The sequence below is a fragment of the Callionymus lyra genome, chromosome 2, assembly GCF_982586985.1.
Source record: "Callionymus lyra chromosome 2, fCalLyr1.hap1.1, whole genome shotgun sequence".
NCBI lineage: Eukaryota > Metazoa > Chordata > Actinopteri > Syngnathiformes > Callionymidae > Callionymus > Callionymus lyra.
The window spans coordinates 25,641,493-25,883,923 of NC_141819.1; the positions used below are offsets into that span (position 1 = coordinate 25,641,493).

The 242,431-nt window shown below is 37.7% G+C and overlaps 1 protein-coding gene across 13 annotated transcripts; it reads right to left on the bottom strand.

Annotated features, from left to right (window-relative positions):
* Positions 1 to 26,340: 26,340 nt before the first annotated feature.
* On the bottom strand, positions 26,341 to 218,383 carry cacna1g (calcium channel, voltage-dependent, T type, alpha 1G subunit). 13 transcript variants are annotated; one of them, XM_087784337.1, is made up of 40 exons: positions 217,809 to 218,383; positions 217,278 to 217,595; positions 152,379 to 152,490; positions 136,437 to 136,570; positions 124,486 to 124,583; positions 114,000 to 114,159; positions 110,933 to 111,224; positions 109,399 to 109,491; positions 108,440 to 109,307; positions 107,202 to 107,602; positions 96,542 to 96,693; positions 95,304 to 95,489; positions 91,759 to 91,873; positions 89,728 to 89,883; positions 87,483 to 87,548; positions 82,844 to 82,937; positions 81,497 to 81,675; positions 80,239 to 80,571; positions 78,753 to 78,932; positions 77,360 to 77,460; positions 74,596 to 74,719; positions 72,252 to 72,320; positions 69,518 to 69,702; positions 62,195 to 62,321; positions 61,523 to 61,648; positions 61,339 to 61,428; positions 59,690 to 59,882; positions 58,345 to 58,395; positions 48,428 to 48,576; positions 47,280 to 47,389; positions 44,578 to 44,711; positions 41,426 to 41,496; positions 39,330 to 39,408; positions 38,813 to 38,934; positions 37,154 to 37,576; positions 36,220 to 36,372; positions 34,261 to 34,383; positions 33,287 to 33,485; positions 31,937 to 32,106; positions 26,341 to 27,954 (listed from the first exon to the last, which is right to left on the bottom strand). In XM_087784337.1, exons 2-40 carry the CDS (start codon positions 217,586 to 217,588, stop codon positions 27,013 to 27,015), a joined length of 7,671 nt encoding a protein of 2,556 aa, XP_087640463.1. In that variant the 5' UTR covers positions 217,589 to 217,595; positions 217,809 to 218,383; the 3' UTR covers positions 26,341 to 27,012. The 13 variants fall into 13 exon arrangements, with proteins under 13 accessions (XP_087640463.1, XP_087640461.1, XP_087640468.1 ...); XM_087784335.1 differs by having other exon boundaries at positions 48,428 to 48,579; XM_087784347.1 differs by lacking the exon at positions 26,341 to 27,954 and adding an exon at positions 30,904 to 31,332 and having other exon boundaries at positions 48,428 to 48,579.
* Positions 218,384 to 242,431: the final 24,048 nt, after the last annotated feature.

Here is a 242,431-nt window from a genome sequence, read left to right on the forward strand (position 1 = left end):
CTGAGATGACACACTTAGATGTGGAGACCTCAGACGGATGAGTCAAAGGTTCTTCCCAATGGATCGCACCCAAATCTATCCTTCTAAAAAAAAAAGGGAGGCTTAATGATACCGAGACCTTTGGGTGATTCCTATCATCATTTTCTTGTTTTGGTTTCAAAGGTGTGAAAAAGTTTCTTTTTTTGGTTCTCAAACTATTGTTGCGTCACTTGTTTTAACTTAATTTGATCATTTAATTTTCACTTTTTGTTGATAAATCATGTTTTATTATGTAATATTCTTTGTCATTTTGACAAATGTCTTGCCTAACATGGAATTTAAATTTTCAGATTTGATATATTGAAAGTCAATATGACATCACCAAAGCCTGACAATAATATTCAGCGGACAACCTTGAGGGCACGAATGTCCTGGTCTTTGAAAGACTCACATTAAATCACCAGCCTGCTAATAAATCATGAATGACAAAAATTAAATAATTTGGAAACAACATTTTTTCCTTTTAAAATTTCATCAATTTACTGGTAACCAATGCTGATCTTTGGAAATAATATTAAAATGAATGGAAGTGTTTTTTTTCAAGTACTTGCGTAAGAGAGGAACAGAAACAGATAAACTATCCTTTAATTTATGATAAATAATAAGATACTTATATTTATGAGAGTCCTTGTGTTTTATTAAAAAAAAACAATTAATGATGGATCATTATTGTATTAACAGAGTTATCATGAATGAAGGTGAAGTTATATATACACATGCATATATATATATATATATATATATATATATATGCTATAATGATACATATACATGGTTTATTAGCATGTTTGAAGGGACAATATATCAGGGAGTTCTTTTTAAATTTTACAATTCTCTTGAGAAACACTCTTTTTTTTTAAATTGTTCTTATTCTCCTAAAAAAGAAAAAGATTCTTGTCTCTATGTATCGAAACCTCGTCTACAGACTCCACTTATCTCTTCCCTGAGACCACCGCCATCAAGCCTCTTGTGCTCATGTATTTACAGAGATGACCTTTTGAACTCGGGTCAACCTTCATCAACCTCTCTAGTCAATACACACAGCCGCTCTCTTTTCAGATCCACCGTCCACAGACACTCGCCCCCAGTATGTCATCTTCATTTTGTGGTTTATGTCAAGCGTCTTTGTGTACTTTGAAAATCCCTATAGAAAAATGATGTATTATTATTATTATTATTAATGAATATTTTTCTGTTGTGATCATTGTCTGCAACAATTTTATTTTAAATACTAGCTATATTTCTTCAATTAAATCACATGCCAAAAAAATGAAATTTGGTTTTTCACATATACAATAAATTCATTTAAAATAAAAAAAAAATAAAAAATTGTTTTGTTGTGCAATTAAGCAACACATAATTACTTATAAATAATAAGGTATTAAAGAACTAACCAGTTACTTACACAGTCAGTTACTAATTATTATCAATTATGATCCTGATATTTTAGTACAATATTCAGAAATAACAGGATCTTAATATTGGATTACAATGAACTAAATAATTTAAAAGAGCATATAAAAACGGAAAATATGAAATTTATCAGAAGTTAATACTTACTAAAGATCACAACATGTATTTAATTCAATTTTGTGTTGCTCCATCAAACTGAAGTTTAGGTTAAACTACAACAAAACAGTGTGTTTACAAGGAGCACCTCAGTTTATAAGGGTCATCTAAGGGTTCTTATCAGTGCAGGGTCTCTCCTGCTCACGTTTGTTCTAAGGTCACGCTCGTAAAATTTTAAGTGTCCATAAAAGCAGAGAGGGACAGTGATGGGCGTCAATCACCCAGATAAGGTTGCATATCTGCTGCTTGAGCAGTAGATGATGCAGAGCGACTGCCAAAGTCACAGGAAAGGCTGACGTTTGTCTCGTTAACAAAGACCAACGTCAACCTTTCCATTCAATTTGAATGATAGATGTGTGTCAGTGTGTGTGTGTTTATTGTTTATTGTCGATGACATTCAATAATGCAGCAGCTGCAGAGATGGGTGACCCCACTTCTGTTTCTACGCCTACATTCCAATTATTAGCTTTCCTGAAATGTATTTAGTATTTGTGTCGTTAAATAAAATTAAACACATATGGTTGAATAGTCAAACAAATATACTTTATAATACATAGTAAAAAAAAACCTAAAATGTGATAGATTTTATTACATATAATTTTCAAAGCGTTTTTATGTTGCTGTTGCTCACATGCTGCTCAGTAAAAACAGCAAAACCCAACGTTCACTTAAAAACTTCAAATAATATTTCTCAAATATGAATAATAAAATGAAAAGTAAATAGATGAACTATGTTCTCTCGCCCCCATTGTACAAACACATACTCTCATATACCGTTTAAGACGTTGTGACTTGATATAGTTAAATAGTTGTATTAAATAGAACAGTAAATATACTATTTTACACATTAGATAATAGGACTACAAATATATAGGAGGCGTTTGAGTATAAAATGAGGACAATAATCATGTATATATATATACTGTATATATATGATTATTGACCTAATTTTATCCTCAAAAGGCCTCCTAAATATTTATAGTTGGCTGTGTATTGGTAAGAATCTGCAATACGAAACATATCACGATACGATATACAGGTGTTTTGCTAAATAATGGTACTGTAGTATTTACTTCAGTAAATACTTTCTCTAATCAAATGTGAAAGTGCTGGTAGGAAAAGTGCTTCAAAATATTATATATATAAATATGTATCCCTGTTATTATTAAAGGTTTTATAACAGCCATTAAAATGCACAGTACAAGAGTAACAGTAAAATAAGAAGGTTTAAATTACTCAAACAGATCAGTAAATACATGCTCATCTAGTAATAGGATATATGGGGGGCTTTTCAGTTTATAATAAGGACAGTGGCATTTACATTATTTCACCTCTTTTCCCCCCATCAAATTGGCATTGATGTCACACCCCTTGAATAATGAATAATAACAGCCACGAGTACAAGGGACCCCTTGCTGCTATCAAGGTCAGGATGTTCTTCATCCAAGTTGGTGCGTTGCCATGTAAGAGCAGATGAAAAGGAAACTAGTGAATCACTAAAGTTAATGTTGATGAATGTCAAGAATTGCTGCCGTATGTATGGCGTCAAGTTATTTGATGTAATTCAATGACAATGTATACAAACAATTAGTGAGACATTGCGCAATGTTTTAAATGTTTTTGTATTTTATTAATCCCACACCCCAGTTGCACTCTCAAACTCATATCATTTTATTCCTATTATCTTTTGGGAAATTCCACACTCTGTCCTCTGTAGAAACTTTCTCATCCAGCTGAATTTGGCATCAACAATCATGTGCAGTTCCAGCATCAAGATAGTGAGTGAACAGATGTAATGCTCAAATATAAATTCTTTGTTTGATAACCTCAATGATCTTCTCCAAGGACCAGTAACCACCTTGTGTCCTTCTCCCATTCTTTAGCACAGTCATGCTCACCGAAGGGCTGTGAAAGCACCGCAACAAAAGGGACTTTTACTTTTTGATCCTTTCATCCTATGAATAATCCAAATCCTTTGTTACCTTTTAATGCTAAACCAAGGTCACGGGTGAAATAAGTATAATATAGATCCTGCTGAGAAAACTGAAGGATGAAGTGGGACTATCTTGGACTGTGATACAGTGGTTCTCGTCATACCTTTCTGTGCGCAGTTTCAGTGTATCTGCCAATCAAATGAGGTCTGAATCGGCAGATCTGTTGTGTGGAGTCCCTCAAGGTCATCATTCTGAGATTTCCTGATGTTTCTTATCACATTTTTGCTGATGACATCCAGCTCTACTTCTCATTTGATCCAACTGAGCCCCAGAGGCTGAACAGTTTAGTCAATTGTTTGCTAGAAATCAAACAATGGCTGAGTGAAAACACTCTTCAGCTAAATGTGGACAAAACTGAAACTCTGGTTATTGCTCCTGATAATAACGTTCAATGACTTATGTCAGTCTGTCAAACTGAGCCTGAGAAACCTGGGTGTTACATGTCTCTATTAAAACACGGCAGAAAACTGACCAAAAACGGTATCCTTCAACTGAGAAAAATCTCTAAACTAAATCTCTAAATGACACAACACGATCTGGAGCTTGTAAACTATTTTTTTGGTGTCTAAAGAAGGAGCTGTCTCGCCTGCAGTTGATACAAAACTCTGCTCCGAGAATTCTGACCTGCTATAACTAACATTTCCCAGATCCTAAAACTCTTCTCTGGCTGCCAGTTCCTTTCAGGATCAATTTAATTGATACAATTAAATTTAAAATTCTGGTTCTTACTTTCAGATCTATTCATGGTCAGACTCATTCTTACATCACTGATCTGATCCAGCCTTACACCCCAGCTCCGGCTCTGAGGTCTGTGGATCAGAATCTACTGATGGTTCCTCAACACGGTTCAGGACCAGAGGAGAGAAATCTTTCCAGACTGTTGCTCCTAAGCTTTGGAACGATCTTCCTCTCCCTCTGTGTTTGATGATCTACTAGTCTGAAGACGTTTTTATTTGTGCAGACTTTTCCCTGATTTTCTGGAACTCCTGTGTTTTTCTTATGTGTCTTGACCTTTTAAAGTATATATTTTAACTGTGTATTGTTTTCTTTGTTAAAGCGCTTTGTGACCCTGTTCTAAAAAGGCGCTTTACAAATAACCTTTACTTACTTACTTACTAATATAAAGGAGGTACACCTTACTTACGACTAAAAAATGATGTAACAGATGTTACAGAAGGAGCATAACTACAAAATGTATGGTAAAATAACTGTGAAAAAAGGGAACCCCCCCCACCCCCCACATCAATTCATAATGTCTGGAAGCAGAATACATTCACAGAGCGTATTATCCCACAATGCAATGTAACAGAATCAGGGAAGCAGAAAAAGGTTCTTTGGTGATGGAAATTATGTTACAATGAATGCTTATCATGGATCAATAAAGCCCTATCGCAATCATATGTGACGCCTGGTCCTCATCAGAGTGAACAAAGAAGAACTTTTCAGGCTGATTGATTTTCACAGAGTCTTAAATCCTGTCGATCAACTTGGATCCGTCGTACTAAAAAGTGTGTCAGCTCCGGTGCCTCTGCGCACACGTTGCACGCTGCCTTCAATCGATGCTTGTGTGTTTCCAGTGTGTCACTCCTGCTGCAGGTTAGGAAAGTGATTATAATCTGGATCGACAGACTTTTGAGTCGCTCCGTGACTGAATCTCTTAACTGCGGTTCATCAAGTCATTTATCCTGCAGAACGAAGATTTACAAGCTCACGTCAGTTACAATCTCAGCCTCCAGAGGCAAATGATTCAATCCAATTTTTAGTAGCCCTGCCAAGATGCATGCTCTTTAGCTACACTACTTAAGTCTGGTGTTCTTGGATGTGCGTATAGAACAATAATACATCGATATAATCAGTTATTCATGGAAAAAACAAGTGGAAAAGTATACGCATAATATACGCAATAACTTGTAAAAAGAATATTATCATCATGAGTCGTTTTTCATAACATTATTCGGCAAAAGTTGTATATCTTAAAGATCCATTATCCTTTAAGACCAATATTAAGGTTTTAGTTTACCCAAAATGTCGCCTAAGGGTTGAGATTATTTTCAGAGTAATCAGTTTCTTCTTAAAGTTATAGGCAAAAATGTTTATTCATTTTAATGTAGCGACTTGAGCTCATTGTTCTTTGTCCTCATTTTCGTCCAAAAATATACACTTAACCCTTGTGTTAGTGTCAACATTAGTTTTTGGGCCTTCGGGTCACCTTGACCCTGAGATAAGATAAGGGTTTAACACATCCAAATGCCTCCAGACTGCTCGTCTGTAACATCGCTCTTTTATTGAAGCTTCAACAAGAGGAATTGTTTGAAAGAAAAATCGATATCTTTGAGATTAAACGACATAAAAATATAGAATTATTTAATTTTTTAGTAATTAAAAAAAAAAACATCCAACACAAAGTCTGGTTCCAACAGACAACAATGAACACCGGTTTATAATTAAAACTTTAAAAGCCTCATGACTTTTGCAGGTGGTTCAAGGTCACAATGAAGCAGCAAAGAGATGGATTTGTGAGCCTGGCGTGGTTCCATTACCGAAGACCAGCTTTCACAACTAATGGAGAGAATACCAACATGGAACATAGCCAATGAGTTAAACTTGTCCTCGGGGTGTCTGCATGTTTGTGGGAAAGCACTTGTATTGATTTTTTTGTGAGTCAAGATAACATGCTGATGTACAGCCGGTGCGTGTTTGACATGAGCACTAGGGTGTGTTCAATCAGTATGCAGCCGTACAGCTGCAAACGTAAGGCAACCATTTTCTTTTAACAAATTTGGAAAACACCTGAAAAGAACATTTTGTTTTCGATTGATTTTCATTCTCTTTGAAAAGTCCTAAGACTCAAGAATTCAATCGAATCACTGTTAAATAGAAACTTTGACAAAAATTGGCATTAAGTCTTCATTCATAGTTTCGGGGCTGCTAGATGATAGTGTGATAATGCATTTTCTTCTTAGAGTGTTAGTACCTGGATGGTTATTTGTATCCGTCCGTCTTCCCCGCTTTAGAAAAATACTACAACATAAACTGATTGACAAATTTCAATTATTAAATGAATTGTAAAATTATTTCAATTCAATTCAAGTTAAGAAAAGGTTTTGTAGGACTCGTGATTCAATTGTATGACTCATACTCTTACCACTACAACCATTGCACACCAGCAAGGTTCATAATTGGTAAAAGAAAAACCCAGAGAAAGCACGTATGAAAACACAGCTCACAACAACAAAAAAGATTAAATTTGATGTGAAAAAACGTTGTGGTTGCTGGACGATAGTTTGGAGATTTTGGGAAATATTAAAAGGTAAAATATCTGCTGTTCTTTTGGCCGTGGTCTCGGTGTCCCAAAAGACTACTCCCTCATTCTTTCGCATTTCTTTTTAAACCAAAACAAACCTCGCATGATGAAACGTGTACTCTGTCTCAGTAAATTTCCAGCGTATAACTATGATAGTTTTTTAATTACTTTTTGAAGATGTTTCTTATTCAAAACACCAAATCTTAGACAACGTTGTCACAATGCAACCGGCATTCATCCAACTAATGAACTTGGAGTCTTTATATAGTAGTTATGTATTCTATCACGTACAGGTTGCTAGTTGTGTCTATATTGACATTACATTGAACCAGTAACAGTTTATCAAGATCTTTTCAATATTAAATATCACTGTCTGGCGCCGCGCAATAGAAATCCTAATTACTTCCTCCAATGATATCTTTCTTGTTCAAGTCAGTTAAAGAATACTTTTATCTTTGACAAGGAAGAATAATTGATGTGCAAAGAAAGAGCGAAAACCAATTAAAGATGCTGGTGTGCTTCCAAAAAATAAATATGGTCGCATCTAAGACTCCTAAATGACTGCAATTCTTCTTGATTCCCTCTCCTAAATGATTTATTGTCGCATTAAACTGAACACAGCAGGACAGCTCAGGAAAGTAATTGCGTAGTTTTGGCATGTATATTCTGGAGTTACAGGAGACTCCCACATAAATGATTGGCTGATACTTTGGATCCTACGCAGCACTTATTAATTTGGTTGAATCTGATCAAATACAAAAGTGACCCAAACTGTGTTTTTGAATATAAATATAGTCAATTATGATTAGCATAGAGAATAAGTAACACAACCCACTATGATAGAACTGTCTCTAATGTGGCTTGTGTTGTGTTTGTGTTACAATTATTTATTGAATATGTGTTTCAATAAAATCTATTTGGTCAGACAAATGATAGGCAAATACACACTAACACTGTACATGATGACAAAGTGATATTAGTGATCCCCAACAAACAACAACAATATTTAACAATTTGACTGTAATATTTATACCTAAGAAGTTGTCACATGTTAATAATACAAATGTCAAACCAGAGCCAAACACATTTGTATCAATTAAAAAAACACACAACAGAAAGAGTTGCATATTGTACTTCCTTTTTTAAGACAATTTAGTAATGCAACGGTGTTGCAATTTACTAATAACAGTTATTAGTGTTATTTAACATTAAAACAATCTTTAATAATAACATGGAATTCAAAACAAAAACACCCAAGCATTCTTTATAAGAGGCCCTTGACCTTGAATAGTCTTCTTACATCAATAGACTTGATGTAAGAACTGTACTGACAAAACTTTACTCAAGTCCTTCTATGTATACTTTTCTGTCTGTTAGTCACATGATACACACAGCAGTAATTACACGATTGTTGATATTTCTTGTCGTAACTATGTGTCCTCCACTCATGTGGCTTCTGTTACGTCTGTAATATCTTTGTAGTCAAAACAACAATCAATTATCTGAAATAATAATGTCAAAATGTCCAATCATGCAACTGTGGTTTGCAAATACTGTAGGCGTTGCCCTTGAAAGAACTCACTTCTTGAATAAAGCGACTGAAACAGTTGGTTAATGAATCTCAATGACAAAACACTGGACATACATTTATAATATTATAATAATTGTCATCATGAAAATTATATAGATTTATGAAGGTTTTTCTTTCACACAGATTTCTATTAAATCACGTCTATGTCCCGATTCAATCATGAAGCGGTGCTTTGAGGGAGAAATGTTGAGGACTCTTGTGAGACAATAGTAATTAATATATCAGCAGTTTTTCACCCGTGTTTGGATTTGACGTTATTTTTCATTCCCCCACGTGATGTAAGCGTCCACTCTCACAACATCCTTCAAAGTTTAATTATCTACTCTGACGCTGAGGCTGTTCTTGCCAAATAAATGACTCCGTCCGAATGAGATTTCTGAGGTTAAGCTTATTCATGCTGATGATGCTTGTATTTCACTGAGGTCAACAAGTTATCTCATTTCAGTCCTGGAGGTTGAAAGGTACGTTGAACGATCCATGGTGTATGATTTAAAAACTCTAGATAGACATAAGATTACCTTTGTCAAGTTGATTTGACACGCAGAATGTATAGAGATTTACCAAATTACTTTTTCCTTTTGGAACTTTGTAGAAAAAATGACAGAGATTCTTCACAAATACATTTTTTTGGTGTTATCTTAGGTTTATTTAAGCTTTAAAACCTTGAAAAAGATTGTCAATACTGATTTCTATAGGAATTTATAAAAGATCCATACAATCTAAGTTGCTTGTGTTTTTTTATCCTAGCTAAATGCTTTTTACCATGATATGTTACATGTTGCAACGCAATCATACTGTTATTTACTTCAGATTTCTTTGTCATAACTTTCTTGTGTCATATAACGTCAACGTTTCTTGTGTCAATAAAAAAAGAAAAGAAGTAACCTCCTTATGTCCTTTTCCTGTTTTAGTCCGGCACTTTAAATCTGTGAAGAGTTTATTGGAGCTCCGTCATGTGAGCGAAAACAACAATAATGGTAAGATGGGAATAAAATAAAGCTTTTTTTTATGAGAAAGAGATCAAAGTAGAGACATGTGATTATCTAAGAAAGAAGAAAATAAATGTGCAAACTGGAAATAATGGGAAATCACCTCGGAGAGCCTCAAACTAGAACCACTGATCATATTATATCCGGCTGGGAGGATGACCTTGGTCCAGACCCAAGACTAGCTGCCGAGATAATGTCTCTTGGTTGACCTAGTGATTACTCAGTGTATCCCTGAATAATTGTAGGTACTTTCTGGAGCTCAGAAAGTCTCGGACTTTCAATGCCGTCACCCTGTTCAAGCACAAAGAACAGCTTAATCAAGACTTCAATGTTGCATTTACTTCAATGAACTTTGTATGTTTCTGCCGATGGTTATGCGGATTTCCCAAAAACCTGCACTAAATCTACGTGATAGCTTTGAGTTAGACTTTGAAAAAAACTCAGAGATAAGGCAGCCAGGAGTGATGACATCTTAAGTATTACTGGTTTTGATGTCACATTTCCGGAATTCATATGCAATTGAATAAATATAAATATAAAACATATACAAATATTGATATTACACACTGCATATCGATACTGTATACTATATGTATATATAGGGATGCTACCTGGAAGATTTTGTGGTATAGTCACAACAACACATTTTATTGAAAACACAATTGTAGGAATGTCTACAAAACACTTCTACGGAAGACATAAAATAGATACATCTAGACTAATAGATACATCCACAACAACAAAACCCCCAAAACACATGAATACTGGGAGTTTACGAGAAAATATAAAATTGACAATGAATATGCTAAAAGCAAAGTACAGAATTTAGAGTTAAACTAATCAAGTGCATTAATATAAATTTTTAAAAAATGTTCTGCTATATTTTCAAGCACAAAATGATTTCACATTATATTGAAATTAGTCACTATAATACAACACTACATTACAAAAAATTGATGCATTTTAAAAATACAATAGATGTTTGAGAAAAGGTCAATGTGAAATGCGGAGATTTAAACAGGAAAACGTTCTCGGGTGAGATCACATGAAGCCCCATGTTTGTTTGTATAAGCCTATTATTGTGTGTATATCTGTGCGGTAAACACACAGATGTTTATATTTGCCTTATCTGCGACTGCGCAGGCTGGACTATGGAGGGTAATGAGATGAAGTGATGCTTTTTGAGAGCAATTATGTAGATTTGGATGCAAAATTTTGAGCCTGTCTGCATTTTTATTTTAATTAAAAAGCCTTAGTACCATGAATAAGTAATGAATAATTAAGTCATTGCTGTTCCTCCGAGCCCGGGAAGACTATCTGTCAAAATTCTCTTCATAAATGACTTTAAAGTTTATTCCTGGTCTCCCTGGTCCAACTGCATATTTGTTGCCCAAATGAGAAAATTCATGTTTAATTAACACAAAGTTAATTTGTGCAACATTCTCGCTAACTTTTTTAAAGGAAGTAGTTGTGAATTTATGTATTTCTCTCACCGATTTTCTCTGAGGAACGTCAAGAAGGACAAATACTTGGAGTGGGATCAAGAAATTGTTTCTGCAGGAAAGAAAGAAAAGATCATCAGCCTTCAAAGCCCCAGAAATCCCTGAGGGATCAACTTTCAAATCTCATCTCTGAACAAGGCCCGAAAAATTGATTAGTTGCTACTCAGAGTACTGGTAGAGATGGTTCTACAAAGACCCCTTCGGTCCATCAACTGGCGCTGGCATCCTCTTCAGCAAATCCTCTTTTTTAGAACATTTCCTCTGACCTTCCTCATGAAAGGAAACACTCTGTGTTTAAGCCAGAGTTTCTTTAAGTGCCAGCGGGTTGATCTCTTCTATCCTCAGCGGTAATGATTTCTGCTTTTCCACTCAAGACGTTGGCCCACCTGAACATCGCAGAGATTGAGTCGAATTTGTTTTCCCGAGATTTTTTAAAGGGGAATTTGTCAAAACCCAACTTTCCTAACTCATTCATGTGTTTAAAATTTCAAAGTCTTCCTCTCCAAGATGCAGTAAGTCCCTTATCATGACCATGTTTTGAACTTATTGCTTTATAAAGATCTTCCCCGTCTCAAATCTGAGCGAATGATAGGTTACGCGAGCGGAGTCCATTATGGGCTTTGAGGTGGAGACTTCCTGGATTGATGATGTGTGTTGACAAACCTCGATGTTTGACCAATCACAGCAGGGTGGGTGTGGTTATGGAAAATACGTTTTAATCACCAGAACAGTGTTGTGTATCATTTTCTAATGTAAATATTTCAATGAAAAGAGAGTTTTGTAAAAACAGACACATACTGATGATACAATAGAGTCCAAGATCTATTTAAGACACACTTAAATCTATACATTAGTTGACCTGATATTTATCAATGGATGGTAAAGTCACAAAGCTTCTTTTCAGATCCAATCTCTGCTCTATAATCAAGTGTTTTGAACAATGAATCTAATAAATCCTTGACTCATATTTAAAGTTAGGTCACCACCTACTGATATCAAAAGACATACTTCCATGAAGCCTTGTCAGCCAATCAATCATTTATTTGTTTTTCTTTGCAGATACTTTTTTCCCTCCTACTTTTTCCACCTTTTAAATAAAGAATGAGTTGCCAATGCTAGGAAAGGCTTGTAGGCTGGTAGACTTTGCTAAAAGAAAACTTTAACAAAGATATCTCAAATGTAATAATGACCTCTAGATTCATTCTCACAAAATAGAGATGATGCGCCAATAGAGAAAAAATAACCCATAAACAACAATATGTTAATCAGACCTACATGAGCCTCATCAAAGACGTTGAGCAACACAACCGACAATTGTAACTAACCTCTAACAAACATTCCGATGCGCCGCTGATTCATTTACTATTCCTCTCTTGTCTGTTGTCTGCGTGGACAAGCTAGTGTCATCTTCAGGTCACATCACATACACGCTGCCAAAGTCTGCCAGAGAGTTGACAAACAAACAGCAGCTCAAATTCAATTTTAAAGCACCGGGTGGAAAAATAATCCCTTCATATGACATCTGTGAGAAGAGGTGAGGCCGAGTCTATAAAGTAATCTCAGCTGTGACTTCGCTATTTGTGACTTGCTCATAAAAAAAATAATAGAATGAATAAAAAGAAAATGATGAAACATTTTGGTTGAGAAAGACGGACAGAAAATAAGAAAGAAAGGCATGAAATGGCAAATAAAGGAACGGACCGCCAGAAAAGAATTAATTAAGGAAGAGGAAGGTCAGAGGAAGGTTAGAGACAACCAAGAAAATAAGGATAGGAAAAGCAGACTAACCTGAAGACTGGTAGGCATACAGTTGGAATGATGTTAGGAAAAGTGGACATTGCAGAAGGAAGAAGGAAAGATATAAGTTAGTCCTTTATTTGTCCCACAGATGAGATTTTTTTTTTAAAATATCAATCCCTTAATATACAGTTTAATATACCTTATTAAAAATGTGCTGTATATAAGATACAACTGTAGAGAGCATAGCAATATAGAAGTGAGGATCCCTTATTCCTTTAGAAGGCAGAGGGTTAAGACACAGCAAGTCTTGGATGTTTTTTCATTATGCGAGGGACGGGTTTGCCATCATGGACAACAGCTTGGCCATAGTCCTCCTGCCCTGCCTTCCTCACCAATCTGCCCAACCTCCTCCTGCCTCTGGCCGTGATGCTCGCTGACCAATAGAATAGTAAATGTAAAATGACTGATGCCGACACAGAATGATAGACGGTCAAAGGTAGCGTTCCGTGTACCCAAAGGTGCCTCAACCTTCTGAAGAGGAAAAGTCTGCTCTGTCATTTCTTCAAAAAGAGCATCAGTATTTTTTAGTCCAATCCAGTCCAGGTACTTGTATGATAAGACCCTATCAATGTCCGGGATGCTTTCCGGTACAGACGCCCATTGATCTGGAGGTGGTTTTGTTGACACCAGTCAATGAACTTCTGCGTCAGATCCCTGCACGCTCAGCTGTTCTTCTGTTGTGGATGAAGACTGCAGTGTTCAACAGGAGAGGAGCCAGAACTGTACCCTGTGGAACACCTGTACAGCAGAGCTGAGTGTCCAACGTACAATCCAGCGTCCTCCGTACTAAGGTCTATTTGTGAGGTTTGTCCAAAATCCAGGTCGACAGTTGTTGATCCACACCAGAGTGACCCATCTTCGTCTTTGACTAGATGGTGTTGAAAGCACTGGATAAATCGAAGAACGTGATCCTCACGGTGCTCCCAGTCTTTGCCAGATGAGAGACAGATGTGTGGAGGAGGTAGATGGAGGCGTCCTCCACACCGGTTCCGGGCAAACTAGGTGAACTGCAGGAGGTCCATCAAGAAGCTCAGCAGGTGGCACATGTGGGTGAGGATTAGTCTCTCCATCTTCATGGGGTGAGAGTTTAGAGCTGGCCTATAGTCGTTTGTTGTTCTGGTGGGGGAGTTATTTTACCGGAACAAGGCCAAATGTCTTCCACAGCTGTAGGATTAGAGGCTGGAAGGATGGGGAAGGAAGGAACAGGATGACGGACAAAAGGTAAGAGATAACCGAAGAAAAAAAAAAAGGAATGTAAGATGGACTGAAGTAAAGATAGAAGGAAACATATGACAGGCGGAGAGACAAGGTGGAATGAACGGAATGAAGACAATTGACGAACAGAGATCAAAAACGAAAAGAAGAAGAAAAGATAGACAAAATCAGATGACGGATAGAAAGAAGAAAAGTAAGAAGAGAAGCGACAACAGCCAGGATTTAACAAATACGGAAAGTGACCACAGCAATCTGACGGAAAGTAAGAAGGAAAGGATGACACAAATGAAGAAAGCAAAAGAAAATATGGATAGAAATGAGAGACAGACAGAATGAAAGAAAGATGGAAAGAGGTTACAGATAGACATGATGAAAGAAAGATGGAAAGAGGTTACCGACAGACAGAATGATGGGAAAAGTATAGTGATGACAGAAGAGAAATAATGAAAGAAAGCGACGACAGAAAGTGGGAAATAAAAAGGGGAAGTGTTCATCAGGAGAGGTCAAGTTCACAGACAGGGTTCAGGCTTCAGCAGCACAAACCTGCTGTCTATCTAAGCTCTGACGAGAGAAGGGAGCAGGCGAGTGCCACTTCTGGTCTGAACTCACATGATACATGCGCCCGATCCATTGACGTGTTTTTTCACCCGACAGAAAAAGAACGGCAGGAAGTTCACAGCTCAGAGTGTAAACGTCGTCACGGCCTAGATTTAGTAGTCCGCTGGGAGAAGAGGATCTTTCTGGACGACGCCGGGGTCAAGTCTCCCACATCAGCTCCCCTCTCCTGGAATTATGAGTCTTCTTCACTCCCACTGGAGGACTGACCTCTCCTCTCCACATCTGCGTTAGATCCCTCTTGTACCTCCATGAGTGTAGATGCCCTCAATAGATTCACAGTCAAGCAGCACACAGTGTCCAGTGTCAAGTTCTGCAACTGCGGTCAGAGAGATTAAAGCACTGATTCATCCAGGGATGTCGAAAGCCCCTTGATAAAAAAAACAACTATTATTATTATTATAATAGGAATCAGATTTTTACAGATTTGTCTGGGAAATAACAAAAATGTAATGGTGCATATGAAGCAACAGGTAGAGAATAAATGAAACTCATGTTAAACACTGTCATAAATATATAAATTCATTATCGTCAAAATGGACAAGAAGAGCTGAGCAAACGACTTTATGGAGGAAAAATATGAGGTAGTTGATCATGTTTATATCCTGTCCTGATTCCCCTTCATCACGCTTGACTAGTAGCCTCCATTTTTTTTTGCTTTATTAGCGTGTCACAAGTCTTTAAAGGGACAGGGTCAGATTGATAGTTTAACATTCTCAACACCCTGTCGCTGCAGCAGTTTCATCTCAAATGCATGTACGTTGCTAAGACACGACAGAAAGAAGGATCGTTTTCCTCCATCGGGGGAAGCAATAAAGAACCTTTGAAAGTTTTTATTAAATGCTGGATTGGAATAAGGACAATATCTAGACAATTCTGCGATAAATTGTGATACATGACTAACCGCTCACCGCCTAGTTTGTAACATGATCACAGGGAAACGTTTCGCTCAAGTGGCTGCCGTTTATGATCGTGTATCCTCGTGTTTTCAGCACCTGGACAGGCCCCAAAAATAATTACCAAACCCCCTTTTGAATTGTCAAAATTCAAAGAAGTAACCTGACAAACTATAGTTTTTACAAACCAATAGAAGGAGAAGTTGACATTTTCTCCTACAATCATTAAAATGGAACTGAATTTAAAATATGGAGTTCAAAAGAAGCTATTATTACAAACCATTTATTCTACTCTTGAGAAAATCAGGCACATTCAGAGGTGATAGAAGATACATTATTAAGCGGCAGCTTCGGTGTCAGAAAGGTTAAATGCAATGCTGAGAAGAATAGCTCACATTGCAATGCTATGAGGCAATAATCCGCAAATAAACCGTCATGCTGCACCTGAAGTTACATTCTCAATATGTGGTGTTGTTGCACTTTTCATCATCTAATCCTGTAATCCCAAACAACAACTTGAACCAACAAAAAAATCAGAGCAGGTTTATTACACTTCTCTGCAGCACAAAGCTCTATTGTTGTTTCCGAGAAACGAATCAATGAACATTACAACAAACGCACACATACACTGTACACAAATATGTACAATTCAGTCGGTGTGAAACTTAAAATACACATCCTGCTCTCAATCTGATGTTTTACGTTTATGTTGTTTCTTATATAAAGTTATCTTATATTTCTAAACTATCATTTCTTCACTGACACTGATGAGACAAACATTTACGTATCTAATCTGACGTCTGGCTATTTGACAGGATTAGGTTCAAGGTATCAATTTGAAGTTCAGCTTCTGCTGAGCAGTTTGTGGAGATGCCAGACAGGGATTCATAACCTACCGCTGTGTTCCATTTCAGAGATCATTGAGCGGTGTTTCACCAGTAACTAACTTCAAATAACCAGTGAAAAACAGCCTTTCTGTCTGGAATCCAATCAGAAAACGGATCATAGATCCAAGTTTTCATCTGGCATCAATTACATGTGCTGTTTGATTTGGAATGACCACAATCTCAGACCTTCTTGTTGGAATGTTGAAACTCTCGGAGTTGTAGATATTCAGAGTTGGATGTAAATCTCATCTGGGTTATGACATCTGCACAGAGCTGAACTAAAGAGAAAAACACTATTAATCTAAGACAGACAATTCTACGCTTTGATCAGCAGTCTCGGCAGTGACATGGACATTGAGGTTTCGATAAGAAACATTTTATAAACTATACTTTAATATAGTGTTATCAAGCATTATTAAAGAATGTGTCCATGACAGAAGCACATACGATCCTCAAGTTCCATCTGTTGGCAAATTAAGTAAAAGAGATCTGGAAAGCAAGAACTCTTTCAGGGCCCGGCTGGGATTCTCTGCTGGCCTCGACAAACCCAGATAAGTAAATGTAATTTGTTATGTCATATTATATCCAATTGGCTGCACTGTTTCCAGTATCTAATATGTTTTTTTGTGCAATCATGTTGTTCTAGCTAGTAATGTCACTGACATTTAACCAATCACGTTTCACGCTAGATTATGTGTGCGGCACAACCATAGCGGGACAATTTCGTGAATTTTTCATTTAATCATGATAATGGGAAAGGAGGGGATTATTGTGTTTTGTTGCATCTGCTTTTACAAAGGCTTTAAAGCAATGGTTCAACTTGCGTACAGTATGTGTATTATATGCTACTGCTTACCTAATGAAAAATATGTTTTACTGAGATAATGGTGCTGGTGATATCGTGGCTGCATCGTCAATAGTCCAACAGTAAGTAAGTAAGTAAGTAATAGTGATTTGTAAAGTGCCTTTCTAGACCAGGGTCACAAAGTGCTTGAACAATCAAAAACAATACACGTTTGAAAAATACCTACAAATTTTAAAACTCTTAAAGGCCAAGACAACATTAAACAAACACAGTAGTCGCAGAAAATTATTAAAAAGCCTGCACTGATAAAAAGGTCTTAAGATGTTTCTTGAAGGAGTCAGTAGTAAACAAATATTGGGCGTGTAGCTAAAAATTAATGATATATATGATCACACTTCTAAAAAACATTGTTCGTCTGTGTCCTTCTTACCACAATCAAACAACTCTGCTTTTAATTGGAATCACAGTCGGAATCAAATGATTTTTAACTAATGGAAGTGACTTTTTCCATTTGATCGATTGATGATTCTACAATAAAGTTATACACAAAGTAGTAAGGTTTTATTTATTTTTTTATAAACTCATACAGTAAATAATGAGCTCCCTGATGGAGGTAGAACTTTTCTAGTGATTAATGTTTTAACTATAATGTCAAGAATGACTATAATGTTCATGGTTCTGATAACACAAACATTTTCTTAAAACCAATTTTGATTTTACATGTATAACCCGAACCCCCTCTCACACTCCCTCTCTCCCCAGGTGGCGGTTCATCCTCCTCAGCTCGGGTCCTCTGCCAGAGCTTGAGGGGGGTGTTTTTTCATATACAAATAGTCTGACATTTGACAGAAGAGCTGGCGGAAACACTCACCCATTCATAATTCAGCCCATCTGTACTCCACTTCGTGACGGAGTCTGACTAAACCACAGGATTGACTTGAAAATCACGGTTCAGTAAGAGACAGGTGACAATACTGTGTCCCTTTATTGTTCAGTCTCACGGTAATCATTGATAGGAAGTATTGTAAGAAGACCATTTTTTATTAATGTAAATGCAGGAGAAAAACGTTTAAAAAGGTAATAACACAGTTTACATGCAAAGCTACGTTCATAGAGCACAAGTAAAAATGTTTAAAGAAAACAAAAATCACTCTGACATTAAGATATGTAATGAAAGCTGACAATAAGTAAACTTGTGTTTCTGAATCTGCTTCCTCTGTCCAGAACACATAATAGCTCTCACCACCACATGAGACAAAAAATATCTCATAACGGTTTGACTTTCGTAACTCCAACTTCATTCCTGCTGACTTACAACGGGTTTCGTGTTTTATTTGGAGGTGGTCCGCCAACATATTTAAGTTGAGTGCAGCTGCTGCGAGATCTGATCTGTTAGATGGGCTGTTGTCAGCATGCATTGAATAACAATGAGCCAAATTGACAGGAGACATAATGCAGGAGTCGATAACATTTCAGGCTCCTCGTGGCTCAGCCTAAACTAACAAACGCAGGAGATGGAGCCGAAGGCAAAGGTCCAAACAATTTAAAGAGAAATTGTGAATAGGTATCCAGCAAATAAATGCATTGAACAGTGGTTCTGCAGGTGTGAGTGGTTTGAGTCTAAGCTTTCTTCCATACAACTGACAGATGTTGAAAAGTCTTTCTTTACTGTAAAATGTGAGGTTAACTTGTTTCTTCTGCCTGTGTGTGTGTGACCAGTATTCAGTTATATAAAAAGTAACCACTTAAGAAACGTTAAGAAATAAAAGCTACAGCTTCATTTCCACTGGAAATGCACTGATTTGTTTTCTCTTGGCTGAAGATAGTCCTTTACTTTTTTTGTAGATTCCTTAAATCTTACGTACAAAAAGCATTTGGAACTTACCCAGCTTGATCTGAAGATTGTAATAAACAAGTATTTGCTCTTTTTAAATTGAGAAATCAAAAGGAAAGGAAAATAACATATACAATGAAATAAGAAGGAAAAACTAATAGGTTTTTACATGTTTTTGAGTGAGTGTGATAGTCTTTAGTCCATTTTTTTCTCTTTTTAATGATTTTAATTAAAAAAAAGAATTCAAATATGGGACATAAGGCTATCCAACCTCACAATAAGAAGGTTGCTGGTTTGCTTCCAACTTGACACTAACCTGCAGATTGTCTCTGGGGACTGTGTGTGTTATACCTGTACTTGTGTGGGTTTTCTTGAGTTCTTTCCCACATTTCACACACATAAATGGTTGATGAAGTCATTAAATGTTACATGAAATAATGCTTGTTGATAAAAGATAAATAAAAAAGAGTGTGCGTTTGATTTAATTTGTAGGAGTTATTTGTTATATTTAACAGATGGCTTTCGACTGCAACAAAACACATTCAGAGCCCACAAAAACTGAAAATAAAAACCTTCACTTCAAGTCCGTTGAGCACTCATCTCTGGGATATCGCAAGTAAACTCTTGCAAGGCCTGGTGCTGGAGGCAGAATGAAGAGCATTTGCATTGCAGATGACCTTCACACATTCAGCAGCTTGAATTGTCCAAACTGATAGAACCAACTTCCATCAGAGATCTTGGAGCTTTTCATTTGCATGAAAAGTAAAATTGGAAGCCAGTCATATGCCTGTGGAATTTACTGCAAATGTGTGAGACGGATCCATCATCGGTGATTTCAGCGTGGAGGCTTTGATTCCTTGAACTTTTTTTTTCCTTCTGTGGAGAAAGCCGTGGAACATGAAGTCCCTGTGGTCATTATAGGACTCATTTATTCAGCTTTAACACTGTACGTGCTTATATCTCATCCTACTGTGCATGTACATCTACACTTGATTTGTAAATGTGCTCTAGACAGCAATATTTAAAACTTACTTTTGCTGGAACATTTCTCATAAATGGAACAAGTTGAGTTTCATTAAAGGTATTATGGTATGTTTTTGAGAATTATTGCATAAGGCTAGTTGAGTGTAATCCAATTAATTAAGATATATTAATCATTATTTTGAACTAGACAAACCTAATCAAATTCTTTGCAAAAAGTTACCATATCAAATTAAATGAAACTTTTTCAAAAAAATCCGATACCAATTCACTGGTTGAAGTTTTGTTTAATGCTTAAATAGACAGTTTGTGTAATCATTGTTATTTTTCTGTTAAACATTTCAAGTTTTTTCATCCATTTTTTATTTTATGGGTCTGCTTTTTTCAGTGTATGGTAAAGGTCTTATGCTCAAAAACTGAGATTTGTACTGTCTTTCACTTTATACACCTTCAACACACGTATTCAAATACATGTTGAGAAACACATTGTGTTCGAACAATAGAGAATAATATGTTAATAACATACATAGATGTTAAAATATATATTAAAATATATGTAAAAGAACATTCACATTTATTTAAGCATGTATTTAATACTGTATGTAGTATTTAAAACTATGTTAAAGCATCACAAAGATGTAAAAAGTACAACCTCTGTGACTCACTCACATGTTCTGTCTCCTCCTCTGTCCTCTCCAAGATGCAGAAAGTCCTTCATCATGACCATGTTTTGAACATATAACTTTGTAAGTTCGCCCCCGTCTGAAATCTCGGTGAACGAGAGGTTACGAGAGCGTTAGAGATGATGTTATAATGGCTTCACTCTTGCTCCGGCCAGCTATAGACTCCGCCTCCAAGTCCCATGGAGGGGACAAACATTGATGGTTGACCAATAACAGCAAAGTGGTTGTGGTTATGGAAAACAAGATTTTATCTCCAGAAAAACAAAGTGTTTTCAGTGGGAGAGAGTTTTGTACAAACAGACACATACTGATGATACAATAGAGTCCAAGATCTATTTAAGACACACTTAAATCTACATATTATCTGGGAACGCATGGTTTAAGAAAAAACAAAGATATTTCTTAAATGTCGTGATGAAGCCTGTTTTACGTCTGCTATCACACACTCAAAGTCTGCACTAACCTATATTTCATGTCATTACGCAATCATCCAGTGATTCAGTCATATTCACATGAGACACAACATAAATCATTTAACATCACGATGTTTGTTTGTTTGTTTGTGTAACAACTGCACAGTCTCCCCTGAATAACACAATAACTTAACATAAAAGGTAGCGTCGACGTTCTAGAAGAATGTGTAATTACCATAATGATCCACTCCAACTAGGCAGGCTTTGAACATGTGACTCGTTGCGTGGACCTTTATTTGAAGAGAGTGACGGTAACTCAGTGGAACACACAAGCAGCGGGTCTGCATCATAATGAGACATGTGCAGCAATGTTATATATTTATGATACTGTTCAAGCATATTGAACGAGTTGGTTTTTATGGGGGTTATATTTATAGATTAACTCCACAGACAATACGTGATCCTCTGTGTTGCTGTGAAAAATAATGGTTGATGTCAGCAGAACTATTTTCATTTCGCTCCCGGTTTCTGTAGACTTTTTTTTCCTACTTGCAGTTTTAACCTATTCTTAACCTCCTATTGTTTTCAGACTATAGGAGGAAACCCACACAAGGTCGAAGGTCAACTTCTCTCTGACTCAACATGCGAAAGAATCCAGGTTCATTCTTAACACATAGCTACCGCTTCCACGCTGACCACTAGTTCACTGAGCAGCTCTGCTCGCGTTCATCTTTTAAAAAGAACTGAAAGGTGCTGTTTTACTCGTTGTCACGGCTCCAGCACTTCAAAAGCTTCGCTAGATCATAGCCGAGTGTTAGAGCCGAGCTGATGCCAATGTTCCTTCTGTGCGCCGATACATATTTCCAGAACCCGCTGCCAACTTAGCAACGGGAGCAAACATTCGAAAGACGATCCATGATTGATAAAACACTTCCTTTGATCTACCAGGCAGCCTTTTGTTGAGAATAAAACATGTTTGAAAAATGTATTTAATGGACACGCGGTGGCGTTAAAAGGCTGCAAGGTTGCAGGTTATATTCCACCTTGAGGCCATTTTTGTTCTTTCTTTGGTTTAGTTGTACGTTCTTCAGTTCTTAGCAGGATTCGTGTTCACAATAAAGGCACTCCAGTTTCCTCCCAGAGTCCAAAATCTCTAAACATTGCAAGAAAACAAGACAAACTGTCCAGAGCGTCCTCCGCCTCTCGCCCTAAGTAGCTGGGATAGATTCTAGTCCCAAGTTTGAAGAAATCATTATATTTAAATGTAACACACTAATAGAATATAGACATAAGTGTACGACAACTACGATTAAAAAAAAATGGTCAAGGTCAATAACTTTCCTGGCGTTTCTAAGTATGTATGCAGATGTAGAGGTTCCCTTGGAGGTCACCTTGACCCTGGGATAATACAAGGATCAATGAATAATTTGTCAAAAACTTTTCAATTTCCATGGAAAAAAAATAAAAATAAAAATAATCAAGTTAAAATAATCACGCGCAAATTATTAAACAATTAAATTATGACATAACTGTTGTCTCATTCAAGATAACATTTTAACCAATATCTAAGCAGGGCTCAACACATTAAATGTCTCTCTAAATATTGTGATTAAAAAAAAAAAAAAGATTTTGATCTTACACCAGGGCAAAAGTGATTATATTTTATTGCACGCACGTTCTGATTTTATGACCACTCTGCAAAATAAAATGGAACAAAATATTAGCTTTGATTTGCCACCACATCACTTACTAACCAGAGAGAGCTTCATAGCAATAATCCACATATAATTAGTAACCATGACGCCCATGTTAGTTTCCAGACAACAAAAGTGCTGCAGCAGGTGCGAGACCTCATCCATCATAACACAATAACTGCCCTTGACAGACCAAACATGCAACGTGATTTCAACACTTGAGCCTGTTGTATTAAGTGTACATATGCGGCGACTGCCACGGAGTTATTCATGCATACCAGTAATCTGATGAAGATTAATGACCGGACCAACTTTTAAACTTCAACTGCCTGATCATGTTGAGCTACAAGAGTTACAGATGTAGAAACTCAAGAACTGCAAGTCTACAGATGTGATCCATATCAAAACTTCATTAGCTTAACTTATTTTTTATGTTGTTTTCAGGTATTTTATCTCATTTTTTTTGCAATGAAAACCCTGTTCTACTAATCCCCGCATTTTGAGTCCTTTAAAAATGTGTGAAATTGAAGCGTAATTGGATTCTGTAATTTTTGCTTTTCAAATTATTGGCAGCTTTGAACTGTAGTATTCACGGTATTTCCAGTATTTTCATTTTTTTTGAAGTGTAATGGCTACTTTCGTATTCCAAAAATGTAAAAGAAAGGAAATGAAAAAATGAGCACTCGCGGAAATGTTCCCAGTTTCTACAAAATGGTTTAAATATATTTCCATAAATGGAATATATTCTGGAAACATCAGGGTTGACCTCCAACAACAGACAAAAGCAAAACTTCTGATCGCAGGAGTAGGATGTTCTCAGTTGGAAAGGGACCAAAGCAGCAAATTGATCATAATAAAGAACAGCTCATACACTATACACTATATATAAATGTATATACATCTACTCACGTGAATTCCTCCATCTGCAGCTAGCATCAATTATTCAGGACATTTAGCTACAGTTTGCACTTTTTTTTCGGAGGGTTTGCTTTTTCTTTGTTTTCTTTTTGCATTAAAAAAGCAACTAATGTGTATATGTAAGTGTCTTAAATAGATGTTGGTCCTCTATTGTACTCGTCAGTATGTGTTTGTTTGTACAAAACTCTCTTATAATAAATATATTTAAATTAGATGTTAGAAAATGATCTTAAGCCCCGCCCTTCTGGAGATTTAATCTTGTTTTCCATAACCACACCGACGCTGCTGTGATCAAGGTTTGTCACTGCCTATCGTCAATCCAGGAAGTCTCCACCTACAAGGAACTCACTGTATAAACAAAGCGGGGCGTCATTACAGCTGGCTGGAGGAGAAGTGAAGGAATTATTACATCATTATGGACCTCACTCTCGTAACCTCCCCTTCGCTGAGATTTCAGAAGGGGGAGAACTTTATAAAGTAATAAGTTCAAAACATGGTCATGATCAGAGACTTACTCCATCTTGGAGAGGAAGACTTCAATATTTGAAACACGTGAGTGAGAGTTAGGATGTCACATTAGCTGCCATTTAAAGACAATGTTGGTCATGTAAATGAATTAAATAGTAATTAAAAGTGCTTCAAAACACATCCAATATTCGCTGACATTGTAACCCAAGAAAGCCAGCGTTCCCCCACCGATGACAGATGGGAAAAAGAAAACAATCCAGCCTTACACCCCAGCTCGGGCTCTGAGGTCTGTGGGTCAGAATCTACTTATGGTTCCTCGCACACGGCTCAGGACCAGAGGAGAGAAATCTTTTCAGGCTGTTGCTCCTAAGCTTTGGAACGATCTTCCTCTCTCTTTGCACTTGATGGATCTACTGACTCCTTCAAGAAACATCTTAAGACGTTTCTATTTATTCCTTGAATTTCTCAAACTCCTGTGTTGTTCTCAGTATTATCTTGATCTTTAAAGTATGTACTTTTTTGAGTATTGTTTTGATTGTTTAAGCGCTTTGTGACCCTGGTCTCGAAAAGCGCTATATAAATAAATATTACTTACTTACTTACTTACAATGGAGGTGAAGTTAGTGTTAACGGCGGACATAATGCTGAATTATCAAGAAGAGACAAGGAGTCAGTCAAAGTGACTAAAAAGTGAACACTAAAAGTGAAGCCAATGCCGAAATGCGAAAAGCCGAGTGTCCACTTGAGGCCGGCTTTAGGAAGACCGGAGGCCATATTATTAAATGTTAGCCACTGGATTCTTGTTTAAATGGGCGCGGTGTCATACCTGCAAACATAATTCAGCCTCTACGAATGACTATAATGTCAAGATGGCTGCTACCATAGATGAGCTTCAAATTGATATGCTGTGGCGGCAGCACTCGCAACACGTATTCACGGTGCTACGCGATATGTCGAATTTAAGACACAATTCTCAAGTGTCTTCCATTTGTGCTCCAGACACACCAGGACCAGAACTGAAAAATAAAACTGCTTTCATCCATTTTGCATTCTGAGTTGTTCACAACCTTTTAAAGTTGGGGAAAACAAAAACACTAAGTTATTCATATTAAGAAAGGCACACATTTTCAGAGACACCTTAAATTCTCACTTAAAAAAAAAATCATCATTTGAGTTATATGGAGGAGATGCAAAAGGGACAAAATTGGAGATCATTTAGACTACATAGTTAAAGACAAATAAACATAACCTTTAAAGCCATTTAAATCCCCCCCCTCTTATTACCCTGCCAATAATAAAATGTAAATATTTAAGTTAAAAGGGAGTTTTGTACAAACAGACACATACTGATGATACAATAAAGGTCCAACATCTATTTAATACACACTTAAGTGAACACATTAGGTGCCCTTTAAAATAAAAAAGATTTGGGGGATTTCTCTCAAGACGTAAAATTCCATGATGAAATGTAGCAGAGACAACATTTTGTTAAAGAATTTCACAGGTTTTTGGAATTGTAAGACTAAAAAAAAAAAGGTAAACGGCTAGAGCACTGAGGCAGAGCATACCTCTGCTAAGGAAGAAAGAAAAAAATCTATAAATTCCAGCAAGAAATAATGATAACCGCTACGCTGAGTGGTAATTGAACTCTTGGTACTTCAGTAAAATGATTTTAAACATTACAACACAGTACACAACTCTAAAAAAATGTAATATGACAAATCCTTCTTCTCAATGGAACTAAACCCCACAATTTTTATCTGTTCTCCGTCTCTATATGAACATTTCCTTAACATTTTTAATTTGAATCTTTCTCAGTGGAGGTGCTCATTATAAACTACTGGGATGTATTATAACACTGTTCTTGACTAGGAGAAGAAGTCTGGGTATGAGCTCCAGACGTGCTCTGGTGTTCCACTTCATCAATCTAAGCTCCTGTGACCCCTCACTTGGTCGCCCGAGGGATAATGTGCGTCCACTTCTCGAGTCACAAACCAAATGAAGAGGAAATGATAATCAAATATTCATTGATAATTAATTATCTTCAAGTTGTTGTCGGCCGGCTCTGGTGAGTCATCAAAACAATCAGCGGAACGAAACGGAAACCGCAGGAGGTCGACTGGAACAATCAAACCACTCCAGGTGAATGTGTGTGCTTAAAAATCCAAGCTCAGTTTAATGACTTGACTTTTATATATATATATATTTATATATATTATTCCTACAAATACATGATTTTTCAGCACTTTGAAAACACTTTCCTTTGTTATCCAAGAAAGCTAGAAATATTCTACAGTGAAAAAAAGACAAAGACAAACCTTCTTTTTTTTTTTACAAGAAAACAGAACCACATGAAAAGAACAGATCGACAAAGGAAACATCATCCTGTACAAACACTATGGGCCAATAATTTAAGAAAATAGTGTCTCTAAAACGTTCAATATTGCTTTGTACTTCCACTGACCGGCCACAGAGTGAACTGGTGCCAAAACACAAGGTGTCACTCCAGAGGTCAGGGGGTTCCAGCTGCTGCCAGAGGCATGCAGGCATCACAGAGGAGAGACAGTCATGTGGCTGTGGTGGGTTTAGCCTCCTCTGTAGTTTTGGCAGTAACGATACAAAGACAAAAGGATGGTCACATGACTACAGTACTGCACTCCTTAATTAAACCGAGGACATTTTTTAAAAATGTTTCTTGGAGTTTTTTTTTTGTTTTTTTTTCTCTCTACAGCATTATTACTAGAATATCACCGATACACTGGGTGCATCTTTTATGTGTGTGTGTGTGTGTGTGTGCTGACAAGTGTGTGTGTGATCAGTGGTCGGACTTCTCGAACGAGAAACTGGGGAGAGTCAGTAGTTTGGCGTTAGGGTTTGGCGAACCGCTTTCCTGTCCTGACCCCTCGCCCGCGCCCAGGTCGAACGAGTCCTTGGAGTCGCTGGAAGGCACCCTCCTTCTCAGGCAGGTCTCCCGGGCCGGCAGCGGGGACGGCAACGCCAACGCCGCCAGCGCCCCGAGCCCCGCCAGCCTGGGATAAACGCCCGCCTGGTGGGCCTCCAGTCCCTCGGCGGTGTCCACCGAGATGCACGGCGGGCTCATCTTCTTCTTGCGCCGCGGGGAGAGTAGCGACGTGTGGATCTGTAAACTGTCAGCCTGCGACACGAAGCCCGAGGAGGTGGACGCCGTGCTGCGCTGAGGGCTGGACTCGACCGAGGAGCACAACTCCACCGAGTGCCGCCGCGGGTCGTCCAGCCAGGAGTGGGGGCGCGGGCGGGGCAGGAGGCTGCTGCGCCCCTGCGCGTCGGCGCTGTGGTACCGCTTCAGCTGCCTCAGACAAGGACTGCGCCTCCGCTGGGAGTCCGTGAAAGTGTAGTCCTCGTTGACTATGTCGCAGCTGTCCACCTCGGAGCTCTCGGCGTCGCTGCCCGCCAACCCCGCGCAGGTGATGAGGGACACCTCCTGGTCCGCCATGGCCTCCTCCTGGTGCGGCGGGGCCGGCGGGAGCGGGACGGGCGTCCGGGGTGGCTGGGTGATGCCGGGGGGCGACGGGCCTTTCGTGGGGTCGCACGGCGTGACGGGGACCGGGTCGAGGGCGGGCTGCTGTAGACGATGGAGGGAGGAGGGGGACGGCGTCGAGGTAGAGGAAGACGAGGACGAGGGTGAGAGTCCCAGAGAGGCCACCACGTTCACAAGTCCTTCATCGCCCTCTCCTCCCTCTGAACACAGGGCCTCCCGAGAGTCAGTAGACACTGCGACCTGCAAGATGAGGCCATGAGGGGAGGTGATAAAATATTCAGGAAGGGAAGGAGGTACATGTGCAATGAGAGCGGCGGGGGGACGGTCGGATGGAGAGGAGGAAGGGTAACATAAAAAAAAATGAGAAGGGGAAGAGTTGTTAGTGTGAGGCGATGAGGACGAGAAGTTTGAGTCAAAGTTCACAGCCTGGTCAGCGGATTTCGTCCAGACTCCACGAGGCCTGACAGCAGAGGAGTGAGTGTCCGAGACTAACACACTTCATCAAACTGTCACCGAGGAGCCATTATCCAGAAACTTTCGATTCAATTTATGCCATCCTCATTCTAATTCAGTAACTTTAAAATTTGGTTTAAGCTGGGAAAAAAAAAATCATCAAACAAATGCCGGGTGACAATTGAGTGACAGCGGTGGAAGAAAATGTAATATAAAACTAGGTGAGTTGAATGAAAATAAGGGTTTTAAAGATGTGTTCGACTAAAGGTTTGTGTAGATCCTCATCTTTAGGTCATTGTATTTATAGAGTCCTTGACACAAAGCACTTTTTTATGAAGATTTTCTGTTACTTTAGCTGTATTTAAAACAGAAACAACTTTATGGATGATATAAGATCAACTCATAGTAAATATATTTTCTTATAGTTCCAATTAAAACGACAATTTAAAGGGTTAGTTCGCCAAAAAATCACATTTCACTCATTTTCCACTCACCGTCATGTCGACTACGGGTTATTTTTCATTTTGTCAGTTATAGACAAAAATGTATGTTCATTTTAATGTAATAACTTAAGCTCAGTTTTCTTCATCCAGAATGACACTTAAAAACATGCAAATACCTCCATACTGCTCGTCTAGTAAAAATAATATAGATTTACCGGAACAATTGCTTATGTCAAAGCAAAATAGAAGATGGACGTAACAGACGAGCGGTTTGTCTTTTTGGACAAAGGTGGAGGCAAAGTCAACTGAGCTCCAGCCGCTACATTAAAATGCGCAAACATTTTTGTCTATAACCCTAAAAAGAAACATATTTCTCTGAATATAATCCCAAACCCTTAGTCGACATGAGGTTGAGTAGAAAATGAGTGAAGTTTGAATTTTGGGTAAAGTATCTCTTAAAGTTCATTCTCTTGTTTCAGTTGGAAGTTGATGCAAACACGCTCATGTAGGAAATAAAGTCAACATGAGGGTGAGTAGAAAATAAAAAAATTTGGGCGAACTATCACCTTAAGCATGTTTAAAAAAGAAACCAGATTTCAATTTGTAGATTAAAATGGAAAACCTAAATCTATTTGAATTTTTCAAAGAATGAGAAACTATTCAGATTTACACACCGACATTACCAACAACATCAAATCAGCTCTGGTCCAGTTAGTAGTCCAGCACGAACCGATACGTTTGATCCTCGTACTCAAGTATTTACAACCATTGTGAGAGTCCACAGAGCCCAAGTGACATTTTGCAGGAAGCTAAGATTTCACAGTACATACTTGTGTGTGAAGTAGCTTTTTTTTTTCTAGTAAAATTGAGATTTATCTTCTTGCAGAGCAAAGCTATGTTTGTTTACATCTGGTAGAAAAATCTCTCGTCCATAACTCAGAGCTGGAATGTTTTCTTAAAGCCATTTACACAGTAAGAATAAACAAGTTAAAGATTCTTTGCATTCGCTTTTTTCTTGTCTGAGTTGTGCAATGGGTTTTAAAATGTTCACTTCAGCCAAAGTTTGATTCATTTCATCAGTTCAGCCCTAAAGAAAGTAATTTAATGGAAGATTATGGGATAAGAAAGAAGTTGTTGATGTTTGGCTGCTGTGCTGCGGTTTTGCTTTTCATTGATTTTTATTTTAAACCATTCTTTAAGTTTTGCAGAAGAAAATACTTTGCCTACATAACAAAAAATAATTCATTATTTGAGTTTAAATTTGTATTTAGTAAATGTTTTTTTCCATGAATTCTGTTTGTCCCGCGCTATTGAATGCACCATAATCAGTTCAAACGTTATTGAATGCACCACACATGTAAATCCCAACAAAATTACTTTTTCAAATTATTTAACAGCAATATTATTTCATTAACAAAATTGGGGCATTAAATCCAAATTACTCCAAATCCAAAGTTGACATTCAAGTCCAAAAAATTCCAGATATATGAGGGATAATGGAAAAACTGTGTTATAACAATAACTAAATAATAACTGAAAATAATAAAAATGTTCCACTCTACTTTTGATATAAAACGTTATTCAAATTGATTAATATAATAAAAAACATATTATTTAAACGTTCTATGTACAAATATCTTCCTGTGTGTATGTTTGTGTTGATGTAAATGTAATTGAAAGAGGAATGCTGATGGCATATAATTAGTTGCCGTTTGATGAATCATTGTAAATCTGAGTTTAAATGACCGAGGCTGTGAACTTTGAGCCACGCCAAGTGACCGTCTGACTTCTGACCTTAAACACAGTGGAGCAGCAGCTTCTTATACAAACTGATGTCAGGTTTAAAAGGCCAATAGCCAGAGGGTGACTGACGGCGAGAAGGATGTTGACTCTCCAGACGATGAACAGGCCCTTGACCTTCAAAGAGCCCCGTAGAATAGGTTGATTCACAAAACCATGTGAATAAAAAAGTTTCCTACTTCTTCATTCAGAATAAAAAGAAAAGTTAGGGGCTCTTTTCCGGTGTAATAACAGTGAACCCTTGCGGTAAGTACCAGTACTACAACAATAATAAATAACAGAAAATACATAGTGTATTTTTCTTTTTAAAAACAGTGTTGGGGAAGTCATTCTGATAAGTGCATATTATAAATTACAGGAAGTTGAGCATTACTTTTTAAAAAGTCAATTATTTGTAATTATTATACTCTTTTAATACATCATTGTATTATATTCCATACATAGTTATAGTATTGAGGTATTGATGTCTTCCTGAGGACACCATAGTTGGGAGAAATCTAACAAAACATACTTGAAGAACTAGAAGCAACATTTCATGTTAACAAAAGTTCAACTATATGCGAATTACAGACAACTACATGTATTTGAACTCTCCCCAACACTGTTTGAAAATCATGATTAAACACTATGGATGTACTTGTACACATGAACATTCCCTGAGTCAAAGGTGCATTATTGTTTTAAAGCAAAGCAAAATAAGTTTAAAAGAATGGTTAACATACTAAAACATGACTGAGAGAGAGTGTAAATAGATGTACATGTATTAAAACAATGGAACATGAAGATGCAGATTTTTTTTTGCCTTTTTAATGACTTGGTTTTTATCGTTTAGGTGCAACATGTCCATGAGGGTGAATTCAACTCAGAAACAGGAGTATCTGTGTCTGAGCAGCAGTTCTGGTGCGGCTTGAGCCTCACTCCGCTGAGGTGCAGAAGAGGAACGATGAAAAGATTAGTTTGAGTGAGAACAAGGGGAAAAGAGAAGAAAGGAAATGATTATAACATGCATCGATTGAAAAAGCCAGGAAAAGCAGTAATTATAACTAATGTGTAACTGAAAAATGACTCATCACCTTCTGCTTATTGACATCCTCATGTCATCAATTGACTTTTTCTACTGGATGTAAAATGTGTACAGATACTAATCTTAAAAGTTTTTAGATGGTAGTTGGTATTTATTAATCTATTAATTAAGTAAGTAAGTAATTTGTATTTATATAGCACTTTTCCAGACCAGGGCCACAAAGTGCTTAAACAATCAAAGCAATACTTAAAAAAATATATACTTTAAAGGTCAAGAGTAAAACTTAATAATTCGGTATGATTTATAATAATAACAAATGTTTCTGTGTTGGTAAATAAATGGATTTCATTGTTGATTTGATTCAAAATAAAATCCGTTGATGGTCATTGTCAAAGAAAAAGAGAAATAAGCATGAAAATAAATGCATCCTTGCATGTTCATATTAAGATGCACAGGATAAGAGAAATGTTTCGGGGGGGTAGGTTTTTAGTTTAAGGGTTACCTGTCGACGAAGTGTGCGACTCAGTGTGTGGATGCGTCTTGGAGGGGGGAGTCGGGGGATACACTCGGAGTCTGAATGACTGTGCGGGCTGATGGGACGGAAGAGTTCTGAGGGAACCACCAGCTGACGAGACAGATCCTCCGGCTGTGATCGCACTGAGCCGCTCGAGCCTTACAGAGGGAGGAAGAAGAAAAGAATATTAAGACTTCTTAGTTAAGATATATACTTCTCGATATCAATGTAACACATTCTATGATGTTCAATCACAAAAGCTATTGCACTAAATGATATAAAAGCTTACAGTTTCACCGGATAGTCAAAAAAACATCTTAATTGAGTCTCACATTATCCTATAATAAAAATGATTCTTCCCGCTGTAGTGGAAACTTCACATCTAGCTCAACCTTGCATTGACATAGAAATCACTGTTTTCTTCTTTTCTTTATTAGGTATGAGGACATATTTTACCTGTCACTGTTTTAACCGTCACTTCTTTGTGACCGTTTTCTTTTTTTAAAGCCGAACCCCTAAGACCATCACTTTAGCTTCGGTTTTAACAATTTATAAAGTCACTAGTTACTTCAAGTAGTAGAGGACTTGTAGCAAGACAAAGATACCAACCGACAATCTGGTCACTTAGGAATTTCTCTGCCTTTAATGTAACAGTGATGATATCACAAGCTGCAGTTATAATCATACTTTTAAAACCATTGTTTTGGTTTAGCAAATAAAAATGCGTGAGGGCCCTTTTAAACACATTTTTAATACTTACTGGTTTGACCACGAACTGTCGTGATTGGTTATCGATGTTGTACAGGTTATTGTAATTATCATTATTAATATACATATTATGATTATTGTTATTATATATTACAATGCTCACATTCTTCGCTGCGTTTTTTAATGTTGTTCTCAATTGTCGATGAGAAACTCAGAAGTCGATATTGATTTTCACAATGCTTTTTTTATCTTTTGTGTTTAAGGGTGTATTAAATTCCTTCATTTACATCATCACTGTCCAGTGGCACAACAAATTGAATTCTGTAACTACACTTCTTGTCCTAGTGCAGCTTTATCTATCAATTATGTAACTACAGAAATATCTAATCATGTAAATCATCTAGCACAACATTTATTCCTGAGATACAGCAATACATTCTGGTGGTTGTTTTAATGACATGCCTCACAGCCTCACTTCTGACAGGTGTTGTGTTTGTTACTGATGACTTGTCGTGCATAGTGATGTGTCTTTAATCTTCCAGAGAAGAGCCAGAGGCAGGTAGCATCACTGTAGTCCCAGTAGTAGACCAACAGAGTCCAGTCACACAAGTCAATCTTCTGAACATCTACCTGATTGGACTCTGTTCATATCATGGGAACCCGTTTTCTGTGCTTGGAGCTGTGCTGAGCCAGCTGGTGGGCGTCCAAAAGCCCCGACCGGCAAGAACATATAGCTGTCGTTGGGCAGGGAGTGTGTGCGTCCCACTGCAGGCTTCCTGACGATCAGCAGGTTCTCCTCCAGCGGCTCCCGGGGTTCGAGCTGCTCCGGCTGTGGAGTGAAGAGAAGGTGAATGGCTCTCGGCAAACTTCCGTCACTCTCTCATGGACACAGGCGGGTGTCATCGGCATACACGGGTAACACACGAGCACAGAGCTGTCACAGATCACTGAAACAAGTCTGGATTTTATTCTCATCTCTGTTAGTTTTTGGTCAAAATGTTCCGTGATTGTGTCAAAATCAAAATGGCACATAGGACTGATCTACAAATGTTAGGAGACAGAGGGAGACACGACACAGTAGAGGACACTTCCTAAAGACGAGTAAAGCACATTTGTATTAGGACAGGACACATCGTGAAGATCACAAAATCAAAGGAAAGACGACTTCGACCTGGCAGACGGAGGAGTCGCACTACTCTACCAGAAGGTGGAATGAGAAAGAGACACACGGTTAGATTCACAAGGTCTTCAAGATCCACTTGTCCTCCTTCCACATATTTCATCACCGATCGATCTGGTGTCACATGCTGTCTGGAGCTTTGAGACAACACGAGGCTAATAATAAGAACATTGATCAGCCGGGCTTATTGACCCGGCCGAGGTGATGCTTCCAGTGGAGACAATGTGAGCACTGAGATGTTGCCAATAATGAGATTAGAAGCTGTCATCTAGATGACATTGAAGCCATTATCGTTTGATAGTCAGTCAGAAGCTGGAGGGAGGGCAAGTGACTTGGAAAGACCATGGGAAGGGATCACCACCACAGAGACCGGCAGAGAGGAAAAGGGAGAGTCGATATGAAGAAATAGAGAAACTGCCAATACATTGCATTCCAGACTGGATAGAAAGAGGGAGTTAAAATCATCAGGGCCCGAATCTTCAGTCAGAGCTAGAGACCCGGATGTCTCGGAGGCCAGAGACAAGGCTTCCATCTCCGCTAGAGGAATCTGGGCAGGAAGAGACAACGGCTTGTCAGCAGAAAGGAGACAACGCACATGTATTGCAACACAGATATATGAGAAGGTCTAGCACGAACAGACTAATAAATCTATCCATCCATGATAAATTAGTGTTAACTGTTCTGCTGACAGTTGAAGGGCAAGGTTCCTGACTGTGTTGGACGGTTGGCAGCAATTTGCAAATCATCAAAGCCCAAATTACACGCTGGATTTTCTGTAGACCAGCGTCAACTTGTTGCCCAGTTCTACATGATAATATTGACCCTTGTACCTTCTGTTCATAGCCTGGGAAATTATCCAAATAACTGACACCCCTGTATTTCCAGAGGACCGTCACGTCCTCAGACTTATATGTTCTTTAATGGTTTAGTAAATATACATTTGTTAGTGCCTTTGACCTTGACCTTGTTATATTTTGGCTCTCAGTGAGATTGAGTTTGTCACCACTTATTTGAAAAATATCAACAATACATTTGTAAACTTAGGATAATGTGAGGATTTCCAAACTTTTTTTCCAAACTTTTCTGCTGACAGAACGGAATTGAATTAAAAATGCATCTCAAGCCTTCTGGACTTCAAGAAGGCTAATCTTATATTCTGAAATCAACTCACAGGCCGTGTCAAGAGATCAATAGCATATAGATTGAAACGTTACACTGGCAACCTTTTTAGAAAATGCGATTTGACAGATCGAAAACTCCTACTGAAGTGATGAAATAAAATTCTCAGTCACAGCAATGCTTAGGAGACACTGTCATGCATATTATTTTTAAACCTTCTAAATCAGTTTCAATGAAATCTTTCATTATGAAACCACGGATGACACATATGAGAAACCATGACATCAAACAACACAATTGTTAAATAATTTGAATGTTCTTAACGAGCATCCAACAAAGGATTATGTCGATGAGAAGAAATGGTTGAGACAACAGCACCGTTTTGTAAGTAAAAATAATGTCTTTTCAGGGATTTAGTAATTGTTGAATTCAGTTTGTGGATGTGTAATACTTGACAGCAAAGTTAATGGAGGCCGTTAAATTAAGATCAATTGTTCAGACAATTGTTGATATTTTTTCCACAGCACGTATGTATATGTGTACTGGAAATCTAATTTCCCGAAGGAGATCTCTGGAGGGATTAATGAAGTGAATCCGATCTAATCTAATCTAACAATGTATATGTCTATGTGACAAGACAAGAACAAATGTTAGTCTTTAAAATATCCTTTGATTGATTGATATATTGTTAGCACTCTGGAAATGAATAAAAACTAAAATGCATTTAGAAAATGATTCTAAAAAATGTACAATAAGTTAATGCAGATTGATGTTAAAATGATAAAAATAATTAAATAATAATAGAACATACTAATATAAGTATTGGATACAACTTATTTCAATAACCATGTTGGTCTTTAAACAAACAAGTTAAGTTAACAAGCAGGTTTGCTTGATGGATCTACTGACTCCTTTCAGAAACATCTTAAGACATTTCTATTTGTTCAGGCTTTTCCTTGATTTTCTGGAACTCTGTTGTTTTATCAGTTTTATCTTGATCTTTAAAGTATATACGTTATTGAATATTGTTTTTATTGTTTAAGCGCTTTGTGACCCTGGTCTGGAAAAGCGCTATATAAATAAAATCACTTACTTACTTACTTACATTTTGCTAAAGATGTACTTATTATTTATATTTATAAAAAAATAAACTTTTGCAATATTGTGTATAATTTTGTGTGAGCCTTCTCAGTTTTGAAAAAAAAAAAGAAAAGGATAACAGTGAAATGGAAGACTTATCAAAGGCTTTACAGTTTGTATTGACCTTCTTATCACAGCTGTGCTTGCGGGGTCTGGGGGGCAGCGCATAGAAGTGGCAGATAGAGTCAGACAGGTTGTCCATCAAATTCAACTCCCCCTCCATTGAGCCCTGGATGACCAGGGATACCGAGTCAAACAGCGCTCTCCTCTGGACAAACTGGGGTAATGCAAAGAGGGAGGAAAAGACAGCAGAACGTGAAAGAAACTTTGAAGAAAAATGTTGAAAATAAAGATGTTACAGTCATAAATGTAAAGGGAATGGGTCTAAATGAAACACAGGACGATAACACACAAGTTAAATAAATACATGGTCATAAACAAATACATAAAACAGGTGATTAAAATAGCAGAAAAACAAACAATAAAACCAAATTACTCATAAATGTTTAAGATATATCTAAAATCACATCCAATTCTATTATTTTATAATCGCATGAACTATCATTCATGAGCACAAGGGGGCAGTATAACACCACCCTGGTTGATATAGCCATAAAGGGTGATAACAACTTCAGAGCTTCAGGGGAAGACAGATAACAATAACGACGACAAGACTTCCATTTCCTATCCCTGAAAATCCCCCTCTTTCTGCAAATAGCTGGTAAAGTGAACTGAGCTCCAACTTTCCCATGCCACGGTGACCTATCTCCAACTGGCACGTCCAGACAGGGAGCAGCTGGACAGCACACACACTCGGACACACACATACTTGGGTACATATGGGTCAGAAAACATGTGCAGTTTACTCTCTTTATGAATTATTGTATATTGCAATTTGCTCAAATGCTTTTTGACTGCTTCATAAACATACAATATTAGAATTGTATAAGTTGATTTAACTTATATTGATTGAAATAAAACCTTCTGAAAAAAAAAAGTATTTCTTTTTTAAAGTCTGTCGATGTTTTGTCAAACACAAGTGTGTCTAAAAGTCTCACCTCTCGCTGCAGCTCTGGGTACGAAGGTGGCTCTTCCGTTATATTTACAGAGTCTCTGGGTATGTCAGCAGCAGGCGTGTCTGCCGGTGGACTCCCTCCCTGCTCCTTGTCTCCTCCTCCAGTGCTTCTGCACGGGGAACCCCCCGAGCTCGACCTGTCCACGGCGAGGGCTAGAGGGTTGAGCTGGGGCGACCTCGCCCCCCTCTCGGTCTCCGCCTGCAGCTCGGCCTGCAGCTCGGCCTCCAGCTCGGCCTCCTCTTTGGCCTCCTTGTTGCTCTCCTCCAGGTGCTTCATCAGGACGGCGATGACCACGTTGACCAGGACGAACTGAGCGGTCAGGACGAAGGAGACGAAGTAGATGGGCGAGACAACGGTGTTGTAGCAGGTGGTGGTGGTTTCTTGGGCACAGTCCCTCAGCGTGTCCTGGAAGAACCAGGAAATATAACTACCATGACAAAAACAATAAAAACTGCAGTAGCTTTTCCATGATTAACTTTTTGGTATCACTTAATAAAAAGCGACACGTGGCATCGTTTTCTCTACGTATTTAATTTGAATTAATTTGCTGCTATTTCTATAACCTTTGCAGAATTTTTTTAGTTATTGATGAAATGTATATTATATTTGATTAAATCAATCAATCAATAAATACCCTAGTCAGTTGGGATAGACGATAAAACCTGATTTGAAAATATGCAGAAGAAAATGCCAAATTGTATTAAACATAAATAGAGATAATATGAAAATAATTAATAAAGTAGTTTCATTTTCCACCACTTTTCTCAACAAGTTCTACAGTTCTGGAGTTCATCCCAGCTATATGGGGTTCGATATATATATATACTGTATATACATATACAACAAAAAATGTTTATGTAAAAAATTGTATTATATTTGATTTTGTCTTTTCCTTTCTTGTTGTCAACTTATGTGAAACTCCAACTTTCCTGACTCACTCACAAGTCTTTCTCTCAAGGATTGCAGAGACCATGTTTTGAACTTATTCCTTAATAAAGTTCCTCCCAATTTCAGCGAACGAGAGGTTATGAGAGCTGAGTCCATTAAGATGTAATAATGGCATCACTCCTCCTCCAGCTGTAATCACACTCTGCTTTGTTTATACAACGAGTCCCTTGGAGGTGAAGACTTCTGGGATTGATGACGGGTAGAGATGGACCTCGATGTTTGACCGATCACAGCAGAGTGGGTCTGATTATGGTAAACAAGAACCAAGATCATTTCAAAAGACTCTTGAATGAAGACATTAGTTTCCATTTGAATGATTGAAAATTGAATTAGTGTATTATAGGAAAATAATTGATCACCCAACGTTGGTCATTATTGCTTATATTGTGTGTTATATTATTAAATGGATATGTTGTGTTTACAACACTGGCAATATAAGTTTATGATTTAAATTCCAATATATATGATGTAAAGGGCCTCGTAATAATAATAATAATAATTTTTAGCTCCTTATTGCTGTGAAATGCATTATTTATGACATTTAAAAAAATCTCTTATAAAATCCTTTTTTTTTAACAATAGCTGGACATCTTGCTTGTATTGATTTTTCTCTCAAACCAAAAAAACAAACCAAGCAGTAGAAGCTGTATTTACATCATCCAAATGTCAACCCAACGAGGCTCATTATTTTACCTTCATTATACCATTCCAGTTGTCCCCAGTGGAAACTCGGAAAAGGAGGAGAAATGCCATCCCAAAGTTTTTAAAAGTGGCGTACCGACCAAGACCTTCGCATGGATGGAGCTCATCGCAAACTGCAAGAGATGAAATAAAATAACATTTCACTCACAGAAAAACAACTTTCATTGTTCACTTTTTTCATTAAGGGTTTAGTATCATTTTTTTTTAATGTTTTGATTTGATGAATAACTTCAACATCAGGGACAGGATCTATGTGTTAAAAAGTAGTACACAAAACACATTTTATAGACGAATCCAACGACCAATAGTTTCCTCATAACTCATACTAAAGTGATGATTCTGTATTTTAGGGCTGGTCTCTGTCATCAGTCTTCATTTCACGATGCAATTCAATATCCACTCCTGGTTCAGACGGATCAATGTGGCATTCAAAGGATTCAGCAGAAGAATTACTACTGGAGCGATTACATTCGTAAGTGTCTCATATCTCTGATGACCGGGGTCTTACTTAAGTCACCGAAAAGCTCCACGCCCAGCGCTGCGAAGATAAAGAAGAGCAGCATGAAGAGAAGTCCCAGATTTCCCACCTGAAGAAGAGGAAACAGGAAGAGAGCAGGATTAGTTGCAGCCGAGCAAACACCGTCAAAAAATAAACCGGCAAGACTGAGAATAACAAACAACTTATTCCGGCGAGAAAAACACGTTGAGAGTTAAAAATGTAAAAGTCAGTCGAAGGAGAAAAGTAGAAGTATAAGCCGTGAAAAGTTCAACCACTTAAAAAATCCCAGAATACTTTTGGAACATTCGCAGGTTTATGAAATATTTAAGAGTGTGGTGAAATGCATCATTGTCTTCATGTTGATGGAAAACATCCAACTTGAAAATCTATACTTTAGGAGTCAGATAAGTTGAAGTTTTTGGGATCAGTCATTTGGAATGGACGGACAAACAGAGAGATAAAAGAGAGAGGGCAGAAAATAGAAAACAGTTGGAAAAGACTTGCATTGAAGAAGCAGCTAAAACTCCTCCAAAAAGCAAGGATGAGACCAAATTAGGAATTCAATCAAGTTAAGAACTGACAAGTCATTTAACAAATTAAATTAAATCTAAAGAACAAAAGGAAATTCAACAGCGTTACTACAAATCTCCCTTAAATGCTATATTTTAATGTATTATATAAAATGTGTTACATATACCAATTCCAATACATTTTCCAGTTTGGTATTCTTAAGTAAGTAACTAAGTAAGTAAGTAAGTAATGGTTATTTGTAAAGCACCTTTTAGAACAGGGTCACTAAGCGCTTTAACAATCAAAAACAATACACAGTTAAAATATATATACTGTAAAAGGTCAAGACACATAAGACAAACACAGGAGTCCCAGAAAATCAGGGAAAAGCCTGCACAAATAAAAATGTCTTAAGATGTTTCTTGAAGGAGTCAATAGATCCATCAAACACAGAGGGAGAGGAAGATTGTTCCAAAGCTTAGCTTAGCTGTCTCGCCTGCAGTTAATACAAAACTCTACAGCAAGAATTCTGACCTGCTCCAGTAGAAGAACTCACATTTCCCTGATCCTTAAAACTCAGTTTTTTCAGGATCAATTTTAAAATTCTGGTTCTAACTTTCAGATCTATTCATGGTCAGGCTCCTCCTTACATCACTGATCTGATCCAGCCTTACACCCCAGCTTGGGCTCTTAGGTCTGTGGATCAGAATCTACTGATGGTTCCTGAACACGGTTCAGGACCAGAGGAGAGAAATCCTTCTAGGCTACTTAGAATTGTTTACATTAATGTGTACAAAATATTAAAATCAAATAACCATTCATTGTTAAATAAACAATCAGACATGCTAACAAAAAAATAAACATATACATCTTATTTTTTAGTTTAATTAAATAATCAAAATCACATTATTTTTCTAAATTCCTACTCATTATTTTAGTTATTAATTAATTAATTACATTTTTAAATATATAATATTATTACTTCAGTTATTATTATCATTACAATAATATTTTGTGTGACAGACTTATTTTGACTTTTTTTTCATTTAACGTTAATGGTTCTTTAAGATGCGTTTGACATAAACATCATTTCACTTGATCAGCTGTTTGGTGTTTATTAATCGTCTTCATATTTGTAACTCACGCTTCTATTCTAACCACAAAGCTGTCAAACATTTTAATGCAGAGATTCTGCAGATGTCGGCCCCAATTAGCGTGATCCAGTTCGCAAATATGAGGGCATGTTAATTATCAACAGTTTTGACAAGCTGTGAGAACTTTAGCCTGAAACGACGTCTCTTTCTTTTATTCAATCTCAGAGACAGCAGGCTGTCAAAATACAGGCTGAACAACATGACACAGCTCAAACATTTTAAAAAATTCTCCTAATTCACCATCAACGCCTCCTTCAAATCCACCCACACATGTTCTGAGCAAACTAACTTTTAGTTTTTTTTTAGTTTTTTTTTTAATCGCTGCAGGAAGCTCAGAGGGAAGCGCTAGATCCAGGAAAAGAAGCGAGCAAAAACACATTAATTGGTTTGTAGTATTTGTGCAAACTTGGCTGACATGCAACTAAGAAACTCAGCATGTACCTGTGGCAGGGCTTGCATGACTGTATCCAGCAGCGCTCGCATCCCCACCGCCATTTTCAAGAGCTTCAAGACTAACAAGGAAGAAAGAAAGGATTTGTATCACTTTATTAACTTAAACAGTTTTTATTAATGCTGAATCATTTACTAATTTCTCTAAAATTTAATGTAAAATATTGCTTTTTAATCACCGTCCTCACACTGGTAATAAATGACATACAAAATAAAGTAAGTTTCGTTCCTCAGTTCTGCTGAATGCACTTGTACACCAGGTGGCACATAACTAGAATGAAACATAAATATTTTTTATATGTTTACAACCCATTGGAGGCTTTCCACACTGTAGATCACTGTATTTTTATAGAGTCTAAAATTGTGTGTTCCATAAAGTCTGTTTTTCGCCCTTGTGTTGGAGTTTTAAATGCAGCTGGAGAATTTTTGATGGTCCACATCTGTACATTAATATATAACGCAAAACAAATAAACTGAAATGAACAAGCCTTTGTCCAGTTTCCCAAAAAACCCAGTGCCAGGAATATTGTTCTTGTTATTGATTATGGATCCTCAAATCACTCATTTAACAGAAAAATAATAAAAGGACCAAAATAGTTTATCATAATGTACTTAATCAAACCCATGCTCACCCACACCTTTATTTATCCACTAGTGATGAAGCTTCAAGATACACTTTCATGTGATGTTTAAAAAAAAAAAAAGAAAAACTATTTAAAGAAATACATCAGAGAGTGCCATCTGGTGGACTATAAAAGTAAGGATTATGCATCATGAAGCTTCATCAAACAATCACCTCAAAAAAACTTGTAAATACCTAAAGACCTAATATCTCTCATGTCCACCATTGTATTTACTCTTTACTGTTTGGACCTGACTTTCTATTAAATCAAAGACATATTGACACATATGCAGCTTCTAACTGGGAAAATTCTTAACAAATGTGAGGTTCAAATCAAAAATATTTTGCTGTTGAGAGTCGGATTCTGCAGAATGTTAAATTGAGTTGATTCTTTGAGTCTTGAATAGTAACGTCCTTTTAAAGGTCAACTAATGTGTTGATTTAAGTATGTCTTAAATAGATGTTGGACTCTATTGTATCATCAGTATGTGTCTGTTTGTACAAAACTCTCTTTTCATTGAAAGATTTACATTAAAAAATGTGCTTAAGTCACGCCCATTGACAACATTTCATTTTTCTGGAGATTAAATCTTGTTAACCATCCCCACACTCACACTAATTTGATTGGTCTAACTTTGAGGTTTATCACCAAGCGTCATCAATTCAGGTTGTCTTCACCTCCAATTGTTGTATAAACATATATACACATAAATACGATTACAGCTGGCTGGAGGAGGAGTGAAAACTGTTATTACGTCATAATGGACTATGCTCTCGTAACCTATTGTTCGCCGAGGAGAGTTGGGTTTTCACGTTAGTTTACCAGAACCAACTCATGCATATACTGTATGTCCTGATTGAATGTTCTTTAATGCTCTATTTAGACTCTTATTACAGTTTTGTTTGCATAAAATGTAACTTTGAATGCAAATCTAACATCTCTAGATAGAGCATCAATCTTTATGTTACTACAATGGAATACAAATTTAATTTGTCTCCACTACACACATCGTTATCACATTCAAACTGCACACATGAGCCCAAAAGTTTCTCTCCCTCCTCCTCATTCCATCTCTCTTTCAGGAACTCTATCTGGCGCTCACAGACTGTAATTCGACGGCCATTAGTCTTCTCCTCTCATTGACTACTTTTTGACTCTTTCATCATCAGCAGCTCTTTTCCCATAGTCCTCGCCACCGGATGGTAATCTATTTCCAGGTCAGATGTTATTAATCACCCTCTTTCTTTGCTCATTTATTTCCTCAATACATCTTTCCATTGTACTGATACATTCCTTTAGTGCTCTGATGTATCATGAAACTGACAAAACATCTATGTTATTTATTCATATGGTAAATTATCTTGAGGTGTGCATGGCATAGTCTTGGAAGTTAAGAGAAAGTTTGACACCTTAAGTTTAGCAGAAGATGTATATTTAAAATTTTGAATGACTGATACATTTAGATTGTTTAGTATATCAATATTTTTAGAAAGAAAAAATGTAATAAAGAATGCTCTGTTTACCAAATAATTATAACCAAATCTATGAAAAATAAACTGTAAATTCACCAGGAGAAAAATCTTAAAAAGCTTAAATGACCATGAAAAATCCTAAAAAATGTAACTGAAAGTGTAGATTTTCTATTTTCTGATAAAGAGATAATAACTACGTATATTTCCTCTTCTTCCAGAACAGCTTCATTCATATTTGGAAAATCGTCGAGGATATTTTTTTTATATTTGAACATGTACTTTTTAACCTCTTTTTGGTCTATTCGACGATGAACACTTTTAAACAAATAATTACGAAAATATTATTTAAATTACTTTTTTCTATTATTTTGATTTTATTATACATTTATATATTTTATTACTTTAAACATTATAAAATAAAGAAGTTTGTGGTCTCTCCAAAAAGGTCAAGAAAAAATATTGTGTAAAGGTCAACTAATGTAAAAACCCGACTCACATATGTTTCAAATGTTGAAGTCTTCCTCTCCAAGATGCAGTAAGTCTCTCATCATGACAATGTTTTAAACGTATTACTTTATAAAGTTCTCCCCCGTCTGGAATCTCAGCGAACAAAAGGTTACAAGAGCAGAGTCCATTTTGATGTAATAATGGCTTCACTCCTCCTCCAGCTGTAATCACGCTCCACTTTGTTTATACAACAAGTCCCTTGGAGGTGCAGACCTCCGGGATTAATGATGTGTGGTGACAAACTTCGATTATTGACTTATAACAGGAAGAAGATAAAGATAAAGAAGATTTCACCTCTAGAACGAAAAATATTTTCAGTGGGCGGGGCTTAAGCACATTTTCTAATGTAACTATTTGAATGAAAAGAGAGTTTTGTACAAACAGACACATACTGATGATACAATAAAGGTCCAAGATCTATTTAAGACACAATTTTATAAACACATTAGTTCATAATTTTAACAACAACAATAATACTATAACCAACAAACATTGGGGTCTCAAATTTGTGTGTTTGTGTTCATGGTAGGTGTGTGTGTACCTCGTGCAATCCTCAATACTCTCATGATGCGAATGATGGTGGGGTTGATGGGCAGTGAAGCGTTGACCTCGATCTCCTCCAGAGTGATGCCCATGATGGACAGCAGCACAATGGCCAGATCCAGCTGGTTCCACCTACACACACACACACAAACACACACAAGCACACAACCATACACTCAGATCAGTGAAACCTCCAACGAGCTGGAGAAAATCATTAGACTCTCCTTCATGACTCATTTGATTTGTGCAAAATAAAAGTGATGGAGGATCTGATGACCTGATTCTCACCCAGACTCTGAAAACTGTTTATTCGTTGTCGGATGTGCTATTAAAAATGAAAACATTCATGACCTGGCAAACTTTCATGACACAGCAAAATTATTATGCAAGTTTGTTTACTAGCACGTCGACTTTTATCGCCTGAATCATCAGTTTCTTTCAGCAAATGAAAGAGAGTCACAACCTTAGAACACATTTGATCTAATAGAACAATCCTTTCATCATATTGTCAACAGGAAAGTTAGTAACTTAATAAGTGTGTATCAGACTTATTGTGGTCAGTTCCAAAGAGGTTTTTCAACCATAATGTGCTTGTAGATAAAGTTACATTTCAAAATTTGAAGGTCATAGTTGGACGCAAAAATATGTTTTTAAACATGACAGGCATGATTATCATAAACACTTAAATCATCTGTAAAACCTCTGTAGTTATAACAATGTTTCCTTTTTTGGGGTTCGATATGTAGCCCCTAAATAGTCACTTTCATGCTTTACTTTCTTATAATGTAAGAGCCAATAAGGGGCAACTTTTGTGGATGACACTTATCTTTATAATTGAGTTTGATGAGATTCCGTTTTTGACTTCTATAGATAGTGATGGGAAGTTTGAAGCTTCATGAAGATTCATGTTTCAATGATGTCTCAACAGAATTTTCATTAAAATCAATGATTTTTTTTCTCAGGGACCACATTTCAAACAGTGTGTGTTTTAAGGGACCATCAAGCAAAAATAAACAAGGCAAAAAGTATAAAAGCATTTTTATTACACGACAAAGCTTTTTTTTTATTCCCAAATATATATCATATTTTATATTTACTTTAATCCTCTTTAGTGAATCACACACAGCTTGGAAGTCCATACAGGTTTAATGTTGCAAATTGATATGATGCTAGTACAACTTAACCCAACTGGTTAGCAAGTTTAAAGGCGTCGATGCCAGATGTAGCTAATGGCAACTTTGATTTAAAAGAAAAATATTGTTTGGGATTTGGCCTATTTTTATGATGTGTTTGTGTACTTAGCAACAAAACAAATAGAAATACTAGTATTTTAATTCAATCTTTTTAGGTTTTGGCATATTTTGTTTCTTTACCAAAGAGTTTATATTAGCTGAAATACTGATTATGCTAAACGTAGTTATGCTTCTCTGACTCATTGCCTTCACTCCCTATGTGGAGCTACTCTAAGGTAAATATTAAAAAAAACATTTAATAGTGAAGCAAAAGTATAAAGTCACACAACATTATCAAGCTAAATATGTAAAAAATACAATTATATTGTATTTTATACCACTACATTTTCTGGGGGTCAATAAACACTGACAACAATGACAAAATAAAGAAACAAACTACTAAAACATAAACCCTATAGTCGTATTTAGACACTAGTATGCGCGTATTAGTCGTATTAGACACACTTCGACCTCAGGGCCACACAAATACAGTCAAGGGACAATGGGGCCGCACAATGACCAGGTATGATTGAGATTCTAGGGCCACTACTCAGGATGGGGTTGAAAAAAAACCTGGATAAAGAGGGAATTTAGAGATAGTCAGGCCCACGTTTTACAGTCAAAGGTCACAGTGACGGTGATATATACAGTCATTGAAATAAATGATAATAGAAGTCTTGTGTCTTTGAATGTCTGATACAACTAAAGGTATAGATTTTTTTTTGTACCGATATAATGAAGAAAAATACACCATAAGAGTTTAATTTGAGAACTGATATCTATTGTCCATGTTTTCTTGAGAATAACCACTTAAGTTCTCCTTTAGTTTTCCTCTCCATCTGTTACTCACATGAGTTACTACATAATTAATGTCCATTGATTGTAGGAAACAAAGCTGCTCTATTGTTGCTGATTAAAGACTAAAAAAAAGATAGAATGGGTTTCTCCAAACATCAAAAGTAAAAGTATTTTAACATTCAAATGGATCAACTGTTGCGGTGAGTGTGTGCACTTCCCAAAAAAAGTATGAAGTAACGTTCTCTGGCAAACAAAATGGACACGGTGGAGCCATTGGTGGTCATTTCTGGCCCGACAAGCTACTGCTAAGATTTGTGTGTTTGTGAGTGAATTCCTGATAGTGTGATGTGAGGCGTTATTGTGTGGTTTCGACGAGGAAAGCCAAAGATTTCAAAGCAATGAAATCATCTGAGGCTGTGTGCTTTTTTTTACGAGTCTTTAATGAGACTGTTTGTATTCATGCAGGCTTCACTCAAAAGCGTCCACTTGAGGACTTTATAAAAACCTTAATTTCATTCCTCTGAAAGCTGCCTCAGCTTTTCCACGAGACTGCTGTGTTTCTAGGAGTGGTAAATCCTGTTAATCTTAGCAGATACAGGCACATTTTCAGGCTGATATGACTTGACTCGAGATCTGAATTCAGATTACCGTGTCGTTTTTTTCTACTCACTTGTCTTTGAAAAAGCGTCGGAAGCCAAAAGCCACAAGCTTGAAGACGGTCTCCAAAACAAAAATGAGAGTGAAGACGTAGTTACATATCTTAAGCGCTTCGTCCAATTCCTGTGAACAAGAACAGAAAGAAAAGTTGTCAAACTCTAAATAACATTTGGATGATGTGTCAACACTGCCGCACAACATCAATTATCATCAGTATCAATTTTCCAACCATTCATTTTAAGCTTTTTTTTTAACCTGTGAAAATATATAGCAAAACTATATAACCTTCTAATTGAAACTTTTCTTTGATGCAACTTTACATGTTATTTCATTTGTGTTTTTGTTTGTTTAGGTTAATGCGGTAGTTAATACTTTCATACAGAAATTATACTGATAACAACCAAGATGTCTTTGGCTAAGTTGCCTCCTTAGTTAGCTTCTTGCTAACTTTCTCATATGTTTTTTATACTTTTCAATCTCATTTTCTTTTTTTGACTCAAATGTAATGACCAAACACACAATGTTACTGTCAACTAACAGCAACGACAACATACTTTTTGTCGAAAATGGTGCCGTTCGAATGAACATATTTTCAACAAACCAGGTACTTTAAACATTTATTTACATTTAAACAACACAACTAATGCAACATATAAAATCGACTTGTTCATTGTTGCCCTTAGTTACTATCCAATTTCCTTTTTAATATACTTAATAGTGTATTTTTTCAGGTATTTTTCTTAACATTGTTCCTTGTTTTGGCCTTTTAAAGTATATATTTTAACTGTGTATTGTCTTTGATTGTTAGAGCTCTTTGTGACGTTGGTCTAGAAAGGCGCTTTACAAATAACCTTTACTTACTTTCTTACTTACTTTCTTCTGGTCTTATTTTTTTGTCTCAAGCTTCTGACTTGTGTTTTTTGTTTTTCTAGTTTCAGTAGATCTTGCTAGACCTGTAGTCAAGAACGAGACACTAACAACACCAAAGCCTCTCTAGACAAAGTCAAGACCAATACAACAAATAGACAAGAGAACAACCAAGTCCCAGGACCAACACACCGGTCTGAAGATCTACATTACTTAATTTTATTTCTTTGTAAATAAATGAATATCAACATCTGACCCAAACCGACTCCCCAAGCAACCCTATCGAAATCTTACCTTGGGCTGCTGGTAGTGCTCCATGGACATGGTGATGACGTTGAGGCCAATGACGATGGTGATGAACAGATCCAAGTAGTGGCTGGTGCACATCTTGTGGATGAGGAGACGAGTGGGGGAGTAATCGGAGTAGTACGGTTTACTCTGAGCTTCTGTTGGAAGGGGGGGATTGGCGGGGGGGGTGGGGTGGGGTTTGAGGTGTGTGGAGTGGGGTTGAGGGAGACGAAAGGGGGGTGGGGGTGGAGTTCATAAAGTGAGATAGGGGGAAATGCGAAAGGAAAACCTCACAAATTGTCGAGATTGGAGTCACCAAAGCAGATGCATCCGAGAAACGAGTGATTGATATACATTTGAGACAAGAAATAACATCAAGTTGTACATATATATATACATACTGTATATATATATACATACTATTTTGTTTGAGGATTCATTTTTACATGGGAGGAAGCTTCTCTCCACATTCATACATCAGTGAGGAAGCAGATCTAGGCCGAGGAAGGGTGGAAGTAACAAACTAAAATATTCACTATAAGTTCTCAGTGTTTTGGGGAGACTTCCTCCCCTATGTCAAACGACCTCTGGTAAGCAGCTGCAACTGAAGTGTCTGAAAGATTCCCAACAATACGCACGGCTGTACCAAGTGGGTAACCTAAAATTCACACTCATACATCAGAAACAAAGTCGCTGACTAAGCGGAAGCGCCAACCTGGGCTGGGTTTTAAATATAGCTGTGAAATATATATTTTTGCTTGGATTCATCTGTAGAGACAACAGGTGCATAGAGGCTGTTGCTGCGGAGCAACAATCGCTGCTGAAACAGTTTTTGTGTGTCTTTTTCTTCAAAAATACATTTCAGGCTATGGCTGATTGATTTCAAACATCACAATTTATTAGAATACAACTTAATCATTACTACTATATATGTCTTAATCAAATATTTTTGGTGAAATAATATTTAAATAAATAGAAAATTTCTTTAGATAAATCATGAAAATGCATGTGCCAACAGTGGATTTAAAGATAATTGATAGTTAAACAGTGAGAGTCTTTGACAGGGGTTTGGATTTTCTAAAGTGCCACCAAGTAAATGGGGCTGGCTCACTTTTTTGGGTCATCTTGTTTGAGAAGCAATTTTTCATTTACTGATGTGGCCAAAAAGAGACGCACTCTTGAATACATTTGGAACAAAAACAGGGAAAAGGGCAGCCAATTTTTTTTTTGAATTTCAAATGGAATTCATTAGAGCTTGATAGAAGTTTTGGCTGCTGCTTTTTCTAGCAAGAAGCTCTTCTTTTTTTGCTTTCATTGCCTCTAGACAATCCACCACAAAGGCTTGCTGAGGAGACAGTGATGAAGAACGTGGTGTAACCAGCTGCTATTGAATTGGGGTCACTTATTGTAGCAACAGCTGCTTCATTCACTGGGAATTCTTAACATCGTCCTCCATCATCTTTAGGTGTGCAGATGTTATATCTACGCGGAAGTTTGCAGGTGCAGTAAGATATCTGCACCAGATAAAAGTAGCTAAACTTTGTCTTTTTACTACTTTTTATTATTATTGCTAGCAAACATGGTTTATTATTTGTACTGGAAATAATTAAGATAAACTATTATATTAGATTATTTTTCTGCAAAACAATTAACTAGCATCATTATTCAATAATCTGGCTACAGCAGGAGGCCGTCAACACTGAGTCTGGTTCTGCTCAGGATTCTGACTTCTAAAAGGAAGTTTTTCCTCACCACTGTGACACGGTAGTTCAGTCATTTTTGCTTCACTTTGATCTGTTTTTCTTTACTTCAATATAGTCTTACTTAAACTGTAAAGTGTCTTGAAATAGCACTCTTATATATTTTTTAATTCAATAATGGATGATCGTAAGACTACGGGATGGTGGGATAATTATTTTTTTCTGCCACAATAGCACTATATATCCTATACAAGAGGGAATACATTTGGTCCAGAGGTCAAATGAGACTAGAATAGTTTCTCCATTATCAAGTTAGATTTTAACTTCTATTGACATCCTGCCATGTTATTACTACCATCTCCAACCTTTACTGATGTAAAATGTGGTACTTCTCCCATGAAAAAATAAATCTTTACATGTGCACCATGGTACCTTCTCTCTCCATCTGCATCCATGTGTATGAACCTTAAAACACTCTTCACTTGACCTGTCAGGAACATTTGACTGGGATTTGGATCTCTGTTCTTATTCAACTACCAATAACAAGGTGTTCTTGAAAGGTTTGATTTGAATTGTGAGATGATATACCTCAGCAGTAATCAAAGCAATTCCTAATAGAGAATTATTTACAATGTCTGTGTTTAAAATTGATGTGGGGTTGCAATAACAAAGCAACAGATAGCGCCACCTAGTTGGCTCTGAAAAGAAAAAAATACTGCTTCATGAAGCCTAAACAAGTGAGTGTGACTTGGAAGTGTCATCACACTAAAGTTTTCAGATGAAGAAAGCAATACTCTCGAAGATGGCGATTATATGAATGTAATTTAAATTACTTTGTACAATAGTCGCAGAAAGTCTGAGGTCAGGATTGATGGCAGGTGGTGAAAGTTCTTCTCCAAAGTTCAAGATAAATCATATACTTCGGACTCAGTGGGAAACTTAGCAGACGTAAAACTGCTCCTTAGATTCCAATTCGTAGAGAATTTACAGAACAAAACCATCTGGTTGTAGGGACCACTTAAAAGGTCACCAAATTTCCCCAATAACATCTAAGAATACTTCAGCTGTGGCCAACTATCATGGCTCTAGAAAGGAAATTTGGGGATTTCCCAAGACAACTGTCTCTATCTTACAATAGATTTCAGCATCATGGTCTCTTTCCATTCAGCACGATGTTTGACAGCAACACAAACTTGTTGTATCAAGTCAATCAAGTCAAATTTGGTCGGTATGTTTGAGTATCTTTCTTTTGTTCTAGGTTTGAATGATTGTGGTTGAATCAAAGTAGAACGTTTTGATTATTGATAAGTCTTCATCTCAAAGTTCATTTTAATGTCTACAGACTTTACAAAGATCCAAATCCCTCTTGTCAGAATATAAACATTGTTTGAAAAACATTAGGATGCAAACCATTCCCATTCCAAGAGCAACACCAGTAGCCAAAGATCCTCACCTATGTCAACCATATTTACCTTTATTGCAAAAGGATAAAAAGGTCACCTTGACGCTGGAGTTGCTTTTGGACACATCCACTCTCAAAAACATAACTGATACATTTCTGAGGAGGCTTTCTATGGGAAGTATGAAAACTTTCAATTGTGGCTGCACTAATGGATCTGAACAGCACAGGATGTAAGAATAACTTGTTGAGTTGAACATGTGGTGTATGGATCTGGAAAACAGAGGTCCTGAGGGGGCCCGATATGTGGTGATCAGGTGGAGGTGTGTTGAAAGGTTTTGTGACTTGAAACTTTATAGTGGAGAACCAGTTTCAAGGAGCCATGAAACCTCAATGAATTGGTGTGATGGAGATCTTTTTTTAATGGTTGCTGAAACTTTGCAAAGGCTCAGTAGTAGTCCAAAAAATTAACTTAAAGGGACCATTGACACATTTCTGATGCTCATGTCAACAATCACAAGTCACAGGAAAGAGACGTCTTGTGTCTTTGCTACAAATTAGGAAAGAACCATCCTTGTCCACATCATTTAATGGTAGATTGAAGTCTGTAGGCAGCCAATTCTGTCTGAAACAAGGAGGATAGTAGATAAAAGAATGCATATTCCAGTCTCCTTGAATTGAGAGAGGAAAGCTTTGACAATTTTCGAGCTTCCTCATGTGAAAGCAAGTCAGGTTAAATCGTATCAAGATTTATTGAATTCATTGTAGTCATTCTAAGATGGAGGCTGATAGGGTCAGCCATATGTCTTTAGTGGTTTTCCTCAGCACTTAAATAAAGATGGAAAACTTAACCTTCCTTTACTTCAGTCAGGACTGTGAGCCGACAGGTGGAGTAAAAAAAATCAAAGCCAAGAGAGAGCTGCCCCGACAAGAATTGGCTGTTAATAAGAAAATAAATGAGTAAATATCCCAGTCAAGTCTTAGGCTATGAAACTGAGTTACAATAAATCCATGTGAATCAAGCCCTGACTTTTGCTTAATTCATGATGGCAAAAAGAATGGCTTTGGAAAAAGAAAAAAAGGAAACAAAATCAGCAGGACTGTGGCGGTAAAAGCAGCTACGATGCCCTTTGAGTTGAAAGGAAATGATGGAAATGTTGGCAAGAGACGTCTAAATTTTGACAGGTGGAAGATTTATAATTTGTGGATGCAGCAGCTGCTTTATGCCTCCGACCTTCATGGCGAATGCTTAAGTTCTCAACCTCGAGACTCTGTGTCTGCAAGGAATGATGATTCAGCCTTCATTGACTCGTAGCCCAATTTCAAAATTTGACAAACACAGATTCTCGGGCAAATCAGGAAAGAGTAAAGAAACTGGATGCTCTGCTGCTTGCACCTACTGAGGAACACAGGCTGAGAAAGAAAAAATGGGGATGAGAAGTAACAGGACTGACTGAAACCGGAGGGGAACAGAGTAGCACAAAAGTAAAGAGGCAAAGAAAAACATGATGAGTACACACTTATCTGCATACAGTTTAACAAACACACATTTTGCTGGTTTGCATGGTGGACTGACACACCTCTTTCTGAGTCATACTTGAGCAGAATGGACCGACTGAAATGGGGATTTGAATGTTGATTCAAGCGGCGGGAGTGAAGGCGAGAACACAAAGTACAGCTGATGGAAGCTAGTTAACAGCTTAATGAGCTTTTAATTAAAATGCCTTATTAAGGAGATTTGAAACCCAGATATAACTTCAATATTTTAAGATAAGATAAATGCCCAAAATTTCCATTCCTATTCATGAATTCCAACAGACAGCGAAAGGTTTATCACAGAAAGGAAAAAGATACCGTTAAAATGTAAATGGTGAAAAGGTATTTAAAAAAAAGAAATGTATACAGTATACATAATAAAATATGTTATAAAGAGAAAATACCTTATTTTTGTATACTGTATAACCAAAACACTAGTTACCACATATTTATATTTTACAATTTATACAATAAGAGAAAAGGGCAAAATAGATAAAATAAGATAAGATAAAATACATGAGAAATCTAAATTAGTGAAAAAAACTACTTGTTAAAAAAAATCTAAACATTGGAGAAAACTAATAATCTAAACCAAAAAAGACGCATCATGCCTGTTTAAGCAAGCAACTGTGCTGACGTCTTGACTTTATTGAACACAAGTAATCTAACGTTAATGTGTGAAATATTTGCAGATTATGTTACGTTCTACTAATTTTCTCAAATAAATATATAAGGTGTGTTTGATTTTCCCCTCATGCAATTTGAGTTGCCATCAGTCTTTGTAATGAATTCTTAAAAAAAAAAAAAATCGATTTAATTGAGCACTACAATATAGAATGTCTGCATTACTTAAATATGCTTTATTCTTTGTTAAAAAATGTGTAGGGATTTGTTAGATAAACACAAAGAGCAGTGGCTCCAAAACCTTTATTTATTTCCCCCCAAATCAAAAAAATCATGGTCCCATAACAAAAAAAAAGCAAAATATTAAAAGAAAGTCAAGACAAACATACAAAACTTCCAAGCTTTTCTATCCGTGTTGAGAAATAATGTGTTGTAAAATAAGAAAATAAAGCTTGTTGGTCCTCCAACTGTTTTCTTCAGTTGCCACGCAACATCAAAGACGAAACATCAACGGATTTGTTTAACCCCTTTTAGTGACACGGAGATTTGCGGCTTACTAACAGGCCTTAAGCTAATGCAATGTACATTCTCTGTGTGGTAGGCCGATGTGTTCCCAACCCCATTGGCTCAAAATGTAAATAGTGAAACCTAGTGGAATATTAACAGTCGCTTTGATGGATATAGGAAGGTTGGCAGCAACTGTTGTACTTAGACGTTCATTCTCCTACGTACTTGGAACTGGTAGCAAATGGGACTGGTAGCAAATGCCATGTAGATGGATTGCAACATCGCAACCTCGACCACATACCACTGCTACCATTCTGCAGTCACCAGCACTCTACATAGATCAGAGTAGGTTTCCAAGACTTCGAAACGTAAACCTTGTTTTTGGAAGAGCACATAATTATGGACTACTTACAAATGTTGGTCTTCCTCTCCAAGATGCAGTAAGTCCCTTTATAAAGTTATACTCCGTCACAAATCTCAGCGAACGAGAGGTTATGAGAGCAGAGTCAATTATGACATAATAATGGCTTTACTCCTCCTTCAGCCAGCTGTTATCACGCCTGCTTTGTTTATACAACGAGTTCCTTGGAGGTGGAGACTTCTGGGATAGATAACGCTGTGTGACCATCCTTGATGCGGAGTGGGCGTGGTTGTGGTAAACAAGATTTCATGAAAAGAGAGTTTTGTACAAACACATACTGAGGATACAATAGAGGTCCAAGATATTTTTAAGACAAACTTAGATCAACACATTTGTTGCCCTTTACCGTCTTCACAAGAGGGTAAACAAAAACAGAAACTTTCACTAATTCTTTCTAACAGACAGAGAGAGTACCACCATATCTTTGACGATAAAACTGTAAAATGTTCATTGTTCTTTCCTCGCATGGATTAGATGCATATTAAAGCCGTACATAAACTCTATTGCTATGGAAACAGCCTTGGCAACTCAACACATGTTTCTCACATCAGGCATCCCAGAAGTGACCTTTGCACACAACAAGAACCCACTGCTGAGAGAAGCGTGCTGCGACGTTGCTTAATAACAACTTGCACTGCTGCAAGCTTTGTGCCCAGTCTTTACAAGTTAATCTGTCATTAGGTCCAGATTGGCCTCTGAACAAAGGACGGACACAGTTTGTGCTGAAACATGGTCGGCTCTGTACGGTTTTTAAATACGAGACAACCTTCTGCAGCCTTCAAGGTGAACACCCACGCACTGAAACAAATGCATTAACAAGGGTTGCAGTGTTTCAGGTGGATTTTAACAGGATTAAGGCTTCATAAAACACAATCATTAACTACGGTGAGACATTAAGCAGGTACAAGCAGACCTAGAAAAATAATCAAACAAACAAAGTCATTTATTTTACTATGAAAATTGAATGTGTTCTTCTTTGCCAAACAGTTATTGTAAGTTACAACTCTCGGGCCATTAGAGGTTGAGTTAACTTTAGGGAAATTAACATAATTTGGCAGAGGATGTCCTTTTAATCAAGCACAAACTCATAAAACCTAATTTTCTTGATTAAGTTTCCGGTGTATGATGCCCTTTAAAGGAGGCAGGTGGTCTTTTTCAGATGAGGTTCAGCTGATATGCTCATTCAAGATGGCATATTTGTTTTTATGTAGTTGGGTTTTTGTAAAGCATCTTAACACAAGTCCAGTGAAGCTGTATTGGAATTACAAATACAGTGGAATGAAAAAGTTTGGGCACCCCTGTACATTTTCATGATTTTCCTTTATAAATCATTGGTTGTTTGGATAAAAAATTCCAGTTAAATATATCTTATAGGAGACAAACACAGTGATATTTGAGAAGTGAAATAAAGTTTATATGATTTACAGAAAGTGTGCAAGAATTATTCAAACAAAATTAGGCATGTGCATAAATGTAGGCACTCTTATATCGTATTGATTTTAATAACTTTAGCACTAATTACTGGAACTCAAAATTGGTTTGGTAACCTCAGTGACCCTTGACCTCCATACACAGGTGAGTCCAATCATGAGAAAGGGTATTTAAGGAGGCCAATTGTAAGTGTTTCTCCTCTTTGTATCTTCTCTGAAGAGTGGCAACATGGGAGCCTCAAAACAACTCTCAAATGACCTGAAAACAATGATTGTTCAACATCATGGTTTAGGGGAAGGATATAGAAAGCTATCTCAGAGATTTAGGCTCTCAGTTTAAACTGTGAGGAACATTGTGAGGAAATGGAAGACCACAGGCACAGTTCTAGTTAAGGCCCGGAGTGGCAGACCAAGGAAAATCTCAGATAAACAGAGGCGCAGGATGGTGAGAACAGTCACAGTCAACCCACAGACCAGCTCCAAAGACCTGCAACATCAACTTGCTGCAGATGGTGTCACTGTGCATCGTTCAACTGTTCAGCGCAGTTTAAACAAGGAGATGCTTTATGGAAGAGTAATGCGGAAAAAGCCTTTTCTCTGCACATGCCACAAACGGGGCCAAATTTGGTGGTGGTTCCATCATGCTGTGGGGTTGTGTGGCCAGTGCAGGGACGGGGAATCTTGTTAAAGTTGAGGGGCGCATGGATTCCTCTCAATATCAGCAGATTCTGGAGAACAATGTCCAGGAATCAGTAACAAAGTTGAAGTTGCGCCGGGGCTGGATCTTTCAACAAGACAATGATCCCAAACACTGCTCAAAATCTACTAAGGCGTTCATGCAGAGGAAGAAATATATTGCTTTGGAATGGCCATCTCAGACCCCAGACCTGAATATTATTGAAAATGTATGGTGTGATTTAAAGCGGCGGTCCATGCTCGGAAACCATCAAAACTGACTGAACTGGAGAGGATCTGTAAAGAAGAATGGTCCAAAATACCTTCCACCAGAATCCAGACCCTAATTGGAAACTATACACACTTTCTGTAAATCATATAAACTTTATTTCACTTCTCAAATATCACCATGTTTGTCTCCTATAAGATATATTTAACTGGATTTTTTTTATCCAAACAACCAATGATTTATAAAGGAAAATCATGAAAATGTACAGGGGTGCCCAAACTTTTTCATAACACTGTAAATATTTAATAGGAAAATATCCTTATCCTCTCCAAAGTGTTATTTGATGAATCCATGCTCGCAGAATGGCCGCCTTGTAGATTGGTCATTTTTTTTTATTGCTTATTTTATTTTATTCTTTTATTATGTACTGACACCACAAAAAGCATATGCTGCGTGCAACACTAGCAATTCAAGTTTCTGATTCTGATTCCGACTTAAACAGTGAATAAGCGAAACACTTTTGAGTTAAAAATATACTTCGGAGGGTGGCGATTAATTTCAAAGTAATCCATTTCTTTTTTGGAGTTGTAGGCAAAATGATATGTCTATGCTAATGCTCACCAGTCTTCGTCCAAAACTAAACACTTTAAAACATCCAAATACCTTCGTACTTTTCATCTGTATATTCACTAGAAATTGTCATTTTGTAAACGACAATATTTTTGAATTGATATGGCCATACCTATGTTAAAAACTAATATTATTGTTTCAATTACTCATCAACCTCAACTGAGCATTTTGCTGTTGTTACTCTTTAATATTTGTCTTTTCTATCCAAGGACCCTAAATCAACAACCCTTGTGACATTATCTCCAGGTCACAAATCAATGTTTACTGCTCAAAAGCACTTCAACACAGTCATTAGAAGCAGTTGATGAAAACTGTCTTCATCTGACTACATGTGATGGTTAAAATTAATATTATTTAAGTTGTTAAAGTATATAAAAATAATACAAAAGACAAATATTAACTGTGACTGTGTAACTTAATAACAACCTGAAAAAATGCCTTTCTTCGATCCTCTAAACAAACCTAAATTCCGCGCCGATATATTCATAATGCTGTCCTGCTGTCTGAGATGTGGAGGTGCAGTGGACAGTGGATGAGTCGCGGACGGCGTGGAAGTGCTGAGAGAGACAAAGCCACCACAAAGAGGAAAAGAAATAGCATGTCCAGCGGACTGAGGACTGATGGGAGGGAGGCAGGAGGGCGGGCGCGCGGGATGGGGCCCTACCTCCCGTGATCATTGAAATCAGAACCTTGGCCACCAATGCTGGGTGGTGGTGGTCGGTGGCGGTGGTGGAGTTTGAGGGAAAGAACAAACATGCTGGAAACTCTGTACCTTTCAATGTGCCGTCAGAGAGGGCCCAACTCACCCCTGGAACCATTAAATCTAGAGGAATGAGACGTTGTTAGTCAGTGGGAAGCAGCAGAAGAGAGCACAAGGACGGAAGTTGGAATCAGAGAGTCAAAGAGAGTGAAAGTGGGAAAGAGGGATGGAGTAAGGCTAGAAGGAAGCGGTGAAAGTTAAAGCTGGTTATGAGCTCATGTGTATTCGTCTTTCCAGTAATTCTGAGTCCAGTTCTTTTTAGGGTATTTGTTTTCATACCGTTGTAGAAAAGCCAAAACGAAAGTTGGAAAAGAAAAGGGAGGAGTTTTGCACAGAGTTTATAGTCCCACGGGTACTGATCCGCCTACCTGATCAAACTATCTAACTTGTGTATCGCAACGTCAGCGCTATAGTGTCTTTTGTGTGCGAGGTTTTGAGTGCAGGTACTTGGTAGATGCCTCCTGAAAAATTTCATCTAAATTCCATTAAATATAAACGTTCCAAAAGAAATGAAAGTCCACTGCTCCTGACTAGACCAAGAAGTTAAAAATCCCACTAAGATAAAATCTTATCCCATAAAACCCAGATTTGTTTTATTTGTTAGTGCAGGAGCTAGTGGAGGAATTTAAAACACCTCAAAAACGCCAACAAATCCTATACAGCCGTTGGGCAGGGCAACACAGACGTACTATCTGCGCCGATGGTTCCTACAACAAGTGGGCGGCTCTATCAGAGTTCCTGCAGAACTAATGGGAAAAGTCTCTCTATTTAAACTGAATCTACTCCTGCCCCCACGGCTGTACCTACACACATGCAGAAGAGGGGAAGGGAGGGGGTGTTTATATTGTCCATAATATCTATTAACTCCCCCTCCCTCTAGCTCTGTGTACCCACCGACATGCAAGTGCTGTCCGTCAGCACTCACTGAGCATGCTCAAAGATGTCTACGGTAGACCAGTCAAAAAAGGAGCGTGGGGGGGGGCGTTTGGAGGAATCCCAAATAAAGTGGTCAATCGATCTCACACTGCACACAGATTGATCGGGAGGGCTTGTCTAAAAATACAGCTTGATCAATTTTACGCTAGATTTCAGGAGAAGCCTTAATCCATCTGCAGTGTCAGGAGAGTTGACCGCCACACTGCAACTAAAGACAGCAGTGTGGTCTGGGGATTTGGGGAGACGTTCTACCGCAGAGTAGCGACTACTGTCGGTTCTAAATCACTATTTCCGTTCCTCTAAAGTCGGCCAAACCAACTTAAAAGGCAAAAGAAAAGATAAAATAAAGGCTCAGGCTCAAATCAAGCAGGACTCAGAAAGATGTGGAAAGACTACCGACCAGCCAGCTCCTTCTCCTTACTCCTTCTCTTTTTCTCCATGCGTTTCTGTCTCTTCTCCTCCCTGCGTTTGGCCTCCTCGGCCTCCTGGTGGCGCCGGCACTTGTGGAAGTTCTCCACCACCACCCCCACGAACATGTTGAGCACAAAGAAGGCGACGATCAGCAGGAAGGAGATGAAGTAGAGCAGCATCCACGGGTTGTAGTTCATTTTTGGCTGAAACACACACGACAGATGGCGGTTGGCAAATCTCGACAATTGGATGGAGATATATTCTTATTAAAAAAGTGATATTTTTCAAAATAGCAGTTTCATAAAAAAAACACACAAAAAAACAAAAAACTTTAAGTTTAGTTAAATTTCATGTATTTAGAAGAAGTTATTCCAGATCAGAACTGGGGTTGATACAGCTAGTGATGTTCTTGTGAAGCTCAGTCAAGGGTCTTCAAAATGATAGAAAAGCTTTATTTATTATCACACAAAGTTCCATCTAGTTGCCTCTGAATATAAGGATACTACTTCAAAAAGTTCAAGAACCCATCATTTGGCTGGCATTTTAAAAGGCTCTGCCAGATGCACACCAATTTGAAGATGTAAATACTGCATATTTTTGCATATAGAACTAGAGGGCAGACAGTCTATGCAATGCACTAAAAATGTATCTTGGAATAAACTCTTTTCTTCTAAAGTCCTCTCCTGATACTTTGTTCTATCTATCTATCTATCTATTTCTCAAATAAAACACCCTCTTAAATTTCCCAATTTCTGGTGACACATTTCGTGTCATGTTTCCTGGTGGCTACATTTTATTTTGTTGACTTATTTGCAGTTTTTGATGCATTTTGTGTGCCCCCCCCACCGCTCCCTTGACAGTGGCAGGTGCTTGCAGCTAGACTTATTAATTGGCTGTTTTCCCTTCTCTTTCCCTCGCTTCTGTAGATTTTTCTATTTCCCTGTCTGATCTTTTTGTTCCTCATGTGAGTTTTTTGTCTGTTTTCAGTGCCATCTGAGTAAGTTCCATGCTTGTCTTAATTGTCTTTCTTTTGTTTTTGCCCATATGCATTTAGTTCTGTTGTTTTCATTTTGGATTATTGTTTGATTGAGGGACGAACTTCGTTTGACAGTTTGCACTTCTGGGTTTAAGTAACTTTCTCCTCCCAAGAAGAAATAACTTGTTCTAAAAATATTGGGGGGAAAAAATGAATAACCACATTGGTTCCAGAGTATACAAATATGTTAAAATAGCTACAACAATGGACAATAGATACACGATGTCTATGGATGTGACAGTTGAGAAAATCTCCCAAAATAAGTGAACAACAATGGATAAAATCAAATGCTGAAATAAATGGGAGAGGCTGAAAAACAGCAGGAGATGATCCATCCTAAATCAGAGAATAGAATAAACAAGCGTCTAGGTTGGCAAATATAAACTTGTGTCATTAATATTGACAATAGCCTCTTTATTTTAAAAAAACAAAACAATGAAAACATGTATTTGTAACTTGTTAAATCATGTTTGCTAATACAATTGAATCCATTTGTTTCAAATGTTGGTTCATGCCAGATTGCTTGAAGTATTCCTAAATTGACAACAATTCCTTCGGTTCATTAGCTTGTACGACACCATCAACAAAAATCAACCCACAACTCCCTGCCTTTCTGAAGATACCTGTTGATCAACTCCAACAGCGTCGAGTCCGTCGTACATAATGTCCACCCAGCCGTCTTTGGACGCCAGAACAAACAGAGACATCAGGGCCTGACAAGGAGATGAAAGCCAAAGTCATTATTGGGAAAAGTCGTTAAAATTTGCAGCAAATATTTATTCGAGCTTCATTTTTATGGTCTCGCACCTGTCCAAGGTTGTCGAAGTTGTACTTGTGTCTGACCCATTTGTAGCTGGCTTGCGAACAGTCAGATCTATTGGTGATGTTCCTCACGTCCTCTCCTTGACAGACAAAGAACTTCCCCTTGAAGAGCTGCAGAGAAAACAAATAAAAAAAGCTCCATAATTTACTCAACATGACCTTGAGCCTAAAAAATATTAGCTTTGGCTCGTGATATTTAATCTTTTATTTTTGGTATCACTTATGATTTTTTTTATTTTATTTAGGGGACATGATAATTCACAGTGTTCCCAGCAAATGATGTCAGTTATAACTCTAGCTTTATAACTTCCTTTAATTAAAGTATGTTTATATTTTGCTGGTTTAAAAATAGTCCCTAAAACTGAGAAGTTATTTATGTTTTTATCCACTGGTGCTCTTTGTTTAATTAGTTCTGCTGTGCGATAAAAATGAAACAAAGATTGACTATAAACTGTTTTTAATATCAATCTTCTGTCTTTTCTATTGTTTATGCAAGAACAATCATTGAATTAAATATTGATCATACATGCAGATTTTTATTCAAAATAATTGGAAGTTTAAAAGTTTAAATTTAGCCAACAAAAGGAATTTATTTTACAAGTTGAAGGCAAAAAAATAACACGTTTTCACCCAAATATCTGACTCTCCATTTCTCACCTGCACTCCCAGGATGCCAAAGATGATGAAGAAGGCGCAGCAGATCACAACGATGTTGCCGATGGGCTTCAGTGAAGACATCAAGGTTTCTACCACCAGTTTAAGCCCAGGGGCTCGACTGATCACACTGCAAAAATGTTGAAAACATCATTAATATGCCGCAGTCAATTCTGACGCCACTCCCAGATTCAAGATGCTTTTGGCCATTTCATTACACTCTAACTAAACCCTCAGAATACACATGTTTCATGTAGAAGCATTAAACTTTGCTCACTAAAAAATAAATTGACTGCTTTCCAAAAAAACTTTTTGATGTCATTCCCCTGAACCTGTCTTTTGTTACTGTCAAATAAATACCCAATTAGGGAGGAGACAGTCTGACAAGGACAACAAAGAGTCTGTAGATCACTTAGTTTTGCACTTTACCTGAACTTACATGTACATAAAAACACCATTACCAGCAAGCGTCACCTCGGTCACGTCAATCCTGGAGAGTTGGCTCTGTCCTTGTTTAAACTTTTTTTGTATGTTAAAATATTTGTTTCCTTTGTTTCCATTTTTACTGTTGGTAGAATTGATGATTTACAATGAGTCTGTTTCTATTTCCCTTTTATATTCCCTTTCTAATAGTTATCAAGCTCCTTCGCCTTCTTTAGCAAAATGAAGATTAAAAAGATTAAAAACAAATTCCCTTTCCTCCAGGATTGGTGAACACATATGTATGTTTAGATATAATCCCTCAGAATCAAATCTTGCATGAGTTGATACAGAGAATGATGTGGAATGAGTCGACGTGTCAACTGGTTGTTCTTTGTGGACCTGCTTTACTATGAACGGTATGTTTCCAACCCTCCCGCACACCTGGTTGAGTGACAGTTCTGTCAATAGCACATTAAAAGAGGGGCCATGAGCTAATAAGGAGCCGGGACTCAACAAGGCCACTGATCAATAGCCCTGATCAGAGAATAATGAGCCGAAAGCTCCCCTCCATCGGTTTGTACCTGGAGAGCTGTTGTGATCTGCAGTACTGTGTCTGACCCCTGGGGAGCAGGAGTACGCAGAGACTGTGAGGGTCTCCTAAGCGAAGAGATGGTAAAACATATTCATTGTGAGATGATGTTTTTTCTACGAAATGTATTATTAAAAATTATTTTAAATCAGTATTTGAAATGCAGCTTAGGGTGATGATTCATTATGAAACCTGTGTGTGAGTCTGAACACTGCAGTGAGCTGGAAGCCTGTCCAGAGTGAGCCCCTCTTCATCTCCGGCATAATTATGGATGGTTATGGGCTGCAGCCTCCTGTGACCCAGTTTAGGATCAGCGGAGTAAAAAACCTCGAGAGGACAGTCGTTTAACATTTATCGCAGAATCGTCTGCAAAATCCCTGCTCGCGATGTCACGATGCCTTGAACAAACATGACGTGTTCTCACAAAGACCTGTCCCCTGGACATGGTGTCAAAATCAATCATGCATGGAGCTCACATTTTAAACAGAGTCCAAGTTTGAAGAGAGCTCTTTTTCCTGATGCAACAGTTGGAAAAACTTCCAGCCTCTCTTTCTACTATTTCAGCCTGATACACTCATATGTGTATTTTAAAATTGTACCGCTCTGGAGAGTCCGCCATGAAGCATTTGTATTTGGGTGATGAGGTCTCATGAAACAGCTGACGAGGGTTCATGATAGAGTCTCTTGGTGCAACTGGATGGTACTCCCCGTTTTCTGATCTTTGGCTTTGATCTACTTATTTAATGAATCCTGGCATCACTTTCAAACTGAGAGAGCCATCTGGTGGCCTTTTTAAATGAAGACACTGTATCATGATGCCTCGTAAACCCATCACCAATACGTACCATATCCTGCACTGCCATCATTTAAAGATCAAAGGTTACAAGAAGCTTTATATAGTACAATTTTTCTCTCCCATCTGTCGTGATAGAAATATACACATTCCACTGGAGTCTCTCTGGAGTGTTAAAAAGTGCAGCACTGTCTCTAGCTCTACTTGTATAAGTGATAGTGATCAATATATGTTTTTCAGAAAATTCCCATGCAAATGAATAAAAAAGGCTTTCTATAGACCATTTGTGGCCAATTAAATTTCCAAATTTTAAACAGTGTCTGTTGAGAGGTCATCAAGCAACACAATAAAGGACTGAAATGTATAAAATCAAGTATTAAAATCAAGCTCAATATTCTAAAACTATAATAATCTTGAATTTAATGCTGCTTTTAAATATATATATATATATATATATATATATATATATTGTTATTTTATAAAATCTCTTTGAAATACGAAAGTAAAAAACCAAAGTTGACAAAAAAGTGCTAAAACCAAACTCTATAGGCCTATTTAGAGACTAGAAATAAATAAACACAAAAAAAAGTTGGTAGTTTCCAGATGATCTTTGACCTGATGAGGGCCACATAAATACAGTGAAAGGGCTGCATGTGGGTCCCGGGTGGCACTCTACCCAGGTCTGGTTTAGACAATATATCTATCTGCATTGGACTTACTGTCAAACTATTTATTCCCTTTTAAAAATAAAAGTTCAAGTTGGTTTCTTCTTGCCCAGTAAAAATGTCTCTATGTCTCTAACTTTTGGGTTGTGAGATTAACCGCCCAACAACAACGACGCCACAGAGGTTGTGCGATGATTACCATCATCCTCCTCCACTGGCTTTCCTTCTTTATGACTTCAAGCATCCTCTCAAGTAAATTGGCTGAATAATAGAGGGCAGGGATGGGGCAGGAGAGTCGGTTTACGAGGCTGTCAGGGACACATACTGCGACGGGCTCGCTTTAACAACATTTATTTGCATATGACACCAGGAGTGAGAGGAAGATAAGGAGTTCGGCAGAATATATGCCTGAGGAAACGAATTTCTTCTCATCTACCTTTGGCGCATAATTTGAAATGACTTCACAGCATGTGCTTGTTTTGTGTGTGTGTGTGTGTGCAGGGATGATGCCAGCTGCAAAGGAGAGGACAACAAGTAGGGCAGCAAGTGGCAGGCGTGCTCCCGCGGTGGGAAAGCTGCGAGTAATTAAGGGAGATTGGGACGAGATAAGACGAGAAATGGTGAATATCATTTTTTTTGTTTCAAAGTTGCTTCTTTACGCTGCTGAAATAATCTCTTTTTTTCTCTTCAGCTTTTTACCATCACTGCATTAGTGTCAATCAGAGATGTTAAACTAAAGAAATAAGAGTTGTTTTTTTTAAATGCATCACCACTAAACGTCATCGGAAACAGAGGTGACTGGGGTGAACCGTCAGCGTGAACTAACACATCTGTCCCGAGGTTCACCCGATCAACTGCATCGACGCCAGCAATGGTGCGACATGTAACGATCACGGCGAGAAGAAGGATGTTCTGGAGGGACGGTCGGGCAGCAGCTGGTTTATCGATAATAAGTAGGCGGTAAATTACATCAACCTGCCATTCGCTGACACCGAGCCTTAACTCCTCCTTTCTGAAAGGTTAAACTTCAGCCTCGGAGGCGTAGGTTTGATGAATGGATGGATGCAGGTGATGCATAGAGGAAGAACGCACCTGTGCTACACCGATGATCCGTCGAGAATGAAAGTGTTACTTATTACTTAATGCATAAATGTAGGGAGTGATTCATCTTCCAACCTGCTTGTTCACCTACAAATGTGTAAATCAATACATTTAAAGATTATTTTACTTTCAATCCTATATTCCAATTGTTACTTTTAGTTAAAACAAGATAAGATAATCCTTTATGAGTCCTACAATTGGGAGATTTGTGTTGTCACAGCAACAAAATATCAAATATACAGTGCAGCACTTTAAGAAAAATCATAATACGACAATAAAAACCAAAAATATAATGAAACAATAATACAAAATATGAATCTATATACAGTATACATAACAAAAAACGAAATAATAATTTAAAAAAAATTCAGCACCTTACTATGTTTCATTGATTACTCATCCTAAATCTGGGACAACACATTTGAGCAAGGAAAAAAAAAAAAGGTTCTTCTGTTGTTAATCCAAAAGTTGCAACAGTCGGAGAAAAGAGCTTCAGACTTTCTTCTTCCTAGAAACCACTTCTAGCTCGTCTGGGAAAAAGCAAGAAACCAACGTTTCCGAGTTCTCCTCCCTAAGGAAGCCATAGAAAAACGATTGTTTTCTTTTGGTCACAAATCAAAGTTGGCAACCATGGATGAGAGTAGAACGGACATGGATAGAAAAGGAAAACGTTCTCGACGATATATCCAAAGACCTCATGACTGAAGGTACTGTGTCGTACTGTTCTGCTCTCATGCTCCATCTTTTCTCTCAGTCATTAACAAAACCCCCAAACTCTTGAACTAGTCCATATGGTGAAGGATCTGCACACCGATGCAGGACAGGACAATAAGAATTCCATTGGTATCATTTGAATTTGTTGTGAATAACAGAGGAAACCATTTAGCAGGCTGCTGATTCAACCGTGTGAGGGACATTTGTTTTTCATTTAGGCCTCTTAGTACCAATTTAACATTAGTTTAAGTTAAGTTAAACCCACCTGAGTGTTGTGGCTGAGCATCCCTTCATGACTTCATCTTTTGATGGTACTTCCAGCCAAACAAGGCTACTTTATCTCGTGTGTTTTGCACATGAGAAAGACTTTAATCATCTCAATCAAATCTTGAACCTAGTTTTGATGGAATGCAAACCATGTTGTGTGTATTTGACAAATCGGGTCCAACCTAGTTCTAGTAAGGAGCCACTCATAAGTGAGATGGTGGATGTACATGTGATGACACGTTATAGCACCGACACACTTGACACCGCAGCATAAAAACAGCTGCTTAAGCAGCAAACCAAATATTTTGAACCCACAAGCAGATAAATGCCTGTGATTGATTATTTCTTAGAGTCATTGTCAGCAGTTGCGATGTCGCCAGTGCGGATGGTGCACTGTGCTGCCGGAGGGGGAAACACAAACAAGCTCATATTTAATTCAAACACTACGTGAGCACAAGTCTCCCACAATTGGACTGTGGTGACAACAAGCTTCTATTGAAACTGGCACAGAAGCGTTTCACATTGTGGATGACACAGCTGCATTCTGCCTCCTGGTAAATATGGAGGAAAAGCAGATTTTAGAATTCAAAAACGGTTATCGAGTTATGATAGGAGGGGGGGTAAAAAACAAGACCCTTTTGCATATTTATGCCCTTCCTCCCTCTCAGTGCCGCAGCTTAATCTCTATTCTCTCTCTACCACTCACTTAAGTGTTTTCTTATTCTCCCGTGAATACGTCCGCCCCACACGCGCTCAATCTTCCCTGTAATTGCTGCAGATTTCTTTATCTCATCCGGAAACTTCCCCCTCTTGGATATTAATGGAGCTTCAACCTCACTGCCCTCCTGGATTAAAGGGGCTGAGCGAGGATTCAGGCGCTTTAAAACCAGGTTCAAATTATAAGTGGCTGCTTGAATGAGAGCTAATTAAAAAAGTTAATTATTTTCGGCCCGGTTCTTTTCTTTAAACCCCACAATCAAATTACGATAGAGCAACATTGATTCAATCGATTAAGGTGCTTGTTAGCCAAACTACATGTGTGTTTAGGTGCCGAGTGGGTTTCTGGAACGGTAAACAACATTTTATTTATTCAAAATGGTTATATATCGCATGAACATGATAAGCATATTTTTCAATTGGTTGTCAATCTGCTGCTTATGCTGTGTAGCTTGGATATGTAGCTGCTACTTTATAAAGATTGAGGCAGGATTAAGAGCAGCAATCTCACCATGTTAAAACAACATCACTAATTTGAATTTTTCCTTTAAGCTAATCAGACAAAAGGCCTGTAGAAGTCATGTGTTATTGATGCTTCATGAAACAGTATCCTTCTTTCCGGTATTTTTTTTCGTGATGTTATTAAGAGTATTTAAATGCAATGTATACCGATTTAAATACATTAGAGTCAAATAAAAAATGTAATCCTTAATATTTTTCTACTTTTGCTTTTCTTATTGAGGCTATTTTTTATTCCTCCTATCTTTAATTTGAATTGAAGGCCTGTAATAACAAAGTAATGTAACCTAATGCTTGTAACAGCTTTTATATTGAAACCTAAAATTCAAACGGAGGGCGCCACCTATAGGGCTGTTTAGATCAGACACTGCTTCATTAACCTATTACTTACTAGCTCCTAGAGGTTATACTGTAATCACATCCAACAAGCTTAAGGTTAAGTTCATCCTTCTAAATAAAGATACAAAATCCGAACATATTTTAATAAAACACAGGTAATGTTGATAATGGGACAAGAAACAACCACTTGATCTGGATTTACAATGACCATATATGACCATGGTGGCAAAAAGTCTTTATTATTCTGTTCTGAACATGTGAAATGAGGTCCGTGGTCCACTTTCTTAGGGCTTTGTTAGGCATGAGTATAAGTCATGGGAGGACATCTTGTTTATCCTGGTGACCCACAAGTAGAGTGGGTGTATTGAAAAAGTAAAGTGCGTCATCAGTGTAAAAGGTGTCGATAGTTGGCCAATAGGTGCCTGTTAGTGGCTGGATGTTCCTCTTCATGTGATGATGGAAGAATGTTGATTATTACAAAGATTGTATACGAAATGGCCATATTGGTATTTATGACGTCAACCGTCTTGTACCTAACCATGGTTTTGAATCCATCTTTGTTCGCTTCCTACTTGGAAATATTTCAGTTTAGCCAAACCAGGGTCAAGAGCTAGAGTTTAGGAGGGATTAATTATGATTATCCAATAAAATCGCAATCATTTTATTCAATCAAAAGGAAATGTATTACAAAAAACAAGTCACACTCTCATAGTGTGTGTTGATAGTGACGTTGGTGTTCAAGATTCAAGCTTGTAAAAATGTGTTGCCTTTTTTGTCCTGGTTAATTCAAGTCTTTGCACATTGTCTTCCCTTTAAGTCACAGAAGTTCAAGATAGACGAATTAGAACGGTTAAATTTGACTTTGTTATGCAAGAAAATGACATCAAAAGCAACATTAAGAGAAGTCAGATCAGCCTAAAGGTGAATATGGTGAAGATTAATTCATTATAACTCATCCTCCTTCCTCAAATGTCAATGAATATTCATATGATGACAATGCTTTAGTGTGGGTGTGAGGAAGAAAAGTGAACTGCTGAGCTACGCAATGACTGTCTTATTACTCTCCTGCTCAGAAACAATTTGAATAAACAGCAGTTTTTAATCCTTTTGAAGTGTGACCCACCTTGAACAATCCTGATGCAACTCATTGAAATCAATGAAAGAAGAAAAGCACGTCTTTGAACTGAAGCGTCACTCACCGTAAGGGCCTCAGCGTCCTCAGCAGCCGGAGAACTCGCAACATCCCCAAAATCTTTGTCCCAGAGTTGGAGATGAGCGAAACCAAGATGTCGATAACTGAGATCATCACCAACATTCCATCCAGGACGTTCCAGCTGCTCCTCAGGTACGCCTTGTTGCCAAAACACCAACCCTGGGCAACGATCTAGACGAACACACGAGCAGTGGATTAATGATCAAGTTTACATACGCTTAAATTAAACAAGAATAACAATGAGACCGCAATTATAGCTAAACATTTGCTTTGGTTTTCAGTGGCTTTGATTTTGTTTGCTATAAATCTCCCTTCGCGGTAGTTTAGCAGCGAATCCCATGAGCTCAGACTATTGACTTATTTTTTCGAGCTAGTGTTTACTTGAGGCGAGGATCACAAAGTGCCGCAGAGTTTTTCAGACCTCATTTATGATTCTATAGGCTCCCACTCATCACACATTCTGCACATGAAGCTATTTGCATGCTGGAAAAATAATGGCAATTCTTTTTTATCCTTTGCTAGAACTTGATTTAATCAGTCCATACGGTTGAAAACAACTTTTATTTGCTTTATGCAATAATAAAGACGTTGTTGCAGTAGAGGTGATCGTGGAGTGGATGAGCGATGAAAGTCTTAATCTAGTTAGCTCCTGCAAGTTTTCATACCATAAGCACCACATGCAGATACCCATGTCTGACACGTTTCATGCACTTCAAACACATCTCTCGGCATAAATAAATCTATTTTATTCCAAAGAATTATTATAAACTGTCCACCCTTAGAAAGCCTTCAATCTCAAAGAAGACCAGGAGATAAAAAGGGGGAAATAAATTATCTAGATTGTTGACAGATACACAGACAAACAGTTCCATGGTTTTAAAATTAGCGTTGTTAGTTTGTAGCTCAAATTTGGGAGTTCTCATTTGACTGGTTTTGTAAGAAAATTGATGTGATGTTTTTCCTTTCAAACATATTTTAATAATTGCTTTGTATTATTTTTACATCGACTGCTTGTGTAGAATTTGACCGAGTCAAATCCAGGAACGTGATTTCCCCAGGGGCCCCTCTATATGCTGTTGTGAAGGGCCCTGAGCTAAAGAAATGAAAAAAAGCATTAACTTAATAGAACAAAACATAAAACAATTTTTCAGAAAGTACATTATAAAAATAAGCTAAAGTTGTAATTTTATTGTATATTTTTTTCATTTTGAATTGCCATTTAATCAAATATCCTATATATTAATAAAAGAAGGACTATTTACGAAACTCCTTTAAATTTCTTCTGACGGCCAATCATTTACAAATAAAAAAATGTAAAAAAGTAAAGCAAAGAAAGGTAGAAAGAATATTTATAGTTAAATTAATTTTTTTGCTTTACTCTGACATCATTAGGGTAACACTATCTATGTAACTATAATCTAAAAGTTTGTTATGAAGAAACTGCCTGTGAGAGACAGTATACAGGTACATCTCAAAAAGATAGAATATCATGAAAAAGTTACACATAGAGTGAAACATTTCAAACATTTATTTCTTAACATTTTGATGATTGTGGCTTATAGATAATCAAATCCCAAACTGCCGACGCAGTGTGGGCAGGTTCCAAGTCCTGCTGGAAAATTAAATGGGCATCTCCATAAAGCTTGTCAGCAGAAGGAAGCATGAAGTTCTCTAATATATCCTGGTAGATGGTTGTGTTGACTGTGCACTTGAGGAAACACAGTGGACCAACACCAGCAGATGACATGGCTCCACAAATCATCACTGACTGTGGAAACTTCACACTGGACTCCAAGCGACATGGATTCTGTGCCTCTCCACCCTTCCTCCAGACCCTGGGACCTTGGTAAGGATTTGACGAACCATGTCATCTTCAATGACCAGGTGTTACTGTGCTGGATTGACCAGCAAACCTGATCTGAAGCCAATAGAGAATGTGTGGGGTATTGTCAAGAGGAAGATGAGAGACACCAGACCCAACAATGCAGATGACCTGAAGGCTGCTATCAAAGCAGCCTGAGCAGTGCCACACGCTGATGGCTTCCATGCCACGCCGCATTGATGCAGATTTATGCAAAAGGAGGCCCAACCAAGTATTGTGTGCATTGCAATGAACATACTTTTCAGAATCCTGACATTTTTGTTTAAAATATCCTTTTATTTTCGTTGGTCTTATGTAATATTCTGATTTTCTGAGACTGAAATTTTGGTATTCATTATCTATAAGCCACAATCATCAACATTTCAAGAGATAAATGTTTGAAATGTTTCACTCTATGGGTAATGAATCTTTATAATATATGGGTTTCACATTCTGAAATGAATAACAAAAAATATTGAACTTTTTCATGATATTCTCATCATCATTGAGATGTACCTGTATGTGCTCATAGTATAAAGTCCCATAATGCATCGCAACAACTCGGTCAGCTCTACTATACTTTATTTACAGTGTGCATTAAGATTTTGGCCAAATTTGGGAAAACAGTTATTACATTAAAGTTAATTGAATTACTTTTTCCTATTCTGTGCTTTACTGTTTTGGATCTAGAATGATTTATCTGAAAAAAATAAAATAATTGCAGATGTATTTCAGCTGTAAGTCCATGAACTTTAAAGTTCCTACCATTGTTGTTTCTCTAAATCAACAAAATTGCCAGCAGGATTAACCCAAACATAAAACACACATTGTTTTTTGTTGGAAAGACAAAAATCCATACCTTTACAGTCATTTCTGTCACGAAGATGACGGTGAAAATGTAGTTGGACAAAGTGAGGAAGATCCGTTCCTGTAAGACAAAATAGAGAAAAATATTTGAAATACTTTGAAGCACGACTTCCGTTAGGAAAACTTGTCAGGCAATTTAGGCTTAGGATGTTATTGAACCACACAACTCTGCTACGAAAATGATGACACACAAATCCAGTCACGCTGAAGCTGAAGGCTGCATTTAGTGTGAACTCAAGCCGGAAGAGTTTTGAGTCTATTTACGAAACTAAATAAGGACTGAAGTAGGGAAAACAAGCAGCCTTGCAAATCCTCAACTGTCTGCTTGTTTAACCTCCTATCCCTCCATTTGGGAAGACACGACCCCGTCTTCCTCCCTCTGTCTACATGTATGTGTGTGTGTGTGTGTGTGTGTGTGTGTGTGTGTGTGTGTGTGTGTGTGTGTGTGTGTGTAAGGATGTCGTCGCCAGTTTCCCACGGTCTCCTGCCACCGATGAAAAGACAGAAAGTCACATGATTATAAACACGGAGATGTCCGAGACATGATGTCACCGGGAATGATCGTGGTGGAAAAAAATGCTTTTATGATTTCATAACACAGATTTAATTGTTTTTTCAACTAATGTGTTGATTTAAATGTGTCTTAAATTAATCTTGGATCTCTATTGTATCATCAGTATGTGTCTGTTTGTACAAAACTCTCTTTTAGTTTAAATGTTTGCTTTATAAAATTTGATTTAGCCCCTCCCACCAAAAACAATTTGTTCTTGGAAGTCTTCACCTCCAAGGGACTCGTTGTATAAACAAAGCAGGTGTTATTACAGCTGGCTGGAGGAGCAGTGAAGCCAATATTACATCATGATGGATCGCTTTCGTAACCTCTCATTTGCTGAGATTTCAGACGGCGAACTTTATAAAGTAATGATTGCAAAACATGGTCATGATGAGAGACTTGCTGCATCTTCGAGTCAACCCAGAGTCACAGAGAATGTAAAGCAGCACAACAACAACCTCAACCCTAAAAGAGAAAGAGTATGACGCAGACATATCTTAAACCTCACGCTCATCTCTACCAAGATCTAGGACATAGACCTGAATAGAATTATTTCTTGGCCTAGAAACGACAATATGGCGGCTGTTAAAACACCCCAGGCAGTTAGGCATCATGACTCATTCTCCTATTAATCTGCATCACCTTCACGGTTGCGTCAGAGTGCAGCCCTGATGAGAACTGAGCATGCCTTCTATTAGGACCAAGATTGAGATTTTTCATCAGTGCATCAATGTGGGAAAATCAGTCTCTGCGCGTCTTCCTCGCAGACAGTGAACAGCCTGGTGGGCCGGCCTCCCATTTGTTAAAATCTTCTCTTTCCTGGACATTATCCACGTACAGGCAACCGGAGATAATTGAATCGGTTCCGACAAAACAACCTCCTCGGTCGCGGAACAAGCAGAACAGAGCATTCCAGCGAGACCAAACCGCAATTAGGCCCATCCACAGAACACCTCGTTTGGTGAGGAAGAAAAAAAAAAAAAATCAGCGATAATTATTGTGTTTATGCAACGAGTGGTCGGCCTGATTCCTGCTGCTTTGAAACTACATGGCGTCGACCGAGGGTCGGCTGCATCAGTGTTACGCTGAAGTTGTGTCTAAATCATGTTTGGGGGAAGAAGCCGTTCGTCTATCAAGTCATCAAATGAGTAACATCTCTGTCTTGCAGTTTATTTGAAAAAAACTAATGCTTTTGTCACATTCTTTTTGGCCATTTTATCTTTGTATTAGTTTGAACAAGGTATATAGGTTTGCTTTAGTAACATTTTAAAGAAAAGGAAAACATTAAGGGTTAAAGCCTTTGTAGAAGATTCAAATATGTCAAATTTTGTCAAAATGTAAACCATATTTAATACATATTAAAAAAGAATGACTTCCATAGTTTCAGCTCATTTCTGCAATTGTAAAGCCCTTTATACAATTTAACTTGCCATCTTCTCGCGGTCCTCACTCTTCAGCGTTTTAAGGGTAATTTGTATTACAAACTTATGCAACATTCTTGTCATGTTCATGTTAAATTTGTATTTAAGTCATTCCTATTTTTCACGTTCTCCAGAGTCTTACTAAAAAAAACCTACGTCCCTACAATCCAGGCAGCAACAGGTATTTCAGCTAGTTTTTTAAAAATAGAATATTCAAGAATTATGCGTGAAAGTAAGTTGTATATCCTTTATATAAAAGACTTCGACTCTGAAATGACCAAACACTTCTAGACCTTTTAACAATTTCGAAGAAGCATAGAAGTGTCTTTGAGTTAATTTCTTAGAGTTTTTGTGAGACTTACAGCACTTCCACCTTCAATGTGAGGCCTCTCCATCGCGATGGTGATGCAGTTGAGGAAGATGATGACCAACACCACGTGGTCAAACATCTTGTGGGTGATTATGTTGCTGCAAGTGATGCGAAATCTGGAGAGAAACGAGAGAATGAGGTCAAAATCAACCCTGTCATGAAATATCAAAGTGACAAATGCAGTTATGCTTTTCATTTACCGTTACCATTCATTTGCTATTTTTTTTATTTAACTCGGTTATATTTCAATATATTATCATTTATTCATAGCAATCAAGTCACATTTTAAACTTTGTTCAATTATTCGGATGTTAAAACCACAAGCATTGCAAACCACAGCTGACATGGTGAAAGAGAGAATCTTAAATGATGAACTTTATTATTCTACAGTACAAAGAGGGAATGAAATAGGAAAAAACTTTTACACTCAAGAAAAGGTCATGTTTTAAGCCCTTACTGTTGTGTTTTATATTAAAATCATATTTAAATGTAAAAAAAAGGAGGATTCAAATGTTCCGGAGAAAACAAAAGTGAATGCAAGTTTATGCATTTTTGGTATGTTAACAATGATGCAATCAAACATTCAAAGAAAGAAAAACATGTATGTGTTTATTTCTATTTGTGCAAGTCAAACTTCAAATTTATATAATCTTCAATTTATTCACTATGTTGTTATCTTTCTCCCCCAACTCTGTATATGCGCACTAATGTTTATTGCTGTGGATTTGATGAATATTTATTATTATTACTCCACAGAGCTAGATGTATGTCATTTTTTATCATCTAAATGTTGTTATTATTTTATTTATTATCACTATTGTATTACCTAATATTTGTTGATATTTTTTTTGTTATAATTTACAATATTTGAACTGTAAGTCTTTACTTATCTTTGGATGGTACACAGACTGCACAGTGTTTCCCAAGTATTCCTTTTGAAGCTGTAATACAATTGATATTTTCTGCCTGTCACAGAAAATTATATTGGTTCTAATAAATAATAATGAATGAACAGTGTTTTCTTATTTACCTCGATGTTCTGTATCATAATTCAATTTACTAAGACACATTTGTAAATCATCTTGTGAGTTCATAACAAGAAACAACTCTTGTTCCTCAACAACTTCCTCTACAACTTTTCCACCGCTCCATTCAAACCCCACCTAAATCCAACTCATCCACCCATCATAAATCCTATAGGAGAGTAACCTCGCACAACCGTCGTCCTCCTCTTAATAGACCCCCTCGGCTCCACACCGACAGCCCACCCGTCTTAATGGCAGCGACCACAGAACACAGTGTCAACATGCCGGTCCAGTCCTCATTAAAAAGTTCCCCCGCAGTATTCACTAACAGAGGCAACAACACAAGCAGGGAAAGTGGGCCGAGGTGAGTTCAGGATACATGGGAAACCTTCTGGACTTGGACCTCCCACTGACGCTCCTGTCAGGTTGACGTGACTGTGATCGCAGTCAGGAAGCCGCCGCGGTTTGAAGCCAGAAAGGATGTCAAGCAGGGTTTCTGAATGACTTTGGAGTCAAAGACTCAATAATTTAAAGTGATTTACTTATAAGTTATGTTAAAGATTTGGTTTCTTACGTTTGGCTTATGGTTTCTCCGACAAGCTCAAAACTTATTAACCAAACTATTGTGAATTTAAAGATGGACTCCCACAAGTCTCTTGGCTCTGTCTTATATGTTGTTTGATGCCATCAGTTTAATGTTCAATTTGACAAACTTCTTCGCTTGACACCATCAGTAACATCTGGGGTCACAAACGTGGTCCCCTCGCCACCAAAGTCGTAGCCCAACATAGGCCTGTTCATAAAAAAAGAATTCTAACAATAACTGTGGTTATTAGTTATTATTGAAGAATCAACAATGTCATTGTCGTACTGCATAAACCTCATTTATTGTCCTTAATAATGTATAATAACTGTGCAACAAACTGATGGTAGCATACAGTATAGTGGAGTGAAGAGAAAGCAAATCATGGTCGGGAGCGTTTGTTTGGTTTGTATCAGAGGAGCAGCCAAAGGGACAACGATCCACCCTTTTATGGTCTCATGTATCAAAGGAAGCATTACGTACGTGTGGCAGAACATAAACATTGTTTTTAATATTTTATTAACTAATACATTACTAGCTTCAGGGACGTCCAAACAGATTTGTGTCTGCAGGAGTAGAGCGTCAGATACTGGACTAATAAATCCACGACTGACAACCAATAATGGACAAAGTAGTTGATGGATAATCGGGTTGCAAAGACAATATCAACACATTTCATATTCTAATCTCTCCCTCTATATGAGCAGAGGGAAAAGTCCGTTTTTGACTCAACAAATCCATGATGTGCTCGTCATAATGCTTATATTTCCACCATAGTTGATGGGCTCAGAGGTTTTACATGGTCATGTGTCACTTTCCTAAACAGTCAGCAGAGTAACACATCAAAGCCCCGAGGAAAGATAGATTGCTGAATAAAGGGTGAGGAATTGGAGCGAGGGAGGCAACAGCCCCGGCACGTGGATGAGATAACAGAAGCCGTCTATAGGAAACTCCCTTCCTCCCTCGCTGGTACTTACTCACCCCTGACATGACAGAAGTGTCAAGATAAAAGAAAGCTCTGAAGTGGTAATGCAGACATTTAAAAAAAAGAGAAAGAAGGAAAAGAATGTGCTGCATAAACATTTGGGTCAAAGGGACTTTTAGATTTAAAGTCAGTTGCTGTCAAGTGTTTGAAATAATTGTTGTACCTGGACTCGGGAGGGAAGAGGTAGAGAGACCATGTGTCTCTGTCTCGGCACCACTCGGGCTGTTTCTTCTCCAACCAGTGAACCAATCGAGCGAAACGACCCTGCAGAGGGTGAAGAGATGAAGTATTTATTATTCAAACGTGAACATCAGCTTCTGGGACACAACCACGCACACCAAACATGCAGCAGGTGTGTGTTTGACTTTATACATTTGTGTTACTTAATGACAAAAAATGCATCATTGTTGTGGTCATGGATGCCATGTATCCAGGGTGGGACAGTGGAGGCAGCAGCTTCAGTTGGTCCAGCTTTCCTTGGGATTCCAATGCATTACCAGCTGAGACATTGTCACTCCGAGCGGTTTGGGGTCTACTCCATGGTTTACTCCCAGTGGGTCATGTCCTGAACACCCCACAAGGAGGCACACTGATAAGATGCCCAAGTCACCTGAACTCATAGAGGCTCTACTCTGAGCTGTGCTTCCCACAAAACTCAAATAAGTAGATTCCAGCTTCCTTTGGAGAAATCCCGCTTTGACCACTTGTACTGTTCCTGCCCATTGATGAGGCATAGGGACATAGATTGAGCGGTATACCAAGAGCTTTGCCTTATGGTTTTGTTTTAACCACCACATAATGGTGCTGCGTCCATTTAACTGATGCCCCAATATTTCTATTGATCTCCCACTCAATTCTTGCCTCATTCATTAACAAGACCCCTAGAACTCTTTAACTAAGTTAAGATAAGGTAAAACTTTATTGATCCCTCAGGAGGTCTCCTTCGGGAAATTGTTTAACTAGGGGCCGGGTCTCATCCCCAACCTTGAAAAGGAAACCCCACCTTATTCTGGCTGAGAACTATGGACTGGGAGTCCGATCTCCGCTCCTTCATACTAGGTCGCAAACCCGCTCTTATAGTCCATGGCCTGATGAAGCCAACAGGAGCACATCATCAGTGAAGGCCAGTGAATTGTTGACAAAGGGCAGCCCTCGCCGGAGTTCAAGCCTCACGGGAAACATATCTTAAAACATAACTTTCTAGTTAGGAACCTGACTTTACACTTTTACTTAAACATAGAATAGAAATCAGATCCGGTTTACTTGCACGTTAGTAAGAAAAGCACAGAGTTTACATGTCATGTCTAGCTTATATATATATATATATATATTCGTAACCGTTTCAAAGGCTGTTATTTATCTTACTCAAAAGTTTTCCATCAAACACAAACATGAATTAGTTATTATCTCTCAAGGTCGGGGTTAGCGTTCAGTTTTTCAAAGATCGTACCTGGCATGAAGTAATCAGTACTCCCATCAATAACTTAACATATTTGACGTTAGTGAGTTATATTTTGTAGGAATAAAACTCTGAAAAAAAAGGTCTTTATACTAACCATGGGAGATTCTTCCTCTGCAGCTTCGTCTCCTGTGTTTTCATCCAAAGACATGTGGACGGGGGCCAGGGAAGACGGAGAGCCCTTGCCATTACAGTCTGTGTGTTCGGTTGGACGTAGAAGACCCAGGGAAGGGGGTCGGGAGCTGTGCATGCTGGCTGAGCGGTACATGAAGGGGACCTTATCCAGAGAAACAAAAGTATATGAGGTAAAAATCAATCAGCGGATTTCAGACGTGTAATAACATGACACTTGGGTGTTATATCAGGGACTCCAAAATTGATTTAAAAAATCCCACTGAGAGTTTAGTAGATGGTTCTTTTCACTGACACATATTAAAGGTGAACATACTACATTATATTGGACGTCAGCCAGTGCTTATCCACCCCCTTCAAAAGCTTTTGATATGGAGAACCATTTATTTTGTGTATGGACCAAAAACAGTTTAGCCATCGGGCCAGTATTTACAGTTTTCTAGGGCTATTAAATAGATCTTTATTCAATTACGATTGCAGAGTAACTCACAAGCTTAAAGATGAAATTTGTTAAACAAAAAAACAATTCACACATGAATTTTCAACCAAAATGTCATTTTAACCAAAACAAGAACAATTTTTCTCGTCTCTATAAAGTCTCCCATAGAATAAGCAGGTAAAACATGTCATTACAAACCATGTTCCATTTAAAACAATATCCTTTTTCTTGCAGAAAAAAAAATACATTATCTTACATAAGAGTTAGAACTTGTATCCATCTAAATTGTAAATACCATCTGTAATTCCCATGATCCATTTTAGGTAGGATCTTTTAAGTGAAAGCCTCCCTTTTTTTACATGCACTGTAAAATGAAAGGTAAAGCTTCTTTTTCACATATTAGCTGTAGCACTGTGTATGTTTTAAAGATCAAAATAAAGAACTACACATTTTGTGAATCAAACAAAAATATGATTTTGAACATTGAATTGAGGACATGGTAATGACTGGAAAACATTACATCATTTACATTACAGAGAGGTAAAACAATGTTTTATGGGCGTACTCTTAAATGACTAATGTCTAATAAATGGCTGGTTCTAGATGATAAGTTAACGAATGCAAAGAGGAAAACAGTTGTAATGTGTTCAAACCCTACAACACTTGTGTCAAACTCATTAAAATTTAAAACATAAAATAAAATAGTTTAGAAGCAAAATCTAGATTCCATATCTCTGGGTCAAGATGAACCTAAGGTCTGAACAAAATGTGTTTGTGGTATCCCTTGTGTTGTCTCTGGGTCAAGGTGATTGACCTTCACCACCGCATGTGTTTTTCTGGAACCCAGGTCGTTCACCTTAACTAAGAGACAACACAAGGGATACCACAAACTTTTTTTTTTCGGGCCACCTTGACCCAGAAATAACAACCATCCAAAGAACCACATGTGCCCTCTGTGAATTAACAAGACGCCCCCTCTATACAATAGACCCCTAAAACTCAAGTCAAGTACCTGTAGTAGAGCATCCGGAGGCAAATCCATCGAGCTCCTCGTCTCCATAGACTCCATCCTGCGGTGACATGGCCTCCTCTGGGACATCGAGTCGGTCCTGGCCAATGACGTGTCATCGTCCTCCATTAACCCGCCACCTTCTTCACCACCACCTTCGCCCTCCTCAGAGCTGGATCCTCCTTCTCCGGACAGCAGAGAGCGTCGCTCTCCGGACTGTCGCTTCTGACGTTTAAGCGACGGGGCTCGGCCCAAGCTGTTCCAGCTGGAACGTCTGCTTGTTCTGCCGCTTCCCGAGTTCCAAGGTGTGTAAGGAGAAGTGCTGCGGACATTAGACTGGAGAACAAGCGCAAGATTTAGAGCTCAAAAAAGTTGTTCCCGCTTAAGGTGTTATTTTCTCTCTGAGCTGGTTGGATTTGGAGTGACAAGACATGAAATAGAAATAAATTCATATCTGACAAAACAGATGATTTTTCAGTCATAACTGTGGCATGAGCGTGACAGTCAGTGGACGAACCTGTGAGAGCAAAGACTCGTTAAATGTCAAACAGTCATTTAAATTAATAAACATCAATCATCTTAGCGTTATTCACACACAGTCACAGAAGAGGAACAATCTTTATAGAGACATTTTAAAGGTTTAATGTAGAGAAGTGAAGCTCAGAGCCCCCGGGATTGTGCAAATAATTACCTTATTATTATAGGAATGAAAAACGCAAGCATAAAGGCCTTTAGGTGACTTGATGTGGAGGCAACAAATCTAATGTCATATTAAGAATTAATATATTTAAGTGAAAACAAATATATATTTTTTAATCATTTCTTTAACCTTTATCCATTTTGTTTTTACATTATAAAAAGCAAGAAAAGGTAACACTATACAAAATAAAATAAAAGAAAATACCGTAGAAGTATTTAATCGTTATTTAAAAAAAAGGTTTATTCAGAAGTAGCCAATAAACATTAAGAACCTTAAAAATGATTATCATATAATATAATATATATAATATCTTTGAAAATATGACCATTTCAATTAGGATAAAACACAATTGTTGTAATAGAGGGGGTCGGATGATGATTATACCTTCATTCTTCCCACAATAGGACATGTAAGAAAGAAGTTTTTAGAATCATTTTAAACCCAAAGTATGTATCCACTCAAACATAATCCAAAGTATCAATGCATGCAACTGGAATACTCTGCAACAATCAATACTGATCGACAATCTTTTGTAATATTAGTGAAAGTTAAAAGACTAACCAGAGACTTCTCAAATGCTGCCGGGTCTATAGAGACGTTGCTGCCTCTTCGAGACTCGTAGCCGAGCATGGGATCTGCGCCCACGGGTAACTTGGGTATGGGCATAGGCGTAGCTGCCGTGTGGGTTATTAGAGGCGGAGTCAGGCTCGTCTTCAGGTCCACATGGCCATTTACAGGAACTACAAGTAAGAATATAACAAAAAAAAGGCATAAAATGTAAAAGTTATTGTACATGTTTGTTTCTGGCTTCCTCCACTAAAAGCTACTTATATCGTCCTGAAAAAAAGAAACAATAGCAACAGTCATGTGCATATGTTTAGAAAACAAGAAACAAACTCTTCAAACAGTACTATGAGTACTCCAGCTATAGTAGAAATGACTGCAACCAAATGCAACTGCCATCTCTGCCACCCACTGTCGTGAAACCATTTGTAGGTCACCCAGGCATGATTTTACAGGGAAGAGCATATACATAATAGCTCAAGTGATCTACTAAGTAGGATATCACCATTAATAATGTCTGAACTATTAAATATTTAATAAAGGTTTCCCTGGGATGCTTTAATCAACCACCTTAAATATGTTTTAACTGTGTAAGCAATTATATTTGAGCATCCTGAGAAGTGGGTAAGAGTGTAAAGTGGGGACACACTGTGCAGTTGTACTGATAAACACGACAGGACAGGGATTAAGGAATTATGGATGATGGTTTGATGGTTTTCAGTGAGACAGCAAAGAAAGACCAAAGTCATTAGTGAGTTTCGTCCTGGGGATCTGTACCTGCGTCGGTTGGATGTAGCCGCCATGTTTTGATTCCGTCTGACAACCAAATATTTAGCTTTACTAGCGCCGTCCCATGATACAGCAGACTTGTTTTCATGAATCTTTATATCTTCACATATTTTAGCACAACTCCTGACATCAACAATCTCTGCAGGAAACTTGATGCCAAACTCCTGCCTGTATGACCAGTCTGGCCAGCCATGTCAGCCAGTTGGTATGTTAATCCTCGCCTTCAGGTTCACATGGCTGAACACCTCCTGGCTTTAATGAAAAGAGCTCTGCCAAGTTGTTCTGGTCCACGGACCACTTTATGGATGGAATTAAGCCGTCAATGTTTTAATTGTTGCAACATTAGTCACTTTGTTTGCTTTGTTAGAAATACTGATATAAATCTGCTCTGGCTCAAGGGCACTTAAACAGTTTTTCTGTGAAACTATTATCTCTAAAACCATTTAAATATAGTATATATTTAAATAGAATCAAAAGAGAAAGAGAAGTTGATCTGGAAAAAGTGTTTTTCAAATCCATTGTTCATACCGTGGTCATACAGCATATAGATCTTACCCGGTGAACCTGAGAGATCCTTCTTGCTTCCGTTGACATCCTCCATACTGTGCACAACAGAATCAATCTCGGAGCCAGACTTTGAAGCGTCACCCTTGACAAACAACCACAAAGGATCACAAACAGAACATTCGTCAGATTCTTGACGGGGAAGCGGCGGGAGCGACCTCAGATGGGATGATCCGACCTTTATTAGAGGACGGGAAACTTTCAGACAGCAGAGGTCAAATGTATCAAGAGAGCTATCATGATGATCATGATCATCTAGAGTTTCTTCCAGGTAATGACAAAAACGACATGCAGAAGCACAAGCATGCATCACACTTTTACTCTCCGTCTTGACAAGAACATACAACAACTACCTGAGTATGTGGCATCCTTTGATTCGTTGCTACCTGAATCATGGGCTGGATTCTATAAAAAGGGGAATTGTGGATTTAAACAATCAAAGTTTCCCCCCTTTTTTATTTTCTTTCCGCTGATTTATAAAAAGATTGAGACCATTTTCCACATTAAAGGAGGAAATGTCTGAATACTTATTGCCATAATTTGCCACAACAGGATAGAAGTTCATATTTCACAATGTTTCTATCTGTAGTTTGACCTTCATTCAATCGTTTTTTCCGGCTGATACTTATTTGGGTGGCGGAAATTCTGCAGCCTGTCCAAGCTACTTAAAGGGAGTCGTGGGAATCCAAGCCCGCCACAGAGCACCTGGAGATTAAGACTGAAACCCAACTGGGAGCCTTGATGACTAATATTACGCCACAGTCTGCAAACAATTGAATACACAAGAATTTTTAAAACACAAGATATGACATCAGGAAGAAACAAAACGTAAAAGAAAACATGTAAGAAATATCAAGAAATATAATTCCATATTTTTTTCAAAATAATAGTATTTATAACATGTTATAATACATAAAAAAAAGAAAGTTAATCAAAAATTCACATAAACATTTTGTCGAGATGATAATTGGTTTAAAACTTTTCTATCTTCCCGTTTCATGCTGTAAGATAAGCAGTTGCTAATGAAAAGGAGCCTCAACATTTTATATCCATGCGTTTTTTCATTGTTAAGGTTGTGAAAAATGAATGTTTTTAACGATGAAAAGAGATTCTACTTAAAAAAGGAAACATTTGTCTATCTAAATCTGATCACATAAAGGAATTCTAGCAAGTTTTTGTGTCCATTTTAAACAAACAGTAAATATATTTGTGTGGCAACAGAAACTCAGACAAAAGAATCAACTTGGATGGAAAATATTTGCCTAGCAAACTATTTTTCTTCTCGAGAACTACCTGTGGACTAATCACCCCCAGCCTTGCAACCCCCACAAAAGCCACATATTAAAAGCTCTGGGTGTTCGTCCTCATCTCTTTTTAGCTATGGACAAAGAAAGAGGTGGGTCTTTATGAACTTCACTTTCGTTCCTGCTGAGCGATGGATTGTTCAGGGGTTGTATTTGCTGTTCCCTGTGGTCAGTGAAAAGGTCAACTCGACTTTGTGTGGGCATTTAAGATACAAGCCAACTGAGGTCTGGCACAACTCACCCTTCAGGTCCATTATAAGACCAGAGAGTGTAATGATGGTTATTCTTTTAACCATTTGTTTGTTTCAATATGCCTGAATAGGCCTTAAAAACTATTAATTCAGAAAGGCCTTTATGATTGATATGATTTTTAACCTTTTCCCTTTGTTTTTTGAATATGTTTTCTTTCCTTCACCCTTTTTTTTAACTTTTAAACGCAGAAATATGAGATCTTGTAGATGAAAAGTTATTTAGTGATATAATGTACTGTATAATTATTATTTTCATTATTATCATCATTATTATAATTATACTTATAGTTTTCCATGGAAACCACTGGGCCAGAGCCCGGTACCAGTTCATAACAAAATGTATTTTATTTCTGTTGTCTGATTATTACTGTGTTAAAGATGTTTTATTTTCCTTAAAGTAACATCAGCCACTGGCTTTGACATTTAAAGATGGTGGTTTTGGCAAAGGTTATGATCCCTTGTGTGATATCTCAGGGTCAAAGTCAAGGGATACCACAAAAACATTTGTTCACAGGCCTTCGAGTCATCTTGACCCAGAGACAACATAAGGGTTAAAAAGGAGCCTATCTAATGGTTAATAAAAAATATATATGGGATTGTCTTGTTGCAGATAAAGCAGTCCAGGACTAATTGTTGAGGTGAGATTAACTATTCATGCATTTGGAGTTCATTCCTTCATGGTATTTAATGGTTTTGGGTTGGTAAACCATGAAGGCTGGCCCTTAAAAATAAGGCTGACAACAAACCATTGAACATGTTGAGAAAAAGGTGGAAGCCTCATGGTCTAGGAAAAAAATCCAAAGGTATAATCATGCAAAGCAATAATGATTTATTAACCCTGCAAGCTTTAATTACCCTGCTGTTCCTAAGTATATAACTGAAATGTACACAGAGGGGTCCGTAAAATCAAAAAGAGGAAAAATGGATCATGATGACAGATATGTTTGCAGATGGACACCAGGGAAATCCCTGGCCCAGAAATAACTGGAGTTGTTTGGATAGCTTGTTTACACTCTGCCACCCCAATTTTGGTTCGGCGGTGGGAGCAGGAGATAGCATTGCTATAACGGGCAGCGCTAACTCGCACAGGGATCTCAATTACAGCGACACAAGCTGGGTGCTGATAGGAGTGTGGTTATTACACGTGTGTGCTGTCGCGAAAAAATAAAAAATATATACTCTGCAACAATTGCATTGGTTCAGTGATGACATATTGACCCACACAGAAAATATAATTATTTGGAATGCTATTGCTGCCGACTGGAATTAATATTGTATCCTTTGACAATGTCAGATTAACTACATACTAGCAAATTAGAGGTTAAATGTAGAAAAGGGGTTAAATAATTTGACGATTTATACTTAAAGCTTGCACGGAACATACCTTAGTTATGTATATTTCTGCGTTATACAAATGCATGAATTGCTTACTGTACATTGACTTCAAAATAAGGGATAAAGTTTCATAGCGATCAAAAGTCAATTTCATACACATTTCATTTTGGTTACGAAGTAATAAAAGTCCTGGATCAAATCCTGAGAGTAAAATCAGAGCAGGGAACAGCTTCCAACCATATGTTTTTTACTTTATTGTCTTGAAATGGTTTGTGTCTGACTCATGCATATGAGCTTGATCCGTCTTGAGCTTTTATTGCATCCCATCCTGTAAAACTCCTGGATTTATCAAGCTGCACCGGGGCCAACCAGATAGACCGAAGTGGGGAAAGTGTTTTGGATTATCTGGTTCCTCCAGCCACGTAAATCAGTTGCTGTGGAAGGTGGTCATTAATCAAACCGCTCAGGAGTCTTCCCTTAAGAGACAAGATGAAAAGACTTCACAAGCAGTCTATAGTGGGTTTTCACCAGAACACGCTTCATGCAGGATGTTGCAAAAGAGGATTTTCAATTCACGTTTTTTGTGGTGGAAATGTTAAGCTTATTTGTTTTACCCACATTTAATTTCTTTTTAAATTGTTTTAACTATATTGCTGGACCGGCTAAAATGTGTTTCAACTTATTTATGTGTATACGATTATAAAACTGATAAACAGTAAAACTTTGTTAGATAAAATGTACTTTTTACAACCAAGTCATTGCATTTTTTTTTAAATTTTATTTATACATGAAATTTTGATATAAATCCACATATTTTCATTCTTCCATGTCTGTCCCCCTTCACCGATCTTTTTTCTTAAACATCACTTTTACTTTATGGGAAGTCTCGGTATTATAGTTGAAATCAATAATCTCTGTTATCTTATCTTAAAGACTGACATCTTTATAGGTCACCATATCAATGTGATCTTAAATCCACTTTTATATGCACAAAAACATTGTATTTCAATTTAATCTTCTCTAAGTTTTAACATAGTTTTGCGCTTTGCTCTTTAATTTGCACTTTGTTCTTGTTCTTGATTTTACGTTTTGTTCTTGTTCTTGATTTTATGAAACTTGCTGTACCTTTTAGTGTCTGCTATAAACCGGAAACCCAATTTCCCAAAGGAGATCTCCAAAGGGATTAATAAAGTCTATCAAATCTAATCTAATCTCATATAGTTTTGGTCACAAATATGTCAGGGTCAAGGTGACCTGATGTCCCGAAAACAAAGTTAGTTGTTTTATCCCTTGTGTTGTCTCTGGGTCAAGGTGAACAACACAAAGGATCAAATAATTGAATTTGTTTTTCGGGCCTTTCGGGTCAAATTGACCCTGAGATAACAAAACATTAAAATAAAAAAACAAAAACGATATATGGTTGAAAATGTGTAAGTACGCTGTTTGCAGATAAGTTTGCGTTATGAGTTTAACCTACGCGGTTTTTCGTTATAGTGGTTTAAACTTAGAAATAAAATACTGTCCTAAATTGCAAGAAAACCCCAGAGATAATCGAGGGAAAACCAATGCAAGACCATGAATTTATTATAGGGTTTTATATTCCAATGATCCAAATAATAATTTCCCACCAGCTCAAACATAAAGGCAGATGAAAATCCTCTTTTGGGGAAGAAGACGGGATGAGAAAAGGTGCAACAGGCGAGGGAGAGTGGGAAGGGGAGGCCACAGTGCTCTACATACCCCTGAGTCTACAGGCAGCTGAATGAGGCTCAGCTGGGCATGCAAGTCCTCTTGCTTGGCCACTTCCTACGGCGGGAAGTGATCGGTGCAGCCGGATAGGAAGAGGCAGGTAGGAGAAGAGGCAGAGGAGAGCAAGGTAGACAATTGCATGACTCAATATAAATCAAGCCGATCGTGCAGCAGATCGTTTCACAGCCTCTTGAACGGTGCACAAGAATAAAGAGCGTCAGTTAGAAAGTGTCAGTGGAAAACAAATGCAGGTAGAAAAAGCTTCCATGTGGAAAAATTATGGCAAAAATTGGGTTAATTGTTGAATTATTGCAACATTTAAAGATGATGTGTGTGTTCAGGAAACAATACAAACTACTAAAGGCACACCTGATCCGTCATGAATCATGTATTCGAGACTTACAAGTCATCAGGATGAATGCAGATAAAAAAAAGTTTGGCTTAGTTGTTAAAGTGTCTTTGGAGTTGCACATCTCCCCTGGTCGGGCTCACATCAGTCAACCACCTGTTACCTAGCAACCCAGTGACAGGAAAAGTTTGGCTGCCTAAAAATACACTTGCAGGAAGGGATGTAAAATTGAAAAAGGGGAGACAGAATGAAACAGACAGCTCTGTGATGACACACAAGAGCGAGGGGGGAAGGTTGGGGGGTGAGGTGGGGAGGGGTACAACATCTAATAGACCGGGGGCCTTTCTACAGTAGCATGAAAGGTTTTTTCTAATCTTCGTATGGGTTTCAACAGAAGCCCAAGTGAAACAAAGGTTTCATTCATGTCGTTTTTTTAGAAGAAATAATACACTTGCTTCCCTGGTAGACTGGAGTTTCAAACAGCTGCAGGTCTTTGTTTATGGAACGCTCCTGTCGTGCACATGGGATTTGCCTCCCAATTTACATTTATCAACAGACTTTGAGATACAGAAAATAATTAACCTTTACTCTCAATTTTTGCAGTTAGTCATGATAAGAAAAAAGCTGATCATGTATCTAGTACAACACTGCAAAAAACTGTTTCCTTCAACTGAGAAAAAATGTCTGAACTTATTACAAATTATGTCACAACACGTTCTGGCGCTTATAATCTATGCATTTGTTTCTTCTCTTTTAGACTATTAACAGTTGATTTTCGTGTCTAAACAAGAAGGAGCTGTCTCACAAAACTCTGCAGTGAGAATTCTGACCCGCTCTAGTAGAAGAACTCAAATTTCCCCGATCCTTAAAACTCCTCACTGGCTGCCAGTTTCTTTCAGGATGAGTTTTAAAATTCTGGTTCTTACGTTCAGATCTATACATGGTCAGACCTTACATCACTGATACAGACTTACACCCCAGCTCGGGCTCTGAGGTCTGTGGATCAGAATCTACTGATGGTTCCTCGCACGGTTCAGGACCAGAGGAGAGAAATCCTTCCAGGCTGTTGCTCCTAAGCTTTTGAACCATCTTCCTCTCCCTCTGTGTTTGATGATCTACTGAATCCTTCAAAAAACATCTTCAGACATTTGTATTTGTGCAGACTTTTTCCTGATCTACTTGGAATCCTGTGTTTTTCTTATGATTGTTTAAGTGCTTTGTGACCCTGGTCTTTACAAATAACTATTACTTACTTACTTATATACTGTGCACTAATATAATATATATATAAATATATATATATATATATATATATATGTTTCTTAGGGTTGGTATATACAGCTTGTGCTGATAATCAACAACTAAAGTTGCACGATCAGAGCCACAGTAACAACTTGAACTCCACATAAAATCCATTGCCATTTCCCTAACCATCAATAAAACACTATTCTTGGACGGTTTGACATTTTCAATCGTATTCACACCAATTTTGGACTCCATGCAGCGACTTTATCATTAACTGCTCCCTCCCACATGAGATTCAAATCAGTGAAGCCAAGCACTCTTTATTTATACAGCAGATAAGTGCAATAACGGGAGAAGCACAATTGTTGAATTTTTTATGAGCCTGTCAAGCCTTGTGCCTCCCTCTTAATATTTGTTTCATCTAAAAGCCAAAAAGCTTCAGAGATCAAAGTTTCTCAGCGGAACAAGGGAAGACAACTCAAGATGGATGGATAACTTATTGCTTGAACTTTAAGATTTGCTGTTGTGTTACTTTTACAAAGCTGACGCTGGACTTTGCGCGACAGTTCGAGATTCGAATCAAGACTAAACGCTCAAAATAACACCTTAACAAGAGTTTCATCTCATCTGCTTTTCTGGTACCTCTGCTTGGAATCCTTCTACCAAAATGGCCACCAGGAGGTTGAAGAGGACGTAGTTGCCGAAGGTCATGAGGGCGATGAAGTAAAGTGCAGCCACAGGAGACGTAGATGCCATCCCGTTGTAGAGAACCTTGTTCCAGTCTTCCTGTGTCAAGATCTGGAGAAGATTTGTTGAATAAATAATCCAACACAGAAGGAGCAGCGGCAGCGGAGAAAAAACAAATCTTTTTTAAAATGAATGAATTCGTCAATTATTACTGTTGAAAGGTTTTAAAATTGTTGCTACATTACATATGAATCCTCACATTATAACAATATTACTTAAAAATACATAATGAATTATTATTTGGTATATAAATCAATACATGGAGATGTTTTATATATGCATTTTTTCTTAAATGTTCGAACATAATGACAGAAAAAGAAAATCAAATTTATAATTTAATAGTCCTAGAGTTTTTTTTAAAAATATATTCAGATTTGTATTTTACAGAAAATATCAAATTAATTTTGTTTAATGAAAATCTTCTGACACATTACACTTAATTTGTGGTTTTAATATAAATGTATTTAAAAACATGTGCTGGTGTAACTTTCTAACTAATACAAAATGGAAACTCAATATTATTTATATATATATATATATATATATATATATATATATATATATAAAATATATTTTGTATTTTCATCTCCACACATATTGCCAACTTTGGAACATGAAACAAGCCTTAGAATCAGTAATGTGTTGGCAAATGTTCACCATATTAATATATGCACACACAGTTTCTGAGCAATTACACAAACACATGGTGGCTACGTCAGAGCTACAGTGCACATCATCAGAAGAGCCGTCACAGAAATGTTCTTCTCACGGCTTCATAATGACACTTTACATTCTGGGTCAGATGTTTCGATGAATTATAAATTGTTTCCATTTCAAGGGGGTGAAAATAAATTCAATGGATTTGTAGCTGGGGTACAGTTGGAGGGGAAGGTAGAGCTGAACTTCATAAGATAAGATAAGAGCTGGACTTCATGAGATGTTTGTAGAAATTTAAAAAAAAAAACATGTAGATGGAGGTCGTGCTAGTTAATGCACATGTCTGTGAGTAGAGAAGAGAAATAATTTGACTTCATATTTTATTAATTCCAGAGGAAAAACAGCTTTTTAAATTGGAAAATGTTCAAACGGCAGTGATGAGACGGATGGTGACACGCCAAGGACAAGATCACATGGATGTTTTCCCTTTGATGGCTCTTTTCACTGCAGTAGCAACCATTTACAGTTATTACACACAGGTTGTAATGAGACTACACTTTCAATTATGTTCATAGAACATCGGCATCATCGACATCCTATCAAAGTCTCGTATAGTCAATAGTAAAAACATTCGATGCCGATTTATTTTACAAATTATACCTTAAAAATACAATATATAAGATTTGCTGCAACACACTCTTGATCATATAACTTTTGATGTTGCAATGTCTGCAGACACTTTTGATAGTTAAAAGACAGGAACATAGAGCTTTTTTTAACAACATGTAATAACCAAATACCTTGAGTAATCCATATCCACATTTTTAAGAAATTTGTGAAATTGTATTTCTTTATTCATGGACTTAATCTGACTTAACCTGGATAATAACCAGGGACTTTTTACTGATGAACAACTTTTCTAGATTTTGGATGTGCTTAGGTGGGTTTGGTCCTATTTCCTCATCAATTAATAGAGAATAAAACAAGTTTAAATTTATATATTTGCGGAAAGGTGCCAAAAACAATAACCAGCTCATAATTAATTATATGACTTCAAATATTATCCAGACTGAAGGTGATCATTTATACACTGACAGAACCTTTAAAACCACTGGTTGCTTAGCAACACTCTGACTGTACAAAACTTGAACTTTATATTCACAGCAATAACACAAGCGAGATTTAAAACAAAACAAGCAAATGTTATGAATAATCATTGAGGAAATATATCCACAGAGGTGAGGAAAAGGTGAAGGAAACGTTGCTCACCTGGAAGACCGTCACGATCGCCCACAGAAGGGAGTCAAAGTTCTTCCTGTCTGGCAGTGTGTCTCCGTCTCTCTCTGAGCCAAACTTGCAGCCAAACAGATGCATTCCAAGAATACTGAAAGAATATTTAAAATCAAGATCATAGTTGTTTCTTATTTCATACAAATTATTATCATCAGTGCACTTGAACAATCAGAAGGTGAACATAATAATCAATGGTCATTGATTGGCAGGAAGATTTCAGCACCATGGACAGAGGTAGAAACTCATTGTTAATGGAATTTAAGTAAGTAATTATATGTGTATAACGCCTTTCGCAGATCAGGGTCAAAAACTGCTTAAACAACAATACACAGTTGAAATATTTAAAAACACAGTGACAAACATAGTAGCCCCAATATAATTGAGAAAAAGCCTGCACGAATAAATAGGTCTTGAGATATTTGAAAACCTTTAAGCTTAGAGAAAGAAAAAAACAAACATTAAAATTTCAAACTTTAAAAAAGGGTAATTTGTTGGTTAAAAGTTAGTGAATAAAGCAAAGATGTTTTAAAACAAACATATCAAGTAAAATATTTATGAATAGATGATATCAAGCGTAATTACACAGCACTGGTATCTGAACTGTTTTCTGTGCCAAAAAAGTGGTGATAACTTGGAAAAAAATCAATAATAAACCTGTTCTAAAAAGATGAAATGTTAATTCCTAAAGGGCCATTGAAATGTATGCCCTGATCACTCTCATAGTCACTTAAAGGGAAACTAATGTGTTGATTTAAGTGTGTGTTAAATTGATCTCGGACCTCTATTGTACTTTTGTGTTTGCAAGAAAAATCCCTGAAACCACTATGTTTTTCTGAAACTAAAGTCTTGTTTACCATAACCACGCCCACACTGATGTGATTTGTCAAGCATTAAGGTTTGTCACTGGGAGTCATCGATCCCAGAAGTCTATACCCCCCACAGACTGTGTATAAAGAAAGTAGAAGGGTGTTCTTCGTTGCTGCAGGGGGAGTGAAGCCATTATTACGTCATAATGGACTCTGCTCTCGTAACCTCTCGTTCGCCCGAATTTCAGACTGAGGAGAACTTTATAAAGTAATAAGTTCAAAAGATGGTCATGATGAGGGACTTACTGCATCTTTGAGAGGAAGACTTCAACATTTGAAACATGTGAGTGAGTCAGGAGAGTTGAAGTTGAAGTTAATTTTAGTTTCTTATTAATATGTAAAAAATGTAAAACGAAAAAAAATGGGAAATAATAAAATTGGAAATTATAAGCAAAGTTACTTCCAGACATGACTGTTGGAGAACAGCTACATGTTTTCAATTAATCGTTGGGCCACATAAAACAGACCAAGGGCCATAAATGGCTCATTGGCCACAGTTTGCTAAGCTCTGCTTTAGATGAATTAAATACTGCATTACTGGAAATTCACTGTGAAACAACCGTCAATTATCCTGCCAACGATTTCCATAGTAATTGATCTTGCTAGTCATTAGCAGGCAGAGAACCTCCCAACTTCCATCAGATTATTTGCCAAACACAGATGAACTCCAGTGTGTGCTTGTTATTAATAATGAAAAATGTTACACAGGAGTGAAATTACACAACAGTGTGACAGCATCATTCCATCAATAATTCCTAAAACATGTCTAGAGTGACCTCAACTTCATTTTCAGGACAAATATGTAAACGGACATCTTTCCCATCCTGAACCTGCCAACCTTCTGTTCAACTGTTTTTACGCACCGTCTCCACACAAGTGAGCCTTTGTCACTTTCTGCAATATCTCCATCTAAGAAGTGACAAAAGCACTTTTGGAATCAACACGGTGCCTGGCTGGAGAGAAGCGGAGGTTTTATGACAACATCTGTGCTTGGACAATATCTGAGCATCTACAAGAATTAAGTCTGGTTTAATAGAGCCAGTGTGACAAATAAATCTGTTTTCTATCCACGACTGAACGCAAATCTGATCGTAAAAATATTTTCAGAACATGAAATCACATGCAGATGGTTGGGGGAAGTCAGAGAGAATATGTCGAACCAACAGGAGCTTCTAGAAGAACTTCAAAGTTCCTCAGACTTGCAGGGATCAGTTTCATATGAAGGCGCACGCTTGGAAAGATGATGGAGCCGTTGTGTGTCTGTTCACATAAGGTTCTTAGTAAACCTCTATTGACTTGTATGATAGAAAGTAAACTTTGGCAATATGCGTTACATGCGACAAATCTTTTTCCAATATAAACCAGTCCCAAACAGCCTTCGGATTAAAACAAGAAGAATACAATGGTATAATAACAAGAGCCATTGGCTGACATACAGACAATAATAATCAATCAACAAGAGTTGTATAAATAACTTTGGCAACACTTTGTCATGAAGACCGTTTGTCATTTTAACACATGTATAGGCTTCAAGATAAGTTTTACAATCATGTATTTAAAAAAATCATCTTTTCAAACTGGCTTATTCACTGTTACACTTATCTTATACCCTACTTGTTTTGTAGTTCACTTTTTAAATTTCATATCTTTCTTATCTTCAAAACTTGACTGTTGTCTTTTTCACTGTTGTTTTATAATCTGTTTGTACAGTGTCTTTATAAAAATAATTAGTATTATTACAAAAAAAAGGATTGATAATTTATTAAGGGGGGAGATCTAAAAAATAAGTTCCCATCAACTTAATACAGTGTTATTTGTAACTACAATGTAATTACAAGACTGCCTTTCTGCTTTAGTTAAAGCCCCTAATGTCCAGCACTTATAATAGCTTAGTTAAGCAGATTCTAAACTGTCACAAATTGCTTCATACACTTTATAAATACATTATAATTGTCATTTTAGTTGTTTGCTAAGTTAGCTAAGAACTAGCTTTAAATTACTGGCTGAGGATGCAACGTAAATTAAATTAAATTTACTTTGACGTGTTTAAAAAAGGAAAGATTTGTAGTTATATTATAGTAATAGTTATATTACACTAATAATTAGTATTATAACTAGTTATTAAACTAGAAGTAAAAGGGATGTGGTGAAGCCTAACATAAATAGTACATAATGTCATATGTTTACATTTGGTCTGATAAAAGTCATGCTTTTAAGCTAAATGTTTAGTTGTTTTTTTTAAACAGTTGCCGCTAAGAGCACTTTATTACTGCTCCAGTCCATTCTTCTGATTGAATTTGTCCAATTCAGCGAGCGCCCAATTTATTTTCTCTCCTGCACGAGAGCTAATTCCAGGAGCGGCAATCTCGTAAACTTGTGTTCTAGTCTCAGTAAATTTGATGTCAGAATATAATTAGAGCATGAAGATAATGTTCCTGCTCGCAGGAAAACTCTTGTTATTTCACACGATCACATGTCTGATTGTTAACTCGAGCAGCTGATAACACCAGGCCAGGTGCAGCCTCTGCATAATGGAGTGTTTTGTTCAATCTTGTCCAGTCATCTCCCTCCGGCCTACATGATGGGATTAATACTGCAGTTTTCATTAGCAGCTCATGAGAAACTTTGGGCCTGGTGAAAAGTTTGATTTCTTACCTGAAGATGAAAATGAAGAGCATCAGCAACATACAGAAGTTGGCCACGTTCTCCATGGTCTTCATCAGGACCACCAGCTGCCGCTGCAGGGCCGGCATGAACCGGACCAGCTTCAGGACTCGCATCAACCGGAAGGTCCTCAGGACTGAGAGTCCTCCGCCCTGCTGACCTACAATCTCCCAAACACTGTCCAGAGAGAAGACGCATTCACATCGGGCTGAGCAAACATCCGATCGGTTTCCTGTTTGTGTTTGTTATTGTTGCCAAAGCGAATGCTGCTGTGGTCGAGGTCATTTCCAAGAAGATTTACTGCTATTATAGGTATTATATTATAGTCTTGCAGTTATGTTGGAGCTCTGCTTTAGTGTGTATTGTTGCCTTTGAGGTTTATTAAAAAATGCTGTAGTCAATTTTAAGTGTGTAGTCATTGTCAAACATATCTGAGCTATTGTATCCGGAATTGAAACATTGTTTTCGTAAACTGTTGTGAATTTAATTCAGGAGGAAACAACAGCATCAGCATTCATCTTTCCATCTGACACCAAAATATGTAAAAAACGGTTGGACTTCAATGAATGACATTCCAAGGAAACATTGATTTATGTTGTCTGGTAGTATCAGGGTTATGATCTGATGTGTGAGTTGTGCCAACAGGTTTCCTGAACTCTACTTTTCATTTAGAGTATTTTATTTATTGGCTAAAAAGTTATCCAATTATATAGATTAATGTATACAGAAAATGTAATGCTGTTTTAGCAAGAATAAAAAATATATCTATTGTTTGTATTAATGGCTTTCAGTGCATCATCAAGTGTTTTCTAGGGGTTTGAAATAGCATCGGGCTGATGAAGCTTCATGAAGCTTCTGTTCTCTTCTTTTTTTTAAGCTCAGGAGGTGGCAAAGTCAGTTGAAATCTTTGTGTTATCTCTGAGTCAAGGTGCACGACCGCTGCCAGGGAGATTGTTCACCTTGACCCAGAGATAACCGAAGGGATATCTCAAAACACATTAGTTTTCACGCCTTTGGGTCACCTTGACCCTGAGATGAAAAAGGGTTAAAATATGCAATAGGTTATAGAGCATTAAGTGCCATCTTATGACTCTGAAAACAAATGATAACACTTTATGGAGCTTCATCAACCCATTACCAGCTATAATATGGTTTATGGATGTATAGTTACATTTCTGAAGACTTAAAACCATCAAAAGCGTGTTCCTGATCCATTCTCGGACACTCACCTGATCACCACGATGATCCCATCAAAGATATTGTAGGGATTCTTGATGTATCCGAACGGTCCGTAAACCAGGATCTTCAACAGCATTTCCAGGGCGAAGAGGCTGGTGAACACGATGTTGCTGATCTCCAATGCATTGGTCAGTTCGTCGGGCTGGAAGAAGAGAGGTGGAGGAAAAAGAAAAGGTCACCAATGACTCGGGTTGATTGTTTGATACACAGAGAAAAAGTTGTGTCACTGAGGTAAACGTGAAATGCCAGACGCTGCAGACAAAAGCTGCAGCTGCAACATTTACTAAGAGCCCATCAGAGGATTAAGTTTCGTCAGATCAAACATCTGTGTGTGTGTTTGTGCGTGTGTGTGTGTGTGCGGAAGAGAGCGTGTGAGTGCGTGTCTGCTGAGGTCCGACGTTCGTGTAGATGAGACAAACAGGTCGACATTGAAGCGAAAGTGTTAGAAGATAAAAGGCTGTTCAAAATGTAAATCAGGCAGCCGTGGCAGGTATCCATAATAGTTGGAAATAACAACATGTGGGACCGTCGTTGAGAGTGTGTGGACTGTGGAACAACCCCACAGAAAAAAAAACGCAAAGCCTTTCATCTTCATGCATAAACAGTTTACACAACTTGAACATGAAGCATTTTTCAATTAGCTCCGTGTGACGCGGCAGCATACTTTCGATCAGATTGGGCTGAAAAGAGAACCAGACGACATACGGGTGTCGTTTGATTAGTTCAGACCCTGGATCAGCTACAGGTTGATCGAACAAACTGTTCTATATATGCTGTATTATTTTATATGTATATGTATTTGATTATATTTGTACAGTATCACGTGAGGCAATTTATTAGCTTTATTAGCTAGCTCGCTAACGTTTGTCAACGATTAAAATGTAATGAATAACTCATGGATTCGTATTTCTGTGCAAGTTTCACTTGTTTATATAATTATATTATTATAATTATAGTATAGAGTTTTTTTTGACACAAAGACCATGATTAGCTTGTGTTTCTTCTGAAAATTTAAATTACATTTTAACCAAATATAAATGTATAATTGACATAAGGTTCACTATTTTTTTTTTAAGTTGAGTAAAGAAACCAAAGCTAAATAAGGTATTTGTTACGTTATTGTGCATCATATTATTGTTATATGATATAAAACAAATTTTATTTCACAAACAAATCAACTTAAAAGTTAAACTATCAATGATTACAATCAACAAAGTTTCCTTTCCAAAGAATTTCCACATTATCAATATCATGGTTTTACCATGACCTCACAAGGGCCACATAAATTGAATCAAAGGACTTGCATGTGATCCTCAGTCCAGACATTGACTGGTTCTGATTTAAACCATTAATTTCTCCATTTTGGAAAATATTACTTTGTTTTATTTATAATTTATGGATTCTAAATCAGATGTGAATTTAATACAAATCAACTAACCAGGACACTGTGGAAGTCACAGAGTTTTTAATCCTAATGTTTATAATTCTTCATGACATATCTGCAGTTCCACCTTTCATCGTAAACACAATAAGTCCTGCAAATAAAATGAAACCTCTTCTGCTACAATGACGAGGTAGAACACCTCGTCTCTCACGAGAGGAGCTTTTGTGAGAGGAGATGAAGGAAATGCATCTTATTCAATAGATGGAGGGGGCATCTTGACTTTCATCAAGTTTTTGTGCAGATAGAAGTCATTTTCATCCGAAATGATGGCGTGTAACAATCAGACCAGAGGCACAAAGCAAGATTACACCGAAGGGATAATAAAATATCGAACTGAAAAACCACAGTTAGTTGTATGAATTAAGCCAAACTTTAATAACACATTTTCTTAATATGGTTTTTAACCATATTGTATTTCATTTCATTTTTTGTCTAAGATAAAAAAAATAACATTTACACAGAAATTATTAATTTTCAATATTTATTTATGTTTTTTAACATGGGCAATGCTATTAAACCTAAATAATAGAATTCCAGTTTGTCTGCGTTCAAACATGTTATAGCTGTGGGATGAGAAATGAGAACAAAAGACTAACCGGGACCTGAACCCATCTCTTTTTAGACTTTGGGCTACATCATTACAGAATGTGGTTTTTGTACTGCCTTTCAGAGTTTATTAATTGGACATATTTTGAACTACCTTGTCTGAGGTCAGGGTTCCCAAAGTCAGGCTCCTGAGCCATATGTAACCTTTGATCAGATTTTACTCGGCCTTAAGCCTCATTTAAACAGAGTTCATAAAGATCTATAAAGCTACAAGTTTGAAAACCTTACAATAACTAATTTTTTAGTCAAAAGAAGTTCAAAGTAAAGTCCCAAGAAACAGATTAAGTTATATTTTGAGTTGATGGATTACAAATAAATAATTAGTATGCTTAGAAATAAGATGATATATATCACAGTTTTAATCTTTGCTCTTCACCTTAATGCGAATGCAATGTTCCTTCGAAGATTGATTCATATGCACCTGAGCTTTTCAGATCATCTTTTCTGATATATTGTTTAATTAAAAAAGTTTTTCTTTTCATCGACTTCTATATTACCCTCAAGCATACATTTTCTTAAGGGAAAATACTTAGTAGCTTCATGTTAAACAAGTGCACACTTTACTATTTCCATCCACGACAACAACATGAACATTAATATTTTATAATCTCAAGTTAATAACATCCAGTTCAGACCATGTTACCTGCTGGGTCTGTAGAATCGCGGCAGTTCCATAATTAAACAACGTCCATGAATAGTTTAGTGTGTTTTAGGGCAAACAATAATCAGACTCATCAGTCAATGTGTTTTCTTAAAGGAGTTTAATCTTAATTAAAGTTATTCGCTCTATAAGTTAATATGCTGCCCGACGCGAGGTAATTATTCATGCCATTCCTGCAAAATGAATTCTTGCATATCAAATGATATCACCTTTAATTATTATTCCACGCTGCAACATATATTGAGCTGTAGAACCAGTGGTGGTTGATAAATCATTGTGACAAAAATAACTGAAAACGTTTTCCTAGGCATTTATAAATGTATTTATTTAGACAAATTGGCTTTTTGTAATGCCATAATTTTTTTTCCATGTTTCAACATTTTTCTACTATTTTACTACCCTAAGACACATTGGTAAATCGGGACTAAGGGCCTGTCCTGATTCTACCTTGATCCCTCCGTTTTGGAAGGGTTTCTTAATTCTCCGTCGGATGAAGAGGAAGGGGGTCAGACTAATATAATCTAGCTCTTAAAAGAAGGAGCGAGGTCTGAGGTACACCTGAAAAGCGGTATTTACAGTTAAAATTTGACACATCTGTGACCATTGCAAAGCGAGTGAGCAACACAGAGCATACATGACTATTTTTAATAAATAAGATTGTTATTTGTCTGTAATATTGCACAATGCGGTCAGGATGCTAACCGATGATTTGACGCTCGTAAAGATGTATTACTATTATTTTATGTGTATGTGTTTTCTGATGATAGATGACTATCTGACATTATACAGATTCACCCGAGGAAACCGGAAGTTTGAGTTTAAGTCTGAAACCGAACAATTAAAAATAGCACGCGCATAATATAGAAGAACATTTACATTTACAATTACGTTTATTTTAAAGACATGTGCCTTCAAGTGATCAAGGTGGACCATAAGGAGTGATAAAGCTTCATGAAGCCTTCTTTTATGACTCAGTAGGTGTTGACCTCAGTTTACAAACGACGTAGGTAACTTATATTATAGATTATAGAGCAGAGAGCGCCATCTAGTGGGCTCTGAAAATGTGTACAGCGCTTCATGAAGCTTCAATTCGTCACTTGCACTAAGTAAGCAACGTTTGTTTCCGTTATTAAAGGAGCAGAAATACAGTCACTACATAGACCTCAATTACCCGACTCTACAAGATGATCCAAGACCAAAGACCCTCGAGACCAAGACTAGACCGGGGCCACGAACAACTACAACTACTTTGTTTTAGTGTTCAACTTGTACCTTGTCAATCATGAAACCTACGGAAAAAAAGTTATCGATGCACATGTCACATGTGGATCTGAGCTATATTTGGTGAACATCACAAACAAGCCAAACTAAAAAGCCAGCTCTCCTCCACTCATTACCATATATGCACACACACACCCAAACACACACACACACACACACACAGGCCCCACTTTATAATGGATGTGGTTGATAAGCCAGAACAAGAAGTGGAGTTTTTACGGGGTGAGACTTGGACCGGAGACATCTGGCCTTGAGCAGAGGTTCATGTCATTATTTTTCCCCCACTGTTTCTGCTCCTCCATTGTTCCAGCTTGTATATTCCACATTCCACAGACATCATGCAACATTACTGCATGAGAAAGTGGCTGTAAAAGCCGTTCACACTCCTACCAGCACAGAAACACCCGTAGAGCCACTAACTGATGGATGGACAGTGTTATATGTGCAGCGTTTTCTTTTCTTCAGCTTCTGTCAATCAAAATATGAACTCAATTTTATATTTATCCAAAACAATAATAATGCATTTTTTTGTTTTACGTGTGTTAAGTATGTAGAAAGGTCTTAAACAAATATAATTTTGTGGGGAAAATGGTTATATTCTTGTTTTCTGCTGCAATAAGTGTTTCCTGTGTAATGAGGCGTCAGGCACTTTAGCAGCTGAAGCGTGTTGGATGAGGAATAGTTTAATCTGGTTAGAGCTAATGTAATGTCACCTAATCTGATCTGATCCAAACGGGATGCCATTCTATGGACGCACAATGATGCAAGACAATGAGTGCGTGTGTGTTTTACTGTAGAAAATATCCTCAAGGGGCGAATCAAACGGTGGCGGGGAATGTCCGTGACTATTGGTTAATTGCAATTTAACAATGATGAGAGAGACAATCCTGCTCAAGGGACCCACTGGATATGGTCATATGCCAAATGATGAGGCTACAGTCTTTGCTGCTCCTCTTAGGAACCAGTTTATCATATTCAGTGACCTCCAGAGGAATGCTTGACCTTCACTTTCCTTCATTGGATATTGAAAGGTTGAATTTGCTTTTTCATTTTTAATAATTGAATTAAAATAGGTTCAATGATGCCAACATTTTTAATTTCTAATAATTTTAATATATCACTTTCATTGTATTTGTTAAATATTTGGAAGTAGAATATTGTTAATTAATTTTCTAATGTTAAAAATATGAATCAATTATCTTTATTTAAATTATATATTCTTATATATAATCCACCTTTCAATGTACAAATTATTGATATTGATTAGTTAAAACAAATTGAACGTTTCAATATATAAATTATTTTATTAAATTGCTTGAAAATAATGAACTGATTTTTTTTGTTAATGTTTAAAAACATCCTGATGGCACTGATATATGTTCATAACTATATTACAAATCTATTAATTTATGTCCATTTTAAATTATCATATCTGTTTGTTGTTGTCATCCCATAATTTTCTTGGGGATCTTGAATAATGCGTTATTTTACGAGACGATTAATACTCACAGAAAATTCTAACTGTTACAAGTCATGTGACATAAAAACAATCACAGTGTAAAAATTGGTAAAACAATTTTACATGATCAGTCTTATATTTGCATGTCTTTATTTTCCACAGCTATGATGGTTCCAGAGCTACTTAGCATAGCAACCGACCTACTATATTATTCCTCATGAATAACTTCCTCTTATCCGTTAAGATATCATGACATTGTAATTGCTATAATCTCCGCCAAGCTAATGCTGGCACTATGAGGAACGGGCCGTGAAGTGGCATTTGAGCGTGTATAATATAATATAACCCTCTATATAAAACCAACAATAACTCCATGAATGTCAGACGCAAACAGTTACAAGGCTCGTTTCAGCGAGAGCAGGCGCAGAGACAAAAGAGGAGCTTGCTAAACATCAGCACGGCGCTATTTGACATCTCACTGAACCAGAAAATAACTGGGTCCATTGTTTGATCAGTCCATTGATTCTGCCTTTTTATGATTTCACAGGCTTCGGAGCTGAAAAAGAGCTGCTTCTATATATAAACCCAGATAAGGACCGGTTGATTCAGAATCCATGTCTCAGCACTGTGTAAATATGAGAAAACACTTTAGTCTAACGCCGGTTTTGGAGGAACGCCAGCGTCTTCCGACTTCAGTTTTGCACTTCAGGCAGTAACGGAAAAGTCAGCACTTTACAGTTGGCACTTTAGACCTCTACGTCTCCTTTTTTACAACCTCTTACGGGTTAAAAAACGATTAAATTTCCTGCGATATGTACTTGTCCTGTCTGTTTCTTAAGGAGCCTATAAGTGCTTGTTCTGACTCAAAGTGAAGAGGTCACAACATTTCCTGCACGACCCAACATGCTGGTCCTCGGCTCTTTAAAAGCAAACCGCTGTACTTTTGGGGGATTGCTTTCAAGGTCAGAGGAGCGTCAAAGATTTGCAGACCAAACTGACCCAGAAGTGACTGCAGACAACGTGTAGCAGCAAACATGCTGAATCAATATTGATGTTGGTGCTAAAAAGACTCCAAAGACAGTTTGCAAAACAGAATCCACTCGTGACCACTTCAACCCTTGAACTCCTCTTGCCTTTGTTTATCTCATATGACTTTTTTGTTTTTGTCATTGACGCAGGATAGTGAGAGTAACACAATCTGGAAATTGAGTACTTAAAAAAAAGCTGACCTGGAGGAGGGTTGATGATTATTACATCATAATAGACTCGCGCTCGTAACATCTCGTTCGTTGAGATTTCAGACGGGGGAGAACAGTATTAAGTAATAAGTTCAAAACTTGGTCATGATGGGAACTTACTGCATCTTGAATAAGAAGACTTCAAAATCTGAATTATGCAAGTAGGTCAAGAAAGTTGGGTTTTTACATTATTTTCCTAATATTGCTTTAACACAGATAAATACCGCCTGCATAACAGCAGATCTCTGATCCATCTCTTCTGAAGCTCATAACCCTCCAATGGGATCTTGATCAGAGGAGGAAGTAGAGCAAAGACCACCTGTAGAGTTCACTGTCTTAAATACTCTAGCGACTCTTGCAAAACACGTACATTGTGTCCTGTTTTTTTTTCACGGCTTGAGTTGCTTTTATTTCTTTACCACCCCCACCTAATCTCCTCACTTTTACTCTCCTGCTTTTCACAACATTTACATCGTTTCCCGTTAACTAGTTTCATTCCGTCCTCTTACACTTACTCTCACACAACCAAACATGATCACACACTGCCATAATTACTAGTCTGACATTTATGGTCCTCGTACCAGGGCTCTGAGTATAGAACAACACCATAACACAAGTCATGTTTTGAATAAAAAGAACAAATGACTTCATATTGATTTACACAGTTGGTATCCATTTTAAGTGTTAAAATGTTTAACAGCATTTTGAGAACTTAAAGAAAGTACAGTTCAATTGTAACCTTTTTTTTTTTTACCCTATAAGCTCTCTTTGAACCACTTGAAGGAATGGCCATCTAAATAATGTCATATTTCTAAGTGAAATGAATGATTTTTAACATATAAAAAGGTTATCCAAACATACCAGCATTTACTCTGTAAATAATGTCATGAAAAATATAATTCTAAAAGAAATATTGACAACGATACAGTGTCAACTTCATCCAAAAGCAGTCAGTACCAAGAAAGTGAAAAAATAATTTCCTTCAAAGTCACTAATCCCCAGAACACCCAGTCTGACAAAAGCAGAAGATTAATGAGCGACACATTAATCATGGCTGTAAAAGAGGCTTCCGTAAGGAATATCACTGCAGTAACGCAACATCCTGGGACAATGGTGATGCCTCCCTTGGATCTGTGAAGTAACAGTAAAGAACTTGTGCTGAAGTCACTTCACATTTGAAAGATAAAAAAACAAAAGATGACTTTCATAACTTATGTTGTTTCTTTTTCTTTTACATTTATGCTCTTGAACTGTAAAGCTTGTATTGACGTATTGTACACATTCAAGAAAATAAATAAGTAAAAAAACTTTCACAAGATATGTTCATAGGAACGTCTAAGAATTCTACAATATTGAATCCAAATACAATTTTCTTTTTTACTACCAATTTTGCCATACAAACCACATTTACTATGTCCTCCCCTGATATGTTAGCAACAGATGCAATAAATACTTTACACACAATCTGTACACATGTACACATTTGGACAATTTACCAGAATCAACTGCATATTTGAGCTGTAGTGGGCCAACACTTGTGCTTGCATCAACCAAACCTGTTTCAATGTTGGAATATGTATCCCAAGTGTGTTTCTGTTTAGATAAATTCTAGGCAAATTTTGAACATCATCTTGAGGGATCAAGAAGACAATATTGTGAAAACAGTAAAAGAACATTTAACCACATTACATTCACATTATAGGTTCAACCTTAATCTCTACTACAATATTGCAAAACAAAGTTGAAAGTCAAAGGACAACGAAGGCGTTTCAAGGCTAACGTTGTGTTTCATATTTCACTGACGGATCAGTTTGAGCAGCACAGTAGTTCCAGCCTACACACAATCCGACCTCATCTCAAAGCTCTGTCAAATCCGCAGCAGCAAACTTGGCTAGAGGACGTATGGAAAGGGAAACCCAGCCGGATCAAACCTTGTGGACAAATTTAGACGGACAAACGTAGGGATCTCTGTTGCTATTGGATGTCGTTGGACTTTCAATCAATAAACCGTCTCAGGAAAGTTCTCAGCAGCCAGTCTGGAACCTACAGGGATCCATTTGATCCTCTCTCAGCAGTCAACGGAGCGATGAAGGGTTTTAGAAAGACAAAGGAGAGGAGTAGGGAAATTAAAAACAAAAGGAGCAAAGTGAATAATGGGAGCGCTAAGAGGAGGAAAAGGGGGGAAAAGAAAAAAATAGAGAGGGGGAAAGAAGGAACAAAGTGCAGCAGGCTGGAAAAATAGAAGAAACAAAAGCAGAGAGCTTTTAAACGTGTGTGTGCATGTGTGTTTCTCTGATTAAGCGTTTCTTGCGCAGACCCAGGATATGTGGCATCTGGTTGTGATTATAGGCATCGGGTCAGAGACCTAAAGTAACCTCAGCAAACCTGGTCATGTGATCAGCCTCACACACACACCAACAATACCTGTCTCCCAAAGTTGACTCGTGCAGTAAAACTTTTGTTGGAACCATATTTGCCAGAAACACAATCGCCTCCAACCCTTTAGCGAGACTTAACTACCAAATCCTTGAGAGGAGACATCTGAGTTGTAGAAAATAAAATGATGTCATCAGATTATTGATAAAATAAAGTTTGTTTTATTGTTGAAGGCTTGACATCATTTGCTTTGGCTAGCTGTCGCATAATTTTAGACTGAAGCTGTCATAGGTCAACTTTTTACTTAATTCACTTAACAAAACATTGTTGTGGGTTAAAGTAAGTAAGTAAGTAAGTAAGTAAGTAATATTTATTTATATAGCGCTTTTCCAGACCAGGGTCACAAAGCGCTTTAACAATCAAAACAATACTTAAAAAAGTATATACTTTAAAGATCAAGATAATAATGAGAACAACACAGGAGTTCCAGAAAATCAGGGAAAAGCCTGAACAAATAGAAACGTCTTAGGATGTTTCTTAAAGGAGTCAGTAGACTCCATCAAGCGCTAAGAGAGAGGAAGATTGTACCAAAGCTTAGGAGCAACAGCCTGAAAAGATTTCTCTCCTCTGGTCCTGAGCCGTGTGCGAGGAACCATAAGTAGATTCTGATCCACAGACCTCAGAGCCCAAGTTGGGGTGTAAGGCTGGATCAGATCAGTGATGTAAGGAGGAGCCTGACCATGAATAGCTCTGAAAGTAAGAACCAGAATTTTAAAGTTGATCCTGAAAGAAACTGGAAGCCAGTGAAGAGTTTTAAGGATCGGGGAAATGTGAGTTCTTCTACTAGAGCGGGTCAGAATTCTCACTGCAGAGTTCTGAATCAACTGCAGGCGAGCAGCTCCTTCTTGTTAAGACATGAAAACAAACTGTTACAATAGTCCAGACGAGAAGAAACAAACGCATGGATTACAAGCTCCAGATCATGTTCCCACAACATTTTCCTAAATTAACTAATTAATTAAATTAATTAATTAATAATTAATTAAAGTAACTATATGTGACTAGTTATAGGTTGATGAAACTTGAAGCATTTTTTTTCTCATAGTAAAAGTACACTATCTGCTCATAATATGTTGCTTTGATCAGGTATTTCTTTGAAACCTGACATGATTTTTAAACTTATGGCACCACCGACGGACATCTAAAACGTAGGTTATATACGTTGCTTCATGAAGCTTCATGAGCATCAGCAACTAGTTGGTGTCAACCAGTTGCATCTCCCAAATTGGTCAAAATAGGTGGTTCTTTTTTGGCTAGTTACTATAGCTATTAATAAATAAAATATAAAATTGTATATTTTACTAGTATTTTTTTTTTTTAAGTATCTCTAACAACAAACAATATTTTCAAATCCACCGAAACTGCATTGAGATTAAGTTAAATAGTTACGACGTATGATAGACCTTTACTAGAATGGATTCTATTGTTAATTTATTGACGTATTAAAATCAGCACCAACAATAATAATAAAGGAAACAATACTATGTATTGCCATGCTCTCATGCCTCACAGTACATTGACTCACCTGCTCATGGTACTCGATGCCCATGCTCAGCGTGTTGATCAGGATCGCGATCATAATCCCACGTCCAAAGTACTTGCTGTCCACGATCTTCCTGAAGGTGTCGCACACCAGCCTCCAAAAGCGAACCACCTGGCCGGCAGTTTTGCCCATGCTCCGTTGCTTCTTCCAGGCGTGTCGGCTGTCTCTCCTGTCCTTATGTTGCAGGTCCTGATTGAATTCATAGACTCCCTCGCTGTCGGAGTCACCAGGTGTCTCGTTGCCCTCATGGCCACCTTCCAACTCCTGGGCCAGGAGTTTGGCGCAGTACGGGCAGTTCTCCGGGTCCATTGTTGACGTGTTCAGATCCACGGCAGCACTTGTGCCACTGAGGTCGTGGGCCGACAGCTGGTAGGAGAGCTGAGCTGCAACAGTGCAAAGGAAAAGAATCGCCGTCAAACACGTTTGATCAAGATGAAGTGCACATCAAATCATAAATATATGAGCAGATAAATTCAACTCATGTGGTATAATCTTTCACAGCAGTGATTTGTAACAACGACCTGGCAGCGTATTTCCTGTATAAGCAGTTTATAATTCTGCTCACACGAAGAAAAAAAAACTTGGCTTGAATCTGTTCAAGTTGGTGGGCTGATCCGACCCGATTAATTAGCATTTTCCAAGAATAATTTTTAATATATTATTCAATGTAAGTGGAGTTTTTTTAGAAGGATGATTAATTGAAGACTACTCTTTGAAGATCAATCATCGAGCTTCAGATACAAAGTGTGTCGAAAAACATTATGAAACACCATGTTTCCTATTCACACATCTAGCTTGTATAACACATAGCTTTAAGCTTACAATTGCTTCAGTAACTATCAATAACCTTGGTTTTTGTAATATGGAAAGTAAATAAAGAGCTAATTAGCTTTTTTAATTCTCTGAATATTATAGCCACAATATTTTTGTTATCAGTATTATTATATTTTTTTCAGTACGATGAAACACTAAACATGAAAAAATAGAATCCACTTTTGACTTCTAACATCTCATTAAATCCCTGAATATTTAAGGTTTAAATTCCAAGTCCAGCATGAACGTTCTTATGAAGCAAAAATCTATTCAGAGCTCAATTATTATCTGAATTAAATCAACATAATTGGGAAGCAACAAACAGCTCAATATGTTCATTTATTTCTCTCACACCAAGTTCCAATTACAGGAATTTACATTGCATTTGGCGGTGAAAACAAGTTTACCTGTAGGGCTGTGTGTGTCCACCAGACTCATCCTCTTTCCCAGAGGCATTGGTGGGATGTTCAGGTTGAAGCTGTAATTTGTCAAAGTACTTGTTGCAACACTCCCTCGTCTCGACTCTTCAAGTGCTCTCGCCTGCAGTGTTGGGTAGTTCTTATGGCCGGGGCCGGCAAAGGGAACTGAATTCCTCTTCATCGGTCTTGACACGGGGGCAGGAGCGAGGGCGAACGGTCCAGGGAATAAGCTTGTGTTGGATGGCGTCGGGAGGAGAGTGTCTGGGAGGAAAACACTGAGGCTGGAATTGTTTTTTCCCAAAGCTGGATCCAACAGGGGTGACGCATTTGCATCCGAAGTCGTGGCGATGGCAGAATGTGGTGGTAGGGTTAGGGTTGCCACCGTCCCTCCATTGTTGTTGACGGAATGAGCCTCCACATCTGCAACTCCACCGACCCCTCGACCCCTCAAGCTTCCGTTCCCAAGGTGATAATGATGATGGTGGTGGTGATAGTGGTGCGCCATATGGTGCACCGACAGGGACCCCTGCCTGGATGAAACCCGCCTTCTCCGCTGGCTGATGTTCCTTTGAGGTTCCGTCGCAGGTGGGGAGGCGGCAACATTTAGCCCCGCATGCCGAGCCAGGAACCTGTACAGGTGTGCCACCTGTCTGGCACTTTTCCGGGTGATGTAAACAAGGTATTTGAGCAGCTCGTCGTAGCAAGAGCCGGGCTCTGAGAGTGAGGCGAGGGTGCTGGCGTTGGACAGGTATCGCACTCTCTGCTCCTTCATTAACTGGCTTTCCCTTTCTTTGGTCTCGGAAAACTGAGTTGCGATAACGACCAGGCACAGATTAATCATGAAGAATGAGCCAATCTAAAAAAGACAAAGGGGGAGCATACAAGTTTGCCAAAAAAAAAAATCATTTTTTAACTCAATTACTTTGACATGGAATGCCGGTACTCACGATGATAAGGAGGATGAAGTAGATAAAGTTGTAGAAAGAATGAGCATCCATCACGAAGTACATGATGTCAACCCAGCCCTCCAGAGTGATCACCTACACACACAGACACACACACAAATCTGTCAGGATTCCACGATAAATTCCACAGCACTGTGTCAGCACAAGACTAATCCCTACGTGTGTCTCTTGTGTGCGTTACCCTACACATCCAAACCACAGTGACACCCGGCCTTGAGCGGGAACTCATCCCAAATCTGGTTTTCATCCCCTGAAATTACCCCCTTTCAACCCGACAGCGATAAATGAAGCGCCTGACAGAGGCTTTACAGATCATGTACAGATAGCAAAAACAAATGGTCTGGAAAACGGTGGCAGTGATACTGTGGGGCTGAAACACATAACCCCTATAATCCCATGGAGCAGTTTGCCTCAATATGCCTGAAAATGAAACCTTCCTTTTTGTCGTCATCTTGGGAAAATAGCCTGGTCTCAGTGTATTAGCAGCAGAAACGACTATCATCTTATAGTAAATGACTAATAAGGTTTATAAGTTAACAGAGGCCACCCAGGGACACATTACATGCAGCCAATGCGGAAACAGAATAAGTTTCCTTTTTAAAGCCACAACAAAATATAGGAGTTGAGAGACCATTTACACACACCTGCATCACATACACAAACAAGTGTTGATTGTCCAATTTTAATTGTGCTGAGACTAAGTGTGTCCAATTGAGTGAGTTCAATGTTATTCAGATGAAAGATGCCCATTTCTCGAGTCACCTATTAATTAAGCTATTGATATCCATTTGTATTATCACAAATAAAAATGTTGTATATTTCTATTTCCATTAAACTCCAGTGTCAGCTGTTTTTTTCTTAGCGGCTCTAGGGGCATGAAGAAAGGGGTTTGGACTTTTGAGTTGTACCTTTCTTTAAGTGATAATTCACCCTAAATTCAAACTGCACTCATTTTCCACTCACCCTCATGTTGACTAAGGGTTGGGATTTTATTTTTTGAGTAATTTGTTCCTTTTTAAAGTTATAGACAAAAAGTATATGTTCATTTTAAAGAAGGGACTGATGCTCAGTTGGCTTCCTCTTCAGCTTTGTCCAAAAAGACACAGTTTAAAACATCCATGGTACTAATTTGTAATGTTGGTCTTGTATTGAAGCCTCAACAAGAGGAATTATTCCGGAAAAAGTCTTTTAAGGGTGTTTTTAGGGGCCATCACCTACAGGAAGTACTCTGGGTTAATATCGCAAGCTCTTTCAGTCCACTGTCTACACAGGAAGCGCTCACAATACTTACCTGGAGTACTGTACTTAATGTCTGTGTGGGATGTTAGCAGCTAGCCTAGAAGCATCTGTTAAAACAAGCTTAAAATACAGACTTGTTTAGTGTTTTCTGGAACAATTTCTCACGTCAAGGCTTCAATACAAGGTGAATGTTACAGACTGACAATATGGAGGTATTTGTATATTTTGTCACAGTTTTGGTACATTTTTCAAACAATAGAATTTGAGCAGGTTTCACCTGAAAAATGGCGATCCAAGCATAGCAGATGTTGTCAAAGTTGATAGCCCCTTTGAAAGGATTGACGAGGCCCGCGGAGCAATTTGTGTAGTATTGGTTCCAATTGACACACGTTGTGTTATCAGTGTTGTTGTATGAATCTATGTCCAGACTGCATTGAATGGCCTCATCGAAGAGCTTGGGCACCGAGCCGCAGTCCCTCATGCCGTTTTCTTTGGGTTGAGAGCAGATGAACGGGTTCTCGTCGTCATTTTCCGTGTGGTAGTACTTCTCCAGCTCGATGGACAGAGGGCTGCAGGATGAGAGGAGAAGAAGGTTCAATGGATTTAACGAAGTAACACACATTAGGTCAACACATCAATCAAAGCTTTAGTTTCGAGTAGAAACTTCAGTAAATTACCATGTCATTAAATTATGGATTTTGGAGACATACTTGCAGACATGTGAATTATTAGGTATAAAATTAGGTAATTAAAGTTAATACTTTTAATATTTATTTGAAATATTTCTTAACTCTTGTTTTATCTCAGGGTCAAGGTGACCCGAAGGCCTGAAAGAAACGTGTTTAATTGCATATGCAGTGGTGGAGGTCATTCATACTTGACCCAGAGACTACACAAGAGACACCACAAACACATTTGTTGTCTGGCATTCGGGTCACTTTGCTACTGAGATAACACAAGGGATAATCAAACAATAACACACAAATAAACAGTGATGCAGAAGACATATAAAATAAATAAATAAAATGAATGCACTAAACTAGACTGCATCTAGAATTAGTTGGATTGATGTCTCCTACAAAAATACATTAATATACAGTTTATTGTACTAAGGTTTCAATAGAAGATGTTTAAATTAATAGATCACAGACATTTTTTTGCCATCTAGTGGATACTGAAAAATAAAGCTACTGCTTCATGAAGCTTCATGAATCCATAAATTATCTTTATATGGAAATTTGGTTTGATTAAGTCTAAACAATCGTTCAATTCAATGTTTAATTGTTTTTATTGCATATCCAGAAACACATGACCATACTTAATGTTGGTAACTTCAACCTACCATTTACTACATTTAAAAAATGTGTATGTGTGTAATATATGGTTTAAATATAATTTAGGGTGGATGTTCCAATTGTTATTAATATGTTATTTTCATCCAAAACAAATTAATTGAATACAAAAATAGTTTAATATTTGTAGAAAAAGGAGTTAGACAAAAGTCTCAAAGCCCAAAAAAACCCCCCTACTTATTCCGAAATGTCTTCCTGTTGCTGAGTATTGAAGTTGAAGCTGAATCATGTCAAAACAAGTAATGACTTCATTACTTGATAACTATGAATGTTTTGCATCGACGGCTTCCATTAACCCGGCCGTCACTGCCGGCTATAAATTAGGTCTCATCTCTCCCCAGGTGCTGGAACTATACAAGCAGCTGGAGAACATCTGCTGTGGGTTTAAACAGACATCAAATGTTGCATTTCATTTGACAAGTTAACAGCATGACTTCACTCTGTTTTTTGTTTTTTTTTGGTTTCTAGAATTTTGCACAATGGTGTGAATTTTCTTTCTTTGCCCAGACAAAGCAAAGTGGTGTTCAAGTCAGCAGCTTCTCCTCTGAGAGTGGAAAGTGCCAAAGTAAATGAAAATGTATCAACATTTTTGCTCTATCTACAAAGTGACTTCATAGAACTACCTTTTCTCCGTCCTCGTCATGAAGGGTTGCAGGTATAAATGATTCCATATAATGGATGTCAATGACAAAAAAATCTGCCCGCTCATCATTGTCATTACACATGAACTGAATTACAGCGAGGCGATAAGTCATAAATCGTGTCGAGAGGTGACGAAGTCACGATCACACAGGGAACATAAATAAGTCATACGTGCTCGCGGTCATTATCCAGGAGCTCGTCTCACGCCCATTCATCACTGTGATGAGACGACATAATGGCTGAACTCAACCACCGTACCCATGACCTCCGGCGGTCTCTGAGGTGGAGGTGTCATTTTTTTTTAGCCTTTTCATGAACTTGTGTTACTTTTTGTTTTACAAAATATTTTAAAAGATTTGTTATTGTTTTTTTTTAAACTCAATTAGATTAAGGGTGATTGATGTGCGTTTTGGCTGAAGAAAAAAAAAACTAAAATAAAACATAAAGGTGTTCTTGACCAAGATTTACTATCATGTTAAATTAAAATGACAAGAGCAGTTTCGTAGATTTGAATGTCTGGTACAAGAAAAGTTGCATTTGTTTGTAAAAAATTAAGATTCTTACATCTATAGCTATGACATTGTACTGACAAAAACAGTGTTTTGAGGCATTCAATGTTTTTTTTTTCTGTCTGATAGTCACACTACTTGATTAATAAACAATGTTTGCTCATATCAGTTTGTATTTACTCTCCATTAAGTAATGACTTTAATAATTTGTCTCTTACGGCCCCAAGTTGGATCAATTCAATTTGGCTTATTTAAAAAAATAAATAAAAAAATGAAGCTTTTTCAATTTGAGTGATTCTCTAAATGTTTACAAAAGTAAAGTAGCATCTTTGATGTCTTTGATGAATATAATTAATTACCGAACAAGGAAAAGATGACTTTATCTGGGTGCTATTTTATAGTTCCATCAAAACCTAGAAGGTTTTATCATTTAGTCTGGATTCTGACCGATGCTGCTCACGCACCCATTAACATTTCTATGCTTTTTTACACGTTTTGTTTTAAGGAACAAAACAAATTGTAACACATGGAACAGTTTTTATTGATTTGATTGTATTTATATTTAATAAATTCCTGTTAAATAAGGACCAGGGGAAAAAGTAGGTGCACTTACTATGCTTTACTGGTCATGTTAATTCCATTATCGAAATAAAATATTTAAAAAAAGATTCATTTAAAGTAAGCAAGAAGGCCAGCTCGGATGGTTCACACGTCCTCGTTCTTCCCACTTGGAAATAAGTTGCTTCCTCAGCTAAAGTGTGTTGAAGGACCTGGAGGTATGACCTTATCATACTGTACTACTACACACTGAAAGAAGAGTTAAACAAACGCCCAAACTTACAAAGAGAAGTTGTCCTTCAGAAAGCAGCGATTCCGGAGCAGGCCAGCCCAGAGTTGGACGCCCACGATGCCGAATATGAAGAAGACAAAGAAGCAGAGAAGCAGCACATTTCCCAGCATGGGCAAGGTGTCCAGCAGCAGCGTCACCAGAATCCGCATATCTGAAAGGAGATGAAGGAGCATGAAGGTTAGCAGCAACAGGACATCATCGAGGGGAGTTTCAAGGATGTCTAATTAATCCCTAGTATCCTCATATATCAAGACTTTATTATCTCATCTATAAAATACACAAGTTTATCACAGTTATGAGTATACATTTATGCATTTGGATCCAAATTACCAATTACTTTTTCTGTTGAGATCTAGATATTTTGCAGACTTTATTCATTTCTGTTTTTATCCGTTTGATTTCTTTCATCTGTGCCATCTTTTATATCCTTCCTCTTCCTCATCTCCCTCTCCTTGTTCCCTGTGGGTGACACTCGGCAGTGATTTACAGCGGCAGGCATCAATAATGAGGATCACTCTTCTGATGACGGCTGTTCTGAATATAATCCGAGAGGTTTGGGATTGTCTGACTGATGCACGGAGAGCTCTTGAGGAGCTGAGTTGACTCAGAAAAAGACGGAGAGAGCTGAAAATAGGGGAACTCAAGAGTTGAAAAAGAAAGTTTTTTGCACGTGTTTTCACTGGAACCTTGAGATATATGCCTGGTAGTTTAATGAAAATCCTTCTTTTTAGGTTAAAACATATGTTACACCAACATGAATAGAACACTGGTTGATGCTGTGGTAACTGGAGAAAATGTTGATGTCATGAAGCCATCATGAGATAACACAAGGGTTAAGGCAGGTCATGTTTGGTTGGATTTCTTTTTTTCTCCACAGCTTGTATAATATAGAATAATAATGTTGATGTTTACCATGTTGAACAATTGTGGTTTTCTTGTATGACATTCTAGCTCCAGGTTCTTTTTATAGTCAAGCTTTAAGCTGCAGAGACACGAAAGTAGAAATCGTCTGATGGACAAAGGCAGGATTAGTTTTCACATTGTATTGTTTGGAGCCAGTTCCACAATAAAGCCTGAACTCAAAATCCAAACATGTGGAGTCCTATGCTTGGTTTTCCCTAATGTAACATATTTTCTGGTTAAACCTACCTCACATTCTTTTTGACCACTGGTTTGAAAAAGCATTGCACATATTGTTTTCGTTTACTCATGGTAGCTAATCCAGGATTTGTATTTTTTTCTATCTGCAGCTCTACTGTATGCACTGGTGGTTCAATAGGTTTCACCAAACTCTATTAAAAAAATATTTTTTGTAGGAATGTCAATAAAAAATGTGTTAAGGCAGTCTTCCAGAGCCCGCATCCACATAGGCGCGTTTTGATTTTTTTTTTTCATGTGCAGTGATTGTAAAATATTATAGAAACATCCATTTTGAGGAAGTATATTATTTTTTAGAGTATCTTTATAAAAATCAAGACTGTAAGTTGTTATATTCTACACCTACCCACATGTTTTGCTCTCTAAGAAAGTCTGGTTGAAAGATAAATACTTTTAGGGCCTAAAATAATATTTCATAATTTTTTGGTGAAAAATCCAGAGAGGGTTATTTGATTATTATTGATTTCTTAAATAGTGTTAGTAATTATTTTCTGACTTTTTTTTCTATGGAGAACACAAAAGTAATTATTGGTTTATATGTGGCGTTCAGGAAAACAACACATTTGAAACTGACCCCGGCCTCCCATCAGAGAAGGGAAAAGTTATGTGGCACTCACAGGAAAACGTTTAAGGACCCTTGCTTCAAGGATTTTAAAACATCATGCTTTTACTTACGATAGTAAAATCTACTATTACTGAGGTTAACTTAGTTCGTACAGTGAGACAGTATTTAACAAAGATCAGCTCATGTTTGTCATGTTTCTGCTTGATCTTCATCTTTATGCCGTGGTCATTGTCATTGTGTCGTCATTGGACATCTTTATCTTGTGGAGTGAAAAAGCATCCTAAAAACCATGTTGAGTTACTGCAGATGTGTTTTTATTCTGAAGTCAGTTTAAATCAACTCATTTTGAAACGAAAAGAAAAAACACATTTTGTTGGGTGAGACTCTTTACAGTTCATAATCCACCCCTCAGGACTAGAACTCGGTGTTTCTGAACTCTTACACACCCAGCAGCTTCCAGAAGTTTTCGAGTTTGAAGATACTCTGTATTATTCAGGTATTTCCTCATGTGGGTAATCCCTGTGCAAGAAATAAGATACTGTTGACAGATCGAGAAACACAAGGTGACTTTTAAAGAGGCGTGAGGAACAAATCCATCGTGGGGCGGAGGTGGAATAAAAAAAATTGGAAGGTACGACTCAGGATGAGTGACAGTGGAGAACATCTGCTCCGTTACTTTTCTTTCCTCTGACATTAATGTCAGCTAAAGCTGAACAATGGGAAAACATAATCTCAACTGTGGACTGACAGAAGTCAAAACAGGCAACTCTTGAAAGAAGGATTAATGGGAGGATGGGGGGGGGGTTGTTTTGAAGTTGTTTGGATTTATTGGAATGCAACCCTCATTATGCACAGTTTGAAACTAAATTAGCTTTGTATACAACCGCAGAGCGAAGTCTGGGGACAACAAGGAAACTGATCTGAAGCAAACACAGCAGAGGGATATGGTACATTACAGCGTAAAGTAAAGTATCAACAACAGGGTACGTCGGGATCAAATAAAGGTCCTGTGTTTTTCCTTGTGTCGTTTCTTCAAAAGTCACTGACAAATAATATTACAAAATTGCAGCAGTAATTGTATCTCTTTTTAAAGGGCAGATTCAGAAGTGGTGGAAAGCAGTGACTACACAACTTAAGAGCATTTCTATTAAATGATTGCTCAGCAAATGTGCTGAAATGCTAAGAAGACACTAAACGGGCTGACTTAGTGACTTCAGTTGGATTAGGGTCAAAGGCTGATTTCACACGCTGTCGTTTACAGCCAAGATGTTGGAAGCATGAAAGCTTAACTCGAAACGTCTCTTCCGCTGGTATTCAAATGCCTGTCACCTGAATGGGAGAAGAGCTCTGAGCTATTCCTAGAAGTCAAACGTATAACCTTGAAAAATGAATAAGAAATGCGACGCCATTCTGCAATCACCTGCTTCCTAAACCTTTTTAAAATCATCTATTTTAATGCAATGTTATATTTCGACACTCAATGGGCTTTCCTGCTCTCAACTGCAGTCCCTATGACGAAAGACCAGCCCCCAGACCTGTTCAGATCTCTCAAATACTTACAGTGGACTACTAACATGTGTACTCCTTGTTGTCGAGTTTCCCAATTCATTTTGCCTACCAGACAAGCTGATCCAAACTCATTATTTCTTCTCAGTCTTCTGTGTCTGAGTCCTCTTTATCAGAATTTCATCATGTTAAAATATTGTTGGTTTTAGTGAAAAGGACCAATGACTTGATTGTTGATAAGCCAGCATTCATGACATTATCCTTTACAGGTACGTATGCTACAATTGGTGGGTTTTTTATGCTGAGTGAAGTTTGGGTTCAGTCAAATCTTGCATTTGAAATCTTTGATTCACGTATTCACAATGTTGAACTTCTAAGCAACATGCTGCTTAAGATCATATCAAGCAAGCGAGGCTGCCTTTGGTCTGAGGCTCCCCTGGTTAACCTTGAATGCGTCTTCAATTTTCTAGCTCCTTTCATCATTTTGGCCTTTGCAACCGAAATCCGCCTTGAAATTTTCTATAGTCGTATCTAACTCTTTCATATCCTTTTCAAAGAACAATATCATAAACCATTTTGTTTTTGTCATATGGTTTTAGCAGATTTAAAAAAATACTGTATATATTACATTTTTCATCCGACATGTCCAAACCTATGTGAGTCAAACATGAGTTATTGTTAACATAACTGTTGTTGTTTTCCCTCAGTGCAGTATTACTCCCTGTCTTTTGAAGGGAACCATGTGAAGTCTTGGTACATAAGATGTATTGTCTAAGACATTGTTATGTATTTAAGTGAAGAGAATTGCAAAACAAATACCAACAATTACAACATTTAGATGAAATAGTCTATGTTTATGTTGCTAGATAAGAAGTCAATGAACTAGGAACTTATAAATTGGTACGTAATTTTGACCAAAACCACTTAATAAAGTTGCTTTCTTCTTAAAAATCCAACTAAAGAAGATGATTTATTAAGACTTTATAGTATTCCCTCTCCATTTTCACCAAGACAGCCAAAGACAAACTAATTATAGCTTGTCAAACGGTTGATTGGCTGAGGTGTTAATATTCATAGAGTCAACGTCACAAAGACTTCAATATGGAGAGCCCAGGATCGTCGAAAATGCATCATTTCCCCTTTTTCATCTGATGGGCACACATCCAAACGTACATGGCAAATCTGTCTCAAACAACTGAAAGAACTGACAATCACTTCACTGAACCGTCCCCGACCCAAGTTGTGTGCTCGTTCGACATTTCATATTCGATAACAATCATCTCCTTCCCGCCCGCCTGCCCTCTCCAACCTCCCTGTAGGTGGGCGCTCCATAGCATGGTGGCTGGCAGGCGGTCTGCAAGATCAGGTAGCCATCTGTTGTCAGGCACATTAGGTCTGTTTCCTCTACTCTCCGGTGCTGGTCCAACTATGACCCGGCCAGCTTTCTAATCCTTGTACTGTGAAATAATGGGCTTTCTCAGTCAAGAGCCAGGGTCTCCACCTGTGTCTCCTCTCAGGCGGAGGAAAAGAACAAACTAAACCGTTCATCCCGAAGATGAAACGGTGACTTTGTAGAAGCAAATGACCTGAAAACAAAGTGTAGGGAAGAAAATGAAATCAAACCATTTTGGAAGAGAGAACAAACGCTGATTGTCCGTGGGTTGATTTGTTTTTTTTTATTAGAGTGCAACTGATTGAATCAAAATAAAGTTTGGAACTCAAAATCAATATACAATTGTATACAACTTTTTATGACTGTTTTAAGTAATACTTTTTGTGTGCAGGATCACTTTTCCAAGTTGTTGTTGTAATATATGAAATATTGAATACCCATATAGTATGTGTGTGATCTTGTGGTCTTAAAGACTCTAAGAACCACAACAAAATTGCTTGAAAATAATAATAGACCACTGACCTCCCTGTAATGGTTTTAGGGGAGCGAAAGGGGAAGAAGACCCCCATGAAAATACATATAGTTCCAATTTAAATAAATATTGCATATTTACTATATGAGATAATGATGAGTTCTAGAATTTCAGATCCTTTTAGCAATTTTAAATCCAAAATTTAATTAAATAAACTCATATATATATATAGTTCAACTTATTCAGTCCTCAATAAGACATTGGAAAATTAGACACGAATATGAATGGTTGTCATTTTTGACAAGGGTTCAGTCAAGTAGTCATTTATTTTTATTTCCCTGAGAGATACAACTCGGCCCTCTGGGGAGACTACAAGCCTTCCCGTTGTGGTATTCCAAGGATGTCAGATAGGGATGAGGCCCTGGGGCAGAGCCAGGACAAAGTGGAGAGATTATAGTGTCACAGTCGCCTGGAAACACCTTCAAGTGTGGGCTTCTTTGCATAGACTTCTAGCCCCAGGGCTGACCTCGAGAATTTTTTGTTGCTCGTCTCCTCCCATCTATTCAGCACCATTACATCCTGGACTCCATCTCCCATGGCACCTGCTCACCTGAGCTGCTACAGGGCGAGTGGCAGGGAAATGAGACAGAGTAGCCAATGAACAGCGACTGAACCAAAACAGTGTGTATGCTTAGGTAGTGTTTAAAGTCTTAAGTACGGTTTTGGGAATGATGTTGCTCCTCGTGATTTTTGAGTACAATTAATGAATAAATCGACAGATTTATCTTCCATTTGTCCCAACTCCAAATCATACAATTGTCTAACTGAAGAGCAATTAGTATAAAAGAGGAACAGATCTCACATTTTAAGAACTGTGGCCTTAGACTTCAGAGAGTTTGAACTTATGGTCCTAGAAAGCCCGGCTGAACATCAGGTAAGTTCCAATAATGGGGGCAATTGACAAATGAGGAGTAATAGTGATTTAATTTTTAACAATATTTGTAACTATATTGTGGATTTATTTAACTATAAAAGTAATAATTATGTACATGTTTGATTTCGTCCAATCTGTATATATTAATGTATGTTGTATTGTACATAAATAAACTACTTAAATAAACTTTAAACACTATAATAAACACTTTTCCATAAAGAAAAGAACAGCAAAGCGATTTGGTTTTGACCCCAGTGCATTTACCGGGTCAAGGCCTTCACCATAATATGCACTTCGATCAAGAATTAGTCATAAGAGGTATTAATTAGTTGGTTGTCAGAACAAAAACCTTCAAAAGGTGTTGTTAATATGGGATTGATACCCAACTAGGGAACCTACTTATTCCATATGTGGACACAACAAAGGCTTTCAGTGAGATGTACTACGATAAAAATGTAATCTAGGAACCCCATATATAGATTCACCGGCTGCTGTTCACTCCATCAAAATCATCTTTATACATATATCACTCATACCATTGATAAATTCCTTTAAGACAAAACCTGCTTCATATTTTCTTTTCTTCTTACAGGAACAGCGGTCATAGCTAGTGGGAAACTCGCCTATATATCTAAGGCTGCCTCTTGACAGTTGAACCCCACTCTGTTCTTACAAGATATTTGTAAGAGCCCACATTGTGCAACATATATTCCCATGACTCCAACTTAATCAGATCGTTGAGGTCAGAGCCATAAATGCTGATGCTCGGGAAACCAATTCAAGACACACTGCTAAAATTACACAAAAACGTGTGTTAGACTATTATGTTTAACATAGGTTAGAGTAGAGTTGTTAGGAGTAAAGTAAAATCCCTTCTTAGTACTATGAAAGTATGCATGCAGAACTTTGGTGTGTATTAATTGTATCTTGACAGTGGCCAACATTGGCTCGAATGTGCATTCTTCCAATGGCGTCTTGTTGTGGGATAATATACATGCAAATTTCAACACAGCAAATATACTCCCTAATAGACAAGGTTAGGCAGAACCATGATGTTTGTTGATGACACAGTGATTTTTAATTAGAGTAAAATTTAATTTGAAGCTGAATAGGTGAAGAGGTGAAGCTTTAAGTTGGAGAAAAGAGGGAGGAAAATAATATATAAATACAATAAGAACAATGAAAGATTCTAAGATTTTTTTTTTTAGTATGGATGGTCTGGACACGTCAAGATAGGTCAAGATGGAGAAGGTCATCTTTCTGTGACGTAAAATGACAAAGGACAAAGAAGAAATACTGCATACTTGCAAGTTGTAAGAACAAACAAAAATCATTGTCTCTTGATTAAAAAAAATAATCACCTATTTACTTTACCTGCCTCTTCATCCTGTTTGCATTTCACAAAGTAGTCATATTTTAACCTGTATTACATAGTTTTGTGGCATAATTACAGAACTATATGTTGTAAATTTGACATATCACTAAGACGATTTTTAGACCGACAAAGTCAATGACCTTAGCCCTTAAATGAAGATTTAATGTCATTTGTCTGGGTTGTATCCAGCAAAACATCTCGCATGGAACCATTTTCATCAATATTTAACTCCATTTGAAAGGAACCGTCTTGATTCATGGGCTTGCATTGAAGTAAATTTATGTGGCTGTTGGAACTGATGGTGCATTACCATTAAACATGTGGACTAGATAACGGCCACTCAAACCCTGGCTCCGGGTAATTCATGGAAGAAAATTGATGGACTGATCGTTCAACGTAGCTGCCTTTCATTTGTTTATCAGTGTAGTACAGAATTTAACGGCTGTTTCAACTTGTCCACGACTTTATGGCCCTCGTTAATTTACATGTTTGTGGACGGAGCTGAGAATATGATGCATTACACTAATTGCAACGAATAAAAAGAGTCAGACAATCAGACAAGAGTATGAGAGTAAAACACCTGAGTGTAGCCAATGAAATGGTTATAAATTATGTGACCAGGTGATGATATTGTCCGAAAAACTAAACTAAAAAGAGAAAAAAAAGAACAACATGACTGTAATTTAATTCCATTATTTAAAAAATAAAATCATTTGCTTTCTGATCATATATTTTTAATAGTTTATCGTTCAATGATGCGTGTTTAAAACAAAATAATTCTACTTTTACAATTAACATGCAAATATTCACTGCATTTGGAAATTATTATATTTAATTTTTTGAGTTCCCACAATATCTCAGCACTGACTGAGGACAAGAAGCTACAGTGGAATCAAGGAACTTTGAAAGCTGATGTTTGGAGATATTTTGGTTTCAAAACTAAGTCTTAACTGATTTCATATGAGTCATGTGGTGTGTATATTCTGCAACACCAGAGTCAAGTACACGACAATACTACAAATATAAACTTATTCCTACAGGATTGAAATATATCATAATTATATATGTATATATATATATATATATATATATATATATATATATATATATATATACATACAGAGTTTGATTAAGTACTCCAAAAAGCATTTTGGCTTTTGTTTTGTCTCTGTGTGTGTCCTGCAATAAGCCCAAGACCTTTTCTCGGTGTGCCTCCGGAGTAGCTGGGATAGCCTGCAGCCTCATCGTACCTCGGATAAGGAACTATGTCGTAGAAAATGTATGAATTTACACAGATATTCTGGTGCAACGATGATAAAAATATTGCAAACTTCCAGCCATGATTGGAATCATAATTAGCGATTAAAACTCGACCTTCAAGATCTTGTCACGAGCCTCAATATTTGCAAAGATTTAATCAGTGGTTTTGACCTCTTTATGACTTTGTTTACCAGCAAAGCGTCCACTCCTTAGTAATGAAAGATTGACAAACGCTGTGGTTTCGGCCATAAATCCTACCTCGGACACCAAAACCAAACTCATCTGAGATGTGAACACTGAGCCGCCATTCTTCAACAAACATCCCCACCCATAGTTGTGATGAATTCCCCAATCCAGCATAAAAGAACATGATTAGACATGGAATAGGATGAAGACAGATTCTGTACTTGCCAGTCACAAGTGCGCCTTCAGAATGGCCAATTAGATAAATCGCTGTTCAGCCAAAAAGACAGAATCCCTGCAGAGCTAGAATAAATAAAGTTGATGTAGATTTTAACGTGGCTTTTAGTCCCATCACTAAACAAAGCATCCCCACTACTTCTACACTCTTCTTTGTTCACTGATTTTTTCAAAAAAAGATGTAATGAATGGATGGACAAGTGGAAGTGATCATCTTGTCTAATGGTGCGTTTAAATATTAAAGTGTTCAGTGCTATAATGATTCTCTGAGGCTTGGGGGAAAAAAGGTTTTTTGTTTTTTTTTAGCATTGGAGCAACAGCAGAGAAAATAAATGATGAGTAAGATGTCGGGAAATAAGCTGCTTGTAAGCCCCTTCCAAATATGCAGAAGGTAATGATAGATTAAAACAAGACATTTTGTTAAAAATAGGGGAAAGCTGGTAAGTACCCATCAACAGCTCAGAAATATGTGACTTCCTGGATTTTAATAAAACGTGTTATTATCTGCTGCAACACCATAACAATGGCCTGCACATTAACCAGTTCAAGATGAAGTTTTATGGCATCAACATGTTTTTAAAGTCCTGCATGTGTTACACATTGTAAAAGTATAGGACACTGGGGCGTCATAGCTCAGATGGTAGAGTGGTTGCCTGCAATCCAAAAGGTTGCAGGTTCAATCCCAGCTCCAGACAAGCTTGTGTCTTTGTGTCCCTGAGCAAGACACTTTACCCTGATTGCTCCTGATGGGAGATTCGGCGCCATGTGGTGCAGCCTACTCCCATCAGTATGTGTGAATGGCTGTCAAAGCGCTTTGTGACCCTGGTCTAGAAAGGCGCTATATAAACAGAGATTATTATTATTTTTTAGTCATGTCATTTCAGAAGATTTTTTACCCCAAACAATGTTGATCAATCAAGTATTAACTAATGTGACCTGTGACGAAACAAAAATGAAAGAAAACATGGAATGTCTAAAAGACATTGAACAACGTCATGTCTATTAATGTAAGAACTTCATTGATATAATCAAGAAAAAAAAATGAAAATGTCTAGATATCGGTTCTTAAGTTACAATTGTAATTATTTTTGTTAGGATCATTATTATAAATGTACCTTTTGTTGCACCAGACATTAAAATCAACAGGTAATAGAAGAAAGGCTGATCTAATAACGTGTTATTTGACAGTATCGTCCTCCTTTAGGAGACTTGGCTTGTCTGTTGTCCTTTTTGTTCGGCTTTAGAATGATTGAACTCGTTTTGTATCCCTGTCTTGATGGTTGTGTGTTCCTAAATTTAAGGTATACATCAGCTGGCTTGACTACTCCTTCTCTAGTAGAGGCTTTCGTCAGCTTTACTTATCTTTCTTAACAAAGCACGAGGTCTGAACTTACTTGGCACTCGGTTGATGGCTCGCAGAGGTCTCAGCACGCGAACCGTCCTCACCGCCGAGAAGCTGACGTTCTGCAGGTTGAGGGAGTACTCCAACATCCTGCATCACACGAGAGAGAAGAAAAAAAAAAACAGTGTGAGTATTTGAAGAAAAGTGCTTCTCTTGCTATCACGACATCCTCATTCTTGCTGCCCCGGTAGTAATTAATCCTCTAATGAGCCGAATCATGTTTACATTCTTTTCTCCAGTGATGAGAGCAATAAATGTGTCCTGGCAGAGCAAATGCGTTTATTCTTAACGCTTGTTGGAATACAAGTGCCTTGCATGTGTTCGCGCTTGTATATAGAGCGAACATACACGCAATGTTTGTGTGTCCGATAAACACGCGTGTCGTCTCACATGCACCCTTGCACAATCGACCTTCAAAGGGGCCGGCAGCGAACGTCTCCGAGAAGGTCTGCGTGCCTGAGACTGACGGAGGGATGTTGGGGTAAAAAAGCGAGAATTCCAGATAGAGACAGGAAGACGTTTAAAGGCTCAAATGGATTAATCAAAAGATGATATCTCTTAAGACAATATTTTCCTCTGCTCTTTCTTTTTTTTTTTTGGATCGCTGTTTATCATTTTGTCTCACAACCTGGCTCTCCATGAGTGTCTGTGTGCGTGTGTGTGCGGAGCAGATGCTGTGCACATGTGCAGCTTGAAGGAGTGTGAAGGAATTCCCTCCTCGAACAGAGTCCGTCTGTCGGACAAATCCGCAACACATGGCCGACTGTATGCGTGTAGGTGCGCTCAGGGATGACAGTATTTATGAAAAAAGAAGGAAAATGGATAACTTAATAAAAAGCCGTACTGATTGGAAAATAGAAGTGAGTAATTCAGGAACACATTTGTGTGAAATTAACATGCTTTTACTGGTTGAAACCATTGCAATGTTTTGTTCTCGAGTCTTTTATGTAAAGCATTTTATCAGTATATGCAATGAAGAGACTTAGATCGTTTTAGAAAATTTCGAAAGATAACACGAACGTTCATAGCGTCACCTTTGATCATTAAAAAATAAACCGCCAAATGCATGAAACCAAAATTAAATTCCTCAGGTGCTCCACACATTAGAAAATTAGGTTTCTAGTTGTTCACTTTCCTCTCTACCCTTCAAGAATAGTTCAATTACTCAAGCTACTATTAGGGGAAAAAACTAAACTGCTTGTTTTGTTGTAAACAATTTTCTAAAAAAAATATTTCCAAGAAATGTTTACAATTCGTTTTGACCATGTATCTATTAAACACAGTCTTGGCTTTTGAACATGGTGACTACATACAGTATCTACATCAGGCTCTATCAGCTGTAAAATGTATTTTTATCTTTTTATAACATACATTTAAAAATAAATAATGCCACAATATCATAATAATACCATTTAATTAAAATAAAATATACATATATATATATATACATTTCCTTTGAAAATTCCATTATAAGATTGTATTTGTTGCTCTATTCCTGTGTTGTGGAATCCATCCCATCTTTCAAACTAGTGGACTTATCCATTCACTAGTGAACCTTCTTGTTTTCGAAGCCATGAGGAGAGAAATCTGAGCAAACACGGAAAGCCTATATAAACGACTCAACACCATCTCTACAAACCTATAAATAAATAATCGTGGTAGATTGAGACCATGGGCTTTAATAACAGCAATCCCTGGTTGTCTTCCAAGATGGCTGTAAAGGTGTGATAAAATTGAGGGAAGAAATGTTGCCAGAAATCCCGGCATCAGATCTTTTAAAAGGTATATTTGAAAGGAGTGTGTTGAAGCTACGAACAGAACAGTAGCATAAAATCATTCAATGTTGAACTTGTGGTTAAATAAGCTTTCTTCAAACTTTTGCAAGTTAAAATTAATGTAGCGGAAAAAATGAAAATATATCCTTGAGAATGACTTGCTAACCCCAAAGCAGTCTTTTGAGAAGCATAATCTGTCAGTGAAATGATTAATGTTTTTAAATATTCTGGTCTTGACATTTACTCAGGAGCCAATCCAGCCAATCAGAGTCATGCGGGGAAGAAAAATTGCTTCTGAACGACACAGTAACCTTTGAGGAAATTGATACATCAGGACTTGTATTTATGTAATGACAGAATAATAAATGATCTCTTTAAATTGAAGAAAACAGTCCAAACTACAATTTATTTTGTTCATAAGACACATCCAAGATGCATATGTATTTAGTAAAACGGAATCTAGATACAAATGCAGTAGTTGCATCACTCCACTGCTGTGTTTAAGTACATAATGGGAAAGTGCTGGTAATATTGTAATAACACAATGGGAAAAATTATGTTAAATGCCACCAAAATTCCCCAGGGCAAGGCAGTAAAAATATCATGGTAATTCTCCATCAGACTGAGTTTCATAAACAAACTTAAAAGGGGATGATGAATGATGTCTGTTGAAAAATAGTCCATGCAAAAACACTTGCTGCCTCTGATGAGAGCCAGATGAAGTTTGCAGCGTTTAGAGAAAACTGACCCGTCTCCTATCATCTGGAATGCAAGGATTAAAAAAAAAAAAAAAAAAACACAAAGAAGCCATATTAAACAAATGATAGAGAACGACAGGAAGTTATGTGCCGTTCTCGTCAAAGCCCTCGCCAGTGTTGATGATGCTGATACAAAGACGGGCAGCGGGCCGAGCGTTCGCAAATGAAAAGCAGGATAGGGGTAGGCCCAACCTCTGAGGGGGTTTGCGTGAGCACAATTCCCAGATCGATACACACAAACAGGATCGAGACACACGGATGGATTCAAGGACAAAATAACAGTTTAACATCTTGACACACATGATGCTTTCGCACATCTTGATGCATCGTAATCATTGCAAGGACAACACGGAGAAGCCTATAAATCACGCGATGAAAGCTCCTGGACGGAGTCGGGTTTCTACGAAGACAGATGCTCCACAAGTGACATCAAAGATTCCCTCTAGTATTTTCGGAGACACAACAACAAGTTTGAAACAAACGATCCAGTAAATGTGTTGCCTACTTATTGATTGTTAATTTAATAGGTTAATAAAAGGTGCATGGTTAAAATCCAAATAAGGGAACTCTGGGTTTAGCGCTAACCTGGTTAAGTTAAATTGTGTCACTATATATTGTTAATATGTGTGCATATGTGTGTAGGTACTGTAGGTGCACGTGTGTCTTAGTGCTCTTCATTGTTGACCTGTCAAGGGTATCTCTAACTCAAAGTATTCATGATAAACTCTCAGCTCAGTCTAACAACAGTTTCGTGTTCAATAACCTCTTCTTTTTTCCATTTGTATTGGATGAAATTAACATAAATTTAAACTTAATGGGCAACTAATGTGTTGATTCAAGTGTGTCTTAAATAGATCTTGTACTTGTATAATCAGTATGTGTCCGTTTTTACAAAACTCTCCTTTCATTGAAATATTAGCATTAGATATTGGGTTAAGCCATGCCCACTGAAAACACTTTTCTGGAGATTAAATCTTGTTTACAATAACCAAACCCACTGTGCTGTGATTGGTCAAGCATCAAGGTTTGGTCACCGCGTGTCATCAATCCTTGAAGTATCCGCGTTCAAGGGACATGTTGTATAAACAAAGCGGGCTGTGATTACAGCTGGCTGGAGGAGGAGTGAAGCCATTATTATGTCATAGTTCTCGTAACCTCTTGTTCGATAAAAATTTGAGAAGGGGGAGAACTTTATAAAGTAATAACTTCAAAACAATGTCATGATGAGAGAGTTACATGTCAGTAGAGTTGGCTTTTCAAATAAGATGCCCTTCATGATAATTGACTTAATTGTTTTAATTGAGGACATGTAACAAATTTGGTAAATGTAAGAATTACTACCAATATGGCTATAATGCTCTAAGAGAAAGACAACACAGCAATTCATAGCACATGTAATGTTCAGTTTTGTAGTTTTTTTTATCCTTAGACCTTTTTACCGTGCATACAGGGTGAAAAACTTTAATGTCTGCTTGACACAATAAATACGCAATGAAAAGAAAGGTTTCTGCTACTTCCTTGGCTAACAGCCAAACACTGTAGCTGAGCAAACCAAGCTCTCTGATGCTGTATCCAAAAATGATTTATATTCAATGAACTGAGGCCAGAACTGAGGAAGAGAAGTCTTGGTTTGTGTCAGGACTTGCAGTCTGAGTAGTTTCCATTTCTCCTGTATCCACTTTTTTTTTTAAAGGTCATTAGTCCAGACTCCATGCAGTGTCGTGGAGAAAGAAAGTGCTCAAAAATGTGCAATGCAGAACAAACTCCTTGACGCCAGAAATTTTTCTGGGCCAAATAAAGAAGTTTGAAATAAATGCATTTGTATCTCCAGCCAGTTCAACACAAAATTGGGAATTTCTTCACGGACAGGGCAAACATTTTTAGTATTCAGAAATGATAAGACAATAGACAAATTTGTTTTGTTTGTTTAATTGTACTATTGCTCTTGTTTCTTTTTTAAATGTTGTGTATTTTACATCATCTTGTTAAATAACATTTATAACGGAGACTTGGGACCATGTGAGATATGCTCAATGGCCACTTATTGTTAATGTTAGCTAATGCATAAACTCTCCAATGTCCTACCAGGAAAAAAAAATGTTTTGATTCAATGCTTACTATATTATGAAGGATGGATCAATTAGACTAGTAATAAGTGACATCTTGCAACACTAATCGGCTCCTCATACATCATATTTAGAAAAGTCTTCAAGTTAGATTGGTGGAGTCCATTAATGTCCTTCAATGATGATGATATTGAATAGTGAATACCCTGAACCAGACAAACATAGAATCATGTGTCAAGCAGAACATAAGGGTTGTTTTAATGCTGAATCTCTCTGAAACTCTCATGAGAAACAAATACCGCCATCAAACCCAGTCTTTAGCCAACCCAAATGTTACCTAACTTACCATTCATGGTCATGGTTGAACACTTAACCATCTCTTTCCTTCATTTGTAGGCAATGACATGATGTGTTCATTGTTCAAATCAGTGGATTCTTAGTTGAAAATACTATGTGAATTTAAAATGCAAATTTATTTTCCTCTTGTACTGATATTGAGTGATTGGTTCTATGCGTTTATGAGTTTAATCTAGTTGGTCATTCCCAGACAACCTTAACTAAAGATGTTCTCCAATTGCTCATGGTCTGTTCTGCTTTATTTTTTTGATGAATCTGATACAGACAATTTAAGCAGATTAACTTTGACAACTGAACTTGTTTTGGCTCGTCAACCAGACACTCTCCCATTCATGTTTCCACCCCTTCTGAGCCTGGCCAACCTCTCCATCTCTCCAATTCAGAAATGTGTGAATACTTTGTCCCCATTGATTAAAGCTTAACCCTGAATTTAAATGTGTGTACTGTGCCAAAGCTGATACACAACCATTGTAATCAATGTAACGACTTCATCAGGTGCATCCCTGATTCATCACACCTACTAAAGCCCACTGCAACAGATTCAGAAAGCTTTCATGTAAACTGCAGCCAGAAAAACTATATGTATTCATAAATACAGTCTGGGAAGTTGTGGAGATCACAACGCAGTAGTAACTTAAAAGCAAATTTCATTAAGCGATAGCATTTTACAATTTGTCTTCGCAGGATCGAACTAGTCTGCTATATAAATATACAGAATCTAAATGTTGAATAGTGAGTAATAAAGTACTCAATTGACAGAGTGTAACCCTGACACACTGGCAATTGTTGGTTGACTAATGGGAAATGTATAAAAGAGGTGATACAGTAGTCAATCAGAAGACCACAAAGGGGTCACTCCAAATCTTGGCTGATTAAGTTTAATGTCACTTAGCAAGGTGAACTGGTATTCCCACAAAAATTCAAATTTCACTAATTTTCTACTAACCATCATGTTGACGTAGTGTTTGGATTATTTCCAGAGAAGACAGAATTACAGATCCATATGACTATAACGATCAGGGCCTACTTTTCTTTGTCCAAGAGACAACAACAATCAGCCAATTACCTCCTTACTTCTAATAGTAATAAGTCCATTAGTAATAAGTCTATAGTTTAAGCTTGTTTTGTAGTGAAAGCTTGAAGTCTTTCAGAGTAAATTTCACGCATGCGCACTGACACAAGCGTTGTATCAGATTTTCCCTGAGAGAATGGGATCTTCTGCTACAAACAAGCTTAAAATTGAACCTTTTTTTTTCCTGAAAAATCATGTTGGCTTCAATACAAGAAGGACGTTACAGATGGAGGTATTCGGATGTTTTTAAGTGCGTCTATTTGGAAAAAAGACAAAGGAACACATACATAAAAATCGTCCAAACTCTAAAGTCCACATGACTACTGAGTAGTAAATGGCTGAAGTTGCAATTCTTTTTATCTTATCACTTTAACTTTGTACTGCATTCCAAACTGCTTTTCCATTGTTTTGGAAATGTATATCCACATGGTCATTCTAAACATTTATTTTAGCAGTTTCCCATTTACCTAAATGAGTTGTATTTTACAATTAAACTTTAACGTATATGCTCATCCAAATGTCAACAGAACAAATCATGTTTTACAACAGCCACCCCCCACTTCGGCCACGTGCAGGCAACAGTGTGAAATCTACAAGTGGTAGCGAGTGCTTTGTTAACTTTGTGCCCTGGGGAACAGGCCGACTGCTGCTGGAGATTATTGGGGTCATCCATCCTGATACAAAAGGCTGGGTTTGCACCGCTTCTGTAGGTATTCATGGCAAGAGATATTCCTGATACATAAAATACATCCTTTCACTCCAGTCTCATCAGAGTAGGAGTGTACTCTTGCTCATTGCTCATCGACCACTTGTAGGATTCCTGCTGAAAGAGAGGGTTCCCCACAAATGACTGATCACCAAAAATCGTTGGGCCGTTGTAAAGTAGATTTATGATGCATTCATGGATGTACACCCTCTTCCTCTCCCTCGCTGACACTGATTATAAAGTCAATCTTCTGACCTACTTGCACTGGGAGGATAATCTAGCTAATGGAGGGGAACCCAGAATAGGGAAATGCAACAGTCTGGCACTAAGAGGGGGGAGACGGTGACAGAGCAGCTGCTGGACTTCTGACAGAGGACAACATGTTTAATGGTTATCATTGCTCAAAGATGATGTATCCTTGTCTGTGTCCTTACCCTTGCGGTCCTTTTCATTTAATCCTAAATCGTATCTGAAGCCAATTCTTTCAGTCCAACAGTAAACAGATGTTCCTTGGATTCTTTTTCTTTAGAGTTTGGGGGCTTTTGTCCACCTAAAAGCTACTTTAGGGCACAATGAAAACATGTCATCTTCTGATCTGATTTTCTTTATCGCTTAGGACAAAAGGGTTTTGCTGCTTTTTGACCTCAGAATTGAATCTCTACTCCTTGAGGAAAATGTTCTTTCTTCTGGCATCACTGTTCTCTGACCCGCTGCACTCTTTAAATTGTTTACATTTAGAAAGTTCAGAAGTTCAAGAGGTACTTGAGACACCTTTAATTTTGGATTGATGAGATGAGAGGTGTAACACACTACATCAATGGACCAATAAGGGGGCAAAAAAACAGTAGTTAGTCACCAGAACAGAAAGCTGTGATGAGTAAAAAGCAGTGAGTTCAAAAAAAACAGGTGCACTCAAACTTAAAGTATATTTTCTGTATCATGTTAATGACAAAAAAAAACACCTTTCATTTGTGTCTGATATCATCTAAAATTAACTTTACCTCAATGGATGTCCTTGAAAACTGTTCTAAAAACAAATAACCTTTTTCGTCTGTCCTCCGAAATCTAAATTTTGTCTTTCAAATGTCCTTCTGTCTCCACTTCATCAGCCTTCTTACGTTGTCCAACCACTTTTTTTCATGACCAGATCTCCCTCCAGCTCTCCCTCAAACTTGGAGCCGCTCCAAAGTGTCATCAATAAATCATGAAGAGAAGAAAGGAGAAGACATTTGGGAAATGGTTCTGATGCCTTTAGTGGGACTCAATCACGGCTTTGAAATTAAAGCGGCCGTGTTAAATATTTAAAAAGGACTTAGAGGTTTGAGGTGCCACCTTGTGTTTTAAAATATCCATTGTTAAACCGTCATAGTTTCAATGGCAGTAGCTATTTTTGATCGCTGACGTTTGCCAGACTCAAGTCTATTTTAATGTTCAACTGTTCTTTCCGGTTATTGTTAAAATTGATATAAAAAAAACAATAATTTAACATTTATAAAGAAGCAGGAACCTAATAATTGGGACAATTTTATTTATATTATTTTCTCGTTAACTTGTCACGTAGTATTTAAGTAGTTTGTGAACACTGTTCTTGGTTTGTTCTCTGTTGTGTCAGATGGTTTATTATTGTATATTATTGAAGTTGTATTGATAATTAGAGACTGAAAGGTGTCCTGACGTATCATTTGCTTTTGCCTCTTGACATAAATGTTACTCAAATAAATAAGGATGATGTGAAGATGAGTAGATGCTCTCCAGAGATGTTTCAAAGAGCAAACGGCCAAGTAAGTGCCAAAAGTGTAGTCTTCTTATCTGCCTCACCCTGAAGGCCGGTCTTTAAAATTGATGCCTCACATTGAACCGTTCCTTGTTGCAAGAAAATGCATTTGTGTCACCTCAAACTCACCCTGCTGCAAAATGACTTTTTAACAGCTAGTTTCTGTTTTAAACTATTTGTGCAAATGAATGCATAATTATTTCACTCTGGCACCATTTAAAATGTGGCTATTTTAATCTCCGACTAGCATCAAAGTGTATGCATGTAAATGATTATTTACAGCCGGTTCTTGATGCAGTGAAATGGTTGCAAACTATACAAGCTATATTAGGTGAGAACCAGGGGACACACTGGCAAGGTCATCATACCATGACATGGACCGGGTTTATCTCCTCAGTCCTTTGAGAATGTGCACACCTTGTGTCACTTTGAATGAATAATCACTCACAAAATAATAAAAAAGATAGTTATTAAAGTATACCTACTGTGAATCAGACCAAGACAATATCAATAAATAAATGCCATCCTCGTCTTTTTTTGTCTACTAGTGAGTTTGAAATAGGTCCAAGGCAGACGATACAATCGGCCACTCTGACGTCTCGTCTCTTTCATCAATCTGCCTTTCTCAGTCAATCTTTAGCCCTTTTCTCTGTTCACACGTCTGTTTCTCTATAGTTTTCCTTCGTTCCTTTTCCCTGCAGAGCAGCGCCTTGGAGAGTGTTCACTCTCAATTGATCCGAAGTTCCTTGAGCTGATCGATACATAAGTGCATAAATAAATGAAGTAATTTGGTCCTCAGTTGTGTTTGAAAAGCACAATTACGTGTTAAGGAAGTTTTATTACCGACATAAGAACATGGATGATTAAACAACAACCCTCTAGAGAACATGATAGAGGCACACTAAGACGAATGGTTCATCTAGTCCACATAGAGACCCTTTTCACTTTGTATCAAAAATGATATCTCTAAAAATGTATTTAATATCTATATAATATCCACTGCTGCATGTAGCTCTTGAGTAGGAGAAACAAATAATTGACTTGGTAATGTTATCTGATTCTTACTGAACAAGTCATTTGGTCTCACCTTGGATAAGCCTTTGGTTAACTATCAGCTTTATGCACCTAGACTTATCTCACACTTTTCCCAGAAACCATTCTGAAACCACCTCCATCACGGTCGATTAAAGTGATAATTTCTTTATTTCTCACGTTCCACAACCAACAATTGTGTTTTGTATAATATTTTCTTTTAGATTTGGGGTAGTATTAGTATATTTTAGCAGAAGGCTAAAACATTTTGCACAAACTAGTTTCCAAAAAATATTGTTTTATTCCCTTATATGGGACTATTATTATTTGTTATGCTAAAAATGCCTTACACCCTTCTGTCCACATTTATCACACAATGCTGTCTGGAGTGAACTGGTCACGTGATAAAGAATGTAAAATACCTACTGTACATAAGTGCATTTGTGGGAAAATTTGCTTTGCAATATACTTTACGATTAAAACTTTCTTAGCATATATTTCTTAGGTTATCTATAGCTTGTCTATGATGTATTTCAATTTGAGAGCAGGTGCTCTGGGATATCCCATCATCTGGATGCAAGTAAAATATTTTGTCGCATTTAAGAGCACAATTACTGTACATCTTATTTGAAATATGTATTTATGTATTAATGCAAGCTATATTCATTTGTTGACCCTAGTGTGTCCTCTAGGCCTTCAGTAGGTTCTTGATATAAAACTAAAAATGTCAACATTGACCAAACGCTTTCATTTCAGTTTCTTGATATATATATATTTTTCAATCTGTAAAGACATTGCAAGCAAGACAATGGCATTCTGGCAAATTATCACTAACTTATATCCAGTTTTGGAAATCAACCAAAAATTCTTGGCTGAAACCACGAAAAAAACGACAATTGTCGACAAGGCTGACAATCGAATCACTGAAATAATTAGGAAAATGTTTAATAATGTTTGTCCTTCGCCACAATTAAGGCATTGCACATTCACAAAATTAATATAAATGGATCAAATGTTTCAGTTACAAAATGTAAAACAAAAATAATTTTTGTGCAGTGTTCTTACTGTGGTGTATCACAATGAATGTAACAATGTTGGCTTTTAACTGTTTTTATTTAAGCCACTTTTAATTACTGTAAAGCTGTACATATCAATCTATATTTACTTAGCACTTTTAAGCTTTAAGTCCATATATATATATATATATATATATATATATATATATTTTAAATGAAAAACTACCCTTTCATTTCAGCACAATCGTTGAAAAACATTCTTTTTACTGTAAACTGTAAAAATGTACTATAACAACAATAATAACAACAACATTGTATCTTGCTTTTATGTTCCTATACATGCTAAAACTGTTCTTTAAATCCAGGCATCAGTATATGTCAGGAATTTCTGTTTGAACAAGAAGGTAAAGAAAGAAGCTTGTTGTTTCATGAGGAGACATAATCTGCAACTAATGCCATCAATTCCAGCTGCTATGTCACTCAAACATGCATCTGCCTGAACTGATAAGTAAAATAAAGAACCTGCCAAGCGGAGCGTTCATGTTTCCTTTTTTCAGGCGGAGCACGAGTCAGCATGTGGCTAAATTCACGCCAGCTTTCCACCTCCGAGCCAAAAACACGCTACACTCCACCTGTATCTGGCAACACACCACCTGCCAGTGCATCGGTCTCAGATAAACCACTGATCAGAGAACAGTCTGCGGGTGATTCTAACAACAAAGTTGCTTTTTCAGCAGCAGAGAACCTCATCAAAGTTAACTTCTGCTCTGTTGCTTCGGTTTATCAGATGCTTAATGGATGGTTACCGTGGTAACCATTGACTCTGCATCAGTGGATAACCTCCAAGAAGGTGGTCTTGTCTTTTCTCAATTTTTCATAATGACTTAAGGGACGCGGGGTATCCTTCTGTCAATAGAAATCTTACTTTCCAAAGTTCATATTTAGTTGTGGACATCTGAACAAAGACAGCACTCAGAGCCAGAACACAAAATCCAGCCAACAACATAACATCTAATGAGTTCAGCAAACAAATGAAAAGGAAACAACAGAATTAAAAAGCAGGGACTGCATTGACTGAAATAGATACATCCATAATTATATCTTAATTACAATGCGGAGCTGCAGCGCTAACTTGGTGAAACACATCAGAGGAGAAAGTGAAATGCTGCGTTCCTACTGATGGACAACAGAAGCCGTGACAGAAGGGCGGCATAAAAAACCAGCAGGGGAGCGTGATGAAAATGTCAGACCGAAAACAGCAGGCAGTGTTCTATAACATTTTAATCAAATCACAGTCGTGTTGAGTGTCCGTGTGTGCAGGTGATGCAGCTCGATGCTACAAAAAAAAAATTCAAAATAAAAACCTAAATCATCATGCGTTACTCACCCTGCCACGACAATGAAGAAATCCAAGCAGTTCCACGTGTCACCCAGGTAACACTTCTTTCCAAAAATCCCAAGAGCCACCATCTTAATCACCATCTCGATGGCAAAAAAAGCAAAGATGAAGTCGTCAAAGTCCTGGAGGGAGAAGAAAAAAAAAAAAAAAAAAAGGTTAGTTAACAGAGCCTGAAATCATGATCTTTAAAAACGCCAGCCAATTATTTTTACTTAAGCTCTGTAATTCTTATATATTTTCTTTTTATTGGAATTACTCAACTATTAGCTCTCCTGTTTAAAGGATCTGGGGATAAGTCATGCAGAACACGGTGTACAAGTAACATGAACAAATGCCAGGACGTGGAAACAGTTGCACTTTGTGAAACACTGTTAACAATTTAAACAGGGATATTTAAATCACGGTGGTCCTCAACTGAAGAACACAGACAACTCCGTTTTGCATCTTAAAAGAGCAATATATCAACACATCAATCCATCCTGCATTGAAGGATGAGTCAGTGTATCAGTACATTATATAACATTTTTTACATATTTACGATTTGATTTGCAAAATATAACAATCTTTTAGGTTTTAGATATGAAACTTTTGTTCATTTATTAACTTATTTCTTTAGCAGTGAACGGCTGCGCAGTGACCTCACAGAAAGAAGGTTGTCGGTTTGCTTCCAGGTCAGGAGGGAGCCAATTTGTGACCTTTCTGTGTGGAGTTATGTTCTATGCCAGGGACTCAGGTTTCCTCCAACTGTCCAAAAACACACAGGGGTTGATCAGGAACTTGGGGAAATGGTCAGTAGGTATGAGTGTCTGATTGATTGTTCGTCTTTGCGTGTCCTGCATAAGACCGGTGTCCTATCCAGGGTGTCCTCTGCCTTTGGCTCGAAGAAACTGGGGTAGGCTCAGCCAAGCCTGCTAAAGCAATTGATGAATTCCCTTATCAGGGTCTAAGCCAGCCTATCCCAGCTACTTTTGGCAAGAGGGAAGGGACACCCAGAAGAGGTCACAATGTAGTGTACTGTATCAACCTCAGTATGCTTTCAAACCTCAGGAGGAAATCCACAGGAATAACAAACTTCACACAGAAAACAAGTTGGTTGCTTGTGAACCTGAAACCTTTTTGCTGTGGTTGGTAGAAGAATCTCTCTTTTAAATATAAAAGTTTAAATTACCAGAATATTTCAACTGTAAATCTATTTCAGTCACTTCAGCAACATTACTTTTTAACTTTGCCATTTACAACATGCACTCTTTTTAGACTTCACTGTAACAAACTGACATTTGCTATCAAACAAGATGCATTAATCAAAATTTGACTTTTTCTTTAACGCAGCGTGTTTTTGTAACATTTAGTAAATCTCTTGAGTTTAAGAAATAAATGTCAGTCTTTAAAAATAAGTTTGCAGAGGGCCTTAATACACCTTTTTTTTTGCTTCAGTTATTCGTCTTTCGCTGTTTTTCTGGCTCAAATATCAGAAATATTTTAAAGCAGATCTATGCGATTTTTAGTCGAGCGACGCCAGTGGACTAAAGTGGTAGTGTTTAGCCCGACAGGAGACCACATTTCCCATGAGCACTCGCTAAATGTCGCAAAAGTTGCCATGTCCTGGTTTCCAACCTTTATTATTCCCTGCAGCTAAATTCTCCCGTTTGTTTCATAGCTCATAGCAAGAGTGTAAAGATGTAAGAGAGTCTTCCTGTGTCCAACAGGTTTTTTTAATTTTTATTTCTCGGGAACAGTTCCATGTGGCCGACTGTTTTCTGCCTCTGCATGTCTACAGAGTTAACATTGGTTAAACAGCTCGTTCACTGTCTAAGTGATAAATGTTTTCTCTTCATAATACTTAATAATAAAAATAAAAGAAATGGTCGACGAACACCCTTCTTACAGATCGAGATAATTACGGTAATGATGATGCATAGATTTATAAATAAACTGAAAGCAAAGCAGGAAGAAAACTGTTGGGATTTTTCATCTAACACTTGTGTGACAATAAAGTTCCAAGAACCGATTTAATAAGGCGTCTTAAGAAAAATGTTGGCCACGGTACCGATGGGAAAGGTATACTGTAAATATTATCTAAAGAAATATAAGAAATAAAATGATTGTTTATATATATTAAAATGTTGCACATATATATATATATTTTCATGTGGAGAAGTTTAGAGAAAAATGTAGCGAGGCCAGATGGTCTGGACACATACAAGAGAGAAAAACGTTTTCTTATTTTTTTCCATCAGAGGTTGCATCTCTTTGTAATGAACCAACATATGGTCATTAAGAATGTGATTAGAACGATGTACAGCAAGTACCTGATCCAAAGAGTTACCAAAATAATATACGACACTGTGTCGAGTTGGTTGAACCTGAACCAAAAAGCGGACAGAAAATGCATAGAGCCACAACACAATAAAATAAAGCCACGATTGAACAAACTGGACTCTCAAAGATTCTGGGAACCCTTTCTAACGAGGTGACTGATCAAAATAATCCACCGTTTTTTCTTTCATTCCCAGAACACTGAGTCAGTCAGTTTTGTTGTTGCTTAATGTTATTGTGTTTTCAAGTTTTTTTCGGGAGCCCTCCCGACCATTGTACATTGTTTCATCATCTTGTGTGAAGAATATTGATCTTCATGCTTAGAAGCAGGACAACAAGATTAGAAAAAACAGACACCATGCAAAAAAAAAAACAACATTTTATTGTGCGTCTTATACGGCACATGCTTTCCTGAAGATAACATGTTAAGTTTGATCTTGCCATGTGTTGATATGTGTTTTTTGTACAAAACTCTCTTCATTTAAATATTAACATAAGAAAATGGGTTTAAGTCCCGCTCACAGAAAACTATTTCCACGGAAAAGGTTATTCCGGAGATTAAGTCTTGTTAAACATAATCACACGCTCTCTGCTGTCATTGGTCAATCATCAAGGCTTGTCACAACATGTCATCAATCCAGTAAGTCTCCTTCTCCAAGGACTCATCGTATAAACAAAGCCGGGTGTGATTACAGCTGGCTGGAGGTGGAGTGAAGACCATTATTACATCATTATGGACTCTGAACATTGTTACCTCTTGTTCGCCAAGATTTCAGACATGGGAGAACTTTATAAAGTAATATAACATTTTTAAATAATTCATTCAGTTTTAGACCTCTAAGTTGACTTACATAGATATGGAGATGTTCTGTTTGACATGTTTCTATAGAGGGCAATAAAGGGTAGTAATATCCGCTTTGACACACTTCAAGTCATACGCGGCTACAAAAACAGAACCGGGAAATCGTGGCATCTCCAAATTAAATTCACCTTAATGTGCCTGCTTTTGATTAGAAATGATTGAAGGCAAAACTGAGGAATAAAAAGATTTGAGAAAGCAAGCAAGTTATGAAGAGACAATAAAAGGAAAAGCATGGAAGCTGATCAAGGCGCAGGACACCCACTGACAGATGAGTCATCCCGACATGAACAGAGAACAGATAAATATGCAAAGTCTTTTCAACTAAAACACAGGCCAGCCTTTTAAAGTGAAGCGTTTCAGACGGAATCATTTCTCGGCTCTGCACTCTTCCACAATTCTCTTTCGTATTTGGAGCGCATTCATGCAGTATGTATGGAAAAGCCGGTTTCACCCAACAGTGATTCATAATTTCCAAAGCACACACGACCCAAAGTACAGTGGGTTTCTCCACCACACGGCTGCAGACACATCGTGAATATCTCGCTCTGAAAGACTTGATTTGTTCCCCCAAAAGAAGAAAAAGCCCCAGAGAAGAGATCTCAGTGGTGCATACAGTATACCCCCATAAAAACGAGGAAAAGTTTAATTACATTTTAATTCAAACCAGATCCAGTTAGTCTCCAGCAGGATCAAAATATAAGATTAAGTTTATTCTGTAAAATGTGTAAATGATTCTCATATACAGACAAAGGTATTGGAGGTTCAGTATCTCCTTTATTTTTCTCTTCTTCCTCTAAAACAATCCTTGAATCTATTAAATAACCCACATGTGACACACTGCCCAATACTTTATTACTTTTTACAGATAAATATAGTTTCTTGTAATAAGCCAACACTCAAGACTCTTCATATTAGCTCAGAATTTATTTTGTAGACATTAGAAACTGATTTTTACACGACGATCATCTTTCTGCCATTTTCACCCAGCAGTTGAGGCAAAACTCAAATACATTGCGAGACAGTGACGTTCTGTGCTCCATGAAAACCACCTACAATTATTTTTGCACTGGCGCTCTAGTATTCAGCCGACAGCTGTAAAGGCGATTCACGGGGTCAGCCTTCACAGGAGCACCAAGAACCCCTGCCTGTGAAAATGGTCCTGAAGACTCAGACTGCATAATTGAAGAAGAGGTGGAGGAAAAGAGCGAAAAAATATTGGATAAGAAAAAAAAAAAGAAAAAAAATCGATCTTGTTTTTACTAAACCGCAGGACAACTGTGATTGTTTGAGATGACTAACATGTATAATATTTGGTCTTCCTCTTCAAGATGCAGTTAGTTTCTCATCATGACCATGTTTTTTACTTATTACTTTATAAAGTTCTCCCCTTTCTAAAATCTCGGTAAACCAGCGGTTATGATAACCGTAATGTAATGTAATAATGGTCTTCACTCCTCCGGCCAACTGTAATCACGCCCTGCTTTTTTTATACGATGAGTCCCTTGGAGGTGGTTTTGGTTGCATTTAAATTTAGATTAAAGACAATGTTAGCAAGGTTCTAGCCGAGCTTTCCTCTGGCTATGTTAAAGAAAGAGGTAGAAAAACAACAAAAAAAAAATGTCAAAGTGATATTAAAGCAGGACTTTTTTGGGTACCTTAATATTTTTGTAATAAAATAACTTCAACTTCAAAAAGATGCATCAACTTAAAACTAGTTTAATGACTCATATACCGTGACTTGAGGTGTTTTGTGTGATTTTTATTTTCACTGTAAAAGTTCTTGTGAATGGTGTGGTTTAATATCTCTCGGACCAGGAAAGAGAAGACTACAAACCAAAATGTATAAAAGATGAAAGCTTCAGGACAAGTTAGTTCCACCTTAACTGTGTACCAATTATGAAAATTCTATCCTGTTACTGACATATAATAGACAATAATAGTAGCTATAAACATGGGATTTATTTGACACAGAGCAAGGAACAAGCTGTAACTTTTTTTAATTTTTGGTAATTATTGAAAACAATTCCAGTTGTATCCGATTGGAAGTTAATGTCACAGTTATTTCCATTGTGTTGTGCCAGACTTACAAAATAGCAGGACAGAATCTGATATCACAAGAGTAAAGATAAACTTAACATTTTATAGATCAGATGGGATTGTTTAACAGAAATAAAAACATTTGACGGTCATTCTAATGCATCGTCAATAGCTTTTCTTACCCACTAACGTCATCGTGACTTTCTGACTGAACCTCTGAGCGAGCTAAATGTACAGTCACAACTTGGTGGAGACTGATTTTAACCGTTCCTGGATTAATAGCAGAAATGCCTTGGCAGAACAGAATGTGTCTTTCTTTTATGTGCAACAATGTTGATCAGTTAAATGTTTATTGCGCTGTAATTAATCAGGGTGAAGACTCCGTTAAAAAGAAGCTGCTTTTGTTGAAGTCAACCTTGTATAAATCACAGGAACTGGCAAAGACAAAACAACGTACTAAATGACTGCTCTGACTATATTATTATTTCAAAACTTTCATCTACATCACTGGTTTGTAACTTATTTTGGCCAACAACTCCTTTTTTTATATCCGTTTGAGGTTCTGTTTGAAGGGTGAACTCGCTGTTTGCCCCCATTTAATCTCCTTCCTGGATGAGGAAAATCTTGGCACCTCACAAGCAATAAGCGTTATTAAAATGATATGTTCATTCAATATCCGCCATGATTGGTCCCTGGCCTTCAAAACGGAGCTTTTCAATAATAAAAGGCTTTGGAAAATCTCCAAAATGATTATTTTCAATGAACCATGGGGTAATTCAAACACAACGCACTTGACAGTTTTGCCTTCAGTATTTATGAGCTTTTACCTGTTAATAATAATCTTAATTCTTGGCATCAGTGATGAAGGTTATTTCATGAATGAAGTTTGATTAATTTTCCAATTTTGATTTCCGCTGTGTAGCAATTAAATTCAATATATCTAATATTTCTGAAGGACTCTAAAATTGCATCTTAATTAAAATTATTGATCCACATTTAACCCAAGCTGGACTACTTTCTATCTTGCAAGAGGGAAGGACGATACAGTCCAATCTGAACAGAGTTGAAGTCACCACAGAGTTGTAAAACCTTTTCTTTAAGTCTATTGATCAGCATAGATGTCGTATTAGACACAACATTTGACTTGTCTGAATATAATTTCCACTCTCTCATCCACAAAAGTAGTCCAGCAATGTCAATGAGTGAGGATCGCATGATATATTATTTGTCAAACCTCAGGACCTGGTCAAGAGATACCAAAGAGCTTATCACTTCCTCGATGCTTCAATACCAATAGTCAAGACGGCCACATTGTTACATTAATATTAAGCTATACAAACCTTTAATATGTCTTCATGATATTCACTTTAAAATAAATGCCAGTAGACGGATTAGTGTGGTAAATTGGTGCAATGCGCAAAGTAGACACACAAATATCCTGACAATAATTTTGCTTTTAATCCGACCACATAATATTAATTAATTGGATAAAATACACCTATCTGGGTTTATTTAAAGTAAATTTAAAATGGGATCATCGTATCATTTATTCACATTCTTCCTTTTATTTCCCACCAGGAACCCTTTTTGTGTTAAATCTTGATGGTTCAATGAAGCTTCTTGAAGCAGTGTTCTATTCTGTGTAGCTCAGTAGGAGGCGCCTTCAGTATTACAAATAATGTGAGTTTCCATTAGAATATCTCTTTAAAGCAATACTGTGATGCATCACATGGATAGTACCCCGTCTGTAATGGTAATCAAAGATGATTCAAATCTCATGAAATGGTCCATAAAGTAAATGTATGTTAGATAAAACATTTAAAATCCTCCCTTTAAAAAATAAGGACACTTGTTGTGTTTCACAAGTAGAATTTAAGTGAGATATATACGTTTAAACGTCTATGGTTGTCTATCATCGTGTTGACACCAAAGGTATCTTCAATGAACCTGCAACAAGGCCGGGTCAGTCTATCAATTGTTCCAACTGTTTCAGATCTCAGGGTCCATGGTTACATGTTCTACACACCACCACACACAACGCACACTTGAGATTCAAGATTCATCGCAGTAAACATTGGTGACCTCAGGCCTGCCCATCGGGGGGGGAGGAACGGATATTGATTCCCCAAAATTTGCTTCACACATCAGTGGAGCAAGAAACATGTTGCTGATGAACAAGGTTTAATCTCCACACGTACACGGATGTGTATCTATGAAGACTCGGAGTTTTCGTTACACATTTTTTTGCTCCCAGACAATGTATCCCAAAAATAATCCCTTCATGTCAAAATTATCACTGGTAGACATAACATTTCCAGTCCGCCAAGCATTTCAATAATTGCTTTAATAGGCATATAAATAACTAGTTAAATGTAATTTTTTACATAGTGAAAGCCTCTCGATCCTGTCACACATCAAGCTTGTTCTGACTTTCACTGCCAGAGACATTAGTTTGATCTTGTACTTATCATGTACTTGCGTTGGGACTGACCTCGTTTTCTGTTCCTGACATGTACCGGTATCTAAAGTACCGACCAAGTTACCCAGTTACATGAATATATCTTGACGTCACTGACATATTATGATATAACTAGATTATAATTCATAGAACTAGAATTTAAAGGTCTTTAACACTTATCAAAAAATAATGGAAATTAAAAAAATCGTTTTCCATTTTGGGGTTTAAAACAAGGAAATAAACTGCCAATTTGATTATTATTTATCAACAGATATTGGTTCATAAATAACTTGGTGTTTGGAATTTCACTTCACCTTGTTGTGTGTACCAAGTGTTTGTTGGCGCTATGTCCACAACAGCCTTAAAATAGCCTCTAAATCTATCTAAACATAAGACAAAAATATCTCTGAACATGAAACAGATTTTCTTTGCTGAAGATAAAGAAAGGAATACACTGCGACATGTTTTGACTGCATTATCAATTGTAAACCTCAGGTTCAACAACAAATCAACAACACCTCCAACGTGTTTTAACATAAGAATATTGAATAATTCAAACTTGGATCTATCTACTACATCCTTTTCAAACATTTAATAATAAAAGTCAAACATGTTTTATGGATATAACAACTCAATATTATTGCTATTGTTAACCATCAGTCAGGTGAAGGCAGTCAATTGTTGGTCTCGTTTTTTTGTGGCTTCGACTTGCAGTCACTTTCAATAAAACAATTTTGGCATTATTTTGTGTGGGAGGCAGGGAGCACGTCTCATCCTTCTATATTTGTTCCAAACAAAGCAGAGAATACTGCTGCTGCTTAGAGAAGGAAACATCTTCAATCGCTGTGAACCGAATGAACCTCACTGTAATGAGCGTTTCAGTCGGGCTCTGATACACTTGTTTAACATGACAGGGGAGAATAAATACATTTAACATGGTTGGACATTTACATTGAGAGGGGTTGTGAAAAGAATTTGTTTACTCTTGATCATCTCCGAAATTATTTTTCCATATACAGCGAATGGAAGTTACAGATTTTCTTTTTTCGCTATACATTTACAGGGTATTGTCTGCAAATAATGAAAGCTATAACAATAAAATACTATGCTAACTATTTAAAAGAATGTACCAACATTTTTTTCTATTTTTTTTGTTGTATAAAATGTTTTAAATCAGTCTCAAACAATGTGTAAAAGTGGACACGCACACCTTCAAGATGAACTACACCAAACAAAATATTAGATCAAACTGACGGTAATATTAACAACATGAACGACAACAAAGACCAAACCACTAGTCAATTTTCTTGTTACTGATGTTTCTGTCTCACAATGTTGTTGCACAATTTAAATTTCACTCATTTTCCACTCATGTCGACTAAGGGTTGGGATTATTTTCAAAGTAATTTCTTTCCATTTAAGAGTTAAAGGCAAAAGATATTTTCATTTTAATGTAGCAACTGATGCTCAGTTGTCTTTATCTTCATCTTTGTCCAAAAAGACAAACATTCAAATACCTCCATACTGCTCGTCTGTAACCTCCATCTTGTATTGACGCCTCGAAAACGAAAATTGTTCAGGAAAAGTCTTATATAAGTCTATATTTTTACACCAACATGTTTACACTGATGGCCTGGGAACTTCTGCTTTAAACAAAGTTAAAACAAATCAATTGTTCCGAAAAAAGTCTATATACAAATTCTGCCATTCAGTGTTAACTGAAACTTGTAATTTCTTTCCATGAGGAAAGACTTTAAGCAGCAGTTGAGAGACTGCTATAGTACGCTACAAACACATTTAAAATACATTCTTTAAGATTGTTTTCGTAACAAATCCTCATGTGGAGGCTTCAATACAAGACGGATGTTACAGACGAGCAGAATGGAGGTATTTGGATGTTTTTAAGTGTCTTTCTGGAAAAGAAAAACGGACATACTTATTTGTCTATAACTCTAAAAAGGAACAGATTACACTGAAAATAATCCCAATCCTTAGTTGCCATGAGGGTGAGTAGAAAAATTAGTAAAAGTTTCATTTTGGGTGAACTTTCACTTTAACTATGAAGTAAATATTTTTCCCGATTAAGAAGAAAAGTTTGAATAAAAGGCAGACATATTGAGAATGTTTTCTTCTTTTTTTTGCAGTGAACCACAGACAAATTGATGTCATCCAAAATAATCATTTTAAGTGGAGTATTATAAATGTTCCCTCATCCTTTCTTTGACAATCAGCACTCTTTGTTAATCCATTAAACTAGACTAGTTATTTCCATTAAAATGTAAAAACCAATGGATCTGTGTCATCGTCTCTCTCATCCATCTGCAGTGAAGCTGCATCTAATCCCCCCCCCACCCTTTTTTGTTTTTTCCTGCAGTCTTCCACCAACTCTCATCTTGATCTCCCTCTCATCCATCTCCTTCTCTGCCTCCTCCTTGTGGAAGTCACCCCTCTAATACTTTGAAAATGTCTCCCACTGCATCTAACCAGGGAGGCCGGTGTGTCATTTATCAGGTGTCTGCTTATCATAACCTCCACTACGCCGGTCGCTCTGACGCATTTTCATTCACATGAGGCTTATCCTGCGTCTGTTGTGTGCATGTGTGAGTTCTCACACTTCCCCGGGACGATGTTAACACGTGTCCGGGAGACAGTAGCGCGTTATCATCGCGGCAGCCTCACCTCCAGCACAGTGTCTTTATGTTCTAAGTGCTCTTAATCACTGATGCCGAGTGCACTTAAAGCAATCTCTAATGACTGGATGCAGGCTCGGGTCGACACTCCGTAAGTGTCACTGCAGTTGTTAAATAGTGTAAGTGTGATGAGTTGCAGCTCTTAACCAACAATCACGTGCGGATCAAAAAACCTGTCGGGCTCATGAATCAGATACGAGGTTGGAATGATTACAAACACGTTGACCTGAGGAGAGCGTTTTATGAAGAGCGTCGGCCACATTCGTCACTCGCCTCGTGCCGACCCTGACCCCCTCTACTCAATGACCGGCAACGATCACTTTCTTTCACTCCATTATTGATGGTTTAAAGTCATTTTATTACAGCTGATTGATCCTGATGAATGTATTGATTTGTAGGTTAAACCAGTCTTGAAAATATTTGAGACTTTGATTAAATAATCAAATTGAATGGTACATTGTTTTTTCACTTTAATTCTTTAAAATGTTATTTATGTATATCTTGTTCCAAAGTGATGGAAATATGAACTGAGAAGATCCGTGTTAAGAGTGCGAGACAAGCTGAGACAAAATGGCTAAGCTCGATCATCCGTGAGAGACACAGAGTAGAAAAGCTGCTTCTACAAATTTAGAGAAGCCAGGTGAGATGATTTAAGCCTCCCTGGTGTTCTCGGTTCTCAGTGAACATTGGACTCAGACCTGCAAACTGCAGGGTTGGTTCAGGGTCTAAAATAATGTCAATACTTTTAATGTACACGACAAAATGTTTTCTCTTAATTAAGGTAAATATAAATGATAAAAATGATCCCGAAAGTTAATATAGTGGAGCTGTCATCAACCAGAAGCTTTTTCAGTTTTCCTCAAAGGTTGCACACAAACTTTTAAACAGAATTTCCAACCCAGTGAAGCACCATGATGATGGTAAATGTTAAAGTATATACAGGACAAATCTGTCATATTTTTCTTCTCTCTTTGAAATGAAAAACTTAAATGTTAAGACACTCTTTCGTTAAGATCCACTGCTTCAGAATAATTTCTACATTTCCTGAAGACAATCCACACAATGAATGACTCCCTCGACCAACCACAATGTTAAAACATATATTGTTTGTTGTGATTAAAAGGTTACTAATGTGTTGATGCGAGTTTCTCTCAAATTGCACGTCAACAATCCCAGAAGTCTCCAGCTCCATGGGACTTGTTGTATAAACAAAGCAAATGTATTAAAGCTCCTCCAGAGGAGTGAAGCCATTATTATCTCATCACGGACTCCGTTCTCGTAACCTCTCGTTCGCCGAGATTTCAGACGGGGGAGCTAAGTTCAAGATATAGTGAGTCTCGTCATGACATTATGTTTTGAAGAGGAAGACGTCAACTTTTGAAACATTTGCAAAGTTGGGTTTTCATATTAGTTTCCCTTTAAAAGTCTAAAGATGAAGAAATTTATGAAAATTGTTTATTTGGTTTGGTTTATTATCATAATAATCATTATGGTGATTAGAATTAGAGACAAACATTAACATGCGAAAACAATAAAAAGAAATGTAATTAAACCCTAAATAGGTTTAAGGTTATGAAGGAGTAAGGGAGGGAATTAAGGAACATAAACAGACACTTCCACAAAGATTATAAAGCTGGCCAAATAGATCAGTCACTATGTCGTTGGATGATTATTGCTGGAGAAGCTGCCATAGTGTCCATTTCACCAACTCTGGGAAATGAAATACGTTGACCTCCTTTTCTTTCTCCCAATCATATATTTCTAGAATGTGTGTATTGGTGATGATAAACCTCAAATAACAGCAGAACACAATCAAAATAAGTGTCTTTAAATTCTCCAGCCATCAGAGTATCTCTTCATAGACGCAAAACTGGCAGTCGGCCCAGAATCCGGTCGAGCTTCTTTTTGCATTAAACTGATGAACTCTACTTTCAACCTGCAAGTTTGAGTTCCAAGGTCATCCTTTTTTTTGGTCAATAATGGAAAGAAATTTTTCCAAAAGTGCTTCCTGATATCTTCAGTTACTCCTACATGAGACGAAAATTGGAATCGTTTAGTTTTTTTCCTCCAAAAATATTGATTTAGGAACTATTGGAAAAGATTACGTTATAATTTCATAACCCTCCAAAAAACCTATGATTAAACATACTAAGTTGAAAAGTCTGCTTCAACTTTCAAGTTCACAATCCATGCACCTCCCATTAGGTCTCCTATTAAGTCCATATCATGTAGCCAATCTGATGGTAAAACCTTATCTATCCTTTTTTTAATCAATTGTCCCAGTCCAGCCATGTACAGGTGCATGTGAACCAAGTCGGTAAAATACTTTTTCAACTCCAATATGACATATTTAAACAGGTGGCAACACAATCTGACCCCTTCCCTCTAAAGAACAGAGCATAGCCACTATGTATGCTAATGATTTCTTGACAAAATTGGATGTTTTTATGTCCGGGGCCGGATGTTTTCATCACCGGCGAGCAGGGACAGAAAGCCGACATCCATACATGCGGATGACAGCTGAGAGCGCGCCTTGTGCCGAGGACAAAAGGCCGGATCGAGCGTATTCTGACATTTGGTGAAGAACCACTCACAGGTAGAGAGAGATAATATTGTGAGGAAACTCAGCGGCTCAATCACGCCAGATGACGGAGGAAAGTCTCTGCTCACCAAACAACGCATGCCAATCTGTAGTTGTGTGTTTTCCACTCCGGTCTTAAAGCTTTCCGAGTAGCACAATCATGTCAGACGTTCCACAGGAGCGACAAGCCCCAATGTACGCCTAGTTTTCCTGCCAACTCTCATTTCTCCTCCTTCCTCCATCTGCTTCTTTTCTTCGTGCATTTTTCTGAAACTTAATGTTCCTACAGACTTCTTTTTTTTCCCTTGAAAACTGTGGAGGAAAAATGGAAGCCAACATTGAGTGGAGGATTGTTTTGTTGCTTATTAGATTTATTATTGGTTTTGCAGAGATAAAAAAATAAAATAATAAAATATCTGAATCAAAAAGTTTACTCACACAAAGAAGTTTAGAATATATTTAAAAAAAATTAAAAAAAAAAAACTCAAACCCATGCTAAGCTGCTTATTAAATCCATACTTTTAAAATCTTTAAACAATATATCTATCATTTTATATATTTATATTAATAGAGAAAAATGCAAAATCAGATGATAGTAGTTGTTCCGTTCAACATTTAATTGAGATCCGTTTTTGAGTTATGCTGCATGTAAACAAAAACATTTTACAACTTAACAACTTAACTATGATGAAACGTATGCAACATATATCGTTAAATATATAAGATACATAGGAAACACGTATGGCACGAAACATTGATTTCATCCTCGGGTCAGCGTCTCGGATGCTGACACATGAAGAGGAACAGTGACCTTCAGCATCACCAAAGCCTGTGATCATTACCGTCGCCATTAGCTGCGTCAGGAGACCAGAGCTCATTTAGCCACGGCTGAGTCCCCTCATTAGCTCCGATGCTAATAAGTCTATGTTGGGCTCGGTCTCTCATGTGGCAGCTGAGCCCAGTTGCATTAATGAGGAAAATTAAATTGTTTTGTTTTTTTTCTCCATTTGTACCCCAAATTCTGTTTCAAATTCAAAAGCTGTTCAAGGATAAAGATATGAAAAATATTCCTAAAGAATTAATTATGTGTAGCAATACTATCCATTAATGTTAACTATATTTTGAGTTGTTTGACCATTTAATTTTTTTCTCTCCTTCTGTAATTTCTTCATGAATAAAATTTTAGTGGAAGTCCTTCATTTTTTCATTATAGTTGGTATACTATAAACACAAACAATGAGATGTGAACTCAACAGTGAGCAAATGTGTTAACGATTGGTAGATTAAATGGTAGAAATAAAAACGTTTTTTGTCCTTGGATATATTAAACTATGTATTGTTAAAAAACAGATACAATTGTAATAAATACAGCAATTTATTAACATATCAATTAAAGGATGTTTTTTTGAGGGAATTGTATCATTACATAGTGAGAATATGGCACAACTGGTAAAAATGGTACTTCTTTTTTCTTCTCTTTTTTTTCTCTACATGATCATCATAATGTTTCCCAAGATAGTGCATCATTATCATCATTCTTTATCATCAACCGAGTCTGTTCATGAAGCATTTCTACCAAGGAGAAGTCCCTTGCAACATCCACACACTCCATTGTGAGAATCCTACAATGATCCCTGGCCAGAAAAGAGATATAATCTTCCCACCTGGACCTGGGTCGGGCTCTTGGCCTCCTCCCTATTGGACGTGCACACCCTCACAGGAAGGCATTGTAAAAAAGGTGCCAGAACCACCTCTACTGACTCCTTTTGGCAGGTGTCCGAGCTCCTCACCCTCTTCATCTCCAAGAACGACACGAGCCAGCTGTCTTAGGTGACATATTTTGGCCCCTAAAATTAGATCAGTCGTTTGATCAAATCAAGAAATAATTGTAGCGTACAAAAAAAAAGATAATTACCCTGTGGAATCCCATTAACATGACATATTTTTGCAAAGAGTCTGAAGTCTTGAGATTATTGTGAAGCCATGAATACACCAACTGTAGCTGAATCTTAATCCCAACAAGGGATTTGTTTTCTATTATTCCTGCTGTTTTTCCCATCTTAAAAAAAAAACCAAATCCATTAGTATTTAAGAGGTTACATGGGGAGCATGAATTAACAAAAACGCCTCCATAATGTTGCTTGTTTTAATATAACAAATGGAGCAGAGCTACAAAGGTTGGATGCTGCTTCCAAACTGTAAGATTTTTTTTCTGTAACCATCATTTTGTCCGGTTCACTTTTTACTTTCTAAACGGTTAGTGTCAGTGGTGAGATACTGAGGAAAATGCTGTTTGTGTGGCAGGTTTGTTCATGCGTGTTTTTCCTTTTAATGACAGTGGCGAGCAGATGCAACACGATACGCTCAGAGTGAGAAGGGGTCGGCTGTAATACTACCTACGAGCTTCAACATCCTGGACACTCAAGAATGATGGAAGACTGATCACTTTCGCTGAATAAAGATACTCTAGCAGTTTGTTATCAGTTACAGTTTGTCAGTTTAATTACCTGACTCAGAGCTGTAAGTCAAAGAACAGAAATCAGAGCTGTAAGTCAAAGGCACAATTACTGCACTTGTACAATGAGAGCTAATACAGAACATACATTGTCATAATCTGTCGAATATCTCTCGTAAACTGAAACTGTGCTTCATAGTAAGTTATTGAGTATCTGAGAGAAAAGAACAAAGGAAAACACAGACTGGATTCTCAGCTGCTTTTAGATGTAGATAGAGTATGGTTATTGTTCTTCCTAGTGGTTTATCTATGTAAACCTGGTATAATTAATCTATATTACTTTTTGTAATCTCAAAACTAAGCAGCACTGATGTATAAATCGAAAACTCAACACAAACACAGAGTAGCTCCTATTATGGAAGATCTATATAGGGTGAGGAAAGTCACACTTCAGAGACAAGTTTCACGGATACGAATTTGACAGTTGACACTTCACATCATTTAAAAAAAAAAAACTTGAAAAGGTCTTACCTGCAGGATCTTGCACCTGTCCGAGTCACAGTCGATGTCCTCGCAGGGGTGAAACATCCCCAGCGTTACACAGTTCAGCAGGATCACCAGCATGGATGCTCGCTCGAACCACGTGCACGAATAGGGTTAAGGAAAAATGACAAACAGTTTGTGCAGCATCATCACATTTGCCTGTTAAACCTTCTCCAGTGACCTCATTACGCTATTGAAACACGGAAATATAAACACAGCAACCGCACATCTACAAAACTGCTTTTTTAATTAATCATCACTTTGAAAGTTGAAACGAGGCAACCAGGAATCCCAACCGCACCTGTAGCTGCAGTGCTTAGTTGCAGACATTACAAGAACCATCCTACTAAACTATCTGCTCGCGAGGAGTTTAACAGCTGTTTGGATGCTGCTGAGACTCTTAAAGAAACCATGTTGGAAAATGAAGGTTAGAAAGTGGTGAAAGAAGGAGAGTAAAACCAAGTCTAAGATCCAAGTTCCCATACTTGGATCCAAGTACACCTGAAAACCAGCACCAGCTGGGAGCAGTGGTTAGTCCCACAGCCTGGTTTGATTCTGGTTAAAACCAACTCTTGGAATTGTTGCATTCTTTGTCCACAGTTTTATCGTTTCACCCGTGCTTGCCAGGGATTTCTCTGGGGACTCCAGTAAGCTGCCACAATCCAAAATGTACAGAGGTTTATTGATGATTATTAACTCTTAATAGGGGTGTGTTTGTGGATGATTGCTGTTGATCTTTATGTGCACCTTGTAAAGGTCGGTCGCCTGCCTCTCTCCCAAAAATATGGGATAGGCTTCAACTCTCTGAGGCCTCAATAGGGAGAAAAAAAGGCTGAATTAACGGATGAATAAATATGCATCACGTTAACGTCATTTGTCCGTCAACAAATGGTGTTTAAAGCCTGGTACATTATTTTCGACTAATTCGAGGCAGCAAAGAAAGATAAAGGTATCACTGATATGATGAGCATGTGACATTCAGTGTCGAGCAAGAGTGCTGACAAGTTGATGTGTGCTCATGTGGTCAGGCAAAATGCCAGCCTGAATTACAGCGCACCAATCAGCCGACTACACGTGAGAAAGACACTGATATGAACATCACACAAGCACACACATGTGCATTATGGATCACTGCGGCAACCTCGGTCAGCTAAATCAACTCTGGTTTACCGTGTTAGACAGCAAAGGCTGTTCGTCATCCGAGCATGTGTGTATGTGTGTTAAACGGGTGATGCGAGAAAGGAAACTGTGCTCACGCAAGCTGTGAGGACGAATGACCCGTCACTGTTTTATTGCATCAGCTACCAGTAGCTCATTCACACCGCTGACCCGTACACCCGCTCGCTCAGAGAATCATTTGTCAATGAGTAGAAGGGCAACAGTGAGAATTCAGTTACGATTTTTATGTTTCTATATATAAACATATAACATATGTGGTAAAAGACAATCATCGGCCCGTGAAGTTTTATAATATAATAATAATATAATATATTTTATAATGCAAAAGTATATTATTGCAGAAATCGGTGGTAAGAAAAATGCGATAAAATAAAAAAGTTTAAAATGGTTTGGAAAAGAGTGCTACACAGACACAGGTGCACTTCTAGAACTCTTCATTTAAAAACGTATACCTCTCTGACCAACAGTTTCTGGGCTGGTCGCCCAGGGACAGTTACGTAATAGAGTACCATTAAAACAATGACTAGAGAGTTTTACTTTGAGTTCAAAGTTAAAACAATCATTAATTAAAATGACAATGTCAATATTACATAGTGTCGCTTTAATAAACATAATATCATGTAACATATTTAGTCATGTTCTGTACGTATTATTTTATTTTAATTCAATTTTTAGGTATTTTTCATCCATTTTATTTGCTATTCATGTCTGCATTTTGCATTTTACTTTAATAAACAGTGATTCATTTTGATGATATGGCTTTTTCTCTGTGGCTTAAGTGTCTTTTACCATATCCCTATTTCTCCTGTGGATTGAACGATATCAGTTGAGTGGTCGGATATTCTCATGAATTATACGTCAAAATACATAATTAATTGCGTTCGCAAAAGCCTTGCAGCTCACAATTTAAATGTATTGATACCTTAAAATGCTAATGACTAAATTTAATATTTTCTAATTTATGGATGACTACATTTTGGTCGAAGGCAGACGAGTAGTATGAAGGTATATTGATGTTTTAAAGTGGGTCCATTTTGGACAAGTGAAGAGCTGAGACGAGTAAAGTGAGCACCATTTGCTACTTTAAAATTAACAAAAAAAATTGTCTATAATTAAATATTTCTGAAAATAATTCCAACCCTTAGGGTGAGTAGAAAATGATTGAATTTTGAGTTTTGTGAAGCATCCCTTTAAAAAGACTGTGGCTTCAAGAGACACCGGACGACAATCTGATCCACCACGCTGCTTGTCATACACTATTGAATCAGGGTCGTGAATAATAGATGTAAGCTGAAGGGAATTGGAGAAGGCGACCACAAGGAATCTCAGCAGAATGACACAGCTAATGACGGCTGCATCTGGAAGCAGGCTTATGTCACACACTGGAGGATGCACAGAAGTGGTTGTGAGTCCAAAGGGAAGTAATTAAAAAGATCAGTCAGTATGGAAAATGGGATCATTAAACAGGAACAAAAAAAAACTACTTGTGGATGTACTTTAAGTGTGATGCCATTGAAAGTTTCAAACTGTTGTTGACACTCTGCATCGGCAAAACCTTGCAATAAAGATCTGAGGAAGTGTCATTAAAAGCAATGAGCATCGTGGGGGATCTTAAGCGCCATTAATATCTTCTTTAAAACTGACAATAATCTCTCTCTAACCTCTAAAATGTCACCAAAAAACATAAGTTTGACCAACAACTGCTAACGTAAACAATACAAAAAGTGTGTGCACTACCAAAATTGAACTGGTGGAACACGCATTTTTAACTTTTTCAATAATCCCACCTGAATTGAGGATAAATTAAAATAATCAGTCCCTAGGATAATTGATAGAAGGCTGAACAAAAGGAAAAAACAATTTTTTTACACCAATACCTCTATATATACAGTATATATCAGTAGTTATATTGATTGTTGGTGTCTGAAAAAAAAAGTTTTGTTTTAAAATAAGTTTTCTCTGACATAAGCCTTTGACTATGGACACATAAAGACGTTAGTTTTGGTCAAGTTTAACTAAAATAAGCCTGAGAACTGATCAAATGTTTGGGGAAATGGTAGTAATACAGTAATTTGTTTTCTTCCTCTTATCCGGGTATAAAGTACTATATAAAGAAAAAAGTATCCCTGATATTTCATTGCATATTCAACTCCGAGTTGTTGAAAATCTAAAACCAAATTAGCTGCATTCTCATTTCAAAAAAATATTCTCAGAGTTAAGAATTTAGTTAAAATAAGAAATGCCAATATCAAATTGATCATTTCTGCACTCAGACATCTGAAAAAAGAAAAAAAACATAGAAACAATTCTTTAAGTTAGATCTAAAGCTGTTGAGTTGAACTGATAAAAAAAAAAAAGATGAGAAATGGGTGAAATAAAACCCTAAATCCAAACTGAAGGAGAAAAAAAAACAGATCTTGATAGAGAAAAGGCAAAATAAATACGCATTATCTGACTAATTTAATCAATAACGCTTCGAGTCTTGCCTTCGTCCTCATCTCCCGTCTCTCTCCAGCTGGCGTGCTATAATTAAACAATAAAGTGATAGAGTTTGCATTGTTCTGCCTCCGGAGCGAACATAGATAAAGAGTGACAACCCACACAAGCACACACACTCTCGCACACATATACCTTCATGGTGTCAGCATATAAACAAGCAGCGACGCCCACAGGGATGTATTCAATTAGAGCGAAAACACACAGAGATGGGCTCCATCGAGATGCCAACACACACACACACCCGCACAATAAGTGCATATAACCAGCCCCGGCTAATCAGTGGCACAAAATAAGTTTCACATTCCTTTTCTAAGTTGTTGTATCCTTTGTTCTTCCTCACACACGTGTTTAAGCACCTTTGTTCCTGCCTAATGATAGGAGGGCAAACCGCCAACCTCACGTCCCCCCTTGCCTTCCTTCATTAGAATGCTGATTCTCACTCAATCTGCCTGGTAATGAACCAAAAACTGGGCGCAACAACCCAAAAAACAAAGCCACTGAAAATCCACATTTGTTTAGAAGATGAAAGAAGACAGTCCTAACAGTTTCAAGTGGATGAACATAGTTTTCCTTTTATTGTCCTTTTTTTTTTAATGAGCGCTAAGAATCTTCAACAATGAAAATGCAGCGCATGCAGTCCGATAATCAATTCAGACCAAAAATATTCTTCCCTGTGCAGCATCCATAGCTGCTTTGATTCAATTCTCTGCCCCCAAATGTTTCTTTGTTTATGGGGAACTGTTAAACATACATTTATGAAGTAGTTGGTTGGAGTAGTAAATAAAATCTCATCAGGAAGAAGTCCGGATTTCAACTTTTTGGGAGATTATTCAGTAGACTTTGAGAAAGATTACATACCACAATGATGAATGATAAGTTGGAAGTTGCTTTACTTACTGTTACAATCTCACTAAAAGCATATCATGGATTGTCAAAGCCATATTTGATCCGATCAATGTCAATGATTTGTATTTTCTTTGTTAGGGAGGAGCAACGTGCTGTATCTAGACATTCAATAATATCATTATACCAATCATAGTTTTCCCAAAGATGATCACTGAGTTGATGAATTCATTATGGATCTGAGAAATTAATTAACCAATTACTTTGTTTATTCCTTCTACTGTAATAGTACAGAGTTTTTTTTCATTGCTAGGTTGGGAATTGTTGTTTCTTCTTTAAAAAAAAATTTGATAATATAAGACTAATTTGTTTCAACACTTATGTTCTATCCTCCATCTGTATCTGTATCATTATCTTAATGCTCATTTTTTTTTTTTTTTTTTTTTGTTTTTCTTTTTTGTAATTCCCATTATGCTGCTTTTGAATTTTATCTAACAGGACTGGTATATTTTATAACATCAACACAAGAGAAAACCTTTAAAAAACTAAATAAAACTAAAAGATTTTACTCATCATCCCAGAAGAAGTCGATCGGCACCTCAAACAGTATCTACAAAGACACACTCTTTCATTTACATCATTGGCCATATAAGATATCGCTGTGGTAGCTAGACCCCGGTAAAAAAGGTGTCACATGTCATTCAAGAAAAACCCATACTCCTTACGATGCAAATTCACAAAACCATTTAAACTAGTGGACATTTAATGAACTGCATCTTACATATTCTCTTCAATTTTTAAAACCGGATGTTGCCCCTTTGTTGACATAATCAAATTGTAGTTCATCTAGTTGATGTAGCTCTTACTCTAGATGGGGAACACTTGACAAAGCCAAGCCAGAGTAAGTGTATTCAAGAAGGGGAAAAGTGATTGCTGGAGGAAGATTGATCTCCAAACTGTCCAGGGAAGAAGTCCATCAATCCTTCTTTTCACCTCCTTCACTATTCCCCAGGATTTGTTTTCCCTCGCCTTCCAGGTTTCTGCCAGCAATGTCTTACTCAAGCTCTTTTCTGGATAACACTGACAAAATAAAAAAGTTTGCGGGGAAGCGGAATGCTGACACTTTTCTTAAGTAGGGAAGAAGGCCGAGAAACAGGCCGGATGTTCATGAAAAATTAAGGTTGACGGATGCTTCTTGTTTAATAATGTGCAATTTGTGATTGAACAAACACGCGTCTATCGATGCTGTGCGCTTTCCCAGCTCACAACAACACTGTCAGCAGGTTTAATCAATGCAAGAAATCAGTGTGTGAATAAGGCCGACACATTAAAGCCAAGCACGTTAGCCGGTGTTGGGAAAATCCTGGTGGCGGAATTGCTGACAGGGCTTATCATGAGTCTGAGTCAGGAGCCGGGGAGTTATTAGGTGGAGGGGAATAGCGGCGTCCTGGTGTGTGTATCAGCAAGTGCCATGTAAGGCTTGGACGCCAAACAGACGGAGGGTGAAATGGAACGACACTGTGAAAGTGGCGTGAAAGTAAATGCGACAGAAAATGACATTTTCCAAGAGAGATATTGACATTTGGAGAAGTTGACTAAATACATAAGCTTCAATTAAACGGAACAGCTTTCACCGCTGCTGCATTTCAACCACTTTGAATTTTATAAAAGTCACCGTTATTAAGCCTGGCAGAATGATAGAAAACCTAAACTGAAACCTGGCAAAACACTTTCAAAATATGTCAGAAATGAACTATACTAGTAAACATTGGCATTATATGTGACTATATCTCCATCTTAATTCATTAAAAATAAATAAAATCTGTCAATTTCGAAGACCAATATACAAGCAATACATTCTGTTGAGCTCATATTAGCCCTTTATATGACTACATACATCAATTGCCAGATAGACCTCATCTGCACAATAATAGGACAGCAAATTATACAAATATAAAAGAAATCAAGATAATTACTGGCATGAAAGTTATTTAAAATATTTTTCTTATTAACTTATGTTCAAGTATTTTCTCATAAACATAAATCACTCAAACCCATGTAGATATAAGTGTTGTCTCTCGACTTCCTCTAGCATCAGTTGCTAGTTCAACTTCTTCTGACTTTATTATGAGAAGGAAAAAAAGACAAGCAAGAATGAAAAACAAACAAACAAAACAATGTCAGGAAAGTGAAGACTCACATCAAATATGTGTCAACACAGCATCATTGGAAAGTTTTGTATTTTTGCACTGGCTAGTATTCGCCCACTAGTAAAAACATTGGAGTTAAAAAGACCACAAAATAAAACACAAATAGAAAGAAAAGAAAAGAATAAAAGAGTAATGAGCTGAAAGGGATTCACTTCGGAAAATATATCCATGAATCTAAAATAGTCGGTAAAATGTCAATGTAATCAATAAATTACAGTTATTTTTCAATAAAACCCAATTGAATATAAGCCGCACCAACTAAACGATAAACCTTCACGCATATTTCTTATTTAAACCATAACCCTTAAAAAAGTCCACCACAAGAGTTACTGTACAGTTAGTTCATTTCTTGTTTCAGGTCTTTTTTAAGTTAAGTCTTTACACTGATGTCTGCAATGTCGAGCGATCATCGATTCATTAATGCCAAGCTTAATGCAGCATCTCCATGTCCTTCTTCGATACTCAGATCCATACCTTTCAACTTAAAACTGCATCATAATCATCTCAAAAATGTTGCGTCTTCTTGTTTAACAGCAGTTGGCGTCCAGCTTTTGGTGCATTACTGCTTAGAAAAAACATGGCTTTCCTTAACGCATTATCTCTTCCACTCATCTGTCTCACTAGAGCGCCTCCTGGAGGCCTATTAACCAGAAAGTTATTTATTTATTTTAAATAAAAGGTGCAGAGTTCAAAGTAGCAGTTCATAGCCGGGTAATTACGCTTATTATAACATACATTTCCTCAACAAAAAAAGTTAACTTTCCAATGAAAAATGGTGATCGAACCAGCAATAAATAACAATGCTGCTTCACTGGTTAAACTGTGCAGGTTTCTGGCCAAGTGAAGCGATTGTGTCACACCGTAAATAAGTCCATTCACCGTTTTCCCTTCATGGAAGAATGTTACTCTTCGTGCCAAACTTATGCAATGCACCAAAAATAAAGTAGCAAACTAGATCAATGCAGGAGAAGTTTCCGTCTTACCCTCACACATTCAGACACGTCTCTCATCAGCCAGGAAACACCCCTGTATCTTCCCACTGCGGTCTGTGAGTTGCTTAGCAACGCAGCCTTCATTGGGAAGTATTCTGAAGTCACATCTCTGTTGCTGTAACCGAGGCGAAAGGGGCAGAGTTGCTGCAGAGCCAAACTTTAGGCTTTAGATCAACTCTTCCTTCAGTCACAGCATCAAATCACAGACAGAAACGCTAACAATTCAACTTTGTGGTCGTGGTGGAAAAATAATGTTTCATCAGTTGTGGCACATACCAAGAATGACCAGCAGGAGGGTTCAAATATGTCTTAGACGTCTTTGTGATGTATGAGAAAAGGCGACATTTCCCCCTGCAGTCAGCAAGAGCATATACTGGCCATTGAAAAATCTATAAGATATAAATGCTTGCAATTGAGTTTAATGAAGCATGTGCTCTGAAAAAACACCCCCCCCCCCGACAACAACAAAAGAAACATTTGCACTCACTTCAGACTGTCAAATAAGCATCTCTGCAAAAGCCCAAACTGCCGCTTGGAAGCGATTGTGGGAAAATCTCTACAAATCAGTGTAATAGTCGTCCCCGACACGCTGCATAAGTGTTCACACCCCAGAGCTGACGGAGAAGAACTGTGTGAGCAGAAAAGATGTGAAAAGATGGTAATAACATTATCAGCATTAGGCATTTAGCCGTCTTTGGCTGTGGAACTATATGAAGAGGATGATTATCGTCGACTCTGTTTGGAGATGCCTTGTTTTGACCTCAATCTCAAAGACTTTATAAAAACAAATATGCAATCATCAGCGTCAGCAAACAAATCTGGAGTTTAAAAGATAATATATGCCAACACAATGTGACACCTGTGAACATGAACCAAGAAATGTCATGTTTGGAAAACACTTTTATTTACACATGCATGTTTGTTAGTTTTTTTGTTTTTTTTAAATCTTTTTCCAGTTAAGACTCAATATAATAAGATTCAGTAAATGATTGATTCAGTTAAATGATTGATGAAAGCATCTTAGGCAGTAGTGAGCAATGCAATATTAACAATTATCTGTACAAGAAGAGCTGGACGACAGCTCAGAAGACAAATGTATCTATTTTACTATCTATTTTCTTTAACCCTCATCATCTCTGTGGATCAAATCATTATGAGTAATGGGTTTCATTGAGAGGTAAGCCGTCACATTTAACAAAGATACGGCTTTAGTTGACAAAAATCACACGGTGGGATGTTATTCTGAGTTTATTATGTATAAACAGAGACTATTATACCATAAATTAAAGAATAATCAATTATTAATTTATTTTTTAAATTCAATTTAACAATCAAAAGAGTCTAGCTCACCATTATTATTATTATCATAATTAACCCAATAAAATATAATTCCTTTCTTCCAAAACTGAAAACAGGCAGTAGTATTGTTCCCAGAACGCACCTTCTAGTATTCTATACTAAAGAGAATCTTTAAATTATTTGTGGCTCCAGATGGTAACTTGAAATCCCCCAAAAATGCAAGAATTCCCTCCTTGTTCTATTGTTAATATTTCCTTAAGTTTGAGGGTTATTTTGCTTAGTTTAACAAGAACATTTTTTTATTTATTTATTGCAGCTTCAGTCTCATGTAATCCTCATCATTTTGGTTGAGAAAGTGAGAAACTTATGACGTTTGCAACAAGCGAAAAAGGTTTTATTTTTCCAGGTTTGTAGCCACAGTGTTTATAGTAGTTGGGACAAGCGGTTAAAGAAAGTATGTCTCTAGTGTCCTATAACTGGAGTGGCTTTTGCTCTTTATTTCCCTTGCTGTGGCTGTGGTCTGGGTTGTTTTCTTGGTTAGAAAAAACCACCTGCTTTTACAATTCATGATCTTCATCTAAAACAGTGTGGATATTTTACACCTGTGCTTAGTTAACTTGGTACTTTTCATAAAGAGGAAAATAATGGGGTTTTTCTATGGATTCTCTTTAAAAAAGAAAATCAGTATTCAATATGTGTTCTTTTTATAGAGAAAATCTAGTATTTCCATAGCGAGTGTCTCATTAAAGCAGAAAAAAAGTTTGCAGATGAGGAAATGACAGTAGACAAAATATGTTATATTTTAAATGACTTTTTTAGGTTGAACTAATTTACTTTTTTCAAATTTTAATATGTTTGAAAACTTGCTCACAAACAAAGAGTAATAGCGATTCAAAATAAATCATTTGATATTTCTCAAATTGATGTATTACATCTATAATAATCTCTGCTGGTTTGCAATACATCGCTTCTGGAAATAGTAAGTAAAGTCAGGGAAAAGGGTAAAGCAAGGCCTAAGGTCGAGGAATATTCAATTTCCTTTCTGCACTCGTCAATTAATCATCATCCGGTTTGATCTCCCTCGCTCCCTTTCACATTCTTGAGCATCATTCCTTTCACATAAGTTCTACAAGCCTTCACTTCATCCATCATAATCAGTGTGAAATAAAACATAAAAGTAAAAAAAAAATGCAGTAACAGTGCCAGAGGAGATCAAGATAAATATCAGGTCAAAAACATTAAATAAAAAAGATTAATAATCCCGGGTTAAAGAGAGGTCACTTTCCAAAAAAAAAATGAAGTGAGGACTTGAAAAATGTCATTTCCTATCAATTAATTTACTATGTCGTTTTATCCCTTAAGAGAGTTGAACCCGGAGTAAACCCACGCAACACAGGGAGCACAAGGTTACAGGTTAGCTTCACTCCCGACCTAGAAACGAATCGGTAACCTTCCTGCTGCTGCTGAGAGGCGATCACGCTAACCACTGCACCACCGTGCACTGAGACCTGAAAAAATGAAGGAAGAAAAACCAATATAAAAAAAAATGCAACAGCGTGCCAGAATCAGCAAGCTTATCGGAAGTGGTCTTTATCAGGGCAGCTCATCTGGCACCAGAAGACCATTAACTGTATGAAAGTAGATGGAGTCACGCTACTGTAATCTACACATGAAAGATATGGTGCACATTCATGACTAGAAATATTTAGCCCCAGATGCTTATTAGCAATCAGGGTCCTAAACCGGCAAATAAATACCTCAGTGTGCAAATATGCTTCAGTCTGATCGAGACAAATCTGAAGGAACATAGATCGCTGCTTCCTTCACTTTTGACCTCTTTTCCGTCGGGTCACAGAGTTGAAGCAGCAGCGATGACATCTTCCTTTTCCCACCGACAAGCTCCTTCTGGGAAATCAGGGAGTCGCCCACGTACAGGTAACGCTTGTAGAACAAGCAGGAAGCAAATGAACCAGCACCTTACTAAATGTTGCTTTTCTTCACAAATATGCTTTGATCTCATACACTGTGAGAACAAGCATTAGATTTTGTTGAAAACATAGCAAAGAACACGGCTTGAACAAATGTTTTCTAGTTGCACGTCAATGGATCCATGTGTGGGAATCTGTATATTCAAAATGTGTTTGCAATCTTGTTGAAAGTGTAAATAGTATCTCTATCTTTGAATGCAAGTTACTGATACAACCTAAATGCAAACGTTCAATGTCACAGGCAGGGCATGGATTGTACTGTATTATAGAAGAAAATAAAAGTATATTCCTTGAGATGTTGTTTACAAATTCCCAGAGATTTTTAGTGGCAATATTTCTTTGTGAAAACTATAGAGAATTAGAATTGTATACACAACGTCAAAAGAAAGAGAACTGTTTATTTTCCCTAGAAGATTTATTGGGGTTCTCCTGAATATCTAGAATATTTCCTCTTCACTGAACTTATTAAATATGTGTTGAATTTAAAAGTCAATTTTTCTATATATATATATATATATATATATATATATATATATGTATACATATATAAAACCATGACAATAATATACTCATTTTGTTATTATAAAGAAATGTTTCGTACTAATAATGAAACTTCACTCAAGGATTGATAAGATGTCTAAGACAACTTTAAACATTTCGATGACCCAGAATCCATCTCTCCTCATGCACATTATCTGCCGCCTGTCAGGCTTGTTTCGGGTGAAAGACTAGATGTTAATCAAACACCACTCGGACAGCAGTTCTTTATTCAAGCCGACTTTATCTGGACTGCTTCTCCGATCAGATCGTTTGTGGTTCTGACAGAAAATGGAACAAAGTGCTCTCCTTCCTCCCGATGCACTCCTTTTGAGAAAAGTTCTAAATCATGAACAGAAGCTGGCGGGTTGCTCTCTGGTGAAGTAATGCGTACCCTGAGAGGACACCATGACGGTTTGGCTTCAGGAACTCAAGGAATTCAAATCATAAGAAACAAAATCTCATCAAAGATTCAGTGCTACACCTCAACCAACGCAGTCTCGGTCTGAACTGAACAAACAAAATTGCTGCTACGAACGACCACTAAGGGTTTTATTGAGAAGGAAGGCTGTTACTTTCCTTATGGCTTATACATATAAAGCTCATTTCATTGGCCTTTAAGATGATATTGGATTGGAACACCGTAGTGATTTACTTTTTTTTTAGAGTACTCCACACATCTCCAAACGTCCAAGCATAAATGTGACTTATTTCCTTCCGAGGAAGGTAAAAATCTTTCCTCAAAATGGATCAGTGACTTATTTTTATGTAGCCTTTAGCAAAAGTGAAGGCTGTTTTAATGTCTATGGTTTCAATACTTGAACGTATCGATTTAGCAGTTATTAATTAAGTTGGATTCCGTCAATATTGTGCCAATTTTACAGATATTTTTGGGCAGATGTGAATCGAGCTGACAAAACACTCCCTCAATCAGAGTCTAGTTAAGTATTGAAAGGTTGTTGTATGATATATAGATTTAAAATGAATGATTTACAGTCTCACAGATTATCCTGCAGGACAACTGCAGGAGTACTGCAACAACAATGATAGATCTAGAAGCTCTGTAACTTGGCTGTTTATCAGATATAGGAGTGTTAAGTAAAAGGAAAAATTAGGAAAAGTATGAAAAATAATCAAAAAAGATATTTATATCAAAATATTACCTAGGGCGATGTAAATGGTGAAAAAAAGAATAGATACAAATACGATAAAGTATTAAAAAAGTTAATTTATTTAAGGTGAAAGTCATGGCTAAAGAGTTTATAATGACTTTGTATAAAAATAAACTTTTGATTCTTAATCTATTCTCAATTGTGTGACAATCAAGTTCTCATCCATCAGATATTGAAAAATACGGACATTTTTTTGCTAAAAAATAAAATCCATGTGGTTGGCGTATGTTCCTTTCAGCGTAATAAGTCTCCCTCGGTCAAATCAGGGATAATAACGCAGGCAGTGAGGGTGGTGTAATGTCTGATGTGTTCTGCGTTTTGTCTGGGTCTTAGTGTACTTAAAGTATCCTCCAATCTGAGCCGGGTTTTGGCTCGCGAACTCCTGCCTCGTGCATAAACACACACTCAGCGTCATCGCAACAGATGCCTGAGGAACCTTAAGCCTTCTTGACTGAGCAGAGCTAGAGTCGCCCAATCATTGACTTCAAATCTCCTTTTTCTTTTGGGTTTTTTTTCTGCCAGCCAAGCCAGTCCTCTGGCAAAGAGGAGCGAATAATAAAGAGCAAATAAGCCTATAGGCTCTAACCACTTTCAAAAAGGGCAAACAAGGTAGACATAATGTTTGGGTGAGTGAGTGAGAAAGAGCTCATAAACCTCCAGGTCTCTGGAGGATTTTCCAATCTCAAAGAATGCTTCGTTGATACTTACTGCGAGAAGACTCAAACTTTTTTCTTTTTTGTTGTTGCAAAAATCTGCACTTTTTCAGCGTGAACAACATAAAGAACTACAGGAAAGGAAAAAAACAACCACAGAGAAAGACACTCGCAGAGCAAAAAAAAATAAGCTTCAGGCGTAAGCTTCTTTTTGACACTCATTGTCTGGCCGTGATGTCTTTGTCAGGAGGTTCAAGCATGACGCAGAAATCCACCCGGGAACAAACACTGACCTGAAATAACCTCAAGCAAGAATTAAACACCAATCAAAGTTATTGTGCTCTCCAAACCAGAACCTCCGCAGACCAGAAAACCACAGCTGAAGCCTCGCCTGACAGAAGAAAACCTCTCTATTTGAAAGAGCCCACTCTTCTGAAAGGCACCACCAGGCAGGGACAAGGATTGATAACTCTAGCGATGGAAAATCCGCTATAAATCCAAATTCATGAAAACAAACGGCAACACAGGACAAGAGTTGCATGGAGACATTGACTAGACTATTCTCACTGTTGTGACTATCCAAGAGTCAACTTACTGTATACTAACCAGAAAGAAACTCTAAGAACGCAGACCTCTGCCATGTTTTGATTTTCACCATTTATCCCAGCTCCATTGGCCAACATCATATCAAATGTATTATTTTAAACGGAGATAAAGTTGAGAGCAATGATCTTATGGGACAGTAGTTGGCAGCAGCACACTCGCTCACACAGGGTTAGGATAGAGAACAACCGCTGCAATTGATGAAATTGAAACCGCACCAAAATTGACTAAAGAACCAATGACATTTTCAGCATAAAAAACAGCAGACAATGACAGATGTATAAATCTAGAATAAGTTTATCATGATTCAGTATAACAGGTTATTATGTATGATGCAAAGCTAGGTGGGAAGTTTAGCTTTCACTGAAATGGACAGAGGTGGCTGCTAGTGATGGGCTGATACTTCTTTTAAGAGCCCACTAGACTAGACACTCTCAGCTGGATAATATATTTTTGCAGAACCTATTCTATTGAAACCTAATAACATTCCTAAACTGAGAGAGACATAAACTGAGATCTAAAAAAAAGGATGTTGTTTCATGAAGCTTCACCAACCCATCAGTATTGACTGGTATCTTAAAGCTTTATGATTCCTGTCATCCTTCAGAAACTACTATAAGACAAGATTATTTTCACCTGTAAAAGTGGCTATCGTAACTTCATGAAGCCGCTTCAATAACGCATCACAAGGATACTTTTTTTTTTTTCACTCTGAAGCAATTCAATTCCAATGATACTGAATTTGTAAGGACATATATTTAATGCTGTTTTCGTTACTCAAAATCATTTTGCATTTTTGTGTGCAATATAATAATGTATAGCTTCATGTGGAAGGAATACGTTAGTGCCTACAACATGCCCATCAGGACTTGCATCTCAACTTCACACACAAACACACCAAAGATGGTATAATCGTCCGACAGAAAGCAAACATCGTCCAGATCTCCATGACAACAAAGAAAGTGTTTACACTCCTGAGTAGGCAGCTTCTCCTTATTGGCCAAGATCCGGTTTCTATTGTAATGAAGTCTGCGACCCAATGGTTGTGGATGGTGTGCAGTGAGACTGTTGATGTTATGAACAGTACAGGAATGTGTACACATGTGGCTATGATTACACACACAAAGACACACACACACATACATACAGAGGGATGCAACTGAAGTATCATGTGACTAAAAATGTGGTGGTCTCAACCACTTCCCTTTAAACAACTATGTCCTAAAGGTGAGCTTCTCTCTTCAGGAATATATTTCAAAGTGAAACGAAAAGGAAATGATCGTGGATTATTGAAATAAAAGCAGGATTTTACATGTCTTTCTTAGGTAACACTGGCTATCGGGCAGCTTTGTCTGAGTAATGCAGCTTGGGGAAGCCATTAGAGAGCGACCGTAATGAGGGAACTCCATGAGGTACCGCAGGGAAAATGTAGAAGCTGAGAGAAGAAAAGATGGATGGCTTTGGCTGGGGAAATAAATCCAATGGCCATTAGAGGATAAATAAAATTGTCTTGTTGAGAAAAATACCATTTTAAGGCGGTTTGGATGGACATTTTTAATCTCAAATGAAAGGTCGAACGACAACTTAAAGAGACACCTCAGAAGACATATGACATCTGACCAGATCGAAGAGGATTATTCTTACAAATCTGTTAGCATAGTGGAAAACTGCTAATGGGAAGTTATCTAACAACTTACAGCGGACTACAAGACAAATGCCTGTGCTTGGCAACACAAGTCAAACCTTGACAACTTGTTAGTACGAGTGTCTATCCAAACACTTTACACATGAATTCAGTGACCACCAACACATTGATTGGATTATCAAACACAACACAGCAAATACAGCAAGTGTAATCCAGTGAAGATGAAGTTAACAGACTCCTTAACAGGGTTAGTGGGTCCAGGGTGTGTCCCATCTACTTGAGGCGAGATGTGGGGGACACCCTAAAATGGGTAGCCAGTGGATTTTGGGAGGAAACCGGAGTACCCTGAGTAAACCTGTACTCAAACGTGGGAAGCACATACAAACTCATGCCATTGTGTTCCCCAAGATAAAAAAGACTTTCGTGTTTCTTAGATTTTAAACTGTGATGGTTGGAGAAAAAAAACCTACAGGATATACTAGTTTTATTTGCAAATGTCTATTGAAATATATATATACTGTATATATATATATATATATATATAAATAAAGGATGCCTCAGCACAAAAGTGTATTGCGCTCCAAGTGGATGTTCACTTAAACAGACGCATGTGAGTCAATGACGGAGCACTTATGTGTTCAAGCTCAGTTCTAAATACTGCATCTCACTGCCAGTCTGAGCAATGTTCACGAGGGCATCAAGTTCATGCTGAAATATTTAATGTTTTCTTGCTGTTAAAATTACCAGTGCAAATACCAGAAGATCAGAAAGTGCCATGTGTTTGTTACTGAATCGAACAGGTGGTAAAATGGCGATGTGATTATCGAACCGTCTTCATCTAACTGATGTTTATTTGTTGTAATCTGTGAAAACAACTTGATTTTTTCAGTTTTTGAGAAAGATCTAAAACTGGACATTTTGGAGAACGCACCATTAGAGAGGTGAAGAAGAGTGATGAAGAGTCAGTGGATTAAGTGGGTACACATCTGTGCACACAGACACACACATTGTCCATCGGTCAGACTTTGGCAGGAAAATCCATTATTATTTGCGTGTTTGTCATGATTAAAACACTAGTCCTGTCACTAAAGACAGATCACAATGTCCTTGTTCCTCATGGACTCTTAGTTACCTGAGCCAACATGGTGTGAATATTAAATACTTTTTCTCAATAGAAAGTGAGAAGTATAATTTATCTTCAAGGTCCGTCTATTTAATCTAGCGTGGTTGTGCAATTAAAATCTTTAGAGGAGCAGCATTGTTTGTTTATTCAGCTTCTAAATTAATATTGGACATCAGTGGGGCTCTGCAGAAACTTTATATTGATGACATACCATTACATTTTAAAATGCATCATTTCATGCAGATTTTGAAGTCGCTGCTGATTGTGCCTGCTGTTACGATCCGCCACACGTCTCTTTTTTATTTTATTTACCTATTTAACAACTTATTAACACAACAGCAATTCTCTGTTCTATTGTTCCCCCGACAATAGGATTTTTTAGTGGACCACATATGGGTGCTGCACACTTCTCTCAGTCCTGTGGTACAGACCTTATATATAACTTAAAAATTGAGAAAAACTATTTAATGATGTGACATTTGTACATTACATATAACACATGCTAGTCGTCAACTCAAATCCCTGGGCGAAAACAGACCTATTAAGTGAGTTATAAAACTAATATAAGACATGTATGTATATATATATATTTATATTTTTCTGTGATTTCACTTAGAATTTTATGTCTTTTTTATTATACCATTTAAACTTCAGAATCAATTTTGATGTGATGATCATAACTCCTTAATCACATTGTCCCCCACACGGCCTGCACAGAACTTCAGATCACGTCTTCATTCATGACCGAAAACAATGTGATCTGAGGAAACCAGAGCAATCTAACTCAACCCAACTTGTACCCTCACTAAAAAGCAGAACTCCCTGATGGAACCAAAGTCTTTCTCTTCCCTGCTCATGAGGTATTCCATTAAATATTCTAGGAGGCAAATGTATAACTTACCGAGGTGAAAAGCCATTTCCTCCTGCAGAGTTCCAAAAGGGCACCGTCCACCCCAATTTCCACTCTGTTTGATCAATAACTTCTTTCTGCAACATGGTGCCATGTTTAATCTAGCTGCAGCTGAACCTCCCCGACTATGGATTACGACCGTTTGATTGAAGCGGCGCATATAAACGCCCGGCAGGATTTTCCAATTTTTTCCTCAATGTATTCTACAAGAGCACTGAATCTCTGTGTGCAGCTACCCGGGGCAGAGCTGGAATTCAGCAGGTATAAAAGCTCGCCTGTGGCGGGTGATGCACTTTAAGTGAAAAAAAAAGAAACAGACTTAGAGATTAAACTCGGCTCCATTAGCTCAACAAGCATTTGGTTCCACGCTGCAGTGTCAGATTTGTAAAAGAGCCGCCCGCCTTCTGCAAGGTGAATCCTAATTAACGGAGGATTGGGATAAAACCCCTGAATCCCGTCAGTTTTAGGAATGCCGCAGTCTTGTAATTATAAAAGAAAAAGTTAGGTACGATGTGTATGGAATATAATCACTATTTCAGCACTGCAGTCTCTTTATCACATCAGGTCCACACCAGCCAGAGACATTTTGTGATGTGTAGACCTAAAGCCGTCTTTTTTCCAGCCTTTCAGAAATCTGTCAATTCATATTACTGAATGTGTGGAGCCTATTGATTAGCTGTGCGGCTAAATGGACTGTGGTGTTCTCTGGTGACTGTGCGATTCTCCTCTGGTGGTAAAGTTGATCCAATAGTGTTGTCCGACCTCAAAAGAGCTGAGAAAAAAAAACATTCTTTACAGATGAGGTATGTCGAGCAACTCATATTGGCAGGGTCTGAGAGGTTTGGAAATGTAGCTGAATAAATTGATGTGAAATTAATCAACACAAATTTGATTAAATGCATAATCTGATCTTCCGAATCTGTCTCTTTATAGCCAGAGTGAATGTATTTAGGCGGAAAAAGATTGAGTCATTGTTTTTCCGAGTTAATTTTTACACACAAAGGGATACCAAAAATGTGTTGGAATGTCCGGAAAGACAAAACAATAAGCCTGACTTACAGGTAGCCAAGTCAAGCCAAGTGCCTTTATCCACTGAGGACCTGAGGTGATCTTGCAACACAAAACATTGACACAAGTGCGTTTCATTTCAGTATCTCATGTGGATATACCGAATCCCTCATTGATGATTTGTTAAATAAAGTGTGTAAAGAGTCCTGTTCTTTAGAGCCCAGTAGTTGGCGCCGTCAGTTTAAACGTGGTCAGTGAGTGCCATCTAGTGGGCTCTGATCAGAAAGATACTGCTTCATGAAGCTTCATCAACTCCATATTGCAATCCTTGGTCGAGGAGTTCAAACTCAAGACAAACGCATCCAGAATTTCATTTTGTTTCACTTCAAAAAGTTACTAACAGATATAAAATTAATGCATCTTTGCCGCTTTCATTCACCGTTTTGTTTGACAGTAACTATGATTGTCTAAGCCTTCGTAACCTTTTTTAATTTTGTGATCTCCATGTTGGATGAAACATGGTTTCAAATGTATATAAAATGGATAATGTAATTGAATTGATTGAATTGATTCAGGATGAGTATCTTTCGGGGGGATAACACAAGTCGAACTTCAACTTTTAAGTCTCAGATTGACTCAATTCCCAAAGCATCAGAAGTAAAAGCCGGAAAATAGAGTATTTTTCGCTCCTGGGTCATGAGCTTTTCCATCTAGTTTCTTACCAATATCGCCTCACATCCCCTCCCAGCACTCTTGTCTAAGTGTCACTTTAAATCTGCGTCTGCATTCATCCCACTCCCTTCCCTTTTCAACGCCTGTCTTTTCCCATCTGTCCATCTCTGCTTCATTGACTGTGCGTGAGTCGACTAACTTTCGTGGAAGAGGTCATTGTTATTTAATGCGACGTGTATCAGATCAGCGACTGACCCCTGCATTCATCTTTGAACCACTGAGGTACGGATTACATCTCATTTTCTAATCTTTATACCTTCCCTGCATCCACCTTCCATGCCCAAATTGAGTTGACATCTCTTCTTCTACTACTCTGCTACTTTGTTTCACTCCTGAGTGTGTGTGTGTGTGTGTGTGTGTGTATGCTTTTTGCCCAAATTCTCCAGAGCTGAAAGCATCTCCAGACACCGTTTTGGTCAGGACAGCAATCCACAAAGATAACGTCAGATCTTCTCGGTTTGCTACGTTGTGAAACTTAATCGCAGCAACACCTGCCAAAGCGAATGCTTTCAAGATGAGAACCTCTCATTTTCAAACAATTACAGAATTGTATTTGATTGAATTGACGACCTTAGAAGGGAAATCTTTGCGTGACCTGTGAATATGTGTACTCTGTTTAACTCTTCTCAGAGTTCTGGCAGGGATGTTTTCCTCCTGCTTCCCATCTGAATTTGCCTCATATCGGAAAAAGTTGAAGCGTTTTTTAATCATTTGATTTAGTTGCTGAATTTTTTCCATTTGTTTATAGTACAACGAGGAATATAGTTCAACCATCAGTGTTGAAATTCTTATTAATACATACGTATAGAATTTTACTTAATATTTATGTCAATTTGAGTTCAAACCATTTGAAAAAAGGTAAAGCTATCCTTTTAAATTTCAATTTATTGTATTGTTTACAAGACACTGGAGGTTCTGAATTCAAAGCACCTAAAAAGATCACACTTTGCAGCTTTTTTTTTTCGTGTTATCACAGAATGTTTTAATATTTAACTTTACAGGAATATTTTTCACATTTTTCACCTTTTCAGGCCTAGCATCCCCGTAGTGTGAACATCTAATTTCCATTTAATCACTAACAAATATGTTTTAATAAGTGATAACTAAGGAAGGAAGCGATCCACTTTACGATTCCTTTTAATCTTCTACATCCACAAATGTGCGTCAGCAAAACAACCAAAAAAGAATGCACTTTTCGAAACATAAATTGCTGCATCTGCTTTGTGTTTACCGTCCACGGTGAGGAAGTTCATCGGAGCCTCGCTTCTATTGGTTAGCTGCTGCAGGCGCTGGTTTTAATTGTTTGCATCAGTGCCAGACCCTCAAGCAAAGCAACGCACTTTTGGAAATGCACATGCAAACAGATACCACTTGCTGGAAGACTCAAGAGGGTTTTTATTTGTGGTTTCAGAGAATTCTTAATTATGAAAGATTGGCCTACATTTTAGCTAACAAAGGCATTTTTATAGGATTAGTAGAAACACTATTATCGAAGGAATCTTAAAAGGAGTAAACTGATCCTGAGTTAGAGACAAACATGCATGTTCATTTTAATGCAGCGACATTAGCTTGGGTGTCTTCGTCTTCGTCCAAAAAGACACACTTTAAAACATCCAAACGCCTCCATTCTGCTTGTCTGTAACGTCTATCTTGTATTGAAGCCTCGACAAGAGGAATTATCCCTGAAAGCTTGTCTGTAGCAAACGTTTTAAAGAACACCAAGCAATACAGACAGAAATTATGGGGCGTCATAGCTCAGATGGTAGAGTGGTTGCCTGCAGTCCAAAAGGTTGCAGGTTCAATCCCAGCTCCAGACAAGCTTGTGTCATTGTGTCCCTGAGCAAGACACTTTACCCTGATTGCTCCTGATGGTAGCCTTGGCTCAGGTGTGCAGCCTACTCCCATCAGTATGTGTGAATGGCTGTAAAAAGCACTACCGAATTTCCCCTCGCGGGACTAATAAGGGATTCTAAAAAAAAATTTAAAAAAATTACTATAAACAGGTAAATATCACAAGTCCCTCTTTTGTAAAACAGAAGTTTCATTCCTGAGGTTTCAATACAATATGGACATTAAAGACGAGAAGTATGGAGGTATTTGGATGTTTTAAAGTGTGTCTTTTTGGAGGAAGACGAAGGCAACTGAGCGTCATTCACTTAATTCAAATGAACATACATTTTTTACTATAACTCTAAAAAAGAACAGATTACTTTGAAAATATTCCCAACACTCGGTCGGCATGAGGGAGAGTAGAAAACGAGTAAAGTTTGAATTTTGATTTAAGATTCAACAATGTCCAATTTATTAAAGGGAAAGCAAAGATATACTTCTGTGTCTGTGGTTTGATGAGGTTACAAATGTAACAATGCTGGATGACGCATTTCGAGTCAAGTAACATCTAGTAATGTGTGTCACCAACATATTCTTAACTCGTTCTTTTCAAGCGCACTTCCTTTTATGTTGCGATTAAATACGTTCGTAGCTTCAGTTTGAACCCATACATGTAGATTCTTGATTTCATTTCAAATTGCTTTTTCACACACATATATATGTTTATACATAGGGATTCATGTGGGATCCAGGCCTCGGGTATTTTTAATACCAAGGCCTCAAAGGAGAGCTAGAGAAAGCCTTGAAGATGAAGGCAACACTAATGCCGGTGGTCATTGAAGCACTCGCAGCAGAAACATCAGACATCTCTCTCCAGAAATGGTTGTCGTCACAAAAAAAAAAAAAAGCCTGTCTGATTTACTTCTTGCAGTGAAAGAGTTAATTTTGACTTCTTCACCAGCAGGGAAAGTTTGCTCGTCCTTTCTTCTTAACGATATGACCCTGTTCCTAACTTCCACCCTGAGTGACACGAAGCAAAGCCCCGTGTCCATTAGTGAACCACCCGTGGGCTCAAGTGTCGATCCGGAATCTCATTTTATCTTTCTACAGTTCAGCTTTTGAGCGGCCTGACTTCTGAACATGTCATTAATTCTGTTGTTTCTAAATTTATCATTAGAGTCCTGGCAGGTGGCCTGCGACCACTGCAGGAAAGATATACTTTTGAAGACTAGTGTCTTTGCTTTGTTCTTGTGCGTCTGTGGTTCGCACTAAAAATATAAATCCTAAAATTGTGGGCAAAATTACAATTATGGATTACCAACGTGTAAGATGGATCTTTTTCTATGGTTTTCTAATATATTTCCTCTTGATTAATACTTTGTTCTCTTTCTTACAAAGAAAACCCCATCTAGAGATATATGAATCCAGATGGTAGTATAAAACATTACCATAAATTAAACGTTTATCATTTGGTTTGTTTATGCATCTATTTGAGTTATTTTGCTGAAGTTACACAACCTCCCTGGTGGATGTAATACATTTGAATATAGTTTGTTTAAAACAAATGCTTTGAATTTTATCATCCAAATGTTTTATGGTTTTACTTTTTGCATTTTTGACAATTGGTGTAGACCACCACAAAAATGCCCTCTACAATACCTCTCATTTTTGAAGTGGATTGATCAATCTGTTACACATAAACTATTGCAACTGTCAATCACACTGAGAGGTTGAGACTAGCAAAAAAAAAAAGAAATGGAATCTAACCCAGAGAGCCAATAGCTGAAATTCCAAATATGTATTTTTTTCCTCTCATTTTATAATCTTTCTTCAGGAAAATAAACATCCTTGACACGACAGAGGTGAGGTATCCAGCACAACTGTAAGAGTGGAATAGAGAATGCGACACAGAGGGATCAGAAATGAAAGTGAAAAATATATATAAAAGGTTGGCCACTGAGGAAAGGGTGATCTCTTTGTGTGCCAGCCTGGGCGACCGCTGGTCTCTCTCATGAAAGCTGGGCTACAGTGTGTGTTTAAGTGCTTGTGAGAGTGTTCGAGCGCTCCACCGGATAGACAGAGTTCTACACGGTGCTTGCTTCCTCATAAAAGTCCAACAGCCAGGAGGGTTTGGTGCTCAGCCATCGCAAACCACAACAGGCTGGCCTCAAACCTACCCTCACAACTGCTCCAAAATGACCGACCCACACAAGCACACACTCATGTGTATACACGCCGGTCCAAAAAGGCAAGCCATGCCGAGATCCTGCAGAAAGCCACAAATATGGCCAATCAAAGTTTAGGAATACAACACACCAACATCGACACACACAGTTGAAAACTCTAACCACACTTCTGGCATACTCTGGTGATCTCATGTGGTCCTAATCAGAAGAAGGAGGAAAGTATGACAATCATAAAGTGTGTGGCAAACTATGACGTTTTACTTTCTTTCGAAAGTTCATAATAGAAATTCCTGATTGAGTTCATATGAAATATCTTAAAGGGGATATTTGTTTCTTAAAGGACAACTAACATCAACTTCCGGGATTTTCTCATACGTTTCTCCAAGATGCAGTAAGTCCCACCTCATGACCATGTTTCTAAGTTATTATTAAGTTATAGGAGTCCATTATAATGTAATAATGTCTTCACTCCTCCTCCAGCCAGCTGTGATCACGCCCCGCTTTGTATATACAACGAGTCATTTGGAGATGAAGACTCCCAGGATTTATGATGTGTGGTGACAAATGTGATGCTTGACAAATTATAGCAGAGTGGGTGTGGTTATTGGAAACAAGATTTAATCTTCAAAAACAAAACAGTTTTTTTTAGTGGGTGGGGCTGAAGATAATTTTCTAATGTAAATATTTATTTGAAGAGTTTTGTACAAACAGACACATACTGAAGAGTACAATAGAGGTCCAAGATCTATTTAAGACACACTTAAATCAACACATTAGTTGATCTAAAGGGGCAAATATCTGATAGTCAAAAGATTTTTTTTTTTAATTTCCAGTTCAACTCTTTCCAATTCAATACAATGAACACATATGGATAATGCAATATCAAAACATTTGCATAAGTGGCCATTCAAAGCACGTTTTGAAGAGCTACAGCTAGACTAATGAACAAATAGGTGAGTAAACAGTGATTGTGTCATGAAGACCAAATATACCTATACCAGAATACTTGAACAATAAAGATCCAGCTTTCCCAACAATTCCAGCCCATTGGCATCATGTGACATTATATGTAGAAGATAACACTTGTTTTAAAGGAAAACAAATCCTTGTATGTATTTAATGTTGAATGATAATGAAAGATAAAGTCAAAATCACAGATTTGAGGTTATGCAAATGAAAAATAGTAGGAAACAAATGACATGCGATTGTCATTGTTCGCCCAAGTTTTTCGTGGGTTCACACCATGAATTCAAAGCACTTCTAAATTGGTCGTCGCCTCAGGGGTGAACGAGGGGGTTCTGTCAATGCCGGTGACCATCACCTGGGTTAATCTTTGTGACTTGTTCTCGCACGGGAGCCATTTTTAGGGAAAGACTTTATCAGGTTTTTATAGAGAATACTGCCCGGTCAGTTGTTATCTCTGTCAGACTGTTCCTGTCTCTAGAGACTGGAGGTGATTAAGATTTGGAATCAGTGACTATACACCCCGAAACACTTCTAGTCACTCTGAAAGAAAGATCCAACTCTCTGATGGACATAAAAACAGAGATGTCATGTGATCACAAGAGTGATTCAACGTCTTGTTTGTTATGAAGGCAGATTTAAAGTAACATGGGATTTTCAGAGCACATTGTTGGAAACTGATCCCGACCTGCTAATGGGCCTGCGATCTGTCAGCCAGTTCAGTCGGTTCATTCCTTGATTGCTCATAAATATTAGCAGAACTCATCACAATTCCACACCTGTCATCCGTCCTCCAGCAGATCAAGCCAGAACAAGGGCAACTTCAACATCTGATGTGGAGGCTCACAGCAGCATTCCATAATAATAGTGACACTTTGTAAAAATAAAAACCACGATTTAGATTATGCAAAAAAATTGTATAAACCTCATGCAAAAATGTAATAAATTTAAGTTCATATGGCTTAATATAGGGAATTTCACAGTATTTTAACAAACACAAGATTAAATGGAATTTAAGTTAAATAGAAAACTACGTAAAAGTAAATTAGGAATTTAAGTCTACATTTCAGACAGATAAAATAACCTTCAGCTATAAATATTTCAATGTGGTCTCAAATACTTATAATAAAGGACGCAAAAAAAATTAAACCTTTATTTACTCCTCCTCTCACAGGCCAACAAGCACAATTTTCAGCAAATATAAGTGGACCTTTTGTCTTGAAAATATATGTTTTCTTTATAAATGGTGATCAATAGAGAGTCACTATCGGTTGAATTCTCAGCCTAGGCTAAAATATATTTTTTAACAGACCAATATGTTAAATTTATACTGTACATATTTGCCTAAGAAGTCCCATCTTATGTAAATCAATGCTTTGCTTCACATTGATGTCACTTTAAAAGTAACCAGCCATGTCTAATGCCGGCCCTCACTACTCACACTATAACTGCACACTCCCTGCTCTTCACCCTCCTAATAGGCTTAGATGGATATTTCACACGTTATTTAATTCTGGAAACGGCCTGGACTGTATTGATATACACTCCACACACACTAACACATGGACATGTGGGTTGAAACCCTGCAGCTAGAGTTCACAGAAAGTCCTGCTTTCACCAGTCAATGGTGCCCAAATAGAGAAGTGACTTGGTGTCATTCCAGGACCAGAGGTGGAGGAGAAATGAGGACAAAATATCTCGACCTCCCGTCAAGAATAATTAGTCAAAAACTCTAATGTTAAAGGGTTTCAACCTGTATCTTCTTTGTAACTGGAAAGTTAAGTGGTATTTTGTGGTTGGATATGGTAAAACTGGATCTCAATTTCTGTTGAATGCTTATGTTGTGTAAAACGTAAAAAATATATAGTTTATATTGGTCAGAATGCTCAATATTTATTGTTTTACGGGAAAAAACAAACATTTTCATATTAAATATTAACAATATATGCAAAAGTATCAGTATTGCATAAATTGTTAAAAATTGCTTGGAACAATCTTTTCTTGATCAATGTTAAAAATAATATATTAATTAAATGAATGATAAAATACCAATGTTGTAATTTGACATTTTCGTCAACTCGATGTTTTGTTTAAAGCTGCTGCTCTTCTGAACTTTCCTCTGTGCTTTGTTCACTGTTGATCCCAATTTGTGGTCCTGATGGTCTGAAGCACCAAACACTGCAGACCAGTCATAATAACGGCTCTTACGCCACTTTATTGTGATGCCTTTGCCATCTATGGCACTTTATCAGGATACATTTGAAGTTCTTGCAGGATTATTCTTTTAATTCCGTCTCCCACTAGCAATCTCTTTTATTTGTCAGTGAGATCATCTCTTAGTGTGAGCACGCTAATGGTCTCACCTCCACAGTCACACCTGAGCTTCCCACTTACACTCCAGTTCACAGGTAAAAACAAGATACACAGTTGCTGGTGTTACATCTGGGGAAATGGCTTTGAGAGCTAAAGTAAATATGTATTCAGTTTCAATGTTAATTTATAAACTACTGTACTTTGGGTAAAAAGGAACTTCGGTGGTATCCTTCAACATCTTGACAAAACATTTATTAATTCAACCACAAAATAGAAGCTTCTGATCATTCACTATTAGTTGAGTTTTAAGAGGCATTTATAATTAAAGATGGTGCATTAGTTAATTTCTAGTATCAACTGTTTACATCTGTTTTATTTGATTTAGTTCATCAATGAATACACCAACTGAGTTTTACTTTGTGAAGCAAGATGTTTTTTTTTTTAAATGCTGCAACTAAAGTTTGCAAAGAATTCATGAGGCAGAAAGTGGAGGTAGAGAAAAAATATTGTCTATTGTATATGAGGTCAGTCGCCAGGGAGATGGACAAAGGTCAATGGAGGAAAATAAGAGTGTGTGATCAAGGTGGAATGGATAGGGACAATTAGCTAAAGTGGTCTGTGACAGAAGAAGAGCTTGTAGAGTGGAGAAGCTTCATGAACCTGTTATAACATATAGTCTACAGACACTAGCTCACACACTAAGGCTGTGTCCCAAATAAATGTAGTGCGCAATGAGCACTCAAGTGACCAGAAAATTGAGTGTGTATCGATTGACACTTTCTACCTTTAACCACCATCTTAGTGACGTAGATGACGCTCAACAGAAGCTACATCAATGACGACGCGTCTTCGGAGAAGATACCGGTGTAACCGTTTCAAGAAAACACTAATTTTACCACAAAACAACACATTAACAATAATAATAAAATTAACTACAACTTATTAACTTGTTTCAGTTGGCGAAGAGCGCTGTCAAGTGTCAGCGATGGAGTTCCAACGGCTGTTTTTAATCAGTGTTAAAAAGTAGTAGAAGAAGCTGTCAAGTCATTTCCAGTAAGTGTATAGCAGCAGTGTTTGATTTGAGACAGTACTACCCTGTCCAAATTTGAGCACTGCACAAGTGTTACATTTGAGTGCGATTTGAGACACAGCATCCGACAGAAAAAAGGAAGAGAGTTGAAAAGCTAGTGTTATTCTTGAGTGTGACTAAGAAGGACGAAGGACTTACTTTATTCTTAAAAACAGTTATCCAAGTAATCCTATTGAATAATGCAAATCTATATTGATGGGTTAATAGAAAGTTTCTCATTTTTAATTTGCTTGAAGGTTCACAAAATGACCAACATATGTTCACCACTAGGCAGCTCTCTAATGTGTGTATCACATTTTGACAGGATTTCAACCCACACAGCTAAACAATAGTCTCAGTTTAGCTTAATGTATACGAGTTTGACATTTTCTTCCACAATCCAAATTCCCGTGTAATGGATGTGATGCAATATGCCAAATGTAAAGCTTCTGTTTGGAAAGGTAAAAATGAGTAAATCTAGCCACAGGTAGGGGTTAAGACTACACAAAAGCTGCTCGGTCACAGTGAAGGGAGCAGGTAATTCATCATTTCCACTCCGGCAGGTTTCAACATACCATTTTATCACACTGCATTTATTTCACAAAACAACGCTGTGAAGCTTGTCTTCCCAGGAAGAGTGGATGGGCGAACACTCTCTGGTATAAAAGAGACAGGTAAGGAATAATCCGTTCTGAGTGACACACAGACGCACAGATGCTCAGAGCGATGAGCAGATACTAATTAGAAAGCGTGAAATCCATGCTCATGCTAAAATATGCAGGATGATTCTTAAAATGAAGGGATGGATGACAAGAGTGTGGAGGAGAGAGGACTTCCTGCTAACATGTCTGACTCACACAGTTGTCTGCTTTTTTATTTTTTGTTCTTCTTCTTCTTCTTCATCTTTTGAAAGACAAAAGAAGCTTTTACAAGCAGAGAACTTTCTGGGCTCTTGTCTGCCAACCTTTACAAACAAACTATTTATTCATCACTTTTCTGTTCAAGCCTGCTGTCTACAAACGCAATCAAATAAAACCTGCCGGTGCCTTCAAGTGCTGCCAACCAACACAACAAAATGTTTTAAAACGCTCTCTAGACAAAGCATACACGAGAAAGTTAATTGATTCCCTTCACCTTGTCTTCATTTTGTCATTAAGATGTTGCCGTTTTGCTGTTAAAGTAGCAGGAAAGAAAACATTTGATAATGAAGGGTTCAAAAAGTCATCATGAAATGGTGAGATGGGCACAACGTCATGTGCAGGGCATTACTCTGGATCTCTGTCATCCACACGTGGCAACTTTACTAGAGAGATTTTCTTTACAACATATTTTGTAGGGCAAACTCTGAGACTGATCCCACACACCAGCAAATGCTGCAGTGTCGTAAAAGAGAGACCTGAAGTAAAACTCTGTCTCCAGTCGGGCCAGATTGTTTATTTATATATAGATCTATAGCTAGCTATCTATCTATCTGTCTGTCTATCTATCTAGAGAGAGAAATCTAAGCTAGTAGCCAAGTACAAATTAAGAAAGGTTTTATATTCACCTACCTGCATTTTTTTGCCCTCTAAGAAGTTCTAGTTTGAGAATGATAAGACCTTTAGGGCCAATTTCCTGAACCCAGAGTTGGTTATTTGATTATGTTTGGCTTTCTGGAATACAAAAATGTTTGAGGCACCCCAGCGATCACCCCAATTTTTTTTGATACGAACTGACCCTGGCCCCCACCTAAGAAGGGAACACTTGGAAAAATGTTTAATAGGTGACCAGGATTTCCACCAGCATTCCTAAATCTGTTAAGACCATGTCTTTATAAGACACTTTTTTGAGACAAAAGAATCATTGATCTTTTGAGCAGGATTTGATTCAGATAATTATTATAGGGGAACAGTAGGCATTACATCTGTATTACCTCTACCAAGGAAGTTGTGTTTTTATCAGTGTTTATCCATCTGTCTGTAAGCAAAATAGCTTTAAAATGTATGAACGGATTAAATGGCCTTTTAAGGATTTGGCCTCTGCCACTCTGTAGCAAAACTCAAATATTATTGCTTTATTTCAACTGGGTTGTGCGATCAAGTTTTAAAAACGCAAACCACAAAATAATCAAGGTTTTTGTATGTATATAATTACATATATTTACTTACGTACTCGTAATACATTTCAGGTTCACATACAGTGTTAAGGATTTGAACAGAGGAAACTAACAGTTGGGAGGAACTTGTTAAAGTATAAGTGGAAACTGTAGATGTTATTGCGTGTTAAACCGAGGCTTAACGTGAAAGTGCCCGGATAGGAATAAATATTGGGCTAAACCCTCAACAGTTTTGACTTCATAAATGACAAATGAAGTCACATCTATGGCAGCGTGCTAAATAATAGACTTGTGGGTTCGGCTGAAGTCACCCACTGCATAAGTGAGGTCAAACTCTTCAGTTACTCAAAGTTCTGGTTTCTTGCATCAATGAGCAGCCCACCAGGCAGCACAAAGATCTGTCTCTTCTAGTTAAGAAACAAGATTGTGGGCTCATGAAACCTCTGCGCAGAGTTTCTATTTAAGAGGAACTTTGAGAAAAGCGTTATGACGGCAGCGATACAGTCCCACTGAGGTTAATCAGGTGTTTAAATCGGCGAAAAAATGAGGAGGCGAGATGAATAATTCATGAAATAATTACTTTTGTCTGAATGTGTGTGTCCTCATTATCACTCCAGTGATATTCTTGTAGAGGTGAAACAAGTGTTTGACAACATTGAAAGTTTGTTGTGCGTATTTTTACTTGTTTTGATGTTCCCGGAAGTTTTTGCTCAAACAACAGCGGACATAATTAAAATTAAATTTCATGCTGCGGCAAGCAAAAAAAGTAGATAACAACTTTCAGCACTTTCACAAAAATAGGATACAGGCTGCAAATAAATAAAAACAATTATACAAGTTATATAAATCATCTTTATAACATTCAGGACAGCAAAAACTGAAGCTGGTACTGATACTAAAATGAAAATATATACATTTGCATTTACTATACAGTGGTTTTAAAGGAATGTTATCAAGATATTTCTCTTCGCAGTGAAGAATGTGTTTGCCATTTGCTTCTTTTCTCACAACAGCTGCTGTGCAAGTTCAGGATTTTGTTTTGTGCAAAGTGTTTGTTGCTCAGATTAACACGGCGCTACTGCTGCCTTAAAGCAGTCTCGCTCTGTTCAGTTGGGTGCCATGCGTATACCAGTATCATTACGAAGGTGGAAATATGTTCCATATATATGAACATGAACAAATTTGTTAATAAAACATCTATGGAACACTTGATTACATGTTTGATCATTAGATTTTATATAAAAAAAAATAATTTCAACTTAATGGCTACATAGAGTAACACAAATTAAAAACGTAATAGTATAAGTTGAAAACAGTAGATGATAAATCATATTTCCTAATTGATTTGTGAGTAAATATAAGTATAAAGCTGCTGAGAAGACTGAGGGATGAAGTAGGACTGTCTGGGTCTGTGTTAGAATGGTTATCATCATACATTTCTGGGCGCAGTTTCAGTGTATCTGCCAATCAAATGAGGTCTGAATCGGCGGATCTGTTGTGTGGAGTCCCTCAAGGTTCTGTTCCGAGTCCTTTATTGTTTTGTCTGTACTTGATTCCCCTTAGTAAAATCATTCAGAGATTTCCTTATGTTTCTTATCACATTTTTGCTGATGACATCCAGCTCTACTGCTCTTTTGATCCAACTGAGCCCCAGAGGCTGAACAGCTTAGTCAATTGTTTGCTAGAAATCAAAGAATGGCTGAGTGAAAACACTCTACAGCTAAATGTGGACAAAAATGAAACTCTGGTTATTGCTCCTGATGATAAGATTCCAGGGTTGAGTCAGTAGTTGGGTGACTTAAGTCAGTCTGTCAAACTGAGCCTGAGAAACCTGGGTGTTGTATTTGACAAAGACTAGTTCAACACTGCAGAAAACTGACCAGAAACTGATTCCTTCAACTGAGAAAAATCTCTAAATTTACACAACATGATCTGGAGCATGTAATCCATGCGTTTGTGTTTTCTCGTTTAGACTATTGTAAAAGTTTGTTTTCATGTCTTAACAAGAAGGAGCTGTCTCGATGCAGTTGATTCAGAACTTTCAGGATCAACTTTAAAACTCTGGTTCTTACTTTCAGAGCTATTCCTGGTGAAGCTCCTCCTTACATCAGTGATCTGATCCAGCCTTACACCCCAGCTCAGGCTCTGAGGTCTGTGGATCAGAATCTACTGATGGTTCCACACACACGGTTCAGGACCAGAGGAGAGAAATCCTTCCAGGCTGTTGCTCCTAAGCTTTGGAACAACCTTCCTCTCTCTCTGGATCTACTGACTCCTTCAAGAAACATCTTAAGACATTTTTTTTGTGCAGGCTTTTCCTTGAAAACTGTGTTTTTCTCAGTATTATCTTGACCTTTAAAGTATATATTTTATTGAGGATTGTTTTGATTGTTTAAGCGCTTTGTGATCCTGGTCTGGAAAAACGCTATTTAAATACAAATTACTTACTTATTTAAAGTTTTCTTTGTATAAAGTCTGATTCTCCTCATTTACAATTTTTCTACAAGGTGAAGGTGAGGTAAACAATTTCTTGATTGAGAGACAATTTGTTTAACCAATATATTTTAAAACTTAAAATAAATAACGAAAACAATGCTTAAATTCCACATGTTTATTACAGAATTAGAATTACAAGTGAATTACCTTCAATAGTTAACAGTATAGTTCAACAATATTAAGGCTTATTATAGTCAACCACATTATAATATTTCACTTCCACAATCAGACTATTTAACAGATTAATTACATAGTGACATAACAAAAAACTGAGCCTTGTCTGTACGGTTTAAATCATACTTGCTTCAAATATTCAAAATAAAAATACTTGAATGGGCTCAATCCTTATATCCAGCCTGAACAATGCCTGTTTTTAGTTGTTTTATTAACCAAACCTCTGTACGATAAGATAAGCTTATAGGTTTGTGTATTTGATTTCAAACTCCTATCCATCCATCGATCTTCTACTAACTGTTCAAGCTTTGGTCAAGGGAGTAGTGGCCAACACAAATACTTTCATCTCAGGAAAAACCTGTTCCAGCTCTTCTAGGTGAACACAGATGTTCTTAAGTGGTCTCTCCAAAGTGTCCTGGGTCCAGCCCGAGATCATTTCTCAGTTGGACATGCTTGGAACATTCCAAGGTAAGCGTCAAGGAGGGATCCTTAAAAAAGATTCCTCAGCTACCTCAACTAACTTCTCTCCCAGCGGATGAGCAGTGGTTCAACTTTGAGTCTCTCCTGAATGTCCATTTGATTTTATCTTTTATCTTAATCTTAAAGTGATAGTTGTTCTACTCACCCTCATGTCCAAAAAGGGTTGGGATTATTTATAATTTATTTTTTTAAATATCGGCAGAAATGCATGACCAGTCCACAAAGTCGTGAATGAGGCTCCATTTCCTTCGTCCAAAAAGACACTTAAAAATATTTAAGTACCTCTGTGGTGGACGGAAAATATCAAGAGACCTCCCAGTATAGAGGTAAACTTAAGTGAGTAGAAAATTAGTAAAATTTGAATTTTGGGATTACTATTCCTTCAAAACACAATTGCCGAAATGCATAATATGTTTCTCAATAATATTTAATATTTGGAATATTATATTTATTATAGTGTATTATCCAGTGAAGAGTTTTTAGGACCGGAGAAATGTGAGTTCTTCTACTAGAGCAGGTCAGAATTCTCGCTGCAGAGTTTTTTATTAAATGCAAGCGAGACAGCTCCTTCTTGTTTAGACACGAAACTAAAATGTTACAATAGTCCAGACAAGAAGACAAACGCATGGATTACAAGCTCCCGATCGTGTTGTGACATCATTTTCCTAATTTTAGAGATTTTTAAACAAGGGTAACATTTTTGAGTTCTAGTCGAGCCACATCGTCTTTCACAGTAGATCCCAGACATGTCGGAGTAGACACGGTTCATACCTGGAATCTTCAGCTGTAAAGTATTATTGTCAGCGTCGGCCTATTAGAGTAATGAGTCCACGACCAGCATGGGATATATAATCAAGGCAACTCAATAGCTGCACACTGACCATGAACGGTAATTAACTGCAACCATCAGGAATACTCCGGTGAGGTCAAAAAGCCGAGGGGTCAGTGAATATGCCGTTCCGACCAACAGATCAGGAGAATATCATTGGAAGCGTTTGTGTCCCAGTGTCTTGCTGTTCTTAACTCCATGTGTGGCTGCGAGTCTCCGTCTGTTCTCCAGGAAAGAGTAGCTCAAATCAGAACCACATGTAGTGTATTCACAACATGCAATAAAGCCACACATTCTAACCACTCACAAGTCTCCATAGTCATATATTACCCGAGTGTGTGTCTTGTCTTTCTGCTCAGTGGCCTGCAGACACGGGAGAGCCACAGCTACCGGCCTCACGCTCATCAACTGCGACTGCACCGCAATGCCACCGTGGAGAGCTTCTTACAGCACTCGCTCTTTTTCGATGACTTTTTGGAATAATAAAAAAAAAAAAAAAAAACAAATATGACCACACACATGCAACCCCAATGATGCTGTGACTGTTTAAATGCAGTGCTCCAGCTTGTCCGCTTGTTAAAGCCAGAGTAACATGAAGAAAGAATCCCAGCGAAGGAAGTCAAACAACAAAACGGAGAGAGGGAGAGGGGGATGAAAATATACAATTCCAGAGTGGGAAAGAGGGAACGCAGCAGTACAAATCTCTCCCTCGGGACTTCCCCACTGTTTGGGATTCAGTGGCGCTCCCCCCACCCCCAATCCGTCTACAGTGATGTCTGTCATCTTTCCCTCCATTCCTCCTGTATGTTTGGATGAATAGAAGTTATTTACATTGAGCGTCAACTTGCTGGATTTGGCCGTCAGACTGAACAGGACAATTTAATGACCATAACAACAAAAAAATATTTGTTTTCTGAGATCACCAACATAATTAAGCCAACATTACCTTAAAGCTTTAATGTATTTGCTTTGATTGATGTAAAAAATAAAAAGTTTGAACCGCTTCTTCAAACTGGCTTGATTAGCAGTAAAGCCGAGTTTAAACCAAACACAGAAACTTCATTAGACTTTTACTGAGACACTTTTCACTTCAACCACTTTCTTAATTAAGACAAGTGTTGTTTGCCTTTCATTAGCATAATCGTTCTGACAGCACCGATGGCAAGTGTGATACCAAAAAGCAAACTTAAAGAGCTTCAGGCATTTCTTTCTTTCAGTTACATGTTTTCTTTTTTAAGTTAACTTCAATGTCTGAATCACTGAAACTAAATATGAGAAATCATTTTTAACTAAAGTGGGCCAATGATGTCTTTCCTCTACTTACGTGATTTCCTCTGCTTGCCCTTTTTATTCTCTTTTATTTATACATCTTTCCTCACATGTCTGAACCACTTTGTTTCTCCTCGTGTCTCCTGGGTCCTAGCCTGGTATGTTCCCCTTCTCCCAGGGTAGTTGTAATTCTCGTTCCACTTCATCACAGCTGAAACTTTCTTGCATGGTTACTGCCCATATTGCAGCGATTTACGCCATCTCTCAAGATCAAAGTGCAGAGAAGAAAATGAGTCGCATCCTCGTCTCTCAGAGGGTTAATTGAATTACAGCCACTTTCATCTTCCGAACCTTTTTCCTTTTTACCCTCGACTGCCGTTTCAGATTGCCCCCATTCCCGGGTTCTGTTAAGGTATTTACATGCCTTCACTTCTGTCACCATCCATCCCGTTCCTTTCTCCTCCGCTGCTTCCACCCGCCTCCGTCAGCTAAGTAAACACAGAGTGCGAAGCTAGACATGTTGACGTCACCGAGTCATCCCACAGCTTCTAGAATCTGGATCGGAGGCTACAGGCCACTATTTGTGGTTCCCTCCTGGGACCGTGAGATGCGACCGGAGAGTTTTCAGCTGATGGGAACAGACGTGGCTCTTACAATATCAACGTTTGGCTTCCTAATAATCAAGCACGACTTCAGGTGAAGTGCAAATGTATGTATACTCTTAATATTTTATAACCTATATTTAAAACTGATTCTATAAAAAAAAAAAGTTATTTATTTTAGCAGTTCTGTGACTACAAGTGGTCAAAGATCACGTAGATAAACTATTTTATTTTGAATTCATTCTTATTATTCATTGTTCTTTAACTTTAGACTTAGATTGTGTCATCTTGTTCTTTCTTTTTATTTCTCTTGTTCTTATTTTTATTTTAATGAATAATCGTCTGTATTGCTGTGTCTAATTGAAAAACCATTTCCCAAACCAGACCTCCTGAGGGATCAATAAAGTTCTACCCAAGACTCCAAGTATAACAACATTTTTAGTTTTTTAAGTTTTTGTCATTTTGTGTCTTTTAATTGCCCCTCATTTCCGTGAAAATAAAAATATTGTACTTTTATATACAATAAAAACAACAAACAAACAAATCAAAGTTATATAAAATACAATAATAGTACGCCCTTCTCGACCAGGGTTACAAAGCACTTAAACATTCAGGGCAATAATACAAATTAAAAAAAACTCTAAAAGGCCAAGATACATAAGACAAACACAGGAGTCCCAGAAAATTAGGGAAAAGCCTGCACAGATAAGAATATCTTAAGATGTTTCTTGAAGGAGTCAATAGATCATCAAACACAGAGAGAGAGGAAGATCGTTCCGAAGCTTAGGAGCAACAGTCTGGAAGGATTTCTCTCCTCTGGTCCTGAACCGTGTTCAGGAACCATCAGTAGATTCTGATCCACAGACCTCAGAGCCCGAGCTGGGGTGTAAGGCTGGATCAGATCACGGATGTAAGGAGGAGCCTGACCATGAATAGCTCTTAAAACTCAGAACCAGGATTTTAAAGTTGATCCTGAAAGAAACTTGCAGCCAGTGAAGAGTTTTAAGGATCAGAGAAATGTGAGTTCTTCTACTATAGCAGGTCAGAATTCTCGTTTTTATTAACTGCGGGCGAGACAGCTCCTTCCTGTCCACAAACGCATGGATTATAATCTCCAGATTGTGTGGTAACACCATTTTCCTCCTTTTTTTTTTAGATTTTCTCAGTTGAAACTGTTTTGAAAATAATAATTAAGCAAATTTCTCTTATTACTCAATTTCTATATGTTTTAATTGATGGCCCCTCACAACAAATGAATATGTATAGATTATTTATTCTTCTTTAAAATACAATTAATGCAATAAATTGCTTCAATATCAACTATTTATACACAGCTCCGAAAATACTTTTAAAATATGGAAGATCATTAACAAAAATAAATAAAGAAAATCAGTGAACACAACCATTCAACATTTATTCTACATTCTGATACTTGTAGTGAGTCAAAATTGGACTTCAGTTTTCTATTCTGTTAATAAACTACATGAACTCTTCTTTGAACTTTCAGTGTCATAACACAGCGATACCCAAGTGTGGATATGCTTTGTACAAGTCAGATGGATAGCACCGTACGAGTGCAGATTTCCGTCCTCACTAGATAGTTGCGATGAAGTGATCCATTAAAAGCGTCGACCGAGTGTTTTGTTTTTTCCAACGTTCCGTGCATCTCCCAACGCTATCATGCCAACCTGAACTTTTGGCCTCTAGCTGCAGACACACTATACTGTCCAGCGCCGATAACGCACACTTGAGTGTGTAGGGTCACATCGAGTGCTTTTGTGCACGGAGGCAAAAATAAGCCAACAGACCTGCAGCATTAACAAACAGTGCACACACAAAAGTGGGCGCGCGCACACACACACACACACACACACACACACACACACACACACACACATGTTTCATGACCATGCAGGCATGAGTGGCCGGCGGGCTGCGGGAGGATAATGAAATAAGCAGCTGCAATCTGCGCACGAGTGTGTCTGCCTGTGTGTGTGATAAGTGAAGTAGAGAAGAGGTTGGACCTCAATCAAGTCTCCAGTGGCACTTTCTTGGCCACTCACAACACTAGGACAAAACAAACCCAAGGACAAGTCCTTTTGAGGATGGGTGAAAAAAACCCACAAATGGAGAATTCCACAGCTTGAAATGTTTATAGTTTTAAATAAATATGTTTTTGTACTAACGAGTTGAACCTAATATAGCATTTTATAATAAAACGTGCATCAATGTGCCTATACCAAACTACTTTTACTTGAAAAAAATTGAATTGGCTATGGGAGGGACTGTCCCAGCTACTCAGGGTGTGAGGCAGGAGACACCGTGGACAGGTCACCTTATAGATAAACAACCATTCATGTTTACGTGTACCTACGGATAATTTAAAGTCACAGGGTAACAATTGATGGGCTGGTACCGCTTCATGAAGATTCATCAACCCATAAATAATATTGTGTTTTTTAACAATGGGAGGAAACCAGAGAGCCTGTTGGAAACGCATCCAGGCATGACAAGAACATAAAATCCCTACAAAATGAAATCACTCCTAAGATTTTCCTGAAGTTGGACTTAAACCTACGACTATGAATGCCCGTTGGTGGGCTGATGAAGCTTCATGATTATCCATTTCGGCAAGTTTAAGACGTGAGAAAATATTACATCCGAATGTAGAAATTTTGAGAAATTGATAATTGAATCACGTTTAATTTGTGAGTCATACATGTGATTGTCAAAGATGATACAAATCAATAATTATCCCAAGTTACAATCATCGACTTCCATAGATCTTATATTTTAACCGTCTTTGTCATATGACATTGTCAAAGATGGCAAGTTGATGGCGCTATAGGAGACATGGAGGTGAGGACATTAGTCTTCGTCATGATATAGAGCGAGAATAAGAAACACCAGTGAATTTTTTTCGCCGAGCGCGTCATGACACTCAATTCTCACTGGACTATGAGAGGAAGTGTAATGCTTCATGAAGCAACCCATTAGGAGTAGTGACAACTACAGTGCGTTGGTTTCCAATCTCAGCAACTTAATCATTACCCTGTTGTGTGTTAGTCATAAAGAAAATACGAACTTCATGTTTGAACAACTTTCACCGAAAGTCTTTCAAATACAGTCGAGTTGATGAAGCAAAAACAAAAAACGCACGCGAAGCCATTCTCTCCATCACCACAGTGAAATCAATGTGTTTGTGTCGGCAGCAGGCGTCTTTTGCTGTGGTGATGATGGGAGGTGTTTGACTTAAGGATGACTCATCGCTCTCACAGACACACACAAAGAAAACACACAGGGAGAAAGAGCACCCACCGTAATCTAGATAAAGATCATCACTCACTCATCCCTCTCCTTCTCCCTCTTGTCCTCAGACAGTGCTTACATCTCACCAGGATTTATGGCCACCGTCTTGCTAGTTTAAACAACGTTGTGTATACTATTTTACACTGAATGTCGCTCCAGAAGAAAACACAGCGGCGCAAAAACAGAGAAACAACTTCAGAGCTAGTGCGCTTCTATTTGGAAAATTCTTGTCGGTTCTTTTCTGTTATTGTCGCTTGTTTTAATGGATCACTGGGAGAGACAAACGTCAGATATTGTGAGACCATGTGGTTGGAATAGATATTATTTTCAATCTCTGGTGGTCGTCATTAGGCTAATAGGTTTTATTCTCAAAAATATTCCCACATTTGTACACATTTTTTGCCACACACGGCTATTGCTGTAAGAAATTGAGGGGGTCATTATGAAGAAAACATGGAAAATGTTTCAATAATAGTTCTTTAATCATACTATTATACTAATGAGAAAAATAGTTCATGTTTGTACAAATTATTCTGAAGAAAATGACTTATATTCTTTTTCTCTTAACTTGAGATTATTATTTTGAAAGAATATATTATAAAATGTTTAAAAGCAGACAATTGTTAAGGTCAATTTGTTTAACCCTTGTGTTATCTTGATCTAATGTTATCTAGATGCTATGATCTGTCACTCCTGTTTTGTAAGGTGACCTTGGGTGACCTGAAAGGCGCCGCCATACAAATAAAATGTATTATTATTATTATTATTATTATCTAAGGGTCAGAAATACATACATCGTGAAGGTCGTTCACCTTGATCCAGTAGCAAAACACAGGGGATAGCTCATTTGTTTTTTCACCTTTGGGTCACCTTGACCCCGAGATAATACAAGGGTTTAAAAGGCACTGATGCGATCATCTCTCTTTTAAACTAAATGACTGACAAAATAACTTATTTTAGATCTGGTTCAGTCTTAAAAAAATATATATGAAAAGAAGATTACTCATTAAGACATTGTCTTGATTAAATTAAAAAGTGAGGGGTAATCCGGCCACAAAGCGTTCATAACGTTGTATAAGCAAAATTGTAATTTACTAGAAAAGTGCTTGCTCTGCTTTTCACCACTTTTTCCTAAAAGTTACATTAGCATCTTGCCCTACATTGAGGCTCACGGATTTTCACAAATTACCGAATCTCATAATAAACATGTTCGGTTTGATCTCTTTTAGCCGTCATTATTTATAAAATGAGGCAAAAGGTAGCAACATAAAATCTAGTTCTCGGACATTGTGAAGTGATTTGCCCTCTCAGCCTAATCCTCGCTGGTCACCATGTGCATCTTCCACACGGTTCTCACGCCACACAGAGACCTTTTCCTACAGGGCACTGCCTCCCGCCTCTTTTCCCTGCACCACTGAGAGCTTCCCTTCGCAGTCTGGTATTTGTCTTGACTCAGGAAGTGTGGAAGAGACGATGGCTCAACTATTACTGGTAAACTCTTTTCTCCTCCCAAATGAAAACATTTCTCCTCTCTCTCTCTCGATCTATACTGGCACATCAAAACAAACTATAACTCACCATGGACCACCACTGCCTCCCACCAGTTCCCATAAAAGACACAGGGATTGACGACGGGCCGAGAGTGGGAGGTTTGGGAGGGAACAAATCGCCAGATAATTCTGACATAATGGCAGATAATATGTGAAGTAGCAGAAGGGAGCAGGAGGAGGGAGACAATTTGGAGCGTCCAAAAAGGTATTCCAGGTGAGATGAAATTGCATGCGCTTTCATTATTCTAAAAAAAATGGTGCATTGCAAATGAGCTATGGAGCGAAAAGGGAAAAAGGTGAACGGTGGAAGAAGTGACTGCCTCTGTTGGGAATTGATTAGTGGACTGGAGTTGGGATGAAAATTCCCCACAAGCAGAAGAGCGAAGAAGAAAGGAGACGGAAGAGAGATACAAGGCGGTGGCTGAGATGGGTCAGGGGAAATGCAGGAAGTGAGATGAAAGAGTAAATTGAGGGTAAGGTTGCAGGGAAAAGAGGACGAGAATATTGGCAGACAGCAATTTAAAGTTGGCCACGGGAGTAAGAGAAAGTGCGGCGAAGGGATGCAAAAATAATACGCACGGCAAACAGGGCTTTCTCGTAATAAAAGCAGCTTGATTTCCGGGGGCCACGCAAAAGAACTCGCTCACCTCGCGACCAGGAGGTGCGAGTACGTAGCAACCAAACCAGAAAGGACGGCTGGTCAACGCTACACTGACTAGTTGGACACAACAATGTGTGCTCTTGTCTGTATGCTTCAGTCGCAAACTTCCAGTTGACCTTCTCACACAATGTACCAGCAAAACAATCCGACAGCGTTTCTGAACAATTCACCCATCTCTAATCGAGATTACAATCCTGCTTTCCTCCGCTATTGTTCTCTCTGTGAAAGAACCCAGTTTTTTATTATCTCCACCAAGACAGTATATATTTTTCATATTAGTTCCTATTGATTTTGTTCCAAAGTTAAACCTTTTTTTTTTTTTTTGCGGCGATCTGTATCATAGTCTAGAAAAAAGAAGGCGATTACGGATTCGGCAAGTTAAAGCTTACAGGATCGCCATTTTTCCCCAAAGAATCGATAAAGTTACATCTATACGAACACAAATATATTTTGATAAAAAGGTTTGATGTTAGTCAATAACTGCTGGTGACACAAAGCTTTTCTTCCTGTCCGTCCAAGATTGGTTCCTGATCAGTAGTGCTTATTTATAAAGGCCGAAAATAAATTGTGGTCTTTGAAAAAAATAAAAATAAAGTTTGTTATGTTAAATTTGTAATTTAAACCTTAGTATTATTAATTAAATTGTCTCTTTATCTAAAAAGAAATGGGTTTGGTCTTACAGTGGCCCATACACTTTTCGGTTGAGAATTATTACTCAGAGAATAAATAAAGACAAGGTGTTTTTAGTAAGTAATATTAACATGACAGAACTATTTTTATCATTGAGTTTTGTATTTTAATTCCATCAACTTCGTTCTTTCCCCTTTTCAGCTTCTTACGTTAGATGTCATTAAGTTTTTAAAATGAACAAAAGTAAATACACATTTTGTTTGTGCCTTATTGATAGGTTATGTAATTCTTTGTAAGATGAGATGCATGTTTTTATACATTTATATTCAACTCATTTTATTTTTTTAAGTTTTGTCAGATCATCACTAATATTTGATACAATATTCTTAAACACTGTATATACAGTATGCCTCACCTTGGTTGAAGTCACAATGAATTTGTATATAAATTAACATCAACGTAAAAAATTCACAACGAAGAATAAATCTAGAGACACATTGTTTATAAGCTTCAATAAGACATTGTCGTGCAGAAAGCCAACCTAGTAATTCCATCCTGTTTATCATAAGCCGGTGCAGGAATAGTACTTTTTTTGGCCGTGTGTGTGTCAGATTAGGAAACTGCAGGCCATACCAAGACTTTTGCAGACAGACAATGGTGGAATATTAAAACAAGTCCAGACTGCGAATGAAGCAGAAACGAGCCTGATTAGCTCCCTCCGCTTTGTTCTGCCCTCGAGCCAAGGATACACCAAAAATTACTTGTTGTTCTTGCGCTGCCGCCAGAAAGAGTTTGGTGTCTCTGGTTTTGGACAACCGTCTAACTTTCCAGACCTAATATTTTACAGCGTCATATCCCATTGGACTAGAAGCGTGTGCCAAACCCCTCCGAGACATCTTCGTATTATCTGGGTTATGTTGTCGGCTTTGAGGTATTTCCTGTCTTGACGGTCGCATCTGAACAGCTCTCGAGTGGGTAAATATGAGCGAGCGTGTTCCCAGGTGACAGCCAAAGAGACGAAAGGCAGAACAGAGAGTGAAAACGGCGAGGGAGAGGCCTATGTAGGGAGAGAGACTGGCAGCGCCCACTTTTAAAGCAAGCAAGCGGGTTTTACAACCAGCTGAGGAATGTAGGCTTGAATCGACTTTTATTGTTTTTACACGAGGCAGCAGTGGGCCACCAGAAGCATCCGTCTATCTTATCACATTTAAGGCTTTTATCTCTGCTTTCCAACTCCACTTTCAAGCTCTTTCCATCAGATTCCTTTCGTCCTTTGGCTTCCAAGACGATGATTGTTGCGGGGAAGCACTTCATGCTTGGATTCTGTTCAAATGTATATTGAACAAATGGAGAAAAAGGAAAGGGTCAGTTTAGTGCCAGTTCTATCAACACTTCATAAAAGTTTACATATTCTGAGAGTACAGACTTGAAATGAAACAGGCCATGAAATCAAAACTATGCAGGGCACCCAAAGAAAAAAAAAAAACAGGCCCCAATTTTCGATTGGTCTCATTTCATGTTTTCTTCAAGAATTGAATGCAGCTTTGGTCATGACTCGTATATTATGTTTATTTTTTTAAATAACGAAACAAGACTTTTCTGATAGAATATTCGAGGCTAGGTAATAAGTGATAGTCCAACCAAAATTCTAACTTCATTCATTTTCTACTCACCCTCATGTCAACTAAGGGTTTGGATTATTTTCTAAGTAATTCCTTCCCTTTTTAGAGAGTTATAGACAAAAATGTTTGTTCATTTTAATGTAGAGACTGGAGCTCATCTTCGTCTTCATCCAAAATGATACTTAGAAACTTCTAAATACCTTTATGGTGCTCATCTGCAATGTCCATCTTGGATTGAAGTCTCGACATGAGGAAAAAAATAGTCCCCGAAAAACTATATACATCTTTTTTTTTTTTTCATTTTTCATTCATTCAGTTTAGTGAAACAAGCATCTGCCACTTACCCTACATGTTCACCCTTGTATGTGTTAATCAATATGGATGAACTGAGGAGTACAAACATGTTGCCAGACTAAGTTTGCATGATCCACGGCACACGTTTCAGTGTGATGGATGACTATGTCTCGGGCTGTGGATGATCTTGGAGCTTGCGGTGCATGTAAAGGGACGACAGAGGCTGCTTGCTGGATACACCCCCACAGCCCTGCTTCAGCAGCATGTCAGCCATGATGAAGCGGAGCTACCCAGCGAGGACTTCCCTCAGGTATACTTAGCAAAAAAAAGGGGCCCACATCACTGAGGCACTCAGTCCTGCACAGGGGAGGAAGGGTGTGAGGAAAAAAGGCTCACCTCACACACAGACGACCACAGAAGGCCTCTTGAGTTAATCACCTGTATGGAATATTCCTCAGTGAGAATGTTTGCGAGACAGCAGGTGAATTATGACGTCAACCAATGCAAACAATCCATCACACACGGAAATCAGTATACGTTTGTATAGAACAGATCAGCTACTTAACAACGACATGTTCAGTTACCTCCATTGATCATGAGAAAGATCAAGTTATTAAAAGCTCTTCTGCTCATGGCTCGGGTTTCTCTGCACAATAGTTAACTTGACACAATAAAAACCCTCTATAGGCTTTATAAGAATTTTATTTGTTCATGGAGACACAACCTTTTCCTTTAAACAAACCACCTTGAAAGCGCTGACAAAGGTGCAATACAAGTTTGGTTTCCATAAACTACCAGGAGTGACATTGGGATGCAGGCCATTACAATGTTTGTAAGTCAAACACAGTTTTGTGACGCGATGATAAACATAAACAAAGGGTCCTTGCCGGGCCAGTTTTAATACAATTGCTTCTGTTTTGATAAGGGTGATATTAAGAGGTGTTTTTGAGTAGTTGTTTCGAGTTTTAAAATTCTAATGTATTGTCTAATGGTTTTAGATGCATTTATATGAACTTTCAAGTTGAAAGATTCCTGTTCAGTAGCGACTCTTTAAACATAAATACCATTCCGATCAGATCAAATATCAAAGATATTGTGTGAATGAGAACAGATACATTCCCCACTGAATTGTTCACATTGACAACACATGGAAGAGAAAGGACTTCCTGTGATGAGCTCATAAAAGGTGTCCCAGGATATTTCATAGTTCAACAAAGACATTTCATTTGATTTGATTCTAGTTTTCGCATGTAGTTTGATGTTCAAATTTATCAGAATCTACATTGCGGCAGATATTAATTTAATGTGTCAATTTTAAAAGAATAAAAACACATTTTGTCACTAGATTAAAATTTGTTCTAGCGATAAGCTTGACTGAGCGTCAGCGGTGAGAAGCCATTGTAATGAATGCTGATGAGGAGCTTTCTAAATGAAGATGGAGCCATAAATGTGCACACTGATAGTAAATTCGAGAGGCATTTGCTGCTGGTACGCTTGCGACTCTTCATACAGGCGGTCATATGACAGTGATTTATATTTTATGACTCTCCCACCTCACTTTTACACATGTGAACATACACTTTAATATCCCTGGTTGCTGACTCAGACCTCTGAGGGGGTTAAAGGCCTTTGCTGCTGAATAGGCACCTGCAGGACACGAGCACGAAGCAGGCGTCGCGTCTAAGGGCACACCAGCGTGAGCGCTTTCCACATCTGTCTCCGGCTTCAGTCTGCGCCGTGTGTTCGGAGGACAAGCGTTGGGCTTTGATCAGAGAGTCTGTGACGGCTACTGACGCTTCCCCTTTGTGCTTGTGTACATGTGCCAGCGTGGGTGTGTGCATGTGTCTGTCTGATGGACCTTTCAAGTCGTTCGGCTGCTGAATTCTAACGCAGCCGCTGGAATACAGTCAGTTCAATTAAAAACAAATGAAAAGCTGGAAAAGTCGGACGATTATTTACCGTCCAAATTTTTTTTTTTTTAAATGTCAGCTCTCTGCATTTAATTCCCTCTAAGACCAGTGCAGCAGAATTTCCATCACAGCGTTTCTCCAAAAACTGAAATTGATTTTTTTAAATTTCAACAAAGTCCAGTTGTGCTTCAGAAGCCCAACACTGTGAAGTGGAGCTCTTACAATATGCATGAAAGACATATAAATTTAAGATAAATTTGCAGTACACACAAACCCTTGGTGAGTCAGTATGTATTGTGTATCACCTGTGTATCACCTGTGTATCATGTGAAAGGGTGCATCACATGCACATTCTAGAATCAATTTTGCCACTCAATCAATCACTGGTTCAAAAAGATTAGAATCTTAATGGACTTACGAACAGATTTTTACGTTTGTCACCAAACTGGGAGTGCCACCTGACACTCAAATAAGATACAAGCCAATACATGAAGTGTCTGATTGAGGCAAATAAGATGGGCGTGAAACTTAATCCCGTCTCACTTCAGCCTCACACTCATCTGTGGTTCTTACTGTCAGCATTATCTTACTCTTGTTGAGATTAATGGCCAGAGGGAGGATTGATCGAGAGTGTGCACGTGTGTGTCCGCATGCATGTTTGTGATGTTGTGCATATAAGAGTAGAGATGTTGGATTTTTTATAATGCTCTTGCTGCTCTTTTCTAAAACACCATCTGAAGTTAAAGTGATAGCAAAATTCAAATTGTCACTCATTCTCACCCTCATGGCAACTAAGGATAGAGATTATTTTCAGACTAAAACCTAACTAAGTTTATATTTTAAGATTGTTTTTAGCAGAAGCTTAAAGGCTACACAGACAGGAAATACTTGGGTTAATATCATGATCACTCCCAGTGCAGACAGGAAGCGCACACAATATTAAAATGAGCGGTACATATTTTTCTATAACTATAAAAATAAACAGATTACGTGAAATAATCCCAATCCTTAGCCGAGATGAGAGAGTATACAATTTTAATTTTGGGCAAACTATCATTTTAATGACGAGATTGCATTTGCAAATACATGAAAATAATAATAACTAGAAAATTCCCCACGGGAAATCGTGAGAGTGGGCTGTTCGCTTTGCCCTGTGACGAAAACACTGTTAAAAGCTACAAAAGAGTAAAATTCCTTGTTGATAATTTAGTATTATGCTGTTTCTACCTGAACCTATGCAAGAGCAGAGGATGTTTGCATCTTTTTCGACCTTGCCCCAATTATTCCTTACAGGACATTTATCGCAGTTTATTCGCAATTTACGCCACAAAGTATTTATATTCTGGTGAGAAAAATAATAGTTTAGTTTAATGTTTTTGTTTGTTTGTATGCGCTCAATGGTGCAAGCCGTGCAAAGTGCCAAAAACAGAAGGATGATGAATAGTAAGAGGCCTGGGGAATAACAATAGTGGGCTGTCAACCCCACTAATAATAACAATATCATTCTAGAACCATCATACTTGTCAAGATGCGGCCATTTTGAGTTCACAATAATTCAACCATGAGAAAGGACTTCAGTGAGACATCAGCTATTTCAACTTCCAAGGTATTATACAACACATATTCTTAGTTAAAACTGTGAAATTACCCTCCCACAAACACCATCTTCTCATCTTCACCACCCTTGTATAACTTGCATTTAAACGAGGTCTGTTTGAATATTAACATTTGGGTTTTTTTTGCTTGAATAGCTACACTGGCAGCTTTACACGCTGCACCTACACAAACTCTGCTGGATGTTTGGATGCAGAGAGAAAACATGAACAAGTGGGTGGTTAAGAGCCACAAAAACAAACAGGTAGAGGGATAAAACAAAGAGGTTATCAAAATACATAACGGGGATGTAAAATCTCCATTAGATAAACACCTGTACATCCGCCTCACACAGTCAAACATCACCTCAGCTTCTCCTGCCATAAACAATAGCTGCATCAGCAGCTTGGAACAAAAAAAAAAAGTAGAAACTCCTCAGTCACCATAGCAACCATGGATCGGGATGGACAGCATAACAAAACATGGGAATGTTTCTGCTGACAGTAGCACAGATGAGAAAAATTAATGGAGGGAGAGAGTTTAGTGAGACTATTTTTTAGAAACCAGGCAGCAAGATTCATCTTTATGCTGCATCACCCAACTCACATTTTAAGTATGATCAAAAGGGATATTTTCAATCTTCCTTTGCAGATTTCCCATTTCAAATTTATTTTGTATCCCCCAAATCCTCTGCATTTGTTCTTCGCTTTACTTCCTCCCAAGTGGTCACATGTACCCGTCCCTCCACTCAGAGGGTAAAGATATTCAGAAATGAGTAAAGTTGATCATAAAAAGTGTCCAGACTGCCTTATCAGTCCTGCCGAGTCCTCATGAGTGCAGACTAGTCTAATCTATGACACGTCACCAACTGGTTTCAGCTCAGGTTTGGGGTCATCACCGTCAAACCCCCGGGTCTTTGTCCGTCCTCAACCAGAAACTGCATTGTCATGTAAAAAATATTCCATATACAAGTTGTTATGGTGTCGGTGGATTTCACAGGATAGGCTGAGAAAATTCCACCATCAGTGTGTGCAAAAGCCCCCCAGAGAACCACATCAGAGGAGGAAAGGAAGCCCATTTCTTCTCTCCCCCAGCCAACAGTTTCCCAGCTGCTTTGCAGATTATATGTCCATTTCTTTAACCTCAAACATACATCCAGACAGCCACTCTGGTGATGGGGGTGTGGTTACTATACATTAGGAGATCATCATGTTGGCAGGGAAGCAAAGCTGTAATTTGATACTTTTAAATGCAATTTAGAGAATCAAACATGCAAATAATTGAACGTAAACTGATATTTAGGTATTAAAAATGCCTTCTTTTTTTTAATGAAAAATTCACTCCAATACTTGGAAGCCTCAATTCACTCCTCAGTGTTTTTAGTCAACGTCATCATGACACAGCTGGCGAGCCAAAGAAAAAACTTTATGACCCCAATTCACAAACCACATCTGCAGGACAACACGATGCGCTTAACATCATATAATAGCCAACATCTTATTAAAACTTTACCTCAAAGTGAATCTTACATTTCAGACCGAGGTCTTGAGCGAAGTCAAATTCAATCAAGTCGAAGACGAGGAAAAAAAAGTAATGATTTTAAATGGAACACTTTTTTTCTAAACATGTCTAAATCTATGAGATACAGACTCACCCACTAAGTAATGGAGCATTTCATAATTTCAGCTCCTTTTAATGGTAAAGGGGGCGTCAAAAGACCCCCAAGAAAATCTTAAGTCTAAATCTGATGTAATTCAAATCAAATATATATTGAACGTAACAGAAGTCAAATTTCCAGAATTTATTCTGTTAAAAAGTGAATAAATGTGGTGAACAAGACCATCCATGTGAACAAAAATATTTAATTTTAAACCATATGTATAAGATAGTAAGTAAGGGAGAGAGCAATTAGCAGAAAGTAGGGCAATTTGAACATTCTCAATTCCGGTGAGAAACACTGTGCTAGAAATATTGGTTTTATATACGATAAGAAAAAATTAAATGATGATAAATACAAAGCATATGAGTTCTACATACATTTTACTGTTAGAACTTTATGTGAATTAAAAATGGAAAGATAAAAAGTCTAAACTGTACAAAAGGTAAAACATTTTACAATTTTATTAAAGGTTTTCGTTCAATGGGTATTAAGTATTCCATGGTGGGATAGCAAACCTGACACGTTAACCGTCCGTAGAGTGGAAATGCACGTCAAGCGTCAAGTCAAAAGGTTAGCTCGGAGAAGCAGATATATCGTATTCTGCTCTCAAAAGGCTGGGATAATGGATGAGATGTCAAAAGACGATACTTCAGGGGTAAAAGAACCCCCTTAATTCTCTAGAGATTAAAAGTGACGTGTTCAATTAGACCTTCCTTTAGAGAGACAATGGTCTTCAATAATGCAAGGAGGTATAGATGCAACCAGTCTGGTCGGTGGTCTGGCCTATAAGTGGCCGAGTAAATACACAATCCCAGGAAAGAAGAAGTGTTAAGGGAAATTGTACCCTCACAAAAAACAATTGATCCATGAAACCAAAAGCCTTTCATTCTAAATAGTTATTTTATATCGCCAACATTATGTTTTACATTTTTGAAAAACTCTCCAAAGACCTCTTCAAAGAATTGGAGCGTCTACAGAGGGAAAAAAAGGTAAAGAAAGTCATTTTCTAAATGGCAACATCTGTAGTTTCCATAAAAAGAAAAACTGTCATGATCCGTGTCTGAGATTTTCGAACCAGAGATGTATTGGTTGTGTCTGGATTTTCCTTTTGGACATGTTTTCTAGTACGTTCAAAATGTCAAAACTAAGCTCAAAACTTCACCTTTGGAGTAGCAACAAATGTATCAATGTTAAAAAAAAATAAAGCCTTTTGGCTGAGCTCTTTTTTATTTCACTTAAAAAAATGACTAGTGGACAGAACTGGGATGAGAACAATGTCACAAGAGATTCAAAATGGTTGTATCTAAAAACAAAAATCCCAAAACTTTGAAAAATAAAATCAATAAAAGTCCAGTCAAAAAAAGAACTTAACTGTTATTCTTCATCACTATTCTTTTTTTTCCATTAAATTTAGACATTATTCTGCATAAACACCTACCAAACACATAGAATCATACACTCTCTGACACGACAACCACAAGACAAGCAGGTTGTACAAAGAGGAGAAACTAAGTGAGAAAGATGACAGCGCAGAAGAGACTGATGGCGGGCGACAACAATAGCGATCCACAATAGTCCTCTGTGACACTGTGGAGACACATTTCTCATTTCCTCTCGACTCCCCAATTTTCTCGGACCGCTGCTGAGACTTGCGTGTCAATTGATCCGATCTGATCACGAACCCACTCAGAGGGACATCTATGACTGGCATGTTTTCCTCACAAAAAAGTGTTGTGGAGTTGGTCTCAGGAGAGGAGCTTTCCCGAAAGATGACAAGATGTAGCATCACAACAAAAGAGTCGGTGACAAGCGCCTTGGATTACAGAGCACGTGTTTGATGGAAAACACATGTCACTTGCCCATGCTCGTCTCAAGGAGAGAGTGAGCTTCAACGGAACTGAAACAAGGAGAAATATTAGTAAAATTGCTGTCCTCTTACTGAGGAGCATTATCAAGAATACTTTACAGTGTTTTCCAATTTGCTTTTTATTTGAACGATGCAGTATAGTGATTAATGGTGAGAATAAGAAAGTTGTGGAGGTTTGAGTTTAAGAGGGAATTAGGAGAACAAATACAAATTCCTGTAAAATCAAATCAATATTTGTTGTTACTACCCTTTGCCTTCAAACCAGCATCAATTCTTACAGGTACTGTACATTTGCACAAAGTGAGGTGTTTTGTAGGATTCTAGTGTATGATCAACCATTTATACCAAACAGATGCTAATGATCATCAGTTTTACAAGTAGGTAGAAACACAGTCATGAAGTGAAAAAGATATAGTTGTGTAGGAGCTTAAAACTGGGTGAGGAACAAACTCTGCTACCAAGCTGAGGTTGTGGAAGACAGTTTCATGTCAAAGGTCATACACCATGGCAAGACTGAGCACAGAAACAAGACACAAGGTAGTTCTACTGCATCAGCAAGGTTTCTCCCAGACAAAGATTTCAAAGCAGACTAGAGTTTCAAGATGTGCTGTTCAAGCTCTTTTGAAGAAGCACAAAGAAACGGGCAATATTGAGGACCGTAGACGCAGTGGTCAATCAAGTTTATTTCCCTTCAAAATCAGAAGATGTCCAGCCGTGACATCACCTCAGAACTGGCAGAAACCAGTGGGACCCAGGTACACCATCTACTGTCCAGAGAAGTCTGGCCAGAAGTGTCTTCATGGAAGAGTTGCAGCCAAAAAGCCATTCCTCCGACATGGAAACAAGCAACTCAACTATGTAAGCAGAAGGACAACGAGCATACAGCCAATGCCAATGTCATAAAGAAATATTTTCAACGTAATGTTTATAACTTATTAATATTTATATTTATACAATCACCCTATGCTGTGTTTTTTTAAACGTTTGCCAAGCAACGAAATTTCGTTGCCAGTTTTTACTGCCGTGTTCTTCTGTACAATGACAATAAAGAAAGTCTAAACAAGTCCTGGAAGTGATGGTATGGACCCCACAGAGCCCTGATTTCAACATCATGGAGTCGGTCTGGGATCACATGAAGAGACAAAAGGATTTGAGAAACATCTACAGAACATCTGTGGTTAGTTCTCCAAGATGTTTGGAACAACCTACCAGCCGAGTTCCTTCAAAAACTGTGTTCAAGTGAACTTAGAAGAATTGATGCTGTTTTGAAGGCAAGGAGTGGTCACACCAAATATTGATTTGATTGACATTTCTCTTCTGTTCATTCACTGCATTTTGTGAATTGATGAACACGTAACGGTTTTTAAAGCATTCTTAGTTTACAGCATTTTTTCCACACCTGCCTAAAACTTCTGCACAGTACTGTGTATATATAAATATATATATATCACTTTTTTTACAGTCACTTAAATATAATTTACGGGTCACAATTACATACCATAATAACAAAAACGGAGGACAAAAGTCCAAAAACAAAAGCCCTGTTGTCATGTTGTATTCTCAGTTGAACTGGTAATGAATAATGGAAGAAGAAAAAATACAGAAATAAATAGTTAGCCTCCACATAATGTCTGATGACTTTTCATTTGAACTCCTGAGAGAAAAGACTTGGAGAGAACAGTAAAAAAGAACGAAAATTAAAAACAAAACAAAATTAAGTTCCAAAAACGAATCTAATTAAATCAAGTTAAGTATTAAAAGTTTTTTTTAACTAATAGTCTTTATTAAAAATTGAATTTATAAAATTGTTGGTCTCAACTTTATCCGTCTGATTTCCTTCCATTAAACCTATGAGTTAAACTAGAACACTGATTGTGTACATTACATGTTTAATAAGGATTTTAAAAAGGTAAAAAAAATCTGCCAAATGTGGCGTAATAACTCCCCGTTTATGCTCAGCACCAGGCGATCGACGGCCAAAAGATTAACACGAGGTGAATCACCACGTACTGGTAAAGGACGCGTAAACATGACACAGCATTTTAAAGCTCCCGTTGAACACAAAGCAACTTTCAAAATGGTTGGCGTTCAGTGCTTATGATCTTGCCAATGGCTGCTTAAACGGTTATTCCCTAATCTAGAGTTCCACTCCCTTTGCCAAGCAGAATCCTCTACCGCCGCTTTCACTGAAAATAGTCGGTGTTACCCGTGTGATAAGCAGCTGCCAGGGAACATGCAAGGAAATAAAAATAATGTTAAATATGTAGACAAGAACCCCCGCTGAGCCGCAGGCACGCGGTCTCATTTATGAATTCAATTTGAGCTCGTCTTAAAAAGGCACTTGGCGGGACGCCTCATTACAAAGGGGAGTTAGGACCCAGAGGACGAGAGCCCGTGAACGCCATAAATTAAAAGCAGACCTCGCTTGCTTTCTCTCTTCGCCTCTGATCGTCTCGCTCGGCCTTTTCCTGGAGACAAAGACACGAGTATCTGGAACAGTTTTTGTAGCCACATCTTGTCGGAAATCCTGAACTGGGCATGTTAACGAGGGACACCAAAACCACGAGCAAGGAGTCTCCCTTCAGAGAAATTGTGAGTATGTGTGTAGGATTTTTAACACACTCTCCGCAACTGCAGACAAACGCACACTGAGACAACGCAGACTCACTGTCCCGCTCGGTAACGCACATATGTCAAAAGGTCTGGGATTACACAATCCAGATTGCAGGTAAACATACTCAAACTGGATTACAGATTGCACAAACACGTGAACCTTCATCTTCACAACACACACACACACCAACACACACATGCACGCAAGTCTCCAGGGAGCAGACAGGGTTTCCCTCTCAGTCTACATCTGCAAACTGTATGTAGTCAGCCAGGGATGACTGCAAAACTTACACACAAACACACGCACAAACACTCACATGAAACGGAGCAGGCGGACCTCCCTGCATGCTTGTATATTATACCAAGCAATGCAGCGCTATGCTTTGGTAATATAAAGACTAATAAAAACCAGATCTTGCGCAACTGTGCATAAATTACACACAGGGAGGGAGTTGTGGGAACTGTATTGTCTCGATGACTAAGAGAAAATATTAATCAAGACACAAAGCAGATCTCGCCGCATTTCTCGCCCTGCACGTGGGCCGCTGTGAACCCTGGGAGATGCACATCCTTCTCCCAGAAATGTTATTGTCACATTGATGAAGGGGTGGGAGCTCCGGGAGGCAATATATGTGACAGAGGAAGAGAGTGGAACTGTTTGCACTGGGGCACGAGTGTGGGACGATGATGATGTAAATTCCAATACATTCTTATTGAGCTGTTGTTTTCTTCGGCGTCGTCATGGTATCAAGTGGGTTGGTGAATAAAGGAATGCATTTTTATCACTCTTGATGACTTTTGGCTTTTTGATTATTTTGTTTTTCCAGCATCACTCAATCGATTGGAAGGCAAAAGAAAATTGAAAAATACTCTCATGCTTTCTGCTACTGCCGTAAACACTTAATTCTATACCAGGGATCACCAACATAGTGCCTTCAGGCCATACAGTAGCCTTCTTATGTGCGACTTCATGTTTCCTATCCAAATAAATCCTCGATAATAATGGTGAATAAACAGTTTTACATATTATACTGGAAGTAGAATTAGTAACACATTGAAAAGCAACCTTTGTTTCTAGCAAAATCCGTATCAGTAGTGGCAGTAGCCCTTTTGATCACTCATTGCTCTTAGTCCGTGAATGATTGTTAATATATTGGTCGATAAAATGTATCAATATCATCGTTCATCAGTTGGACAATCATAAGTACTTAATTTTAATTTTGTCCCATTAAACCACTAAACCTATCATTCTGTCCCATTAAACCCCCACAGGTTTAACTTTATAACTGTATTAACATGAGATCATCACAGGAGACTGACTAATAAACAAGTACGGCCATCAAATATGTTGCAAGCTCGCCATTGAACTGACCAAACAATCTCCTGACAACATTTTCTTTTGACCATCCCCATCCCAGCCTCCCAGTTACCCTTGACTGGTTGCCAGCCTATCACTGGGCGCACAGTGAGGAATAACCACTCAAAAACACACCATCATGCATACACAAAATGTGAAGGACTTAATCAATGACTAAAGGTTTTTGGACTGTGGAAGGTCACCATAGTGCCTTAAGTAGAGAAGGGGACGGCACAGGAAGAACATACAACTTCCACATGGGGAGACAGGTTCCCTGAAGCTGGATATGCAAGGATGCTCTAAAGTGAGTGAAAGAGATTGTTTCTCTGCTGGTACATTTCTAAACAGGTGGAAAGTATCTACAGAGTTAATAGGGGGAAACTCAACTTTCTGGTCAATCAAAGCAGGGCAACTGGTGTTCCCAATGGGAGGCTTTGGAGAAACACTGGAGCTGATGTTGTAGACTGTTTGGAAATTATTCCAATTTGGGCTTCAATTGGATACCAAGAGAACACATTCAACATTATAGAGCAAAAAATCCATTTCCTTTTTTTTTTTTCAACAGATGCTGGATGTATGGATATATGGTTTCGATCCAGAATTGACGACTATTCATTCATTTCCCTTAAATGTCCATAAGCATCATTTCTTCCAAGGTTGATCCAGATGAGAAACTGCAACACGAGAGGCCGATGGTTTTTGGCTTTAAATTTTTCTTGAGAGCACCAATCTGTATTTGTACATTAAATCAGTTTAATTGATGTGTAAATAAATGTTGAATATGCATGATCATTAAAGTTTAATAAATGTTTAATGATTAATTAAAACATTTCAAAGCAGCCTTCCACACTGGTGCTCATGGACATTTGATGATCATCAAGATGTGATTCAAACTATTCCTCATTTGCCACCAGTGTCATGTTTTGTAGGAACGTCAGCACAAGTGCGGGTGTAACAGCACCAGGTCTCTGGGTTCCCACAAAACACTATGATCCAATTCTGTAGCGTCCACAATAACCCAGTCACCCTGGGGACGTTAAGCTCTAATGGCTGTGAAACTGTAAATGTCACAGTAATTCGGGCCATACACAGAGGAGGAAGGTAATGTGTGTGTGTGTGTGTGTGTGTGTGTGTGTGTGTGTGTGTGTGTGTGTGTGTGTGTGTGTGTGTGTGTGTGTGTGTGTGTGTGTGTGCCCCGTCATGTCATCGCCACTCAGCAAAACAGATCCTAGTAAATAAAAAAGGCGACTGAAGTGAAGCGGAGTAATTACAGTGTGACAAAGCAAGTGAAATTTACACACATGTAGACTCACACAAGCACACGCCATCAGTTGTGCGTTCAATAAAGAAAAACTAATAAACGCTTGCAAGGCCAGGGGACAACATGCAGCGCATTATATAATATAACTGTGAAAGGAGTCACGGTTTACATTGAAGGACAATTAAATGAACCTAAACCACTGCCTTAAGAATAATCAGAATGTTTGTAGAAAATAAATTCTGTTTTGTTTTTTTTTGGTTTGATTTGACATGATTTTAAAACTTGCAGAAGATTCATAAGAAAAAAAAGAATAAGCATATTTAAAACCTGATACACAAATGCAGAGACAGACACACGAAGGATGAGCGAAAATGTGGACAGGAGTGACCGTCCTACCAGAGACTAGACCTTGAAGACCCTCCAGAGAGAATGCAATGATTGGTTTTAGATCAGTAGTTTGGAGTCCTGATTTCACCACCAAAATGAAGTGAGTGCACCACAGGAAAAAATATGAAGCATTAAAATCAAAAGGACGGATGAAAGTCCACAAAATTACGTTAAAAAAAATAAAAATAAAGCATGGATAAATGGTTAGAAGAAAGCAAAATGGATGAAGCTTAACAACCAATATTAAAAAGTTGAATATCTGAATGATATTCAGGAATTCCTACAAGTACCATTATAGCTCCGATTATGACTCATATGGTGAGCTTCCCCTTCAAAAAGATATTTATATCCCTAGTTTTTATCTTATGGCAAGACATTTTATTTTTTTTTATCAATTTCTGCTGCTTCACCACATTCCCTTTGTCCATCTGCAGGAAAAATCCTGATTAGTGTCCTGGATGCTTGACAGGGAGAGGGTGATGGAGAGGAAGATAGTAACAAGATGGAGGGAAAAGTGTTGGCAGACAGGAAAAAGAAGCAGAAACTGACAAGAAAAGATATATCGCTTTGAAATGTCTGCGTGTGTGTGAATTATTGACAAGACCGAGGACCGGTTTAACAGTCTGACGGATTAGACGCTCTACATATTTGTCCCTTCACAAGTGTGTGTGTGTTGGAGTGTTGAGATAAGGCCAGCGGTCAGTCTGCTGTGTGTCAAACACCACCTGTGTCCCTATTTAGACACAGCCTAAAAAGGGTAGTCGCTCACATTCCCCGTCGCGTTTCTCTGTGAGAAATCAACCTGCATGTGTGGACAAAAATTCAAGAAAGGGACCAAAGTTGCAATTACAGAAACAAGAAGATGCCATGTTGAGAGAAAGACTCGTTTTCGGAAGGTTAACGACGACACAATAAGGACAAGTAATGATTCATTATCAAGACAAGAGACGAACGCAGGAGAAAGACGGTATAAGATAACTGTTTTGTAAATAAAAAAAGATATTTTGTTGTGTAAGAACCAGAGTCTAGCTTGGCTGCCCTTCTACTGTGTGTGCAGGCTCCTACGCTAATGAGAACAAGCTGGTGGGGAAACCCTGGACAAGGTCCCGCTAAGGATTGTTGGGCAGCTAACGGAACAGCCCATGACGAAGAAGGAAACAAACATCGATATTTCAATCTGGGTTACAAAGAACGTTGGGGAATAAATGTGAGGAGCTCATCTGGTTTTACAAATCTTTCTCTGATGTCGAAAAGGCAGCGAGTACATTTCTTAAGCCAAGAAATGCCAATGAATTTGTCCCCCCCTCAGGGAGAAACTGTTTCTGCTGGCTCTGCACCGATGGGCTCCGCTATAATAAAGCCCTTACCTTAGCTCGGTTACAATAAAGCAATGCATCGCATATGACATTTAAGAAGCTCTTCATTTGTGATCAGCGGTTAAACTGGTGGATGCAACAATATTTGTTACTCATTTTTTGTGAGCAATCATTCTGAAAAATAAATGGTTCAAGATGAAATGTCAAATAATTATGATAGCAATTTAACAAATGAAATGTCTAGTATATTAAATATCCAATGCTGAGTAGTAGTAAATACTAGCTAGTTGATTTATTTAGTACTTTTGAAATGTGTATGTTAATTTTTAACGGATAATCTTGACTTGATTATTTTAGTTAACTATATATTTTTGAGCAATACCATTTTTCCAAATCAAGCCTGTATCAACCCTAACATCTTTAATGAGAAAAAAAGTTGGTTTATGAAGGAATTATATATTCCAAAAACAAAATGTATTATCAACCCCAAAGTCTCCACCCCCCGTCGCCGCTGTTGTATAAACAAAGCGGGTGTGATTACAGATGGCTGGAGGAGGAGTGAAGCCAAATATTATGTCACAATGGCTCCCGTAACCTCTCGTTTGCTGAGATTCAGATAAAGGAGAACTGCATACAGTAATTACTTTATTGATGATGGAACTCGATGCATATTGGCAATAACAACAACTAACAACTCTCTTTTCACATGTCACAAGCGTTTCCCTTAAAAAAATTAAAATAAGACAAAACCCCTCAAATCACTGCAACATCTGATCCAATCAGAGTTATGTACCACACAATGAGACCACAAAGAACTGCTGATTGAATAATAAACCCACATCTTTAATCCAACACAGAATCAACCTCAAAGTGCAGGTTCAACCAGACTTTAAAGGTTTCCACATCAATTTGATAACAAGACCACCAGAGTGTAGGGTGCGCATGCGAAAGGCACAAGCCTGAGAAGAGAAAGCAGGCAGATGGAAGGATATAAAAGCTCTGAGAAGGTTGCTCCTGCACTGCAGACACACCCACACAGAAACACAGCAGAGCAGTTACAACACTGGATAATCGTTTGCAGCTACCTTCCTAAAGATAGACAAATATACGCTTTATTTGTCCATTATTTTCACGTTTTATTTTCTCATGCTTTCCAACCAATAAAGAGAAAGTAATTCCAAGGCATCTGGTCATTTGCAAAACATCCGTTTGACTACGGAGTCCCTTAACACAGTGTGAATCCATATTTATGTCAAATCAGTTTCCCTGACACGGAACATCTAAAAAATTAATCATCAGCAGCATTATAGATTCAGTAAGAGGCGCCACTTACTATTACGCTTCTTCTCTTAGAAATGGTCCAGTATTATACACAAAATTTATCTGTATAATTAAGACTTAAAGTTAAAGAAACGTACCAAAAGGTTCCTTTAAGGTTGTATGTAATGATCATTCACAATTTCCTATTGTCTGCAAGATCTAAAAAAGCATCTTAATGTCTTTATTTAAACATAATCAGCTTCAAATCTAAAGTACAACATCATATTTTAAGAGATGTGGACAATAAAAGTGGTTTCTTGACTTACCCAGAAAGGCAAATAATTTTAAGTGGCATGAGAAGGGTTTACCAGCTGTCAAGTAGCTGCCTTTGGCTCACAAATTGAAGTTCTTTCAAATATATTCTGTTATAAATTGGCACTACATGAGTAAATTTGGGCTTTGACCTTCATGCCAAACATTCCCTCTCATTGATCGGTCTTGTATTTACATACTTTCCTCTCCGTCATCTTCATTAATGCAGTCGGCCAATGTTCACGGAATTCTCCTGCTCAATGTTTATGCGTTTAATGCCAGCTAAAACAAATATTTTCCACGCTTCGACGCAGTACAAAGGACAATAACAAGATTGTATAACTGTTTATCTTCCCATAGCTTTGTATTGTACACGTATGGGTTGACTAATATGGCGACTTTTATGCATATGGAGAATTCACAACTACTGTGTTTTTTCCATTGGCGGCCCAAATACTGTAACAATAACAAAACCGTTTTGCTTGCACATTCAAGACATTTACCTTGCAGCAGGTGGCCAGGAAGCTAAAGTGGGTTGACAGTGTTGTAAAAAACAGTTGGGGAATTAGATGAAGACTTTGTTTTGGGCTTTGTTTTCGGTATTGAACAAAGTCAGACCTCATACCGAGTCATCTACTGACGCCTTAATCCTGTGCAAGCTCAAATTCTTGTTGCCAGCTCACATCAGCGTCACACATTTTTTAGTTAAAGAGCAAAAAGTATCTGAGTCATTCACTCATAATTTCAGGTGTCATTTCCAAACAATAGGTCGCAGATGTCCATTTATAGAATGAAAAATAAATATTCCAAAAGGCTGTTGACTTTGACTTTCAGGGGCGAGTTATTACAAGGGTCTTTCTCTATCGTGTTTGATAAGTGAGGCTGAATGGAAATCAAGGCAAACTCTCTAACAATGTGAAAACCTTCACCACTGTTTACCGGGCCGTTCATCATCCAGTGCTGATGCACTGACATCCGTTGGTTTAAAATGAAGAAACAAGGGACTTTCCCAATAATACATCCTGGGTCTGTCCTGTGGTCTCCCGCCACATCACGGTCAACTAATTTGAGAAAACAAATGGCATTTGCTATATTCTGATTAGTGACTGAAGAAGGTGGGATTTATATAAACAAAAGAGCTTTTGGGGTGTCAAACTCAATAAAGCAGGGAGGCAAAATATTTCATTAGGTCAAGTCTTTGACTGAAAACGTATATTTACCAAAGTTCTTTTTGGAGGCTTAATCTTAATTATCTACTGCTTCTTTTCCTTCAACATCAGTTTTAACCTGATTGGAAGTCTCTGTAGAATTGTTGACTCCCATTACCCGTTTCTTATCTTCTAGATCAATAATACTCATGAACATGTATCCAATTAAATTTGACCCAACCATCCAACAGACCATTTAAAATAACTTGGCGGGCCACACATGTGAACTAGAGTGAAAGGGAAGCTTTATCCGACAGAAGTGAGACCTGCCATAATGTACAATAGAGAGACAGTTGCTCAGACAGAGAAAAAAAAATAGAGTTGAAGATGCTAAGTTTTTCACTGGGAGTGACTTGAAAGGACAAGATCAGAAAATCATGCATTCGAGTTTTAAAGACAACAGCGAGTAGGCTGATGATTTGAACATATCTTAAGAAGAGACAGGACATGTCGGACGATGAATGTTGAAGTTTAAGGAAGAGAAAAGGAAGACATCCATTGAGATTAATGGTTGTGATAGACGAGGACATTAAGAGATTAGGTCGTAACAATAGACAAGACAGGGTTGCTGAGGCAAACCTTTAAAGTAAAATAACTTGAATCAGTTTCTAGAGAGTTCAAGCTAAAATGTCAATTATCAAATTTAACTTTCCTTACTTTCGTAAATTGTTACCAAGATTCCATATAAACATTAATTCCCAGCTACCTAGGGTTCACTATCTTGGCACCCAATTTCAATTTCCTTTCGTAACATTCTTTAAATGTGGATTAATGTTAACAGCCTGACTGTTCAGCATGTGCACATGAAGAGATTTTTTCAAAGTCCCTGCTGAACATATGTCGAATTTGAAGTTAAACTTTAATGTGAACGTGTGTGCCTTCATAAATAAAAGATATATACACAGCGTGCACATGGAAATCCCTTCAGTGTGAAAACCCTGTCACATGCAAAGCATATTTGAGTCACATATCCTTAGCGAAGAACACATGAATCAAAGACCAAATATGTTAGTGACAAAAAAACGTTTTGGCTTCTGCCAGATCTCTGAATGAATTTGTGATCATGTAAAAGCTTGTAGGTTTCTGTTAATGTTCATTTAAAGAAATAAAAGAATAAAGTTGAAAATCCGCAAACATCAAATCACACATCTTTGACAGATCTTATAGCATACATGATGGCGAAGGAACTTTCAAAGCAGTTGAGGATGTCAGAATACTTCAAGGAGCCGGTAGGAAAGTGAGGTGGGAAGTCAAGAGAGGAAAAATATCAAAGCTGTTGGTGGGAAGAGGCCTAGTTTTGCACCCCTTTAAAATGCCGTCTGAAATCGCTCGCTTCTACAACCCAACCTTTTCGTATATAAATTTATACTTTTCCCTCCTGTTCTGCAACTTTTCTTTTTCTCCTGCTGCGTTTGGAGGCTGCAAATATGGCAAGCTCACTCACGCTAACTTTTCAGCCAAATTGAGCCTTTTAACTTGGTAGGGGAAGGAAAGAAAGAAGTCCAGAAAATGTAAGAAAGGCAGACGAGGTTAGGACGGAATAGAATAAATGCAAGTTTCTGTGACCTATTCATTGAGTCACTTGGACTTTCCTTTCTTGGGTGATATACAGTAGAGCAGAAATGGTGTAAAAATGTTTAGGATAAAAGTGGTGATAGATCAAGGAAGAGAAAGAAAATCAGAAGCATATTTCCTGAACAGTCCTTTTGTTTTAGCGCAAGAAGTTTTTGTTATGTTTTTAAGTACAGCTACATAATGACAAACACCTAAGCAGCTCAGATGTCCTCCCTCAACGTCCTCTTCATAAATCAGTGTCAGCAAAAGAACGATTGTACTGGAAGCTTTCCCCAAAAAAATCTACTCCACCTTTTATATTGGCAACCAGACACAGATCCCCGATGCAGTTAAGAAACCTGTGGGGTTCCTGTGGAAGTGTGTATACATGCGTTACACAACCTCAGCAACAATATCTCGCAATCATGCACAAGTTCTGTAGGAATCATTAGCAGAAGGAATTTCACACGGGCAATGTGTTGGGAAAGAAATCACTCAGTGCACACCTCATGGGGTCTCGGCCTAAATGCCTCAACAAGTATCCAGGGGTCCTAATTACTTCAGACTGTTGAAAATGGCTGCGAGCCACCAGCAAGTGAGGGGCTTAGTGAGGTCATGCTGTTGTAGAATTCATCCCTGGACCTGCGATCAGTTCGCCATTCTTGCACTGTTGGTCTGACAAGAGGAGGCAGCATCAGCGCCGAGGCAGAGTTGGTAGCTGCATGTATTTATAGCAGGAGTAAGAGAGACTGCTGCAGGAGTAAAAATCCTCGAAACGGAGAGGTGTGGAGAGGCAGCAGCAGAGGAGGGCACGAATCAACAGAGGAACGGTTAAAAATAATGCAAAAAGATACATCCAACCTGCCCGAGCGCGCACACACTCTCACATATACACGGATTGATCCACATTACAGAATCAATGACCTTTTCCTAAGCAGGAGTTGATATATACTAAAGGGCAAATGAGAAGACAGGAAACATAAATGCAACACTAAAAGCCTCAAGGTTGACTGGACATGCATGCATGTACCCGTTACATGATAACGGGCCAATCCTGGAGTCATCAATATGGAAAGAGATTACAATCCCTCACACGCAAGTACCTCCAACAGTAGATGAGATACTTAACAGTGCAACGGACTAAAGTAAATCTCTTCAGTGCATTTTATTTGAGGATTCTATTTTGATTCATGCTGCTAGATGAGTAATTATATTGAAATGACAACAGTATTTTTATTTAACTTAAATATCAACTGCTCAAGTTCCAGTGTATTAAAACATGTATTACATTTTATCTTTTCAAACCTTCATCAGTTTATACCACACATGAACATCCTCTAGCTTCCAATTCTCAGTCCATTAATAATCAATGTCTCTCTGGAGTGCTGAAAAACGAGATGAAATCAAAACAAGATTTGAAGTGGACTCCACGAACGAGCAACCTTGCAACAAGACTCAATTCATCCTGATGAAGAAATATATTCCTTAATTTAAGAACACTTTTAAACACATTCATTAGATCACTTAAGTCCTTGACCAACAACTAGGGTAAACCGATCCCACAGGCTCTCCCTAAAGAGACGATACTGGATACAGTATCCATCCATTTAACTTCCAAGCACAGATCCAACCCAGCTTAGGGGGCCAAATGGGAATGCATGGCTCTAATATGATCATCCCTGTGAGAGAACGCTTGGATAGCAGCTTCAAGAATGTACTTCCTGTGCAACCTCACGTCTCATTTCAAGATCTGACATTTAAATGAATGGAAATCAGCTGCGAGGATGAGACAAAGATGGATAGAACGACAAGAGGTGTAGGGGTGTAAGGTGCTGCATCACCAGAACGATTCGATATACTCATTTTTAAAGCAGGATAAAGAACAAAAGTGACACAATAACGCCCACACGGACCTCTTGATTTGTGCCACAATAAGGTGAAACGACAGATACATATGAGGTGCCCACAACAGAGGGGGAGAAATGAACCGCAGGAAAGGAAAGTCTCCAGTATAACTCTTTTCCCTTTCTTTCCTCATGCTTCATTGTTCTCTCGAGACTTGAATCAGTCCCAGTCTCAACAAAATGAATCAATAACACACTTCAATGGCAAGAATAATTCAATAAGGGTGTGTGACTACAATAGACTGCACCCTATACCCACCATGGTTCAAGCATTAAAAAGGCGAGCGCTCGATAAACAGCCGGGCTAGGTGTGCGTCAATAAACTAATTATGACACACAGAGACCCTCAGCCGCACACCGTGTGTTGACGCAGTCATGTGAGGTCGATTGATTTTCATCCACCGTTTCTATGAATAATTGATAAGAAACAAACAGCAGCTTGGCAAGGGCGGAATAAAACCAGGCGGGCTTCGGGGACATATTAGGGGGAAAAGAGAACACCATGTTGCTCTCCAGGAGATACTCTTTGTAACCCAACAATTCAATCTTAAGGCTTTTCTTAACAATGTGATCAGCCAGAGGTTAAAAGGGTCACATTACCGTAAAGGGTCGGGCGAGCATATCGCATGAACAAAAACATCTTCATCATTTGTACATTTAGTGTTCTGTCATTCAAACCAAAAAGTGCACTTCCTTTGATCCATCTGCTTCTAAACATAAACGTTTTTAGTGATTAATAGAGAGGTCTTTCCCATATAGCAACAAAAAAGGTACAAAAACCTGATTCCATATGAGTGATAATTGTGTTTTGATCTATTATAGTCATGTCATCTGGAGAATTCGATTCATCCTACCTGGCACAGTTGCACCTCTGCGTAATTACGCATGACTGGACTCTGATGCATGAACAAAAAGGATATGGATTGCGGACCATCTTTAGACACCAGTTCCGAGGGCGTGTGGTTTGCTTCAGGTAGAAGAAGACCACGGGGGCCAGGTCGGGGTAAGGGACACTCTCCTCTCCGCTCACCGACTCATCGTCTCCGGCCGTAGAGATCCGGTCCGGTGCCGGGGGCGCAGGCTCCACCACCACCTCGCCGCGCTCTCCACCGCCGCTGACGACCCCGGACAGGTCGTTGAGGCGGATAAAACTCCTGGGCAGCGAGGAGCGGCCCTCCGAGCCCCTTGGGTCAGGGGTCCCGGAGAGGTTTTCCGCATCCTCTGCCATCATTCCAATCCTGTGGGCGAAGCGTGACCACAGAAATGTTCAGAGACAGAAAACTTGCGCACGGAATATTTACGACATTTCAAGTCATTATGTTTAAACGATTATTATTTGGTTTACACAACAATTGCCCAGATTCACGATAAGATCCCCCTCTATAAGGAAAAATACTGAAGTAATCTGGATCTTTGTGAGGTTTTTTTTTTTTTTTAAATAATCCAATTACCTGTAATGGACTCTGTAGTTGTGCCCAAAGCGTATTCAGTCATCGCATGTTCAGGTTTGTGGGAGTTGTAACACTGACTACAGTTTTCAAGGAGAAAAAAAAAATGGAAGAAGATTCAAGAAGATGGTCCAGTGCGGAGAGTCTTGGGTGTTTGGTGCGCCTGGCGGACCGCAGGCTATAGTTCCAGGTGCGCGGTTCGCTCTCACACGATGCGCCCAGACCCCCGTCTCCAGTGCGCTCCCCTCTCCTGGGGCCTCATCCACACATGGAATTAACACAAAAAAGCCGATTAAAAAGTACGACTTTGAGTCCCTCCGCCGATCAAAACTTATTCAGCAACCATTCTCTCCTCCAGAACATGTGAAATAAATAACCATCAAATTCCTCGTCGCTTCTCCTCCGAAGAAACAAAAAAAAAAATCCAGGACTTTTATTGCATCCACAGGCGGTTTTTTTTTTTCTTTTCAGCGGAGATCCCACACCCCGTCCACGAAGATGCACACCATGTCGTGCTCAAAAGATTTGACTCAAAGATATCAAGGAAAGCTCATCTTCTCCCTCCTGGCGCGCTCCTGTACGCGCTCTTGTCTCCTTCGGACTGCGTTCGGTCGCTTTCGTCCATCAGCGAGGCTCACACACACAGCTGGATGGAGGGGTCCTAACTTCTTACGGCCCGCCCCCGACGCAGAGTTTTCCGCCAATGAGATCGGGGCCGAAGTGGCAGCTGCGCGCTGATTGGCCGGGAGGATTCTCAGAACCTGCCGTCACGGACGGAGGAGGGGGAGAAACAGCTGGAATTTAATTGTCGACCGTCAGCCAATCAGAGCGAAGGGAGTGATGGCATCTCGGCAGCAGCGCTTTATGATGATGGATTTTGGAACAGAAAAGTTGCCACATGGCGCAAAAAAAAAAGAAAAAAAAGGGGGGCAGTGAAGGCACGAGCTTCTGGAATGGATTTAAAGTCACTTGTCTGTGAATCCACTAAGGTTCATAGGTAAAGACAAAAGGGATAAGACCAGGGAAGGAGGTGCACATTTGGGGACAAAGACGGAGCCACAATATATCATGAAGCCGGTCATAAAGGTATATTTAAGTTATCATGTTGGCAATATATATATATTTTTTTGCCAAACCTAAACTTTTTCCAACAAAATTAGACAAAAGAAAAATCAATATTTACTCCTTTATTTAGGGCTTGGACAAGCACTCAATTTAATTAACATTAAGCAAACTTATGAACATGTGTAGTTATGTACAGAAAACATGAAAAAAATACATTATCATAGCTATTGATGTTGTATTGAACATTTAAATCAAGAATAAATTGCGTTATAATCATTTTAGAATTCAACAAATTTAACTGGACCCTCTTTTGGGCTTAATTATAACATATGGGAACAATAGATATTGTAGTAGATTTATAGATGCATCCGATATTTAATATATCTACAACAATATATATTATTCAGATATATTATACTTAAACCCAAAAGTGGGTCCAGTTAACAGGAAACTGTTTCCATATCAGCAAAGATAGCGAACCACATACTTTTTGAACCCATTTGTCATCTGCCTATGAAAGTGAAACTTTGAAGAAGCTGTATGAAGCAAGAACATGGATGGGTGGGGGGGGGGATATGGACGTCAAATGGTTAAAGTTAAATATTCATCCGTATCTACCGCTTGCCCAATCATACCCAGATATACTGACCAAGCTGTTTTAGGGTCAACTGGGGAATGCAATATCTACAGTGTGATCTGGGTGTGCACGGAGGTCTCCACCTTGTCGGCCATTATTAAAGTCATCAAACCGAGCAAGCTCAGAACAAAAACTTTAAGAGCAAATATCATTGTTACTATATTGATTATGATCAATATACAGTACAGACCAAAAGCTTGGACACACCTTCTCATTCAATGATTCTTCTTGACTAATTGCATAGTAGTTCCTCACCGATTGTAAGCTTTCCAATACATGTGAAATAATGTAATTAACAAAAGAAGTGAGGAATAACTGAAGAAACCAGAATAGAACACATGTTTTCAAAGTAGCCACCCTTTTCTCCCATTACTTTTATGCAGACTTTTTGCCATTCTTTTGATGACCTTCAAAATATAGTCAATGGTTTGTACTTCACAGGTGTGTCATTTCAGGATTACTCAGTGGAATGTTTTGCCTTATTAATGGGTTGGAACCATTAGTTGTTGGACAACCTAATACTTGATTTTATGGAATGAACTAATCAGCTAAGTCGTAAGAAAATGAGTGGCTATCATTACTTATCAAAAAAAAAAAAAAAGATCAGTCAGTCCAAAAAAGGCAAAAACTTTGAATAAGCCTTGAAGGCATGTCCAAACTTTTGGCCTGTTCTCTATGCTTTGTATGAAAATCACAATAGAATTGGCAGAGGTCTACACTTGGAGTCCTTTTCTAATCCTCTCCTTTAATCAAAGATTGGTTCTATGTAGAAACAGACTTGACATTGCACAAGAGATTAAATATATGATAAAGCTAAACCATAAAGCAGCTCAGAGCGTTTGTTATGTGATGAGTTGTCAGGGGAGGGTTTGCTTGTGGCCACTAGGGGAAGACGTTTCCCTGAAACTTGAGCACCGCTTTATGATCCTCACTCAAACATCTATAAAGCATACAGAGCTTGTTTTAGTTTAGTTCTCATCCATGCAGTCATCGCACACTTCTCTGGGTTTCATTAATGATCCTCACATTCTGCGATCATCCGGCGAGGCAAGGAGGGAAATCAATGAGAACACACTTCATCCTCATAGCTGCTGTTACATGAATCACTGATACATCTTATGGTAAAATGACAGACACACACGTGGTCTAAAAACACCAGCATGTGCTCACGAATGCATGATTCCTTCAGGCACCGTCGATAAATCCCATTTGTGCTGATGACTTGATTGTGTACGTTGTTAACAGAAGACCTATTAAAATGTATCGATCCTGCACTGCTTGTTCCTGTTAATCAAAAACGGCTCATTGTTCTGAATACATAAGAGAAACCAGGAAACACGAGTCTGCCTTAATTAATAATACGTTGTACAATTAGAAATGTATTATTCATAAAACTGAAGCCAGCGTCGGCAAGCAAACACACACAGCAATACTTCCCAGGGCAACGGTTTATGATGGACGATGTTTGTTAGCACTGACCACTTCCAGTTAAGACCTCAATTTATCAGGGTGACTGATCTCGGTTCTCTGGGGAAAACGCTCTCCCACAGACTTCTGACCAGCAGCCTTGTTTTTGCAAACAAGTCGCTCATTAATTTGTTCATTACGTCTCACCTTCGGCCGACTGGGATGATGGACCGAACTGTCAGTCAGAAGTCTGGCTCTGCTGAGCCGTGAATGCAAGTCAGCCACGGGAGAATAAGAATGTTGAGAAAATAAACTTGTGAGAGGGAATATTTGAGACAGAATTATTGACATGTTCAGGTGAGACTTTGTTCTATAGATTTTTGAAATAAGTGGCATCCAGTGAGATAAGTATCGTGAGGAAAATTACTTTAAGTGTACAGTTGTAAGAAGTTTAAAAACCCATGTAATTATATAATTTCGGTATGTTTTGTGTTGATGTTGAGAACTTTTTGATTCAAGTGTCACAACTAGCTCCATTAACCAAAATGACAATCATGCAAAGGATAAAAAGGTAATAATACAAAACAAAAGGACATAGACCACAACAGGACTTCTTGTATAAAGAGAAACCAACAACAACACTAAACACAGCAGAAACAGCAACATAACCAAGACAATTGACAACAACAATAAAAACTAGGAAGTGAATAATTTTGAAAAAAAAAAGTTGGAATCACGGGCAGAATTCTTTGAAAGTCTTTGCACTAAAGATAAAATATCATCAAAACCTATGTCAACAAGATGAGATTGTTAAATACATAATTAAAACCACATTTTGCTTTTAAAACATTGATAAATTATCAACATGCATAGAAATGTAAGATTATTCTATACTGCATTTTGCTGGTTATGAATGTCCTTGAATCAACGAAGCAATATAGCAATGTGACTACTATTTTGACAGGTTAACTCAAACTGCATAATTTAAAAACAACTTTGTCCAACCAACCTGCCTGGTGATTCTGAGAGAGTCAAATAACCACCAGTGTGAGTGGCAGCGGGTCAATGTTCACATGGCCTTGAAAAGCGCTCTATAAATACTAATTACTTACTTAGATATGAAGTACTGAGAAACCTTAAATTACCAGGAAGAAAAAAAAAATAAATAAAAAAAAAATCACCCTACAATTAGAGTTCCTCTTGTTTTGTTATCAAATATACATAAAAAGCGCTTAATAAGTAAGCCTCATTTACAAGTTGTAGTTCTGCTTATATTTTACAGGGTTGCCAGAAACAACATTTTAAAACGTGCTTATTTTCACTTTAATGCTGTTAAAGGAAACTGCAGGCACTGCAGTAGCTCCACAGCAACTCATCCATTATTTCACAAAACTCAATAAAGTGATATCTTTAAGGAAAGTCACGGATGCCGATTCACTGGCAGTTTGCGCACAAAAGAAAATCATTTTTATTGAAGAGAGAGATTGCATACAGTTTAGCAAAATGACTTGATTCTCTACCAACTGTAAAATGTACAACAAATAACTGGAAAGAGCATCAATGAAAGAACCAAATTCTTCCTCCTCAATTAAAAAAAAATACCCATTTATAAACAGTTATTTAATTTAAAAAAAAATAACAGGCCTTAGTGTACATGTCATCTCTGGTGTGTGATATTAAGAATTTCAACTTTGTGTTCATTCCATAGAGACACATGTTCAATGTACTATGAATTATTGACTGATGTCTATTGTGCGTTTTAGGGTGACCATGCCTCGAACAATAAAACAGTTCAGTTAGCATCCTGCACGTGTATTCTCCAAAGTCATCCTGCTGAAGACCATAAAACAAGGCTGAAAATATTAGTGTCTCCGATACTTAAAAATCTGTCAATCTTGATAAATCTCAGTAAATAACCATGAATCTGTGGTCCAGCCCTCAGTGACATTATTTGTGCAAAAAGAAGTTCAAGTCTCTAATGTGCTTACACGTATGATGAAAAAGAAGTTAGAACCTTTTGCAGCATTTTTCCCTCTAATGAAAAGAAAAGAACAAGATATCAACCACATTTGCTTACTCTAGCCCACATGCAACCCAAAACAAGAGAGCAATGCACATGTGGTGTGTGGGCGTGCTATGGATACTGAAATGTCGGTCCACAACAATATCAGCCTCTGATGAAAACACCGTTAATGAAATCCTCTAGAATACACACATTTCTCCATCATGCCTCAGCATGCAACAACATATCTGTGGTGCAGGATTCATGAGCTGGCGCCTGTGTAGAGTAGTTTTGATGCAATGATTCTGCTTAGATCACAAAAACAAAAAAACAAAAAAAAAATGAATGCATTGGATTGACAAGAAGGTGATGAGTTGTTGTTGTTGTTGTCAGGAGAAGAAAGGAAGGAAAATGCTTGGAAAATGAGACTTTAACTTGAGGTGAGCGGCAAGTGTGTTTAAATCAGTATACCAACATGAGTAACAGTTGCTTAGACACCCTTGTTGTCTCGGTGATTCTCTCACCCGCGTCTACGCTCTCAGACTGCCTCATCAAAGCTGTTGTTTTACTTCATGAATGCAAAAAGTTGCATCTGCAACTCTCCCAAACAACAGCTGTACTGAAGAAAAAGTGAAGCGTGGAAGAAACAGAAGGGCTCTCAGCGCCTTCCTCTCTCCTTCCTTCTTTCATCTTCTTTCCTCTGAGCATCCTCCAGCGCCAACAGTGTCAGTGCTACTGCGCCGAGCTCCCACCGGGGTCTTTGTAAACAACAGAGAACTGTTTCTCAGCAGCAGTGATATGATGGAGAGGAGGCGACGGCGTCTGCAGAGCAAAGGAGAAGAAACTGCCACACACACCTCAACACGACACCTCTGTTCTCAGAATCATGTTAGGATGGTTTATATGAGAAAAGTCATAACTTTATGGACAATATTGTTTGCCTAATTAAAATTGACTCTAATCGACACATTTACACCTTTTAGATCATGTGATCAAAGAAGATCATGTTGATATGGAGACTTACAAAGATGCCAGAAGTTAAGTTAAGCTCATAGAAAAAGGAAACATACATTTTGCAATCGTACTTCTAGTTAAAGACAGTTTGGTAAATGTATAATATAAATATACCTGTAATAAGATTATGGGACCTTGAGTGATTGAGGTTGACACCTCTGCTTAAGATGAATTCAAAGTATAAATAGTATATTACATGATTAAGGACCCAAGGGTTTGTTTTAGTGATGGTCTGTATATGGTCTAAAGAAGCTTCATGAAGCAGCATCATTATTTTCAGAGTCCACTAGATGGCGGTCTCTGCACCATTTTCCTTTGTTTTAAACAACGGTTCTAATGAAACATCATGTCACTTTTTAAACTGATGGCGCCACCTACTGACCTTTAAATAACATGACACTGTCCTGATGAAGCTTCATCAGACCAACAGTCATTTTCTTTTGTTTATCTGAATATATATAGGCGTTTCCTACTGTCAGTCAAGTATGAGTATGTGTGTGTGTATTTCCTGTGTTCCAAATAACCATCTGGATCCATACGTCTAATGTAGGATTCATCAAATTGTTTAGGGAGAGTTTTAATGTGGGCTCTGCTTGTTTTGCTTTTAGTTCATGTGTTCAAGTGCTCAAGCTACTTCTAAAATAACTAAAATCCAGACTGATATGCTTGGCAGTTGTCTGCGAGTGCCTTTTCTACTGTTGGAATAAGTTTTGTGATCTTTAAGTCTACAAATTTTTCCACGCGTGTTGGCCAGGACTTTCCCGAGGGTTCTCCTCATTACCAATGAAGTTCTAATGAGGCATCTTGACAGAATGTCTGTTCTCAGGCTGACCTGTGACCTCCAGCTGCTACCTGCCAATTGTGTCCGACAAGCAGTCACGTACATGTCAGCGAGAGACGAGACACACTGACTATTAGCCAGTTGTAAAAAGTCCTTCTGATATTCTGAAGTTTGGTGCTCAGAGGAGTCGTATGAGATCACTTTTGTAGAGAGGAAATTATTATTTTTTTAATCTAAAATCAGCCACAACTGCGCTACTAGTCTCGTGATTCAGTTCTTTTGATATCCACGGTCCAAATAGTTTATGTAAATGAGACCATCTTGAGTATCCCAGACTTAGCCGAATCTAGCCAGGACAGAAATTTCATTTGGACGCACATCAGAGGAGGGATGATGAGTTTTGCCAGAGGAACAGATGTGGTATCTTAGGCTGGAGTACATTTCCATACGCCATTGAACTCTGGTCAAGATAAAAGCATAGATGTGATGACATGGTGGCAGGACTTCAGGTTTTCTGGAATCTGTCTCTTTTTTTTTTCTTTTTTTTTTAATCCAGGTGTTCCAAAGGATGGCTTTCCTGGTTTTTCCTGTCAGAATCTTCACCGGTCAATTACCTGACTTGAAGGAAGAGGCCGACAAGGATGGGTGAACATGTGCGTCTCAACGATTCGGCGTTCCCACCGGTCTGCCTTCATCCCGGCAATGTTAAGAGCAGAAGTCTCGCAAATCCTCACTCCTTCCTGAAAATAAAGTACAACAGAGTGAAAATGGGTTCAATTTCAGATTAAAGAAAAAATTAATAAAAAATCTAATTTTATCTTGTTAAAAAAGATTTGAAAAGAGATCAGAGCATGAATGAAGTGGATTAAAAACATGCTTCATCTTTTACTAGGGCTTCGCAATGAAACGATAACGATCTTAAGATACTTTCTTGTTTAACAAATTACACTCTTGTGAGATTTTCTTTATCCAGTTTAAGACAGACACTATAACCAGCCGATGATAATGAGAGTCTCTCCACCATGCACAGCTCCAGCATGGACTAAAAAAAAAAAAAAAATTTTAAGACCCATATCTGGTGACAAGGCAATACAATTCAACACTCACACATTAAAAACACCCCTGACTGAAGTCAGACATGACACTAGATCGTAGTCGTAGCAATGTTCTATTTTATGATGATGTAACGTTTCAATACAGCAGCGATCAAAAAAAAATCGAATATAGAGCAGAGAGTGCCATCTAGTGGCCTCTGAAAAGAAAGATGGAGCTTCATGAAGCTTCATTCATCATTACTGATACATTTAATGTACATGATTTGGAGAAAATACAAATTATAGTTAAAATCCCCTTTAAAATCCCGACTATGCTACTGGATACAATGAAGATTATGCTTACATGAACAGCTGTGTCATTTATTTGCACATGTCAGCAAAGACATTCATGTTTAAAACCCTGATTAAATATTTCTTTACTCTATATTCCTCCACTATATTCATTATGCAGTGTGATGCTTTGATCCGATGTCTTCGTGGGTAGCAGTCAAAGAAAATATGTCAATTTTTTTACAATATAAAGGTGACAAAGACAATGGGTGGTGGCCTAGAAAAGGTTGAGCTTTTCTTGGCAGTCTGACACTTGACTTGATCCTCATCATAGCAACTCCAAATGGAAATAATTTATTTAATATGTAAAAGGTTTCTTCCTCGCACAGTTTTTATTAATAATAATCACTCAGGACATGAGATGATCTATGTTTGTATAGAATGCACGACCACAAGAAAAATAAATAAAAGTGTAATATGTTATTGAACCAAACACTAAATCATTCCTTTTAAGGCTCCAGAGTCAATGAAAGACTGTTTTTAAGTCAATGGACTTGGGTTAACATGGTTACCGTTTTAAAAAGATACAATCAGACATATGCGCCAACAAAAACCCTCGTTGAAGCAAAACCAATGTGCAACATCATTCCGATCAAAGTGACCGTGATGATTTTAATTTCGCTGACATTATACGAGGAAGTTATTAAGTGAAACGTCACTGCAGAGATTTCCAGCCGATAAGATGCGTTTCCTGACATGCAATGTTACGGCTCATTTGCCACTCCATGATTAAATTTAATGAAAGAAAATGATTCCCACACAAGTGATCGTTTCCTCCAGTGACCACTTTTGATATTTTTCATCATCATCATCATTTCCTGATACGGTTTCTCATTATCAAACGGCATTTGTAAAGAAAGTACCTGAAGATCTGAGGGAAGGAAGGAGTTTCCCACTGAAGGTAATTGAATTCCAAATGAAAAAAAATGAAATTAATATGATTGCATGGTTGAAAATCGGGTATCTTCATCCAGAAAAGCTGCTTTTCCTTTGCCTATTTGACACCACACTGGTGAGGTTCTTCAGGAACTCAATTGCATGGAGGTCCAGGGATAAACCCAGAATACGTGGTCGGGCTAGTGGTTCTGCATGTTGTCTTGTGTTATTCTCTGTGTTATCTTGACCTTTTAAGTATATATTTTATTGAGTATTATTTTGATTGTTTAAGCGCTTTGTGACCCTGGTCTGGACTGCGCTCTAAAAATATAAATTACTAACTTACATTTTTAGAGCTCAGAAGGTGGAGCTGTTGAACGATTAAGGAGCAGATTTGGCTCTGAAAAAGGAGAACGGTTTCTTAAAGCTTTAATAATTTGTCACCAAATAAAAGCAAATCATAAACAGAAAAGAAAGAAATCTACGATACAATTGCTTTAAATATGGAAAATAAAGAATATCAATCAATGCAAAAATAATGTATTTTATAGTCCATTGTTTAATGGTAAATAATGATAATACGAGGCCGCGTAAAAGGTTGCTAGTTGAATCCCCCCCTGGCAAAAGTTTGCTGCAGTTCCACAGAGACACAAAGAGGTTGGTAAACGTGCTAAAATGCTGTGAGGTTGGAATAATTAAATTGTCCAACACTCATTAAAAATGAATGTCCATTTCACACAGCATCTGCTTTATTGCCAACAAAGCTGCATGTTGACCCCCGAAGCAAAACACTGACTCAGCAAAAGCAAAGAGTGTTCCTCAGTAGACACCAGAGCTGTTCCTCGTGGAGCCGCGAAAACAGATGGTGGAGGCCTGTTGACATTTGACTGTCCAGATCCTCCTTCAATTTTTGATGCCCCCATATCTCAGGGGTGACCCCCTGTCCAAATTTCGGCTGTAAATGTCAAGTAAATGTTAGCGGCTGGAGGAATGCTACTAGACAAGTTTGAGATCTGCAATGGTGACGGTTGATTGACAGCTTAATCAATTTCATGTAGGCCAATGAGCATGTAAACATTACTTCATAAGACAGTAGTTCAAACTATCGCAGAAGATTCTGTTCCACGGTCTGGGTGGCAAAGAGTCTATCAAGTAATGTTCAAGTCTAAAATGATCAACTGAAGCAAATTATACACACCTAAATATGGAATAAAAAGACTTTTCCTCGTGTATATAATGTCGTGTTACATAAACTTTTCTTGAAATTTAGATATTAAAAAAATTATAATGAAACCTGCAAAAATTTCCTGAGCCCTTTAAATCAATGGCAGGATGACATTTTTTTTTAAAAAAGGGGTCTATTATGCATTAGGACTGTGATATGTAAAGTTACATAAAAAAATAAATAAAAAAAAGTAAAAAACATAAAATATGGAATACAATCATGAAAAAGGAAAAAAGTATCCTCCATGTTAATAAATATTTATACTAGTCAGATCCTACCACTAATGCTACTGCTGCTAAAAAAATAAATAATATGATATTAGTTATTTATTGATCATAATTGTTAATATTTAAACAGAATTAAAGGGATTTTTTTTTTATTAAATGGATCCTGAAGAATAGTTTTAATGATCTGGGAAATGTGAGTTCTTCTACTAGAGCGGATCAGAATTCTCGCTGCAGAGTTTAGTATTACTTAAACACTTGAAAAATATTCACACACTCCGAGTCAGGGTTAGTTTAACAAGAAATAGATCAGATCGGTGCTTCATGAAGCTTCATCAGAACATCAATGTTTCATGATACAGTATTCACATATAGGGGCAATTCTCATAGTGCCAACTAGTGGTCTATAAAAACTTGATAACAATTTAATCATTTGAATCTTCACATTGAATCTTTGCTAAATGATAAAGATTTCTCACTTAAACATAAAAAATTGAGACTACTGTATTATGAAACGTCATCGACCCATCATTAGTTTGCTGTATTTGTGCACAGTCAGCGAAACATTTTCTGCTAAACATCTTTTTGGAATTGCATTTTATATCAGAGTAGACATGTAAACATTTAAAAAGTCAAAGTGCACATTGGACACATACTTCACCCCACCACGAGTTATAAATAAAAAGTAAAACATACTGGTGAAAACATTTAAGAAATAGATGATGTAAATATGATGAGACAAGACGAAAGGAAGGGAAGCTGAGAAATGGTGAGCTGGTCAGAAGAAAGTTAATGAGCACAGCATCTTTTCTGCCTTCATGGAACTAGGCTAACATGATGAACTAGTCGCCTAGTTCCCCCTCAGCCTCCATCGCTCTAGTTACCTTCCTTGCTTGGAACACCACACGTGATAAATCAATGGATGGCGGAAGAATAAAAGTCCTATCATTGTGCTGGTAAAATGCTGATCAGTCCTCATCATTAGCTACTCACGCCATATTTTATTTATTTATTCATTCATTCATTTATTCCCCAAAACACCAGCAAATCTACACGAGTGTCAGTGGCTGTTAAGGCTCAGAGTGCAGCAATCTTCTCATATATATATACATATATATATATATATAGTTGTTTGAACGTTGTAAGGAAAAGTTGGTTTTGTGAACGTACTGAAAAGGCTTTAAGACTCTTTTTCTTTCAACACAAATAGACCAACTTTAATCAATTGAAAAGAAACACATAGTATTGTTGAAGGTAAAAAACAACAATAGTCTTAAACTCACTTTTTTTTCACTTGTCTCCATGTTCACGTGTACAAGTTTGTTCAGACTCCATGATTCTCAGCTTGTCCTTCACTGGTCACTCATTGGCCACGCCCACTTTTAGCTCTTAAATCAACCCTGCAGGTGAATACACACCTGTTCTCAACCACTGGGATTATCACCAGGAGGTGGAGCCTGTTCACCCTCGATCTACATATTGCATCGTGGCGACCAATCAGCTGTTTCTCAGGAGAGGCGTCAGGCAGAAATACATCATGGGAGATTTTTTTTTGTTTCTTTGTTGTTCTTGTTTTCAACTTCAGACATGTAATCACAATATATTATTAATATACATTTAATCACATTCCATTGATAGAGAATACATACCTTTAATACATTTAATTTTACCTTCATTATTCAATAATTTTCCCTCGACAATGTAGTAAATCTTAAGCTTTTTTCTTCACTGTTGCTTTTATGAGCACGAAGTAAGTAAGTCATTTTTATTTATATGGACCAGGGTCACAAAGCAATTAAACAATCAAAACAATACTCAATAAAATATATACTTTAAAGGTCAAGATAATACTGAGAACAACACAGGAGTTCCAAAAAATCAAGGAAAAGCCTGAACAAATAAAAATGTCTTAAGATGTTTCTTGAGGGAGTCAGTAGATCATCAAACACAAAGAGAGAGGAAGATCGTTCCTAAGCTTAGGAGCAACAGTCTGGAAGGATTTCTCTCCTCTGGTCCTGAACCGTGTGCGAACTGTATCAGTAGATTCTGATCCACAGACCTTAGAGCCCGAGCTGGGGTGTAAGGCTGGATCAGATCACTGATAAAGTTGTTTTTTGTTTAAGTGTAATTATTATTTTGAATAGTTTTGAATCATCACATTATACAAACAACACGCGAGATTCAAATGTTAATAAACAGAGAAAAACATTGTACTTGAATAAAGGATTTTCAAAGGCATAATTGTAGTTTTGACTATTTAGTTTGACAACGAATATTTTTATTTTACTTGCCTTTGTTCAAACCCTTCATCCTACAGGCTACAGTTAAACTTCTGAGAGCCACGATTAATCTCACACAGTTTGATACATTTAATGAACTTGTACTGTCGGTGCAGCACGACAGTAGGTTGCACACAGTGTTATAAACTTAAACACAATCTTTTAACTTTGATAAAAGGATGTAAATATTACCAAACAAGGCAAAAAGATGTTTAATACACCAGGGAGAGATGGATATTCAACTAATGAAACATGCATACCTAAAGTTCGTAGGTGAATCTGCAATAGGTGCAATGAAGACAAAGTAAAAGGGAAAGTGGTGCCGTGTTCAGAGAAAGATTGTGGAATGAAGGAGAAAGTTAAGGGAAAAGACAAGGGAAAGAGAAAAGGCAATTAAAAGATGGTGCGGAGCTGAAGGTTTGTGATGGAGATGGTTGATCTGCGCTGACAATCCCTGTAGGTGCTGTTTAGAAAGAAGAGTGTGAAGGGGAAAGTTTTGGGGTTGTGTTTTTTTGAGGGATATTTAAGAAGATGCGTTTGTGTTTTGCTACAAAAGAGAAATGTAAGATTTCCGCGTCATGCTCAGACTTTGGGTGATGTTTCTCTGATCCCCCTGTGGCCTCATTACCAGACAGACAGAGCGACACAACAGCCGAATCGCAACGTAGGCTCAAAAGACTTTACGGAAGCTCCACACTACAAAGGTGACAACAGAATTAGACGCTTCCTAATCTTACAGTGAGTCCTGCGCTCTTGTCCGCGAGCCAAGCGTGGTATTTTTTAACCGATATAAACAATGAACAATTTCTTTTATTTATTTGTGTCCCTGTGGAACCCTTGTTTTTGTCTACAGTTCAACACATATTCAAGACTGTTAAGAAGTTGTAGAGTTGGTGATGTGCCACTGAAGTATTGTCAGCGACTGTGGAGGTTTCATGTTGAAAAGTCTTTACACTGAAGCTCTTCCTAAACTAAAGGGCCGTTAGTTAGGGTTGTTTATGGGCAAGATTCTGACGAAACTTGACATGAAACTACTAAGTACCAAGACAATATGATATTTCTAGTGTTATCGAGTACTTGACTCTGGTATCGCAGAATTCCCAGATCATATGACTCTTGACCAAGTCGCAACTGCTTTAATTTGATTTGAAACCAAAATATGTCCAAACATCGGAGTCAACTGTATCCTCTCGTCCACGGTCTTCGTCGGGAGCTTGCAGGATTTCATTGTTCCTTTAGCTGCGGGGATGAATGGAATAAAAAAAAAATGTTTATTGGAAATAGACACATACATTAATTCAATATGTATTGGAATATAGAACCATGATACAAAATAAAATTGGAATTAAAAGCTTATTAATAATTGTTTATAAATACATAAATAAAACACGTTTTTAAATCCATAAAGTGCTTAATTATATACTGTTAGTATATCTAAACAATGAAATTTGAGGCACCTACATCCAAATTCAAGTAACCTCCAACTTCTTCCGAAATTCCTCAGTAAAAAATGTCCAGTTAAATAACTTTATTTGTAGCGCAGCGATGTGAGGTCACACCAGGTCAGCTAATGTGAAATGTATCTCTTGGGATATTAGGAGTGTATCTCCAGAAGTGGTTCTTCCAAGAAGAGACATCAGTGGTGAGAGATGATACGGAGCTACATGAATGCTACTGATCACACTGGGGGGACTTTGGTAAGAAAAACACTTAACGAATCCCCAAAGTGACATAAAGCATGCGCGTGCCTCGGCGAGGTGCGGACTCGGCAGTCCAAACTAGAGCACGATAATCCCCCTAGCTTCCCTCGTCCCTAATTCCATTTCTATTTATTCACTCTTATGACATTTCCCCAACTCTGGAAGAACCCCGAATGACTCTACATGGGCTGCACAACCAAAGGGATTATAAGGAAAGACACTTAAAAACATCTCATTGCACATCTTTCGAGCCTTAGCTACGAGGGCAAGACTTCTAAAAACAACCCCCTAATTTGCAAAAACAGTAACAAAAAATGTGTGTCCTTATTAAGTGAGAACATACTTTAAAAAAGTTCATGTTCAATTATGTACCAACAGTTTAACCATACCATAGTAGAACCATACTGGTATTTTAGTGGCACACTGTACGTTTACCTGAGCTTTATCTATGTTGTTTTTGTTGATGGTTATAATAAATGTCACTGAGGTGTTGGATCATGAAGTATTATCCTAATTTCAGAGCCCAGTATATATATACACCCAATATATATATATACAGTATATATATATATATATACCCGTGAACAGCTTTTCTATTTCTATTTGTTTTCAGGCCACAGTTTGTTTTCATTTCTTAACAAGATGGAGCTGTCTCGCCTGCAGTTGATACATAATTCTGACCTGCTCTAGTAGAAGAACTCACATTTCCCCGATCCTTAAATCTCTTCACTGGCTGCCAGTTTCTTTCAGGGTCATTTTTTAAATTCTGGTTCTTACTTTCAGATCTATTCATTTTCAGACTCCTCCTTACATCAGTGATCTGATCCAGACTTACACCCCAGCTCGGGCTCTGAGGTCTGTGGATCAGAATCTACTGATGGTTCCTGAACACGCTTCTGGACCAGAGGAGAGAAATCCTTCCAGACTGTTGCTCCTAAGCTTTGGAACGATCTTCCTCTCTCTCTGTGTTTGATGATCTACTGACTCCTTCAAGAAACATCTTAAGACATTTTTAAGTATATATTTTATTGGGTATTTTTTGTTTGTTTAAGCGCTTTGTGACCCTGGTCTTAAAAAGCGCTCTATAAATACTAATGACTTACTTACTTACTATGATCCAGAGATAAGAAAAGGGTTAAAATACTGGTTTAGTGCTGTCCATGGTCCCGTCTTGTGCCAGATAATTACGTGTTGATGGCTTTTTAAACTTGAACAAGGAACGACGAACAAACCCTAACTTGTTACACCTTTGTCCACTGAAGAGATGTTGAAAAATAGAAGAAAAAAAAAAATTCTCAAGCTAAAATCTTGTTTACCATAACCACGCTCACTCTGCTCTCATTATTCAAACATCGAGGTTTGTGACGGAACATCATCAATCCAGCAAGTCTCCACCTCCAATGGACATGTATAAAGAAAAAAGCGGGGAGTCATTTGCTGCTGCAGGAGGAGTTAAGCCATTAAATCATCATAATGGACGCTCTTCTTGTTCGCCAAAAATTCAGATGGGGGAGAACTTTATAAAGCAATAAGTTCAAAACATGGTCCTGATGAGAGTCTTACTGCATCTTGGAGAGGAAGGAGAGGTTTTTATTTTAGTTGTCCTTTACAAACTTGAGGTTTAGAATTAAAGATAGGGTATTTAGGATTATACTTTTTTAACTTTGTACCTCAAGATCTTCAATAATTCTCTGTTGAGCCCAACTTTAACTCATAATACAAAAAAGTAAGTAGAAGAATAACATCTTTACTCTATTTATAATTCAAAGTCATTGTTTTCTTCACCAGGAAATGAAACACGATAAAAAAATGCTACACACACTGGTTTGTAGTTCATATATAAGACTGTATGAGGTTAGTGAGTTGCATTGTTTAGACGGCGATTAACTAGTATGTGTAAATAATGAACCTTTAGTTGTACCACACACTAAAGTCAAGCAGAGAAATATAGAAGAAGAGACATAAATAAAACAATCCATGCAGACACTGGGGAAGCCTCTCAAGAAGGACAGAAAAATGTATCTGTGACCGTTGCTATGGCAACAAGAAAAAGGAATTCCTGCATAACACATAACTGCTTCCATCCCGTCTCGGTGCTTGTCACGAAGAACTCGACAGCCCGACCACATCCACACACATGTGCTCTGAAGTGAAAGGTCACGGTGGATCCTGTCGCTGTGGCATCTTTACGGGCGCTGTCAGGGAAAAGCAAGGGTGGAGGGCGACAGCTCACTTGACTGCGCTGACTCACACCGGGGGGATCCTCTGAACACTGGGAAACCCGGGAAGAAAAAAAAAAGGAATCTCATGTGAAAGCCCCGGTGGTTGAATGTCCCAGTACTGACAGTCCCTCTCTCTCGAGCATCCTCTCTGCTATTCCTGCCAAACACTGATCTCAGAGAACACGGCGTTCCCCGGCTGACAGCGACATGCAAAGCTCCAATCTTCATGTTCTTTCTCTTCTGGTATCAGCGGCCCGACCCGACAGAACTAGGGAGAATCTTGGAACTGTTGGTGGGCGTGAACTTATTACCATGTGCAGCAGAGCATGTTCACTTCCTTCATCCATCTCTCTGGTTTGAAAAGCACACATGTGCTGCCATTAGAGCAGCCTGGCATCTGGACCGCTGCCCTGGGAAAAAAAAACATTTACACTGAGAGGATAAGGCAGTGAAGCAAAGCTGCTAGCATGAAGTTCACACATAATCAGTCATCCTGCGACTCCACCAGCACCTCCATCAGACCACACATTGCAGAGCAGAACAGTCGTTTTGAAGGCAGTTGAAGGTCCCCATGACGGCAGGAGTGGCATCATGGAGGAGAGTAATGGCTTTGTATCATTCTCTGGTTTGTAAATTCAGATGAGGGTAAGACGATACTTTCTCAACAGTGTGATTAAACACATGTTTAATACTAATTCAACATTAACCAAAAGGAAAATCAACTACAATACATGTTGATTTTATGACCCTTATACCTCACCATTTAAACCATTTGTGATTCAACATTAATTCAAAGCTACATTAGGGCAGACCAGAGGAAAGTGTGACCCTTTGACCTTTGACCTTTAACTATTGACCCCTGATTTCCACTGAAGCAGAAACGGTAGGCGTTCATGCTTTAATTCTTGTTAACGAAAGTGTTTCTACAAGATGAATAATAAGCCCAATTAAATGTTAAAGTATTGACTTGCAGACTTGTGTTTGAAATCTAGTCTTTTTGAAGAATTCAATATTATGATATTTCTTTAATAATTTAATTAAATCACTCAGATATTGAAAGGTTAAAATTAATGTAATTTAAAATTGAGTATTTCTTCAATCCAACTAATTAGAAAGAAAATTAAAACATGCACATGTTTTTAAACATGTATATAAAGTGAAATAATATAAAAAATATATTTCATTTTGCTATTTAATACATAATGTCATGATTACACTTTTGCAATTGGATATTTTTCTTATTTAGTGTTTCTTTATTCTCCATCGACTGCTTCTTTCGATGAATACGTTATGTTAGTCAGAGAGTTTGATTCAGTAGGTTTCCAGATATTTGTAGTTGCAGTAGAGTTTCTATTCAGTCCTTATCTAATCGTCTTCAGAACTACTATGACTTCTTGTATATTTGGCAACATTTGGAAGGTAGTGAAAAAAAGAAAAGAGAAAAAAGGACACAATTTAAAGAGGAAATTAAAGTGTGGTAGGATTAGGTTTTTTAACAGTGACTCGGAAGGACAAGATTAGAAATGCTTGAATCAGATGGTCTGTGTGTGTTTATGTGTGTGTGTGTGTGTGTGTGTGTGTATAATCAGACAAAGAGGAATTCTGATGCTCTGCTTGCTAACTTGACAGCTTTAATGTTCCATCTTAATGCATAGTACGGGCTGTTACATCACTTATCATCTGTGCACGGACCCAGGTCTCATTTAATGCTGCATTAACACACATATGCCGCCACATACATGCACATATGGCGCGTATTTATAGAGAGAAATGTGTTTATTCAGTCAATTTTCACCCACAGCTGGAGAAAAATCATCTTTGAATAAAGTGGAGTGAGGCGGTTACACAACTGTGTTGGTTTAACACAAAAAGAGACTTCCAGAGATACACAAAGGACAGGATTAGTGGAGTAGATGTTGAGGATGAAGCAACAAAGTGTTGTGTTAGTCATCTGGGACTCAACCCATCGTCGAGCCTGACCTTGGAATCTGATCAAGAAATGACAGCAGACTCCGTTTCTGTTAGACAGGAGGGTACATTGATGGATGTGGACACATGAGAGGTGAGGCAGAGAAATGACCAGCCGGTGCGAAGGAGGTCAAAGGTGAAGATGAGCACCATGTTGTAATCCTCATCAGCAATGTTAGCGCTGCTTCTTAGCCTCCAGCTATAAAGTGGTGGCTTCATTTCTCCTTGTTCTTTCAGTCACTCCTCTAACTCCTCCTCAAATCCCCGGGGTCTTGTTAGCGACGCCCCAATGCTAATACTTCAAACACAACATCCTTTTGAAAAAAGGAGAGGAAAAAACATGTCCGAACATTAGTGTATCCTCAGTTGCACTCTCATATGCTGAATAGGAAATTAAATCACTTGTGTTAAAAAAAAGAAAAGATTATCTCCAGCAAGGAGGTTGTGTTTTTGTTGTGAGAAACTTAACCTCAAAAACTTTGAGTCATTTGAAATTTTCATGTTAAGACTATACTGCTGTTTCTACTAGGTTGTGTGAACACGGTTTGTTTAGCAGGTTTTACTTTTTTCAATTCATGTCCACTTGATTATTGATCAAATCAATGAAAAGACTGTATTTAAATACATTGAATTCAAACGATTTATTTACAGTGGCAACTGATGGATGTTTTCTAAATTCATGCTTTTAAAATAAATTATACCTTTTTACGTGTATAATCAGGTAAAAAGGAATATTTGAGCAATTCAACAACTTTTAAAAAATCCATGTCAAGTTTAAATTCAATTTGTTTTGTAATTCAATAAAAATCTGAAAAAATAAATATTACAGAGATGTATATTATGCTCTTTGATGTACAAAAGTTCTTCATTAAAAGTCAACTAACGTGAAAACCCAACTCTCCTGACTCACTCAAATGTTTCAAATGTTGAAGTCTTCCTCTCCAAGATGCAGTAAGTCCTTCATCATGACCGTGTTTTGAACTTATTACTTTATAAAGTTCTTCCCTCGGCAAATGAGAGGTTACGAGAGCGGAGTCCATTATGACGTAATAATGAAAGTCTTCACTCCTCCTCCAGACAACTGTAATCATGCCCCGCTTTGTTTATTCAACAAGTCCCTTTGGTGGTGAAGACTTCCACGATTGATGACATGAAAAACCTCAATGTTTGACCAACAACAGCAGAGTTGGTGTGGTTATGATAAAAAAGATTTAATCTCCAGCAAAACAAAGTGTTTTAAGTGGGCGGGGCTTAAGCACATTTGCTAATGTTAATATTTAAATGAAACGAGAGTTTTGAACAAACACATACTGATGATACAATAAAGATTCAAGATCTGTTTAACGTACAATTAAATCAATACATTAGTTGCCCTTAAAATACGTGTATATTTTGATCATCAAATTCTAGTCTGATAGTTTATTCTGTCCAGAGTATCTATGATTTTATTAAGGAGGAAAAATTCAAATATGGTTTTAATTGTACTCCCCAGGATTCTCAGTAATTGGAAGCAATTGGAAAAAATTAATCAACTCCACAGTAGAAGTTTCACTTTACTTTTTCTATTTACCAAAAGGAAGCTCCATTAGCATTACCAACAAGGAAGATGATTGTGTCCACAAATAATTGGTTAAAATGTACAAATGGAAGACATTAAAAATTCAACAAAGAAAGGAATGGTAGTGTATGCTCATTATTTTTTCTTTTCTTTTTTTAAAAATCCCATTTGATAGAATATTTTTGTTATTTTATTCATGTTTTCTTCGTCTTTATCTTGAGAAACAATGACCAATAATTTACTGAGACAATTTTCATCAATCTTCTCTTGAACGAGACAAACTTTAATTAAATTGTTACACGATAATTACACAGGGAAAGTCATGGAGACTGCACAGGGTATATACTTGAGCTTGAGCCAAACATGTAATTCAATGATGGAGATAAATAACCGTTGGTATCGACGTGATCAAGAAGTCCTATTCAGGCTCACAAACCAATCATGTGACACTTATTAAAGGAGATATAATCAACAGTCGAGCACAAGTGTGACTGATGTGACAGTAAGTGATTCCAACAAGCTCCAATTTCAGCAGATTGCAGCGAAACTGATGCTATAGAACAACACATCCATTGATATATTGTGCATGCATGCATGTGTGTGTGTGACAGGGTGAGAGCGCAAGTGTGTGTTTGTAGATGAATCTTCATTCAGCCCAATTAGAGCGAAGCAGCCTCTCAGCATAGAATCAGTTGTTATAATTGGATTTAAATAAGCCACGTTTTCCTGCTCACAGCAAACTAATCTAACATAAATGTAATTGTTTCTGCATTTTTTAATTGTATTTGCTCACTTCTCCAGTTTTAATTGACCAGATCGTAACTCATTGTGTATCATTGGCCGCTGTATGTGCTAATGCACACGCATGGATGAGGGTTTACTACACACACGAGAACCTGCACGTTTGTAAGATATACTGCCTTTTTTTTTTTTTTCAAAGCTGCAGGCGACTCTGGAGTCCACCGGGCGCGAGGTGTTGTTGATCTCCAACAATGAGTGTGGGAGTTCTGTCAATGCTGAATCATCACAAATCACAGATCTGCAGAAATGAGCCGCTCACTTCCACTTATGGTCAAGATCTTCACACAGATTTGTTTTATTTTTATTTCATCCATCAACATATGATCTGATAAAAGTATAGCTTTCAATCTAATATCTTATTTCTGTAACATCTATTAGACTTAAACTCGTAGTCACAGCACAAGCAGGTGAGAGACCTGTGTGTTTTTCTCTCAGTTGTTTGTCTGATCATGTGTTTATCTAATTTGCAATATATGTTCGTGGTTTATTGTGACAGTGATTATATTTTTGTGTTAGGATTACCATCTGGATCCAGAAATCCTTTGAGGAATCTGTCACCCCCTGATGTTACAATACATCTTAATTTGCATTATCACAATAATGGTATTATTTTTATATTTATTGTTATTATTTTATTCATTATGTTGCTTGTCTTAAACCTGGCCTCATAACTAAATAATTATTTCACTATTAATGATTGGGATAACGAAAGATACAAGATAAATAACAGATTTTAAAAAATTGCTGGAATATTTGTACAGAAGAAATTTTAGAAGTGAATTTTCTAGAGCTGTTTATTAAAAAAAAAAATGCAATAACTTACTTTTCATTGGGTTTTCAAGATAAAATTAAGTCTTTTTTTTACATGGTATAGGATTAAAATGATTGCCTATTTTTGTAGGGATGTTGCCATTAAATATATATATTTTACAATAGTTTTCACTGTCAACACCACAAGAAAAGAAAAGAAAATACTCATTTCATGTCAAGTCTTTATGAATTAATTAGTTATTTTATAGTAATATTACAGTTATTTAACCGTTTTAATCACCAGTGTACGTTGTTGTAATTTAAATCAGATGCTATTTGAGTTATGATCGTTCTGCTCCTTCAAAATCCATGTATTCCCAGAATAATGCTGATCATTTATCACCTACAAACCTCATTGTGCTCCAACATTCTGCTCAATTAATTAATTCAATGTGTAATGAAAAGTTTTGACTTGCTGTCTACACTGTGTTTGCATCTGTCTGTCTTGCTAAAACTAAAAATATATTCATTTAATCAACTCGTAAATCCACCTGTCTTTCTGATCCTACACTCATTAATGAGGTTAAACAGGATTCATCAGATTTTAATTGATCAATTAACTTCAGTTGAACCATCTGTAAACGTCATCCTGCTGATGTCTTACAGAGCAGCTGTCAAGGATAGAACAGGAGCTGTTCACCCGAGCGTGGTTCAAGTGACGCTGGTGTGAACATGCATGAAAAAAGCCAGTCGGCGAACACACTATCATTCCAGTCTACCCTCCACTCTCTTTGTTAAGCATGTGCGCTGAATAAAGAGAAGTATCGAGCTGGGGAATCGACTCAGAAACTTCAGTTCACAGAGGTGTGTATCAGCATCGCCAACAAGTCACAATCCACCAGTCACGCTGTGACCAATCAGGAGCAGTGATCCAGCACCGAGTAATAAATCTGCTGCACAGAGGCAGGTAAGACCTGCACAGCCATGAATATTTCATGCTACACACCACAATTAAAACCACAAGTTCCAAACCTTCAAATGCAGCACGGGAATGTTCTCACTCGTTTCAGAGTGAATTCAACCTGCCGGAAAGTATTTATGCTGCGACCCTTAAAGTGTCTGTTATGAGCTGTGCTTGATAATTAAGTATAAAAATAACATGTGATGTCGACAAAGTCGCTTCTTAAGTTAAATAACGATTTAGCAGTTAATTGAACGAAACTTCTGTGAGACGACTATGATGACGAGCTGTGAATTATTTCAGTTGAGTCATGTGTTACATTATTAGTTACATATTAGTGAAGAAATGTCGACAACTTTGTGTACGTATATAAGCCCAAAATATATTTTTAAATATAAAGAACATCCTGGGAACAACAAAAATGGTAACCAAGTTCATAAAAAGGATGGAAATAGCTATGCTTTTAAAACTCAAGAATATGTCAAATATCAGCAACAAAACAAAAAAACAACAGTGTCAAAACTCTCCCAGAAAAAGGGTCAGTTTTGTTGTACGATGGAAGTGGGTGTACACATCAGATCGACAAACAAATGTGAGTTTTTTAGTTACAAGCTCAAAACAAGAATCAAATGATGGATGTAATTTCTATATTCATTTCATCAGAATCTATTTATTTAACATTTAAACCACATGTTTTCACCTGCTGCTTAAGAGAGTTAATATTCTACTGATTAGTGTTTTGTTCATCTGACATCAAGTGTGATTAATCATGACTTCCTGAATGTTATGAATCAACTATACTAGGTTCCAGTTATTATCAACTTTTCATCATTCCATCTTCTTCATCATCCACAAATCGAAAACCTTTCACAACCTCCCTGTTTTTATTATTCTTCTTTCGAGGGATGTTTTTCTGATACTTAAAGGTCAACTAATGTGTTGATTTAAGTGGCTTAAATAGATCTTGGACACTATTGTACTCATCAGTATGTGTCTGTTTGTACAAAACTCTCTTTTCATTTAAATATTTACATTAGAAAATGTGCTTAAGCCCCGCCCACTGAAAACACTTTTCTTGAGATGGAATCTTGTTTACCATAACCACACCCACTCTGCTGTGATTGGTCAAACGTCAAGGTTTATCATTCTACCTCCAAGGGACTCGTTGTATAAAAAAAGTGGGGCGTGATTACAGCTGGAGGATGGACTCTCGTAACCCTTTGTTCGCAGAGATTTCAAACAACTGAGAACTTTATAAAGTAATAACTGGGATTTTGACATTAGTGTTCCTTTAAATGAAGGTTTGAATACTAAATCTGTGGAGTCACTTAAGAGATGTAACTCTTGAGCGATGAGTCAACTGGTGTCACACCCGAATGTAAATTCCTCTGTGACAGTGCCAGATAGTAATGGCTGACTTTAAACGCACCTTCGGGCGAGGTCACACTGTAACGCTGGGTGAGCCAAGTCCTGAGAGGATTATTATGGCATGGATCCTCCGGCACATTTCTTTCTCCGCGCATCCCTCGTAGGCTCCTTCTGGATCTGCTGACAAAAGCAAAAGTGCTGTGGATCAATCCACTTCGTACAAACGCAGTTATGACACTTGTACTCATGGGGGTGCGTTGACGGCTGAGGAAAAGTCCTCAGGGTGTCCCTGCAGAAATAGCATCAATGTTGGGTGAATCAATTGGAATATAAAAAAAAAAGTGTTTAAAGGATGTGATGGAAAAGTTTGACACAATGTCTCGACACACAGCGGTGTGTGGAG

What these genes read in the sequence shown, in the direction of transcription:
- cacna1g (XM_087784335.1), bottom strand. Translation starts at nt 217,588, where the DNA reads ATGATGGCAGAGGATGCGGAAAACCTCTCCGGGACCCCTGACCCAAGG. An exon ending in AGCACTACCAGCAGCCCAAG is followed by an intron (nt 47,390 to 48,427) that starts GTAAGATTTCGA and finishes TCTTGTTCACAG; the next exon opens with GAATTGGACGAAGCGCTTAA. An exon ending in ACTGGAATGGTATAATGAAG is followed by an intron (nt 37,577 to 38,812) that starts GTAAAATAATGA and finishes TGGTTCTTCCAG; the next exon opens with GACACGCTGAGGGACTGTGC.